Here is a 262,755-nt window from a genome sequence, read left to right on the forward strand (position 1 = left end):
CTGGCTGGCCTGGATTGTCAGTTTGAATCAAGGCTTCTCCAGCTTACTGGCTGACGTTCTAGGACAAGCATACAACCTCTCTGAGGTTTACTGCTCTCGAAAATGGGACAGCTGTGTTACCTACATCCTATCCAAGGATTGTTGAGAGGATTATGTGAGATTATGTGAGGTCAGGCAGGGTGCAGGCTCTGTGAGAGCCCTGTCCCCAAAGAGGCAAAACAGAGTTGCTCTTACTGCTGTCGTTGGCATGGTCCCAGCCCTCTGCGTCACGTGCTCATCATGGCCACGGGGCCCTCACCAGGGTGGTGCCAGGGGGACAGGGAGGAGGGTCTGTGTGGGACACCGGGTCACTCAGTTGATGTGCCCTTACAGAGACCAGTGCCAACCTTTGAATAATGTCACTCTATGTAAATGGGTTAAGGTGATGCCAGATTGCTGGTGTCCTTGGTCGCCTGCCAGAAGCAAACGTAACTCTTCTCCAGTGGAAGGTATCATATACCAGACCTCAGATTACATCTCCTTTTATATACAATGTCCAGCACTCAACTGAAAATGACTGGAGGGACAAAACAAGGTAAATAAAAATCAAGAGGAGGAGCAGCTGATAATCAAAAACCCACAGGGCTCCAGGTAATAGAGTTATCAGACACAGATTTTATCATAATTATGCTCACTGTCTTTGAGCACATTAAATGCAAGATTTTGACAGAGGATTGGAAGATTCAAGAAGAATTAATTGGGCAGTTTAGGACTGAAAAATATAACAAACAAAATTAAGAGCTCAATGGACAGATTTATCTGCAGATTAGACACAGCTGAAGAGAAGATTAATGAAGCAAAAAACATCAGAAGAAATATTCAGGCCAAAGTGTAAGGAGATATCCAGAGAGAAAACACAAAGGAAAGAGTAAGAGATATTGGGAAAATGGTAAGAAGTTCTAACATGAGTATGTTTGGAATATGAGGGGGAGAGATAAAATGGAGCAAAAGTAATATATGAAAAAATATCAGCAGAAAATATTCCAAAACTGGCAACAGACATCCAGGCATAGATTCAAAAAGTCCTGTGAACTGTAAACAGGATAAATATAAAGAAAACTGCACGTAGACACTTGCTTAGTCCATTCAATAGGCTATAGCAAAATACCATGGACTGGGGGGCTTACACACAATAGAAATTCATTTCTCACTCTTCTGGAGGCTGGAGGTCTGAATCAGAGTGGCACAGGGTCAAGTTCCCATGAGGGCCCTCTTCCAGATTGCTGCCTTCAGACTTATATCCTCACATGGCAGAGAGCAAAGACAGGAGGCCAGCTCACTCACAACTCCTGTAAGGACACTAATCCTGTTACGGAGACTCCATCCTGATGACCTCCCTTAATCCTAATCACCCCCGAAAGGCCTCACCTCCTAATATCATCCCATTGGGAGATAGGGTTTCAACAAAAGAATTTTGGGAGGACACAGTCCACACTAGGCATTTTAAGGTAAAATAGTTGAAAGCAAAAGTCAAGGAGAAAATCTTGGAAGCAAATAGAAAAGACAGAGCTTCTTTGAAAGAGGAATAATTCGATGTAAAACTGACTTCTCAACAGGAACTATGGAGGTTAGAAGACAATGGAATGGTATTTTTTAAAGTGCTAAAGAAAATAGAATTCTATTATTCAGTAAAATGTCCTTCACGGAGTAAAGGTGAATAAAGACATTTTTAAACAAATAAAAACTGAAAGAATCTGTCACAAGTTGTGTTCTTCAGGCAAAAATAAGATGATTTGAAGTAGAAAACCAAGAATGAGAAGATTAAGTAGATGGGAAAATACCAGTGTATAATTACAGGGTGATGTTTTGTGGGATGTAAAGAAGATGACTCAAATTCATGACAAGAATGGCATAGATTTTGAGAAAGGATAAATGGAGTCAAAGGGATCTAGGATGCTTGTGTTGTCCTGGAAGACGATGGAAATATCAAACTAATATTATACTTGGATGAGACACATCATTAAGAGCCATAGTGATGGATGCCTTACTTTAAGGTGCATATGAAACACTGACCACGACTGACCATAGTCTAGGTCCCAAAGTAAATCTTAACTTCAGGAGTTACCTAAAGTCTACATAGTGTCTAAATGAGCACTAAATTGATAAAAATGTATCTATTATAAAAACAGATATTTATTTCTCTTGGAATTTTCATATAATTCTAACACTACCGTATATGAAGATCTTATGCTATAGCTGGATAATTTAGTATTAGTAACACAGCACTGGGCAGGGGACAGCTAAATTCTCCCTCCATTCTAGATGTATTTCTTGTTTATTGTCACCTTTTTAGTCTTCATATTTAGGCAGTATTTTTTAAAACACCCTTAAATAACATAATTTGTCATTTTCCCCGGTGATCAATGTGAATTTTCAAATAAACATGCTTCTTAAACAATAAAAAATAGTCATAGGGTTAAGTTCTAACATAATAGATGGAAAATAGAATAATAAAACTTATCAATCCAAAAAAATGCAAGGAAAGAAAAGTGAAATTATAGAATAGGTGAGATATTTGTCTTTGAGTAGGATGGTAGATTTACAAATATATTATTAATTATAATAATTGAAAATAGATTCATTCATAATTAAAAGAAAATTGACAGGTTATATTTTTAAAAATCCAACTATATGCAGCTTACAAAAGGTACATCTAAAAAGTATAAGGATAAAAAACAAATACCGTATGCTAACACATATATGGAATCTTAAAAAAAAAATGGTCATGAAGAACCTAGGGACAGGATGGGAATAAAGACGCAGACCTACTAGAGAATGGACTTGAGGACACAGGGAGGGGGAAGGGTAAGCTGGGACAAAGTGAGAGAGTGGCGTGGACATATATACACTACCAAATGTAAAACCGATAGCTCGTGGGAAGCAGCTGCATAGCACAGGAGATCAGCTCGGTGCTCTGTGACCACCTAGAGGGGTGGGAGGGAGGGAGACACAAGAGGGAAGAGCTATGGGGATATATGTCTATGTATAGCTGATTCACTTTGTTATAAAGCAGAAACTAACACACCATTGTAAAGCAATTATACTCCAATAAAGATGTTGAAAAAAAAAAGTATAAGGATAGAGAAAGTTGAAAGTAAAAGCATAGGGAGGGAAATACCATGCAAATACTAATGAAAAGGAAGTTGGTGACGAGGGCTCTGTTACTATAAGAATCAAATTTGTGTGCACTTGTCATATGACTTCAAAATATTTGAGCAAAAATTGATAGAACTAAAAGGAGAAATAAATAAGTACACAATCAATGGTAAATTTTAACAGCTATCTCTGAGTAAGTAACAGAACAAGCAGACAAAATATCAGAAAGGAAATAGAAGATTTGGAGCACAGAGTTAAGAAGTCTGACCTTAGTGAGATGTACATAAAACACAGAAACCGACCGCTGCTAAATACAGATTCTTTTCAAGTGTACTCAGAACTTTTACCAAATTTAGCCATAGGCTGAGCCTTCAAGCAAAATTCAACACGCTTCCAAAGTTTAGAATCAAACATAGTTTGTGTTCTTACCTCAGAGCAATTAAGCTAGAAATCGATAACAAAGAAAATAACTGAAAAATCCCCATAGATTTGGAAGTTAAGTAAGTGCCTTCTTATTAACCCTCGGGTAGAAAAGAAATCACGTGGAAATGAGGGAATATTCTGAACTGAGTAATAAAACTAGCTGGATGTAGCTGAAGCCACACCAGATAGAAACGCGTAGCCTTACATACGTACGTTAGAAGATAAAAAGGCCGAAAATCAGTGATGTTACCGTTCATCTCAAGAGATTATAAAAAGAACAGGAAATGAAACACTTTGTGTTTCCACACAAAGGAGAAGATAATGAAACAGAAAATAATAGAATCAACAAAGACAAAAGTTGGTTCTCTACTGAACTGTAGACTCAGTAAGAAAAAAAACCTGCAAATAATCTCTATCTGGAATGGAAAGAGGACATCGTGACCAATCGCACAGACATTAGAAAGGTCATTTGCGGGCATTATGTACAATTTATACCAATATATTTGAAAATATACGTGAAATGGATAACATTCTAGAATATAAAATTTACCAAAACTAACATGAAAGGAAAATCTGAACTGTTTTATTATTATGAACAAAATTTTAATTCAAGTTTTTATCACAAAAAAAATACCCGCACCAGGATGGCTCCACTGGTAAGTTGTAACCAAGCTGTAAGGAGTTAAAACTCATCTTACAAGAGGGGTCACTTCCCCAACCAAATGGGCACCATGCTGAAACCAGCAAGAACCTTGCCCAAAGCCAGCACGAACCTTGAAAGAACAGTGAGAGAAAGGGTCATTACGTGCCAGTCCACTCATAAGTAGATGGGAAAAAGCCAAAGCAAAATATGAACACACTCAAATTCAGCCATGTTCACGTGGGATATATCATGGCCGCATTCGTCTGTTCCAAGAAGGCGAGATTTGCTTTAACACTTAAAAGTTACTCCAAGTAGGTCAACACAGAATAAAGAGTAAACATCACATGATCATCTGAATACTGACTGTTCAATTTAACTTCATTCAAGATGAAAATATTCAACAAGTTAGGAAAAGAAGAGACCATTCTTAATCTCACAAAGCGTGTCCACAGCAGACATTCAGTCTACAGTCGGAATATTCGAAGCCTTCCTTGACATCAGAAATAGGACAAGGACACTCTTACATTACACGCCAGAGCTTCAAGCCAGTGAGGTGAGGCAAGAAAAAGAAATAGGAATAAATAGAACTAGCGTTATGTGTAGCTTATATAATTGTGAATGGAGAAAATCCGAAATAATCTGTAGATAAGTAACTGGAATTAATGAATGATGTTAGTTTAGCAAAGGCGCTGGATATAAAGCAATTGCACCTCTACAGACCAGGAGTAAATAGTTAGAAAATAAAATCTGAACCAGATACCAATTACAATAGCATGAAAAATTATAGTTAGGGCTTCCCTGGTGGCGCAGTGGTTGAGAGTCCGCCTGGCGATGCAGGGGACGCGGGTTCGTGCCTTGGTCCGGGAAGATCCCACATGCCGCGGAGTGGCTGGGCCCGTGAGCCATGGCCGCTGAGCCTGCGCGTCCGGAGCCTGTGCTCCGCAACGGGAGAGGCCACAACAGTGAGAGGCCTGCGTACCGCAAAAAAAAAAAAATTATAAACCTAACAAAAAATTTTCAAGACCCTTACATATCACTGAGAACATTTAAAGAAGATCTTTAAAAATAGAGGGATGTGCCCTGCTCATAACATAAGAGACTCAAAGTTGTGAGGGTGTCAGTTCTACCCAAAGGTTTCCATAGATTCAACACAATCCCAACAAAAATCCCAGCATGTTTTTTCTTTGCTTGTCTATAGAAGGGTTAAGAGCTGACTTTAAATTTTTAAATAGAAATACAAGGGGCCAAGAATAACCTAGAAGCACACAAAGATGCGAGGACCTGGTGTTTCAGACATCAAGACTACAAGTAAAGCACACCGCTACTGGCACGTGGGGCCCAACGTGGGCCGCCCTGTGCACTGCAGGGTGTTCAGCAGCATCCCCGACCCCCACCCGCTAGATGCCAGCAGCGCCCCAGCAACCCCGCTTGCACCCAAAGCTGTCTCCAGTCATTGCCAAATGCTCCCCAGGGGCAAAACCGCCCCATCGGAGAACCACTGAACTACAGTAATTAAATGGTGTCATTTGAGAGCAAAACAAATGGAACAGAATAGCAAGCCCAGAAAAAATACTTAATGTTTTAAAAAATCGTCTTCATGGAGGTTTAACTTTTATTCACCACAGTTCACCCACTTCACATACACGACTGGATGAACCTTGTCAGATGCACACGGCGCCGACACTTGATTTGAGTGGCACCAGATGGCAAAGGCCAGAAAGCTTCAGCCCACAGGTCGCGTCTGACCTGCCACCTGCCTTTGGATGGCCTGAAAGCTAAGAATGGTTTCTGTATTTTTAAGTGGTTGCATAAGTGCCTGTATTAATATCCGCGACTTTGCTTCTCAGCTACAAAGCCTCAAATATTTAACTCTCTGACCCTTTAACAAAAAGCCTGCTAGGCCCTGCTTAGAATAGCGGGTAAGGACTATCTCTTCAATACGTGATGCTGGGCCAGTCGGGTACCCTTAAGGGGAAAACGTGAAGTGACCCTGTACCACACTCCACACCCCAGATCAGTTCCAGGTGGGCTGTCAATCTGCGTGTTCAAGACAAACCAAATGGAAGAGACTATAGGGAGTGATGTGTGGGGAAAGCTTCCTTATACACAACCCAGGAAGCACGGGGTATCCAGGGCAGGTCGATGATTGGACCTGGTTACAAATAAGAATGTACTCATCAGAGCACATACTTAAGAAAGTGAAAAGGTAAGCCAGAGCTGGAGAGATGATATTTGTGACCCTTAATGTCTGACAAAGGAGGCACGTCCAGAATATATAAAGAGAGCCTCAAATCACTACAGAAAGACAGATAACCTAATGATAGAAGAAAAAAGAACACAGGCTGTCCCCCAAAGACAAGAGCCCGTGTGTGGATCAGTGTGAGGACCTGTCAGCCTCAGCAGGGCAATGCAGATTAAAGGCGAAAATCCACCAGGATGGCTAACCTTAGAAAGACTGGAGGTACCAAGTATTGGTGAGAAGGTGCAGAACCTGGAGTTACCATGTGCTCTCCGTGGGCGTGCACAATGGTGCAGCCTCTCTAGCAACAACGGGCGTTTTCATTGGAAGCTGAACATACGTTTGCCTGGTTGAAAGGAAAACCATTCCTCTTCTCACACTTCTGACACCAAAGGGGTAGGTTTTCCACCCCAGCCAGTTCTCTGACTTTCCGTGGACACCAACTGGGTGCTCTCTAATTTAATTCAGTTCTGACACTCGCAGCCCGGAGTCAGCGCAGACCCCGCATGCTCAGGGTTCAGTCCCGAAAGCCCACCCCCCTTCGGGCGTCAGTTACAAGTGGTGGGTCTCCAGGTTGCTCGCTTCCGCCCGGCTCGGTTCCCACGACCCCCACCTCAGTTCAATAATTTGCTACGATGGGTTACGGAACTCGGGGCAACACTCACTTACTATCCCTGGTTTACCATGAAGGATATTATAAAGGAACCAGAGGAGCATCAGATGAAGAGTTACTTAGGGCGAAGTCTGGAAGGATGTCAAGTGCAGGCGCTTCTATCCCTGTGGCGATGGGGTGCACCACCCTCCTGGCACGTGGACGTGTTCACCAACCTCGAAGCTCTCCACACCCCAGAGTTTAGGGATTGTTATGGGGGTTTCATCACGTAGGCATGATCGATTAACTCGACCTCCAGCCCCTCCCCTCTCCCCAGAGGATGGGGTGTGGGTCTGAGAGCTCCAAGCTTCTAATCATGGCTTTAGGCTTTCTGGTGGCCAGCCCCCTCCAGGAGCCCACCCAGAGTCACCTCACTAGAACAAAAGATGCTCTCTTGCCCAGGAAGTTCCTAGGGGCCTAGGAGCTCTGGGTAAAATACTTCTGTCAGCCCATCACTGCAGAGATTGGTTTTGAGAGCTCTGTGTCAGGAATAGAGGGCAAAGACCAAATGTGTATTTTTTATTGTGCTGCTGGTTTTAGGTACAAGCCCAACGGAAGTGTGTACACATTCGTACCATCAGCTCTGCACCAGAATTTGATAAACCTGAAAGGAACCCAAACGCTCATCCTCATTACGTTGGATAAGTACCTGGTGGTGGATTCATACAGTGAATTTCTATATAGCAGCACAAATGAACAAAGCAGCAGGATGGGTAAATCTCCCAGACACGTATCGAGGGAAAGAGGGCGGGCACCCAGGCAGGAAAGTGCAGACTGTGAGCTCAGACGTGGACAGCTCAGAGTGCGTGCACAGCCACGCAGGGGACCGCTGTGGGAGGCGAGAGGAGGTGGCCCTGGTGGGGGCCTGAGGGACGTGAGGGGGTCCTGGGGGCAGGTGTTCATTCTGTGATCATTAGTGTGTCTGTTCACTGACGTTTCAAGCACTTTCCTGCATGTTGTTTATAATTCACAATTTTCAAACATTTTTTAATGCATGCAGAGGGCTTCCTGGCTGGGTTTGGAAAGGTGGGGTGTTCAACGAGAACGTCGCCAGCGGGAGTTCTGTTAGCAGAAGTTTCTAGAAACACAAGGGCCTCCTTCAGAGGAGCCATTTGCAGTGTTAAAAGTCCCGAGAAGCTCTTAGCAAAAGGAGCCTTGAAGCAAACCCCTGGAGGAGGGCGCGCGGGGACCCCCTAATTTCCCGGTTCCATAAATTCCACCTCTCCCGTGTCGAGGTCCTGTCAGGCGCAGTCTCCCTTGTCCGTTATTCCAGCGACTGTGGAGCCAGCAAAACTGACAGCTTTCCAGTTAGGTGAACCATAAAAATTTGGCAACTTCTCCCCTTTTCCTTTCCTTTCTTAGCAACAATTTAAAGGCGGTCTTTTTGTGGGTAATACAAGCAGGGCTGGAATCTGGAAGAACTTTTTTGTGTGCAGTCTTGCAGGAAAGCTGATAGCAATTCAATTAGAAAATTTAATTAAGTCACGTATTTCCCACGGGAGTGCTGAATCGCCCCCGAGGAATCCGCGCAATATTCCAGCCCAACAGTAAATACTGAAGATAAAGTTCCTCGCGCCGTTGTCATCTGACTGGCGGCGGTAGCGCTTGGAATTGTCGATGGGACCTGTGGGTATAGTTTGCAAGAAAGAAACTGTTGTTTATGAAACTAATATTGGGTCTTAGAGTATGTCAGCATCTATGAAAGATAAACTCAGCTGAGCGTTACCCAGCAGCCGGACCAGGCCCAGACGCTGAAGCGCCTTCTTTCCTTGGGGTCTTGGCCTCCACGGGTGGATGGGCTGAACTTTGCCCCCCAGAGTTCCTGTGTTGAAGTCCAAACCCACAGAACCTCAGAATGGGACTGGGTTTTCAGATGTGGTTAGTTCAGGTGAGGTCCCTAGGGCAGACGGACCCTAATCCAACATGACAAGTGAACTTATTAAGAGGGGAATTTGGACGCAGACACGCTCACGGACAGAACTTCGTGTGCAGATGAAGACAGGGATCGAGGTGCTGCTTCTACGAGCCGAGGAACCCGGAAGACTGCCGGCAGCCACCAGAATCTAGGAGAGGGGCTGGGCCAGATCTGCTTGGCCCTCGGGAGGGACAGCCCCGCCACGCCTGCGCCTTGGCCTGTGGCCTCCAGAACTGAGACATGAACGTCCACTGTGGAAGCGCCCCAGTCTGTGGTGCTTTGATTCGGTGACACCAGGACACTCAGTCACCAGGGGTGTGGCCAGTGCCTTCCAGCTGAGGTGGACGCCCAACCCTGGGGCTGTGCCGACAGACCCAAGGCAGCCTCCCAAAGGTGGGATGTGAGTCCGGAGCCGGGCATCCAACCCAGTGTTCCTGATGCCTCAAGTCCTCTCCTCGCCTCTGCTTGGGTCTCCAGGACCGGCAAGGACAAGTCTTGCCAAGATTCTTTAAGCCCCTGGGGTCCATCACCCCCATCCCCACAGTCTGCCCCCTGCGAGTGGGCAGAGCCCATCTTGGTATCATGGATGCCCAGGTGGGTTACAAGACAATGGAATGGGGAGGGCCTGGTTGAGAAGCAATTCCTGCAACCCCCTGGAGGTGCAGCCCCTAAGGAAAGTCTGGCCCATGAGCGACCCTGCATCCCACCATCACCCGCTTTCCATGAGCGCCAGAGGGCTAGTGCCCGCGCCTGAACCCCTACACTGCCAACTCGGAGTTTTAACCAAAGGGGGCGCGTGGGGCTTTCCACGCCAGGCGTCACCTTGGGAAGAGGCACCTGAAGGTCATTAGGTGGAGCTGAGTGACAGAGTGCACACCTTCAGAAAGTAGCAAGACGGTCCTTTTATGCTTTTCCAAAAGACGGCCTCAATGTGACTGAGAAACAGCAACTCCCAGAAAACAGACAACAGTGTGGTCAGCGAGCTTGCAGACAGCCGTCTACGCGCCTCTTTTCCCCCGGAGGGTGGCAGCTGCGTTAGTGAGTGATGATGAGCTCCTCGCTCCTGCAAGTTCAGACGGTGCTGCCGACGCGGGCCTGCTTCAGGCGCGGGCTTGACTGCCTGGGGGACGGCGGGAGAAACAGGTGTTTCCTTCTCCACGGCAGAGACCGTACAACTGCCGGGAAGGAGGCTGGTCCCTGTCCAGAGTCTGTGGTCATGACCACAGCCCGGCGGCCCGCCCCGGTGACAGGCGATCAGTAGTAGATCTCAGCGGATGCGCAGAGCTCCCCAGAAGACTGCAGCGTTTAACTCTGCCAGCGTGAAGGCGTGAGTGATTTCTAATTGCTGGAAGGTGCGTTTTCTGCAGTTGTGGAGAGCCGCCCTGGGGTCCGCAGGTGGAGGAGGTCCAGCTCGGGCTGTGTTTCAGGCTGCAGATGGCCTTGAGCGAGTGTCAGGGTCAACCTTTCATTTTGCAGAGGAAAGGTGCCCAGGGTCCCACAGCCCAGGGAGAAAAGCATCACGGTCATTGGTCACTTTCCCTGGCCTGTCCCAGGGGGCGGGGGGGGGGGGGGTGCTGCAGCCTGGGCACCGTCTCACGGAGATTTGAGGGGGACGAGGGAATGAAGATGACGGGTGGCTCACTGACTCCCACGGCTGTGGGGAGCAAAGGGCACGAGAAAGAGGGGCCACTGCCAGGCAGGGAAGCCTCGGACACGCAGGCCAGGGGAGAGGAATGGACCGCGCGATCCTGCCCTGTCTCGTTCCTGTGGGCCAAGGAGCGAGAGCCCGAGGGGGCAAGTGAGCGGCGGGCGTGCTCGAAGGACTCTGAGCCCCGTGAGTCAGAAAGATCCCAAGTCGCTCCCTTGGTCACTGGGTGAGTGAAGACGGTTTGCATGTCCCCGCCGGACACTTTGTAATGTTCTGAGATGCAAACGGCATCACCGGGAATGGTCCCACGAGGGCGGCGACAGGCCTGACCACTGAGCAGCAGCCACGGGCTGGACTAAGGTGGGGTGGCTGGCGGGGGGCTGGGCCGGGAGAGGGTAGAGGCTGCGCTGTGTCCTGGGGATCAGGAGGGTGACATCTGAGTCGAGACCCGAGATGAGAGAAGCCATCATTTCCACAGAGGGAGCATCGCAAGCGGGGGGAGGTGGCCGGGCAGGTCGCTGGCCAGGCGGCCCTTGGTCAGGCTCTGAGTCTATTTTAGGGTGTGTCAGGACCCCAGGGAGGGCTGAAAGCGGGGCAGGAGGGGGGCTCCTTCTGCTGCAGCCCCGGGTCGGCCAGCACAGCGCTCAGCCTGCTTCCTGCTTGTCTCTGCAGGGCTGGTTTGCTAAGTGGGGTGGAGGCCCCCAGGGGCCAGCCCAGCTCCGTCTCCCACCCCGTGGGGTCCATCACCCCTCACCGCTGTGCTCTGGCCACTGTCCCCTCCCTGCCCTGGGAGGTCCCGCCACCCAGTACCCCTGCCTGGATCCTAGAATCTCCCCTCTCTCAGCTTCTCCTTTTCCTGAAACAAAACAAAAGCCTCAGAGGGCACGAGGCCATGCCCACCCCACCAGATCCACCACTTTGCCCCCATGTCCCTATGGGGGTGATGTCGCGTCACTTCTGCAGGACCTGTCCCGCCCCCCCAGCAGCGCTCTCCTGCAGCAAAGCAAGCACTGTGATGTGAGTACAAAAAGGAGAGGAGAGAGACCCTCCCTCACTGCCTGTCACACGCTAACCTTCCTCCTGACCAAAGCCTTCGAGGATCACCCACAGCAACAAAACTGACCATTTTTCTCACTAATTGACACCAATATGAGTGATGCCACTCGGTCCCACTGCAAACAGCTCCAGGAAAAAGTCATACATTCTGGTCTAACTTGCTAGTTTAATTTTTTTTTTTTTACTGTGATTGTATTTTTTTTCTGTAAACTACAGAGTAATTTCACTTACTTTGTTCCTAGCAAAACATAATTTTCTGGATTCTCCAGACCCAGTTACCAGCCAGGGTACTCGCAGGAGATGCCTGGAGACAGCTTCGCTTGTGTCAGCGGGAGGAGTGGGGGGCAGGCGGAACCGCTCGGGCGCTGGGGGTCCTTGCCGTGTGGGGGGTGGGGGGGCGAGGATGGCCGAGCAGCCTGGCCGGGCTCGTGGAGGTGACACACACACACACACACACACACCACACACACACACACACACACGGTGGGGCAGACTTATCTGAACATTCGGGCATCCCCCCAGCTTCCTTACCGTGGCCCGTAAAGCAGACATGTCCTCCCCTGTGCTCCCATCCATTACACCTGCATCCTGCCCGCTCCCTGGGCTGCACGGATGGGCGCATTGTCTTGTGTCTTCATTTCTGGGTGGACACAAGGCTGAAGAGGGCGAGGGGTGTGCTCTGAGCGTCTGTTAAAAGAAGTGTAGCTTTGACACTACTGAAGTACGTGAAGCCTTCCCTCGGGATGATGGTGACGGATGCAAGTTGCCTAAAGAGCTGCGTCTCAGCTGTTCCCCCCGGGCTGCTCCCACCCTGAGTCCCTGGCCCATCTGCCTAGGACACGGGGGCACTGGGCGCCAGGGTCGCAAAGCACAGGCAGCATCTCCCCTCCATGTCAGGGCGCCCCCGTCCAAGCCGAGGAGCAGGGCGGGGCCGAGGGAGTAGCCTGAGTTCCGAACCCAGCCCCGTGAGCCTGGGCCAGTCCCCAGACCTCTGCCCAGGTGTGAGCGAGCACCGTGCCAGCCCCTGCCTTCCTGGGCTGTCACGGGCGTGAGTGAGCAGGCGGGAGGGGGCTGGGTTCGGAACTCCCTGCCCCCTGCCCCGCACACAGCAAGCAGCGTGTACAGGAGTGTTTGCTTAAGACTGTCCTTCCACATATAGATGCACAAGAAATAATCATGCTATTTCATTCAGGAAAACTTTCTTTGTATGATTTCTACGGGAATTTGCAAAACAATCTCCCCTTCTTAGACGAGATCGCAAGTAAGAAATACCGTAGTGCTTTACGGGGCATAGATACGGCATTTTTCTTCCCTATAGGGTCGTGGATGTAAAAAAAAAATCCACTAAGTGCCTTTTCAGAACCAAACTCATGCAAATGTTTGTTTAGAATGGCTCCCATGCTCTGTTTGTTACAGAACGGAGATATCTTTCTGTTGTTTTATTTTGTGTTTGTTAAATACCGTTTTATTCTGTCGGTCCTTAGCTACCATGGAAACCAGGCAGAAGGCTGCAGCCAGAACCCTAGCTAAATGTTTAAAATATACATGCTTGCAGGCAAACAAAAAGTACCATTTTTCAAATGTATATTGAAAGGGAAGCGAAGGGAGAGAAATGGACAATCTGTATAGATTTTGGTGCCTCTTTTTTTTTTTATGAAATCTAATTATCCTTAGTGAAAATCAGTACTGGGTTTGACATTTGGGAGAGTTGAGGAGTGGAAGGATGCTATTTCCCTTATTGAAGCATGTTTAACCCAAAGCTCTAAGGAAGCAATGAAAACAGGAAGGCTGGGGAATCAGAGACAGGGGAGAGGGTCGTAAACAACACTGACATTTGGGGAATGAGTCTCGTCTACCCTTGTTCCAGCATAAGCAGTGTTAGTGTACAATGCAGACGTGGCCTGTCATTCCCCAAGTGTTCCATTTTGAGCACAGACCCATGAAATTCGTAACCCAGGGGCCCCAGGCCCTACATTGGTCGTGTTTCCGTGGCTGGGACGAGCCACCTCCTTCCCCAACATCGGGGCCACCGAGAGGGTCAGGTGAGACTCTGTGAGTGGGTCTCGGTCACTCTGCATGGAAGAAGGTGCAGGAGCCTACAGGGCTGGATGCTGGACGCTGGTTGAAAGGAAAGGGGTCCCGGGTGGATGCCCCGGTGTTGCTTCGTGCGGGGAGACACGCGGGCTGGTTGACCTTCGTGGCGAAAGAGAAGCAGCCCGGCCTCATCAGGGCTCCATCCTGAGCGCCTCCCCTGCCTGCATCTCGCGGGAAGCTCAGTGCAGGTGCAGGTCCCAGACCCCTGTCCCTGAGCTGCGCACCCACTGCCCAGAGAGGGGCTGGACGCACTGCTCCTCGGCACATGGCCCAGTCTGGAGACCAGAGAGCAGGGAAGAACAGGGAAGTTAAAAACCACAATTCCCTCCAGCCTGCCCATCCCCTGCCTCCGCATTCAGGGTCCACGCGCTGCCAGTCAGGGAAAGAAGATCACACAGGGCACCTTCCCGAGAAGGCACTGCCCTGGGTAAGGAAAGCCCATGATTCCATCGCAGGGGGGGCCAGAAAGCTGACCCCAGGCCCCTTGATGGAGAAGGTGTCCTCGTGGACGCTGGCGGTCAGCTCGCCTGGTTGGCACATCCCACGGGGAGCTAACTTGAAAGTGTCCCCATAAATGTAGCTTTTGTTGAATTGGTGGACTTGTGTTCATGCTATTTTCTCAAAAGTGGGGGGAGTTTACAGTGCTGAGGCAGGGCGGCATGGGACCCAACAGCTGTGTGGGAGGGCCCATGGGGGGTCAGGCTGTCATCTGTGACCCCATCTTCGAAGGTCAGGGCTGCCAGGCGCTCCTTAGAAACGCACTGGGATCTGGGACTGTTGAAGCCGTTTTCATATCCACGTCACCTCTTGAGGGCAGTGGCTTCTGCTGAGCCATCTTCTGGAGAACAGTGGAGCTCGTCGCACTCTGCAGAAGTGGCCGGGCGTCCGTGGGGTTCTGTGTGTGGGGTGAGGATAGGGGTGTGTCCAGGGCTTGGGCCAGAGGGTGGCTTTGGTGGTGGTGAGTGCAGGGCGCATGCGCAGGACCATGCTTTTGCTCCCGGCTCTTCAGAAGTGGCAGTTGGGTTTTTGGACTCTTTGTATCTTGTTCAGACTTGCCCCAACTGCGCCGTGGGTGCAGTTCTTTTCAGTCCCTTACAGTCTCTTTGTATCTGTTGCTCAAGGAGACGTCTATCCAGGTGCAAGCCCTGCAGCAGAGGGTCCCGGGTCCCAGGTCCCTGCCTGTCTCGCAGTGGGACCCGTCACCTACACTCCCGTCACCAGGAGAGGTGAGCAGTACATATCGCTTATCCGCTGCTAAGCAGCTGTCACCCTCCTCAAACCATGATGGCTGGGAAGGGACTTGCTGCCTTGAAGACAGTCTGCGTTGTTTATATTCCCTGCCCAGCGCCGCTTCTGAGTGTTTCGTGAGTCACCTATTTGCTTATACTTGGCTCTTCATAAGTCTGTGTTCCTACCAGGCGAGTGGTTGGGTGATAGAAAAAGATGACAGATTGTAACTTCCTGCATGTAGATTGGAGGAGGTGCATATGACTGTCGTCCTCCCCTGACACTTTCCTCTCTCTTTTTTTTTCCTTTTTGAAAAAAAGAAAAAAAAAAGAGGCGATAATTTAAAACCTGCCCCAGGTCGGTTTTACATTATTCATCTTTCACTTGTGAACGATGATGGAAAGGAAGTGACCCAGCTTCTTCCTAATGTCGGGGAGTCCCTGAAGACCTCACCTAGAAGCCACACTTGATTACTCTCATAGTCAGACACACAGAGCGACGCTCCTTACAAGGAGAGCAGGCCCCGGGCAGGCACAGGGCTGCTGGGAGCTTAAGAAAATAAGATAATATGCCCGGTGAGGAGATAAAAAACAAAAGCCACCTTGGGAAGGCGGGTGTGCGGGTCACTGCGGGGCTCCAGGTTTGGGCTGGTGCCAGGAGAAGGTGGAAAATGATGACTTTGCGGGAGGATGGCAGTCACGCGGCTTGCCTGTGAATCCGGGGCCTCGGCCTTCCCGTGAGAGTGGAAGACGGTCCTTGTCTCCATTCCTCCCCTTTTCTCTTGAGTTCACTGAGCTGTGTTCCTGAGCATGGGGGTTTTGTCACTTTGTCCCTGGAGAGAAGATGCCTATGCCTGAGGCTGTTCCTGAAAACCTGCCGAGAGAGAAGCGCGAAGCCCAGAGACGAGGTGACCTAGAAGGGTCTTAGACCCCCGTCCTGGCCTCCCCAGACCCCCACGTGCTCTAGACAGAGCGGGTGTGCACACCCCTCGAGGGGGACCAGCCCAAGCAACCGCACAGGCACGGGGTGGCGTTTCGTCTTTGCAAAGTGCGAGTCCGCTGGGGCAGTGACTCCGTAGCTCACCTGTATCACTCAGGAGCGAGACCACGGAACCCCCCCAGGTTGTGACGTGAAGAAGCTACGCTCCAGAAAGTACCCCAGCCTCCTGCCCACGCCCCAGCTGCCCCCAAAGCGCAGAGCTTGTCCAGCTCCGGGGCGGGAAACGGAGGCCCAGAGGCAGGATAAGACTCATCCCGGGCCCCAGGCCTGGCGCTAGGAGCCCAGCCTGGGGAGGCTCCTCCCCTAGTAAGTCACCATTTCAGAGCATCGTCAGCGGAACGATCCGCTGCTAAGCCCGATGGATGAAGGCTCAGTGGGAGAGGCCATCTGAGATGAGAAATGCTTTGTAAATAACAGCTGATAAGGAGCAGACGGATTTAGGGCCTCACAAATGAGCGCCTGGCCTCTGCGTGATCTGTACCTGGGAGCCACGGCCCCTGCCCTTCCTCTGCCCCTTTTGGGAAAGGCCCGCTGCAGGCGGAACAGGGCAGACGCGTGTCCTGAGCGGTCCTGGCCCCTCAAGATGCCCCTGTAAAAGCCCGCCTGCCACCCCTTCCTGGGATCAGGGCTCCGAGGGGTCCCCAGGGGCCGCCACCCCCGCTGCACACCGTGCCCCGCTCAGCCGCTGCTTGTCGAGCACCAGCTCCTCCCTGGGGTGGGCCGGGCTGAGTCCCATCAGAGGACCAGGCGATCCCTCAGCGCTCGCCATCCTGCGAACCTGCAGGGAGCAGCTTGCTGGCTCCAAGGCCAGCGCGGCCGTCAGGACCCCCTCCGACCCCCACCGGTTACAAGACCTCTGACTTGGGCTGAACTGTGTGTAAGGAACAGCCTGTTGGGGCCGGGCTGTTGGTTCTGAGAAAATTGTGACGCATTACATACACAGAGAGAGAAACAACACACACACACACATGTGTACACACGTGCATGTGTATATGAGACATAGCACAGAGGCACGTGCACATGTGTGCGTGCACGTGTGTCTGTATGTGCCTGGCCTGTACATACATGCGTGTGCCTACGTAGGTGAACGTGCACACGTGTATCAGGAGCATAGAGGCCACATTCACGTTATCACCGAACACCCGCCATCATTGGCTCAGAAACACGGGTGACCAGGGCGCAGTGGGGAAATCGGCAGCTGTCGTCTGTTCGGAAACACCTTCGAGAGCGGCCAGAAACATGATTTACCATTAGTATGATTACGCGTCGGGGTTTGCGTGCCGCACTCTGAACGGCCCGAGGTCCGCGCGGGTCCCGAAGCGCGTGCGCGCCTCATCAGGTGACGGGTCATTGTCGTCATCGGCGTTCCTCCCCCGGAGAAGTGGGTGTGTCTTCCCAGCTGAAGCTAGTGCAGGTCTGGCATTGATCTTCGCCAGATTTTGTTATTACACTTGTCTCACAGCTTTAAAATAGTAGCAAATATGTGCAATTTATTTAAACAACACTAGGGAAATTAACGCCATGCAAGCTCAGCCTAAGCAAATGAAGACAAAGCAGGTTTTTAAAAGGAGAACGGCTCGATGAAAACCTTGACAATTCCGAGTCTAGAATGAAGAGGCTCGGTGAGCTTCTGCAGGTGCCCAAGCATCAGCGGGCGAGGCAGACCTGCATTCTCTGTGCCGCACGTGGGAGACATGGCGGAGCCGGGACGGCCAGGCTCCACCTCCCAGAGGCCGTGCTTGTGGCCGGGACCCCTGCCCCAGCACCCCACACACGCACGCAGACGCGCTCAGAGCAAACACCAAGCGGGTCCCCTCTGCTGAGGCAAGTGCCTGTGCCGGGTGACCCTCGTTTCCTGTGAGGCCGGGAGCCCCCGCAAGGTCATGCGTCTGTGGAGCGTGGCAGTCCCCTGGAGGGCTCACTGAGCACACGCGGCAGGCGTCAGCGCAGAGGTGGGGAGTCCAGGTGGGAATCTCACACTTGGCATTTCTAACCTGGAAGCTGACGCCGCGGGAACTCAGAAATGCCTCTGCTGGTCCGAGGTTTTTCACTGACGTCCTTGGGCCTCTCCGATGGGAATGTCCATGTCTGCCCAGCCCACTGCACACTGACATGAGGACCCGTAGAGGGGATGGGGCCCCATGAAGAAACCCCAGAAGTGAGGGGGGCACACAGATCCTGCCTCTGCCTAAAGAGCTTTGTGACCTTCAGAAGTTACTTGGCCTCTCTGAGCCGCCCAGTCGCCTCCCTGGTAGAGGGGGGATGACCTTCCTGTAGCCTTGGCAGCAGGGAAGATGCAGGCAGAGACGGTTCAGAACGCTCAGTGCCCACAAGGCGTTGGCTGCCCCTGACACGTGGAGAGCAGTTGTCTGCATCCTGGCTGCAAGGGGGCAGGGTGTGGCCAGGACCATCCTGAACACTGTTCTGTGATGCTCATCAAGGAGTCTAGAGATGACCCCACCCCTGTCATCGTGAGAGATGCAGGGTTGGTCACAAGGCAGCATCTGTTAGTTTGACTTGAATAGGTGTTGAGAGAATGTCATGTTTCCGTAGAAATCAAGGCCACTGGGGATGCACACACCTCGCGTGGATTCTTCTCATGAAGGATGGGAAGCGACCTAGGGAAGCCTTTCGGTTTTTAATTGCTGCAGACTCTTACGTGCAGGAGCTCAACACGAAAGACAGCAGGACCCCTGGTGGGGAAAGTCCCAGAGGGGGGTCTCTGGCGTGTGGCTTGTCCAGATGGGTTTTTCCATTGATGTAGCATCAGGTTTTGGCGTTCAGGACTGATCTGTTTTTTTGGTTTTTTTAATTAGTTTTGTCGACGTGTGTCTAACTTATTCTATGCAGCTTTTTTGCAAGAGGGAGTGGGGAAGGTTCAACGGGCAATGGCAAGACCAACAGGTTCTCACTGGGTGGGAGCTCAGCTGGAGGGTGGGGACCCCGCCGTGATTGGAGAGGGGCCACCGCCTAGGGCCTCCAGCCAGCTCTGTCCTCTCTGGCTTGGGCTGTCCTGGTCCAGGGTCTGTCTCTGCCACGTGAGCTCTCATATGCTCCTGGCTCTGAGACTCGAGTGAAATGAACATCAACCATGAGAACGGTGCGGAGGCGACCACACGGGGCACCTTGAAAATAAACATGGAGGCGATATAGGTGCAGATGTCTTGTGTATACGTGAGTCCTGTTAGCTCTTCTAATTATACAATTTCATGTACATTATAACATTCAGAAATACAGAAAGGTAAAAGGAATAAATTAAAATAAAAACTCACTGGTGACCAGAGAAAACCAGAGTTTACATTTCTATGTATTTCCTTCCAATCTTTTTTCTATCCTTTTAAAAAACATGGGGACTTATGCTGCCTGTATACTTTGGTGCCATTTCTCCACTTCCTATCAGTGTATGGAATTTCTTCATATCTTCAAAGAGTAACTTCTTTTTTTCTTAATACATCTTTATGGAGTATAATTGCTTCACAATGCTGTGTTAGTTTCCGCTGTACAACAAAGTGAATCAGCCATATGCATACATATATCCCCATATCCCCTCCCTCCTGAGCCTCCCTCCCACCTTCCCTATCCCACCTCTCTAGGCCGTCGCAAAGCACCGAGCTGCTCTTGTGCTATGCGGCTGCTTCCCAGTAGCTATTTTACAGTTGGTAGTGGATATGTGTGATGCTACTCTCGCTTCGCCCCAGCTTCCCCTTGCCCTGCCCCGTGTCCTCAAGTCCATTCTCTATGTCTTCATCTTTATTCCTGCCCTGCCACTAGGTTCATCAGTACCATTTTTTTTTTTTTTTAGATTCCATATAGATGCGTTAGCATACGGTATTTATTTTTCTCTTTCTGACTTACAAAGAGTAACTTCTAATGACACGTAGTATCCCAAAATATGGACGTAGTGTAATGCATTTAAATATTATTTACCACCATCAGACTTCCAGAATTTTTTCCTGGTATTTTTACTATTTCACATATACATAATGTTATTATAAAGACAGCTACGATGAACATCTTTATTTGGCGGGTTTGTCCACATGCAGTTCCGCTGGGACAGACTTCCAGCTGTGGAGTTATGGGGTCAAAAGCGAGGACCATTTTTGAGGCTTCTGATAGCTGTTGGCAGAATGCTGCTCCCAGCAGTGAGGAGCCCCATTGACTTCAGAGCAGCCGACATTCAGTCCCGCCGGTTCCCGCCAGGCATGGGCTCTTATCAGTCTAATTTCCATAGCAACCCTCTGAGTTCAGTGCTGTTATTACCAAGCCCGTTTTATAAAAGAAGTAGCTGGAGCTGAGAGAGATTAAGGGCACTTGCCCCGTGTCACATGAATCTTTGGATGCAGGTAAACATAAGACACCAGGTCTGTTTAACACCAAATCCCACAACCTCAACCATCACCCTCTGCTGACTCACTCACGACACGCTCCTCAGGGGGGAGGATTCATTTTGTTTACTCTTGTCAGTTTGATGGGTGAGGAGGATATATTGCTTTAATTTGCATTGTTTGATGACTGGACATTTTTCATGAGTTTATTGATCCTTTATATTTACTTTGCTGTTAATTATCTATTTGTGTCTTTTTCCTGTTATAATGAAGTTCCAATTTTTTCTTATTGATTTGTAGGAACTCTTTATATAGTCAGGCTCTTAGCTGTTTGTCAGATTTGTTGTAACTTCATCAATTGCTTTTAGGGTATGTTTTCATAAACAAGGGTTTTAAGTTAAAATGTATGAATATTATCCTTTGTAATTTTTTTCCATCGTTTTGGGCCCTGATGTACTGGTTAAAGAGTCAGCTATATTTTCTTCTTTGTTTATGGTTTCTTAACCCCCATTTAATCTGTAGTCCATTTCTTTGTAGAGATGAGGGTCTTGCTAGATTTTTTTCCCTAACACGTCCCCACTTTTCCCAACACCATCCAATCTTTCCCTGGATCTAGGATAGTACAAATTCTAACAGATGCCTTTTCCTCTGCAACACCTAACCAGGCTTCTTTTCCTCTTCTCTCCCTTCCAAATAACGCTGCAGAAAGGAAAGAAGAGTGCACCCCTGGACCCTGTCCAGCCGCCAAATGACACACTGTTGCCGTGGCCACAGCATCAGAGCTCCAATGGGCTGAGGCGGCAGAAACGGGACTGGGTCATCCCGCCCATCAACGTGCCAGAAAACTCCCGCGGGCCCTTCCCGCAGCAGCTGGTGAGGGTAAGTGGAGACGCTCCTGCCGGTGGGGAAGCTCTCGGCTTTAGCCCCTGCCTGTCCCGGGATCTCGCGAATCAAGTCTGATGGGCTTGTTCCTGGAGCCTGGGACCGGCTCTGCACTGGGTGTCTAAGGTCAAGATTTTGCCTTTTCAGTAATGAGATAAATAATACACAGAACAGAAAAGTCAGAAGGGCAGTTGCATCCTCCAGGGTGGACGGGCCTGCTTGCATTGGGTCCTCTCTCTCCGGTTACTGTCCAGTGACTGTTCTGGTGCATGGAAGGAGATGGGATGGAGACTTGGGTCATGGCCTTTGACCTCTGACACCTTCCTTTGGTCTGCATGTTCACACTTCTTCCCGATTATGGCTAAGATATTGAATGGAGAATGATGGCTTGTCCACGCTGACCATGATCTTGGTGAAAAGTCAGAGGTGCTGAGACTGAGCCTGAGGTGCCGGGGGGGGCAGTTCTGTGTCCCTTCCCTTAGGGTCACCTGCTCCCAGCAGCCACCACGAGGTTGCTTTTCCTGAAGGACTCATTTTACAAATCTGTTTTTCAATGATCAAGGCCACCAACTAGCGTCATCTCCTTCCCTTTGAAGGAAGATTGCAGCCCAATCTGAACAACAGTTTGATAAAGTGGTGGTGAGAACCCCGTTAGATAATCCCATCCGTGGCCAGCGCCTCTCCCCACCTGTGGAGCTGGGGCCCCTCGAGTGTTATTAGGGCGTCGGCTTCATTCCTTGGCCTGATTAGTCTGTTTTGTTTCCTGTTCTTTTTGATGCAGAAAGCTGGGGGGTGGGTATTAAAATGCAGAGCTGAAGCAGCAGACCTCGCAGTGCCATCCAGGTCAGTCACCCCACCATACACACCACAGCCACGGAGCCGTGTCGTGACTATTGCCCTGCCTTCACCACATGTGACGCTGTGACTTAGTTTGGTCTTTGTTCCTGTTTCTGGCCAGAACTCGTAAAACCCGTGCAATTTCCTAAATGATAAGAGTGAAAAAGATGTCTGCAGACATCCACAGCAAACCCCTTCTAGCACACCTGAGCTCATGTGCATGAGGGGACTTTGGGGAAGTCCCAGGGGAACCTAAGGCCGGGGCGGGTACCAACCCTGTGACTGCAGGGCTGGGACCTTCACGTTCCCCTTCCCCCCCAGCCGCTCACCCCAGGAGGGAAGAGGGGCTGGATGTTGAATCAGTCACCAGTGACCCATGATTTAATCAGTCGTGCCTACGTAACGAAGTCTCCATAAAACTCCAAAAGGACAGGGTTCAGAGAGCTTCCGGGGGGTGAACACATGGAGATTCAGTGAGGATGGCTCTCAGGGAGGGCGTGAAGTCTCCGGGAACCTTCCCACACCTCGTCCTACGCCTCTTCCCTCTGACTGTTCCCGAGTTCGTACCCTTTACAATAAACCAATGATCTAGCGAGTGCACTGGTTTTCCGAGTTCTGTGAGCTGCTCTAGCAAGTTAATCGAACCCAAGGAGGGGGGTGTTGGAACCTCAGAGTTACAGCCAATCGGTCAGAAGCTCAGGTGACAACCTGGACTTGGCAATTGACGTCTGAAGTGGGAGCATCTCGGGGGACCGAGCCCTTAACCTGTGGGATGGACGCCCTCTCCGGGTAGATGGTGTCAGAGTTGAGTTAAATGGTAGCACCCCCAGCTGGTGTCACAGAGAATTGCTGGATGTGGTGACACCTCTGGTGTCAGAAGTGCTGTGTGTGGCAGTCGTGGAAAAAAGGAGGAGCAGGAGGGTGTGTCCAGCTCAGCATATCACCGAACACAAGTGTGTGTGCCTGTCGCATGGGGGAGGCCAAACAGACCGAAATGTTGGAGTTTGGAGCAGAGAAGTGTTTACTGCAGGGCCAAGCAAGGAGAATGGGTGGTTCGTGCTCAAAAACTTCAAACTCCCTTATTTGAAGGGAGTTTCTCTTGGGGGAGAAGTTTTTATAGGCAAAACTTGGGGTGAGGGCTGCAGGGTGTGTGACTTTCTTCTGACTGGTTGCTGGTGAGGTAGCAGGACGGGGCTCTAGGAATCTCGTGCTCAGCCTGGAGCTGCCGTCCTCCACCTGCGTGGGGTCCTCAGTTCCTGCAGAAGAACTGAAGATGCAGTTACGTACACTCCTTGAGCAGGAACCAGGATCCTGCTTTGATCTCTGCACTGTAGTGTGATTGTTCTCCCTTTGTTTTTCCGCATTCCCTTACTTCCCTGGTTAGCAAGTGTTTGAATCTGCTCTTTGGTATTCAGGAAGGTCTAGGAGACTGAAGCCTTTTTCCTGCAAGTAAGAAACAGGGGACACGGAAAGGCTTTTGTGACCAGGAGGGCCCCATAGGGCCCTGCTGAGTTTCAGTCACACAAAGCCACCCTCCTGCCTCAGTCCCCTGGGATGGGAGTTCACTTCCAGAGCCATCACGCGCCCTTGAGCGGCCTGCCTGGGAGGGCGGGATCACAGCGAAACGGAGGTGAGGACTGGAGGGAGGAGCTCAAGCAGCGACCCCCCCAGCCCGGGCGCAGTTTCCCAGACTGAGCGTCCTCTGGGCACATGGGCCAGGCCCAGGGCACAGCCCACGCCAACGGGGGTGCTGGTGACGGCTCTGGGGCCCCCGCCAGCCTCGAGGCCTTTGCCGCGTTGGACTGCCACTTGCCATTTACTTGAGATTTCCTCTAGTAGCTCATTTTCAGTATAAATACATTTATTCCAAAAGGACGCTTTATTGGCTCACAATTGGAAAGCTGGAGGCATCTCTGCATAAAGCAGAGGAAACATAGCTCTGGGGCGGGAGGGGGCGGGGGGGGGGGGGACATGCAAGTGTTGACGTGTCTTAGATACACTGGAGCCAGAAGCTTCCTCTGAAGTGTCGCCAGGATTGAAAGCAAACTGGACAGGGAGTCAGGTTTTCATTGTGAGCCAGTTTTGTTGAAGGCCTTGGGCTGTGCTCCCCAAAGGTCATCTCTAGTAGAAATCTGTCCATCTAACTCAGGGATTGGCAAACTTTTTCTTTTTTTTTTTTTAACATCTTTATTGGAGTGTAATTGCTTTACAATGGTGTGTTGGTTTCTGCTGTATAGCAAAGTGAGTCAGCCATACGTATACATATATCCCCATATCCCCTCCCTCTTGCGTCTCCCTCCCTCCCACCCTCCCTATCCCACCCCTTCTAGGTGGTCACAAAGCACCGAGCTGATCTCCCTGTGCTACGCGGCTGCTTCCCACTAGCTGTCTATTTTACGTTTGGTTGTGTATATATGTCCATGCCACTCTCACTTTGTCACAGCTTACCCTTCCCCCTCCGCGTGTCCTCAAGCCCATTCTCTGCGTCTGCGTCTGTTTTCCTCAGAGCCCTTGGCAAGCGTCTTCTGTGAAGGACCAGGTAGTGAATGTTCTAGGCTTTGTGAGCCCTGCCGACTGGCCTCTGTTGAAACTATTCTGCTCTGCCTTTGTAGCGTGAAGGCGGCCCTCGGCAATATGTAGACTAACGGGCGTGGCTGGGTTCCGATAAAACTTTGTTTACAAAAGCAGGCAGTGGGCCCGATTTGACCCGCAAGCCAGATCCACCTCATTTCCCAAACTCCGGAACGTCTGGCCGAGTCATCCTCACCAATACTCAACGCTTGGCGGGAACCTTCTAGTGATGGGTGAGTCTGTAATGAGCCCCGAGGGGGCGTTTGCTCACTCACACCCTCACACACGTGCGTTTGGCAGGCATCTTGCCGCCACTGGGATATTCTGTCGTCCTGGCTCTCAGAGCTTTCTCAGAGTTGATGATATGGGTACCGACACGAGGAATTTCCCTCCTCTGTGCCCAGTCGTACCCAGGCCTGTGAAAGGTCCCAAAAGGGAAGAAGGCCACTGTGGGCAGAGCCCTTGTCCTGCAGGGGTTCCCAAGATCTGCTGGGTCGTCTGTCCTCTGCTGGACAGTGGAGGAAAGACACCCGTGTGCTTCCAGCCTGACCACTGCCGGTGGCCCCGAGGCAGAGAGGTCGGGTCTGGCAGTAGGAGAGGGGAGAGCCGGCTTCCCCGAGCAGCAGGCACTCGCGCCCCGCGGGCCTGTGGCCGTGTTGAGGGGGCACAGTCTTCTCACGAGGCCACAGTGACGTCTGTGTGCCCTGATGGGGGACGTGCACCGCTCTGAAGCAGGGAAATGAGCCCCCTCCCCAGTGAACGTAAACCTTGCAAAATCCGGCAGGAAAGCAGCGACAGCGGGAGCTCTCGGGCCCCTGCACACGCAGGCTCCTGGGGACGCTCCTTGCTGGTGATGTTTCTACGCTGGAGCCGTGGGGACAGGCGGTCCGGGCGTGGCGTCTGGCGTGCGATGAGCAGAGCTGCGCGCTCCACGGACTCACTGAGGGGCAGCCTCTCCTGTCTTCTAGTCTGCAGTGTTGCTGTGGTTTGGAGAGACCGCGTCCTCTGCTGCTCGGACCCCCCGACGTGTCCGCAGCCCCTGGAGGGAGGCTACCTCCAGGTGGATGTCTGCTCCAACGCGGACTGCAGGGAGGGCTGACGCTCTGACGGGCATTCCCACAATTTCAGAAACCGAACAGAACAGAGGTTTATTTCTTGCTCCTGGGAAGGTCATTTGGGGGCTGTCATGCGGGGCGCCAGAGGGAGGAGCGCAGGGTCGGCTGGGCCTGGACGTGGGAAACACCATTCCCGCCTGAATTCCATTGGCCAAGTTGCAGAGGACCCCGGGGAACGCGGCCCAGCTCTGTGCCCAGGAGGAGGGGTACATGTGGGAAATGGCTGCGTGCTGCCCCAGTGGGTTTCCCCAGAGGAGAAAGTGTGCGTCCTTTCGGCTCGAAGGGCCCCGCAGCGCCAAGGAAGGGGGTGGTCTAGGTGAGCGATCAGACCTGACTCACCTGCCCTTCTCCAAGCCTGGTCTGTCTTTACCACACTGTCCCGCGGTACTTCCGCCGTAGCACTCAGTACAGTCTGACGTCATGCCTGCTATTTATTCACCCAAGGACAGGCCTCCTGAAGGCAGGGGCCCTGCCTGCATCTCTGTACTGTAAACGGCAGGCACTGCGCGTGTTGACTGAATGAACAAATGAGTGAGGGAAGGAGTGATGGCAGCAATCCCGATGGCGAGCTGTCCCGGGCGCGCATGGGCTCACACAGCATGCTGGCCGTGGCATGTGGCATTTGTGGGGGGTCCTGGCACTGCTTCCCCTGGAGTCGGCCTCCAAGCTGAGCTGATCCTTATGCGGAGATGGTACCTCCAGCAAATGGAAAATGGAATCTCTGTTACAGTTTCTGTAAAAGATTGGTTTTTCCAATGGATTCCAAGTCATAACTGTAAAAGATTTGTTTTCCCAATGGAGTCCAAGTCATTACGGGAGAACTCAGCCCAGAAACTCATGCAGGCAGATGCACACACGCGTGCGCACACAGCCCCCCCACTTCCACGTGGGCGCACACTCGTGTGCTCAGCGTCTGCCCCCGCACCCTCCCTCGCTCCTTCTCCCCGCTTTCTCCCTTAAACTCTTACGGAGCACAGGCGAGGGTTTGGGGTGCTTTTCTACCCCACTGTGTCTGCAGGAGGTCGATGAGTTTCCTGTCAGTGGTTTGTTTTTTGGGGGGGGGGGGGTGCTGCCCCGAAAGACGCCCAAATCACAGCAGCGTGACTGCAGCTTGATGGGAGTGGGAAGCTGAGTGTGGAGCTCTGGAGGCTCAGCTGGGATCAGCTGCAATTCTGCACTCACTACGGCGTTTCCTTCTGATAAGATGTTAAATGAAAAAGCGGGAGGGAGAGCAGCCGGCAGAATGTTCTTCCCAAAGAGACCTGTGTTACTTACAGGCGTTTTCCTTGGAAAGAGTATCTTGTCTCTTCGTGAGCCTTCGCTGGGCCATGCAGGGAGACCCTCGCTGAGCATTCGCTCGCCCCGCCGAGGGGGCCCTGGGCAGGGCGAGGCAGCTATTGCTGGCAGGGCTGCCGGGAGCCGTGACGCCCCGGGCGAGGCCGGTACGCACTCCCGGTGCCACGCCCACCAGACTCCCGGTGCCACGCCCACCAGCATTAGAGCGCACTCTCAGTGAAGTGGTGAGTGAGGAGGTGCAGCCGCTTCCCGGAGATAGCGCTCAGAAGATCCAGGCTGTCCTCTCAGAAGGGAGGAGGAACCAATTCGCAGTCGCTAAGCCGATCCCCTGGGAAGCTGGGTAGAGGCTTTTCATTATGGCGCAGGGAGGGGCGGTGGGAATCATGGGGAATGGCAGGAGGGGACATCCAGCAAAGATTAACAGGAGACCTTCCCACTCCCAAATTCCAGCCCTGGGCTCTGGACAGAACAGTCTGGGGTCATCCATGGGTGTCAGGCGCCGCGCAGTCACTGGGGGACTCGGAAGGGAGAGAACACAGAGCCCTTTTGTGGCTTGAAGAGCCACCAGGCATCAGCTTTCTGCCCGTCATCCAGAACTTGGTCCCTTCCCTACCTCGGTTAGGATTCCTTCACATGTCGACTAGAGGAGGGTTTTAAAAACACACTTGCTTTTCTAGCATGGATGTTAGGTTTGACTTCCAGCAGGATTTAGAATGAGAATCAAATCAAACTTTTAGAAAGAGGATGCATTTCTTAGCTGAGTCTAATAAAAATTCAGAATTTGTTAACTTGAGAAGCTGTCCAGGGCGACCGTAGGAATCCGCTGTAGTGATGAGGCAGAAGGTAATACTCTTGGGACACAAGTCCTTTAATTTTGGAAGTTGACATTTTACCAGACAAGAAGTCATGCAGACCCATCCTCGGGGTCCCTGCCAGAGAGTCTGGCAAGGGAGCTCGAAATAGAAGACTCTGGAAGGAAGTCCTTGCATAATTGCTTAGCATGAAAGATGGCCTCTTGGAAAAGGCAAGCGGGAGGCCGTTTCTAGAGCAGGGAGCTCGGCTGCAGGTGGTTTGGAAAGGGTCGTAAAAGTCAGCCCCTCACGTCTGACAATCCAAATGATCTTGAACCAACTGAAGTCAAAAGTTTTCTTCACATTTTCTCGACCATTTCGTTCCTGTTTTGTGCATGTGCACCGCGTAGCCTCACATCCAGCCACAAGTATTTATCGACCTTTTGTGTAAATGGAGGATGATCTGGGTTTGGGGGACTAGAGCTCAGGAGCTGGTTTTGTGATGAAATGTGCCCTGGGCTGGGGTCCGCGTTATGAGATGTGTGACAGGGAGATGGTGAGTGAGCCCGTAACTGGCCCAGGGTAGACTCTCCGTAAATGTTCATCAGATGTGTAAGTACATGTGAGGAGCTGGCTGGAGTTTAACTCAGTGTTAGCCTGCAAAATGTTTGCTGGGTGACCTATCAGAGTAATTGCCACTGAGTCCACCTAGGAACCTATGTTCTGGTACTCTGAAGGTGTCCATCCATGAATGAATAACTGACGTGCTCATTATGCACCTTCTCGTGGAAGAAGGTGACCTTTCAAAGCACGACGTGTGTGTGTTGTTCCCCTTCCATCATTTCCCCTCTGTCCCCAGGAGAAACCCTAACCCTGGAGCACATCACACGGGGCCCCACGATCTGACTCTGCCCCTTGGTGCACCAGACTCCAGCCATGCTGGGCTACTTGTAGCTTCCGGTCCTGATCACACCCTTGGTTACCTGGAGTCCTGTGTTTTCCCCCTGTACCTGACACCCCCCAACCTGGCTACTTCCTGCCTCCTTTAAGAATGCCCCACTTCTCAGGACCAACACAGGTCCTCCCCATTGCCTGCCATTGTGGTAGAGTTTTTGACGCTGTTTTTTCAGTGATTATAGGTCTATCTCCCCAACACGGGTCCTCCCCATTGCCTGCCATTGTGGTAGAGTTTTTGACGCTGTTTTCTCAGTGATTACAGGTCTATCTCCTCAGTAAATGTAAAGGGCCTTGAGGGATAGTTCACCTGTCAGGCACAGCAGCAGGGACAGAGTAGATGTCATTAAGTGCTTATTGAGTGAATGAATGATGCAGCCATCATGCCCACCTCTACTAGTCAGCCTTTCACGATCATTATGAAGATGGTTAGGTTAGATAAACAATCCTTGAAAATACTGAAATTGGAAGTTCTGTTTCTGGTAATGGTGGAGTAGTTTATATCAGACTAACACTCCTCAAATAACAATTATAAACTCTAGGGGAAATTCTTTGTTAAAAACTATTTGAAGTTACTTGAGAGTGATGAATAGTAGGCAGAAACTGTAGGGGACTCCACCCGTGAAAAGAAAACAGCACTGGGTGAGACCTGTGTTTATATGGCTTTCCCTTTGAAAGCACCCCCCAGTCCGTCCTTGCCTCAAAGTATGGCTAGATCTCACGAAGAAACCCAGTCTTACTGGCCAGAGGAGTTGGAAGATGGGGTTTAGAACTGACAAAGCAGCTGGAATGTGAGGGGATAAATCCTATAAAATATGTAGCCACAGATGGAGACTCCCAGATACACTTATAAGCTCTGTCCAGCTCCTTGGCTACCCCTTAAACTGTGCACGCACAAGGAGAACTCCAGAGAACCCAGAGAAAAGCAACAGCTAGAAGATTGAGAGCGCAGAGAAGAGACTTCAGCTGCTGCCTATGGCAAGGTAAACAGAGTTAAATTTCAGTCCAACCAAGTTAACAGCCTCCAGAGAAAGATAACAGAACCAGATTCTCTGTATAATATCATCTACAATGATTACAGTGATCAGTATCCAAACAAAAATTACAAGACATGCAAAAAAAAACAAAAACGAAAAAGGAAAACGTGACCCATGATTAGGCAAAAACCACTCATAGAATCTAACCCTGAGGTCACCCAGATACTGGAATTAGCAGCAAGGCTTTTAAAATATCTCTTATAAATAGGCTCAAGGACTTAAAGGAAAATATGGTCAGAATGAATGAATACATCGAGAATCAGAGCAGGAAAATGGAAACTCTAAAAATATAACCAAATGGACATGGTAAACCTGAAGAGTATAATGTCTCTAATGAAAAACGCACTGGATGGGCTTACAAATAGATTGTAGAAGGCAGAAGAAAGGTCAGTGTGTCAATCGATAAAAATTATCTAGCCTGAAGAATGGCAGGGGAGAGGATTGAAACACACAGAGTTTCAATGGGACAAAATTAAGTGGCCTAATGTGTGTAACTGGAGTCCCAAAAGGAGAGGAGAGATAATAAGATAGGGAAAAGGGTTGAAATTTCCCCAAATTTGATGGAGAAACAAACTTATATATCCAAGAAATTCAGTGAATCTCAAGTAGGATAAATACAAACAAAGCCATACCTTGATTATAGTCAAACTGCTGAAATTCTAAAACTAGAGGGAAAACCTTGAAAGCAGAGGAGAAATGCAGCACAAACAAAGGACCACAGTGGGAACAAGGGCTGGCCTCTCTTTAGAAGTGATAGAGGTCTCTGGGCAATGACATTTTCAAATTGCTGAATGAAAAGAAACCATCAACCAAGAATTCTGTATCCAGAAAAAAAAAATCCCTCAGAATTGAAGGTGAAATAAAGGCATTTCTGATCAACAAACTTAAGGAACTCATGAGCAGCAGGCCCACATTAAGTAGTAAAGGATATCCTTTTGGCTGAAAAGAAATGACACCAGTTGGAAATTCAGATCTACAGGAAGGGATGGAGAACACCGGAAAAGATAAATGTGTGGGTTAACATAAAAGACTGTATTTGTTTTCTCTTGACTCATTAAAAATACAGCTGACCATTTGAAGCAAAAGTAGCACCGTCTTGTGGGGTTTATAAGCCTTGCTTGTTGCGGGAGGATTGTCCGATGCACACTGCAGTGTAACTGGGACGTGCCCCTCTGGCTGTACACCTCCCCCGGGTGCCCGAGGGCCCTCCCCCAGGTGGGCGTTGCCCTCCTAATTTTCAGCGTACTTCCCTTTCAAGGAGTCGCCTGGGAGCAGGTTTCAGGCAGACGCAGCTGCTTTCTAAGAGGCAGAGGCTTCAGATGCTCCACTTCCTAACCTCTCTCATGGATCTTTAAGGCCTGTTCTGCAAAGCCAGAAACGCGTGTGGGTGAATGAAGAAGTGGCTTTTCTCAGACTGAAGCCTCTGGGAAGAAACCGAGGTGGGGCTTGCTGCAGGAGTTTGCTCGTGTCTGGGTTTTCTCCCCCTTAGATAGATCTTAACAGGCTGCGGAAATGTCACCTCTGCCTTCACCACACCGTCCACTGTTGTGAGGGTCACTGGAACAGAAGGAACCAGGAACAGTTGAGGAAGAGGTTCCAGGGGCTCCAGCTCATCCCCACCAGGAGACGTACCTCCTTGAGGAGGTGCTCAAGTATTTGGAGAAGCATTTTCGTAGAAACAGCAGGACTCCTTCCCCAGGAAGGGGACGGGGGTGCCCATCACGTCACCTGCAGTGCAGGGTCCACCCCCTTCCCAGACCCCCGTGGGGCGGGTCTGGCACCATCAGCCCCCACACGGTGTCGGTTCTGAAAGTGCGGCCCCAGCACGAATGTGCCGTCGGGGGTCTTCCGTGGCAGCCTCCAGGCCTCCCTGTAATTATACACGCAGTCGAGACCTGCGGGGAGTGTGCTCTGTCCTCGCAAAAGCCAGAGGGACACGAAGAAAGCATCACTGAACGACTCAGCCGCCTTGGGTTCCGTGATTTAATCATTCACGCGGAAGAAACGTACAGACCCTTTGTGTTTACCGGTCCCTCATCTGAGCAGAAAATGTTCCGTTTCTTGAATCGCTTTAATGGCTTTATTTATGCAGCTGAAAGTTCCTTAAGAAATGAAAGTAAAATCAAATTGCTGCAAATGCTCAGATAATTTATCAGAGAATATTCAATTAGAATATATTAATATTTTAGATTTCCATCATTAATTTAATATTCAGAAATTTGATCTAGTCATTGAGTCGCTGTAGCACCCTGGGTGGATGGGAGTTTAGGATGAGGGCTCCAGGCACCTGCGGAGCGTGGTCAGCTCCCAGGCGGCTCCCCCAAACCGTCTCCTGCCAGCCAGCGTTCTGCCTCAGCCCCAGGGCCTCGTGTCTGCAGACCAGACGTCGTCCCCAAGAGTGGGCACGGTCCACGTGTGTAGTTGGGACTCACTGTCAAGACCAGGGAGGAGGTCGGACTGATCAGGGCTTGGAATATTCCATAACTCGGGGAGCAGTGCCCCGTAATTGAGGGAGGAGGTGTCTGTGAGAGTGAAACCTGTTTCTCCCCCACCCCCAGCCGGCAGGACTAGTTCATCGTTCTTTTACTCCCAGCCCACCTCCAGGACAATGTGGATGTTACCGGGGAAACTGACGTCTGTCCCCTCAGGTTCCCACACTGATGACTGTGGTCCTGGGGCTGCTGCAGGGCGGGGCCTGTGGATAAACTTCAGAGGAGATACAGACTTTGGAGTATGTCAGGGCAGGGTTGCCAGTGGCCCCTTCCTGGAAGGGGCACCCTTCGCTCCTTGGTGTGGCTGTCTTTCTCGTATGAAATGATGACAGAGGGTCGTGGTGAAGGTCATCTGTGCATCATCACATGTTTGTTAAGCCTGCACGTGCATACTGAGCACCCCCTCTGCTGTGCTAGGCTCAGAGGACTCGCAAAGACACGTAAGAGGCAGAGAGAGCCCAGCCCTCCCAGAGTTTATGTTCGGGGAGAAAGATAAGCTACCGATGCTTACATATTAGGGACCAGGGGGTGTGGAGTGCAGGTGGAGTTCCCATCACACGGTGGCCCAGAAGCCTCCTCTGGTGTGAGAGCAAATGCAGTGGCAGAAGAACCATGGTGATACCGAGGGGAAGAGCTGTCTAGGCAGAGGGAAGAGCAGATGCAAATGCTCAGAGTCCTGGAGGAAGAGCCAGGAGGTCAGAGTGGCTGAGTGGAGATGGGCAGAGAGAGGGTGAGGGCGATGAGGTGAGGGGATGCCAGGGCCAGGGCGTGAGGTGCTCGCCCTTCAGGGGCAAGAGCTTCAGTTGGCTGCAGTCCCCACCACCCCCTGATGCCTCCCTCGCCCTGCATCACTGTACTGGCTGGGCCCCATGGGCACTGGGCAGTGTCCCCACTTTGGGCTGCACTGAGCAGCTCTAAGAGAAGCAAGCGCACAAACTTCCCCCCAGCACGTTCCTGGGAAAGACAGGATGTGCTCCTGGGCACAGAGCATCAGACAAGGGTGCGAGCAGAACGTGGGGGCCAGGGGCCTCAGACCTGTCCGGTGGGATTGTCAGGGTGAGGGCCCAGTTAGAGGCTTGGATTCTATTTCGGCTTCACGGGAAGCCCGTGGGCCGTTCACAGCGCCAGGGCCTGTTGCAGGAGAAACAGCCCCAAATCTCAGTGCACAGCGGGCTGCTGGCCCTCCCGCCCGCCCTCCCCCCACCCCCGGCACGGCTCCGCAGTCCAGGCTGCTCCCACCTCTGGCACCTCCAGGGCAGGGCACAGCTTACCGGGGAGGTGAGCTCCGCCCTTTAATGCAGCCACCTGGAAGTGACGTCACTGCCGTGCCACATCATTGGTCCACGCAGGCCACGTGGCGTGACCTGGCTTCCAGGGGTGAGAGCAAGCGTCGTCGCCTGAGGAGTATTGTGAAGAGAACTGGGGCCAGGCCGCAGGGGTGAGGTGCGATGTGCTTCAGGTTTTGCGGGAGGGACGAGGGGCCCTGTGGGGCTCTGCTTCTGGGCGGAGAGGACGAGGGCAGGCCCGGCTCTAGCTGCCCTGCAAGGCCTCGTCGTGGATAGGGTCTGCTAGCTTCCACACGGCCACTCGGGCCAACCTGGGGAATGATGAGAGGCCACGTCTGCTCCTGCGTTTGCACTGCTGTGGTGCATCTGCTGCAGGATGACCCGACTCTCGTGACCCTCAGAGAATGAGGGGCTCCCTTTGGTCACTCTGCGTCCACCCCGTGGCCAGGGGCCCTGGAGCTTCGGACTCTCAGTGCGCATGTGATGTGAGAAGCAGCCGCAGGGCGACCACCGGAAGGACACACCCCTCCAGGGTGGTTGCAGACGGGGGTCCTTGCAGGGTCCGAGGGGGGAGAACGCACAGTGTGGCTTTCTTTGTCTGAGACGCCTCCAGGCTTGGGAGGGAACTGACAGCAGAGGACACCGCTGCAGATAGAAGCCCATCTCTCCAGGGCCGTCCAGGTGCCCATAGCAGGTGCTCCCTGGACCCGAGAGGGAGAAGCCCTCGGGCCTTCTGCCTTCCCGGGATGGCGACAGGAAACCCTCACCAGGCACGTGGTCCTGCAGGAGGCCCAGTCGCGTTTCTGATACTTGCTGTTTCCTGCTAATTACTTCCAAACCGCTGACAGCTAATTTTGAAGACTCTTCTTCTGAATTGAACGGAACCAGGCCGGGGCGCGGGGGGAGAGGGAGGGCATCCGTCTCTACAGAGCTCTCAGTTTGAGGACCTGACTTCCACTCACCGAAACATGGCACGGAGACGCTGGCTTAAAAGCAAAGCCAATCAGAGCAGATGGCGTCCGGGGAGGGTCGTGTCTGGGAGCTCGGGCTGCCTCTGAGCTACAGGAGGCAGCAGCAAACAGCGCTGTGGCTCCAGCCTCCCGGTGAGGCCGGGGCAGTCAGACTTACGTCTCCGGAGTTATTCTTTAAAATGACGCCCGAGAGACAGACTGTGTTGACGGCCCGGCTTGTGGCTGGACTGCTGTGTGCTTTGTTCGCTTCTGGCTACAGTCCCGTCCAAGAGCGGCTGGGTCTCAGGCCACTGCAGCCCCAGGCTCAGGGCCCTCTCTGTATCAACCATCAGGAAAGGGCCTCAGAGCGGGGCTGTTGTAACCGAACCCGAGAGGCCTGAAGAGGCATCTGCACCTGCACGTAGGTGTTCGGCCTGCTGGGCTGCTTGGCGATTGAGTTAATGTTTGATCTGGGCTTTGGGGCTTCGGGAGCTGTAAATGCTTATTTAAGTCAAGAAGCTGATTTCATTTTCCTGAAAAATGGGGAGATAAAAACAAGAAAAGCCATGGAGCCTCAGTGTCTGTGTGTTCAAAGCAAAATTAAGCAGACAGCTAAGCAGCCTCTTGAAGAGGCCTGGACCCTCCAAGGCACCCCCAGGCCCGGGGAGGGCATCCCCCCGGGACGAGGAGCCAGCAGCTTCCCCACCACATGCCGCTTACCTCTCCCTGTGCAGCGCGTCACGAGGACGCAGTGGGGGCTCTCACCTGACTCGTGGCTTTAGGAACCGTCTACACACGTGAAACAGACTAGGCAAGAGGGCGTGGCTGATGTGTCCCGTGTTTCGGCGGAAACCACAAGGACCGGCGTTTAGACAGACCCAGACCGGGGACCCAGCAGGCTCCTTGGTCTCCAGCACCACCAGCTGGGCCCAGGAGGCCCCGAGGCTCTGCGTGGGCAGCCGTGGGCCCCCCAGGACACCCAAATGATGATGGATTCCCGTGTCACATCATAGCTTGGTCCCCGCTTGGGCCTGGGAGCACTGAGCCCTGGTGGCCACCTGGTTCTATTAGGTTGGTTTCTTCTGCTCCTAAGGAGTGACAAGGCAGTGCCCCAGGCGTGTCCTGGCACACCAGCGGCCACTGGCCTGACATGGCCTGGCGTCTGGGCCTCCTCCCGACCCCCCATCAGATGAAAGGCCTGAGGTGGACCTGGCTGGCTGGTGTGAATGGCAACTGCCCACAGGGTGGGATGCCCCCAACCCCACCCAGCCCGGCTCCCACCTGCTCCTCTGGACTCCACACTCAGGCCTCCGCTAGTCCCGCAAAGCTGTGCACAGGCACGCACACACACACCTGGATCTCCACGTTGACCCAGAGGACACTGTTTACCACACAGTCCTCAGCCTGTGAAGTAAGGGGTGATACCATTTTACTCCCACAGGCAGGGACTGAGGCTTGGAGAGGTTGAGTGACTTGCCCAAGGTCACACAGCCAGGAAACAGCAGAGCAGAACACCCACCCAGCCCTGCCCCAGTGCAGGGGACCTAAGTGATCAAAGCCCTTTCCTTCTGGCCTGTGGGCAGCGCCTTGTCAGTGGCCCAGCCGACCTTGATGAACTGCTTACAGCCCAATGTTGGCGAGGCCACACGGGGCAAATCCAGCTTCGGTTCTCCCCTTGGCGCTGTGTCCTGCAGCCCCCTGGGCCCACCCCAGACTCCCACCTCCCATTTCCCCGGAAGGGAAATCCTACAGGAACAGACAAGGTCCTCCTTGCCGTCTTCCTGGGCCCTGCAGGCCCTGCCTGGGGAGGGGAGGACGAAAGGGAGGAGGGGGTAGGATCCCATGGCCTCTCAGTCGGTCAGACCCAGGAGTGGTCGACCTGGAGAATGCAGCTTCAGGTACAGGCTGGGCTCGGCGCCCAGGGAGCTGCAGCCTGCAGCTCACCCCGCTGCTGCTGGCATGTGAGGAGAGAAGGACGGAAAAAATAGAACCGCCGAGCAAGCGCTGTTTGCAGGGGCTCCTGCTAACGTGGATAATCTTCCACTTCATCGGGAGATTAAGCTTCATGCCACTTCCCAATGGTGACAGAAGCGCCTGTTGGGTTTGCTGGGAGGGCGCCCTATGGCGCTCAACTCCGCAGCTCCGTTCGGTATCCCCAGTGTCGGGGGCGGGCCCGCAGGCGTGAGCCACCCTCCCTCCTGGCTGCGCGGAAAGTGGGGCCCCGGCCCAGGGCCGACGGGGGTGTGCTCTGTAGGCTGGTGACCGGGGGCCAGCAGGCCAGTGGGGGAGCCACACGAGTCCCTCCACGCCGCCGTGAGTTGAAGGGACACTACTGTCACCACTGATTAGAAAGGTTCACGCCATCCTGTGTTTTTCCTGTGAAACGTGGCAGAGCCTAGGGCGAGAAACGACCACGAAAGAGGCTGAAACATCACAGCAGAAAGGTAAGCATTTGTCTTACAGCAGAATGTGTTTCTCCAGAGCCCAGGTGTTTAAATGAAGCAAGTTCTGGTTTATGTGCAGCTATGATTGTATTTAGAAATAATAATAATAACATACCTGGGAGCTGATAAAATGCCGGTGCCAGGCCTCTCAGAGCCCTGGGCTCTGATGGAGACAGGCCGGGTGGGAGCCATGTCGAGCCCCCAGGTGGGAGGCTGGGGCCCAGGACGCAGACCTCCTATAGGGCCAACTGTGGACCCCACAGGCCCTCACACTCGGGATGCTGTTTCGCTAAAAAAAAAAAAAACCAGGCTGGAAAGCGCAGCTCCAGGGTTGGGGAAGCCAGAAAAAATTAGCCCAGCTGACCCGTCTCATTCAGAACCAGACGCTGAGGGGTGGCAGCCGCTTCCTGGAAGTCGAGGACCCTGGAGGTTTCGCTGCGCTCTAGCCCTCCTTAATGCAAATTTTAAAAGCTTTTAATGTACGTTAAATACATACCAGCTACTTGTCAGAGCTGTGGTTATGGAGGATTAATTTTATAGCTGCTATATTTCTGATCAACGGTTACATATAATTGGCCCCTATAAATATTTCTAAATAATCAGATAATATTTGAATAGTTTAAATAAACTAAATGACTGTCTTATTGCTTCTATCGGGAAATCACATTTAAATTGGGAAGTTCACAGAGGCAGGTCTGTGTATCCGGCTGGTATAAGGGTGGAGTTGGTTGACACCCAGCTGTTACACTCCAGGGAAAAGAACGGTTAACCGTGTTTCAGAACGTAAGAGGATTATTTTCAACATTCCCGTGAATATCAGGAGGACTCAAGCAAGCCGTAAACGCTCCTGAGCCCAAATTCGCGAAAGGCTCGTGGGGACTTTGTGGGGCGACACTCGTTCTCACGCTCAGCCTTCGCGGCTGGCGCCTGTGCCCGGCAGCCCCGGCCCGAGTCCCAGTTTGCTGTGTGTGGCCCCTCGTGGTTTCCGGGGGCAGAGGCTGGCACGCTCCGTCAGAAACATGGAGGGCCCTCCCCCAGCCGGGACGAGCGCGCTCCCTCTGGGGGTCCCGCTGCGGGGTGGTAGCTGGGGTTTCTGAAGACGGGGCTGATGAGCTCAGCGAGAAGTTTCTGCCAGCACTGTCGCCCAGGTCCCTCGAGCGCCCTCTCCCTCCAGCCGCTCGCTCCGTCTGGGGGCGTTCTGGAGAGATGCGGGGCCCCATCACGGTGGCAATGGACTTCCCCACGCTGCCCTGCACCCACCGTCTGCCGACCCTCGGGGGCAAGGAGTGCTGTGCCCCGTGCCCCGCTCCCCCCGCACTCCCGGAACAGCCTACTGTCCCTCCTCGCGTGTCCCAGGGCCGGGTTCCCTTCGAAGCCTCCGGCAGGGCTGATTCCTCCCCATAAGAGCCAGTGGCCTGCAGTCAGCAAGGCCCCCTCGAAGTGCTTTTTTTTTGCGGTACACGGTCCCTCACTGTTGTGGCCTCTCCTGTGGCGGAGCACAGGCTCCGGACGCGCAGGCTCAGCGGCCATGGCTCACGGGCCCAGCCGCTCCGCGGCATGTGGGATCTTCCCGGACCGGGGCACGAACCCATGTCCCCTGCATCGGCAGGCGGACCCTCAACCACTGCGCCACCAGGGAGGCCCTTGAAGTGCTTTGAAGCCCCCAGAGCCGAAGTCCTGAGCAGGCCCAGGGCCCCGACCCTGTGAGTAGGAAAGACGCCACAACCTGAGAGCACGGATGCTTCTTTCCGGAAAGCTGCCCAACTCAGTGCCCGAGAGGGTGGACAGAACCAGGACAGATCAAAGTGGCCTTTCTGGGGGGTCTCGAGCTGCTGGCAGTGGGGGTGGCAGTGTGTGGGGTGTTCGTTCACGGGGCTGCAGGGGAGGAAGCAGCAGTAGCCCAGGGACGTTTACCTACCAGGTAGGGAGGGGAGTCCTGGAGAGACCCGTGTATGAGCATCCTGTGCTCAGAGGGCCGGTGGACCGTGACTCAGGTCAGGGATTTCCCAGGTAAACGCGGCTTCCCCCGTGTGGTCTGGTGCAGAGCTTCTTGTCCGTGGCTAGACGCCGTGGAGACTCTCCTGGGGCAGCCAGGCCAAGGGGCATTCGGGGGGTCAGCCTCGGGATCCGATCCAGCTCTGGCCCTTCCCAGTCGTGTCCCGGAGTGGGGAGCATGGCCTCGCTGTGCCTCAGTGGCCCCTGTGAAGCAGGACCCCTCTGTGGGCCAGCGACGGTCCGTGGGAACTCTTGGTGCTGGTCCGGCGCCTCTGAATGGAAGGAGTGCTGGGCCCCTCATCGTCCCGCATCCTCTGCAGGCTCAGGGAGAATCCTGGCCTTTTCCACCCTCTGGAGGTGCCTGCATTCCTCGGCTGGTGCGTGGCCCCTCCTCCGTCCCCAAGGCCAGCAACGCAGCGTACGCCCCTGGCTGCTACCTCTCTCAAATCCCCTCTCTTCGGTCATGTAAGGACCCTTAGGGCCCGCCTGGCTGATCCAGGATCATCTCCCAGCCCAAGAGCCTGAACGTAATCACGTCTACAAACTCGTTTTTGTCCTGTAGGGTGACATTCATGGGTCCCAGGGATTAGGACCTGGATGTCTTTGAATAGAACACCTGGTCCTGTTCAGCTGGTCAAAGGCCCAAAGTAGGATGCTGGGGGGCCCCTGTAGCTGGAGTGAAATGGAGGTTCTGTCTGGTCTCTGCCCCTTTCCCGCGACGCTCTTTCACCTGCTCTCCCAGAAACAAGGAAGCTCACAACAGCTCACCTCTACTAGCCTCCCTAGGAGCCGAACCCTTGTGACACCACCCTTGCTCTATTCAACCCCTGAGCCCTGGAGGAGAAGCGTACTCTGACCCACCTCTGTTCCCAGCCGAAGTGACAGGCTCACAGAGGACAAGGTTCTCACTGGAGGTCACACAGCTCGAAGCACAGAGCTGGGCTTTGAATCCACAAAGTCTGTCTGAAGAGCTCCCCCATCATGCCTGGCAAAGTGTGCGGGGAGCCCAGAGCCCCCAGGTCCGGGGGGTGCCCCATCATCCCCGTTTTCACCATTTCCGAGTTAGCAGTAAAGAAATGCATTTCGGGCTTCCCTGGTGGCGCAGTGGTTGAGAGAGAGTCCGCCTGCCGATGCAGGGGACACGGGTTCGTGCCCCGGTCCGGGAAGATCCCACATGCTGCGGAGCGGCTGGGCCCATGAGCCATGGCCGCTGAGCCTGCGCGTCCGGAGCCTGTGCTCCGCAACGGGAGAGGCCACAGCAGTAAGAGGCCCGCATATCGCAAAAAAAAAAAAGAAATGCATTTCTTCTGCAGGATATTTCTTTGAAGGAAAACTTATTTGGGGAAAGAAAAACAAGCTTCTCTGTTGGAGGGACTTAAAAGTGGGAAAAATCTATGCTTGTGTTTTTCACGTGCTGTTTCAAGCTAATCAGCTCCAGGACGGCTGCCAACAAAGACAGTGACTGAGTCCCCGGGGCAGCGAGGGGCTGAGGACCTGCTAAGCAGAGACACCTGTGTGGGTGGGGCAGGTGACCTGAGGGGCGCAGAGGAACCGGAGTCTGCCCTCCACTGGCCCCTACATCATTACTGGGGTGGCCGGTAGGGGTGCACCCTGTGTGCTTCAGGCTGGGCCCTGCACTCCCCTCCGCCTTCCTTTGCACGATGCCCACTGCCTGAGTCTGGCTCGGGTGTTTCTCCCTCATCCTCCGTTTGGGGTGGGTGTGGCACCCTCGCACATGGCAGGTGGGGAGGAGGGTCCGTGTCTGCGTTGTCGCTGCTGGAATCCGACTAGCTCTGGATGGCAAGGAGCCTCCTCTTGTCGCCACGCCCCCCTCCTTCACCCATGCCCCGCAGGCTTCGCATGACCACCTGCTAATTAACCAGCCGTCCGTGAGCCGTCCCATCTCTTCAGTGAGGTGTCCGATGGCATCCACCACATCCATGTGTCGGTGAGGCACTGCAGGGTCCCCTCTGGGTGTGGCCCCAACAGGTTCTGACCTCCCGATGCGTTTGGACCAGCAAGGAGCTCGCTCACCGGTACTTGGCATGCCGGTGGCGATCCGTCCAGCCAGCGATTACCGGTGCCACTGAGAGGGACACGTAGCCAGAAAGTCTGTCCAAACCAATTTCCTCAGGCTGCTTATTTCAAAGTCTGAAAATCCCTAATTCCGGGAGGCAGGCTGTATTTAAATTTAAGCTTAGTTCCCGAATGAGCTCTTTGCCTTCACCTGTTCAACTTTATTTGGAAATACGAAACGGTAACTTGATTACATGTTAAGGTGGCTTTGGCCAGGGGATTGTAGCCGAAATCTCTGTTCCTCTGAGCTTATCCCCCGATGATGGAATCCATCCAAATTAGGAACTCGGTTCCTCTGCCGCTAGAGAAGCATGGGCCAGGCTCAACCCGGGCGTTCTGCAGGCGGGGCATCCTGGGGCACTGTGGTTTCACAGGGTGTCATCTGTGGACCTAGGAGGGGGACATGCCAGCTCCTTGCTTGGCCCCAGAGGAAGGGCCATCCTTAGAAACTGTAGTCTCGTATTTCCCAGCCTCCCATCAAGGAGGGAGGATTATTAAACTGTCGAAATGAAAATCCGTTACAAGAGAAGCTGCCGTTTCCAGAGGTTCTGCAGCTTAGAGCACCCAAAGCTGAGAGAACACAACCCCTTGGAGATGGGCCACGTGCAGAGGAGCAGCCCCACAGCCACGTGGTGTCGCCCATCCCTCTGTCTGTCCGGTGGCCCCAGGAGCCACAGCAGGCGCTGTACAGCTAATGGATTGTGAACAAGTTAAGCTTTCTGTTTTCTGCGTGAGTCTCTTGTCAGGGAAGTTGCCAAACCTGAGAATTATCTTGACAAAAAAGAGGCGCATGTTCTCCAAATAGGCTTGTTTTCTGTAAGGGGTGGAGGGATGATTGAAAACAGATATCAAGCTGGGGAGACATCGTTCAGGCCGTGAAAACCACAGCTCACCAACCGTCCAGCCTGCTGTTTAGGTGGTCTGAGAGTGGCCGTGCTGAGGACGGGACAGAACTGGTATTTCCTCGAGCCCCCGCTGGAGGCCCGCTCTGCAGAGATGCCTCCCGTGAACAGTCCATCTAGTCTGGGCTGCCCTGTGCACGTGAGGAAGCAGGAGGGGGCAGGCAGCAAAGAATGGAGAGCAGAGGGTCCCTGCCGCCCCCCCCCCCCCGACACCCCATCCTCTGCGTGCCGGCCTCCAGCCTCACGCCTGCCATCCGACTCCAGTGGAGAGGTGAGCTGCACCCAGTGGGCAGCTCTCCCTTCTCCTCCTGAAAGTGCTTGGTGCTCCTTCCTTCCTGAAGCCCCCAGACCCTGCCTCTCCTGACGTGTGCATCCTAGGCTAGCCTCCCTCCTGTCTCCTGCTTGGACCCGCCCACTGCTCACCTGGGGGCTAGTTCAGCTTCTGGTGTGTCAGGCTTGAGTTGGGCGGCCCAGAGTGGGGACCCAGCAGAGCAGCGGCAGCAGCCTCAGAAGCCCAGGGAGAGGTCTGAGCGGTGGGGGGGCAACGTGGAAGCCGCTGCCACCCAAGTACAGAACCACGAGGGCAGAGGTCTGGAGCAGAAGAGTCAGGACTCTACCTGCAGGTGGCAGAAGCCAACTCTCACATTTAGGGCGCGTGTAAATGGAACACGGCGAGGTGGGTCAGCTTCAGGCACGGCAGGATCTAGGAGCTCAGGCGATGTCTGTGTCATCAGGTGGCTTTCTCCTCACCCTGTGGCTCTGCCATCCTTGACATCAGCCCACCTCGGCAGAGCCCCCAACCCCAAGGCCCCGAGCAGCACGGGGCTCGCACACACACCCCCCACAATCCCCAGTTCCGTGGAAGGAGAGAGTCTCGGAACCAGCGCGGAACCAGCGCAGTACAGGGCCCTCTCCAGGGGTGACCCCAGGAACAGGGGCGTCCTCATTCCCTTCCCAGGGCTAAAGAGTGCACCCGAGGTCTCATGCCCGGGACAGAGACCAGGCTCCACTTCCACCCACGGCACCCCTGAAGTCAGGCACCAGAGCCCTCGCCTCACGGACCTGTACCCCGAGGACCTAGGAGGTGCTCTGCTGCCATGAAAGACCATAATGCAGGTGGGGGGCAATTCTACGCCCACTTGAGGGTGTGAGGGAAGTTCCAGACCCTCCCCCAGAGACATGCACACACGTGCACAGGCACATACGCACGCACGCAAGTGCACACACGCGCACCAGCAGAGCCACACGATGCTCCCGTGGGTGTTGGGCGCTGAAGCGGCGTCTGGATGCAGGTCAGGCTGGCCGTGAGGGCTGCTGGGGAAACACTGCACTCCCTCTCCGTCTGGCGGCTCTTTAATTCCTGGGGTGAGGGTCGAGGGAACGAAAGGCAGAGCCGCGGGGTGCCCATTTCAGCCACACGCGTGTACAGCGCCTCTTTGCGTCAGGCTCCGCCAGGCCAGGCAGGTTGGTGGAGCGGCCGTCTGCCACCCACTGCCGTCCCTGAGAGCGATGCAGGGCCACACTGGCCCCGAGGACATAGTTAAGAGTCATCTTCCGCCAGGTGACACCCGATGCCAGGGACAGAGAGCATCTGGGCTTCTTGAAACCAGAACCACACCTTCGAGAGGGGCAGATCTTATTTTAACTACCAAGAAGCCCTCTAATAGTGGGTTGCTAGGAAACCACCACAGCAGGTGATTCTGCAAACGAAGGAGACGTTCGTTCCTGATCTATGGGTTTCCAGGGCCGTGGAAACACCCCCACCACCCCCCCACACACACACACACGCACCACACACACACACACCAACATACACACACCACACACACACCACACACACACCAACATACACACACACACACCACACGCACACACACCCGCACACGCACACACCACACACATACACACACACCAACACACAACACACACACATACACACCACACGCACACACACCCGCACGCACGCACACACACACACACACACCACACACACCAACATACACACACCACACACGCACACACACACACACACCAACATACACACACACCACACACATACCACACACACACACACCACACGCACACACACCCGCACACGCACACACCACACACATACACACACACCAACACACAACACACACACATACACACCACAAACACATACACACACCACACACACACACAACACAGACACATACACACACACCACGCACACACACACACCACACACACACACAATACACACACACCGCACACACAGACACACACACCACACACACACCAACATACACACACCACACACACACCACACACACACCAACAGACACACACCACACACACACCACACATACACACACCACACACACACCAACAGACACACACCACACACACACCACACATACACACACCACACACACACCAACAGACACACACCACACACACACCACACACACACCACACATACACACACCACACACACACACGCACACACACACCACACACAAACACGCGCACGCACACACAAACACACCAACATACACACACACACACCACACGCACACACACCCGCACACGCACACACCACACACACACACACCAACACACAACACACACACATACACACACACCACAAACACATACACACACCACACACACACACAACACAGACACATACACACACACCACGCACACACACACACCACACACACACACAATACACACACACCGCACACACAGACACACACACCACACACACGCGCGCACGCACACACACACACCTGCCCGGCTTTGGCACTGCTGGGGTGCGGGTAGCTCTGGGAGGGCCCAGGAGGTGCCTGGTGGCATCGCCAGGCTGAGGAGTGGCTGGTGGGGAGAAGCCGCCTCGGGGAAGAAAGCGGGTGATGTCGGCAGAAACAGTGGGTGTCGTGAAGGCCACAGTCACTGTATTCCAGAACCGCAGGGGGGGCCAGGCCCCCTCTGCCCAGCTGGTGTCTTTGATGGGGGCTGGTGGGGGGTCTTAAAACAGGCTGTTGACAAGGATTTTCTGTGCTGTGGACTTGACTCCAAGCCTCCGATGACGGGGTGTCGGGGGTCAGGACACCAGCCGTGTCTGAGTTTGGGGCTCTTCAGGCTAAACTGATTGGCTCCAGCAACTCCCTTCCGTCCGCTCCCTCTCCTGCCCGCAGGGAGCCCGAGGTCCCTGGGCCCCTGCCTGCGGTTTGGCAGCTCCGCCATCCGGGAAGGAAGGTTGCCACAGGCAGGTCTTGCACGCTGTGATATTTCTGTGAAGTAGCCACACAGTAATGACCTAAACAGTGTCCAGGAAAATAAACGGAAGCAAGAGGACAAGACGCGATGCGAAATTACTGACAGCTCTCCAGGCTCAGTCGACACGATGGAACAAACCGGGTAAGTGTCTTGTGTCAGGAGAATGGGCAGGTATCCAGGGATTCTGCACGTAGCACTTTATCAACCCCCAGGATGTCTGGAGTCGCTCAGTAAAGCCAGAAAGCTCACAGCCAGTACTGTCATCTGTCATTAGGTTAAATCACGTCCACGCAGTGGTGGGCTGGCGGGCATGGCGGGATGCAGGCATGGGGCGCTCCAGAACCATGCTGGGTGGACTGGGCTGTGCTGGGCGGGGCACGACCCCAGGGTGAGGAAGGCCGGTCAGCCAGCATGCCCCGATCCAAACAGGAGTGCGCCCGAGACTGACGAAGGCCACGAGACGTACTCCTGCCACCTTTAAGGTGCCGGGAGATCACCTGTGGCCGCACACTGGTCGTGGCTGTGGCGGCTTGGGAACCTTGCCCAGACGGCTAAGGGAACGGGTGCCGCTGTGCGGGCAGGGCTGCGAGGGCACTCACCCCGCAGAGCCCTGGGTCACGAACACTGTGTCTCCGCCGGTTACCCGGGAGTCTGCGCTTCCAGAATCGTGACTCTGATTTCAAACCTAATGGGTACATCTGTTTTCTTGGCCTTGTTTCAAATGCAGCAATGCCAGCTGCAAAAAAATACAGCTAAGCCTCCATGCAAAGACCCACTTATAACCACTGTACCCGGTAGTGAGAGAAAAAGCCTCCATTTGGACCTCATTTTGAGGCCGTGGGCACGTTAAGGACCAGCTCTAGATCTTAGTGTTGTGTGGGGTTTTCTCCGGTCCCGGCTTTGCCCCTCCTAGAGCTCACGCATCTTGGAACATTAAGGGGATACATGCAGAATTCGTTCCTAATGTGATTTGAACCAGAAGAGCCACCGGCTCTGTGCCTCAGAGCAGCTTCTCAGTTCTCGCTCCTCAGTCCTCGTGCTCGGAGCCTGCTGTCTGCCTCTGAAGTGTGCGCTGTTGCCCTGCGGCTTCCCTGTTTACCGTCAGCACGCGAGCCGCGGGGTCGAGACAGCCAGGGAGTGGGGGAGGTCTTTCACGACTCACCTTCACGCCTTCTGCCTTTGGTCAGATACCACATATGCTGCTGTTTCCCTATGGTGTTACTTAAATCAACTCACTTGTCGTATGAAACAAGTTTCTTTTGAAGGACATTTTAGGTAACCACCGTCTAATGAAAAGCCCCCATCACTAGGCCTAAGGAGAACAGACCCCCCCAAAATGGTGGCAAAATGATGTTATTGTTTAAAGGCAGTGTTTGTCCATCCACCACCGAACACCATCTCCAGCCCCAGCAGGGAGGCACCCGCCACCACTTGGGAGATGCCAGGGTCAGTGACGGCAGCCGTGAGGTGATGGTCCTGCCAGCTTGAGACCTTTAGCTTGTGGTGAATACGTATGACCGATTCCACCAAATGAGGCTTCTCCGTTTTCTTCGACTATGCAGAAGTGTTTCTAAGAATGATGTGCTGTTATCACCAGCCCGTCTTTCTGGGGATGGCGAGCTGGACAAACAATGGGTGTGATGTGTCAGCACAGCTCAGAAATCAATTAATCTGGGGTCTTCAGTGTTGTGGTGAATGTAAACGACACCCAGGAAGACACCCTTGCCTGTCATCTTCACCGTTTACATAACTAAGGCCCATCCCCAACTCGGAGGCACCTGGAAATGAGGGACCTCTTCTCAGCGATCAAGGTCCCCGAGTGCCGATGACTGAGTGTAATTGTATCCGTGCGTCCGTGACACCAGGACTAATTAGCATTTGCACAGAGGAGGAGCGGCAGAAGCTGGAGCAGAGGTGTAGCCCGATCCAGTTGGAGATGACGCGTGAGGAGGCCAGAGAGGGAACTCGTGTTTTAATGCGTGAGGACTTGCAACAGAAAGCAGGCCTCCTCCGACCTTGTGTTCTTGTGTTGTGTTGTGTCTTGTGTTCTTCATGGCTGGGTTCCTCGGGGACAAAGGCAGAACCTTGAATGCAAACGTTACAACCCACACACAAGACAGACGGGCGTCCAGGGGGCAAGGGCAATGAGGCTGGAGGGCAGCGATGGGGAGCCTTCGACTGAACCCGGAGGCTGAGGGAAGGCGTGTGGACGTTGTCCCACGTCTCACGGGGTCTGTGGGGATTTTATGAGGGGAAGGAGACCAGGTGGGTTTTATCTGAAAAGACCATAGTGTCTCTTGCGGCAATATTTTTCACAACCCCGGGGACTGCTGCTCGTGCCTGGGGGCTTGGCTGGGGTTGGAGGGATGGCCTCCACCCTCCAGCAGGGTCTCCGGACAGAAGCAGAGAAGCAGAAGGGCGGCCAAGACCAGTAGCTAACGGCCCCTGACCAAGCAAGATGCGGGCTGACCCCAGGGAAGGGGAGAGGACAGCAGATGCAGAGATGTGGGGAGAGGGTTCAGGCCTGATTGAAATCCACCCATCGTCACAGACCTGCAGGGGGGGCTGTGTTGTAGCTGTTACTATTATATCATCATTCTGGCCCCTATGTGTACTGTAGTGGTTTGGCTTGTAGTTCCCAGTATTCTTTTTTTTTTTTTTTTTTGGCTGCGTTGGGTCTTCGTTGCTGCGAGCGGGCTTCCTCTAATTGCAGGGAGCGGGGGCTACTCTTCGTCGCGGTGCGCGGGCTTCTCATTGCGGTGGCTTCTCTTGTTGTGGATCACGGGCTCTAGGCGCATGGGCTCAGTAGTTGTGGCACGTGGGCTCAGTAGTTGTGGCTCACGGGCTTAGTTGCTCCGCGGCATGTGGGTCGTCCTGGACCAGGGCTTGAACCCATGTCCCCTGCATCGGCAGGCGGATTCTCAACCACTGCGCCGCCAGGGAAATCCCCCAGTATTCTTTCCAGCAAAAAGTGACTCTGGTCAAGGGTGGAGGGGGAGGGGGAGCGTAATTAGTGTTTAGTGGGTACAGAGTTTCAGTTGTGCAAGATGGGAATGTTCTAGGGATCTACTGCACAATAGTGCAAATGTGCTTAACACACTTTAACGTAAACTGTACACATAAAAATGGTTAAGATGGTAGATTTAACGTTGTGTGTTTTTTACCACAATAAGAGAGAACTGCTGTGCAAAGCAATAAAATAAAATGAAATCTAAAAACCCCTTATTTAAAAAAAAAAAGAATTTGTCTTTTAAATAGAAACGCTGAGCCGGATTCAAAGCTCTCTCTTTAACTTGACAAGTTTCTCTAGAATATATTTCACCGTAACTCTGAACTGTAGTGACACTGAAACGTTACGCTCCTACTTTCGCTCAAAACCCATTTTTTAAATGAAATTAAATGACACCCCACAATCCCACTACTCGAGGTCGTAATCAAATAGAAATTGAATACAACCTGCCCCGGGGCATGTGCCTGGCCTGGATTCTCAGACCCAATTTGTGACCCCCTCTGTTCACTCAATGGGCGTTGTCAGGAATCATAAAAACCGAGCCACTCCCGCTGGAGATCAGAGTCTGTGTGTGTCCCCACTGGGTTCCCTTTCGCACCCCCATCCCCTTCTCCCCCATCTCTGCCAAGTCCCCTGCCCAGGCCCCTGCCAACCCCAGAACAACCCCAAAGGCTGTAAACACATCTGACTCTGAAATCATCCGTTCTCTGCAGAACCGAGCAGGGCCACCGTTCCTGAGAACTGCCCAACCCTGGATGCCTGGGTCACCCCCCGGGGCCTCAGAGCTTCTCCGAGGAGCTACTGCCCCCCTCCCACACTGCTGCCCAGGCCGTGACCCGCAGAGCACGGGGCCTCTGCACTTTCTGGGCCGGGCTTCCTGGGGGCTGGAGATCCCGACATCCCGCTCTCCACATTATGCCGCATTTGTAACGGGAGCTGGAAAGGAATCGGTCACGTGAGCTCACGCGCTTCATCCCTGCAAAACCGGCGGTGATGTGCTGACGGCTGCTTCATCAGCAGGCCCGGCTCCTGCCTGTCAGGCACGCCGCTCCGCAGGAACACAACAGAAAGCGCATTTCTAAAAACCGCAAACATCCCCAAACTCTTAGGGAGAAAAAAAATACAACTTCTGCTGAGGATGTGGTCCAGGTGGAAGTGAAAAGTTGCTGGAGGAGAGATCCAAACGACTCAGGCTTAAGAAACGAGATTTTCCTGAGACGCGGGATCCGTACTCCCGGGATCTCAGGACGGCTTCATGCGAGGTTGTGAATAAACCCGCGTGCTTGACTCGCACAAAATCACCCAGAAGGGAGCGCGGTGACCATTACTCGCCTGTAGTAAAGATCAGACTTTGGATGGTCTGAAGCCAAGAGAAACCAATAAGTAGCTTTTACGCCTTTGCGACAAGAAAAGGACACTCACCACACAGCAATGAGCAAAGCAAATGGAATCAACTGGTTGAAAATGGAAAAGCAAATTGGAAAATGGTTGTTGCCCAGTCCGAGAGGTCCTGAGGTTCCTGGGGCCCCGGCCTCACCACCGTCCTATCGAGAAGCCCAGCAGCTGCCCACGCAGGGGCCCCTCCCTGGCAGCCTGCAGCCCGGCCATCCGTCCTCAAGACTTTCCACTTGGGCTTTGCATCGAAGCCCCGGTGGTCCTGCCGTCCACCCGCCCTCGTGCCTTTAGCGGTCTCCCCCGCCGGGGGCCTCTCAGGCCTTTCGGCCTTCTCAGTTCATCTGCTCTCAAGGGGGCTGCTTCCACTTGGCTGGGGCTTAGGTGCACGTAAAGGGGGTGGGGGAAGCGTTATCAGGAGAAGAGGCAGGGAAGCAGGATGGGCAGGGGAAGAAGCCGAGAAAGGAAGTGGTCTCAGCTGGAAACCAGCCTCAGCCTGGTCCCGGCAGCCAAGGAGGAAAGCTGTCCTCCAGCCCTGCCCACCCTCGTGCCCCGCAGCGGTCACAGCCATGGCTGCCGGGGTGGGGAGCAGTAACTTCCCGTGGGAGGGGGAACTCCCCAGCCCCCGTTCCAGCAGCTGGAAGAGAGGCCACTGCCCAGGGAGGTGGGTCCTGGCAGAGCGCCAGCTCCAAGGGCACCTGCCTCTCTCTTTGGTGTGTTTTCCAACATCCCAAGAGGATTTCTCCTGCCCCACGTGGCCTAGGTCTTAAGTCAAACCATCCCAAACATAGCACTGAAATTTGATGAGAACATTCCCCATGCTCGGTGCATAATTCAGTCACCAACCGACAGGTATCCTTTGTGTTTAGGTAGAGGGGGTTCATTACCGACGCGAGCCCTCTGGGGGAGTCCAGGGAGTTAGGACTTGGACGTGTGCACTTCCCAGGGTTTGCATCTTGTGCAGAATGCACCGGGCCTCCTCCACCGCCCCCATCTACCATCCCCCAGCTGTGTTAGAGCAGAGCAGAGCTTCCAAGCTGCTGCTCTGCGCCCCAGGCCGTCACAGCAGAGAAGGGCCTCTTCAGGCAGGTCGACGACACTGGCAGAAACAGACTGGGAAACCCCACAGCGTCCTGGTAACGAACAGGACCTAACATGCTGGCCAGCAGGACGGCTCTGAGGGCCCAGACCGCGAGTCAGGATGCCACCGCGGCCACCTGTGCCTGGGTTCCAGGGGCTGCAGGCGCCGGCGTAGACTAGAGAGCGACCCAGAGTCATGTGTGCCACCTTCCTGCCCCAATAGAAGGAGAGCCATCTTAAATCACTGCCGCTGCAGATTTCAAACAGAATTTCTAACGTCCCTGGCAAACCCCTTCAGTTTTGAGAATTAACAGAGTAAACAAGATTGCAAGGGGAATGTTTAAAATGTGCTTCGAGCTCCCTCCCCCACTTCAGAGGCCCCCAGCCTCGTTCCCGTCAATCCGCTAATGAGCCTGGGTTCTTACCCATCCACCCAAGCCACGCGCCCTGGGGAACCCACACGGCTTCTCGCTCCCTCACGGAGTTTCCTTGGAGATAACGGTGCCCTCTTGTTGGGGTGCTCAGGGGCCAAGTGCTGTGCCTCACCTGCGCCTTTCACCTGGTTCCCATCTCCCAAGGTCAGATGGAGTGAGTATTTCCAGGAGGACCCTGCGACCCTTCTCTCTTCACAGATGAGGAAGCTGAGGATCAGAGAGGCTTACTCACCTGCCCAAGGTCACACAGCTGGAAGGCAGCAGCTTCAGATCCAGGCCCGTCTGCTTCCAAAGCTGTAGTGTGACCATTGCATCAAGAGCGCCTGGCGCTCGCGCCCCAGCACCTGGGCCAGAGGAGCTGCCGGTGCCGCACGCCCGGTCCACCCGACTCCAGTCGCGCACAACGGCAGGGATGGTGCCCGGCCTCTCCTGGCTCCTGCCAGGCTTTGTTTCGTTTCCTCCACCCAGTAGTGTGACTCCCTTCCCTGGAGACCTCCTCCCTGGCTGCCTGGGGACCCCAGAGCCTGGCCAGCTGTCCTCTCCAGTACGGTGGATGATGCCATGGATGCCTCAGCACGGCCCCTATCGCTCGCAGCACGGACACGCGGCTTGTGGGCCAGAAGAGCCCCCGCGGCATGGGGAGGGCTCAGCATCTGGGGCTGGAGCTCTGGGTGCACATCAGGCGCCCCTCCAGCATGTGACTGGGGGCCACCCGCCTGCGCCTCTGGGTCCACTTCCTCGCCTGTAACATGGGGATAGTAACGGCCCGCCTCATAGACGGGGTGAAGACTGACACCCCCCCACCCACTCGCAAGAACGTCCCAGGAATTATCTCTTCTCACCTGCACCTTGTCACCTCAGCTCACAGAAAAGCAAAGTGAGGCACAGAGACTGCAGTAACTTGCCCGAGGTCACACAGCTGGGATGTAGGGTCAGGGCTGGAACCCAGGCCAGCTGAGCAATCCTTGGGGCCCTCCCCAGGGTCCGGGGCTGCTGACCTGCCCTGGGAGCCGCGTCCTCACAGCTGTTATGTTTGGTTTCTGCCGCCTCTCACTGGCGAACTGGAGGCTCCCAAAATAACTGGCAGAAAACTCCCTTGTGCAGGAGACCCAAGGCGGAGCCCCCGTTTCGAGAGGATGTTTGCAGCGTGCAATTAAACCCTGCTTGGCGTTTAAGAAAATGAGCCCGGTTAGGATGTGCGGGTAAATACATTGCTAAGATGCTGGCGAGGCTGTAAGTGGTCCCCTCGTTAGTTCACGGTCTGCCCATCCCAGTGCTTGACCATCTTCCGTGTCAGCTGACGAGCATGTAATCAGCGTCTGCGGGTCCTCCGGGCCAGGCATCTGCTCCCGAGTGAACATTTGGAAGGAAGCACATTCTCACCCCTGGGGTCCTGCTGCACGTGGAGCGGTATTAACACTGACACTTCTTTGCCTGAAGCCCCCCCCCCCCCAGTGGAGGTCGGTGCTCCTTTATGCCCCCCACTTCCCCGCAGGGCCCTCCCTGCCCAGCGGCCCAGGGCACCTTTGGGACACACACGGCCTTCCCACGCCCGTGTGAGCACAGGTGCGGGCGCTGGGAGGGCAGCTCCTGAAACTGGGATTTCTTCCAGTCCGTAAACCGAGGATCCTGTGCCTGCTTTTGCAGCAACCCGGGACCTCTGAAATAATTGATCGAATGCCAGAAAATTCTGCAGCCTGGGTGCACTTGAGTTCACAGGAATGTGTGAGCTGGGCACAGCGCGTGTCCGAGGGCAAGCGGCGGAGAAGGATTCGGGGCAGAAAGGGCTCGTGCCACACGACCCGAGAAGTCCTTCTGACCCGAACACCGCGGTTCCCGGCCTGACACCTCCTCCCAGGGGAGGCCATGATGGATGGGGTCGCAGCGCCACGGCACACCCAGGTCACCCCCTACCCTACCCCCCGCCCAGGGCAGTGAGGCCACACGTCCTGCGCACCACGCTTTGTGACCTTGGGGTGTTTGTCCAGGCCCAGGAGTGGCCCCTGTGGCAGTTCCAGCAGCTTCTGTCCTCATGAGCGGGGAGGGTGGCCCACGGCTGCTTCCAGAACAATCAGATCTCCTGACCGGACCTTGACCCCATCAGTGCAGGAAGGCTGCGAGATACAAGGGAATTCGGCCTCACTCTTGGACTTCTGGAATCAAACTCCTCGGTACTCAGGAGCCCCGAAGACCCCGCTGGACCCCCCAGAGTGGAATCTATCTTTGCAGCGAAGGGGTGCGGGGTGGAGAACTTCATAAAGCTTAGCGGTTACGTTCTCCGTCCTCGGAGGCCACAGCCAGGGGATTCCAAGCTAGAAGGAAAATAAACCGAAGGAACACTGCTTTTCTGATTCTAAGTCTTTGAAACTGTTAACCCCAGATTATCGAATGCAAAATACGCCCCGGACAGAAATGGAGGCTCACAGCAGGGGAGGTTTGGGGCTGGGAACTGGGATGTCCTTGGTTCTCCTGGCTGCCTCGGATATCTGTGCTGACTTTTTAAACTCCCACTTCTCTCATTTACAAAAGAGTAAACGGAAGCAATTTCTCTTGGCCTCGGCACAGAGGAGCCTGAAGTCACCTAAACCTAGGGACTCAGGCACCTCCATTTGGGGAGCAGTTGGGGGCTTCCCAGGGCGGCCCCCGGGGGTCCTCCCGGAGGCTGGTGAGGCTTCGCCGTGGAGCACAAGTCCCACGGAAGGGCAGTTGGGGGCCCGAGCTGTGATGTGGGAGCTTCTTCTGCAGCAGCCTTGGGAGGAAGGAAGCTAGGGGCGGGGAGGCTATTGCGGGAGGGGCGGCCACTTTCCCAGCCTGAAAAGTTTGCTTTCACCATCATTGGCCCAATAACAACATCTCCCTAATGTTCAGGGCGTAAAATACTCAGCACAGTGAGCAGCCTTCTCAGCTGCTCCCTGATTTTCTAAACACAAAAGTAGCGGCTCTGATGGCAGCGTGCGGCTGAGATTCTCAGCGAAAGAGGATGGAAAATTCTATTTTCCACTTCCTTAAACACCGAATTTATTTTCTTTTATCCTGTGAGATGTTAATTTCTATAATAACAGAGGCCATGTTTTTGCCAACCGGAGACATGAAAAGTAGCAGCTATTATAGATGGAAACCATGCCCTCAGCTTCTCGGGACTTATGCAAATGACTGTTTAAACCCAAATGTGACCTCTTGGCTTCCTGCAGTCGGTGAGCCACTGGTGAAAGACGGAAATCTGTCCCCAGGCAGGTGGGAGCTGGTGGAGTCTGGAAGAATTGTGGGCACGACCCTGGCCATCGCAGTTTGGCAACGGGCAGAAGTTCTCCTAGCTGACAGCAGGTGCGGTCACTCCCCGGGGGCACGGCCATGACCTCGCCGGCCTGAGGGACCTGTGGACCCTCTCCCACAGTCTGCCCTCTGGTTCCCCACACCGTCCGTGCCCACCAGGGAGTCTGGGCTCGTTCCTAACCCCCGTCTCTGCCACCTACACTTGTTTCCATAAGAAACTTCAACGTCAGAGCAGCAGCTTGTGCAGGAAGGGCCCCAGGTCCTGCAGGGGCCTAGGAGCATTTCAGACCCCGGGGCATCTCCTGGGGACCCAGGACCGGAAGGTGCCCAGACTCCCAATAATGCAAGCAGAAGGCTTGCGTGTCATCCTAGTTAACGACACAAATAGCCGTGGGTTCCCGGAAGCTTCTTCTCATGGCCTCTGCTGGTAGGGCTGCTTAGGATGAAGAAGGTAGAGCTGTTGGGAGACCCAGTGGAACTTCCTGAGGTTGGCGTTGTAACAGGAGCCCCGTGGCTGCGCCCAGATGCCCCCTGCTGCCTTCTCCCGCCTCGAAGGGCCTCTGGGTTCCCTCCTCTGTCCTCAGCCCCACCTCTGAGGTCTGGGGTCTTTGGACCTGCAAGGACTTCATCTCCGTTTCCCAGCAGGACCTTCCTTTGCAGAGCATCTTGGCCAGGCCCGTTAGGGACTGAGGATGAGCGAACTTGAAGGAGTGTCAGATGCAACCGCAGGGAAACAGCATTGGCCTTGAAACTGTCCCCTTCTGAGAGGGGGACCCGGAGAGAGAGACCGAGAGCGTATTGGTATTTGCATCCGCTGTTCCTTTCTCAGATGTATTAAAGCGCGTCATCCTTTCCCCACCCCGAGGAAGATTCCAAATGCGTTTGTTTTCTGGAGACCCCTTAACCCCGTGACTGATCGCATCTCCTCCAAATACACCATCAAGAGGATGGTCTGCGTTTCTGAAGGCGGCCGAGCTGGACCGCGACTCTCACGTTATGACGACACCCCCCTCCCCCCCCCCGCACTGTTTCGCCAGGATCTAGTACCTGTGTACACCAGTTGGGAGAAAGCACCGCTTTCCATCCCCCTGTGGGTTTTTTTCCCTCCGCTGCTGATTGGTATAATTTATATGAGGCGCTAAGCCCCCTGCCGGGCTGGGACTGCTCGTGACACACGTGTAATTACCGACCTTCTCCCCAGCTCTGTGTGCTCAGAGGAGGAAAGACATTTCTAAAGGAGCGATTTTAGTTGTACTGATGAAATGCATATTCATTTACGGGGCGGGGGTGGGCTCGGCTATTTAGCTATTATTGCAACGCACGCTGGGTTCTCGGGGACAGGACCGCCAGGCTGGGGACACGTGTTACCGATTTGACTCTGTGACCTTGAGCCGTGGCAGACCTGCTTTGAAAGGCTGGGGGTCAAACTCCTGAGGCACCGGCTCCTGGAATCTGGGGTCCCCTTTCTCCTACAAGATCTGCTGGTTTTCTCTGGGGAATGTCTCCGACCTCCCTTCATCCCCTTGGCCGCACCTTGTTTCAGACTTGGGGGTCCCTATCTCCCCCCAACTCCATCCTGTCTTCACACTCATCTCCCCCAAGCCTTGCCTTCCCCAGAGAACCCCAAGGTCACTTAGGGTCCCGAGGGCACTGGGCCTTGGAAACAGCTGCCATTTCTCTGGGGCCCCCACGTGCCGGGCACTGGGCTCGTGTGCAAACACGTTTCATTCTAGGATTTGTAGCTGTCGTGAAAGCACCAGAACCACCCGCCTGAGCTCCACCTCCTCCTGCCTCTGTGAGCCCGTGCTTCAGCCCCACTCTCGTGCTTGCTGTGACCCATAGGATGGGTTTGCGGTTTGAAAGAGGAAAGGAAACAAATCTTATAATTCAGTTCAAATTTGCAAGCGTTTAGTGGGCCCCCTGTGACCTGGGTACCGCGCACCTGAGAGAGACACGAGGAAGCAAACATCACCCAAACCCAAAGACATAGGCACAAATCCAGTAACCACAGCGCCACAGGGCTGTGGGGAGAGATGCCGGGTGGTATGGGGCCTCCCTCTCTCAGGACGCCACACTCCAGAGACAACATGCAAGCCTCGTAGGTAATTCACATTTTCTACCAGCCACAATTAAAAGAGTAAAAATGGGGCTTCCCTGGTGGCGCAGTGGTTGAGAGTCCGCCTGCCGATGCAGGGGACGCGGGTTCGTGCCCCGGTCCGGGAAGATCCCACATGCCACGGAGCGGCTGGGCTCGTGAGCCATGGCCGCTGAGCCTGCGCGTCCGGAGCCTGTGCTCCGCAGCGGGAGAGGCCCCAGCAGTGAGAGGCCCGCGTACCGCAAAAAAAAAAAAAAAGAGTAAAAATGAAGACGTGCAATTAATTTTTTTGTTGTGGTCAAAGACATAGGACATAAAATTTGCAGTCATCGCCATTTTGAAGTGCACAGTTCAGTGGTTTTAAAATACATCTGTAATGTGTGCAGCCAATCACCTCCCTCCATCTCCAGAACCATCCTCAGCCGGCAAATCTGAAGCTCTGTCCCCGTTGAACACTAACTCCCCAGGCCCCAGCCCCTGGCAACCCCCTATTCTGCCTTCGGTCTCTATGAATTTACTCCTCTAGAGCCCTCCTAGAAGTGGAATCATATAGGATTTTTCTTCCTGTGACTGGTTTATTCCACTGAGCGTAATCTCTTCAAGGTCCACCCGTGTTGTAGCACATGGCAGAATCCCCTTCCTTTTTGAAGCTGAATAGTATTCCGTTGTCAGGACGGACCAGTTTGTTATCCACCGCCCGCGATGGCACTTGGGTTGTCGCCGCCTTTTGGCTGTCGTGGATAGTGCTGCTATGAGCATGGGCGTGACAGTAATGGCGTATTTCATTTAACTCAGCGTCTCCAAAGATGCTGTTTCAAGTTGAAATCAATATTTTAAAAATTGGCTGAGATACTTTACAGTTTGTTTTTTTGATACAAAGTCTTTGGAATCGAGTGTGTTTCCTCTGCTGACAGCAAACTCAGTATGGCTCCGTCACATTTCAGGGGTTCAGAGGCTGCCTCGCTGTACGGCACAGGCCAGCCAAAGGGGGCTCTAGTGACTGAGGAAGAGGACATTGAAACCACGGTCTGGGGCTATGGTCAGGCCCAGGCTCACCTTGTCACGACCTCACGGAGAAACCCCACCTCCTCCCTGAGGGGCAGCTGTCCCTCTGCCATCGCCCCACGGTGTCACCATAGACGACAGGTAACACCCTGGCCCCCGTGCCCACGTGGGTCAGGCAGGGACAGCAGTAGCCGTGCCTCCAGGGACAGTGGACAGGCGAAAGGTGAGGCCATGATGCACAGGTGCCTGGACGGTGCCTGGTCCCCAGGAAGCACTCACTGTGGGGGCTGTACGGCGGTGCGGTGGGGGGATCCCAGCCCAACTGAGGGACAGAGGAAGCCACCCCGTCTGGGACCATTAGAGCCACGTGTAGTAACGTACCTGAAACAGACCCACACATCCCCATGCCCGTTAGCTTTGCCTGAACCAGAGGAGGCCTGATTCCATCGCTCCGAATGTAATGAACTCGGGGTTCCGAGCAGCTGCCCGAAGGCATGGGGTCCTGATCTGCGTGGACACAAGGGAGGCGTACGTGGTCCCCTCAAGGTCACATGATGCCTTTTAGCCTGGGAGGGTGACCCGCTGGCAAGGTTATCAGCAAAGGAGTTGTCTATTTAAAAAGTATGTAACATTCCGGGGACTTCCCTGGCGGTCCAGTGGGTAAGACTGCGCGCTCCCAATGCAGGGTGCCCGGGTTCGACCCCTGGTCGCAGAACTAGATCCCGCATGCATTGCCGCAGCTAAGAGTCCACATGCCACAACTATGAAGCCCGCATATGGCAACTAAGACCCAGCGCGGCCAAAATAAATAAATAAATAAATTATATATATCTAAAACATTCCTTAGATTTTTTAAATACAGAGAAATAAAATAAGAACAATAAAATAGCTTCTACCCCCACTCAGATGCCCATCATTGGCCTTCTATTTTAAATAGAAGTAATATGTGAACATGCTTAGAAAATTCTTTTGAAGTTCCACAAAGTAACCAAGTAGAAAGTAGAGGCCTCCTCCCTCCCTCCTCTTGCTTGTAGCCTTTCCTAATTTCCTTCACGAAAGAATCAGCTGATGCAGATACACATGCATGTACGCTCGCGAGGGTCGGATGCATGTACACATGCATGTACGCTCGCGAGGGTCGGATGAGAAACTGCATCTGTGAGCACCGTGCTCCACGAGCCCCACCACCACCGTGCTGTGGTGCCCATAGCTGTTGGCTTTGTCTCCTCATGGTCGAAAGAGGGCTGCCAGTACTCCTGCCATGTTCTCCACTCCAAGAAATGACAGTAGTAACTATCTTTTCATGCTTGTTGTCAGGAAAGCAAAAGAATCCCAGGATTTCCCCTCCAGACTTTCCTTCACGTCTCATCCTTCAGATACTGGTCACAGACCACCCTGGGCTGCAAGGGAGGCTGTGACAGCAAACGGTGGCAAAATTCCAGCCTCTTCGGTGGGAGGCAGGGAAGGAGAAGGGAGCTTACTGACTGGGATCGGCCACCCCCCCGCGCATGGTCTAGAGCATGTTCTGTACTGCCGGCAGGTCCCTTCCCAACTCCTCTGGCTTCAAGAGTTACTAGAAATTCTTTTTTCCTTCTTAATGGAGGAAGGTGGGGCTTTGCGATTTTATTTTTAGATAACATCTCATTAATAATTTACTTCTTTGCCGTGACTGTGCCTTCAGACTCCAAGGCCAGTGCTCTAATGTGCTGGTGAATTATGTGTTCATTATGCGAGTACAACAGAAAGAGCGTCTTGATGCCTAGGAAAGTCACTCATGTAATAAAAACCTTTGTCATTTATTCATTTTAATACAATAACCATCTTGCCTCGTGTCGTGAGCGTTTTTACGGCACCTCTGATGACGGCAGTAACATGAGGAGACAGTCATTTTTATAGAGCAGAGTTACTGCCATGTTTAGATTATCGGAAATTTTATTATGGTGCTAAAATGAAAACCGATAAAGGAAAACAGTAGGCCGACACACCTGTAGTTCCCAGGGTCTTCCTCAGAGGCGCGACTCAGCCGTCGTCACCGAGGTGTGCAGAGGTGCCTGCTCTGTGCACTGCCCAGGGGCAGAGCTGGCGGGTGGAAACGTCTCTGAGGAAGCACTGAAGGGTGCGTCCCCGCAAAGCCCCGACGTCCCCCACAGAGGATTTCACTGGGCTTCACAGGGCTTCAAGCCTGGCCGACGAGAGGCCACTGAGCTTGTCAAAATGTCCAGCTGCCCACTTGTCCTTCTCCCTGACTGCCCAGGGCCGCCTGCCCCATTGGACCCTGGACATAACAGGAGGCCGCAATCCCCCCACGATCTTCGAACGTCAAATTGCCAAAGCAGCAGGTTGACGATCGCGCTTCACCCGCCCAGCAGCCACCCCGCAGTGCAGTCTGGCTGTCCTTTGTGGCAGGGAGAGACGGTGGCCTGTATCCAGGCTTCTTCAGAGAAACAAGGCCAGTAGGGTGGACGGATGTAAAGAAAGAGGCTCACAAAGAAATGGCTCACGGCAGAGTCAGCAGTGTGGGCTGGCCGCCTGGGGACACAGGAGAGCTGGCCGTGTGGACTGTCTGAAGGCCGTCTGCTGGAGAATCCCCCCGTGCTTGGGGAAGGCTGGTCCTATGTTCTGATTGGAGGAGCCCCACCCACTTTAGGGAGGGCAGTCTGCTTTCCTCAAAGTCCAGGGATTTCGTGGTCATCTCGGCCAAAATGCCCTCACAGAGACACCCAAAAGAATGTTTGACCAAATATCTGGGGCCCCCGTGGCCCAAAAAGTTGACATATAGAAGTAACCATCATGGGTGGGGATCAGAGTCCCAGGCTCCAGGAAGCTGGCTCCAGGCTTCCAGCCCCTCACCATCCCCAGGAAGTTCTCTTCTCTCACCACCACCCCCAAAGGGTGACTGGTCTTTCTCCACAACACAGGTGGAGTTGTGGTGGAACCAGCTGAGTTAAATCCAGGGAATGCCACAGGACGGTCACTCCCGATTACACTGTCACCCGGGACACCCGGAGCAGCAAAGCAGGTCTAAAAACTTCTCCAGCTTCAGAAACAGGCACTTGCCGCAGAGATGCATCAGTTTCTTTTTCCTGGAATTTGCATTTTGTATCATCATAGAAGCAGGATTTAGAGGCAGGAGAGGCGTGTGTAAGTCACACCAAACCCTCACCTTACAGACAAGGAAATAAAGGGCCAGTAAGGTGAGGGCACTTGCCCAGGTCACCTGGAAGGTGTCACCAGGTGAGCACGCTGGCCGTGGCTCCCCACCCACACCGCCTCCTGCTGGACCCAGAGATGTTTTCCTGGGGCCTTTTGTCACTTGTATGAGATCCTCATCGAGGTGAGCAGAGATGCCAGGCCTCCGTCCAGTGTCCCAGGCCCTTGGCTGAACTCACCACCCGAACACCTGGAGAATTTCTTCCCTGGACCATCTGACACTCTCCAAGTTGCAAACACGCTGGCCTCAAGGTACTAAATACAGAAAATTCTAATTCATCACAGGCAGGTTACACATCTGCAGCTTGTGATACTGGACACAATGTCTGGAATCCTTCTTGAGAAGCACAAAGTCTCAAGCTGTGAAAACACTCCGATACTCTATTCTGTTGCCCCCCAGTCATGCTTGGATACAGCTGGGGGATATACCCCTGGGGTGCATTCGTCTTTCTCAGCCTGGTTAGGTGACTCGTGCGTTGTATCTCTTGCTCTCCCCGCTTTGGGGCAGGTGAGCCCCTCATACCATGATGACGGTGGTGGTGCTGCCGATGACGATGGTGAGGATGATGGTGGTGATGAATGTAATGGTGACGATGATTGTGAAGGCGATGATAATGGTAACACAGGCGATGATGGTGGTGGTCGTGGTGCTCCTGGTGGTGGTGTTGATGAGGGTGATGGTGATGATGATGACTGCAGTGATGAAGGTGGATGGTAATGTGAGGGGGAGGTGATGATGGCGGTGATGGTGGTGGAAGAGAAGGAAGAAGTTGCAACCACCATATCTTGAGCACTTTCCTTGAGTATTCTAAATTACAAACATCTTCCTTTTAATCCTCCTGACAGTTTTGATGCAGTAGGTACCGTCATCCCTTTGTAGATGAAGAGAGTAAGACAAAGATCAAACCTGTCCACATGGACACTAATAAGTGGAATGAGGATTTGAACTCAGATCTATTTGCATCCTAAACCCATGCTTGTCATTGTTGCTATAATATCCTCACCGTGAATTTGTGTGTTTTGTACGCAGCCGAATTGCTAAATCCCTTGGTGTCTGCTTAAATACTTGGCAGCATGAGAATAAATACATGTATCGCATTTATGTCGCCAGTTCACGTAAAGTCTTAAGAAAACAAGACATGCTCTTCTCAGTGAAGTAAATTTACATCAAAGCAAGGCTCAATCAATAAATACTCTGCAGTGGAGCCATGTAGGGGGCAGCTTTCTTAGCTGGAAAAGGTGTGTTTTATTGGAAAGATTGGAAGGGACAATGCCCTTAAGGTAGGGAAGCAATTGCTGGAGGAAGGCAAGTCTCTAAGGACCGTTACTCTGTTTGCCACAGTTGAACACATCAGCTTGTTCTCCTTCTCATTATGATTTTCCAGCAGATGTCTGGAGCCACGGGTCCCCTGGGGAGAAATCCCGTGGTCCTTTGCAGCTCTCAGATTGGGGCTCCGTTTCATGCCAGCTTTCCTTTGGACCTCAGGGTGGTCTCATCATGCATCCAAAGGCATCTTCACGGCTGCCTTGCCACGTGCGGGCTGCTGCTGGGGAGCTGGATCCACAGGTAACTGGTATGACTTGAAGTGAGCAGCGGGTCCAGAACCTCATAGAGATGGATAAGGACACACGAAAGATGCTCCCCTCCCCCTGCCCCACCCCTGCCCTGTGGATTAAGTGAATTGATGATGGGAGAGAGGCAGAAAGGAACTAAAACAGAGACTCTTGGGGAGTATCATTACAGGGTCATGGGTCTTACCTAAGGAGGTGAAATTCTCATCATTTTCTTCCCTGTGCTGAGCTGTCTGCCTCTGTTAGAGAGTCTGTATGTGCACGTGTTCGTATTTCTAATACCGACCTCATTAATTTATTTGGAATTAACCAGGGTGAAAACTTCCGAGAAAAGAGGTCTTGATAAGAAATAGTAAACCAGTGCCAAACAAGAGATCCAGGTCAAGTTTAATCCAATTGTAGGGATATTTAGATGTGGGGAAGAAAGAATCCTTTAATCTGTAGGCTTTCTTCATCTACAGCCTTCTTCCCACTTATTCTAAAAGGGAACCATTAAATTGTGTAATAACATTGGGGCCACGTGCATTATAAGAACAGGCTTAACCCTTCTAAGATTACAAGATGAAGCTACATTTTCTGAGTGTTGGCAGATTAAACACGAGGGCTTCTTCAAGCAGGATGTTTAAAGGTTGGGTCTCTCCAAACCCCACGCTTCTCCTGGGACACAATGACCGTTTCTTTTATCTCAGAGCCACAGTTTAAATGTTTATGTTTACAGCACGAGTCAATTTTTCTCACTTGACTTGTAGATCCTAGAGTTGGAGGATTTTTTTTTTCTTTCTTCTCTCATTTATTCCTTTACCCCATGACTTTAGAAATTATCTATATGATAACACAAAAGTAAAAGTAAACGTTTTTATAGATCCAGCCTCTGGCTCTGACCTCACCACAAGGCTCAGAAGAATTCTGTTGAGCACTTACTATGGACAAAATCCTGTCCAAGTGCTTCACATACAAGATCTCATTCAAAATTCACCCAGACTTTGGAGGTAGGAACTATTTGTATTTCTGTTTTACCAATGGGGAAACTGAGGCAGAGAGGAAGGTAAGTTAACTCGCCCAAGATCACAAGGGAGAAAATAACAAGCCCAGGATTTGAACCCAGGCAGTCTGGACCCAGAATTGACTCTGATCCACCTTGCTCTGTGACATCTCTGTTACATTGTCAGCTGCCCACTTGATTTTCAAGCTTACTATCACCACCTCATCATCAGTATCACCATCTCCAACACCATCACCACCTCCTCCATCATGGCCATCATCACCATCACCGTCACCATCTCCCTCATCACCGTCACTGCCACCATCTCCATCACCATCATCATTATCCATCTCCATCACCATCATCACCACCAGTAATAAACAGGAGAAACAAGACACCATTTCTATTACTCTTCTCCTCACCATCTGGAGGAAAAATATTGGTCTACTTCTCCATGTTACACACAGCTGCCAACACAGAGCGTCATTTTTTATTAATTGTTTGTTAGACAGCAGGTTCTTATTAGTTGTCCATTGTATACATATTAGTGTACATATGTCAATCCCAATCTCCCAGTTCTTCCCACCACCATCACCTGCTCCCTGCCACTTTCCCCCCTGATGTCCATACATTTGTTCTCTACATCTCTGTCTCTATTTCTGCCTTGCAAACCGGTTCATCTGGACCGTTTTTCTAGGTTCCACATATATGTGTTAATGTACGATATTTGTTTTTCTCTTTCTGACTTACTTCACTCTGTATGACAGTCTCTAGGTCCACCCACGTCTCTGCAAGTGACCCAATTTTGTTCCTTTTTATGGCTGAGTAATATTCCATTGTATATGTGTACCACATCTTCCTTATCCATTCGTCTGTTGATGGGCATTTAGGTTGCTTCCATGACCTGGCTATTGTAAATAGTGTTGCAGTGAACATTGGGGTGCACGTGTCTTTTGGAATTATGGTTTTCTCTGGGTATATGCCCAGTAGTGGGATTGCTGGGTCATATGGTAATTCTATTTTTAGATTTTTAAGGAACCTCCATACTGTTCTCCGTAGTGGCTGTATCAATTTACATTCCCACCAACAGTGCCAGAGAGTTCCCTTTTCTCCACACCCTCTCCAGCATTTGTTGTTTGTAGATTTTCTGATGATGCCCTTTCTAACTGGTGTGAGGTGATACCTCAGTGTAGTTTTGATTTGCATTTCTCTAATAATTAGTGATGTTGAGCAGCTTTTCATGTGCCTCTTGGCCACCTGTATGTCTTCTTTGGAGAACAGTATGTTTAGATCTCCTGCCCATTTTTTGATTGGGCTGTTTGTTTTTTTAATATTGAGCTGCATAAGCTGTTTATATATTTTAGAGATTAATTCTTTGTCTGTTGATTCATTTGCAAATATTTTCTCCCATTCTGAGGGTTGTCTTTTTGTATTGTTTATAGTTTCCTTTGTTGTGCAAAAGCTTTTAAGTTTCATTAGGTCCCATTTGGGGTTTTTTTGTTTGTTTTTATTTCCATTACTCTAGGAGGTGGGTCAAAAAAGATCTTGCTGTGATTTATGTCAAAGAGTGTTCTTCCTATGTTTTCCTCTAAGAGTCTTATAGTGTCCTGTCTTACATTTAGGTCTTTAATCCATCTGGAGTTTATTTTTGTGTAAGGTGTTAGGGAGTGTTCTAATTTCATTATTTTTTTACATGTAGCTGTCCAGTTTTCCCAACACCACTTATTGAAGAGGGTGCCTTTCCTCCATTGTATATCCTTGCCTCCTTTGTCATAGATTAGTTGACCATAGGTGCATGGGTTTATCTCTGGGCTTTCTATCCTGTTCCATTGATCTATATTTCTGTTTTTGTGCCAGTACCATATTATCTTGATTACTGTAGCTTTGTAGTATAGTCTGAAGTCAGGGAGTCTGATTCCTTTAGCTCTGTTTTTTTCCCTCAGGATTGCTTTGGTTATTCAGGTCTTTTGTGTCTCCATACAAATTTTAAGATTTTCTAGTTCTGTAAAAAATGCCAGTGGTAATTTGATAGGGATTGCATTGAATCTGTAGATTGCTTTGGGTAGTATAGTCATTTTCACAATAGTGATTCTTTCAATCCAAGAACATGGTATATCTCTCCATCTGTTTGTGTCATCTTTGATTTCTTTCATCAGTGTCTCATAGTTTTCTGAGTACAGGTCTTTTACCTCCTTAGGTAGGTTTATTCCTAGGTATTTTATTCTTTTTGTTGCAGTGGTGAATGGGATTGTTTCTTTAATTTCTCTTTCTGATCTTTCGTTGTCAGCGTATAGGAATGCAAGAGATTTCTGTGCAATAATTTTGTATTCGGCAACTTTACCAAATTCATTGATTAGCTCTAGTAGTTTTCTGGTGGCATCTCTAGGATTTTCAATGTATAGTATCATGTCATCTGCAAACAGTGACCATTTTACTTTTTCTTTTCCAATTTGGATTCCTTTTATTTCTTTTTCTCCTCTGATTGCCATGGCTTGGACTTCCAAAACTATGTTGACTAATAGTGGCGAGAGTGGGCATCCTTGTCTTGTTCCTGATCTTAGAGGAAATGCTTTCAGTTTTTCACCATTGAGAATGATGTTTGCTGTGGGTTTGCCATATATGGCCTTTATTATGTTGAGGTAGTTTCCCTCTATGCCCACTTTCTGGAGAGTTTTTATCATAAATCGTGTTCAATTTTGTCAAAAGCTTTTTCTGCACCAATTGAGATGATCATATGGTTTTTGTTCTTCAGTTTGTTAATATGGTATATCACATTGATTGATTTGCATATATTGAAGAATCCTTGCATCCCTGGCATAAATCCCACTTGACCATGGTGTATGAGCCTTTTAATTTGTTGTTGGATTCTGTTTGCTAGTATTTTGTTGAGGATTTTTGCATTTATATTCATGAGTGATATTGGTCTGTAATTTTCTTTTTTTATAGTATCTCTGTCTGGTTTTGGTATCAGGGTGATGGTGGCCTCGTAGAATGAGTTTGGGAGTGTTCCTTCCTCTGCAATTTTTTGGAAGAGTTTGAAAAGGATGGGTGTTAGCTCTTCTCTAAGATGTTTGATAGAATTCACCAGTGAAGCCATTTGGTCCTGGGCTTTTGTTTGCTGGAAGATTTTTAATCACAGTTTCAATTTCATTACTTGTGATTGGTCTGTTCATATTTTCTATTTCTTCCTGGTTCAGTCTTGGAAGGTTATACCTTTCTAAGAATTTGTCCATTTCTTCCAGGTTGTCTCTTTTATTGGCATAGAGTTGTTTGTAGTAGTCTCTTATGATGCTCTGTATTTCTGTGGTGTCCTTTGTAACATCACCTTTTTCTTTTCTAATTTTACTGATTTGAGTCCTCTCCCTCTTTTTCTTGATGATTATGGCTAAAGGCTTATCAATTTTATTTATATTCTCAAAGAGCCAGCTTTTAGTTTTATTGATCTTTGTTATTGTTTTCTTTGCTTCTATTTCATTTCTTTCTTCTCTGATTGTTATGATTTCTTTCCTTCTATTAGCTTTGGGGTTTTTTTGTTCTTCTTTCTCTAGTTCCTTTAGGTGTAAAGTTAGATTGTTTATTTGAGATTTTTCTTGTTTCTTGAGGTAGCATTGTATTGCTATAAACTCCCCTGTTAAAACTGCTTGTGCTGCACCCCATAGGTTTTTGTTTTCATTGCCAATTGTCTCTAGCTATTTTTTGATTTCCTCTGATTTCTTCAATGATCTCTTAGTTATTTAGTAATGTATTGTTTAGCCTCCATGTGTTTGTGTTTTTTACGTTTTTTTCCCTGTATGTGATTTCTAATCTCATAGTGTTTTGGTCGGAAAAGATACTTGATATGATTTCAATTTTCTTAAATTTACTGAGGCTTGATTTGTGACCCAATGTGTGATCTATCTTGGAGAATGTTCCATGTGCACTTGAGAAGAAAGTGTTAAGATGCTGTTTTCAGATGGAATGTCCTATAAATATCAATTAATCTATCTGGTGTATTGTGTCAATTAAAGCTTGTGTTTCCTTATTAATTTTCTCTCTGGATGATCTGTCCATTGGTGTAAGTGGGGTGTTAAAGTCCCCCACTATTATTGTGTTACTGTCGATTCCCTCTTTCATAGCCATTAGCATTTGCTTTATGTATCGAGGTGCTCCTATGTTGGGTGCATAAATATTTATAATTGTTATATCTTCTTCTTGGATTGATCCCTTGATCATTATGTAGTTTCCTTCCTTGCCTCTTGTAACAGTCTTTATTTTAAAGTCTATTTTGGGCTTCCCTGGTGGCGAAGTGGTTGAGAGTCTGCCTGCCGATGCAGGGGACACGGGTTCGTGCCCCGGTCCGGGAAGATCCCACATGCCGCGGAGCGGCTGGTCCCATGAGCCATGGCCGCTGAGCCTGCGCGTCCGAAGCCTGTGCTCCACAACGGGAGAGGCCACAACAGTGAGAGGCCCGCGTACCGAAAAAAAAAAAAAAAAAAAAAAAGTCTATTTTATCTGATACGAGTATTGCTACTCCAGCTTTCTTTTGATTTCCATTTACATGGAATATCTTTTTCTATCCCCTTACTTTCAATCTGTATGTGTCCCTAGGTCTGAAGTGGGTCTCTTATAGACAGCATATATATGGGTCTTGTTTTTGTATCCATTCAGCGAGCTTGTGTCTTTTGGTTGGAGAATTTAACCCATTCTCATTTAAGGTAATTATCAGTATGTATGTTCCTATTACCATTTTCTTAATTGTTTTGGGTTTGTTTTTGTAGGTCCTTTTCTTCATTTGTGTTCCCCACTTAGAGAAGTTCCTTTAGCATTTGTTGTAGAGCTGGTTTGGTGGTGCTGAATTCTCTTAGCTTTTGCTCGTCTGTAAAGCTTTTGATTTCTCCATCAAATCTGACTGAGATCCTTGCCGGGTAGAGTGATCTTGGTTGTAGTTTCTTCCCTTTCATCACTTTAAGTATATCATGCCACTCCCTTCTGGCTTGTAGAGTTTCTGCTGAGAAACCAGCTATTAACCTTATGGGGTTCCCTTGTATGTTATTTGTCGTTTTTCCCTTATTACTTTTAATAATGTTTCTTTGCCTTTAATTTTTGTCAATTTGATTACTATGTGTCTCGGTGTGTTTCTCCTTAGGTGTATCCTGGCTGGGACTCTCTGTGTTTCCTGGACTTGGGTGGCTATTTCCTTTCCCATGTTAGGGAAGTTTTCGACTATAATCTCTTCAAATATTTTCTCCGGGCCTTTCTCTCTCTCTTCTCCTTCTAGAACCCATATTATATGAATGTTGGTGTGTTTAGTGTTGTCCCAGAGGTCTCTTAGGCTGTCTTCATTTCTTTTCATTCTTTTTTCTTTATTCTGTTCTGCAGCAGTGAATTCCACCATTCTGTCTTCCAAGTCACTTATCTGTTCTTCTGCCTCAGTTATTCTGCTATTGATTTTTTCTAGTGCATTGTTCATTTCAGTTACTGTATTGTTCATCTCTGTTTAATTTTTCTAGGCCTTTGTTAAAAATTTCTTTCATCTTCTCAATCTTTACCTCCATTCTTTTTCTGAGGTCCTGGATCATCTTCACTGTCATTATTCTGCATTCTTTTTCTGGAAGGTTGCCTATCTCCTCTTCATTTAGTTGTTTTTCTGGGGTTTTATCTTGTTCCTTCATCTGGTATAGAGCCCTCTGCCTTTTCATTTTGTCTTTTCTTTCTGTGAATGTGGTTTTCATTCCACAGGCTGCAGAATTGTAGTTCTTCTTGCTTCTGCTGTCTTCCCTCTCTTATTTTTTTTAAATAGCTTATGCAAAACAGCAGTACAAGCAATTCTCAGTTATTTGGGAAAATCGGATAACTGTAAAACATGAATAAGGAGGAGCACAGGTACCTTTCATTTAGGACTGCATTGTGCTGATTTTTAATAGACCATTTTTATGAAAGTTTATTTCATAAATGCTTTTCCCAAAGTGTGTCCCATGGAGCAACCATGGTATCACAGTGGCTGTTTTGGTGGTGGCGGGTGGGGGAGACCGAAGTGTTCAGCAGTCAGATTGCTTTGGCAGTTGCTGGATTAACTGAGATGCAGCATACCTCCTTCCTGCAGGACTTCTCAGGGCCTTTAGCACACGCCCACCTAGGGTGCTTCTCTGAGACTTGTTGTGATACTCAACGTTTACCAAACGCATTTGGCCACGGAACCCTTCCCCTGCCAACAGAACTCTTAGAACCAGAATAGACTAGACTAACATTTTGGTTATTTGTTTGGTTGTGACGTGGCCCCTGCAAGTTTCATCTAGTGTCACATCCAGCGACCCTTTAGCCCTTTCTCTGTGCCAGGCACATACTGCCCTCCTAGGACTCGCAATCTCAGAGAAAACAAATATTAGCCAAATAATCAAATAAAGATAAAACGGAGACGGTGACAAATGCTACCAAGAAGAGAGAGGGGCCCGTGCTATGGAAGTTGACCCAATCCAGGCTGGCAGGTGTGGGTGGACGTAACACCTAAGCATGAGCAGGAGTTAACTCAGAAAAGCAGCAACCTGTGCAAAGGTCCTGAGGCAGGGGCAGACACAGTGCACCTAAGGAGCTAAAGGAAGGCCGGCATGGTTGGGGAGGAGGGACAGAGGGGAGCATGGTAAAAGGGGGCATCAGGAGAGGATGGGGAACAGAATTACATGGTCCTGGCTGAGCAGTGAGTTCTGCCGGGAGCCCTGAGAACAGCTGCATGCAGCCCGTTGGCCGATCTCCCTGGACTCGGGACACAGGACACTTGGCTGTCGTCAGCCTGGGCAATGGCTCTTCCCATTTAGGGCTCCGTGTGGGTCCCTTCACTCATCTGTGCATCAAACACCTCCCCCCGAAGTGTCTATGGACTCAATGGTCATAACCAGTCCTCTGGAGTCATTTGGGGCCATTACCAGCAGCCCTGTCACTGACCCACCGATAATAGGCCTTAGGAGGCAGTGGGGCCATCACTTGGGCTCCCCCGATGGACAGTGCAGGCTTGGCTGGGGCTGAGGTCATCAGCGGAGTGGTCACTGCCTGGAGGCCCCAGCAGCTCCCAGGAAGGAGCCCACAGAAGGCTCTGTGGAGAGGGGGCTGGGGGTGGGGCGCTGAGCAGGGAGCCCTGCCACCCCCCCCCCAAAGGGGGATTCGTGTGCTGAGATCACCCCCTCCCCAGGGAGGCTCAGAGCCTGGCATCAGCCAGATATATGCGTTTTCTGGATCTGAGCAGATGACACCCTTCCTGGACGGGTGAGTGGAAAGAAATGTAAGAGGCCGTGTCTAGTTCTGAATGAGGCATTGGCAGGAAGATGGGCTACCGGGATGCAGAGCTTGTGAGCCGGGAGAAAGGGAAGGGAAACCACTAGAATGGTGATGTGGCCACAGTCCGGTGTGGAACCTGCTCGCCAGGGATGCTGGCCACGCCCTACCTGCCCAGGACAGGCCCCACGACAGAGAACGGTTGGTGCGAAGCGTTGACAGTGCCGAGGTGGAGACGTTCTGGCCTAAGTGGGAGGTTTTGCAGGACCCTCAGTAGCGTTTGTGGGTTTGTGGTGCAGTCCCTCAGGGGATAAGGACACAGCTGCTCCTTTTGCCTTACATCGAAAGATCCTGAGCCAGAATCTGGGTCCCCGTCACCATCACGTCAGGTCCTCACAGCCAGTGGCGTGGCAGGTCCACTGGGCCGTGCTGTCTCCCAGTCTTTAGCAAGCCACCCAGGGGGTCTCCGGAGTGAAGGACGGGGACACCCTGCTTCCCAGCAGGGCGGCCGTTCTAGGACCTGAGGCTGTCTCCCCATGCTGCTCACAGGCTACCTGTGTCCACAGGTTTGGGGACTTGGACATTGGTCAGGGGGCTGTGCTGGAACCTTCTGAGTGACAGCCGCAGTGGGCCTCCCCCACCCCAGCTTCTTTTATTTTGGTAAAATACACACAACATAAGAGGTACCCTTAGTGACATCTAGGACATTCACAACCATCTTGTTCCAGAACATTTTCATCCCCCCAAAGGAAACCCCCGACCCTTTAAGCAGTCACTCCCCTCCCACAGCCTCCCCCAGCCCCCCGGCAACCACGACTCTGCTTTCTGTCTCCATGCATTTGCCTGTTCCGGATGTTTGTGGAATCGTACAGCATGTGGGCTTCTGTGTCTGGCTTCTCTCACTGAGCATGTGTGTGAGGTCCATGCATGCTACGACCTGTGTCAGGCCTTCATTCCTTTTTATGGCCTAATAACGTCCCACTGCAGCGCCGGACCACATTCCGCTACTCTTTTCAGCAGTTGACAGTTGACGGTCGTGGGCTGTTGCCACCTTTCGGCCGCTGTAAACGCTCAGGCACAAGTGCTTCTTCGACCACCGTTCAGTCCTCTGGGCCCGACGCCTGATAGAATTGCTGGGTCCCACGGGGACTCTTTCACTGTTGAGGAACCGCCAGCCTGGCCCCATGTGGTCTGTGGGCCTCCTGTGGAGGGGGGCTGGGGAGTGGGTGCTCCCCCACCAGCATTTACTCTGGACAAGCCATCAGGGCAGGTTTGGGCTCCAGGAGCCCCATGGAAGCACCCTCAGTGCTGACAGCCCCCAGCAGGACACGCCGGCTGGCTGAGGGCCGCCTTGCTCTTGCCACGAGAGCGGCCACGTTCCTGAGGTTTGGGGGCCGACGGCTCTGCCTCCTGGTGACACGGTGCAGCCCTCTACCTCCACCCATGGCCCCAGCTGGGGCGGGAGACAAGGCTCCCGGGGGCCGCCTGGCTGGAGTGCCGTGGGCTGGGTAGTTGGGTGTGTTTTGCAAACAGACCAAAAGTCCATTAGAGCTCGTGGGAACCCTGAGTTCTTGACGCTGCAGCTTCTCTTCCGCTCATGCAGAGCAGGAGGGGGACTGCTCGGCACCTGAGCCACTCCTGGCATGTTGGCGAGAGGCAGCGGATTCGGGGCACACGGCGCAGGGAAATGGGTACAAGGATGCCAAAGGCATGGGCATAGGCATGGCTCAGAATATGAATCGGGGGCTTGGGGCTGTGAGGGAGACCTCGGGGAAGCCCTGAGACAAATGACATCCCCACTCCCGAGCGACCAGCTATTGACCATCCCCTCCCTAAGAACGTATGTGGACATGGGTGTCTTTGCTCTTCACTGGAGACTCTGGGGCTGCTGGGGGCCTCCTTCTAGCAGAAAGGGCGGTGCCACGGGAGGATTCAGCAGCGGGCTCCTCTGGGCCCAGAACTGCTTGTGTCACTCTCTCTGGCCACCATCCCACCTGGCGAGGCCCCTCAGGCTCCTTGCTGTTGCTCCTGCCGTCACAGCTCCAGGGAACTGATGCTAAGAAGGTGTGGCACCAGGAAATGCAGGCCCCTCTCAGCTCTGCCTCATCCAGGAAGCTTTCTCAGTTTTCCCAAAACCAGGCACTAGTGCTTCCCTGATGCTTTGTGGCCATTCCTCCCTGGGCCCCCGATAGCCTGGGGTGTCGAGTGGTGACCAAGCAGAGATGTTCTGGATTCGCACCCTGGCTCCACCTCCCTGACCCTCAGTCTCTTCATCTAAAGTGGGTTAGCACTACCTCTCTGAGGGCTGTTGCAGAAGTCGGTGAGACAAGGCTCAGCACAGGGCCTGATGCAGAGCAGTCACCCCTGGGTGCCCCTGAGAAAGAAAAGAAGAGCAACTGAGAACAAACATGGGGCCTGACGAAGACCTAATGCGTCACCTGGGGACAGGCACCTGTTCTCTGCTCCACGGAGCAGGGTCTCGGCAGCACTTCTCATCCATCCACTCCACACCTCTCCATGGTTCCGGGCACACACAGAGAGTTGGACAGCCAGTGGAGGGGGAAATGGGCCATAAATAAGTCAGCACACACCCCAGGTTGAATCGCGTTTAAAGATGATTTGAAAAGAGGCGGCTGAAGAGAGTAAGGCACAGGCAGGGCACTCAGGGGGGATTGCTTGAGAAGGCGGCATGTGAGCCGATCTGAGGCTGCAAAGGGCAGGGAGGGGGAAGATCCCTCGGGAGGAGGGTCGGGGCTCCCACTTCCTAGAGGAGCTGGCGCTCTCAGCTCTTACGGGACCTCTCCGTGGATGGAGTTTGCTTACAGTGCATCTTCCCTGGTCCCCGAAAGGGGCCTCACACGTGTGGTCCCTGCAGCATCACTGAATAAGCCTGTCTGCCCCCCTGCCAGCTACTCCTTTCCTGTGGCTCGAGGCCCCGAACCCAGGGTGGCGGGTACGAGCCTTCCCACAACCGAGGATAATAGGACGTAAGGTTTGGTTGGGATGAATCTCCCAGCGATGGTGGAGACCCAGCCTCAGTCTGGAATCTGGGGGCTGAATTCTGACTGAGAAGCAGCCATTTTATTTAAAGGTCGACAGCTCTTGGTGGGCAGTAAACACCTGGGTGAAGGGTCCTGTCGAGCTCTGTTCTCAACGCGTCTGCTCAAATCCTGGGTCTGCGGAGGCTGACAACAGCCTTGCAAGGGGGGCATACGAATCCCATTTCCAATGAGGACAGTAAAACAAGAGGCTAAGGGTCTTGGCCGAGGTGGAGAGCTAGAGAGGAGAGGGCGCCTCTCCTGGGTCCCTGGGCGGAGACAGGACGACCTTCCTAGAAGGTGCAGGATAACCAGAGTCAGGAGACGTTCCCTCGAAAAGGAGTCACTCCCATTGGCCCTGCTTGGATCACATGCCCTCCCTGAGCCAATCACAGGGCCAGGGGAAGCTGCACTCCCCTTGGCCCTGCTTGGATCACATGCCTTTCCCTGAGCCAATCCCAGGGCCAGGGTGGGTACTCCTGTAGCCCGTGGAAAGGCCCTCCCCACGGGTCAGTACAGAGCAGCGTGGGCAGCTGTTTCCAAAGACAGCTGGGTTGGGTGTCTGCAGACACGCCAGGACGGTGGCTGCCCCAGTGCCCCGCCTCAGCCTGCATGCAGCCTCATCCCGCACTCGCTGTCCCTCAAATAGCCCTCATTCCCACCCACCCACCCCCGACACTGTTCCTCTCCTTCCGGGTCTGGGGGCTGGTCTCCGTCCTCCTGCTCAGACCTGCCGCCTCGAGCTCCGCCTGGGCCTCCCCCAGCCCCAGCCATGGTCTGGCTGCTGCAGCCTCCGTCTCCAAGGACTGGATCCTGTCTGGGGTCATCCCTTGTCAGAGACTTGTGTGCAGGGCCTTCCAGAGGCGGGCAGGGACACACATTACGTATTAATGAAGCAGCGTTCCTGCCGAGACGCTTGACTCTTCATTTGGGGGACCAGAAATGACAACAGGCAGAGCGTGGGCAGCAGATCTGAGGGTGAACTGCAGCCCACAAGAGCCATCCGCCCCGCGGATCCCTGCCTCCATCGGGCTGAGGCAGTAAGTGTCTCCCGTGGACTCTGCTCCCTGACGGACAGGTGTATTCCTAGCCTGGGGCCTTGGAAGGAAATCTGTCTCCACTCTGGCTTTCTGTGCAGCAACAGCCCTCGTTAGCTGTCAAGTTCAGGCATCTCCAGGGAAGCCGCAGACCTGCCCAGACTCCTTCTCAGAGCCCTCACTTTTCCAGGAGGCTGCCCAGGTACCGGGTGTCGACTAAACACCACTCGAGGCCGGGTGCTGAGTTAAATTAAACTTTGCTGCAAGCCAAGTGACCGTCTCTCCTGAGCATCTCCTGGACAGTGCAGTGGGGGAGACAGAAAGAGAGCAGTCAACAGAAGCATAAACAGGAAAAAGCTGCAATGGAAGTGCTGGGGAGACGGTGAGGCAGGGTGTAGCAGGCGCTCTGAACCTCAGCAGAGGACGGACCCTCCTCACCCTGGGCTGGCCCACAGAGGCCACCTCTTCCCCCGGAGGCTCCAGAGCTCCCCCGGGAGATGGGGCTGAAGCCAGACCCCAGCCCAGCCCGCATCTCTCCTCTCCTGCCTCAGCTCCTGCAGACTCTGCCCAGGCGACCACTCACACAAGACTCCCATCTCCGGCTCTGCTTGCAGGGAACCGCACCGCACACTAGGGTGGAGAAGTCGGGTGGGCCTCCGTGGGGAGGCGGCATAGGCAGGGGCCTGGGCACCACGGGGACGCTGCCCTCTGGTTAGAGCTTCCCTGCCCCGCGCAGTGTTAAGGGCCCCTCCGACTACATCTGGGTCAGGCAGAGGTTTGACTGAATGCAACGGGGGAACCCACTGCAGCTACCCCTCTTCACGCAGACGGACTGGGAGGGAAGGCTGGCCAGCAGGTGGCTCCAGGGCCCTGGGTCTTGACAGGGAGATGGCCCTGCAGCGGAGGGGCTCCAGCCATATTTCCCACCCCCACTCTTTCTTGACTCAGCATCCACAGTTGAGAGGAGACGCTGATTGGCCAGCTCGGCTCATAGGCCCGCCTGTTGCCCAGGGCAGGGCAGGGCGTCTTGACCGACTGCTCCCCAGGACCACTCACAGTGGGGAACGATGACCCCCCAGAAGGAAATCGGGCCTCTGCTGCCTGAGTGAGAGCCGGGAGTGGACTCTGCCCTGTTCCCACTGTCAGCAATAATGTCTTCTGTCATCCCTTACCCCGAATTAAGTAGCTACCTGTCTTTATTAATTTGGTACAACCTGAAGGGCACTTTTGAGAAGCATCTAATTCACTCTTCCCCACCAGGCAAATTTTGTAAGAACATATTCATGGCTTTCATTAATATTCATACGACTTTGAGGGGTTTTTTCACGATTTATAAAACTCAAAGTAACTGTGAATGGTGATGTATAATAGTGTCAATGTTACACAGCAAATGCCTTTCCCTATCACATTCTGGGTTTTTCTGCTCATTACAAGAACCTAGTTGAAAATAATTGAAAGCTGAATTTCATTGTGCGTGGAAAGTATTTCGTAAAATGCAAGAAATACAAACATCGTCAAGCCTCTTAAAGTAATGCTCAAGAATCAAGGAAGCGTTGGGGAGGGACGTGTGGATCCCGACACCCTCAGCCCCGGCTTTGCCCCGTTCACTTGAGAGAACAGTTTTATTCTGGCCGGATCTTGCTGCTTGCCCAGCGCCATGGCAAAGGGCTTTTAAATTAAACTTTGCTGCGTCACGTAGGATTCGGTTATAATTTCATGATCACTTTCAAAGGCAATTAAAGTGATGTTCTAGTCCTGGGCCTTAGAGCCACGGTGACTTTTTTTTTTTCTTTTTTGGCTGTGTTGGGTCTTCGTTTCTGTGCCAGGGCTTATCTCTAGTTGCGGCAAGCGGCAGCCACTCTTCATCGCGGTGCGCAGGCCTCTCACTGCTGCGGCCTCTCTTGCGGAGCACAGGCTCCAGACGCGCAGGCTCAGTAGCTGTGGCTCACGGGCCTAGTTGCTCCGCGGCATGTGGGATCTTCCCAGACCAGGGCTCAAACCCGTGTCCCCTACATTGGCAGGCAGATTCTCAACCACCGCGCCACCAGGGAAGCCCACGGTGACTTTTTAAAGCACGGAACTTCAGCAATCCCTGTGTATTTGTAAAACCAGCTGGAATGAGAGCGACACCCGGGGTCTGAGATTCCCGTCACGGGTCGAGTGACCCTGGGGAGACACAGAGGCCTCCTGGGCCCGGTCTCCCATCTGCACAAGTGGGCACAGCTTCCTCAGCCTCCCTTTCTGCTCTTTTTTTTTTTTTTGCGGTACGCGGGCCTCTCACTGCTGTGGCCTCTCCCGTTGCGGAGCACAGGCTCCAGACGCGCAGGCTCAGCGGCCATGGCTCACGAGCCCAGCCGCTCTGCGGCATGTGGGATCTTCCGGGACCGGGGCACGAACCTGCGTCCCCCGCATCGGCAGGCGGACTCTCAACCACTGCGCCATCAGGGAAGCCCTCCCTTTCTACTCTTCGAAGCTTCCTAAGAAGGCAGCGTGACCGAGACAAGACCTGGGAACTCTGCCCTTGATCCTGGACTACTTGTGAAACCTTCGTCCACCCTTAGCCTCTCTGCGCCTCAGTCTCCCTACCTGCAGAAGGGGCTGGACCGAATCGTCAGTGGGGCCGACATTCTGGGGCTTTTCTTTCATTGTCCCTTAAGGAGTTGCAGGGGTGTGGGGTGGAGATTCCTGGAACCCTCCTCTTCACAGGGGAGCTCGGCGCCAGCTTCAGGCTTTCGAGGCGTAATAAGGACACGTAAGGAGGGAAACCCTAATTTGGGCAAAGAAGCCCAAGATAAACACAGTGAAGAGCAGGCCAAGGACGGGCCGTCCTGCTGTTGGTCCCATCAGCTCACCCCTCCCGGGGGCCAGCCCCTCCCCAAGCCTCCTTCCTCTCCTGCCGGAGGCCTGGGGGCCAGGTGACACCACACCCCTCGGGTTCCCGCTGAGTCTCTAGAGCAGAACCCTTCTGACTCCCTCCCCAGCCCCCCAGGGCCCCCAGAAGCCTCTGCAGACACCCGGGGGTGGTCCCCCTCCTCCTTCTTTTGCTCCGAGTTTTCACCTGGGGAGGGGTGACCACCTCTCTTCTCTCCCCCCTCCCTATTTCGCGGCTGTTTCTTTGCCCCCAGACAGTAGCCACAGGGCTGGGTGGACCGTCTCCCTCCCACCTGGGATCTTCGACCACCTGCCGCCCCCTTGGGGGCCCCCCTTCCCTCAGCCTCCTCCCTCGGGGCTCAGGGAAGAGGGAGATTGAGCACCTGCTGTGTTCACCGTGCCAGGCCTGCACCTGCCATCCGTGGGGACAGACAGCACGTTTGTGTTCCTAGGGCCCAGAGGAGGGTGTGGGGCAGCGTTAGTGCTCAACAGTTGGGGTGGGGGGGGGAACAGGCGAGCCGTCCCTGCAGAGCAGACGGGATGACGGACACAAAACCTGAGAAAACCCTCATTCTCTGTCAGCATGAAAATCTAGAAGCCCCAGCGTCGCGGGCCAACGTGAGGGCCGTGAGGACCAGCTGAGGCCGCGGGGAAGCCGCAAGTACATTTAAGGTGAAGGAGTGCTCCTAACTCTGGCTCTGGTGAGAGTCGGATTGTAAGGAAAACTGGCCGCAGCCTCCTGGCCGGCCACAGTCACAGCCAACTGTAGATATGCCTGCCTGCGTCCTGGCCAGCGTGGGGTGGGTGGGGGCAAAGCGTCTGCTGCCACGACTCAGAGCTTCTCCCTCTGCTGCAGGCAGCTCAAAACTCCCAAAACGTAACAAAAATGAGAGTCTGCAACCTGTTTTCCTGGGAAGGTCTCTGGGTTTAATATCATACAAGGAGAAAGCGCTGCAATACTTCACTGAAGAATTACATCCTTGTGGAAGAACTTGATCCTAAGGGTTTTGAGAGCATCTTTTGAAACATGGGGACAGGGTCAGGGAGGCCTTATTAGCGGCGTGGCAAAGCCATTAAGATGCAGAATAGCCATCGCCTTCCCAGAGACTTAGAGCAAGAGGAGGGGAGATCCAGTCGTGTGCACACATGTGCACACGTGTGTATGCTTATATGTATGTTTGCAGGTGTGTGTGTTTGGGTGTGTTTGGGTGTGTTTACATGTCTGTTTTATGTGCGTATGCGTGTTTCTGTGTGTGTGTATGTACACACATGTCCAGGAATCATGTACCGTGGTGGACAAGACCAAACACTCAATTTTAACTGGACATTCTTGAAAATTCTCTTTGCCCCCCAAGTCCTTACATCAGGATCTCTCACAGACCCTGTTCTTCCCCCATTTTATAATTGTCACTTTATACTGCACTGAGAGGCTGTCATTTTTTTAGATCTAATTCCTCTGGTCCATGAACCGCGTGAGGGCAGGGCTGTGTCTGTCCGGCGTGATGGGGCCTGGCACACAGCACAGGCCACGTGGGCCAAGTGAAGACATTGTTGAAACACCAGAGGCCCCGCCTGCACTGACGGTGTCCCCTGAGCTGACTGGGCCTCTGCCTGTCCTGAGGCAGGTTTTTCTCTGCAGGTCCAGTGGGATTCTCCTCCCCTTCAATTCTTTGGGAATAAACCTCCAGGGCGTTTGCAATTCAAAACCACACATGGTGACTTTTCTCCAAGTTTCAAGTTTACTCGAAATTAGGCAAATACCTTCTCCTTGGGGGAGAGCCTGCCAGAATCCTGCATTTCATCCAGCCTTTCCTAAGGACGGATCCAGCCCTCCGAGCGAGGTCCCTGGCGAACACAATGGCCAGGCACCATACGTTATTTTAATGTCGACATCACTTTAAACTAACCTTTTACCATCTGTTCTGTCCTTTAGTAACAAATGCAAAAGAGCATAATTCTCGGTGGCATCATAAAAGTGAGATGGGTGATGGAAATGCCCACCTCCACTCTTTATTCACGGTCCTTCCGGACGCTGCTGTGATGTTTTTCTCATTTTCCAGACACAAATCAAGGGGAAACTGCTCTCCCCTGATCTGGTGAATTCATCTGCACAGTATTTCTTCTTAATACGGTAAACTGTGGGAGAATTCAGGGCACCCTGTGCGTATTTCAGAAGGCGCCTGGAGAATTAAGGGAACGCGGCTCGACGGTCAGGATGTAATGAGATTTCTTTGCAAAAAATGAAATCTTGAAATGTGTAGCGGGTTCTTTTCATCCGTTTCATCACTAACTTCCCTGTGAAGGACGGGCAGCCTGGCCCGGAGAGGGCGGGGTGGGGAAGCACACTGCGTGGGCCCGTGTGTCCCCCACGCCCCCAATCTCTGCAGGGCCGTACGGGCTCCCACGCCCCCCTCAATCCAGGCAGAAGGCGGGCGGTACCCCGGCCCAGGGGTCCGTGGGGGGCGTCCGGCCCAGCCATTCTCAGTGGTCTTGCTCAGGGCGGACAAGGACTAGGAGAACCGGACGTGACGGTAGGAGAGGGAGGAGGGCGGAGCTGGGGAAGCCGCGGCGAAGGCGCCCGTCACGGACAGTGCGTGCGCGTGCGTGCGTGTGTGCGTGCGTGTGCGCGCGTGGCTCCTCTCGGAGGCCCGCGTCGGCCCCCAAGCAGACCAGGTCGCGCTGACCTCCATGATGCCTGTGGGGTGAAAGCGTCGCCTCCTTCGGACCATCGGTTCCTGATATTTTCTCTTCCCCGTCCTGTCGCGAAGGAGGTAAGAGGCCGTTGGGGCGGCTGGGGTCCCTGCCCCCACGCTCATGACCTGGGGGGGTCGACTCTGGTGTGTTAACAGTAAATGCTGGGTTAGGAAAGGTGTCCTCTATTGGACCGAATTTTCTCGGAAGTGGCGTTTTCTGGGGAATGGCTTGTTCTATGGTCCAGGTTCAGCTGGAAAGGATGTTCATTATCAAATCTCTGTGGAGCCTCCGTGGAGACCAGCCTGTGATGATGATTGTGCTACAGAAATAAGTTGCCCGAGAAAAAGCCACCCTTAGTTTCTGAGATAAATCCCACTTAGGCGTGTAGGGGGAAGAAAAGTAAATTTCTCTCGCCCCTTCTGAGTTCCTGGCTGAGACCCCCGTAATAAAAGATTAACAAGAGAACAAGCAGCAGAAGTGTATTAACACGAGTGCGTCATGCATACATGGGGGACCCAGGGAAAATGAGTAGCTCCCCAAGATGGCTGAGAATTCAAGTCTAAGAGGAAAAGGGGAGGGGAATGTAGGCCTCTCAGGGGAGAGGAAGTGACTTGTAGGAAAGATGATGGACCCTTGGAGGAGGGATGGGAGGTGTGGTCGTGTGGAGGTCGGCCTGGGTGTGCTTGTCTCTTCTAGCCCCCCTCCCAAGACTAGAGGCAATAATCCTTCTCAGGTGATAACCCCACCGTGGGGGGAGGGCATCTGTGACACCTGAGCCTCTTTGAGTCTCTGTCTCCAGGCAGATGAGGGAGCTCAGAGAAAACCCCTCCTATACCTGCTGGTTCTCAAGGGCCTGCAGCTGAGAACAGTCACTACACCCAGCGGCATGTTTGGGAGTGGCGTCTCGCTAACCTTCATCCCCGCCTTTGACACCCCCGCAAGCAGTTTCGGCCTAGCAGCTGGGCTGGCGGGTTGCTCCGTCTCACTGAACCCATCTCTCAGTTCAGTTAGCAGTAGGCTCATTTCAGGAGGCAGGGTTGCAGGATGGCTCTGCAGGATGCAAACAGTCAGGTGTGTAATATGGGGCATTTCCATGGAAGAGAGAGAAAAACAAAGTTAATGGTTGGAACAGGCTCTAAACCCGTTTCTGAGTCCTGGGGGCAGCCAGTCGAGAAGATTTCTGGTTGGTGATCTCACAGCATCTTCTGCAGTCTGGTTGCCTCTGATGAGGTCATTGCATGTTCCAGGGAACTTTCTGAACGTCGGCATGGCAACAGGCAGGCAGGCTGTCGGTACTTGAGCTGTTTCGGGGGCTTCTCTGAAGTTCATACCCAGTCATCCAGCCTTAGTTTGCAGGGCTTTGGGGAAAGGGCAGTTTTGTTCTTAGTGATTCCAAGTCAGAAAGGCAGGAGAAGGGGCTTCCCTGGTGGTCCAGTGGTTAAGACTAGGCGCTTTCACTGCCAAGGGCGTGGGTTCGCTCCCTGCTCGGGGAACCAAGGTCTTGCATACTGTGAGGCGTGACCAAAAGGGGAGGGCAGGGGCAGGCAGGAGAACATTAGAAACGTTGGTTTGGAGAAGCGCGGCCAGATATTTGAGGAAACTAGAAGAACGCGGATCCCGTCCAGTTTCAGGTAGAAAATAAAACCTCAAAGACAACAAGCAGGACCAGAATCTCAATGTATAGCTTCCCACCAAGACCTAAGTCCCCTCTACAGTCAGCCACGTTCCTGCCAGAGGCAATCACGGTAAGACCGATTTGTTTGCAACATAAACATGGTCTCATTTAACGCGGCCTGACCGTTTACAAAAGTGTAGCAGAAACAGGACCGTACAGGCTCCGTGGAGGTTTGCCCTGCTGGAGCTTCTAACAAGGACTCACTCTCAGGTCACACCTGAGCCCTCCCGTTTGGATGTGATGATGGCGGCTCTAGGGCAGGTTGAACCCCACCTGCTGGTATTTCTGTTCTGACCGTAACATCTCCGTCTCTGTGTGGGATTGGTTTGCAGTTACCTTACTTTGTGCTCTCAGGAGGAGAATGGTATCCAAGGAGGATTTGTAAAACCAGGGGGATTGCTTTTTCTCTTGTGTCCTCTGCTCTGGAAAACTTTCAAACACCTCCTAGGTAAGCTCACCTGACGCTGGAGCCCTTTGCGGAGGAATTTCCTAAAGAAATAGTGGTCTCTTCACGTTTGCTCTTCTTTCTAGCTGAGTTTGAAATTTTATATTTTCTCAAAAAATAAACAGTTTCGTCAAGATTTTCGACTTGGCTAACATAAAATATAAAGAATAAAATGTGCTTTTAAGTCCTATTTTTTTCTCTTAAATTTGCCAAAGGTACATCTATTTTCTTGTGGGTTTTTCTCCAAAGAACAGCTCTTGAATCTATTTATCAGTTCTTCCAATTTTTCTGTTTTCAGATTTAGAAATTTCTGCATTCGTCTTAATCAGTTACTTGGGTGTTTGCCACTTCCTGCTTTGTCATTCCTTTCCTTCTGGAGCTAAATGCTCAGTTCATTCACTGTAATTCTACTTTAATGATGAAAACATTTGAAGTTAAGGGTTTGCTTTGATTCAGTCTCTGGCCAGATTCCTTGGGTTTCACTGTGTAATCGTCTTCTTGTCATTTTACCATTTTTAAATCACCTCTAAATGTAGTTCTGATTCCTTAACCTGTGGTTACTTCAGAATGTTTTCTAAAACGTCTCTTTAAAATTATCGTTAAATTTTAATTGCATTATTCTAATAAAATGTCCTGGTCAGTTTTGCTTTGTGCAATTTGAGGTTTTCGTTGTGGTCCATTTGATTATAAAATGTTGCCATGGTGCCCTGGGCTTTGATTTTTAGAAGTTGTGTTTTCTGAAGGTGTGTTCAGAGCTTCGTGCTAATCTTAATGTGACCCCGTCAGTTATTCCTTTCACATCCTTGTGGCCTAGTTACAGTTTCCCACTTTCGGACAAGTGTTTCACGGTGTCTATGATTATTAACTGCCCTTTATGTGACAAGAGTCTTTGCTTCATCTAAATGAAAGACATACGTCTTTGTTTAATTCTGCTGGTGTCCTTTCTGTTTCCCAAAGACGTATGTTTGTCTAATGATCTGGTCAGAAGTGACATGTTGTTTCTGTGTAGCCCCACCCCACCCCACATAAAACACAGAATCGTGCATTTTTCTCTGTTCTTTCCGTTTCTTCCCCCAACTCTCAGGCTTTGCTAACTTACTTTGGATTTGGGGCCCAGATAAGCATTATTAAATTGTTTTTTCAACAATATACAGTTTCTGTTATTAAAAAAAAAGAACTTTTTGTGCTTGTACTCAGCTCCATAAAACCACATTGACAGCAATTTTCATCAGAGTTAAGCTTCTGTGTCTAAATACTGGTCGTGGGCCGTTTCTGTCGCAGCCCCCGTTCTTGAGATCCTGGCTGTGACCCACCCCTCAGGGCCTCTGTCAAAGGCGCAAGAACACAGGACATTTTCTGCATCTTTGCGCATCCAGAAATATCTGTTCCCTCCTACACGGATGACAGCTCGGGGGCACAAGCGTATTGGCCCCGACCTTTTGCCCTCAGACCTCCACGGAGTGTGCTGTTCCCTTGCCCTCGTCTTTGTCGAGGTTTGCTGTGCTGGGTGTTTGCACTGGGTCCTCAGCCACTTCAAACCATCATTTGCAGGCTCTCCCGTCGGTGTCATTGGCTCTGCCATGCTCGCTGCACACCCTTTCCTCTTGGAATATTGTGTCCTGTCCTCCCCTGTCGCCTGGTGGGCCACCAGATGTGCAGCGGCGGCTCTCAGTAAACCCCTGGCCTCTGCTTGCCCTTCCGGTCCCCAGAGTGGACGAAGCATTGGCTGTGGCCCCAGATGCACCTGGGAGAGGCCACGTGTGTGGCCAGCAGGTGGGCTGAACGTGGCCCTGCTCACACTGCAGCCTGACCCTCCCCTCCACCTGCTCCTCCTTCCAGATCCGGTCCGACAAAGACAGCGACATCCCCATCCGCTACAGCATCACGGGCGTGGGCGCCGACCAGCCCCCGGTGGAGGTCTTCAGCATCGACTCCATGTCTGGCCGGATGTATGTCACACGGCCCATGGACCGGGAGGAGCGAGCCTCCTACCACGTGAGTGTCCATGGCCTCAGGCCCCTGAGCGGGGGGAGGGCAAACCCAAGTCTGTATCAGAAAAGCCCAGGGGCGTGCGGGGCACTGCCCCAGAGTGTCTGTTTCATGGGGCTGGGTGGGCCGAGAATTTGCACCTGTAACATGTTCCCGGGTGATGCTGGGAGGGTCTGGGACACACTGGGGGAGCGACTGGTAGAACTGGATCCACCTGGAAGACGTGGATCCACGTGACCTGCCAGGAGCAGGAGCTCTGATGGTCGGCGGGGAGGTCGAGAGGCTGCTGTTCCATCCCCGGCCTCTGTGATGGCCAGACATGCATCCTGCAGCCCTTCTGTTCCTGCCTCTCTGAGAGCGGAAAGGCAGCTCTGAAGCCAGCACCGCTGTTTGCATCTCGGAGCTGTGCGTGGAGAGGGAGAAAGGAGGAGAAAGTGGAGACTTCAGGGTTCAGCTGAAAGGGACTGTCCACCCATTTCCTCCTTGGCCTCACAGCCTGGTGGCCCATGGAAGTGGCCCTCCGCCCTGGTGCCAGGCCCCTCTCCGGGCTCTGCATCCTTGTTTGCAGAGGGTCTGCACCTGCGGGCGTCACACGGGCTGGAGCCCCGCCCCCAGCAGGTGAGATCTGGGCACTTAACCTCTCCGGCCTCGGTGCTCTCTCCTGCAAAGGGGGCGGAGGACCAGGCTGAATCAGCGTGTCGTTGCGAGGACTCACGGGTGACCACACGTGAGGCATTTAGGACGGAGCCCAGCCCCTGGGAAGGCTGCCTTTGGAGTTATCGGCAAGATGTCGGAGCTCCCAGTTCCTGGATTGTAATTTACAAACAAAGACATTCACGTGAGAGGATGGACTTCACAGCCTTCTGCCCGTGTCGTCCTGCTGACCGGCTCTGAGCTCGCTCGGCTCCAGCCCGAGGTGCTAAGTGTGGCCGCAGGCTCTGCTGCGCCTCGTGTTTGCTGGTTATTCGTTTCGGGTTAATTGTCCATCTCCTGGACCAGAAGGAAGGCTCCACGCGGGCAGGGAGCCGTCAGGCTTGTCCACACCACCTCCCCTGGCCCGAGACCAGAGCCCAGCCCTTGGGGGATGCTCACAGCCCATTCGCAGAAGGGAGGGAGTGGGTGGGAGGAGGCTGATTCTGCCACTGGCAACGGTGGCCTCCCCGAGGGACTCCTGATGTCCCGTCAGAAGCAGGTGCACCTGCGGGAGCCCATCCTGGGGGGCGGGCAGTCCCCTCTGAGCCACGAGGGTTTCCTCCCTCGGTGGATTACTTCCCTATGTTCAGGACGGCTACAGGGCCTGTGTGACTGTGCGGGTCACACAAGGCCATGAGGCTCGTGGCCCCCTTTGAGGTGGGATCGACAGGAAGGCCGAAGCTTGAGGACCCCACCTTGTGGTTGTCTGGGCCTCCAGCGCCCCATCTGCGCCTCGGCGCAAACGGCCCAGAGCTGCACCCAGCGTTACGTCCATTCCTGAGGACCCCAGCTCCGGGCACCCCGAGAGCTGCTCGATGCCGAGGACACCACACGCCTCCCTGAGCCCCCTTCCGCACCCCCAGACCCGCTGCTGGGAAGGCAGGAGCCAGGTCTGGGGAAAGGAGACCCGACTGGCAGTGGTCTGGGGTCTCCCGAGTTCCCGGCCCACCGTTAACCGCCACGGTGGGTGCACAGAACCAGCGAGACAATCCAGCCAACACGTGTTCAGCCAGCCTCGCGGCAGGAAACACACCGACTCACCGTGACTGTTGGCGCCCACGGGGGCTGTGTGCTGCCGCCACAGTGCTCACGGCATGGCTCAAGGTCAAGGTCAGCTCCCCTCGCCTGCCAGCGAGTCCGTGCTGACTGAGAGACTGAGGGGAAGCGCTGGAGGCAGACAGGCCCCCAGTTCCTTGCGGCTGTTGGCCAGGGGCCGCTCCCACCCCCTGATGGCGCCAAGTCTCTCACGCTCTCGCCTGCCGCTGGCCAGGAAAAGTGCTCTGATGTTAGAGGCCACGAGGCTACCTCTGTCCACCCAGACAGTCTCCCTGCCACTGAAGCCAAGCCCGCCACATGACTGACCTGATCACGGGGTGAGCCCCGTTGCCCTCACTCCTGAGACCAGTGCCCCACATCCTTGTGGCCCTTTTAGAATCCTCTCTGCTCCCCCCCGACCCCAGTTCCACCGGCACCTTTGCCTGTGGAGTGGGTGGGATGACCTCCCACCTGAGAGGGAGCTGGTAAACTGGACACGGGTCAGCATGAGACGACCGCGTGGCAGCCCACCAACACGAGACAGACGAGCTGTCACTGCCCTGCAAGGTGACTCCCCAGCAGGTTCTCTCAGGACTCCGTAAGAGGGCTTGCTATCGGGTTCTCCCGCATACCGTCATCTTGGGCAAGTTCGCTAATCTTCCTGCGCCTCCGTTTCCCCATCTCTAAAATAGGGATCGGACAGCACCCAGCTCATGGGTTCTTGGGAGCTGTGAGGTAAGGCAGTGCGTGTAGAGTTCTGGGGGCACCCCCAGCCCGAACCAGGGCGCAGCGAGAGCCAGAGGCTGGTGGTGATGGAAGACAGCCTCCAGAGTCCACGTGAGGCCACTTCCAGGGCCCACATAGAATGTTCCGGGTCCCGTGCCCCAGGAAGAAACCAATGGCTCACGATTAAGACACGAAGAGCGAGCACCTGGAAGGGGAGAGAACGGGGTCCCGCACACGGTCCGCAGGCACCCACAGTGCATCACGGGAATTCGCTTGGCGTGCGATGCTCAGATTTGCAAGTCGCAGGACGTTTCTTGCCTCCACCACCAAGACAGACCCCCGTCCCCCAGCCGGCGGCTGTGTGCGCAGCCTGAGAGATGGACGGGGCTGGGAGCGCTCTTAGAGGTTTCCAGCGGACACCATCGAATGTTATTTAAACCTGGGGGCTGTGGGCGAGGAGAACCGCACCAGCCGCTTTCTGTCATTGGCTCCACTCGGGGTGCTCCTGCTGCTGAAGACAGCGGCCCAAGCGGCAGTGTCACTCTAGGTAGAAGATGACTTTAAGTTTAGCTCAGAATTACCCTTTCAAAAGTCTTCTCAGCCTTTGGCTCAGTGCCTTATCGCCTGGCTGCCCTTGACAAGATGAAGGATGGCCTGGTGGCCCGCGGGAAGGACTAGCACAGCAGGGCAGGTGCAGCCCGGGGCTCCCGGAACTGGGGACTGACGGCGGCTGGGGCGAGTGGCTAGTGGAAACAACCGCACAGCATCCTGAGACTTTTAAACACGATACTTCAAGCCTCTCTGCAAGGGGGCAGCCACACCACTTAGTGGGCTGCGGGTCCCGGGAATCAGCGCTCATTTGTCCCCTTCTGATGACTCAGATCACCTGGTCTGTGAAGCCAGCCTGGAGCTCCCCACTAAACACACTGTTTCAAGGGTAAAATTCCACCCAGGGCTGTCGGGCTGGGGCTGGCGTGCTGCAGTTAGCACGAGGCCCCTCCTGCAGGCAAGGATGGGCACCGCTGCCTCTCCCCTGAGGCTGGCAGAGCACAGGGTGCAGGGCACCAAGGGGGTGGCGTGGACAACTGTGGGTGGGGCCCCTGCTCAGAGACCCCTCCCCCCGGAGGCCTGGAGCACAGGCTCTTCTGGCCACCCTTGGCTTGGCACTGTCTTGGTGTAAAGACCCTGAGGTCTGGTGTGTCTGGCTTGGAGGGTAACGTGATTTCCACAGAGAGATGGGGTCCGGGACATGGCTGTGTGACAGTCACAGCTCTGGCTGGAGAGACCCCAGGCAGGTCCCTTCCACTCGCCAAGACTTGGTTTTCCCGTCTAAATCCCAGGTCCCCAGTGGTCCTGCTCCAGCCCCCGCTGCTGCCTGCAGAGCTCAGCCACTGTGCGTGTCCCACGGAGGCCTCCACACTTGCTGTCCTCTTGGCCCCTTGTCCAGGGCTCAGCTCCAACGTCATCTCCTCTGAGAGGCCTGCCTGGCCTCCTCCCCACCCCAGCGGGTCGCTGTGGTCACACGCGTTCTGTACTGCTTCCTTTCCTTCTCAGGGTCCGTCTCCCTCCTACACGAGAAGCCCCAGGGCAGCCCCGTGTCTCACTGAGCCATAGTCTAGGGTGCAGCCCAGTGCCTGGCACAGATAGGCCCTCGATAGATACTGACTGAGGGAATGAATTAATGAGTGAATGAGTGAATAAAAGAAAAAAATCCAGAAGTGAAGGGGTGAGTCTGAGCAGCCCCTCTGGACGCTGCAGGCCGAGTTGAGGGGGTCTCTTCCCTTTGTACCTTCAAGTCGTTCCCAGATGCAGTTCCCTGGAGCCCCTTCGCCAGCAGAGTGGGGGCTTCCACCCCAGGGCCCCTGGACCCGTTTCCGCTTTGCTGCCCCAAGAACAGATAAGCCGGGGTGCGAGTGGGCAGCAGGGTGGCCTCACAGTGGACCCCCAAGTTCAAGGCCCCCATGTGTCTCTCCCAGGCCTGACCTCTCAGCAGCAGGAGTCTAAGCCCCCAGCCCTGGTTGGCACAAGTGGCCTTTGTGTAGCTCCTCTAGGTGGACGTGAACCCTCATGGGCAATAGTGTGGGGATGGTCTGCGTGGGTCCTGGGTGGGCATCGGCGTGGGCCCTCGGGTCAGTCAGGCTCCCACGGGACACCCGGTTTTGCCCTCTCGGGACCCTTCCCCATTTCCACAGAGAGCCGAGGCTCATGACGTGTCCCCGGGCTGCCCCTCGGGGGGCCCGGAGCTGTTACGTCACCACCGGCCCAGTGCTGTGGGTCCAAGGAAGCTGCTTTCGGCTGTTCTTAGGCGGCCGGGCAGGTGTGTCCCCACCGGGCGGCCGCCGGCGCTGATGGCGTGTGCTGCTTTCCAGCTCCGAGCCCACGCCGTGGACATGAATGGGAACAAGGTGGAGAACCCCATCGACCTGTACATCTACGTGATTGACATGAACGACAACCGCCCCGAGTTCCTCAGCCAGCTGTACAATGGCTCCGTGGACGAAGGCTCCAGGCCAGGTGAGCCCCGGGCCCCGAGGGCGGGCAGGGGCCCCACGCTAGGGGAGGGCCCCCACGCTAGGGGAGGGCCACGCAGCCGCCGCGGGGGCACCGTGGGACTCGTCGCCGACGCGTTTATTTTAGCAGGTATTTACGAGTACCTACTGCGTGCACTGGGGAGCGGGGTCCCTGCTCCCCAGACCTCACAGTCCAGAGGGGCCACAGACAAAAGAGCAGAAACAGAGAATGAAGCTATTGCAGTGATGATTAGGCTCGGAAGGAAACCCACGGGGCACTGGGTCATGGGGCCGGCTGTAGATCAGGGAAGGTCCCTCTGCGGAGGCGCCCTGTGGGCCAAGAGCTGATGCGTGATAAGGAACAGCACTGAGAGAAGGGCTGGGAGGGAACTCGGGGTGGAAAGAGCATGTGCAAAGGTCCTGGGGCAGGTCAGAGAGCAGGCCGGCCACCTGGGGCCTCCTGGGCACCCTTGGGGTTTGATTCCAAGCACAACAGGAAGCCCGTGAGAGGGCCGACTCCCCGGCCCGAGGAGGTGAGCCGAGTGCCTGAGGCCTTGGTTCCCCTCAGAGCTGACCCAGAGCCTGTCTTCCCGTGGGCTCCTGTCCAGCATAAATGGTAACGGCCACTTTATAGCATCTGGCCTCTGGGTGACATAATGACCAGGAAGTGGGCACCCCCCTCTCCCCTTTAGACTCAGGGCCTGGGGAGGTGGAGGAAGCCGCCCCGGCCCCTTGGTGTGGATGTGAGGGGAAGCCCCAGCCGATGCTGGGACCCCCGCTCAGGGACCTGCAGCATCAGCTGGGAACACGTCACAAATGCATCGCTTGTGGCCGCACCTGCTGATTCAGACTCTGCAGATGGGGACCCGGGGCCAGCAGCCGAGCTCCCAGGTGATTCTGCACTTGCTTCCGTTTGAGAACCGCAACCCCGCTGTCTCCTGATTGGGGGCGGGGTTGTCCTTGGGACAACTGCTCAGCTCAGGTCGAGTGGGGAGCTGAGTCAAGCACCACTGCTGAGGTCCCTGCTGGGGCTGCCGGAAGTTACCGCTAAAATATAGGACTCGGGTTACATTTGAACTTCAGAGAAACAAGGGATCATTTTTATGCAGGAGTATCGGGAACATACTTAGAGTAAAGGGTCTTGCTTGTTGATCTGAACGTCAAGTGTAACCGTCACGTGTAACCGTCAAGTGCATCTTAGAGGCTGCCCCTCCCTGGCTCCCCAGCGGGCACCCATCCTGGGAAAACGTCCCGGCTCTGGGGAAGGTCTGCGGTGCCGGGCAACCTGAGGCCAGCTTCCCGGGCCTCTGAGGAGGGGTCAGTGGGCGTCCGGCTTGGGGGGAGGCGGGGCCCGCGAAAGCAAACATTTATCGACCCTTCTCCCCTGGCTCCGTCTCAGGGCTGCTGCTGCAACAAGGTGGATTGCATTTATGACTGATTGTCTCTCAGAATTGGGATGCTCGGGCCAGCCTGGTGTCAGCAAAGGGAACGGGATATGACATTATTTCTGCAGGAACCCTGGGCAGCTGGGCCCCGCAGGCCCCTGAGGGGCAGGGGCAGGCGGCGGGTGGCCATATTAGCTACAAGCAGCCAAAGGAAACAGATGAGGGCTGCCAACAGCCAGCTCTTTAAGGATCAGGGTGGGGAGTGAGTGTCAGGCTTGGGGAAGGGGCTTTCTCGTTAACAGAAGCGGCGGGTCCTCTCTCCCCAAGACCCAGGACGCTCTGTAAAGCTGCCTGGATGTCACAAATCAAGTCTCCCGCATCTTACTTTCAAATAGATCGATAGAGACAGTTTTCCCAAATGCATAACTGCCTTTACTCATTAGGATAACAAAAGCAGCAAATTACTCTGTCGCCCCCTCGAAATCCTGATAGGCGCATCCTCGGATAGCTGGGTGTGGCCTGGGCAGGCTGAGCGCTGGTGTTGTCCCTGACTGGTCCTTGATTCCCCAGACACTTTGAGCCTTTCTGGGACCTTTTGCACTAAATGTTGGCTGACTTTCGAAGCCCCTGGGGGCCCCCAGCTGCACCTCTGTTCCCGGAACAACCCTCAGAGGGGAATGGTGACGTGCCTCCTTGTGCAGAGCCAGGGATGGAGCTGCACGGTGCCCCGTTGCACCCGGCTTGATGCCCTCGCTCACCCTGATGTCCAGACAAAGTGGGCACCGCATCCTCGGGGCAGGAGACTCCCGGGGACTTGGAAATAGTCCCTCCGGTTTCTTCCCTTACACCAGTAAATTACAATAATGGAAGGGTTTTACACAGTGCCTTTGTGGGATAAGGAAAAACTACCGCCAGAAGTTAGTCATTATTTTCTGGAATGATAGGCTAATGAAGGGTTTCAGATGCACGTTCTAATGGAAAACAAATAGGAATGTGTGTTCAGCATTGACTCAGCTGGATAGGAACCTTCTAAGGTTTGGGAAGTTCACATGGGGACATCGGCAAGCCAGCTGGGGCCAGATCTCAGGCCGATCCCACATCACCCCGCGTCCTTCTCCCAGCCCCGGGCCCCTCCGTTTTATGAAATCCTCTCTGGCTTTGCTGGGCTGAATGGGCCCACACACGACTGTGGCTCCTACAACTGAGAAGCTAAGTTCCTCCTTGTATTTAATACAAATAGCCATGTGCCACGTGTGGGTAGTGGCTGCTGTGTTGGGTCCCCACCCAGACGGGGCCCCCTGAAGCTGGTGCTCACAGCAGCAGTCCCTCCCCTCCCCCGGGAGCATCTGTCCCCTCCTGGTCTCATTGTCCCAAATCCTGGATGGAACTGGCCAGGGGCCACCAAGCCCCTTGGAGACTCCATGCCGTGCTCCAGATGAGAGCAGAAAGGGAAGCATGTCCGCTGACCCCGCTTTGAACGTCTCACCGCGGGAGCTTTGCTCGGGTGGGTGCCCCGCCGCTTGCTCCCTGTGTACACGTCACCCCTGCCTTTCCAAACTCTGCCATGTCTGCAGAGCCCCGCCTTGACACCCACCCTGTACTGTGTCCACCCCAATCTGCCTTGCCCACCCCCTTGAGGCGACCATCCCACACCCCCGGGCAAACGCTGCACCTGCAGGGGCGACTGTTCTTGCACAGAGGACGAGCACGTTCGCTGTTTCCATGCACTCCCTCTGTCATGATGGGAGGGTAACTGATGTGCGTCCCTGTGCAGCAAAATGGGTCTTAAGTAAGCGGTCGTTTCTGCCAAGGCCTCTCTCCCTGGCTTTGAAATTGACTCTGAGCTCATAAGTTCAGATTCGTAATAATTCATAAGAATTATCTATCTGTAATAGGGATGTTTTCCATAAAGAATTGGAGTTTCATTGATTTCAAGTTCACCAGAAAGTGGAACCAAAATTAGGGTTCCCAAGAAGAAGGGTCCCACTGAAGTGAGACGTGAGGAGGCTCAAGAGGACTGTGGCCTGGTGCCCGCTGGGGCCTGGGGTCCACAGACGCATCTCAGGCCCCTGGGGGGCAGGCGGCAGGCGGGCCAGGCTGTGCACAGACTTGAGCCAGCTCCCCGGGTATCGCCACCCCCTGGACTCCCCATGGGGTCTCATTGGAAGAAATGTCTTTTTAAGAAATCTTTTTATTTTGACACAGTTGTGGATACACATGCAGTTCTAAGAAATGGTACAGAGATACCCCACAGATCCTTCACCCAGTTTATCCCGGTGGTAACATCTTGCAGAGCTGCCGTGCAGGGTCACACCAGGATGTGACATTGGTGCAAGCCCTGGCCCTCACTCAGACTTCAGCAGCCTTGCCTGCATGCGTGTGTGTGCGTGTGTGTGTGTGTGCGCGCGCGCGTGCGTGTGCGCGTGTCTCCATGTGCATGCGGTTTTATCACGTGTGCTGATTCGCGTGACCTCCATGGTCAAGACGCTAACGGTTCCGTCACGAGGACCCTCAAGCTGCCCTTTCAGAGCCACAGCCGTCTCCCCACCCACCCGCCATCCCTAACGCTTGCAATCGTTGCTCTCATTTGTCTCTATGATTTTGTCATTTTAAGACGTTCATATAAATGGAATCATATGGTGTGTTACCTTAGGAGACTGGCTTTTTCCACTGAGCATAATTCTCTAGATACTCATCCAAGTGGTGTGTGTCCACAGTTCATTTCTCTTCATTGCTGAGCAGTCTGCGGTGTGGATGCGTTGCCCTTGTTCACCCTTTGAAGGGCATTTGGGTTGTTCCCAGTTTGGGGCCATAGTAAACCTCCAAGATCTTTCATCCCCATACAGACTTTTGCGTGAATGTAAGTTTTCATTTCTCTGAGACAGATACCCAAGAACGCAGTCAGTGGGTGGCACAGGGAACAGGGGTTCAGCTCTGCGAGGGATGGCCACGCACTCTTCTGGAGTGACGGTGCCATCTTCTGTCCCACCATGTGGGTGGCCCGGCTTCTCCACGTCCTCGTCAGCACTTGGTGGTGTCGTGTTGCTTTAGCTGTTCAGAGCGGGGTAGTGGTATCTCATGGCGGTTTTCATTTCTATTTCCCTGATGGCTGACGACCTTGGAGATCTCATTCTGTGTTTGTTTGCCATCCGCACATCCTCCTCGATGAGATGGCTCTCCATGTCTCTTGTCCATTTTCTAAATAGTTTGCTTTTTTAATCACTGAGTTTTGAGAATTCTTTACTTATTCGAGATACAAGCCCTTTGTCGGACATGTAGTTTGCAGGTATTTCCTCCCCCTCCGGGACTTGTGTTTTCATCCTCTTCATGGCATCCTTTGGGAGCAAGAGATTTTCATTTTGATGCAGTCCAGTTTTCCACTTTCCGTCGATAGATTGGGCTTGAGTATTGAGAACTCTTCCCAGGGCCTGGGTCCTGAAGGTGCTGTAGGCTTTGTTCTAAAGGTCGTGAGACTCCGCGTCCGGGTCGTTTCTCTGCTCGTGGACGCCCGGGCGCAGATGCTGTAGGCTTTGTCCTAAAGGTCGTGAGACTTCGCGTCCGGGGGGGGGTCGTCTCTCTGCTCGCGGACGCCCGGGTGCAGATGCTGTAGGCTTTGCTCTAAAGGTCGTGAGACTTCGCGTCCGGGTCGTCTCTCTGCTCGCGGACGCCTGGGCGCAGATGCTGTAGGCTTTGTCCTAAAGGTCGTGAGACTTCGCGTCCGGGTCGTTTCTCTGCTCGTGGACGCCCGGGTGCAGATGCTGTAGGCTTTGCTCTAAAGGTCGTGAGACTTCGCGTCCGGGTCGTCTCTCTGCTCGCGGACGCCTGGGCGCAGATGCTGTAGGCTTTGTCCTAAAGGTCGTGAGACTTCGCGTCCGGGTCGTCTCTCTGCTCGCGGACACCCGGGTGCAGATGCTGTAGGCTTTGCTCTAAAGGTCGTGAGACTCCGCGTCCGGGTCGTTTCTCTGCTCGCGGACGCCCAGGCGCTCCTGCACCGCTTGTTGGAACGGCTTTCATTGAGCTGCGTTTGTACTTTTGTCAGAACTCAGTTGGGCCTATTTGTGGGTCTGTTCCTGGGTTCTCTGCTTCTATCCGTTGATCTGCGTGTCTGTCCCTCTGCCAGCCCCGCACTGCCTGGGTGACTGCGGCTCCATGGGAAGCCTTGACGTGGGGCGGAGTCGAAGGCTGTTGGGACGGCGCGTTAAGTGTTCAGACCCTGGCTGTCGCCTGTGTCCTCCCCAGGTGGACTGTGCACTTGGCAGGTGGCGTCGCGTGGCACTCAGCCACGCTTCTCAGAATCCAGGCGGCCGCCCACCATGTGGCCAGCATGCGGCGTGGCGGGGCCTCTGCCAGCTACTCCCTCTGTCTCATCGTTAAATGGAAGTAATGGTAGCGCCCACCTCCTGGAGTCAGCTGAGGGCGCCCACCTGAGGCTCCCGACACCTGTGCTATCGTTAATCGTGTTATTAATATTAACGGGTATTAACTTATTAACATTGTTAAACGTTCTTACTCAAAATATTAGTTCATTTTCCCAACTCCAGCAAGTACATTGTCAGGTTGAACCTCAGATTGAACCATAAGACTCACTTAAAACCAGCTGTCCTTTATGTTACGTTCCAGCGTCCCTCGGGCCACCCTGCTGGTCTCCCTGATGGCCAGGCTAGACCTCAGACATGCGTTCTTCTGAATCATCACGAGCTCCCCATTGGCCACGTCTGAACAGTGGCAGTTTCCCAGCCTGGGCTGGGCTCCTGTCCCCAGGGCTGATGGGGAGGTTTGGGTGCACGTGCCTCTCAGGGATCTGCTGGATCCCGGAAGCATCTGGGAGGCGGGAGGGAGGATGCACAGGAGAGGGGAGGGGGAGGGGCCAACCCAGGGTGAGGCCACAGCCAGGCCTTGACCAGCCAGCACCCAGCAGCAGAGGGCGCCCCAGAGGAGAAGGTGGGGCCCCGAGGGGCTGCGGGAGCCCATCCAGGTGCCGGCTTCCCCATCAGGTGCCCACTCACCCTGGACCCGAGTCCTGTTCCCAGAGCTGGATCCAGGGGCAGCACTGCAGGGTGGATGCTGAGACCCTGGGAGGCCCTCCCCTAGGGCGGCTTTCTTCCTCAGAAGCAAGAGCCCTCCTGCCCCTCGGGGTGACCCTCCGGGGTGCAAGCACATCTTAAAAGGCTGAGTTCTGAGTGAAATAAGTCAGAAAGAGAAAAACGAATACCGTACGCTAACATATATATATGGAATCTTAAAACAAAATGATTCTCAAGAACCTAGGGGCAGGACAGGAATAAAGATGCAGGTGTAGAGAATGGACTTGAGGACACGGGGAGGGGGAGGGGTAAGCTGGGACGAAGTGAGAGAGTGGCATGGACATATATACGCTACCAAATGTAAAATCGATAGCTAGTGGGAAGCAGCCGCATAGCACAGGGAGATCAGCTCGGTGCTTTGTGACCACCTAGAGGGGTGGGATAGGGAGGGTGGGAGGGAGATGCAAGAGGGAGGGGAATGGGGGTATATGTATACATATAGCTGATTCACTTTGTTATACAGCAGAAACTAACACACCATTGTAAAGCAATTATACTCCAATAAAGATGTTAAAAATAAATGAATAAAATAAAAGGCTGTGTTCTGCTCCTTTGAGAAGAGGAAACAACAGATTAAAAACAGCAGCTGGGGGGGCCTTCCCTGGTGGTGCAGTGGTTAAGAATCCACCTGCCAATGCAGGGAACACAGGTTCAAGCCCTGGTCTGGGAAGATCCCACATGCCGTGGAGCAACTAAGCCCGTCCGCCCCAACTACTGAGTCTGAGCTCTAGAGCCCACAAGCCACAACTGCAGAAGCCGACGTGCCTAGAGCCTGTGCTCTGCAACAAGAGAAGCCACCGCGATGAGAAGCCCATACACCACAACAAAGAGTAGCTCCCGCTCGCCACAACTAGAGAAAGCCCGTGCACAGCAACGAAGACCCAAGCAGCCAAATAAATAATTTAAAAAATAATAAAAAATAAATAAAAACAACTGGGCTCCCTGACCTGAAGCTTGTGAGCCCCGACTGCCTTGTCCCTCTGCTCTTCCTGAGCTCCTGAACCTGACTCGGGGCAGTGGGGAGGCCCCACGTCTCTGCAGGAGGCCTCAGGCTCCCCCTGCAAGGGGCGCACCTTCCGCTGAAGCTTTCATTATGCAGCCATCGCAGAAACACAGCACTGACCAAGGGCCTCCGGATGCTGGGTCCTGTCCTCAGGCCTCCCGATGGGATAACCTACTGCAACCTGACAGTCCTGTGACACAGGCACTTTGGAGATGAGGGAATGAAGGCGCAGAACAGGTAAGTAAGGACACAGCCAGTGACAGGTGTTACCAAACCAAACTCGGGTCCGCTCGCCCACACGGTACAACCTACTGACACGAGGTTGTGGTGAAGGAGAGTGCAGGTGTTTCCTGAAACAGCTCCAAACAAGGAGAACGGGTGGCTTGTGCTCAGAAACCCCGCACTCCCCAGAGGGTTTCAGCAGAGCGTTTTTAAAGGCCAGGTAAGGGAGTTGGCGGTCCCGGGGTACGTGATCAGCTCGTGCAAAATCCTCTGATTGGTTAATGGTGAAGTAACAGGGTGGGGTCACAGGCGTTCACATTACAATCCTCAGGCTCCAGGAGGCCTGTGGGCTACATGCTCAAGATCATCGGGGCTACGTCCTCATAACTGGAGCCCCCTTCCCTCTGCAGCAGCCATGGGTCCACGCCCTTTCCGACAGGCTTCTCCAGCTGGAAATGGGATTCACGGTGTCACCTCCTGCCCAGAGGCAGCCTGACCAGTCTCCTGGCATCTCTCAAGCCTTTCAAGTGTGTTGACTTTTTTAACAAAAGGGCTCTAGTTGGAATTTGTGCTTTCCCTAACCCCTTGTAACTGTGTGAGGGCCTATATTATAAATTTTGAAATTAATGTGCTTTAAAATATTAAATAGAGAAATCTACGTGCTGCAAATGAAGTCAAAGAAACCTTCATCTGTGTAATGCAGTTTCTGCTTAAATAGATTATTAGCGGGCCCCGGTTATTTATTTCTTGTATCTCTGTGCTGGCGGAGTCCCCCGAGATTAACGCCACGGACTGATGCACAGATGGCGCCAGATACTTGAAAGTCATCTGCGTGTTGAGAATTTAAATCTTTAGCCTCAGTGATTTGAGCAGAAAGCCAATTACGGAGCTGAGTTCGTTTTCAAATTAACCTGCAGTTTAAGGTTTGTGAAATTAACCCTTTAAGGCGCATGGCCGCGTTTGCACACGAACTCCTCAGAAGAACCAAGAGTTTGCCTTCTCCCCCTTTTCCTGCTGCGCGATGTATGAAGAGATGTCCGGCGTCTCGGGCAGCGGACAGCATGCCCTCTCAGAGGAAAATACAGAGTGATGTTCAGTTTCGTTAAGAAAAATGCAGGCCTCTCTACTAGGGGGAGAGGCCCAACGAGGCCTCCAGAGAAAGCCCTAGAAGGATGATTTTCCCCTCGTTCTCACAGTCCAGGTGATGGGGGCGAGACTTAACTCTCCAGTTACTACCGATGCTGCTGCAGTAAGTGGTTCCTGGCAGAGCGCTTAGCTGGGTGACGCGGCTGAATCGCTCCCTCCCTCCTGTGGGCAGCCCAGGTGTGCCATGGCGTTGCGGCTGCTGGGCGCTCACGGCTGCCTGTGGACCAGACCCGCCCCCACTGGAGAAGGCGAGAGGATCGGGGGACCTTGATGCCAGGGTCACGCTTTCCCAGACACGCGGAGGCTGGCCCTGCTCACACCCCGAGACGTGGTGTGGCCACTGAACACTTGCTGGAGGGTTCGGGAAGGGGCACCCTCAAGTGTAAGGGGGAGACTGAGGCACAGGACATGGGCAAGGGGGGCAGAAGCAGGGTGCCACCAGGGCAGAGCCTGGCCCCCAGATCAGCAGGCATCGCCGAGTGCCCAGAGAGTGAGTGGAGGCCACCTCCCCCAGGCAGCTCTCCAGGCCTCAAAAAGGAGTTCCTTCTGCCTCCGCCCCACTCTCTTCTTCTAGGAAGGAAGTGAGAATCACGGAGCCCTTGCTCAGTTCCAGGGCCCTGCACATTGATAGTTCATCTGGGTTTGTTTCCATGGCAACCCTGCCCGTTGGCCTTTGGGCTCAGAGCACTTGGGCATGCATGGGTCACCTGACCACGGAGTGGTGGCCATGGACCAGCCAGGTTTCCAGAATCTTTCTTGAAAGAAACCAAATTGTGATTAAGGCTGAAAAAAAAGTCCCATCAGTTGCCTTATTTCTTTTTTTAAGTAACATTTTACCTTCTGTTAATCAAGTGATAATCTTTGGAGGAAACTTGAGAGATACAGAGAAAATCACAAAGAAAAACATCACAGTCTCCCATCTTGCCTGCCGCGCAGAGATTGCCAGGAGCACGTTCGTCAAAGATCCCTCTGGTCTTATCTCCCTGCACGAACATGTTATATTAAAGAACACAGTTTAGAAACTGGATTGTTTTCCGTTTTGCTGTATATCGTGAACATTTCAAGCGTCACGAAATATTCTGGCTTTAAACAGTTCCGTCGTGGGAATGTACCACGATTTGTTTAGCCAACACCCAGTTGTCAGGCGTTCGGTGTCACGTACTAGTTGATCATGCTCCTTGCTTATCTGCACCACTGGATGTGAGCTTCGCAGGTCAGGGACTTTTTTTTTTATTTGAGACCATTGTTGACCCACACGTGCTTGTGCAGCAAAGGACAGAGAGAGTCCCTCACCCAGTGTTTCCAACAGTAACGTGGAAATAAATGAAGACCAGCCAGTGGGAACCAGCAGAGGCTGTGTGTTCAGAGCAGGGGGGTCACCAGCCACCATCACAGGCAGAGACTCGAAGGCGGGCAGAGGACCAGGGAGCTTCATGGTAGAGAAGGGGGCTCAGGTGTGCCTTGGTGGGGGCTGGTAGTGGGGGCCTAGAACGGGGCATCCCATGTGAATATCTGGGGGTGCGCTTCAGCTTCTCTGGCTGATTGCTTTTAATCTGCATCTGATGACTCTGTTATTGGAATCTCCCTGGTCTGGTCCTGGTCAGTTCTTTGTCTCTGTTTTCAGTCAGGTTTTGTCTTCTTGTGTGCCTGGTTCGTGACGTACTGTGCCTTGTGTATGAAGTTGTAGAGGTGACTTGAGGGTAAGATGTTACCTTTGTCTGTGAAAGATGTGCTTTCACTCCTGACAGGGAGTCTGGTAACCTTAGATATCAGAGCCTAAGTCACCGTAATAGAGCTGTGCCCCCGTCGGCTAGGACGGTTCCTTTCCTGTTCGCCCTCACTCCCAGCGCGCTGCCCTTCCGGGTCCAACCCAAAGACTCGAGCATTTTCCAGGCTCCACCCTCATATGGCAGGCCCTAAGCGCAGTGTTTTTACCCCCATTCCCATCAGTCTGTTGAAAGCTCCATGTAGCTCTTCAGCTGTCAGAAGCCGATTTGGAATCAGCAAATGTCTCTTTTTTTTAATGTTTATTTATTTATTTGGCCGTGCCAGGTCGTAGTTGCGGCACGTGGGATCTTCGTGGCCGCGTGCAGGATCTTTAGTTGTGGCGTGTGGGATCTTAGTTCCCCAGCCAGGGATCAAACCCAGGCCCCATTGGGGGCACGGAGTCTTAACCACTGTACCGCCAAGGAAGTCCCTGGAATCAGCAAATGTCTTGAGAGGAAAGATGGCCCCCAGTCTCGGGTTCTCCCTTGCGGCCTGCCCCACCCTCCCTGAGTCTGTGTCATTGTATCTCTCTAGTGCCCTTAGTGAGGTGTTTTTATTTCACATTGGGTCCGGTTTTTCTAGTTTTCCTCAGGAGGAAGATGGGTTTAAAATAACATTGTCCACCATTTGCTAAAAACAGAACCTCCTGGATTTCTTTTAAATACTTAATGCCTCTGGGGAAATTCTACTGATAATTAAATTCATTAAAATTGGGTTTACAGGGCTTGCCTGGTGGCACAGTGGTTAAGAATCCGCCTGCCAATGCAGGGGACACGGGTTCAAGCCCTGGTCTGGGAAGATCCCACATGGCCGTGGAGCAACTAAGCCTGTGCGCCACAACTACTGAGCCTGTGCTCTAGAGCCCGCAAACCACAACTACTGAGACCACATGCCACAACTACTGAAGCCCGCATGCCTAGAGCCCATGTTCCATAACAAGAGAAGCCACTGCAATGAAAAGCCCATGCACTGCAACAAAGGGTAGCCCCCCTCGCTGCAACTAGAGAAAGCCCGTGTGCAGCAACGAAGACCCAATGCAGCCAAAAATACATAAAATAAAATAAAATAAAATAAATTGGGTTTGCACACTGTTTGAGAATAGCCATTGCGTGAAGTTAGGTGGGTGTGTTTGATGAATGTTTTTCCTGAGGTTCTCAAAACACTGAAGTTCCACATTTTTTCCCCTAGAAGACACTTAATAAAGATGTGTTGAATGAATGAATAAATGTCCTAGTGGGTTTGCAACATCTTGGTCTGACTGCAACCAGTTCTCCATGAAATCCGGTGAATGACTTAGCATTCTCACTACCAACCCTCGCCCCCCGCACTGCTGGCTGCATGCAGTCTGTGTTCTCTGCATGTCTTCAAAACATAAATTTGACCTGCTCTCCTGATGAAAATACTGCCCTGTGGTCTTAGAATAAAGTCCAGAATCCTCGCCGTGGGCCCAGCCCACCTCCAGCCCCATCACATGCCCCCTTTCCCTGGTTCCTCAAGCGTTTGGAGCTCTTCTCTGCCCCAGGGCCTTGGCCTCCTGCCCAGAGTACCCCCCGTCCCCTCCCTACCCCACCACCCCCATCTCTCAGGTCATCCCTGCTTCCTCCGTAGCACCCCACGTACCTCATTATTCTACATATTCATTCATGCTAGCGTTCTTCCCCCTTCCAAGGACTTATTGCAGCTGGCGATGATCTGTGTCTCCCTGTTTGTTCTCTCTGTCCTCACTGGCATGTTCGGGGTGGGACCTCATCTGCTTGTTCTCTTCCTACGTCCTGAGCACAGAGCCTGGTGTCTGCACACAGCAAGTGCTCACTCAGTAATTGTGGGCTGAGTAGCCCCGCACACTGGAATGTCATTCAGCCATAAAAAGGAGTGAACCTTGAAAACGTTAGGCTCCTCGAAAGACGCCAGACACAAAGGCCGCATAGTATATGACCCCGTTTATGAGCTGTGTTCAGAAAACGCCAATCTGGAGACAGAAGGTAGATGAGCATTGCTGGGGGCTGGGGAGGAGGAGGGAGCAGCCCATTCATTCATTCATTCATGCGTGCATGCTGTGCTGGGTCTTAGTTGCGGCACGCAGGACCCTCGTTGCAGCATGCGGACTCTTAGTTGCGGCAGGCATGCAGGATCTAGTTCCCCGACCTGGGATCGAACCCAGGCCCCCTGCACTGGGAGTGTGGAATTTTACCTACTGGACCACCAGGGAAGTCCTGGGAGCGACTCTTAACGGATACAGGTTTCTTTGGGGGTGACAGAATGTTCTGGAGTTAGATACGCTCTATTGACAATTGCACTGACTTGTGCACTTTAAAAGGGTGAATTTTCTGATGCATGAATTACATTTTGATAAAAACTATGTAAATCTGTGGATTGAACAAGTCAGGGGAGGGAGGCGCTGCAGGCCTGGAGCTCCTGGGCCCTCGCTTCCTGCAGCGTCCCGCCCCACCCAGGCTGGGACTTCCCGTCTTTTCAGTGTGAAAAGTCTGGTCCTGGGCCCATTCCTCTCTTGATTGGTGGATGAGAATAGAAAACCTGTGCCCTGTAGACAGATTTCCACTTTCCTGTCTCTGTTTGCTCTCCTTTCTGTTGTATCGAATGCATTTGCTTTGAGAAGCTTTTATTCAGTAAAAGCTGAAAGCTAAAGCCAGTTCCCAGTCAGGCCCTCGCTGCTTGCAGTGGGGCTGGACGCGGGAAGGCAGGAGGACCTGTTCTGCACACACATCCGCGCAGCCAGAACACTGGTAGGATTTGGAAAAGGCTCCCTGCCCGGACCACGCAAGGGTCTCCACCACTGTCTGCCCAGTTCCTAGCACCATGCCGGTCCAGAGCAGGTTGCCCAGTGCATGTTTGATGACTAAAACACCCACCCGTCACCACCTTGGATCCCAGCAGGCCTGGAGGCCGGCTGCACAGCCAAGCCCCAAGCCCAGTTCAGTCTCAGCTTAAGCCAGCGCCCCCAAGAGGATGGTGCCCACACTCCTTCCCCCCGTGGGCCCTGGGAACATAGAGCTGAGCGAAGGACATGCAGCTCAGGACTAGGGCCCCATGCCTGGCTCCAGGGGCGCTCACAGGGCCGGGCGCCCGTGCCAGTCAGAGCTCTGGGTTGCAGGCGACGAAAGCTCAAACTGAAATGACGTGAGGCAAGAAGGGGAATCTATCGGTTCAGGTACAGAGTCTGTAAGGTACCGTCTCCTCGATGTGCTGTGAGCCTAAAACCGCTTTATAAAAGAAGCCCTAATTGTTTTAAGCATGGAGGCAACAGCTTCAGGTGCCGCTTGACCCAGGGGCTGCCCGGTAGGCGGTGCTCACCAGAGCCCCTCTTGGTTTTGTTTCCTCCGAGATGGCCCTGTCCTTCACTCTCCTTCCTTGTGGCACAAAGTGACCACAGCCCCAACCTCACACGCTGACCCAGCCGAGGCCAGCAGCAGGGACAGTACGCTGGTTTCCCAGTAACCCTGCGAGCACCTCCACCTTGATCACAGGCCCTGACAGAGTAAGATGCCCACCGTGGACCCGATCACTGTGGCCAGGGGAGGGGTGTGCTGTCCAACCAGGGCCTACCGCTGTGGGGAAAGGAGGATGCCAGTAGGAGCCCCACGTGCCGCTCTCAGGAGTCAGGGGACCTTGCCGGAGCGTCCCCTGCGGACCTCAACCCTGGCGTGTGGATGGGAAATGGCGTGGGCGGCTCACTGCCCCGGGCTCGGAGGTGCAGGTGACCACGTGTCCTCGCGCACCCTGGATTTACTACTCTATCTGCCCCTGTGCCCCGTGTGCACAGCTCCCCCCACCCCCGAGGGGGCTCTTCTCACTTAGCTTCCTCAAGTGCCTGTTGTGCCCCTTCTGTACACCCAGCCCTGTTTTTTACCGCGTGCCGAGTCGCGGCCGTGCAGTCCTCCACGTGGGATCTGGATCCTCGGCAAACGCTGCTGGCCAGCGCCGTGTGGCTCAGGAGGGAGAGTGCTGGGCTCTGAGCCAGAATCGCTGGCTCCGCTGTCCCCAGGCGGCTCCCCCTCCTCCAGGGCCTCCATCTCTCTGCCTGCTGATGACCTCAGAGCAGACTTGAGCTCGGCAAGAAACCCGCCGGTGGTTCTGCAGGAGTGTGTGGGGCTGGGAGGGACGGGGCACTTCCCAGGGCCTGGCAGGCCCCCAGCCCGTGGGAGGGGAAGGACTCACACCATGTCCAGCCTCCAGGGAGACATGGTCCCGGCTGACGTCTGCCAGGGTGCGGGCGCGGGCCCGCAGTGGGTGTGGTTGGTGAGTCCCACGTGCGCTGCCGTCTCTGTTCCAGGCACCTACGTGATGACCGTCACAGCCAGCGACGCTGACGACGGCACCACGGCCAATGGGATGGTGCGCTACCGGATCGTGACCCAGACCCCGCAGAGCCCCTCCCAGAACATGTTCACCATCAACAGCGAGACAGGGGACATCGTGACGGTGGCGGCCGGCCTGGACCGAGAGGTGAGGAGGCCGCCGTGGGGGGGCGGGGGGCGCTGGTGCTGCCGCCACTGCTGGGGCGGGGGGACCTTTCCCACTAGGCACAGCAGGGTGTCTCCAGGCACTGGGCCACGTGGTCCCGCCTGGGCGAGGCTTGGCAGGGACCGTGCCCGGCGGGGCTTAAGCTGCACAGTGTAAATACGTCTCTGGGACCCGTGTCAGTGGAGCTGTGCGATGGGGCAGGTGGGCCAGAACCCCAGGGCTCAGAGCAGGCCTCGGGCGGACCCAGGGCCTCCATCTCACGTCCCAGAGGATCCAGCGAGGCCCCAGGACCCTCCCCGGGACCGTGATGGGCGCCTGCTCGGCCCGGACAGGGCCCTGCAGTTGGCCCTTGGAATGAGGAGCTGCTCCATCCAGCTTCTAGAAGCCTGCTGCCCTCAGCTAGGGAGGTGGTCCCTCGGAGGGGAGAGTGACGCCGCATGGGGTGGGCCGTCAGGGAGGCGAACCATCCCCCGTCTCTCCCCACTCCCCACCCAGGGTCCCTGACCTGCCCCGGGAAGGAGGGCATCCCCATTGCCCCCAGAAGACTGTACCACAGTGTTTCTCCAGCCTCTAGCCTCACTCAGGGTGTCTTCACACCTTTCGGGAGAGCAGTGAGGTATGACCGGGGCCTGTGCATGAATGCAGACACTCACACGTGCTCTCGCACACGCATGCACACGTCCTTCTCCATGGTCAGCATTGGAAGCATTGCTCCAAGGCAATTCCTGTCTGAGGTCCAGGGTCAAGGCTGAACTTGGGCACGGTGACCCCTGAACACAGGCAAGTGCCCCGCCTGCTCCTTCCTCACTTAGCAGATGTGGGGACAGAGTGCTGTGTGAGGCATAGGGGATGTGGAGCTGGTTAGACGGTGGCTGCCCCAGGGCCAGGGGCGGGGAGCAGAACCTAAGTGCGTGTGCTGCAGTGGATCGCGTGTGCAGGCAGCGGGTCACGTGTGTAGGCAGTGGGTCGTGTGTGCATATGCAGTAGGTCACGTGTACCTGTGGTGGATCGTGTGTATTGCAGCGGATCGCGTGTATATGCGGTAGATCACGTGTATATGCGGTAGATCACGTGTATATGCAGTGGATCACGTGTGTAGGCAGTGGATTGTGTCCACAAAGTGGTGTTGTGAGATGAATGGAGCTGACTATGGAGAAATCAGGGGAGGCTTCTCAGAAGAGGTGGCCTTGCTCTGAGCCTTGGAGGCTGATAGAATCAATCATATTTTCTTCTTTGGGACTAAGGACCCGCTTTTCCTGAACGCTGCACACCAGACGTCTAACTGGTTCCGAGCGATCACAGATCCCACTGAGCGGGCTCCTCCTCTTGATCACTGAGCGCTGACTTTGCGCTAGAGGCTGCCGAGGGTCGGGGCCGACAGCAGCACACAGGGCGAGTGGTGTCCCTGCTCGCGGGGGGCTCACTCTGCAGAGGGAGAAACAGGCAAGAGGGATTAGTCCCCACGAGATAAACGAATTCAGGCAGCGGAGTGGGTTATAAAGAAAGAGCATCGCGCACCGTCCACAGAGGGTGGGGGCTGGGCCTGGAGCATCAGGGATGTCCCTGTTCTGTCCCGGGAAGGGAGTTGTACGCGTGTCCCAGGGCTGTCCTAACAAAGGAAATTAGCCTCTGACAGTTCTGGGGACCAGAAGTCCAAGATCCCAGCGGCCTCAGGCCCCAGCCCGGCAGCAGAGGGGCCTGTCCTCCTCCCACGCAGGCAGATCCCCGCGCGCTGCCCGGCACAGCCTCAACGGGCCTCCGCCACCTCTAAGGAGCTTCTGTTCATTGCTTGATGAGTGTGGACTTCAAGTTCAGGAAACAGAGAGGCGGGGAGCAGGCAGTACCCAGCCCACGGGCCCGGAGCACCCGGACCTCCGTTAGAGATAAAGAGCAGCTCGGCTGCACGGCTCTGCTGGGAGCCTGGCTGTAATGTTGGGCCTTGGAGAAGGAAAGAGGCATTTCTGGGGCCTCTGTCTAGAGGACAAAGGGGCAGCACCCAGAGGACCCTTCTGGAAGTCTGCAGAGCAGGGAGAGGCCCCACCTCAGAAAGCTCAGAGAAGCTGCCGGTTCTGAAGATGCAGGGCGGCTCTGGGTGCCGCGCCCCTGCTTCCCTGAACAGGTGGGGTGCAGGCCGTTCCGGTTCGCATTTATTTATGAACAAACCAGCAGGTGTGGAGGGAGGGACAGACAGCCAGGAGCAGTGGGAGGAGGAATACCGCCAACGTTTCGTGGGCATTTCTGCTACTCATTTTCCATTCTTTTGTAAGCGTGTGCCGAGCTCCCGCCCGTGGGCAGAGCCTGTTCTAGACACCCGGGTGCCCCAGGGACCCCACGGGAGGTCAGTGCGGGCTAGGCACTGTACAGTGCACGTTTTCACATCTTAGTCCTTGAAACCGCCCTGGGGGGAAGTTCCAGTAGTAGCATTTCTTTCCAGGTGAGACAGGCAGGGCTGCAGGGGCTCTTAACTGCCCAGGGCTGCAGCGTCTCAAGAGAGGCGTGGCCCCCGGCAACCTGGATTCTTAACCCTTTCCAGGGGGCACCCCAGGAGAGGCTCCACCCTGCCAGGTGAGACACAGGCCACCCAGCTAGATCTGAGCTGCAGACAAACACAGATCGTGTTTCCTGCAAGCGTGTCCCAAATATTGCATGGGACTTATTCATACCAAAAATTGTCAGTTGTTTGTGTGACGTTACATATAACTGAACGGTCCCTGGTTTTTTTTGCCTCGTCTGGCAACCGAGCCTGAGGCAGCCACCCCACTCTGGGCCCGGTGGGCGATCCCTCCTCCTCAGTGCCACAGCGGCACCTGGCAGGGAGGGGCTGACAGGCAGCAAGGTCCCCGAGAGCCGGGCCTGCAGATCACGGGGAGCTGGCCGGGCGGGTGGACATGACGTGCGAGGTTCCTGCCCGGCTGGGCGAGCCATCAGGTCCCGTGAGTGTGGCCGGCACCAAGCGGCCGGGGCTGTCGCCGCGACACGATGCGCCCTGGAGCGGAAGCCGTAGCACTCGCTCGGCCGCTGGAGGCCCCTCCTTCCCCAGGAGCGAACCTGAACACCTGCTCCGCGGACAGCAGAGGCCGTGGAACCTCCCGGTGGGTGTGCCGGGCAGTGCACCCTCACTTCAGGGAGCCTGGTGGCCTCGTCCCTCACTTAACGCAGACCCAGGACCTCCAGAGCCACCCACTGTCTCAGGCTCTTGGTCGCTGCAGAATCGCATGGACCTTCCTCCCGGCTCCAGCGGTGACCCTCCTTCCCCATCCTTGCCCTGCGCCCCCGCACGGCACCTGGCTGCCCGGCGCCGGAGGGACCGGCCCCGCCGAGTGGGCGGAAGCAGCCGGATGGCACCTGGCTCCACCCTGCGTCCTCCGGCCTCCACCCGGCTCAGTCCCGCCCGGAGGCCTGGCCGCTCCTTTGGGGCGGCGGCTGGGCCAGTCACGCCAGCTGTGCACCCACCTCCCCCCAGAGCAGGTGGTTGCTGGATCTCAGGCAGGTCAAGTGAAAGTCTGTACTAACTAGTGCGTCCGCGGACCGTGGGCTGCAATGATCGTGAGACAGCCGCTGGCCGCTCCTCCTGGCCACTTTCCCCGCTGCGCCACGAGCCCTTAGGCTTGGGGTGGGCAGCCTGGGAGGGCCCAGCTCGGGAAAGGACAGCCCCAGACAGAGGGAGCGGGGGAGGGTGGCGGGCAGGACCAGCGCTCTGAGGCCCCGGCGCCCCGTGGCCTGCCCCCGACCACGCAGCCTTCAGCCTTGAGCTCTCCCCTCTCCGGCCGTCTGGTCTTTTCCATCTTCTCACCAGACGTCACCTCCTCAGGGAGGCCTCCCTGACTCCCTCTGCTCTCACTGAACCGGCCCAGTTCCTGCAGAGCCCAGCGCAGGGGAGACGCCACGTGGGCTTATCTCCTCTGCTGGGGGTTCCCTCCTGCCACAGGCTCGGGGGGCCGGGCCAGGCCTGAGGCTGGGCTCCGTGCCTGGTGCGTCGAAGCTGCTCGAGAAGTGGTAGCTGTTGGCCCCACCGCTGCCATGAGGGCCCTGCTCCAGCGGGGACAGCACTGCTTGTCCAAACCTGGACACATGCCCAGGGATCTCCTCCTGCCTCAGCCGCCGCCTCTCCTCTTTCTGCTCAGGAATCCAGGTGCTTCAGTGTAGTCTCTGTTTATGGATAAGACAAGGCACAGAGAGGGAAGAAGCTTGCCCAGAGTCACACAGCGGGGAAGGGAAGGCTGGCATTTGAATGCAGGCGGCTCCCTGCCCTCAGCCTGTGCTGGGCTGCTCGCTGGGGCGGGGGTTGCGGGGAGGCGGGGTGTGTGAGATTCCGCCCGCCAGCGTGTCCTTTCCGAGATCTGAACCCTAGGCCTCCCCCCTCCCTCCCTTCTTCCCCTGCCCCTTCCTCTCTCGGTCTCCATAAGGAGGGTTAACCTCCCATAACACTGGCCCCAGACTGAGCTTTTCCTGGCCCAGAATTGAAGCGGGAACCGTCTCCCACTGTGAGTCCGTCTGACTTCTCGCCACTTGGATGCCCCTCAAAACTGTCCCAAGTACGAGGGGGGATCCGTGTCCAGGCTTTGGGAATCTCAGATGGTCCATGGACCCTGGAGTGGCCAGTGGAAAGGAGGCCCAGCTGCTGAGTGTGCGTCTCAAGGAAAGGGAGCATGTGTACTTCCTGGCAGAAGCGAAGGGCGTCCCTACGTGTTCACTCTGTCGACGACACGTGTAGGACCCAGCATGCAGCTTCCCCACACCCTTCAGTGGCCAGGACCCCCTCCCCGCTGAGTCTGTCCGCAAACTCACCTGGCTGGCCCATCGAGGTACCCTGTTTCTTCCTTTTTTACATGTCACCCGCACCCTGGCACTGGGCCAGAGCTGCCGCCACCTCCTGCTTAGACCAGGATGGCGCCCGCCCAGGCGCTCTCCCAGCCCTGCCCCCGCCCTACAGTCTGTCCTCAGTCAGCAGCCAGGCGATCGTGTCCACGTGCCAATCCGGTCGTCGCTGCCTTCTCAAACCCTCCTGTGCCTGCCCATCTCCCCAGAGTGGAGTCCACGTGGCCCTTGCTCCCTCTCCACCCTCCAGCGCCTGCTTCCCCGCTCGCTGGCCACAGTGAGCCCCTGCCCCAGGGCCTTTGCAGGTCTGGCCGCTTTTGCTGAGCGCCGCGTTTTCGAGGTTCATCCACGTTGTCGCCGGGGTCAGTGCGTCCCTCCTTTTCCGCCGCACAGACAGGCCACGCTTTGCTCGTCCCCTCGTCTGATGGTGGGTGTTTGGGCTGCTTCCCCCGTGACAGGTGCTGCTGCGAACACAGGTACAGCACCTGCCTGAACGCCTGTTGCTGTTCTCTCGGGTGCACGCCTAGCTGTGGACTTGAGGTCGTAACATGTAACTTCCCAGGACCTGCAGCCAGCTTTCCACGGCGGCCACACTCCCTTAGCCTTTTGGGATAAGTCTCGATGCACTTGAGTGAACAAGGCCATCAGTCTTGGGGCTCCTCCTCCCCCAGGGCCCGTCTCGTGGGTCCCCAGTCACCTTCTCGGGCCTTGGGCAGACACCCGAGGGCTGAGCACACGAGAACCAGACACAGGCAGGAGGCCCGGCCCTTGGTGTGCTCTGTCTCCCAGCAGTGACCCTCGGCACTGGGCACAGGCTGACCCAGCCCCGGGAGCAGTGGGGACGGTGGGGTCCAAGCTGCCCCGCTGGCTGCGTGTCCCGGCGGCCCTGCGTGGAGAGGGCTGAGCGCGCGCAGGGTGCGGGAATCTTTGATGCTTTTCTCGGGCAGGCCAGCCAGATGCATTATTGATGGATGTTCTGCAAAATTTAAATGCTGAGCTACGGGGAGGTGAGTGAAAACCCCAGGGACACCGCTTGCGGTTTTCTTCCCTCCTCTTGAACTTGAAAACTGGCAAGTCGCGTTTTAATGAACTCACTTCGGCACCACCACTGCGCGGCTCCAGGGGATCTGCACCCGGCAGGAGCAGGGGGTACTGCTGGGCAGCGGCCCAGGCTGGCCAGCGGGGGCACCTGCTCGGTACACCCACGGGTGGCAAGCGGCTGTCGCCAACCATCCTTCAGCGGGCCGCCCACTCCCCCACCCACCTCCTTCCCGCTCCACTGGGGTGGGCGTGTCGGTAGGGAGAGCAAAGGTGGAGGAGGAACGCCGGCCGGTCCAGAGCTGGGCCCAGGGTCATCTCTTAGTCCCAGGAAGCCGGTTGCTGGGATCCAGCCTCCAACCGCCAGGCCCCAGGCACACGGCTCACCAGCCCGGACCCTGAGGGAGCCACCTGGCCCACCAAAGACTCAGTGTGGTCACCTGCAGAGTGCAGAGGGTGTGACGCCCCTACTCCCCAGGGCTGGTCGGAGGTCGGGGTGGAGGCTGAGTGTGGTCTGTGGAGTCACCAGCAGGCGGCGCTAGAGCAGCACCGAAAACAGCCCCAGACAGTCTGCTCCCGCAGGGCTCCCTCACCCGGCCTCGCGTAAACCGTGAAATGCAGTAAGGCCAGGGATCAAGGCCCGGAGGAAGGCTTTTTATTTTATTTATTTATTTTGATATTTAATTTTTGCGCTTTAATGGACATTAAACATAACATAAACTAAGGATTTAGGTATAAAACACCTATTTTTAGAGGTGCATTTTAGGATTCTGAAAGGAAGTTCAAGATGCCATTTATGTTTCCTTTCATTGTTGTTCTGTTTATCTATTTATACATTACCACCATCTCATATTGATTCTTCTTTTTTTTGACGTTTATTTGTTTTTTTATACAGCAGGTTCTCATAAGTTATCCATTTTATACATATTAGTGTATCTATGTCAATCCCAATCTCCCAGTTCATCACAGCACCACCCCACCGTGCCACTTTCCCCCCTTGTTGTCCATACGTTTGTTCTCTGCATCTGTGTCTATTTCTGCCTTGCAAACCGGTTCACCTGTACCATTTTTCTAGGTTCCACATATATGCGTTAATATACGATAATGTGTCTTTCTCTTTCTGACTTACTTTGTATGACAGTCTCTAGATTCATCCATGTCTCTACAAATGACCCAATTTCATTCCTTTGTATGGCTGAGTGATATTCCATTGTATACACGTGCCACATCTTCTTTATCCATTCGTCTGTCGATGGGCATTTAGGTTGCTTCCATGACCTGGCTATTGTAAATAGTGCTGCAATGAACATTGGGGTGCACGTGTCTTTTGGAATTATGGTTTTCTTCAGATAAATGCCCAGGAGTGGGATTGCTGGGTCATATGGTAGTTCTATATTCAGTTTTTTAAGGAACCTCCATACTGTTCTCCATAGTGGCTGTATCAATTTGCATTCCCACCAACAGTGCAAGAGGGTTCCCTGTTCTCCACACCCTGTCCAGCATTTGTTGTTTGTAGATTTTCTGATGATGCCCATTCTAACTGGTGTGAGGTGATACCTCATTGTAGTTTTGATTTGCATTTCTCTAATAATTAGCGATGCTGAGAAGCTTTTCATGTGCTTCTTGGCCATCTGTATGTCGTCTTTGGAGAAATGTCTGTTTAGGTCTTATGCCCATTTTTGGATTGGGTTTGTTTTCTTAACATTGAGCTGCATGAGCTGTTTCTATATTTTGGAGATTAATCCTTTGTTGATTCGTTTGCAAATATTTTCTCCCATTCTGAGGGCTGTCTTTTCATCTTGTTTGTAGTTTCCTTTGCTTTGCAAAAGCTTTTAAGTTTCATTAGGTCCCATTTGTTTATTTTTGTTTTTATTTCCATTACTCTAAGAGGTGGATCAAAAAAGATCTTGCTGTGATTTATGTCAAAGGGTGTTTTTCCTATGTTTCCCTCTAAGAGTTTTATAGTGTCCGGTCTTACACTTAGGTCTCGAATCCATTTTGAGTTTATTTTTGTGTATGGTGTTAGGGAGTGTTCTAATTTCATTCTTTTACATGTAGCTGTCCAGTTTTCCCAGTACCATTTATTGAGGAGACTGTCTTTTCTCCATTGTATATCCTTGCCTCCTTTGTCATAGATTAGTTGACCATAGGTGCGTGGGTTTATCTCTGGGCTTTCTATCCTGTTCCATTGATCTATCTTTCTGTTTTTGTGCCAGTACCATATTGTCTTGATTACTGTAGCTTTGTAGTAGAGTCTGAAGTCAGGGAGTCTGATTCCTCCAGCTCCATTTTTCTCCCTCAAGACTGCTTTGGCTATTCGGGTCTTTTGTGTCTCCATACAAATTTTAAGATTTTTTGTTCTAGTTGTTTAAAAAATGCCATTGGTAATTTGATAGGGATTGCATTGAATCTGTAGAATGCTTTGGGTAGTATAGTCATTTTCACAATATTGATTCTTCCAATCCAAGAACATGGTATATATCTTTCTATATGTTGGTATCACCTTTAATTTCTTTCATCAGTGTCTTATAGTTTTCTGCATACAGGTCTTTTGTCTCCCTAGGTAGGTTTATTCCTAGGTATTTTATTCTTTTTTGTTGCAATGGTAAATGGGAGTGTTTCCTTAATTTCTCTTTCAGATTTTTCATCATTCATGTATAGGAATGCAAGAGATTTCTGTGCATGAATTTTGTATCCTGCAACTTTTACCAAATTCATTGATTAGCTCTAGTAGTTTTCTGGTGGCATCTTTAGGATTCTCTATGTATAGTATCATGTCATCTGCAAACAGTGACCGTTTTCCAATTTGGATTCTTCTTTTCCAATTTGGATTCTTTTTATTTCTTTTTCTCCTCTGATTTTCCAATTTGGATTCCTTTTATTTCTTCTTTTCCAATTTAGATTCCTTTTATTTCTTCTTTTCCAATTTGGATTCCTTTTATTTCTTTTTCTCCTCTGATTGCCATGGCTAGGACTTCCAAAACTATGTTGAGTAATAGTGGCGAGAGTGGACATCCTTGTCTTTTTCCTGATCTTAGAGGAAATGCTTTCAGTTTTTCACCATTGAGAATGATGTTTGCTGTGGGTTTGCCATATATGGACTTTATTATATTGAGGTAGGTCCCCTCTATGCCCACTTTCTGGAGAGTTTTTATCATAAATGTGTGTTGAATTTTGTCAAAAGCTTTTTCTGCATCTATTGAGATGATCATATGGTTTTTATTCTTCAATTTGTTACTATGGTGTATCACATTGATTGATTTGCGTATACTGAAGAATCCTTGCATCCCTGGGGTAAATCCCACTTGACCATGGTGTATGATCCTTTTAATGTGTTGTTGGATTCTGTTTGCTAGTATTTTGTTGAGGATTTTTGCATCTATATTCATCAGTGATACTGGTCTGTAATTTTCTTTTTTTGTGGTATCTTTGTCTGGTTTTGGTATCAGGGTGATGGTGGTCTCATAGAATGAGTTGGGAGTGTTCCTTCCTCTGCAATTTTTTGGGAGAGTTTGAGAAGGATGGGTGTTAGCGCTTCTCTAAATGTTTGATAGAATTCACCTGTGAAGCCATCTAGTCCTGGACTTTGTTGGAAGATTTTTAATCACAGTTTCAATTTCATTACTTGTGATTGTTCATATTTTCTATTTCTTCCTGGCTCAGTCTTGGAAGTTTATACCTTTCTAAGAATTTGTCCATTGCTTCCACACTGTCCATTTTATTGGCATAGAGTTGCTTGTAGTAGTCTCTTAGGATGCTTTGTATTTCTGCGGTGTCTGTTGTAACTTTTCCTTTTTCATTTCTATTTTTATTGATTTGAGTCTTCTCCCTCTTTTTCTTGATGAGTCAGGCTAATGGTTTATCAATTTTGTTTATCTTCTCAGAGAACCAGCTTTTAGTTTTATTGATCTTTGCTCTTGTTTTCTTGTTTCTATTTCATTTATTTCTGCTCTGATCTTTATGATTTCTTTCCTTTTGCTAACTTTGGGTTGTGTTTGTTCTTTCTCTAGTTCCTTTAGGTGTAAGGTTAGATTGTTTGAGATTTTTCTTGTTTCTTGAGGTAGGCTTGTATGGCTATAAACTTCCCTGTTAGAACTGCTTTTGCTGCATCCCGTAGGTTTTGGATCGTTGTGTTTTCATTGTCATTTGTCTCTAGGTATTTTTTGATTTCCTCTTTGATTTCTTCAGTGATCTCTTGGTTATTTAGTAATGTATTGTTTAGCTTCCAGGTGTTTGTGTTTTTTACGTTATTTTCCCTGTAATTGATTTCTAATCTCATAGCGTTGTGGTCAGAAAAGATGCTTGATATGATTTCGGTTTTCTTAAATTTACTGAGGCTTGATTTGTGACCCAAGATGTGAGCTATCCTGGAGAATGTTCCGTGCGCACTTGAGAAGAAAGTATAATCTGCTGTTTTTGGATGGAATGTCCTATAAATATCAATTAAATCTGGTCTATTGTGTCATTTAAAGCTTGTGTTTCCTTATTAATTTTCTGTTTGGATGATCTGTCCATTGGTGTAAGTGAGGTGTTGAAGTCCCCCACTATTACTGTGTTACTGTCAATTTCCTCTTTTATAGCTGTTAGCAGTTGCCTTATATATTGAGGTGCTGCTGTGTTGGGTGCATATATATTTATAATCGTTATATCTTCTTCTTGGATTGATCCCTTGATCATTATGTAGTGTCCTTCCTTGTCTCTTGTAACAGTCTTTATTTTAAAGTCTATTTTATCTGATATGAGTATTGCTCCTCAGCTTTCTTTTGATTTCCATTTGCATGGAATACCTTTTTCCCATCCCCTCACTTTCAGTCTGTATGTGTCCCTAGGTCTGAAGTGGGTTTCTTGTAGACAGCATATATAAGGATCTTGTTTTTTGTATCCATTCAGCGAGCCTGTGTCTTTTGGTTGGATCATTTAATCCATTCACGTTTAAGGTAATTATCAACATGTATGTTCCTATCACCATTTTCTTAATTGTTTTGGGTTTGTTTTTGTAGGTACTTTTCTTCTCTTGTGTTTCCCACTTAGAGAAGTTCCTTTAGCATTTGTTGTAGAGCTGGTTTGGTGGTGCTGAATTCTCTTAGCTTTTGCTTGTCTGTAAAGCTTTTGATTTCTCCATCGAATCTGAATGAGATCCTTGCCAGGTAGAGTAATCTTGGTTGTAGGTTCTTCCCTTTCATCACTTTAAGTATATCATGCCAGTCCCTTCTGGCTTGTAGAGTTTCTGCTGAGAAACCAGCTGTTAACCTTATGGGAGTTTCCTTGTATGTTATTTGTTGTTTTCCCTTGCTGCTTTCAATAATTTTTCTTTGTCTTTAATTTTTGCCAATTTTATTACTATGTGTCTTGGCATGCTTCTCCCTGGGTTTATCCTGTATGGGACTCTCTACACTTCCTGGACTTGGGTGGCTATTTCCTTTCCCATGTTAGGGAAGTTTTCGACTATAATCTCTTCAGATATTTTCTCGGGTCCTTTCTCTCTCTCTTCTCCTTCTGGGACCCCCTATAATGCGAATGTTGTTGCGTTTAATGTTGTCCCAGAGGTCTCTTAGGCTATCTTCATTTCTTTTCATTCTTTTTTCTTTATTCTGTTCCACGGCAGTGAATTCTACCATTCTGTCTTCCAGGTCACTTATCCGTTTTTTTTGTTTGTTTTTTTTTGTGGTACGCGGGCCTCTCACTGTTGTGGCCTCTCCCGTTGCGGACCACAGGCTCCAGACATGCAAGTTCAGCGGCCATGGCTCACGGGCCCAGCCGCTCCATGGCATGTCGGATCCTCCTGGACCGGGGCATGAACCCCCGTCCCCTGCATCGGCAGGCGGACTCTCAACCACTGCACCACCAGGGAATCCCCACTTATCCATTATTCTGCCTCAGTTATTCTGCTATTGATTCCTTCTAGTGTATTTCATTTCGGTTATTGTACTGTTCATCTCTGTTTGTTCGTTCTTCAGTTCTTCTAGGTCTTTGTTAAACATTTCTTGCATCTTCTTGATCTTTGCCTCCATTCTTTTTCCGAGGTCCTGGATCATCTTCACTGTCATTATTCTGAATTCTTTTTCTGGAAGGTTGCCTATCTCCACTCCATTTAGTTGTTTTTCTGGGTTTTATCTTGTTCCTTCAGCTGGTACATAGCCCCTCTGCCTTTGCATCTTGTCTATCTTTCTGTGAATGTGGTTTTTGTTCCACAGGCTGCAGGATTGTAGTTCTTCTTGCTTCTGCTCTCCGCCCTCTGGTGGATGAGGCTATCTAAGGCTTGATGGGAGGGCCTGGTGGTGGGTGGAGCTGGCTGTTGCTCTGGTGGGCAGAGCTCAGTAAAACTTTAATCCGCTTGTCCGCTGATGGGTGGGACTGGGTTCCCTCCCTGTTGATTGTTTGGCCTGAGGCGGCCCAGCACTGGACTACCCTGCTCTTTGGTGGGGCTAATGGTGGACTCTGGGAGGGCTCACGCCAAGGAGTACTTCCCAGAAGTTCTGCTGCCAGTGTCCTTGTCCCCATGGTGAACCACAGCCACCCCCCGCCTCTGCAGGAGACCCTCCAACACTAGCAGGTAGGTCTGGTTCAGTCTCCTTTGGGGTCACTGCTCCTTCCCGAGTCCCGATGCGCACACTACTTTGTGTGTGCCCCCTGAGAGTGGAGTCTCTGTTTCCCCCAGTCCTGTTGAAGTCCTGCAATCAAATCCTGCTAGGCTTCAAAGTCTGCTTCTCTGGGAATTCCTCTTCTCGTTGCTGGACCCCCAGGTTGGGAAGTCTGATGTGGGGCTCAGAACCTTACTCCAATGGGTGGACTTCTGTGATTTAATTGTTCTCCAGTTTGTGAGTCACCCACCCAGCAGTTACGGGATTTGATTGTACTGTGATTGTGCCCCTCTTACCATCTCATTGCGGCTTCTCCTTTGTCTTTGGATGTGGGGTGTCTTTTTTGGTGAGTTCCAGTGTCTTCCTGTCGATGATCGTTCACCAGCTAGTTGTGATTCCAGTGTTCTCACAAGAGGGAGTGACGGCACGTCCTTCTACTCCACCATCTAGGAAGGCTTTTTAAATGAAAATATCGAAACTCTTAACCATGCTAGACCCTGCTGCTAAGATGTGAGTGTGTCTGTGTCCAGGGATGCTTCCCGGGGGTGTGCGTGGGCCCTGCCCACCCACCCCTGGCCTCTAGATGCCCCTCCACAACGGGATTTGGTAAAAGAGAAAACAGTGACCGTTATTAAGTCTGAAAAGTATACTTTCTGAAACAAAAGCCACAGCAGAGCCTGGACCCGTGTCCCCCCAGTGCTCCCGCGATGCCTAGTCTGGTGCCCAGACTGAGCTGGCCTGGATCTCAGAGGCCCCGTCCACGGGGAGGCACTGGGTTCCACTGGGTCCCAGCCCCCGTTTCTTCCTTCTTGCTGGATTTTCTTCCGGCCCCCGCCATGGCCAGGAAGGACCCCCGACCCTGCTCCGCAAAGCAGGACCGGCCCGCCCTCTAGTGGTGGTTGTCTGTACAACACACACTCAGGCACGCAAATGTGCACACGTTCACAGGCACATACACATGTACGTGCACACGATACATACATACACGTGTGTGCATACTTGCACACGCGTATACCTGTGCCTGCCACATACACGTGTGTGCGCTAGTACACAGACATGCACGTGCATACATACATGCATAACACACACCTGCATGTGTCCCCACGTTTCTCTCCAGTGTCTTCTGAGGGCAGCAGCCCGTGATGGCCCCGTGTAGAGGCTGTGATTCTATGATTAAGGAGGCGAGAAAGACCGAGTGACTTCCAGCTGCAGTCAGTCACGTGACAACGGCGACACTTTTCTTCCTCTTGTCTGGTTAAGCCCCTCCCTTTGCTGTGGGCATGAATCCTCCTGTTTCCTGTCGGCTGGTCCCAGAGGCGAGGTTGGGGTGACGACCCTCCTCCCAGCCTTCCAGCCCTGGGCCTGCCTCCTTCCCGCCGGGCGGTGAGATGGACAGAGCCCGGGCGGTGAGGCCACGGGGTCTCAGGGGAGGCCTCTCCAGGTGGAAGCTCACCATCTGCTTGGAGCAAGGCCAGCATGGGGAAGGGGGTACCTCAGATGCCTCCAGCGGCCTGGGAAGGGTGAGCCCGAGGCCGTTATGCGGTCCTGGGTGGCCACACACTGGGCGCCATCAGACAACAGAATCGCATCCAGCTCTGGAGGCCAGAGCTCCCAAACGCAGGCCGTGCTGCTTCCTTCTGGAGGGTCGTGGAACACCTCCTGTGCTTCTGCCAGCATCCTTCACTTGTGGCCACTCCAGTCTCTGCCCCCATCTCGAGTGGCCACCTCCTCCCTGTGTCCTGTGCCCTCATCTCCTCCCCCCAGGACACCTGTCACTGGATTGGGGCCGCCCTAGCCCAGGTGGTCCCGTCTCGAGCCTTACCTTCACTTTATGTACAGAGGCCCTATTTCCATGTTCTGAGGCTCCTGATGGGACTTATATTTGGGTTTGTCTTTATTGCCCCCAAAGAATAACCTCTGTGATCCCTGCTGGCCGACGAGACCAGGGTGGGAACAGAGGTGGGCAGCCGAGGCCCCGGCAGCCAAGCGCCGTCCGCCGCAGGCCCGCCCGCCATGGCTCGTGCACGACCCGTTTAGAGTGAAGCTGCCCGCGCCGGACCGTGGGCTCCTGCGCTATGATCACGTGTGTTTTCTTCCCTGTGACAGCCCGCGCAAAGCAGGGCCTGGGTGGGAAAGGTGAATTTGTGGTCAGGTGGGAGACCCAGCCGGCTCCCTCCTGCTCTGCATCCCCAGCTCCCACCTCCAGCTCCCCCAGGCTGGCCGGAGCCTTCCACGTCGGGGCTGGCAGAGCCTGTGCGTGCCCCGTGGTGGGACTCTGGGTGCCTCAGCCCTGCAAGGGCAGCCAGCCCTGAGGCGGTCTCCCTTCAGCACTGACCCCTAGGAGCCCACTCGCCCCTTCCGCCTGCTGAGCTCTGGAAATATCTCTGCTCCAGACCTGTGGTGTGGGTCAGCCCGAGGGGCATCCCTGATGCCCACCCCCGTCCTGTGCCCGGCTGCCCTGGGGCAGACCGATCCAAGCTATGGCCCCGGCCTCGCCGAGCTGTGCCCCCAGACAGTCACCGCCAGCGCCCAGGGAGGGTGGCATCGTCCCCGCCACCCACGGACAACGTGCAGGCGTGTTCTAGACGCCGGGGAGACGGCACTGAGTGTGAAGTCCTGGGCTCTGGAGCCCTGCTCGTGGGGCAGGAGCCGGCGGAGGGCGGCCGCGCTGACGCTGAGAAGTGAAGCAGAGTCTCGGGAGAGCGGGCAGCCGGCAGGGGGAGCGGCCGTGGGGCAGCGATCGTATTTTATTCAGGGAGGCAGGGAAGGCCTTGCTGATGGGGGCCAGCAGAGTGCTAGGGCAGGCGGAACAGCCCTGCACCGGCCCGGAGGGCACCGTGGCTTTGGGGGGCGGCAGAGGAGAAAGCGTGCAGCCAGCGGGCCCCGCCTGCCCCGGGACCGGTGGCCTGTAGGCCTCTGCTCGTGCCCAGGGAGCAGAGCCAGGGCAGGTCCTAGCAGAGGAGCCCTGGGACCCGCTCCGTGTTAGCCTACCAGCCGGGGGTGGGGCGGGCCCCTCTCAGCCTGCGTGTCCTCCACATGGCGAGAGGTGACGGGCAGCCGCTGCGGGGGGCGTCGCGTGGCTCCGTCGGCCTGGGTCCCCCCATTGCTTCGTGCACTGGGCCTGGACACTCACAGATGGACCTTTAAAAATACACAGTCGTGTTTAGGACTAATTTCTATTTGTGGAGGGTGATGCTCGTTTGCCATTTATAGCAGCGGCATGAACGCTTCTGAATGTGTTTATTGAAGTACAAGGAAGCCTGAGCTGTAAGGAGTAATCTACGGCAGAGCTGGGCGGGGGGCGTGGTGTCTGTCGACACTGGGGGGGTGACTCTGCGAGGCTCAGTGGCGGAGCCCTCGCCACGACACCCCAACTGAGGCCACGACAGTCGGGCCAGAGTCCGCCCTCAGGCCCCATCGGTGCCCCGAGGGTCGGGGCCGGTGGTGCTGGGAGAACGTCAGCGGAGTCCTGTTTTCTCCTGCATGAGGTGCCCGGTCGTCCCACTGTGCTTCCTGTGATGATGTCTCTCACAAAAAGGAAGACAGTAGCAGGTGGGGCAGTCAGACCCCCTTCTGTGGCAGAGGACAGAAACGAGCTCCAGGATCAAACAAAAAAGAGGGCTAACTGGCTCATGTGATTGAACGCACAGGGCGCCTTCAGGCCTGGCTGGATCCGGGACGCTCCGGGCAGGACCCTCGCCGAGGGCACGTGGGGACCTGAGGTTCGGGTTCGGTTTGTCGGTCTGCCCACCCTGGCACTGGTACTGTCCCCAGCCTGTCGCTGCCATGTCCCTGCTGAGGCAGCAGTGACCAGAGATGACCAGCCGCCTTTGATGGGCAAGAGGGAGGGGCACTTACTCCCTGCTGGGGTTCAGAGGCACAGCAGTCGCGAAGGAGGGACCCCTGCCCTGAGCGAGGTCCTGATGTCAAGGGCCCGATGGATGTCTGAGCATATGCACCTGTCCATACACGTGGAGATGGATACTGACCGTGCAGCTGTCGGGGGGAAGCGGGTTAAGGATGGCGCTGCCGTGCCCTTGGGTACCTTGTGTGCCACATTCAGAAAGAGGCCTCCTGGCAGCCTGGCTGACGTCGCTGCCTTGGCGGCACGGAGCCGTCTGCATTCACCCATCACAGAGGCGCCAACCCGCACCAGGAATCCCACGGCCACTCCAGCAGCCTCTGGTTTGCTGTGTGCCACTGGGGACATCGTGAGACTCAGCGTCCCCACCTGTGAGATGGGGCAGGGCCACATCACCGAAAGAGTGAGCAGGAAGGGAGAGCACTTCCTAGCCTGGGACAGTCACCGTGCTTCTCCCCCTCCCCTGCCCCAACACCACCCCGACCCTGGGGACCCACATCGTGGCTGTCCCCGCGTCCCTGTCTGGTGAGCCCCACACTCTGCTCTGATGGTACCTCCAGGGGAAGCCTGTCCCCGCTCCCTGAGTTCATTTATCTCATGAACAGCTGAGAGGACCTCTCGCCACCTCACCGGGTGGTCGTGATCCCACCTAACAGAGGGTGGGGGGGGGGGTCCCTGTAAATGAAGGATGGATGGATGGACGGATGGATGGAGGATGGATGGATGAGTGGTCGGGTAGGTAGATGGAGGACGGAGAGAGGAAGCAGGGAAGGAGGCAAGACTTAATCTTTTGTGGGAGAACGTTCAAGGTGTGACGTGGCACCCAAGCAAGTGTAAGCTGTTTCTTTGATTTTTTCATGTCTCCTTGGGCGCAGGTTCTAACCACGTTCACAAAAAACATCATCAGCTGTTTAGACGTGTGCTCGGTTCATGTAACGAGCACGGACTGAGTGCGTTCTGTGTACCGGCTCCAGGCTGGGCTTCCAGGGGCCCAGCCTGAGTGTGAGGCCGACCTCGGGGTGCTCTCCATCTCCGAGGAGAGTCAGGCCCATGTTTGTTGAGTGACTGTCAGAGGGGTTGATCCCAAGGACTGTGGGGCTGTGAGGAGGGCAGGTCCATTCTGCGGTGGGGGAGGGGGTCCCCTGGAGGCGCCGTCACAGCCGGTTCTTGGCAGCGGGAACGGGGGCCCAGCACGAGGTGGGTCCCCAGGGTCTGGCCGGTGTCAGAGCAGGTGAGGGGGGAAGAGCAGTGACTGTCCTGGTCTTGGGACTGCTTTCCCGCTCGCTATTTCAGGCACGTGGCCCTGCCCCCTCTCCCAGGTGGGGACCTGAGCCCAGCACGGCACTGGGGCCCCTCCCCTCTCGCCCCCTACCTAGGAGCCTGTTCAGAGGCCCCGATGTGCTCTCCTCACTCTCCTCCTCCAGATACTTCATCCCTTGAAGGGACGCCCCAGCTGTGTGCCAAGGAGCTGTTTCCTGCTCCTCTGAGAGGCTCACTCCTGGGGGAGGCCTCTTGGAATAAGAGCCAGGGCGGGGAGGAGGGGAGTTAGCACCGCCACCCCCCAGCTGCACACCGGCCCTGGGCACGTGGACTGCGGCGCTGACAGAGGTGGAGGCCAGACATCCATCTGGGTAGGAGACAGTGTGAGCCTCCCGAGCCACCTCCCAGCTCTGGTCCACACCCTCCACTCAGCCCTCACTCATCCTGTCACCTCTGGGCAGAACAGCCCACCACCTCCTGGAAGCCTCCCTGGTTTCCCCGGCCCTCGTTCCCTGAGAAGTTTGTGGCATCACGATGAGGCCGGTCCGGGAGGTACCTGGTCTGTGATGCCTGATGTCAGAGCCCAGGGCCACCAAACGTCTTGTATTTTTTATTGAAGTACAGTTGATTTACAATGTTGTCTTAGTTTGAGGTGTGCAGCAAAGTGATTCAGTTATGCATATATAAAGCCACAGATCCCTTTTCATGTCCTTTCCCATTACGGTTTATTACAGGATATCGAATACAATTCCCCGTGCCGTACAGTAGGAACTTGTTCTCTATTTTATATACAGTAGTGTGAATCTGTTAATCCCAAACTCCTAATTTATCCCTCCCCTCCCTTTCCCCTTTGGTAAGTTTGTTTTCTGTGTCTGTGAGTCTGTTTCTGTTTTGTAAATAAGTTCATTTGTACCTTTTTTTTTAAGATTCCACATATAAGTGAGATCATATGATACTTGTCTTTCTCTGACTGACTTCTTAGTATGATCACCTCTAGGCCCATCCATGTTGCTGTAAATGGTATTATTTCATTCTTTTTTATGGCTGAGTAGTATTCCATGTATATATGTACATCTTCTTTATCCATTCATCTGTCCACGGACATTTAAGTTGCTTTCATGTCTTGGCTATTGTATACAGTGCTGCTGTGAACACTGGGGTGCACGTATCTTTTTGGGTTATGGTTTTCTCCGGGTATATGCCCAGGAGTGGGATTGCAGGATCATACAGTAACTCTATTTTTAGTTTTTTTAAGGAACCTCCGTACTGTTCTCCATTGGTTGTACCAATTTACATTCTCACCAGCAGTGCAGGAGGGTTCCCTTTTCTGCACACCCTCTCCAGCATTTGTTGTTTGTAGACTTTTTGATGATGGCCATTCTGACTGCTGTGAGGTGGTATCTCTTTGTAGTTCTGATTTGCGTTTCTCTAATAATGAGCGATGTTGAGCATCTTTTCCATGCCTCTTCGCCGTTTTTATGTCTTCTTTGGAGAAATGTCTACTTAGGTCTTCTGTGCATTTTTTGATTGCGTTGTTTGGTTTTTGTTATTGAGTTGTGAGCTGTTTGTATGTTTTGGAGATTAAGCCCTTGTCAGTCGGTCGCATCATTTGCAATTTTTTTTTTTTTTTTTTTTTTTTTTGCGGTACGCAGGCCTCTCACTGTTGTGGCCTCTCCCGTTGCGGCCTCTCCCGTTGCGGAGCACAGGCTCCAGACACGCAGGCTCAGCGGCCATGGCTCACGGGCCCAGCCACTCCACTGCATGTGGGATCTTCCCGGACCGGGGCACGAACCCGCGACCCCTGCATCGGCAGGCGGACTCTCAAACTACTGCGCCACCAGGGAAGCCCCATTTGCAAATATTTGCTGGCAGTCTGTAGGTTGTCTATTCATTTTGTTTATCATTTCCTTTGCTGTGCAAAAGCTAACATTTATTTTTGCTTTTATTTCTATCACCTGGGGGGACTGACCTAAGAAAACATTGCTACGATTTATGTCAGAGAATGGTTTGCCTATGTTCTCTTCTAGGAGTTTTATGGTGTCATGTCTAAGTCTTCAAGCCATTTTGAGTTTATTTATGTGTATGGTGTGAGAGGGAGTGTTCTAATTTCATTGATTTACGTGAGGCTATCCTGCTTTCCCCACATGGGCTGTGGGTCTGGGAAGGAGAGAGAGAAATGGAGGGACTCACGGATGGATGGAGGAGTGGATGGAGGGAGGCTGGGAGGGAGGGAAAGAGAGTGGCAGTCTGTGACCGGTCTGTGACCGTCCGCTGTTTATAATTCCTTCCAGAGCCCCCTAGGGATCCTGAGCACATTTCCCTGAATGGTGGGGCTGAGAAGTGGGCTCTTCCCTGAACCTCTTAGGGGAGCGGGACTTGGGATCGTTCATTCCTTGGAGGCATTTCAGAAGGTCCCTTTCTGCCCTGGACCCCAGAACCCTCCCTCCCCAATGGTGCCAGTGAGAGGTGGGCTGTGGTCCCAGCAGGGAGCTGCCCACCAGGCTCGTCCTCACCTGTCACAGTTGGAAACACCTGCGGCCTCTGCTCAGAACAGGGGTGTGGAAAGGCCCCCTCTGCTGACCTGGGGTTGCTGCACCAGTGGGTCCAGGTGGAGAAGGGCTGGGTGGCCCCTTCAGTGCCCAGTGAAATTCGCCGTCCCCATCAAGCATCATTTTGCCTTTTAAAATTCACACCTGCATCTGAACGCTAACCACTCCTTCCAGACTGTGTTCAGACACAGAGTAATGCTGGTGTCTGTGTGCCTGCAGGGAGAGGGGAGAGGGCTTGTCTCCCTTCTCCTGTTTGAATTTCTGGACTGAGGCTGAACTAGACACTGAGGATGCTAAAGAAATGAGGTCCCTGCAGACACACGTCTGGGGGTCGCCCCTCTTTCCAAACTGTCCACCCCTGGTCTGGCAAACCCAGCACAGCGTGCTGTGTGCTCCAGGCCCCCTTTTCCTTATTTCTACCTCGATCTACACCTGTGGAAGCCAGGCACTGAGGTGAAGGCAGAGACCTCACCACCCACCGCAAGTGAGAACTTTCTTCTGCCAGGCCACCTGCCGAGCGCCCTGCAGCCAGCGCCCCCGGGCAGGACGGGGACCCAGCTGAGTCCGTCCAGGGAATGTATTTCTTTAATGAAAGTATAAACAGCCTGTAAACTAAAACCCAAACTGATGCTGTCTTCCTCCCCCTCATGCCCTTCTAGAAAGTTCAGCAGTACACAGTCATCGTTCAAGCGACAGACATGGAAGGAAACCTGAACTATGGCCTGTCCAACACGGCCACAGCCATCATCACGGTGACGGACGTGAACGACAACCCGCCCGAGTTCACTGCCAGCACGGTGAGTGCGCGTCCCCTCGGAGAGGGTCCCGGGACTTCGGGCTGCTTCTCTCTCTGCTGCCACCTGATGGAAGGAGCTTGACAGACGAATAGACAGGCTGTTAACAAAGGCCCCGAGCGGCGGGGGGCTGAGCGGGAGAGGAGCTCCGGGTGTCTGCAGGCCCCTACTGACCACTGGCTGACACCTGGAGAGGCTCCCAGGACAGAGGGAGTTGGACCCTCCTCCCGAACCCGGAGGAGTTGACCAGCGGTGTTTGGGCTCCAGGGTCAGCCAGTGTCGGGTGTGTGCATGGCTGCACGCGAGGCAGGACTGTCGGGGGGGATGCCTGGGGACAGGGCAGGTCCCTGCGGCAGGACCGCAGCTGGCCCTCCACGGCCCACCATCAGCAGGGGGGCAGCGGGGCGTGGGGGACACATTGTACGTCCTGCCCCTTCAGGCACGGCCAGCGGGCTGTGACCAGGCCACGTGCCAGGCTGCCCAGAACCTGAATGACCACAGGAACGCCCTAGCGGCAGAGCCGAGGGATCACAGAGCCACGCGTCACGCGCTCCCAGTTCCTCTGAATTCCAAAGGAGCTGCGTCTTTTGGGCCACGCCCCCCGGAGTGGGGTTGCTGACAGAATGGGAACATATACCCACCCTGCGGGTGCCCGTCCAGAAATGCGGCAGATGCAGGGGGCCAGATGGGCAGAGGGGAGGGTCAGTGAGGACTCCCCGGGCAGTGCTGGGAGGTGGAGGCTGCCCCCTCCCCCCAGGGTGTCAGGGTTGCCTTCTCTGAGCCTCACTCCCGCGGCACGAGTGGATGAGAGGGTAACAGCAGTAACAGTAACAGAAGAACTGGAGCGCAAGCCCAGCTGTGGAGCGCCCCTCACCCCCCACTCCACCAGGCAGCAGCCTGGGCTTCCTGGTCAACCTCTGGGCCCCACCAGCCCCATGAGGCTCGGGACCCAGTTAGGGAGGAGGATGCTGAGGCTCAGAGAGGCTGAGTCACTTGTCCAGAGCCACTCAGCCCACTAGGAGCAGCTGGGGCTGAGCCCAGGAAGCTGTGCTCTCATGCCACAGCGGAGGGGGTGGGGGGGGACAGAGAGGAGACCCCTCATTCTCCCAGTGGGTGGGTCAGCTTGCCGTGAAGGCATCTCACAGGCGGGAGCCCCACCAGCGTCCCTGCATGCCCTCATCCTGCTTCCCCACCTGCCCACAGGCTCCAAATTCTGGAGTCCTCAAATCCCACATCCCTGCAGTAAGGCATCTCAGAGTCCTAGGCTCTGTGTCCGGCTGGACCAAGCCAGAGGAGGGCAGCCTCAGCCACGAGGGCACAGCGCCATCTGGTGGGCAGATGGCAGATCGCCCCACAGAGGGAGCTGCTCAGGTCTCTGCCCACTGGTTAGGGTGGGATGGCTTCCATTCTGTTTGCTCTCCACGGCCAGTGGGCAGTGGCAGGAAGGGCTCAGGAGCAGCGTCCCAGGGAGTCTGGACATGAGGAGAGCAGCTCATTGTTCGTTGCACCGAGGTCTGACGTGCCTACAGTATGAGGCACAAATCTTGAGTGAAACCTTCCCCCCGGCCAGCAGCAACCCAGGCCCATCGTCCAAGGTGAGCTTTACCTGTTCTAGGATGTCATGTAAACGGAGTCACACGGAACGCACGATTCCCTGGAGCCGCCCACCTGGTGGCATAAGGCCTCTGGGGTCCTTCCTTGTTGTTGTATCAGTTCAGTCAGATAGGGCCCCGCCCATCTGGGTTTTTTCTGTTCTCAGCTTGGACCCTTTGGAACTAGGAACAAGTTTTCATTGCCTCACCCGGCTTCACTTAATCATTATCTATCTCTTTTTTAAAAATTAACTTGAGTATTTGGTTAGGTAATTCACACACACGGTACAGTACCTTAAAAGGTATAAAATGACTTACTTTGAGGAGGAGCCCCTTGTGTTTTCACTCTGACCCTTGCGTTGTTTTTGGTTTTTCCGCTTATGATATGTCTTGAAGACCTTTCCATATCCACAGATTCCGAACGCCCCTGAAATTTTTTCAACATGTGTTTAGAAATAATTTCAAGCTCACAGAAAAGTTGCAAGAATAGAAACAGGGAAAAGAATAGCCTCACAGAGAGAAGACAAGATGGTGGAGTAGAAGGCCTTGCGCTCACCTAACACAAAAGCACCAAAGTCACAGCTAACTGCTGCACAGTCACTCATCAATAAACAAGAAAGACGGGCTTCCCTGGTGGTGCAGTGGGTAAGAATCGCCTGCCAATGCAGGGGACACAGGTTCGAGCCCTGGTCCAGGAAGATCCCACGTGCCGCGGAGCAACTAAGCCCGTGCGCTGCAACTACTGAGCCTGCGCTCTAGAGCCCAAGAGCCACAGCTACTGAAGCCCATGCGCCTAGAGCCCGTGCTCCGCAACAAGAGAAGCCACCACAATGAGAAGCCCGTGCACCACAACAAAGAGTAGCCTCCACTCGCCGCAACTAGAGAAAGCCTGCTCGCAGCAACGAAGACCCAACACAGCCAAAAATAAATTTATTTTTAAAAACAAAAGATTATCAGCTGATTTTTTTTCAGCAGAGACTATGCAGGCCAGAAGGGAGTGGCAGGATATATCTAAAGTGATGAAAGGAAAAGGCATACAACCAAGAATACTCTACCTAGCAAGGATCTCATTCAGATTTGATGGAGAAATCAAAAGCTTTATAGACAAGCAAAAGCTAAAAGAATTTAGCACCACCAAACCAGCGTTACAAGAGACACTGAAGGAACTTCTCTACGTGGAAAAGAAAAGGCCACAACTAGAAACAAGAAAATGATGAAATGGGAAAGCTCACCAGTAAAGGCAAACGTACAGTAAAGGTAGGAGATCATCCACACAAGCATGGTATCAACACCAGCCATCGTGCGAGGAGGAGAGCACAAGTGCAGGACACTGGAAGTGTGTTTGAAATTAAGAGATCACAATTTAAAACAATCATATATTTATATACACTGCTGTATCAGAACCTCATGGTAACCACAAACCAAAAATCTATAATAGACGTACACACAAAAAAGAAAAAGGAATCCAAACACAACACTAAAGATAGTCATCAAATCATAAGAAGAGAGAACAAAAGAGGAAAGGAAGAAAAAAGACCTACAAACCCAAAACAATTAACAAAATACCAGTAAGAACATACATATCAATAATTACCTTAAATGGGGGCTTCCCTGGTGGCGCAGTTGTTGAGGGTCTGCCTGCCGATGCAGGGGACACGGGTTTGTGCCCCGGTCCAGGAGGATCCCACATGCCGCCGAGCGGCTGGGCCCGTGAGCCATGGCTGCTGAGCCTGCGCGTCCAGAGCCTGTGCTCCGCAACGGGAGAGGCCACAGCAGTGAGAGGCCCGCGTACCGCAAAAAATAATAATAATAGTTACCTTAAATGTAAACGGGTTAAATGCTCCAACCAAAAGACGTGGACTGGCTGAATGGATACAAAAACAAGACCCATTTGTCTACAAGAGACCCACTTCAGACCTAGAGACACATACAGACTGAAAGGGGGTGGAAAAAGGTATTCCATGCAAATGGAAATCAAAAGAAAGCTGGAGTAGCAATACTCATATCAGATAAAATAGACTTGAAAATAAAGACTACTACAAGAGACAAAGGAGGACACTACGTAATGATCAAGGGATCGATCCAAGAAGAAGATACAACAATTGTAAATATATACGCACCCAACACAGGAGCACCTCAATATATAAGGCAAATGTTAACAGATATAAAAGGAGAAATTGACAGTAAATAAATAATAGTGGGGGACTTCAGCGCCCCACTTACATCAATGGACAGATCATCCAGACAGAAAATCAGTGAGGAAACACAAGCCTTAAATGACACATTAGACCAGATGCACTTAACTGATATCTACAGAGCATTCTGTCCGAAAGCAGCAGAATACACACTCTTTTCAAGTGCACACGGAACATTCTCCAGGACAGATCACGTGCTGGGCCACAAAGCGAGCCTCAGTAAACTTGGGAAAATTGAAATCATATCAAGCATCTTTTCCAACCACAACACTATAAGATTAGAAATCAACTACAAGAAAAAAAACTGCAAAAAAACACTAACACGTGGAGGCTACGCAATATGCTAGTGAACAACCAATGGATCACTGAAGAAATCAAAGAGGAAATCAAAAAATACCTAGAGACAAATGAAAACGAAAGCACTATGATCCAAAAGCTATGGGACGCAGCAAAAGCAGTTCTAAGAGGAAAGTTTATAGCAATACAAGCTTACCTCAGGAAAAAGAAAAATCTCAAACAACCTAACCTTACATTAAAGCAACTAAAGATGAAGAACAAACAAAACCCAAAGTTAGTAGAAGGAAAGAAATCATAAAGACCAGAGCAGAAATAAATGAAATACAGACTAAGAAAACCATAAAAAAAGATGAATTAAAGTAAAAGCTGGTTCTTTGAAAAGATAAAATTAATAAAACTTTAGCAAGACCCATCAGGAAAAAAAGGGAGAGGACTCAAATCAATAAAATTAGAAATGAAAAAGGAGACATTACAACCAACAGCACAGAAATACAAAGGACCACAAGAGACTACTACAGGCAACTATATGGCAGTAAATTGGACAACCTAGAAGAAATGGACAAATTCTTAGAAAGGTACAATCTCCCAAAACTGAACCAGGAAGAAATAGAAAATATGAAAAGACCAATTACAAGTACGGAAATTGAATCTGTGATTTAAAAACTCCCAACAAACAAACGTCCAGGACCAGATGGTTTCACAGGTGAATTCTATCAAACATTTAGAAAAGAGTTAACACCTATCCTTCTGAAACTATTCCAAAAAATTGCAGAAGAAGGAACATTTCCAAACTCATTCTATGAGGCGACCATCACTCTGATACCAAAACCAGACAAAAATACTTCAAAAAAAAATTACAGGCCAATATCACTGATGAACACAGATGCAAAAATCCTCAACAAAACACTAGCAAACCGAATCCAACAATACATTAAAAGGATCATACACCACGATCAAGTGTGATCCATCCCAGGGATGCAAGGATTTTTCAGTATCTGCAAATCAATCAGTGTGATACACCACATTAACAAATGGAAGAATAAAAACCATACGATCGTCTCAGTAGAAGCAGAAAAAACTTCTGATAAAATTCCACACCCATTTATGATTAAAAAAAAAAACTGTCCAGAAAGTAGGCATAGAGGGAGCCTACCTCAACATAATAAAGGCCATCTATGACAACCCCACAGCTAACATCATACTCAATGGTGAAAAGCTGAAAGCATTTCCTCTAAGATCAAGAACAAGACAAGGGGACTTCCCTGGTGGCGAAGTGGTTAAGAATCCACCTGCCAATGCGGGAGACATGGGTTCAAGCCCTGGTCTGGGAATAATATCCCATATGCTGCGGAGCAACTAAGCCGGTGTGCCACAACTACTGAAGCCTGTGCGCCTAGAGCCTGTGCTCCGCAGCAAGAGAAATCACCGCAATGAGAAGCCCATGCACCACAGCAAGAGTAGCCCCTGCTCGCCTCAACTAGAGAAAGCCCGCGCACAGTAACAAAGACCCAACGCAGCCAAAAATAAATAAATTTAAAAAGAACAAACAAGGATGTCCACTCTCTCTCACCACTTTTATTCAGCATAGTTTTGGAAGTCCTAGCCACAGCAATTGGAAAAGAAAAAGAAATAAAAGGGATCCAAACTGGAAAAGAAGCAAAACTGTCACCGTTTTCAGATGACATTACACTGTACATTCATTGAGAATCCTAAAGATGCTACCAGGAAACTACTTGAGCTCATCAGTGAATCTGGTAAAGTTGCAGGATACAAAATACACAGAAATCTGTTGCATTTCTATACACTAACAACAGAAGATCAGAAAGGGAAATTAAGGAAACAATCCCATTTACCATGGCATCAAAAAGAATAAAATACCCAGGAATGAACCTACCTAAGGAGAAAAAAAAAAAAAAAAAAAAAACACCTGTACTCCAAAAACTGTAAGATGCTGATGAAAGAAACAGAAGATGACATAAATAGATGGAAGCATATACCAAGTTCATGGATTGGGAGAGTCAATATTGTCAAAATGACTATACTACCCAAGGTAATCTACAGACTCAGTGAAATCCCTATCAAATTACCTATGGTATTTTTCACAGAACTAGTACAAAAAGTTTTAAAATTTGTATGAAAACACAGAAGACCCCGAATAGCCAAAGCAATCTTGAGAAAGAAAAACGGAGCTGGAGGAATCAGGCTCCCTGACTTCAGACTATACTACAAAGCTACAGTAATCAAAACAGCATGGTACTTGCACAAAAACAGAAATGTAGATCAATGGAACAGGATAGAAAGCCCACAAATAAACCCACACACCTATGGTCAATTAATCTACGACAAACGAGGCAAGAATATACAATGGAGAAGATACAGTCTCTTCAATAAGTAGTGCTGGGGAAACTGTACAGCTACATGTAAAAGAATGAAATTAGAACATTCTCTAACACCATACAAAAAATAAATTCAAAATGGATTAAAGACTTCAACATAAGACCGGATACTATAAAACTCCTAGAGGAAAACATAGGGAGGACACCCTTTGACATATCGCAGCAATACATCTTTGGATCCATCTTCCAGAGTAATGAAAACAAAAATAAACACATGGGACCTAATTAAACTTAAGAGCTTTCGCATAGCAAAGGAAACCATAAAACGAAAAGACAACCTATGGAATGGGAGAAAATATTTTCAAATGAAGCGACTGACAAGGGATTCATCTCCAAAATATACAAACAGCTCATGCAGCTCAATATCAAGAAAACCTAATCAAAACATGGGCAGAAGACCTAAGTAGAAATTTCTGCAAAGAAGACACACAGATGGCAAAAAGGCACGTGGAAAGATGTTCAACATCACTAATTAGAGAAATGCAAATCAAAACTGCAATGAAGTATCACCTCACACCAGTTAGAATGGAAATCACCAGAAAATCTACAAACAACAAATGCTGGAGAGGGTGTGGAGAAAAGGGAACCCTCTTGCACTGTTGGTGGGAAGGTAAATTGGTGCAGCCACTATGGAGAACAGTACGGAGGTTCCTTAAAAAACTGAATATAGAACTACCCAGCAATCCCACTCCTGGGCATTTATCTGGAGAAAACCATAATTTGAAAAGATACATGCACCCTAGTGTTCACTGCAGCACCATTTACAATAGCCAAGACATGGAAGCAACCTAAATGTCCATCAAAAGATGAGTGGATAAAGAAGATGTGGTACACATATACAATGGAATATTACTCAGCTATAAAAAAGAATGAAATAATGCCATTTGCAGCAACATGGATGGACCTGGAGATGATCATGCTAAGTGAAGTCAGACAGAAAGACAAATATCATCATATATCACTTACAGGTGGAAACTAAAAAAATGATACAAATGAACTTATTTACAAAACAGAAACAGACTTGTAGACATAGAAAACAAACTTATGGTTACCAAAGGGCCGGGGGATAATTTAGGAGGTTGGGATTAACATTTACACACTGCTATATATAAAATAGATAAAGAACAAGGACCTACTGTATGACACAGGGAACTCAATGTTTTCTAATAACCTGTATGGGGAAAGAATCTGGAAAAGAATATACGTATATATGTGGATAACTGAGTCACTTTGCGCTACACCTGAAACTAACACACACTGTAAACCAGCTGTGCTCCAGTTACAGCAAACACAAAGGAGAGCTCCGCACCCCGACCCTGTCGGCGCCATGCCGTGTGTGCCCGCTTCTCCCTGTAGGTGCGCCCACACAGTCCTTTCTGAGCTGCTTGGGAATCAGTAGTATGCGTGATGCCCTCACATCTAAAGGCTTCTGAGTGTATTTCCTAAGAGGCTTTTCTCCGTCAGGAAACAGCTGCTAGCCCTTTTTCCACCAGAGACACCTGAGGCCCAGAGGGGTAATTCGGGCTACCCGAGGTCACACAGTGAGACAGAGTCCAACCCACATCTCCTCCCGCGGGCCCACCTTCGCACCACACCTCTGTCCTTCAAGACCCCAGGTGTGTCTCCTGTCCCCTTCTGAGATGGAGCAGCGCTGCCTTCCCGGGTTTCCGCAGCTCCAGAGAGGGGCCCCGAGGCTGCCCTGACACCCGAGCTCCCGCAGGGCACGTCCACGGGGGATCACTTCCGCCCACCGTCCCGAGCCCTGATCTGGCTTTGACGAGCCCTGGTCGGCCCTGACCTGACCCTCGTGTGGCTCTCTGCTTCTAGCCTGAACCTCGTCTGCCCTTCTGCACGCCAGCCGCCCTGCAAACGCCCGCTGATCCCCTAGAAAGGCCGGGTCCTAGATGGCCTGTGAGGAAGCGATGGGGCGGAGAAAAGGAGGGTGCGGTGCACCTTCCTGACCTGTTTGCGCTGGGGTGTCCACACGAGGGGAGGGGAGATGATCAACAAGATACCCCCGGATCCGCACACACGCCTGAAAAAGGGGCAGCCCGGGAATTACACTGAGACCCAGGAGGGAGTTTGCATGTGACCCAAGGAGGTGCCCTGGGGCACATGCCAGGGGAACGTTCCTGCCTGCACGCCTGGATGAAGGAAAGGTGGGCACAGCCTGGTTCCCGGGACTGTTCCTCAGGAAGATGCCCCTCCGGGCTTTCGGAACGGCTGCCTCTTCCCAGAGTCGCCCCTGCCCCTCCTCCACCCCAGTCGGCCTCAGCCAGGCCCGGGCCCTGGAGGCCAGGAGAGCACATAGAGGCCCTGCCTGCTTACTGTTGGGGCTGTGGGGCGGCGTGGATGTGTGTGGATTGCCTAATGTCCCGGGGTCACACGTTATGACATGGCCCCTCGGGACGGGTGGAGGGCAGGGCCCCAGGACACCGTCTGCTGGGCTCAGTGGGGGCGGGCGGGCGAAGGCCTGGGGCTGGCTGCACCCCCTGCACAGCCAGGCTAATTTTATCGAGCTTAATCAAGAGCCATCAGCAGAAGCTGCAGAGGTGGGGGTGGGGATTTGCATGATCCAGTTCCTGTTCTGAAATGTTAATTAGACGTCGTTCTCCCTTCGCCTGCTCGAGCCTGCGCTCCCTTGCTGCCACCGCGAAGCGTCCCTCAGCACCCCTGCAGGGTGAGGCGGGTCCACGGGGTAGGGCCGAGGCCCCCAGGACACAGCCGCAGACCCGACCCAAGGGCCTCCCTCTGCCTCATCCTCAGGTCCTGGAGCAAAGCCCTGAGACCCAGCCACACACAGGCCCACGGGAGGGTCTCCTGGAGTCGGGAAGCCCCCTTCTGCCCCCCCAACCCCCGGGGCCCTCCTAGCTTTGTGCCCTTAGGCTGACAGTCGGACCTCTCTGAGCATCAGAACGTTTTCCCCTCTTGGCGCGTAAGTGTCACATGGCTCAAGGTGAAGCTGGGAGCATCCGCTCATCTACAGGGAAGTTTGTTCTGTGCCCTAAAAACGCCGCGGGTGGTACCTGACCCCCATCACAGGGGCACCGACTGGGCGGCGGAGCAGACAGGGTCCCGGCTCTGCCTTCAGCGGGTGAGGGGTTCACGGTGGAGGCACCAAAACGTTCATTCCAAGTCCAGTTTCCTCATCTGTTAAGAAAGGGAGGATGGGAGTCCTTAAGGTACATCGCGCTACCGTTCCAGACTGTACGTGATAGGACATACTTGTCTTTACTGTATATGTGATTGGATGACCTATTCCCCATGCCAAGGCAAGCATGAATAAAGTTAAGCTAAATGTTAAAAAAAAAATAAAGGGGGGTGAGATCATGGTGGGTCCCCTCCCAGGGTCCTCTGAAGACAGAAGAGAGGGCGACAAGCACCCAGTAGCCCTTCTTTCTGGAAAGGGGGTGAACCAAAAAGCTGGGGAGGTGCTTCAGGGTCCTCTCCCTGAGCTGGCGTCCCAAGGGCCACGTCCCAGGCGGCACTCACCTGTTCTCACAGCAGCACCGCAGGAGGGGACAAGGCTCCAGAGTCACCACCCGGGCCCCGGGCCCCAGGCTTCTCCCTGTGGGTGGAGGAGGATGGATGTCAGCCGCCAGGTCCCCCGTTATGAGCCACTGGTCCCACCCGTCAGATTCTGATTCCAAACTCAGAAGCCGACAGAAATCGTCACCGTTTTACTGGAGAGGAAACTAAATTTCAAAAGTTAAAATCGCCGGAACGTTATGCCACTACCACCTCCCGCTCCCCTGCACCAGTGCCGCGGCCGCATCCCTGGGCCGGAGCCCCGGGGCCAGGCGCTGCGGAGAGAGGAAGAGAAGAGAGCAGGAGCTCGGAAGTGCTGTGGGCTGTGAGGGAGAGAAGGAGGGGAGGCTTGGAAGTTCTGACTGCAGATGATAAAGAAACTAAAGACAAAACAAAAAGTAAAACCATAGGAAGGTCAGAGGAGAAGGCACGTTTTCCAACAGAAGCCAACGCAGCCCCGGGGCTTCCAGGGCGATCCCTGAGTTCCCGGCTCAGGAGAGGACTGGGTGGGGGGCACCCCCCTCGCATAACACCCTCGGTCATACCAGGGTCCAGGGCCCAGAGAGAAGGCAGCTGGGGGAGGGTCAGGTCCTCAGGCCTGAGCCGCGCTAGGACCAGCGATGGTTCGAATACTGGGGCCAGAAACAAAAGCATCATCTCGGGGAGTCTGGCATCCCCAATGGAGCAGGTGCCCTGGTGGTCCCCGGGTCTGTGGGGACAGGCCCTGCCATCCTCCATCCTCTCGGCCTGGCTGAGGGGTCTTCCCTAAGTCCCGGCTGGGCTTCACTGTTCCCACCCAAATCCTCCACTCTGCTAATGTGACCCTCCCCTGGGAGCCCCACAGATTTGTGCGGAGGAGCTGGGGTTGTGCTGGAAGGCCCAGGCACGAATAGGAAATCCACCCTGCCTCTCGAGATGGGGGTGCACGTGAATTCTGGGTTACAGCTATGCAAGAAATTCCAACACTCTTCCAATTCTTCCTTTCCCAAGCATCCGCCCTTACATCCCACGGGGCATGGGGGAGGCTTTCCCTGTGCCTGAAAACCCAAAAATTTAAATTTAAAACTCATTATGGCTATAGGGGAAGGTTAGTAAGAAAACCCTGAGCCAGGCTTCCCAGCTAAGGCACCTCTTTGTGAACCTTTATTAAACTTGCATGAATTAAAATAGACTTTTCAAATAAACTTCACCCGGAAGTTTGGAAGGAACTGGTCTCCGGAACACGCAGCTCTCCCCATGCCGTGAAACCACAGGCCCGTATTCTCGGGGGACCAGAGCAGAGTGGGTGGAGGCGCCCAACAGGGCCCCCATGGGGTGCACTGAAACTGGGCTGTGGCGGGGGGGGGGGGGGCCTGTCAGTTGACGGCACCAGAACCCACCCTGATTAAGCCAGTGGCCGCCAAAGCACATGAGGGGCCACAGACTCCGAGAGCCGCGTGCATCAGGTTGGGGGCTCCGCCGGGGGTACCCCCACCTTCCTCTGCCACGGGGCGCAGAGGCCTCAGCTCCCATCTCCATCGCTGGACACGGTGCCACCACCCACCTTCTGCCACTGCAGGCGCCAAAGCACAAGGTCTCTCTGCCTCTCTTCTGAATCAAACTCATGAAGGTGTGTCCCACTGGCGGGTTCTAGATCACCTGACCAGGTCGTGGCAGTAGAGGAGGGCGAGAAAGCACGATTCTGGAAGATAAAGAAGGGAATTCAGAAGGTGCTGGAGAGCCAAACAGCCTACTGATGTCCACTACACTGACCCTGGCAACTGAAACAAGAAGAGAATCTCCTCATCTCGCAGAAGCTGCACTGTCTTCAGGCATGGCTGGATCCAGGCTCCGGCAGTCACCCGGCGGTTTCCCTGAGCTGTGCTTTCTCTGGGCCGTGCCAAGGCCTCTTAACCTCTCTTGCTTCTGCTTCTTCATCTGCAAAATGGGGATAAGAATGGGGTTCTCCTGAGGAACCAGCAGAATAACGCAAGGGCAGTACCTGGCACAGAGTGGGCACTCGGTAACCATCGTTAGGGTTGCGCTGCTGTGAACACAACTGGAAATCCCCAGATATTTGTTCAAACTTTGTCTCCGGGTTTTGTGGCTCAAAAGCACACTGCACTGTGACAGAATGGCCACACGATTTGCATGGCCCAGTGCCAAATAAGAACGCAGGGGCCCTCATTCACAAAGTATGAAGAATTTCAAGACTGTGACCGCACAGCAGCAAACCGAGCTCGGGGCTCTCCTGAGCTGGGCCACAGCTGCACAGCACTGACTCGCCTGCTGAGACGTGCTCAGATTTCCATCACCACCTCGACACCAGCACCAACACGCCCAGCCACGCACACAGTCTTTGCCTGCCCGTAACTACTGTGGCCACGTGAACCCCACTCACCGATGGGCGTGGTTTGCAGCCCTCACTGCTGCGGCAGGAAAGAAAGGGTTGAGGCTCTGTGTTTGATCATCTGCACATCTGCAGCTGCTGACCCCAGGCCCCAAGCCCATGTCGGGGACCACTGGGACGGCAGGAGCCCAGAGATGGTTCAGCTCGGGAAGCCCTCTCTGCAGCTGCGTCCCCACTCCTGTTCGTTTCCCATTTTGTAAACACATTTTTAGTCTCTTGCAAGCCCCAGGTATTTGCATTGGTCCCCTGCTGCCTATGGGAAGGGCTTGAAGGGGATTTAGGAGGGGGGCCTGGCATGCGTGCGTGCGTGCACAGGCAGGGATTAGTTTGGAGGCGGATACGTGCAGAGGAGCCTCGGGCTTTGCTGGGCCTCAGCTGGAGGAAGCAGAGCCCTCTCTAGACGCCTCCTCGTCGGCACGGACATGGGATGGGCCAACCTGTGGGAGTCACCGTGTCTGCGTGCAGCTGGAAGCAGAGGCCCCCCAGGGTCAGCAGAGAACCTCTCCAGGCTTCCACACGGGTCTGTAATGTTGTCTTTTCTTACACTTCGCAGTACGCAGGGGAAGTCCCCGAAAACCGGGTGGAGATGGTGGTCGCAAACCTCACTGTGATGGACCGAGATCAGCCCCACTCCCCGAACTGGAACGCTGTCTACCGCATCATCAGCGGGGACCCCTCGGGCCACTTCAGCGTCCGCACGGACCCCGTCACCAACGAGGGCATGGTCACCGTGGTGAAGGTGGGTGCTCACCTCGCCTCCTGCTGGGCTCCCTGAGCTCTGCCCCCACCACGTGCCCCGAGGCAGACGTAACAGGAGTGATATTCGGGTTCAGTGCGTGCCACCCCAGTGTCCAAGGGCAAAGGACTGCGCCCGACCTGCCAGGGGCAGAGGCAGCCTCAGCAGGACCGGTCACGTGCCCCCAGGGACTCTGCAGGCCTGACCTGCCACCCACCCCCCAAAAGATAACTCTCCCATCTCCTCCCTCGCACCTGGCCCTCAGCTTCTGAAGCTCAGAGGCCGAGAATCAGCCTCTTCTGCTTCCCGGCCGGGCGGCGACAAGGCTTTGCCCGAGGCAGTGAGTGAGCGGTGCCCCAGTGCCCGGAGGAGGGTCAGGGTGGCAGGAACAGCGGGAGCAGGCCAGTTTGGGGGTCGCGGTAACCTCTGCAGCTCCCAGCAAGGCTCAGCGAAAACACTTCACCCCAAGCCTCCCCCACGTGCACTGGTGCGCCCCCGGCCCTGCCCCACGAGCCTGCACCCACGCTGGGCTGCTCCCCTCAGGGTGCAGACCCGGCCCCTGGGCTTTGAGCGAAGGGTCGTGGCCACACGTGGGGGAGGCAGCTGAGCGGAGGCCCAGTGAGGCTGTCTGGCCTCTGATTGAAACTGTTGGAGCAAATTACTCTCTGATTTCTCTGTTACCAATATGTTTTGTTTTGCCGTCCGACAGACTTCCGTTGGCCATAATCTTTCTGGAAGGTGTCCTCACTTAGACTGGCGACACAATTTTTAATGCATGACACGTAGCATTACTCCCTGTCCTCCAGGGACACGAACAGATAAATATGGGAGAAGGACCACTTCCTTTAGTGACTTCTTCAGAGGCACACCCACCGTGATTTTAGGAAGCAGTATATTGCAGTCGCTGCCAACACTCGGGGGCCCTGGAGGCCTGGCAGCCGCTTAGTTCTCGGCGGCAGGGTGGGCGGGGGGGGACCTCAGCCATGAAGAGGCAAGCGCCAGGGAGGGACGTGGCTTCTCACCGGGGGCTCCAGGGGCTCTGCAGGTAACACCCATTCCTTCAGCAGATGAGGAGACCACGGCTGCAGAGGACGGGGGCTCCCGCAAGGCGAGCCGGGGGGACAGTGGGGAGGACGACGGAAGTGTCGGCCCAGAGCCCCGATCTCTGCTGCCACCTCCAGGCCTTCCCGTCGGGCAGGCACTGCGCCTTGGGGAGCCTCGTCTCCGTCCCCTTTCCACGCCCACTCAGCACTGTTACTTTATAGTAAACTCTTCCCGTGCTCAATACCTTGCTTAGTAGCAGGAGCTGAGAAGGCATGGGTTTGATGCACCAGGTGTATGACGGTCAATACTCACAGACATCAAGGCTGAGCTGCAGGAGGAGCCCAGCGATGGGGCAGGGCTGGGCCAGGCGAGCAGCAGGCAGGGCAGCACGGCCCCATCACCAGCACCCCCGGGGCTCGCAGGACAACTGGTCCCACGAGGCGATCAGGTCCCCTCTGAGCAGAAGTGTGTCACACCATTTACCACAAACGTTTCCAAGCACATCTAGAAGTAAGAGAGACGGGTGTACCCTCACCTGCCACTTCGGTTTCACAGTTCCCAGCGCGCTGCCGTGTCGCTCCCTCCGTGTTTTGCTGCCGTGCGGTCCTAACTCCAGGCCCTCTGCTCACATAGCTACAACCGTGACAGCACCCGAGACAGACAGCCACGCCTCCGTGATCTCCAATATGAGTCATTTGTTTTTTTTTGCGGTACGCGGGCCTCTCACTGTCGTGGCCTCTCCCGTTGCGGAGCACAGGCTCCGGACGCGCAGGCTCAGCGGCCATGGCTCACGGGCCCAGCCGCTCCGCGGCATGTGGGATCTTCCCGGACCGGGGCACGAACCCGCGTCCCCTGCATCGGCAGGTGGACTCCCAGCCACTGCGCCACCATGGAGGCCCTGAGTCTACATTTAATTGCCCTTAATTTTCCAAGTGTCTCTTGATGGTGTGGGTTTTTCAAATCTGGATCCAACCAGGGTCCCCACGTTGCATTCGGTTGTGCCATCTCTTGAATCTCTCATCATCTAGAATATTCCCCCCACCTCTGACCTGTCACAAATGCAGGGTCCGCGGTGCTGAATCTGTCCGATCGCTTCCTCTCGGAGTATCTGGTCTCTCGCTCTCTGCTCTTCCTGTAAGCAGGGCTGCAGACCTGAAGGGCCCTTCCGCGGTGAGAAGCCTGGTTGTCCCGTGCACAGCCATCTGAGCCTGACCAGTGGGCTCCGGTGCTCACAGGCCTCTCCCGTCACCGTGGAGTTGGCTCCTCCCCGTCATGACCGGCAAGCAGTCTGCAGAAGCACGGCTCTCCACCAGCCCCCATCTGTTGGTTTCATCATCTGTTGATGGTCATTGCCAAGTTCATTTCTTCATTAGGCGGTATAAAATGGTGCTTTACAATCCTGTCATTCCTTGTACAGTCCTCGGCTGGAATGCTTCTATATAAAAGAGCCCTGTGATGATGCTGAAATGCAGGCCTGCAGCTGTCAGAACAACGCCCACGCAAAGATGCCCACCCAGGTCCCAGTCTCCCAAATCTGTGCGTATGTGGCAAAGGGCACTTTGCAGATGTGAAGAAGTTAAGGATCTTGAGATGGGAGGTTGTCCTGGATAGTCCTGGGGGGCCCCCAAGTAATCACGGGGCCCTTAGAAGAGGGACACAAGAGGACCAGAGTCAGAGACCTGAGGATGCAGCAGAGGTCTGAGAGAGACAGGCTGGAAGGTGCCACGCTGCCGCTCTGAAGACGGAGGGAGGGGCCGGGAGCACAGGCGCCTCTGGGACGGAGTCAGAAAAGGCGTCCAGGAGCCTTCAGAAGCGGCCAGCCCTGCCCACGCCCCGACCTTAGCCCAGCAGCGCAGACTTTTGGCTTCTGGCCCCCAGAACTGTAAGATAACGAATGTGTGTTGTTTTAAGCCACTCAACAGGAACATGAAATTAACGCAGCTCAACAGAAAAGGCGAGAATGAGGCTTCATTCTCCACCTTTACTTCCGATTCTCAGAGCAGAACCGGTGAGCCAGCAACAGGCAGTGTCACCACCTGCATCCCGGTGTTACGGCTGCCGTAACAATTGCGTAACATGACACGCGTTTACCCTCGCACTTTTCTGGAGGTCAGGAGCCCGTAACGACCCTGTGACGGCACGTAGGGCCCACCTGGGTTATCCAGGACCACCTCCCAGCTCAAGACCCTTACCTTCATCGTGGCTGCAAAGTCCCCTTTTGCCAGGGAAAGTGACTATCCACAGATTCCAGAGGTGAGGACCTGGGCAAATGCAGAAGCAGTCAGTGAACTGCGTTTTTCACTTTCTCGTCACGGCTAAGGCTGTGCAGGTTTTTATGCGCTCGGTGTGTGGTGCTCAGCTGCAGCTAGTACGGTCTTGACCTCTGGCCAGGGGGCTCCTCCGGCAGCTGGTTCTGGGTGCTTCTGCTACGTCCCTGTGTTGGGACCTGAGTGCACAGCCCAGGTTCGTCTTGCTGACTTCTTGCCTCACATCTGGGCGGGCCATTCCTCTAGCGAGGAGTGGTACTTAGAAACCAACGTCCAGACGCGAGAGGTGCTCACTGCGGCTGCTGCCATCGCTACTGGATGTTGTCAGGGCAGAGCAAAGAAGTGACACTTCAGTGCATGTGCTTCCTGACCACCTCAAAGTTACTTCACCGATGCACATGATCATTTCATCCAAATTGAACACTGGAGGGTTTTACTAACCTTTGTTGATTTTATACTTGATCTCATTTCTCTTACACTGAAAATCTTGGTTCCTAACAACAGTAAGATAATTGCTGATTTACTTTAACCTACAATATACAATCACCCCTCGGTATCCATGGGGGATTGGTTCCGGGACACACCCCCCCACAGGTAGGTACCAAAATCCACAGATGCTCAAATCCCTTATACAAAATGGCATAGTATCAGGTTGGCCAAAAAAGTTCGTTCGGGTTTTTCCATGAGAACTTTTTGGCCAACTGAATATTTGCATATAACCTACACACACTCTCCCGTGTAATTTATACCCAATACCATGTCAGTGCTGTGTAAACTGTTGCCTGCGTGAGGCAAATTCAGGTTTTAAATTTCTGGAATTATTTTCAAATGTATTCAATCTGTGGTTGGTTAAATCCACGGATGTGGAGCCCATGGATATAGAGAGCCAATTATACATAAAAAGCTTAAAAAATAACGAATCCAAACTCCCGGCCAACAGCAAGCAAACCAGATGAATTTAAGGTTTCTTTGCAGTAACTCTTGTCCTTAGAATAAATCCCATGAAGGACTTACCGTCTAAATGCTGTCCCAGTCACGAGAAATCATTATTTTCTTGGGAGTTATATTACCATCGATATACAGTTAGTTTAATTTAACTCCGTTTGTTTCTGATTTTCAGAGATTGCTTCATATATACAAGTTTACTTGTAATACCTAAAATGTGAGAATGTAAGGTTACATGGCTCTAAAATCAAAGCTATGTGGCAAAACACACGCAGCAAACTCACACCTCCAGACGTTCCCTCCACCCTTATTCCTTCCCTCTGCTCACGGGTGACTGTTTTATAAGTTTTTGCTTTATCCTTTCAGCATTTCTTTTTGCATATTTGAGCAGATACATATGCAAATTCATGTTCCTCTCCCCCTTTCACACAAGAGGCAGCCTGCAATGGATGTTGCCTTTTCTGCTCACCAGTCGATCCTGGAGATCTCTCCGTTCCCACGTGTATCTTCCTGGTTCTTTCTTACAGCTGCAAATGTCCCCACCGTGCGGATGCAGCCCAGCCAGTGCTATGGGTGCCTGAGTTGACAGCAGTATAAATCCTCTATGAATGATACAGATGATACGTCAGTGAATATTCTTGGGCACGTAATACTCCGCACGTGTCTAAGCAGAACTGTTCAAATGCAGCTGCAGTGTGCTGTGTTGCTTGTTTTCTAGTGAGACTGTTGCAAGCTTTGCCAGGAATAATTACACATCTCGGGGCCCCAAGTGCTTCCGTGCAGCTTCCATCCCCCCTCAAAACGTGAAGAATACCCCCCGAGACTGATCGTACCCCGGAGACCCTATAACTGTAGACCATAGAACCATACTAACATTTATCATCCGGGGTCCTGACACCCCCAAAATGTGTGTCAACTGGAGAGAATGGTCATGCAAGGGCCACGCAGAGGTCAGGGGGCTCCGTGAGACCTGGTGTGTTGGTGTCCTGGGGCTGCTGTAGCAACTTACCACAGACCAGGTGGGTTAGAACAGCTGAAGGATGCGCTCTCACAGCTCTGGAGGCCAGACGTCCAAAATCAGGGCATTGGCGGGGCTGTGCTCCCTCTGGAGGCTCTGGGAGGATCCCTCCTGCCCCGTCCAGCTCCTGGGGTTGTTGGCCATCCCTGGCTCAGAGCTGCGTCACCCCAGCCTGTGCCTGTCTTCACCTGGCCCCTTTCTGTGTCTGCAGTCTCCCTCCCCTAACTCACAGGGCACCCAGGCTTGAATCGGCGAACACCTCAATCCAGGGCGACTCCCTCTCGAGACCTTTAACTTCATTACATCTACAAAAACCCTATTTGCCAAAGGTCACAGTCACAGGTTCCAGAGGGACGTATCCTTGGAGGCCACCCTTCCACCCACCACACCTGGTGAGGCACCCTGGACGGACAAGAGCCAGGCCCTCGACCTGCCAGGCTGCAGGGAGCGGGGTGGGGCCCCCACACTCCTAATGCGTGATGAGTGCCGGAGCCGCTGGCTAGGAGGTGTGCCTGGCGGGAGCCGCAGCCCCCGAGGAGCCCAGCTACTGCCACTCCATGACGTGGGAAGCTGGGGGACGGCACCCCTCGGGACTGACCTCCTGGGCCCAGAGCAGGGCGTGTGCAGACCAAGCAGCCCCACGGGCACCACCCTCCCTGACAGCCTCGCGGGCACCTAAGCCAGCTCCCCGTCCCGGCGCCTCTCATTCCAGGCGGTCGACTATGAGCTGAACAGAGCGTTCATGCTGACCGTGATGGTGTCCAACCAGGCGCCCCTGGCCAGCGGGATCCAGATGTCCTTCCAGTCCACGGCGGGGGTGACCATCTCAGTCATGGACATCAACGAGGCCCCCTACTTCCCCTCGAACCACAAGCTGATCCGCCTGGAGGAGGGCGTGCCCACTGGCACCGTGCTAACCACGTTTTTGGCAGTGGATCCTGACCGGTTCATGCAGCAGGCCGTGAGGTGGGCGCACAGAGCACCCTCGGGCCCTGGGAACAGGGAGCCCCGTCTTCCACAGAGAAGAGTCCTGAATGCCCAGTGAAACCTGCAACCCAGAAAGTCCCGGGTGGGCGCTTGGGGGCATCCCCGACTTGTGGTGTCCCCAGGCAGGGAAGCCCAGTCTGGGGACAGCTGGCATCACCGGCCGCCAGGCTGCCCTGACACGAGACGGTGGGAAAAGCTTGAAGGACATTCAGCCGCATCTAGAGTCAGGCTGGGTCCTGACCCCGCTTGACGCTCCTGCGCTTACGATTCTGTGAGTCACCAGCCCCCTCTGCCCCTCCGTCTCCCCGCCTGTAAAGGGGGCGATGGGAGAATCTGCCTCCCAGGGTCCTTGTGAGGTTAAATAGCCCGTTCTCCTTGGAGACTTCCAGCCGCTGTTGTCACTGTCCCGCGTGGGAGGACCCCGTGCAGGGCTTCAGGGAAGGACCCCCACCCCCACCCCGCGCGCGCTCGGCAGGAGGGGCTCCTCCAGCCCCTCGCCTCACCCCTCCCCTCCCTCCCCCGCAGATACTCAAAGCTGTCGGACCCAGCGAACTGGCTGCACATTAACGCCACCAACGGTCAGATCAGCACGGCGGCCGTCCTCGACCGCGAGTCTCCCTACATCAGAAACAACGTCTATGAGGCCACCTTCCTGGCAGCGGACAACGGTGCGCCCAGGGGCAGGGAGACACGGGGCGGGGGGCCCGCCCTCGCCCATTTGAAGCCCTGGGCCTGGTGCTTCACTGATGCGGGCGCCAGGGGAGCTGGGCACTGTTAACACCACTGTTACAGCTCCCTGGGCTCCTGCCATGTGCCAGGCTCTATCCATCAGTGAGCAAAACAGACAAGAGCCTTCTCCTTTGCATGGGTGACATTCTAGAGGCCAGTGTGTCAGCTTGAACCAGGTTTGTCTGCATAATAATTATAGCAATCTTAACAAGATGGAGGTTTACTTTCTGCCACATAAAAGAAGACTGGAAGCAGGCAGCCCAGGGTCAGGTATGAGAAACCAAGCTCACTCTGGCCACTCCCGTGTCCTTGGCAAGCTGCAGCATATGGCCCAGAGCAGCTGCTGATGCTCCAGCCACCGTGACCACATTCTGGCAAACAGGAGGAGGGGGAGGCCAAGGGCACATCCCAGCCCTTCTAAGGACTTCCACTCACAGCTCATGAAAGCCAGAACTCAGTCCCGAAGCCACGTCTCACTGCAAGGGATGCTGAGGAATGTCGTCTTCTGGTTGGGCAGTGATGAGCCCAGGTGAAGTCTGGGGCTTCAGTTCTTTTATTAAGGAACAAAGAGGAAATGGATATTAGGGACAACTCAGCAGTCTCTGCCCCAGGGAAACAAGTGTGAAACAAGCCAGCCAGACAATTTCAGGGAACGGGAGGTGCCGGAAAAGAACCAAATGGAGGATGGGAGAGTGGCCGGGGTCTCCTGCTGCACTGCTGGCTATGAGTGACCTCCTGTGGGTCCAGGACCTGCGGGATTAGAAGGACAAGCCAGGGGAAGATGGGGCGGGGAGGGGCGTCCCGGAGTCAGGAAAGGGCACTCGCAAAGGCCCCGTGCCAGGCCCATGCCACGTGGGTTCTGGGATCAGCTGCATAAATAAAGCTTCAGGAGCTAGAGTAGCCGCTGCACAAAGGTTTGGTCGACAGCAGCTGGAAGCTGGGACCTGGAGACCATCCCGCAGCCCCTGCCCACCTCCCTCACCCCGCGGGGTCCACAGAGGCCCAGCCCCTCGGCCAGCCACGATGAGCGCCAGGCCCTGGTCGGGGACCGCTGCTCTGAGCAGCAGCTGCAGCACTGAGATTAGATTAGAACGTGATCTTAATGCATCAGTGGCCAGAGCAGTGGAAAGCAGGAGGAAGACACCAGAATCGGAGCACAAGTCCCGCTCGCGTGAATAGAACCTGCCTGTGCTTCTCGGACTGTGAGCTGTGCCATCGGCCACCTATCACAGCAGGCACCAAGCCGCGTCGCCTTGAACGCGCTCTGATGCGTCTCCTGGGAGATCACAGACGCGCTATGGGATGGATGCTCTACACGCTCTGCCTGCCTCGGCCAAGAAACGCAGTCGTCAGTGACAGGGTCAGAGCCGCCGCCAAGGGCAGGGCCACGCTCAGAGCACGGAGGACAGACCGGCCACCTGCGGCCGCTCAGCGCTGGGCCACCCTCACTGTGCACCTGGGCTGAGACAGGGGCTGGGTGTGGGCGGGGGGGGGGGCGGGACAGCCACACGTGGGCAGGTGTGTGCGGTTCCTGTGTGTGTGCAGCTGAGTGGCTGCATATGTCACATGGCAGAGTGTCAGCGTGCATGTGGGGCTGTGGGCAGCTGGGGTCTGTCCCGGGTGGGGCTGGGGTCTGTCCCGGGTGGGGCTGGGGTCTGTCCTGGCTGGGGCTGGGGTCTGTCCCGGGTGGGGCTGGGGTCTGTCCCGGGTGGGGCTGGGGTCTGTCCCGGCTGGGGCTGGGGTCTGTCCCGGGTGGGGCTGGGGTCTGTCCCGGGTGGGGCTGGGGTCTGTCCTGGGTGGGACTGGGGGTCTGTCCCGGGTGGGACTGGGGTCTGTCCCGGGTGGGGCTGGGGTCTGTCCCGGGTGGGACTGGGGTCTGTCCCGGGTGGGGCTGGGGTCTGTCCCGGCTGAGGCTGGGGTCTGTCCCGGGTGGGACTGGGGGTCTGTCCCGGGTGGGACTGGGGTCTGTCCCGGGTGGGGCTGGGGTCTGTCCCGGCTGGGGCTGGGGTCTGTCCCGGGTGGGGCTGGGGTCTGTCCTGGCTGGGGCTGGGGCGTGGTCCCATGCACACTGTGCGTCCGTGGTCATGGAGCCCAGGAGTGACCGTGTGATCACCCGTGTCCGGCCCACAGGGATCCCTCCGGCCAGCGGCACCGGGACCCTCCAGATCTACCTCATCGACATCAACGACAACGCCCCCGAGCTGCTGCCCAGGGAGGCGCAGATCTGCGAGAAGCCCAGCCTGAACGCCATCAACATCACAGCGGCTGACGCGGACGTCGACCCCAACATCGGCCCCTACGTCTTCGAGCTGCCCTTCGTTCCAGCGAGCGTGCGGAAGAACTGGACCATCACCCGCCTCAATGGTAAGCCTGCCTCGGGCACCAGCCCGCTGGCACCCCTGCCAGTGGGAAAATCGGACGAGTCTAGGGTGCAGGCCCCCAGGGGCCCATCACCCCTTCACAGGAGGGTCGCGCAGCCCCTTCCTGTGGCGTGGGGGCCCCTGCCTGCTCTGGGGCTCAGCCGCCAAGGAGGCCCCCAGGGCAGGCCCCAATCTCATCATTTTAACAAGCTCAGCCTTGACCATCCCAGTGGCTGTAACTGCAGACCACTTCCTATGCCATCACCAACTGATGGGACGGGCCCTAACCAATGCATTTCCTGAGTCCTATGCCATCACCAACTGATGGGACGGGCCCTAACCAACGCGTTTCCTGAGTCCTATGCCATCACCAACTGATGGACGGGCCCTAACCAACACGTTTCCTGAGTCCTATGCCATCACCAAATGATGGACGGACCCTAACCAACGCGTTTCCTGAGGGCACTTCCCTAGCCGTGGCCTTGGTAGAAAGGGCGTCCAAGTTCTGAAGTTCTGATAGCATTTGCTTGTTCCCCAAGCCCTTACCAACACTGAATATTATTTTAAAAAGCATTTTTCCAATTCTTTTAGCGAAAATCACTGTTTCCACTTGTATCTTTTGACTACCAGTGGGCATTTTTTCATATATTTATTGGCCATTTTTTGCTTCTGTGAACCATCTGTTCAATGTCCTTGCCTATTTTTCTTTGAAAATGGGCTTTTTTTCTAATTGATTTGGTCGAACTCTTTATACGTTAAGGAAATAATTTCATCATTCTTCGTGTTGTAACTGCTCTATTTCTCTTTTTTTTTTTTTTCCTGGGCTGTGTTGGGTCTTCGTTGCTGCGCGCGGGCTTTTCTCTAGTTGCAGCGAGCGGGGGCTGCTCTTCATGGCGGTGCATGGGCTTCTCATTGTGGTGGCTTCTCTCATTGCGGAGCATGGGCTCTAGGCACCTGGGCTTCTGTAGTTGTGGCACATGGGCTCAGTAGTTGCAGCACACGGGCTCTAGAGCGCAGGCTCAGTAGTTGTGGCGCATGGACTTAGTTGCTCCGCAGCATGTAGGGTCTTCCCGCACCAGGGCTCGAACCCGTGTCCCCTGCATTGGCAGGCGGATTCTTAACCACTGCGCCACCAGGGAAGTCCCACTGCTCCATTCTTGAATTGCCAACGTCTCAACCTTATGGTATGATGCAGGGTGTGTGTGCGCACACGTGCGCACGTCTACGTGTGTCTTAGCCAAGCAGGCGTGTTAGATGTTCCCACTATCAGTCTTTGCCTCCGTTAGTCTCGCTCAGAAAGGAGGGCGGGCTGCTCAGTGAGTGGAGCCCGTCCCGTCACTCGCACCAGGTGACTACGCCCAGCTCAGCCTGCGCATCCTGTACCTGGAGGCCGGAGTGTACGACGTCCCCATCGTCGTCACGGACTCGGGGAACCCGCCCCTGTCCAATACGTCCATCATCAAAGTCAAGGTGTGCCCGTGCGACGAGAATGGCGACTGCACCACCATGGGCGCGGTGGCGGCAGCCGGGCTGGGCACGGGCGCCATCGTGGCCATCCTCATCTGCATCATCGTCCTGCTCAGTGAGTGCAGCTGGTCCTGGGGTGACGGGTGGAGGGGCCCAGGTGTGCCCACGGCCCCATCTCCTGGCCCCGCTCTACCTGCCAGGAGACTTCCAGAAGCCCAGCCCAACCGGGTGCCCGGCAACAGACACAGGCACTCGCAGCCACACGTGCGCACCCTCCCGCGCATGCACGCCCTCGTGCAGACACACGCACACCTGCTCACGGTGCCCCCTGCCCCACAGCCATGGTCCTGCTGTTCGTCGTGTGGATGAGGCGGCGGGAGAAGGAGCGGCACACGAAGCAGCTGCTCATCGACCCCGAGGACGACGTGCGCGACAACATCCTCAAGTACGACGAGGAAGGGGGCGGCGAGGAGGACCAGGTGAGGCCCGTGGCCGGGACAGCGGGGACGTGTGGGGACACCCTCCCAGCCCTGGCGGAGCGCACACGCTGGGGTCCCCGCGTGACCTCCGGCCCTCAGCCCTGCACCCCTCATCTGCACCTTCCGCAGCCACCGAGCCCCGCCCAGTGCCGCCTGCACCCCGCGCCCAGGGAGGGTGGGCCTGGGGCGCTGCCCAGTTGGTCACTGGGGACTCAGGGCGAGCCTTAGCCCATAAAAGCTTAGTGACCACCCCCCGTGAAGTGGGCGTTCCCAGGGACACATGAGGAATGCGGTGGCAGCTGAGCAGACGGGGAAGGGGTTGACCCCAGGGGGAAGGCAGCAGGGGGCACAGACCCCACATGTGCCTTGAGGACGGGCAGGATTCGGATGAACAGAGGTGGGGTGAGCATTTCAGGAAGGACAGACCAGGTGAGGGGCCAGGACGGGGGGGCGCCCGGGGGGCCCGGAATAGGTCAATGGATATGCTCAGAGCCCAGCCACAGAACACGATGAGGAGGCGCCCCACGACTTCTCTGGTGCCTCTGCCTGGTACCCCCCCCACCCGGACTGCCTTTCCTGACTCCCCTGCCCGCCCCCCAGGACTACGACCTCAGCCAGCTGCAGCAGCCGGAGGCCATGGAGCATGTGCTGAGCAAGGCCCCCGGGGTGCGGCGGGTGGACGAGCGGCCGGTGGGCGCCGAGCCCCAGTACCCGGCCCGGCCGGTGGTGCCCCACCCAGGAGACATCGGGGACTTCATCAGCGAGGTGGGTAGCCCGGCCGTGCCGGGGGCGCAGACCTGCTAACACAGACAGGAAGCAGCCCGCTTCTCTGGGGCCCGGTGCTGGGCTCAGCGGGCAGCCCCAGGCCTGGGTTCACGCCGGCCCTGCTGCTGCCGGCGGGGAGCCCTGGGCCGAGCGCCTCGGTTTAGTATCCCCGCTGCAGAAGGACTAACCTGCCCCCGCCCCCGGTGGGGACAAACACGCAGGGCTTAGCAAGACTGCTGGAACTTGAGGCCACAGTCCAGGCAAGAACAGGAGGGGGACCAGCAAGGTGGCTCTGACCCCAGACTCCTGTCTGCAGCGATCGGGAGAGGCCTCCGCAGTGTCCACTCAACCCCGATGACCAGACGCGCAGGCTGCCCCTCCCCACTCCACACACACACAGGGCATCGGGGACGGCCTGGGAGGTGAGCGTCACTCCAGAGCTGACCACGTGGCCGTGTCACCCATCCTAACGCCTGGGGTCTGGAGACCATGTAGCATCAGCGTCCCAGCCGACAGCGTCCCTTTGATCATCCCCTTGGCAAGAAAAGCTGACCCACCTCTTGAAGCTGAGCCCAAGGTGCCCAACTGACATGTCCAAGGGTGTCAAGAGCGCGCCTCCCACCTCTGCTCCCGTCCTCCTGTGCGGTAAAGCCGAGGGACAGCGTGAGCCAGGGCGCGTGGCTGCACCCCAGACGCTCTCCCCCAGCGCCAGCTGCTGCAGCCCGGGCAGCCAGTACCTCCGCGCCCACCGCGGCTCCCACAGACGGGATGCCTTCCATGCCCCGTGTAGCCAGCGCGGGTCCCTGCGGATTTACCACCCATCTCTAACACGACTGTACTTTGAGAGGGGCTGACAACACTTCTTTCTCCACCTGTGTCAGAACCGGACTTTAAAAGGATTTATTTAAACAGAATAGAACCCAGGGAGTGGCTTGGCAGAGACACAAAAGAGATTTCTCAGAATATTCCCCGAAACAGACCGTGTCTCAGACCGTAAATGAAATTTTTATGGCTGCCCAAAAGCCGATTCAGCTTGGACGACATTTACCATCTACAGGGTAATAAAATTTTTAAAACTCCAAAAACTACATCCTCCCTGATGGACAATCAAAAGCCCACTTTTAAACAACTTAGAGGAAAGCAAAAATGGAAATGACCAACCATTCCGTACTGAATAATGGGAAAGGTACTCCCCTCCCTAACGGGGGCAGGCTTAGGCAGTGCCAGCACAGGCCCCCGGGCCGTCCTGCGTCCTGCGGGAGACTCCTGGAGCCGGCGGGGAGCCCTCCAAGCTGTCCCGCCCCCCGGGGGGAGGGAGCGGGGAGGTGTGTCCACCCCTCCCACGGTCCCCGGGTGGGAGCTGCCAGGGGCACCCTTGGCCAGTGGCCAGAGTGCTGGAGGTGGCCTGGCCAGGGGTCCCAGCATCAGGCACTGGGGGAAAGGGGCCGGGGCACGGGCAGGGGCTCCAGCCACACCTGCTACATCCCCGTTTGCTCCCGCGCACAGTTACGGTAACAACTTCAGGTGTCTGACACCCACCCCGGGTTCCCCTCCCTGTGGCAACAACCAGGGACTCGTGGAGGCCGGCCTCTCGCACAGGCCCCGGCCGGCCCTCCGCCTGGCTGTGTGCGCTGCCCCCAGGCCTCTTGCACGGCTCATTCTGCAAACACCGCGCCCCTACTCGGGTCTCTGAGGCGCCCTTGACTGACACGCAGGAGCACTTATTGAGCACCTGCTGCATACAAGGCCCCATCACTGCGCCTCCCCAACCTGCCTCCCCAGCTCCGCTCCTGGGCGCCCCTCTGCCCCCCGCCCTGCACCCTAACCCGTGTCTCCACGGCCCCCAGGGACTCCGCGCAGCCGACAACGACCCCACGGCGCCGCCCTATGACTCGCTGCTGGTCTTCGACTACGAGGGCAGCGGGTCCACCGCGGGCTCCGTCAGCTCCCTGGACTCATCCAGCTCCGGGGACCAGGACTACGAATACCTGAACGACTGGGGGCCCAGGTTCAGGAAGCTGGCAGACATGTACGGTGGCGGCCAGGAGGACTAAGCGGGCCCGCCCCAGACGAGGCGAGAGCAGCGCTCGGACGTACGGGACAGACAGCGGGCCTTCCCGACTCCGCGGCCGCGCCACCCGGCGGTGTGTGAGGGGTCCCTGCCCACCCCCCGCACGGAGCTGTCTGGCACGAACACTTGTCAGCCCGCGGCCGCCCCCAGCGCGGTAGCTGACTCGGCACCACGGAGAGCAGAGGCACCGTCTGAGCCTGGATTTCCTGGACAGAAGCGCTGTTTAAAACAGAATGGAAGTGCCTTTTGGTACATGCGTCAGATTCCCTCACACTCAGGAGCGCCCCCCAGCCAGTCCTGAGAGCCCCCAACCCCGGCCAGTCCCAGCTCTGAAGTCACGAATTAAGGAATTGGGGAGAATGTCCTTTTTTTCGATCTCCTATCAAGAAAAAAAGTGGGTGACGCACTTGACAAAACTGACAAAGAAAAACAATTTGGGGTCCAAACGCCATAAGCCTTCCGAGTGCTCACACTTTGCTTGCACAGTTGGGGTCTCCCGGGCCCCCTGGGGGTCCCCGAGGCCGGAGGCCCCACCTTCAGCTCCTGCAGCAGCGAGTCCGCCTGGGGCAGGTCAAGCCGGTGGACCAAAGGCCCGCTGTACAGCTGGGCTTCCACAGAAGCGTGCTGCCCCCGACTCCCAGATGCTGGAAATAGCTGGGCAGCTGGGGTTCCCAGCGGCTGTCCCTGATGCTCCCCCATCTCTGCCCTTGGCCACCCCCAGGGCCCCCCAATCATGAGGCCTCCCCCAGGGCCAACTGTGAGCCTGAATGCCACCCAGGTCCCCACTGCCTTTGGTCCAGGAGAGTACGGTGTCCCAGGAAACCACAAGCAAAACCGGCCGGCATGCCACCAAACCCTGGCATGAGCCCTCCACCCCTCTAGATCAGACTCCCGAGGGACCCCGTCAGAGGCCCGGCGGACACTCACCAGTCCAAACCCCCGAAGGCTCTGGACGCCTCTGGCCACCGGCGGGGCGTGCGGACTGCAGGGAGAGCTGATGCTCACCGGGGTCCCAGGAGGCTGGAGACGACCGGGGGGACTGGCGGGCTCCTCCCTGCCCTGCTCCTCTGGACCAGAGTTTCTGATGCTCGTGAGCTGATGTGGGCGGCTACGGTCGGCTCCGAGTGCCGGGACAGCACCGTCGTCGCTGTGCCATCTGTCCCACACGTGCGTCTCACCGCATCCGCCAGAAACAGCCTCCTTTCCTTTGGACCCGTGGCAGCAGCCAGCAGCTGCAGGGCCAGGTAGCTGCTTGAGCTCTCAGAACTGGCCGTGCCTCCTGCGGGGCAGTCTGACTCCCAAGCCAGACTCCCGAGTCAGCTCCACAGTGCAGCAAGGAGCCCCCTGCTGTGTCTGTCCGCGGCTGCGTGAGACGAGGCGCTGGGGCAGCCCTTCGCCCAGCATCTCCCAGGACCTCCATTCTGGGTGTGAAGGCGCCTCAGGCCGGCAGGAGAGCCGCCTCCTGGGGGATCCTTGCCTGCTCTCGGGCTCCCCAGGGAGGGGCCTGGGCTGCCACTGGCCCTGGGCAGGACTTGGTGTCAGAGCCCCACCTCACACCTGCTCCTGGGGCCAGGGGAGGCCTCGGGAGGGCGGGGGCGGGGTTTCACACGCTCCCCGTGCCCTCCGTCGGGGGGTCTCTCTCCGATCCACTCCGCAGCCCACAGCCTGCCCTGGTGCCATGGTCATCCTCTTTTCTAAACAGCCTCGGCCTCAAAGATGAGCTTGAGTGGACACGTGCGTGTGCAATCCACGTGGGTGTGTCCCCCCTGGATGTCAGGGTTCTTCCCCAAACCAAACTCATCACTAATTCCATCCACCCTCCCGGAGCTGAGCTGAGCGGAGCTGAGCTGGGGAGACGGGCTCCGGCCTGTGGCCTGAGGGAGGCCCGTGCTGGGCTCCGTCCATCCTGACCCCGTCCATGACTCCTGGGGAGGGACGCGTGGACGGAGGCAGTGGTCACCGGTGTCACATGCCCATGCCCCTACGCAGACTGCGGTCTCCCAGACGTGGCGGGCGGCGTGGCCTGCCGGAGGGAGGGGACGCCCCCCTGTGAAGCCATGCTGTGCAAATCGCTCGGGGTCAGGCGGCCCACGAGGACTGTCCCAGTGTCTGAAGGTGTGGCCATCCAGGATTGCTGGTGGTGTCAGGGTTGGTGAGACGTGAGCCGGAACCTTGTTTTTGTTTGTTTCTGGAAAGCTCATCTCCAGTTGAAGTTCTAAGGGTGACTGTGGTGGGGCCCAGACAGCTGTGAACTCTCCTCACTGGAATCCCGAGGCCCCCTTTGGTCCCCTGGGCTCACCCCAAGGATGGGTGTGCCAGGCGCGGCCTGCGACTCGGACCCCTCGGGGCCCCAGGCGCCCTGCCTCCCCCCACCCAGGAGAGCCGGATGCAGAGTCCGTCCCACTGCCCCCTTCCCGCTCTCTTGCCCCGGCCCCTCGCCTCATCACTGCCAGGGCCCCTGCATCTCGCCTGCATCGCACAGGCCGAGGCTGCGGCAGCCAGCGGGGGACACGTCAACAGAGGGGGTGCTTCTCACACCCATCCCTGCTTCCAGGCAGCCGGACAGCTGCCCCTGGAGGCTCCCACCCCCTCCCAGATGCCTCCCAAAGCTCCGTCCCAACCAATGGGTTAGCATTAGCTAAACACACAATCGGCGTCAAACGTCCCTTTTTCGTAGCTTGTAGATACGACGGGTCCAGATCAGGACGCGGCCAGCGGAGGCCCAGACTCGGTGCTGGCAAAGCGCTCAGGCAGGTTCAGCGCCTGTAGGGAATTTCTGTTCTTGTGAACAGGAGACGCCAGCAAGAATGCCCTGGCCTCGGGCGGTGGGCACCCCCAGCCCAGGGCCACCGTGCCCGTCAGGCCTCAGCACCCGCCACCCCTGGCCCAGCAGGCCTTCCCTTTCCTGCGTGCTTCAGAACATCCCGGGCGCCTGACCTCCCGCCGCCAACGTGTCAGGGTAATGGCAGCCGTCAGGCCTTCCCTACTGTGAGCACCACCCACACGGGCCTTTGAGATGACAGCTCTGTTCCCTCCAAGGGGAGTGTCAGGGAGGGGAGTCTCAATTTCTGTCAAGGCTGAAAGGTGTAACACCAAGAAAGCAAACACAATCTCCCCCCCTGGAGCATCCTGAGAGACAGTTCCGCGCCACCTGGCGTAGATGAGACAGGCCCCCCGCACAGCGGGGCACCCCGGGGGGGAACCTCTGTGTATAACTGGAACGCATTCTGCTTTTCCTTTCTCTCCTTTTCCCATTCTAATTTTTTTTTTTTTTGCATGTTTCTTTTTGAAAACGGACCCAATGTGTAGCAGCCCGCATGACTGTGGTTGTTCTGGGGAGATACTGGAGTACGATGTATTCACACTGCATCTCTGAGCATTGCGCAGTTAGACAAACGTTCCAACTTTTTTTGTAATCGTCAACAGCACAACTATTTTGTATTGTTGTTTGTATCATTTTGTACCAAAAAAAAAAAAAAGAAAAAGAAAAAAAGGGAAGAGCGTTGATGTTTTCAACGTGTTTTCTAGCGCCAGGCGGTCTCGGCTCCAAACTGAGCGGCAGCTTCGCGGAGGGGCCGTGTGTGGGAGCGGGCTCGGGGTCCTGGCACGCTGCTCCAGGGCAGTAAATAAAGTCCCCCTGTTAAGTGGTCGCCTGACCCTGGCTTGTTTTTCTCCGAGTGTCCCATCCGCTCAGGGGCAGCAGATGGACGAACACGGGGCTGAGGTGTCGAGAGGGGGTTTGAGCACCTGCTGTGTCTCAGGCTCCGCCCTAGGCTCTGAGGGCACAGACAGCAACAGGACCAGGCCCACTCCTCACACCTGTGAGGCCCCGGGGACGCGCACAGATGAAGGCCCACGGGCCACGTGTCTAAATGTGCCGGCGTCCTTAGGAGGCCTAAACCAAGCTAACACACCGCTCAGCGAGGCGTGCTCCCCCTGCCTTGGCGATACACCTTCCTGCCACCATGAGAAGGCTGGGTCAAGTTCAGGGTTCTCCTGCCCCTCGGATTCTCTCAGGGCCCAGCCTCCTCCCCGCCTCCGGGGACTGCAGGCCCACCCCTGACGCCAGCCAGAAACCCACGGGCCAGCGGGTCCAGTCCTCAGCAGCTCTGGTCACGTGCTCCAGCCTGCCCTCGACCGCTGGCCACAAAGGTGCACAGGGGAGCCCCCGGGTTCAGTGCCAGACTCGCTGGGGCTCTGCCCACCTCAGGGAAACAGCTCAGAAAGGCTGAGGGGCACCTCGCTCACCCCACTAATAAGTGGCGCAGTCAGACCAGAGCCCCAGGGGCCCACCCTGCAGGCCAGGCTCCCAGCCCCGCCCCCCAGCCCCCACCCACTTCCAGGCCTCTCCTGGGGCTCGAATCTGCAACCAGGACAAGGTGCGTAACAAAAAGTCACTCACGTGAGTTGACAATTACGGGCGTGATCAGCGCTTGCTAATTTTGAGGGCGCCGGCAGCTAATGACATTCACAATTAGGTAACTGCTGTGGGCCTGGGACAGGCAGCCGCTGGGGGGCACAGCTCCTTGTAATCAGACCCCCGGGGCAGGACCTGGGGGGTTGGGGGGACAGTCTGCTTAAGGTCACCCCCTCCCAGCTCCACAGCAGAGGGCTGGCTAGAACACAGGCTCAGCAGTTGTGGCGCACGGGCTTCAGTGGTTGTGGCTCGCGGGCTCTAGAGCGCAGACTCAGTAGTTGTGGCGCACAGACTTAGTTACTCCGCGGCATGTGGGATCTTCCCGGACCAGGGCTCGAACCCGTGTCCCCTGCGTTGGCAGGCGGATTCTTAACCACTGCGCCACCAGGGAAGCCCTCCCCTGCCTCCTGTTTCTAGAGAAGCTGAAGTCTCCCAGGCCTCCCGGAGTCACAAAGGAGCAGCTCAAGAAGCTAATGATTAGGACTGAGAGTCACAGACTCAGGGGCTGACGCACATTCCTGAGCCATTTTACTGACACTGTAACTGCCACCAGAAGGAAAAGGCTGGCTGCGTGATGACCAGGGTGCAGCCGTGACATGAGCTGCTCCACCTGGAGCAGAACTGAGTCTGTGGCACTCGAGACAGCAGAGTCTTGTCTCTCGGTTCCAAGAACTGGCCTCAAGGGAATGGGATTAACATTATTGCTCACGTTAACCTATATCTTTGTGTAGCTCGTTCTGCCCGTATATGTAGGCAGGCAACTAAAGCTGTCAGCAAAGAGGTGCTGTCGACAGACCCACGTCGACATCCTCCACTCTGAGAAATACGGCACCTATGTCTGCAGGAAGAAGCTACAGAAGCCAGGCCTTCACCCCTAATCCCATAGAAATGGAATGCTCTTCCAAGTGGGGATCTGTAAGCAGCTCTTTGCAAGAGGTCCCCTTGTCTTGTCACTAACCCTAAACCAGCCACCCCCATGCTCTACTCATCTCTGGCGCACGCACACCTTTCAAATCTTTCGCTCACACAATACCTTGCTTAACATGTTGCTTCTCTCCATAGATCAAAGAAGTAGAAATGAAGAATAAGTAACTAACAGACGCCCAGATCTCTTCCCCAGCTTCCCCTGCAGTAATCTCACGAACAAACTGCGTGAACGAGACAGCATCTAAAAAAAGGTCGCAAGGAGTTGACCATCCTGCACACAGTGGGGAATGGCGGCGACCCTGACCCCAGTGTCTCCATGATTAACCGACATTACTGCCTCTTTTTCCTTAAAAAACTTTCACGGCTGAGCAGAATCCTGGGAGTAGGTTTAGGGGGACACTGAGTACGACTTCTCCCCCACGTTGCTGGCTTTCTGATTAAAAGCACCGTTTTCCATTTCTACCAACACCTGCCTCTCCAGCATGGATCTCCAAACAGCGAGCGGCTGGACCTGAGTTCAGTAACATTTTTACCTAAGGAAAAAAAAATAAACTTCCACCCTGAGCCCAATTTTAACCGATAATCTCAGGCTGGGCACTGCCTCACAAGAGCCAGGCACACTCTCGGCTCTCCTGGGCACGTCTCCGCGTCCTCTCCCACCTTCTCCCCGCCCCTAAGTGCCCCGAGAAAAGCTCCCCTCCCCCCTCACACACACGTTCCTCCCATCTACTCAGGGACGTGCCCCCAGGACAGCCCAAGGCTGGGCAGGGGAAGCGAGGGAGGGCTCGGTCATCACGACTCTGCCGTGCTAGACGCCCCAACACAGCATCTCACAGCGAGACGCATGGGACGCGGGGACTCCCACTCCGCAGAGGACGGCGGCGGCCAACTTTGGGGCCAGTTTGACCTTGTTACTGTTTGCCAGGAACGTGCCGGCACCACCATGTTAAGTGAGCCCACTGCTCCCCGAGCCCAAGGGGCACAAGCACGAGCCCCGCACCCACACGCGCAGTCCAAAGCCCGCCTCCTGCCCCAGCAGGCCCCTCCCCGAGGGCGGGAGCGCTGCCAGCTCACCGGGACCTGCCCCCACAGTACCCAGGGCCAGGCCTCTCCCGCACAGCCGCAAAGCACCTCAGACCAAGGCGGGCGGGGCAGTGCAGGAGCACAAGCAGGGTCTCCCCGACCCTCCAAACTGCAACTTTAAGCAGCCTCCTCAGAGAGGGACGGGGCTCGTCCGGTCCCTGGGTGCATGGGTGGGAGCAGAGTAAGTGGTCCAGTCGGCCCCCTTCGGCAGCAGGACTGAGGCCCGGAGGCTCCCAGAGGGGCCCGCCCCGGAACGAGAGGACCTGAAGACCACCCCACGCTCCCCGACACCTGCTGCGCCAGCCAGCGGCCTCCCCCACGGGGGGCCTGGGGGCAGTAACCTCGTCCTGACTCGGGCCCTCAGGGGTTGTATCAGATTCGGGGCACTCTGCAGGCTGAGGTCCTCGTGAGCACTGCCTCATCCGGACAGCATTAGGCCTCGGAAAACAAGGACCCTCAAGGTTGACACTGAAAGCACAAGGCCCAGGACACCCGCTGAAGAGCCAAAGGAGTGGGGTGTGGCCAGACTCTGAGCCTGACAGACCACTCTCCGCCCTCCCAGCCCACGTGCCCCATCACATCCCCCAAATGCCCACCAATCCCGTCCCCAACCCAACCCCTACGCTCACGCTCACTCAGACTCAGGTGCGCGCGCGCACGCACACACACACACACACACGCACACACACACACACACACACACACGCACGCACGGCTGTCCTGACTCACTTAGTTGGAGGGTGCTGACCGTGGTGCTGAACTCCAGCCGCCGGGCCCCGCTCCGGTGTGGCCTCAGGACACGCCCACAGGAACTTCTGCCTGTTTAGGAAAAATCACCTGCTTGGAAATTTACCTCAAAGGCAAGAAGGGGGACAGAGAGGGGTGAGGTCTGGCCCCGCTGAGCCCCTGCCACAGCGACATTACTTCTCCAGGCCCTGCCCTGCTGGGCCGGGCAGTGGGAAGGGCGCCCGGGCAGCCGGGGCTCCACGTGAGCAGCAACCCCCCTGCAAAGCCCGGGAGACCCTCGTGGCCCTGAACGCTCAGACTTCTCCGTGGGGCAAGCCCCCCCGACCCGCCCTGCGGTCCTCTCTGTCCTTCCTCCTTGTCTGATTCCTTGAACAACTTCATTATTTACGTTCACGTGTCTTACCCCAAGTTCTTCCTCTGGCCTGTCTATACATCATAACAGGCAGCGACCTCCCTGGATGTCCCCACTGTGTTCCCAGTGTCCAGGGTGGCCTGGCCAGGAGGAGCTCACGTCCCAGCTGTCAAGACATGCTAACCAGGGCTTCCTTGGTGGCGCAGTGGTTGAGAATCCGCCTGCCAGTGCAGGGGACATGGGTTCGAGCCCTGGTCCGGGAAGATTCCACATGTTGCAGAGGAACTAAGCCTGTGAGCCACAACTACTGAGCCTGCGCTCTAGAGCCCGCGAGCCACAACTACTGAGCCTGTGTGCCACGACTACTGAAGCCCGCACACCTAGAGCCCACACTTCGCAACAAGAGGAGCCACCGCGATGACAGGCCTGCTCGCCGCAACTGGGGAGAGCCCACTCACAGCAGCGAAGACCCGACACAGCCAAAAGTAGAATAAATAAATTTATATTTAAAAAAAAGACATGCTAACCAGGCCCCTGGCCTTCCTGGGGCAGCAGCGAGTGTGTAGCCAGAGCCTGGCCAGAGTCAAGACCCAGCTGTGAGTCCAGCTCCGCTCCTCCTGGAGCTCCTGACCTTGGACAAGTCCCCTAAAGGGCTCCGGGCCAACACCACCTGCCCGGTGGGTGGTTGGGAAGATGAACTGAGATGGGCTGCAGTCCCAGTGCCCAGGAGCACATTGGCGTGGCCCTGGGGTGTGCGGGCACCCAGGGGATCCCCAGTACGTGGCCAGCCCCCAGGGACACGCGCTGTGGTCGGCAAGCCTGCAGTGTGTACACACGGAGGGGGGGGTTTGTTCACAGAACGCACACCGTCCCCACTCACCACACACCGGGGCAGCCGGTGGGCACTTTGCTCCGGTCCCATTGGCGGAGACCTCTGCCCACTGCTGAACACTGAGGAAAGACTCGGGGTGACTTAGGGAGGGGGGCAAAGAAACTTCCAGAAGCATGCCGGCCCGAGTGGCCAGGCAGAGGGTGGCGGGGGAGAGCACTCTGCACCTGGAGCCAGGAGTGGGTCTGTGCTTGCACCCTGGCCTTTTCCTTCCTTTTAAACTTCTGGAACGGTTGCCATGGAAACTCAGAGGCCGGTGGTTAGGAGTAACTGAGGAGTAGGCAGCAGTCGGGCACCGGTCAGCTGGGCCTGCTGGGAGGGCCAGGTGGGACCAGTCACCCACCTCCCGCCCCAACCCTCCACCACCACCAGAAAGAAAACCTGGGGAACCTCCCTGGCAGTCCAGTGGGTAAGACTTCACCTTCCAGTGCAGGGGGTGCGGATTCGATCCCTGGTCGTGGAGCTAAGACCCCACAGGCCTCACGGCCAAAAAACCAAAACATAAAACAGAAGCAATATTGTAACAAATTCAATAAAGACTTTAAAAAAAAAACAAAGTCCACATCCAAAAAAACAAAACACCTTAAAAAAAGAAAGAAAGAAAGAAAACCTGGGTTCAGGGCCTCTCTTGGGAAGCTGCAGGATTTCCCTCTGGGCTGGCAGTCAGGGCTACAGATGTGGAGGAATCCGTGCGAGGCTGCTGGACGGGAAGGGCCAGTGACCACGCCTGGAAGAATCTGACGGGTCTTTGCGCCCTCACGGGCACGTGCCCTCTGCGGGACGGCGGGCGCCAACCCCTGCACCCCCACCTCATCCTCCGTTAGCAGGATGAGGTGACCCCGGGCGGCTGGTCAGCTACAAGCGGTGGACAGGGATGGGCCAGGCCACTTCAGGGCCTGAGGACGCTCATCTCTGCGCGTGTGTCTGCTTTTTGCCTGCTCTGTCAGGCCAGCCTAGGACTCTCCACAGGGGAACCCAGGCGGCCCGTGGGAAGAGCCTTTGTGGGGTCCCGGGGCCTTTCTTTTATACCTTCTGTCTGGCGGTGTGGGTGATGAAATAAAAATGCACATTTTAAGGCAAACGAGAAAAACTCATACATTTTTTCTCTGCCCTTTGGCCTCCTGCCTCCCCTCCGGGGATACCTGCGCAGAAATAAAGATCAATTTTTCTTCTTCTGGTACCAGCCACGTAATTCCCTAAAAGATAACGTTCCTTTCTTAGTCCCGTAAGGGGGCCTCAATGAGCCACCACTCGTCCTGTACGTGCAGACGTCTTTGGTGGACTTTACGGACAAGGCCACTATATCATTTCCCTTAAAGATAATGACTGGTGCAGAACAGACTAATCAGATGACCTGGGGAGATACTGGGCTGCACCCAATGAAAGTTCTCAGCTTAAATACTTACTCATGACCTTGTTAACGTCACCAGCTATGTTACCTGTACCCTGCCCATTCTACCCGATTATTGGTTTGGTTTTTGCGTTACCAAACGTGTGACTGAACCTCTGATAAAATTCATGACTAGGGGACTTGAAACCACTGACCAAATACACAGTTGTATAAGATCAATGATTGTAATAGTGTAGCTCTGGATGTGGGACAAAGCGACAAGAGGGAACGGTTTCCTGGACCACGACAGACTGTGAGACAGGCGGCCAGAGGCTTGGGCTATTGTTAACGGAGCCTGGTCCAGGAACAGCCCATCGAGTGGCCCATCCATGGCATCCTCACCTGACCAGGGAATGAGCATTCCTAGCGCCATGGGACAAATTGGTCATGAAATGCCTCCCAAACCTGGGTAGAAATTAAGACCGAAAGGGAGGGGATTGTACACAAAGACCGCTGCCCACCATCCAGCTCTACGAGAAACAAGTCAGCCACTGGCGTCGCTGACCTAACAGCACATCCGGAAAGGAACTCAGAGCGGAGATCAAGGCGGAACTGGCCCTCAGGAAGTACTTTCAGGAGAAAATTTTATGAGCCCCGTTTCTCGCCTCTTCCCATACTTAGAAAAGCACTAAAACCATTAGCTAAGAGATCTGTTCCTGGAGAACAGCAGTGACCTTCTACCAAACTGTGCTTGGGTACATGTACACCATCGTCAAAATCACATGTACGTGTGCTGACCTCCCCCCTCACCTCTTCTCAACAGTCCTCAGAGCCCCCTGAGGGGCGTCTGTCTCCTGGGTTATAACCCTCAGGCCGGCACCAATAAAAGTGTGCATTTCTTTCTTAGACTGACTACTGATCAGCCTTTTCATCCACACGGAGGCGCGCCCATGCTTTTTAATAACATTTCGGTAGCTTTTCTGGAGCCTTCTGGATGCACGGACTCGTCGCCCACTCCCGCCAGGCCTTGGGGGGCCAGGTGCACAGCTGCCCCGCGGGGGCAATCAGCTTAGTAACAGAGCCTCTGGTCCCTAAACCTGGGCGCGCCAGCCAGGTTTTCGCCCCTCCTCCCGGGAGGTGAACTGCGGCGCGAGGCGTCTCACCGCCAAGGACCTGAGAAGCGCGCGCCCCGGCGACCCTCCGCTGGTGCCCCCACCCGCGTGCACCGCAGCCCCGCCGGCTCAAGCGCCCCGCCCCCCCGCCGTGGGTCACGTGCGCCTCCCCCCTCGCTGCCCCGTCCCCACCCGCCCTCCACCCCGTGCGCCCCGCTCCCGCGAGCCGCTGGGGCGTCCTGGTCCCGCGGCCCCACACCGCCACCTGGCGGCCCGGCCTGGGATGCGCGGAAGTGCTCCCCGCGTGGCCCCCAGGACGCACCGGGCTCCGCAGGGCGGTGGCCTCGGGCGAGCCCATTCCCATTCTCCCTCCGGCCTGCTTCCTCGCCCCGCTGGTCCTAGCCTCTGGCACAGACCCGCCGCTGCATTGGGACGGGTCCCGGAGAGCGCCCCGTAGACCCCACGCCCGCTGGTGAATTAGCATCTCTGGTCCCTCTGCCCAGGGGGCTGCAGTTAGGGCTCTTAGGTTAACCCCACTTCAGAGCTGAGGACACTGAGGCCCAGAGGGTGAAATGCTGTCTGCATCCAGAGGCGGGGGTGTGAGCCCCGACTCCGCGCTGGGGGGTCAGGGGGCCCTGGGCCGGCCCTGCCAGGAACACAGCAAGTGCGGATGCTGTGGGGCAAGGCCTGGAGACCCCACCCCTTCTTCTGGTGCCCAAATGAGAAGCCTCAGTCCGAGGATGTCACCACCCCCTCAACCTACTTCTCCGCATGTCTCCCTTCTTCCAGAAATCCCTGACATGCCCTCACCCTGAGTTTGCAGAGGCCCCCTCCCAGGGGACGGCCCCTCCCCTCCGCTCTGGTGTGGGTCCTTGGCCCAGCCAGGCTTGGGGGCTACACCAGGCTTCCTCGCTGAGTCTGCCCTAGGAGGGGAGGAGAGGGGAGGGACCGTGAGGGTGGGAGTACTCGGACAGGTTCTTTCCAGGGTGCAGTCTGCAATGTTGGGGGGTCTTCGGTCCTTCCTCAAACTCCTGGGAGCCAGTTCTCAGGGCTGGGCTGGATGTGCAGGCCTGGTTGAATTGACAAGTGAAATTCTTGTCACCACCCTGCCCCAACACGTCCAAAAAAGGCTCAGTGCTGGCCTTCAGGCACGGCTGGATCCAAGTGCTCCAAGAACACCACTCCTTCGTGTTCTGTACTGGCCTCACTTTCAGCCAAGCTCTCGAGAAGCAGCAGTCTAGGTGGCCCTAGGCAGAAAAGCTGACCTCCTACCAGCCCCTTTCTGTGGAGTGCGTGCATCCCTCCCCTCCCCTCCCGTGCCCAGTCCCCCCACTCCTTGCACCCTCTCTCTTCCTTAGCACGCCCCACCCTGCCGCCACTGCGCAGCAGCCGCCGCCCATCCCCCAGGAGTATAAGTATGCTCCAGCGTCTCCCGTCTGATCCCCATGCGTCCCCATGCCCATCCCCTCTCCCCACTCGCTCCCCACTCAGCACAATCCCAACTGCAGGCCCCCCTGGCTTCCTTGGGCAGCTGCTTACCCCTGTCTGGCACCCCTTGTCCCCAGCCTGATGATTAACCTTGTCCTGGCCCCGAACCCTTCACGTGGCACCCCAAGGACTCTGCAGCCAAACTTTGCCACACACCCCCTGCCCTGGACGACACTTGCAGACGCTGTGGGAACTGCGGGTCCCCCACCCCTCATCTGTCCAGCGCCAGGACGTGTCCACCTCCCTCCCAGCCACTGCCACCTACACCTTCCTCCTGGCCACATCGCACCCAAGCCAGTCCCCCCCTAGAAACACAGCTTCATTTTTATCCACATTCCCTTATTTCTGCGCCTTTACCGAGATACTGCGGATGCACGGTAAACTGCCCGTATTTCCAGCGTGCCATCTGAAATGTTCCGACGCTTGCACGCACCACCACAATCAAGGTGACAAACATCCCAGGACCCCAAAGATTCCTCGCACCCTTTGCAGGACTCCCCCCACCCCCCAGGCCACCCCAACGCTCCACGTAAAGGAAACCCCACGGGGCCCTCTGGCCAGGCTGCGTTCCCTCATCATCACCCCCGTCACCCCAAGACTCACTGTGGCACCGAGCGGCCCCTCCCTGTAGGAACAGGCCAACATATCCCTTCACCTGGAGAGGGACAGTTAGGGTTCCTCCAGTTTTTAGCCATTTGAGATAAAGCCGCTAGGAAAACTCGTGTACAATCTTTGTCCCCCCAACACACACACACACCCCTCTGCCCAGGCCGCGGCCTCCGCTACGCCCTGCCACCCGGTGGGCTCCTGGCCACCTCTTCCAGCCCAAGGCCGACCCCCTCTGCGACGGCGCCCGGCCCTCTCGCAGGCACTTGCTGAACAAATACATTTCAGAAAAGCAATGGATCTGTGCAGGCCTGTTCCCCTCAGAAACAGAGTCTGGCAGTTAGGACTTAAAGCCTGATACAACTGCCTCAAGAGGCAGCTAAATTTGTAAGGAGGAACGTGACTTGTTTCCCTTGCGAGTCTCCGAAGGAAACAGGACACGTCCCCTTGGGCTGGTCCTTCCTGGGCCAGGTGACCCAGGTGAGGCCAGAACGATCTGGAGGACAGAGAGGCTGCCAGCCTGTCGCTGTGGAAGGGGAGCTCGGAAAGGCTGCTTATGGCCTGGGGCTAAGAGCATACCTCCACCGTGAGAGCATGCACTGGTTGAGCACTTGCTGTATGCAAGGCATGAAGGCTACGCAGGACTCAAAGGGGTCCCCAGGGCTGCTCAGATTGACAGAACATGAGACCAGAACAGCTGCCTTGTGGCCTCGGATACTGGGACGGGCAAGGCTGAGGGACACTGGGTGGACTGTTGTTTCTTTTAGATGAAGTTTTTTTGTTGTTTAATTTTTTTTTAATGCTTTATTTGTTCAGCTGTAATAAGTCATTTTAAGACCTCTGTGTTCTCAGATATGTTTTCTTTCTTTCCCTTTCTTCTCTCTCTCTCTCTTTAGGCTACATTGGGTCTTCGTTGCTGCGCACAGGCTCCCTCTAGTAGTGGTGAGCGGGGGCTACTCTTCGTTGCGGTGCGCGGGCTTCTCATTGCGGTGGCTTCTCTTGTTGCAGAGCACGGGCTCTAGGTGCACGGGCTTTGGTAGTTGTGGCACGCAGGCTCAGTAGTTGTGGCTCGTGGGCTCCAGAGCGCAGGCTCAGCAGTTGTGGCTCACGGGCTTAGTTGCTCCGCGGCATGTGGGATCTTCCCGGACCAGGGCTCGAACCCGCGTCCCCTGCACTGGCAGGTGGATTCTTAACCACTGCGCCACCAGGAAAGTCCTCTTTTCGATAAAAGTTTACACTTGGAGACCACAGTTGTGACAGAAGGGAAAACAAGTGAACTGGATAATCACAAGATTTGCCTTGATAACAGCATTCCCAGAAGATCACAAGCTGTCTCCTACTTAGCACACCTATCCCGAGACACTCGCGTGCCTTCCCGCGTGGCACCACGTCACCGGCCCAGGTGGAGCCGAGGCCCCACCCAGGGGGTCCGACGCTCAGCTCTGGAGTCTTTCCCCCACGCTCTCCTGAGGTACACTTCACACACGCTAAAACACACAGATCTTAACCTGTCAGCCTAACTTTTCACACGTGTTCACACCCACGTAACCACTGCCCAGATCCCGACGGCACTTCCATCAGCCCAGAGGGCCCGGGGCCCCTCCAGCCTGGGGAACGCGCTCGGACGCCCGTCACAGCTGGGAGTTCTGCCCGTTCTCGAGCTACAGGCGAACGAACAGGGTCGGGTGAGCGGGGGCTTCCGCGGCGGGCTTCTCCCAGCGTAATTCTCAGGAAACTCGTGGGTACGTTACTGACCGCATCATCAGCGCGTTCCGCTTACTCCCGAGGAGTATCTCACTGAATAAATACCCTCTGGTTTGCCCGCACTCACCTTCCGATGGACACGCGGGCCGTCCCCATTTTACCCCGTCAACGAGCAGAGCCTCCGTGAGCATCCTCGCAAGGTGTCTCCGGAGGACAAGGCACCCACTTCCCCGAGTAGACGCAGAGGGGCGCGACTGCGGGGTCACGCGTGTTTACGTTACCAGGCGTGACACGGTTTCCCGAGTGGTTCCGCCACGTTACACACTGACAGCCTGTGTGAAGCTCCACCCCCACACAACACCGTCAACCTTTATCATCTGAGCCAAGGTGGGCGAGTGGTGGAATCTCACCGTGGTTTTGTGTTTCTCCGATGACCCGTAACGACGAGCACCTTTTCATTTGCCTGTTGGCTCACGGGCAGCCCTTCCATGAAGTACCTGTTCAAGGGTCTCGCACGTTCTTTACCAAGTTGTCTTCTGACTGCTGAGCTGTGGAATTCTTTGTATATTCTGGACACGGGTCCTTTGCCGGGCGTACACTTCGCAAGTATTTTCTGGAAGTCTCTGGCTTGCCCTCTCACTGTCACAAGAGCATCTTTCGATGAGAGAAAGTTTGTAACTTTAAAGTCCAATTTTCCAATGTTTTCTCTGTGGTTTGTGCCTTCTATGCCCTTAGAAATCCCTGCCCACTCCCACGTCATGACGATCTCCGACGTTTTCCCCCAGAAGCTTTGCAGTTTTAGCCCCCGTTTCCAGGCCTGTGATCCATCTCGAAGTGATACCTGTGGTGTGCGGGCTCACGTTCCCCCCACCCACCCACAGGGCATCCGGTCACACCAGCGAAAACCTAGTGACCGTAACGTATGGATCCCTTTCTGGACTCTCTGTTTTGTTCGTGGATCCTGTCTGTCTTTATGCCAATACCACGCTGTCCCAATTACTGCAGCTCTACAGGAAGTCATGAACTCTAGGGGTGGAGATACTTCAATTTTGTTCTAGATTGTCTTGGCTATTCTAAGTCCTCTGCAGATTCATGTAAGTTTCTAGAATCAGATTGTCAGTTTCTATGAAAATTGCTGGGATTCTAACCGGGACAGCATTGAATCAGTTGGGAGAGAACCGCTATCTTCACAATACTGGGTCCCCTCCGGGGGTACAGCGAAGTTTCTCCCTTTAGGTCTCCTTTCGTCTAATTTCAGTGTAATGATCTTAGACATCTTTAACTGTATGTATTCCCACGTATCCCAATGTTCCTGGTGGTGGTGTTAATGCTACTTTTCTAGCTTTTTGCTGCTGGCTAAGGGATTACGGTTGATTCTGGATCCTGACCTTGCACCCCGAAATCTTACAAAACGCACAAGCACCGGAACCGTTTCAGCGCCGTGCGCATGGATTCTTTTGGGATTTCTGTGCACTCGACTGCGTTGCCTCAGGGTCCAGCCCTCACCTTCAGTCCTCATTTCTCTCTCTCGCCTTTCTGCCCGCCTGGGACTGCAGTTCCCTGGGGAATGGACGTGGTGAAAGCAGACGTCCTTGTCATGGCCCTGGCCCATCCCCACAGCACTCTACCCCAAGCCCACAGAGGTACGCGAATCGGACTTCGGACAACTGGTAAGGTGTTGTGCTGAAACAACAGCACCCGGCGCCCACAGGAGGGAGAAATAACGGATAAAGGCGCCTCGAGGCTGCTGGCCACGCTTCTGCCAGGGATCATCCCCGGCGAGCGTCAGTCTGCCTCGGCGAGGCCCCTGGCAGAACGACTGGGCCCAGGAGGACGTGCAGAGAAGCCGGAACTAAAGCTATTGCACCTGCAGAAACCCAAGCGCTGCTGCCCTTTACTGACTGACCTAGTTTATTTCAGGCCAAGAACTTAGTGAAAACAAAGTATTAGTCGTGACAGAAAGTCCAAGCATGACCTAATTAATCAACCGCCTTGGGCGTTTTCATGCAGGTGGAAGACTGGAAGTCGTGCCCCTGGTACTCCCTGCTCAGGCTCTGAAAATTCAGATTTAGTTTCTTTCATCATCCAAAATCACAGGCTAAGTTACAGGTTGAACTGCAATCCCCCCCTCCCTTAAAAAAAAAAAAAAAAAAAAGCTTATGCCGGGGTTGTGTGGCGGTCCTAACACTCCAGGACCTCAGAACATGACCTTATTTGGACACAGGGTCTTCACAGAGGTCATCAAGTTCAAATGAGGTCACTAGGATGGGCCCTCATCCAAACGACTGGTATCCTGTGAAAAGGAGAAACTCAGACACAAAGACAGATGCACACACGGCGAAAACACCACGGAAAGGTGAAGGGGCGACGCTTCTACGCCCCAAGGAACATCCAAGATGCCCGCGACCACCAGAAGCCGGGGGACCAGGGCACGTCCTCCACCACCGCACTCAGAACCAACACGGCCCACACACCTGGGTCTCGACTTCAGCCTCCAGAACGGAGACGACCAAAACCTGTGGTCTCAGCTACCGGTCCATGGTGCTCCGTCACAGCAGCCCCAGGCAACTGACGCAACAGGTACCAGAATGAGACTGTACCTCGTAAGTAAGCCCACGGATCATGGGAGATCCAGCAAATCGTCAAAATTAACGTGAAAGCCAGATGCCGAAAACCATCACGCCAGGGACAGGGTCTGTGGCTCGAGAGGCCGAGCGCTGGTGGGGACTTAGGCGGCTAAGCCTCTGAAACGGGGGCCCCTCGGGAGCTATGGTTCATCGAGGCCAACCTGTCATGCTCACCGCCAGATGGGGCGGGGCCTCCGGAGACCCCGCCCTCCCCAGCCAGGGGGTGGGTCCACATCAGGGCTGGGGCTGCCCCCCCACCCCGGATCTCCCCCACCCCTCGCCTTACCTTCCCTCTCCCAGGGGTGCCCCTGTGCCTCTGCACGGACGGGAGCCCGGCGTCCACGCTGCGCAAGTCCATCTGTGTCCGACGTGGGGAGCCCCAGGCTGAGGGCAAGGCCTGAGCTCGGCTTCCGGGCCCTCGGACGTGACCCACCGGGTCCTACTCTGGAGCACGCAGGTCCTGTCCTTGGAAGTGAGGCTATTTCTACCAGATTCGCTGGGTTTTAGACACTGATTCTAACAAGTAGCTCATAAATACACACCTCAGCGGAACCAGAGCTGAATCTCTGGCAGCAGAATCTACAACTGGAAAACTGGGAAAAATAGGCAAAACAAATACAGATAAATTTGTTTTTAATAAAGGAGTTAATTTTCTTTCAATCCTATATAAAACAATAGCAATTAAAAACTTCATTTCTGAAAGTAAAATATTTACATATGAACAAGTAACTGTGCAAAATTTACATGAAAAAATGGAAAGACAGGGATTTCCTAAAAGACAAAATAAAAGGTGTAACAGTTTTCAGGCGTTGGTAAAAAATACTGATCAGCATTCAGTTCACACGCGCGAATAAAGTCTAACGTGAGAATTCACACGAGAAAGCCGAAGTATTTACAGTCATAAAAGTACTATCAATAGACAATTTAATACAATAACCTCTGAAAATATAAAGAACCAATTAGTATATTTGTAATAAAAAAATAGGTACAAAGAAGGGGCTTTTGCTCTGGACGTCTGTAAAGCGAGTCCACAGCTTGCATACAGCCTCTTAGCAAAATAATTATAGCTACATAGCCGTCCTCACGTTGTGTGCCAAAGGTTATGTACAATTACTGACAAAATACACCAACCAGTTTTCAACACTTGATTCACACTGAGAAACAGTCTTCTGATGATTCTTCTCAACTCTGGTTTTATTTCGTCTAAGTTTTTTCACTTTTAGCTAAAAAACAGTGCAAGTAAAATAGATTTATGCTGAAAAGGTTTTCATTTCTTTTAACTTTACAGCTTTACAAACGATAGCAAATAAAATGCATTTGTACAGATGCTGACCCCACACATTCAGAAGGAGCCGCGTCGCCGGGCCCCACGAAGCAGAAAGGGAGGAGCCCCAGGCGCAGGCGGGCAGTGAGCTGCCTGCTCCCTGAGGGTCCTGAATGGAGGGCCGGGGACGGGAGGGAGATAAATAGTCTAAAAAAATCAGTTTGCTTTGCCAACTGACTAATACAAAAATAAAATAAATGAAATGAGGTCATCGGCTGTAGACACACACCTCCGCAGTAAGTTGGGTTGAACTAAACCAAATGCACAAACGATGTAGAAACCGCTATGAGGTGACAGAGGGCAGCTACTTATTTGCTAAACGATTCCATCAGTTTTTATATATGGCTTGTTTGGCAAGAAGGCCACTCGATCAAAGATGAGTTAAGATTTAATTGTCCTTTAAGAGTACCCGTGGGCCTCTTGTTCTCTGTTACAGAAACGTGTTTTCCTTCATACTGAAGAGTTGACTTAGAAACAGGAATATAAAACTGTTCCATTGTAAAGAGGTGGCTGCTTTTAAACAATATCCCATTTGCTTGTTACAAAAAGGCGTCATCTGCAAATATAGAAAAAGTCCCCAGGCGTCGCCGGCTAAGAGGCCGCGTCCGTGCTACTTAAGGAATGCTTTGTAGAGCAACAGTGAATGGCTTGTCTCACGTTCATTTTCTAAACAAAATATGAGGTCCCTGAGGTTGACCCGCGTGATCCTTTGTCGCGTGAACTGTCTGGGGGTTCCGACGCCGGAACTGCCTGGGACCGCTGAGCCTGGGCCCGAGCCCTGGTGACGAGAAAGGAGAAGACAGCCGAGTTAGTGGTGCGCAGAGGTGGGCAGGGCCCTCGGCGCTGGAAGGAAGGGGCAGGGCCAGGTGCCGCCCCAGGACCAACTCACGTTTCCCTACAGGTGTCCCAAGAAACCCTGGCTCTAGAGGAAGCCAGGCCTACTGCTGGAGCTGAAGTGCTTTACGAGTCCCTAACGGGGAGGGGTGAGAGCAGGGGGCACGCCGACCCTCCAGGATTGGTGCTCTCAGGCACGCGCTCGAGAACACTAACCCCGAGATTCCCCCCAGAGCTCAGACTCTGGCCCCTGGGGCACGAGGAAGGAAAAGGTGGCGGCTCCTGCCCCAAGGGGACGGCAGAACAGCTCCAGGGCTTGTGGCTGGCGTCCCCGACCTCCAGGCGTCCAGGGACTCAGGTGTGCTGATGCTGTGCCCGCGGCGGCCGTGACATCCCCGCTTCGCCGGCAAAGGCACACTTCCCAAGGCCGCAAGGTCTAGACTCCTGGGCTGGGCGGGCTGGCGGTGGTCGGCTGGCTGCGCCGAGGGCTCCACAGTCACCACGTCGTCCATGGCCTGGAGGGGGCTCCCTGCTTCCCCGGGCTGACAGCGGCGGTTCGGCCGGCCTGTACCGCTCGGCGCCCAGCCTGGTCGGCCCGCGGGGGATCCGGGCGACGGCTGGGGCTCTGATGCCTGCCCGCCTGGCACAGGCGGGTTTCCGGGCGCTCTCCTGCCGCGTCGCCGCCCCTCAGCAGCAGCGTCCCGTGGTTTCAGCATGTCACCACCTCCAACCGACACTCGCAGGCATGAACCACGCAACTCCCAATCGGACAGTCCTCGGTTTTCCACTCGGAATGAACACTGAGTGTCTGTATTCTGATGGTTAAAGTCGCTCTTGTATATTTGAAGCGCAAACCTTACAGTGGTATTTTTACAGCGTTCTCTCGAAGTTTAAGGTGGGAGCGATGAGCCCTAGGATGCTGGAGGAAGCGGCAGCACAGCAAGCAGCCAGCAGGTGGCAGGTGAGGCTGGTCCCTCCTGGGCACTCAGGGCAGCTCAGGGCACGCACGCCCTTCTTCCACCTTCCACCGTTAACCGCGTGTTCTTTATGCCCCCTTCAGACACCCCTAAACCACCGGGGTCCCTCCTCCAGGCCGGTCCTCTGGTGACACTTTTCCGTGTTTGAACAACTATTTAGGTTTTCCTGGCAGTTTCCCCTGAGTCTCCATAACGGCCCTAAAGGAGCATTTTGTGAACAAGACAAACCGCCCCTGAAAAGGGGGTGATGAAAGCACACAGTTTAGAGGAGCCAGGAGGAAAACGGGGTTCCGTCTCCACGGCCGGAGAGCTGGCCTGCGCCGGGGGCCCTGTGGGTGTGAAGCCTCTGCACCGCGGGGGAGCCTGCAGGCCAAGCCGAGGCCAGCGCCTGGCCAGACGGCTGGGGCGGGGCCGGCGGGCCGTCAGGCGGGTGGGAGCTCCTCCCCGCCCGGGACAGACAGGGCGGCGCCAGACCTTGGGGCTCGTGGAGAGCGCAGCGCTCCCTCAACCACGGGCCAGGTGTCTTCTGTGACACTCGCTACAACCCTGGGCCACGTGTGATGTTCTTACTTTCAAAACAGTTCAACGGCCAAACCCAGCTGGGACAGGGGTGAGGGCTCCCTTCAGGCACAGCATTTAAAGCTGAAACTCAAGCAATCCCTGCCAGTAATATTTTAATGAGATCTTTTTCAGAAGTCAGCAGTGCTTCCGAACAATCCGGACAGGCAAGCGTTAGCACAGCCCACAGCCAGGGCTCCGGGGCCGGGACCACGCCGGCCCCACTCCTCACGTCTCAGGCTCCAAAGGTCACGACGCTGCATTGCGTCACTGCTCTCCGGACTTGAATAAGAAGCCTATGTGCTCAGAGGCATCCTACTTGACAACTCAAATGACTTCTGATTTCATGGGGTGAGTGCCGTCCTTTGATCGTACTGCCCTTGGGGTGTCCTGGCCAGAAGGCGGTCACAGGAACCCAGCGCCCAGCCTGCGGGCGCAAGGACCGGTCTGGCCCAGAGCCCCATGCGGGAAGCCTGGGGAAGCGGCCCTCGGGCACGGCAGCTGAGAGACCAGCAGTGACCTCAGATGACAGAAAACTGCGGGGCAGGTGCCGGCGTCCACCTTCAACAACATTCACACTCCAGCAAACAGGCTGATTCGGTGTGTTTTGTTTTGTATTTGCAGGCACTGGGGTTGAAACAAAGCGACCGTGGACACACGGTTTACATTCTCCCGGAGGCCAGCTTCCTCCCTGAAAGTGCTGTGTGACCATTCATCATGTCCTGTCACAGGACTGCTGAGAGGATTCATGAAAGGAGGCTGGTATCTCCTTTGAAGGCAATCTTTCCACTGTCAAAAACACCACAACCAACCTAACAGGCAACAAACACTCAAGGTGAAAACCAAATGGAAACAATCACCTCCGTCCCAACCCCACCTGGCTCACGGGGTCACTTCGCTGGGGCCCCCAGGGCCGCGCACAACCAGCGGTGGCAGCCGGCGCAGCTTCAGACCTGCCGTGGCCGCTCGCCCAGTCGGCAGAGAGCACCAGCCCCTCAGGGACTGTCTCGGGGGGACTCGCACCACGGGGGCCTTGTTGCCGCTCCCCCCAGAGCCCCCTCGACAACAGTGAGAGGTCTGTGCCCACGAGAGGGCACCTCTAACCCGCGTGATGTCCCTGCGTCCCGGACGGCGAGTGATGAGGTCACGGCGCCGAGAGCACAGGCCCCCGCCAGCTTGCTCTGCTCCGCTTCTGCCGGCGCAGTCCCCACACTTGTCCATGAAGCAGAGCCCACGCCCAGCACAGGCAGCTGGAGGGCGCTGTGAAAAGCGGCAGCGACGGAGCCCCTCGGGCGCTCAGCTCAGAACAAGGGCCACTCGCAGGAGGCTGAAGACAAGCTCACCCCGGCACCTCCCATCGTCTCCCCAAGAACCGTCCAGAACAGGGAGGGAAACACAGACCTACCCGGGGCACGGCACCCGCACAACACGAGGATGGGGCCCGGACCCCACGCGGAACGATGCTCCTGGGCGGGGCCCACAGTGCCTCCACGAGGCCGAGCACCAGAGACAGAGCGGGGGGGGGGGCTCCCGCCAGAGCGGGCCTGGGGGGCCTAAGAGCGCACAGCTTCTGAGATGAGTCCTTCGAAACTGGGCAGCGGCGGCAGGCAAAGAAGTAAGCGGGGGGAATGCAGGGGCCGGCAGGCACAGGGCCTCGCCTCCAGAGGACACTCAGCCCTCCTCACCCTCGGACAGACACCCGCGAAGCCACCGGGCTCTGCAGAACTGTCAGCAGAGGGCACCGTCGGAGGGCGAATCTTGTAAACACCCCAACCATGAAAATGCACACGAGGAAGATACGCAGGTCCACAAAGAACCACTGCAAAAAATCAGAAGATGAAACTCCACACGTATCAGAGACAAAGTCAGTCTGGAAAAACAAGAAAACTGTAAGACAACGCTTTCAACAAAACAAAATATACTTAACATCTGAGGATATGAAAATCACCTTGAATCAAAACCTCAAAACTTAGGAGGAAAATGGACTGAAAACCAGAAAGAAATGAGAGTTGATTTGACACAAGAAAGAAATGAGAAAAAAGGACAAAAGTATCTCAGAAATTAATATAAACCGTAAGGTGCTCAGGGGAGAAAAGACTCGAATAAAAATGTAGTAAGAGGCAAAGAAGAAAGGCAGAAAAACAAGAGAATAAAAATGAGACAAAGAAAAGAAATTAAAGGGCCAGGAAAAAAAACAGGGGAAAAGGAAGCAACCAAAGGAGGACATGTACTCAGTCGTCAGAGCCCCCGGAGAAGGAAGACAAACGTGCGGCAGAGGTTAACACTCAAACTATAATCCAAGGAAACTTTCAAGAAACAGAAAACAAAACAAACCGACACACTGAAAGGGCATGTGGGCACCTGGGAAAGTTAACCCATAAAAATCAACTTCCACAAAGTCTCCTAAAACGGTCAGCTTTCCAAGATAAAGAAAACCCTCCAGGTAAAAAGAGAAAATAAACCATCAAGACGAGAGAATTAACCTGGCATCAGGCTTTCCCAAACCAACACAGAAAGCAATGCAACAGCACCGAAAAATCACTGAAAGCAAGTGTGAACCCACATTTGTATATCCAGCCTAACCGTCCTCCACACATCAAGGCCACAGAAAAACCGTTTCAACCTGCAAAACATCAGGGGACTCTGCACCTGAGCTTTCCGAAGGCTCAGCCACAGGCAGGGGCCGTCCCAACAAGGGAAGAGCGGGGAAACCTCAGAAAAACGCAGCAATAAGCATTTATAATATATAAACACGCAGCTGGTGCTACAGCAGAGGTGAGGAGGAGGCTGGGAAACGTCAAGCGCTGTGACAAGGTAGAAATGATGTAACAAAGCACAAAAGGGAAAGGGAAGGGGACACAACAGGCTCCGGATGCAGTGTGGCCACCGGGGAGCCGAGGAGAAGGCTGACGCAAGCCGAACAGGAAACACACGTGAAAACCGGGGACCGAAGACGCCCAGAAACACTTACATACAAAAGTAACCACTAGAGCACAGTTAAAAACCATCCTAAACACAAACAAAAATCTTAATTAAGGAGCAAAGACTACACATCTCACCAAAAAACAGAGCAACTATAAAAAGTACACATCATCATAAAGCACTGTGACCGAGTCAGAACCCACCTTGTCAGCTGTATCAATACAGATGACGGGCTTAGCTCACCCGACAGGAAAACGCTTTTCGACTGGACTCAGAAAACAAGCCCGCCGTGTGCTCTACACAAGAGACATACCTAAAGGAAGGGCTACAAATCAAGCAGAATGGAGGTGTTCCAGGCTGATGCAAACAGGAGAGCAGGGGCAACGGCCCTGACTGAGGACAAAGAAGACATCAAGCCCACTGGGCAAAGGCTGACGCTTTTCAATGGTAAAAATCACGACTCACGGTGAACATGTAACACTTACGGATGTTTATGTACCAAATAACACAGCAACCCCCATACAAGGCAAAAACTGCAGGAGATGCACGGAGATAAAGACAGAAACACAAGGACTTCCCTGGTGGCTCAGTGGTTAAGAATCCGCCTGCCAATGCAGGGGACACGGGTTCAATCCCTGGTCCAGGAAGATCCCACATGCCGCAGAGCAACTAAGCCCGTGCGCCACAACTACTGAGCCTGCGCTCTAGAGCCTGCAAGCCACAACTGCTGAGCCCACGCGCCTCAACTACTGAAGCCCACATGCCCAGAGCCTGTGCTCCGCAACAAGAGAAGCCACTGCAGTGAGAAGCCCACGCACCGCAACGAAGAGTAGCCCCCGCTCGCCACTAGAGAAAGCCTGCGTGCAGCAACGAAGACCCAACGCAGCCTAAAATAAATAATAAATAAATGAATTTATTAAAAAAAAAAAAGACAAAAACACACTAACAACGTAAAGCTCTGGGACACCACATCCATCCAGCACAAAACACATCACGTGGACAAAAATAAGCAAAGACACAGTGGGCGTAATCGGTAAGGTGCACCCCCTATAAACCCAGCAAGTCCTACACCCTGCCTAAGAATACGCCTTGTTCTCAAGCACCCACAGCACATTCACCGAAACTGAGCACCCCTGTTGCCCAACAGATCAGCAAAATTACAAACTGTGGCAACACACGCCAGGAGGCTGTGGGGAGACAGGCCCTTTCCCTCACCACCGGCGGGCGAGAACTGGCACGACCCTCCAGAGGGGAGCTTGGCAATTCCTAACGAAACTACCGACCCACTTACCTTCACCCCACAACACACACCCCCAAGAATACAACACCATCCGTGCACAAGGGAGGGGGTCGCCCAAGACACGTGGGTGCGGAGAAGCACCCCGCTTGCTGTGAAGAATGGGGAGCATCGCCACGAAACGGCATGGAGTGCGCTCCAGAACGTGCGAAGTGAAAACGGCCCACGGCAGAAGGGCGCCGACATTCCGCTTCCTCAAGGGAGAGGCGGAAATCGCAAACACACGCTTGTGTCTGAGGGGGAGGAGACGGCACTGCTGGGTGCGGGCATCTGTACAGCTCTGGCTCTGAGAACCCCCAAAATAAACAACCAAACGAGAGCGGGGTGGGGGCCACACTGGAGGACAGACAGCAGAAGAGCCCAGCTGTGCCACTCGGAGGGACAGAGCCTGCTGCGGGGCAGCAGGAAAGGGCTCATCTAGTAACTCTGCGGCGCTGAGGACGCGAAACTCGGGGGCGCCGCAGGGCTACACACAGGAAGAACTGGGCAGACACATGCTACTCTGGACAGTCAGCCACTTCCTTCTCGCAGGGCTTAGCAGTTGTGGATCTCCTTTTTATCTGCAAAGTAGGGTGGGACAAACAGCAAACCCACTGTGACGATGAGAGTCAGGCCTCCCACGTGGGACGCGGGACGGCTCGGAGGGCCTGTCACGTCAGGTTGGACCCACCGCCTTCGGTACAGACACAGAAAACACAGGTGGGGCGGTGCACGTATCCCCAGCTGTACCCCCGAGGGGGCTGGAGCAAGACACCCAGGGGCCCGAGCACACCGGTGCCCAGACCTGGTCCCTGCACACGCGTCCCAACAAAAAGAACCGCGGCTCTGTGGAGAAACGGTCGATTCCACTGTTAGGGCAGGAAAAATATAAGGTAAGCCTGGAACATTTGTGACGTGAGAGAGTAAGAACCCTTCAGAAGGTGACAGGTTACGTCAACAGGACAGAGGAGCCCAACTGAAGGGCTCGCGAGGACCAAGCAGGGCTGGCAGAATTCCAACCAGCAAACGGGGGACAGAGGAGGAGAGCCTGTCAGCCCGCGGTCACCGACCATGGGAAGCAGTGGTGCCAACGAGGAGAAACAGGAGGGCGCGGTCCCTCAGCATTTCCCACAAGACACTTTCATTACAAAGGGACACAGATTTTCCAGCGGAGATGCCTGGGACCCCCCCCCAGAACCAAGTGTTCAGAGTGATCACTCGCAGCGGGACACAGATGCCACGTACCTCCTGATACGATGCACTGAGGACACAGCATCACTGGTGCGACATTCCAGCCAAATTACATAACCTGGGTTTCATCAAGAGGAAACGTAAGATGAGCTCAAATTAAGAGACCTTCTACCAAATAACCGACCACACACTCTTCAAAGTGTCAAGATCAGGAAAGACAGGCAAAGACAGAGGACCCGTCATAGACCAGAGAAGGCTACAGAGACATGGTGACCAAATTCCAGGAGGGGTACTGGATGGGATCCTACACCTTCAGTGGAGAATGGTAACAATCAAATACACACAAAACATTTGCAAAAGACATATCTGGTTAAAAAAAAAAAAAACTCATCCAAACTGTACAAAGAACTCCGAAAACTCAATAGCAAGAAAACAAACAACTCAATTTTTAAAATGGATCAACGGGGCTTCCCTGATGGCGCAGCGGTTGAGAGTCCGCCTGCCGATGCAGGGAATGCGGGTTCGTGCCCCGGTCCGGGAAGATCCCACATGCCGCAGAGCAGCTGGGCCCGTGAGGCATGGCCACTGAGCCTGCGCGTCCGGAGCCTGCGCTCCGCAACGGGAGAGGCCACAACAGTGAGAGGCCCGCGTACCGAAATAAATAAATAAATAAAAATTTAAAAAATAAAATAAAATGGATCAACGATCTTAAAAGACCCCTCGCCAAAGAAGCAGCACATGAAGAGATGCTCCACGTCATGCATCAGGGAAATGCAATTTAAAGCAACGAGACACCACGACACACCTATTAGGACGGCCAGAATCTAGAGCACCGACACCACCAGGTGCTGGTGGGGACATGGAGCAGCAGGAACCTCACTCGTAACCGACGGGAATGCGACATGGAGCAGCTACTCTGCAAGACAGCCCGGCAGGTTTTTACAAAACTAAACATACTCTCACCATACGAACCAGCAATCGTGCTCCTCGGTATTTACCCAAAGGAGCTGAAAACTCATGTCCACACAAAAGCCTGCACGCGGGTATTTATAGCAGCTGTATTCACAGTGGCCAAAACTTGGAAGTAACCAAGATGTCCTTCAGCAGGTGACGGATAAATAAACTGTGGTGCATCCCGACAGCGGAACATTATTCAGCCCTGAAAAGAGAGAAATGAGGCACCAAGCCACGAGAGGACACAGAGGAACCTTAGATGCGTTTAACTAAGTGAAAGAAGCCGATCTGAAAAGGCTACAGACTGCATGATTCCAACTCTATGACACTCTGGAAAAGACAGAACTATGGAGACAGCAGAAAGATCAGGGGTTGCCAGGGGCTGCGGGGAGGGAGGGATGACAGATGAAGCACAGAGGATGTTTAGGGCCGTGAAACTACTCTGTATTATACTGTAAAGGTGGATACAGGCCATCATACATCTGTCCAAACCCACAGAACGTGCAACACCAAGAGGGAACCCGGATGTGAACTGTGGACTCTGGTGGTGATGAAGCGTCCGTGCAGGTTCATCGATTGCAACAAACGCAGCATCCGGTGGGGGCGTGGATGATGCGGGAGGCTGTGCAGGTGCGAGGGGAGCGGGGGACGGGGCGGGGGGGCGTATGGGAACTCTCTGCACTTTCCGCTCAATTTGGCCGTGAACCTAAAACTGCTCTAAAATATAAAGTTTCTTAACTTAAAATTAAATTCTGAAAGACCAAGTCAAATAAGGTCCCTAGTCAGCAGTATCACACCAGTGATGCACGTTAGGGCAAGCTGGGGGATATACAGGAACTCTCTGTACTCTTCGTGCAACTTTGCTGCAAGTCTAAAATGAGTTCACAATAAATTTGTTTTTAAAGACACACCCTAAAGAAATAATCCTAAACTAAAAACAGAAAAAGAGAAATTAAGCCTTAGCTCTGATGAACAAAGGCATATGAAGGACTTTTTAAATTCCAGATTTCGTATTAACTGTCACACATATAACCCACAAGTACCCCTGAAGACCTAAATTAGGCACAACCAGCAACGTACGAGGCCACGCCGCAGGACCTCCGGTGGCGTGCATCCCTCCCACCATCTCCTCAAGGTGCCCCCTCACCCCACACTCCTCCCCACACTCACGCCCTCCCTGTCAGTCTGGAAATACGCGCTCTTTTTCTCTTCTTTAGAAAACGCCTAAGGCAGAAGTTAATCCACATGCCTTTCCCACGAGCCCTCCCCTCCCAGCACAGGGACCCCAGCGGCCAGAGTGGTTCAGGGACTGGTTACATTGAGCCAAAAAAAATAAAAAAACAAATATATTGAAAATAACGGGAACTCGCGTTCTGTCTGTCTGTGAAGGGATTCAAAAGTAAGGAAACGAAGAAGACTAGAAGCAGCCCTGAGGTCCTAGACTAGAATCTCAGCATCAACTAGAACACACAGGGTTGTTCTAGATACAGAAAGGGGCACGCGCGCACGCACGCGCACACTCACTTGTACACATACATACGTTCCGGGCTCTGACTGCTGGGGGCCTGGAGCAGGGACCCCCGTAGCAATCAGCACACACAGTGCTCAGATACTGGTCTCTAAATACCACCCTCCACCGCAAGGAAGCAGGCTCCTGGGCGCCACTGCGGGTGAGGGCAGGGGAAGCACAAGAGGCACCTGGACACCTCTCACGCTTACAGGACGAGGGCAACGTTTCAAAAGGATATAGGAAACCGCTTGAAGAAGCTTCCACTGACCAAATCTAGAAATAACGAGAGCATTGATTACAACCCTCTGAATACAGCAGGAATCCATGCGTCCATACACAGTGATGAATGAATGCATGAATGAATGAGGACGGAGGGAGGGAAGGAGGGAGGGAAGGAGGGAGGGAGGGAGGGAAGCTCTTCTTCACGGCAGAAGGCAACCAGTAAATGTGGAAGGCGTGATGGAAACTGAGCATCGTGACCTGGCCCCCAGCCTGGCGGTCCTGACGCAAGGGCAGTCTGCAAGGGTGCTAAGGCCGGGTGAGGGGTGATGGGAACAGAGTACCTGCGTGACCCTGGAGTGCCTCCTTACACAACACTGATAAGCGCTAAGGGACTAACTGACTACACAGTGGAGAAAGCTGCTTTCTCAGCCAGGCAACTTAACCAGGTGATCAAGGCTAAGATCACCTAGTGATGCCAAGGGTCATCCTACAGAACAAGAGACCTGCCCTCTTCAGCACCGTCAGGAACGGGGAGACTGGGAAGAGGTTCACGCCACAAGCCAGCCGGACACCGCACACGCCTGGATCAAAGAGAAACCAGGACAGGCGGTGAAGTGGGAGCAGGTCTGGGGACCCTGGGGCATCAGGGCTGATTTCCCGATGCGGGGGGATGGGTGCAGTAGTAACACAAGAGAACGTCCAGCGTTGTCAGCATTTAGGGGTGACGGAACATCCCACACGCGTACTTGTGTGTGTAAAGAGGGGGTGACGAGGGCTTCCCTGGTGACGCAGTGGTTGAGCGTCCACCTGCCGACACAGGGGACGCGGGTTTGTGCCCCCGTCTGGGAAGATCCCACATGCCGCAGAGCGGCTGGGCCCGTGAGCCATGGCCGCTGAGCCTGCGCGTCCGGAGCCTGTGCTCCGCGACGGGAGACGCCCCAACAGTGAGAGGCCCACGTACCGCAAAAAAAAAAAAAAAAAAAGGGGGGGTATCAAAATAAAGGTGGTAAAATGTTCAGAATTGAGAATCTGAATGGAGTTTTTTATACTGTTCTTACAACTTTTCTGTATGTTTGAAACTACTCTAAATCAAAAGAAAAACATTTTGAAAAACACTAATCATTATATTCTGGGAAGAAGATGCCAGAGGCGTCAAAGTTTCTTTGAATCTTCCCAAAGGCCATATAAAACACACAGCAACTAGAAAGCAAAACCAAACGCTAGCAGACAACATTTACAACCAAACCGGTGAAGATGAACCGCGAGCAGCCACAAGCCTATCTGAAAACTGTGCAGGAAGAGCAGTGGGGCAGCTGCGAGGCCCCAAGGCCCCCAGGGGCCAGCGGGTGTTCACCGGGAGGAGTGGCAGGTTCACTGGAGAGCAGCAGCTACAGCCAGGAGTTCTCTCCTCTCAGCAGCAGCCTCGCCATTAGGAACTCTGCCTCCGACCTGCCAGGGCCCCGCAGCACAGGGCTCACGCAGAAGAGAACCTGCGAGGAGCGAAATTAAAGCTGAGCAGGACAGTCCGGGACCATGGAGGCAAGAAGGTCCAGGTGAGAGTCAGGGAGCAGCAGAGCCTGACGTCTCAGACAGCAAGTTCGTCACCACGCGGAAACAACGGAAGAGGAGCTCAGTGAAGCTGGCAAACCTGCAAACCACCTCCTCCTAAAGGCTCAAGACAGCAAAATTCACATAAAAGTGAACCACAGAGAGGTCAGGTCCCAGAGAAGCTGCCCTAGGAAAAAAAGAGAATAAGGAGCAGAACAACATCCCTACAGATGATCAGAAACCGCAAAAAGACGTAATCAAAACGAGATCAAAACTGCTATGTTCTATTTCCAAACAAGCTAAAAGACACTGAGAAAATGATAAGAAGCATGAAAGAATAACATAAATCAGAATCAGCGAAACTCAGAAATGAGGTGACAAAGGCAAGGAAACATCAGAAACAAAAGAAAATTTCACCTGGGAAATGAAGACTCTCCACGAAAAAGAACACAAGAGCAAACAAACGCAACAAATGATACCTTAAGAAGGAATTAGAAGAGCGAGAAGCATAAACAGGGTAAAAGTTTTTAAAAGAGAGACTGAAAGGATTAAAGAGAAAAGCACCAATACTGATGGCAGATACAAAAGATACAGTGTCTGAGTAACAGGAATCTCCGAAGAGGAAAACAAAAACAAAGGAAGCATTAAAGAAAATGTTCCTGAATACAAAAAGGTTTAACTGCATGTTGAAAGAACACAACCTCTCCCTGAGAACGCCAACCCAAGACAGCCAATTCCAAGTAAAAGGCTGGGCTTTAAGGGAAAAGAATTCTGTGGGCATCTTTGGGCAGAAAGAACACATGAGAAACACAAGAGAAATAAAATTAGACTATCATCAGACTGACAGCAACCTTCCATACCAGGAAAAAAATTATCGAGTTGTAACTATTTACTCAAGATAGATTCTCAAGGAAAGAAAACGTGAGCCACGGCTTTTCTAGCCATCAAAACCGCCATCGACATGCACAAATACGGGGAACGCAGCCCCCACGAAACATTCCAGAAGAATCCAACAGACGAGATTCAGAAAACCAAATGACTAAACAGACATCCACACAGACTTGTAATTAGCATTAAACACAAAGTTACTTATGGAACTAAGATGAAGGGTCCAGGGAGAGAGGACAGCGTGAAACAGCCGTGTGATGTAAGCAAAACACAGGCATGAGCGGCAGTCCTCGCTGGAGTGTAGCCCACCCGACGCTCTCCCTCCCAGCATCCGGCCAAGTCGCCAAAGGCCCTTCCCTGGGAGTAAGGATCATACCCTACGTAAGACCCACCCCAACCAAGCCTAAAACCTGCACAGGAAAGGCAAGTCTGCAGGGTGAGCCCCACTCGGTGAGGGAGCTCAGAAACACCATGGGATTTCCACAGACCCTACTGAACACCAAAGTGAGACACAAGACACACAAGTTCAAGATGAGCAGCCAGGAGCTGAACTAAAACAAGAGTCAGTACTCTTCAGAGGATGACGACATGTCATCCACAAAATCCAGCATCCAAGCGCCAATGGCTAGACATGCAGAGAGACAGGAAACCATGACCCACGGTCAAAGGAAAAAGCAGTCGACAGAGACTGAATCGAGACGCCCCCGATGTCGGACTTGACAAAACCATGAGAGAAGCTTTTACAAACAGGTTCAAAGAATGCTGGGAAAATGTGGCCTCAGTACGTGAGCAGACAGGGAAATCTCAGCAAAGACTCAGCAGCCATAAAAAGGACTTAAGTGGAAATCCCAGAACTGCAGATACATCGACAAATGAAAACTTCACTGGACAGACTGCAGAGCTGACTGGAGAAGACAGGGAATCTGAAGACAGATCAGTAGAAATGATCCAGTCCGAACAGAGAAAGAAGTGATTAAAGAGGAACAAATACAGACTCAGAGACCCACAGGGCAATATCAAAAAAATCTAACAGAGGTCTAACTGGGAATCCCAATAGAAAAAGACTGAAACAGAGAAAGTTTTGAAGAAATAAAGGCCAAAGTGTTGCAAATTTGAGGAAAACTACTGACCTACAGATCCAAGAAGCTCAGAGAAGCCCAAGCAGAGTGACTAGCAAGAGAACCAAGTCTAAACACCACACGGACGAACTTCAAAGAAGTAAGACGATCGCCTCAAAACAGCTGGAGAAGTGACTCACGTGACAGACAGGAAACAAGGACTGAAATCACAGTGGGGCCCTGAACACGATGGAACAACGTCTCTAAGGACAACGACGGTCACACGTTTACGGCTGTTTTCAGGTCTAAGAATAAGAGCTCTGCAATTTTGCAAAACACACTGGGAAATCTCCCATCTTTTTTGTGATCCGGAACAAGATAACATGTCTAAATGAGAATAGGAGTTTCCCTGGAAAAGAGAAAGAGACCAGCAGTTAAGACAGGATTCAAGGAGTAGAGGAAAAACGTGAAGGATGGCTAAAATTCTTACAATCACTCATCCCTATTAGTCGGTCATTCTATAAAGTTAAGTGATGTATGTCTGGATCTGCTCGGCTTATTCAAGAACGTGAGAGAAAATTACGTATTAAGTTAAGTTAAAAAAACAGAGCTGAAAGAAAAAAAAAACTGTCAACATTCAGGGAAAACTTCATTCAAACTTTTGAGCGTGAAATACAACCATTTTCAGGTAAACAAAAGCTGAAAGAATCCATCACCAGCAGATTGCACTACAAGAAACGCTAAATGCTGTCCTTCAAGCCAAAGGGAAATACCACAGATGGAAGCCTGGAACTTGGGGAAGGAACGAAAAACACCAGAAATGGTAAATAAGCAGGTAAATATAAAAGACGATGTTTTCTTTCTTCCTGTGATTTACTAATAAAACAACCGGCAGTTTAAAGAAAAAATAACAATACTTTAAAGTTGGGTTTGTAATTACATATAAAGACACGACAGCAAACAAAACAAGAAACTAACAAACTTTGGACAAACGGAAACAGGCAACAACCACCTTCCTTCACGTTAACCCCAGTACCCAGGGAGGACAGTCAGCCCCACAAAGGTCAGTCTTCGGACGGAATCTCCCCATATTCTCTTCGAAGTCAGTCTAAATCTCATCGTGTTAAGCTACAGTGATCAAACTTCCTCATGCAAAGAACTTCTTGCTCACATGATATCCACAAATAGGTTGATTTGAATATAAAGTATCGAATGTACCGAGAAAACAAGTACTCCAAGGGCGGTGAGACAACATGTGCGCGAACGACAGCCCGTTCTCGGCGTGCCTGACTCCCTGAAGAGGCGAGCGGGACGCAGATGCCCCGAGGCCCTTCCAGCCCCCGTCCCTGCATCCGTGCGGTACCTCTACTCCCGATCCCGGTGCCGGAGAGTCCACTTTCCTCTTTTTCCTGGGCCCGATGGCAGCCAGTGCTGTGAGGTTGGCATCTCGCTGCCTCATCTGTGCCAGTTCTTGTTGCTGCATCTTTGTTTTGAAAAGGAAAACAGGGACTGTCATTTCACGCACTTTTTTTATTACTACAAAAGTAATACATAGACACCAAAGGGTTTTCTAAACTTTCCTAAATGAAAATTTCATTTGACTGTTTTTTTTTAAACAGCAAGCATATTGTGCAATCAGAAAAACAGTAAAGCAATAGATGCTCACCTTAAAAAGCTCAGATCTGAGCAAATTGTGAGAGTACAGAGACTGGACTGCACCACATGAGAAATTACCGTGAAGTTTAAAAGCACAGGAAAACACTTTTGCAAACACCATAAATCGCTACGGGAAGGCCTATTGTGCAGAGATACCATCGCCTTCTCAGCCTCTCTCTCTCTCGTTAGGTGCTGAGGTTGAACACAAACGTATTTTCAAGTGTGCAGTGTAGACTCTTGGACTGGAAACGCTTACCTCCTTTGCCTTCTGTTTCAACCTTAACTGCTCTGGATCTTCTTGTCTGGACCGAGACTATTTTCAAACAGGTAAAAAAGAAAGATAAGTTGTGACCTAAACGTTCATCACCCGACAAACATGTCATCTTATACGTGACATGATGACATCTAAGTCACGTGACAGAACGCATTAAATTTTTAAACGTTTACAGCCAACGGATGAAAATTTATCATCATGAAAATCAATACCATTTGGATGTAAGAACCACGCCATGGTCCAATGTGACGTGAGGACGGTGGGCCAGGGCAGCCCGCAGGGCTCCGGGCTCAGTTAAGGGACCCGCCCCACGTGCTGGGCGACCTGCTGAGGTCTGGAGGCTTCCCGCCCCGGCTGCGCTCCTAACCCCGCGCACGTGTCATCGAGGCCAGCGCCAAACCCTGCTCCGGCTCCTCGAAACCCCAAGGGTGTCCGCGAGCGCCCAGGGTGGACAGGGGAAAACTGCGTGCAGCATGAGCACTTGCCTTTGCTGCCCGCATCAAGATCTCTCTCTCCTGTTCGTCCTTTCTCTGTTTCTCAATTTGATCAAGCTGTTCAAAAAATTTGAGCTGAGCCCGGACATCACTTGCCTGCTCGTATCTGTCATCATCCTAGAAAAAAGTGAAACGACTGTTTGTCACGAACTTGGGAACCCAGCCGGACAGTCCGCGCACCGCTTCCCGCCCCCCTCGGCCCACTCCCCAGGCGGCGCGCAGACCCAAGCCCCTCTCGTCTCCAAGACTCTGCTTCTGAAGTGCTCTGGACGTGCACACGCCGCCTCAGGTAAGTCATCCGGGGGCTCGCAGGCAACTTTCCATTTTATACGCTTTGGTATCATTTGACTCTTCTAAGTTACATTTTAAATTTTTTTCTAATAGCGTAAAAAGTATTTTTAAAGCCAAGTGGCTACAGGCTTGTACTTCAAACGCTGCTCGGGCAGTGCCTGGCCGCTCCACGGTGCCCCTGAAAGAGGGTTTGCATGACTGAAGAGGAAGGCGGATTCTGCCTGGAACCTGCTGTGAGAGGCCGGGCCTCCACAGCACACGACAGGGCACCACTCTGAGTCACGGGAGCGCGGGTGAGCCAGAGCCCCTCGGGTCTGCAGGGACAGCTCGGGCCGCAGCTGCTGGGAGCCCCCCGCGTGTAAACGGGCGGGGGGCTCCACCTTCTCCAGAGCTGAAGATGCCACCAGCCCGGACCCAGAAGGCTGGCTCCCTAACCCGGAGGTCAGATCCTCCGCACCCTCCTTCCACAGCCCAGTGGGTAGCGCCCGGAGCACCACGGGACTGAAAGAAGTGGCATCTTCCCAAAATCTCGTTCTGGGGAAAACTCAAAACGAGCTCAACACTCTGCCGCTTCCCCTGTGCCCTCCAGGCAGCACCAGACCCGGGAGCGCCGACAGGGCATCCCCTCCAGGAAATGGCGGGTTACCTTATAAGAGAAGTTCTTTTGCTGAGCCGTTTCTGATATCTTTTCTACAAGGTTCTGCAGCCTCTGTTGCGTGGCGTGTGACACGTAACTCACCACGTCTGGGTGTAACTCTGTTATGCCGTGTTTCTTACCTGGGGAACAGGCGGTATTTTACAATCACTGAAGTTCTTTTCTTTCCTTCACTGTTTTTCCCTTATCCCCCAGTTACCACTTTGTGCAACCTGAGGGTCGGGGGTGGTCTACACCTGCTCCAACTACCTGAGAACGTCACCGCCAACCCCACGGAAAGCACAACCCTGGCAAAACAGGTGACAAGGGACAAGGGGTGTCCCCCCAAGCCCAGGACAGCTCCGTGCTGAGCACCGCAGCCGTGGTCCACACCAGGCCCACCGGTGGAGGCCGGACGCCCAGGGCCATACCTATTTCCAATATTCTTCTTTGCAGAGGCGCCGGGAGGAGGAAGGTCTCGTCTTTGCAGGACCGCGTCAGGGTGCCCACTAACTCAGAGTTTGTAGCCAATATTCTCGCACTTTCTTCCGACAGGTTCACGCCGGCCATCGACGCTACGTCATTGATGTCATCGTCGTCCCTTCAGGAAAGAAGAGGAGGTGGGTCTAACGAACGAAGGGCCGCCAACTCGGCGGGCAGAGGGGCGGCTCTCCCGCGCTGCTGTCACCTGAGCACAAAGGCGGTCATCTGCGAGCGAATCTGTTCTTTTAAAGGAAGACCCACCCCAAGGTACAGCAGAGTGGGAGTCTCTGCACACAGATGTCAATGCCAAGTTCACAGAGAGCACAGCACCTACTCACTGCTTCAAGGAGTTTGTTCTGTGAAACCCTTTTTAAATGATCTCACAGCATTATTTTTAATACGATCACAACCTCTCAGAAAAGCTGGAAGAACAGTACAAAGGAAAGTCCGTGAACCACTTGAGGGTGAGCGGCCGACCTGACACCCAACCCCCAACCCCCCGGACACGGCAGTGTGGCTCCCTGTGGACAGAGGCACCCCTACGGAACCGGGGGGATGGCCTTTGAAACCGGGCCACCAGCCACGCCCAGACCCCCAGCTTTGGCTAACGGTCCCTATAGCGGCTCCCACAGCAAAGGGTCCGGCTCAGAACCATGAGCTGCGTTTTGCTGCCACGTCTCTGCAGCCCCTCCCTGACTCTCGTGCCCCGACACCTGGAAGGTCCCAGGCCAGCTGTTCTGCAGCGTGTCCTCGTTTTCCCTCTGACGGACGTCCCTTTGTGACGAGCCGCGGGCAATGCACCTTTGGCAGGAATTTCACACGAGTCAGGGGCCTTGCTCACCCTGCACACGGAGCTCCCGCGCAGCTTCCCTGCGTCGGGGCACCCCTCCCTCCCTGTGTAGTTACGAGGACCTCAGGGGAGGTGGTCTGAGACTGTGCAAACCCCGTTCCCCTAAACCACCCACTGACTCGTTTCCAGGGGCTCGGGTTCCTGTCTTACCCACAGGTACAATGTCGCTGCAGACACGGCTGGCAGGAGGGGCCGCTTGGGGGCTTCTGGGGACGCTGGCGCTTGAGCACTGCTCTCTGACCAAAGTGCACTAACTCGTCCTGCACCCTCGCGACTCCGGCCTGGAATCAGCACCCCCCTAAGGCACCCTGGTCACCGCGGCGGAAGCAGTTTTAGACGAGACCTGGGCGCTGGGTGTGCTGCCGCCATCACGGTGTCACCAATCCCAGGCCCCTCCAGCGGCAGAGCGGGTGGCTCCAGCCACAGCTTTTCCAGAGTATTCACAGCCGGACGTCCGACCCGACCCAACCCCACCGGGCTCGCCTCGTTTGCTCCTCTCTGTATTTCTAACTCCCTCGCACCTGCAGGTGGATGCATCTTCCCATCTCCGCCACCCGCCCTCTCCCTCGTGGATGTCCTCCCCACCCCTGTGGGCCCCCACCCTCCGTGCCAGACTGTGCCAGCCACCCATCTCCTTGCCCTGCCTGGAAGCCGACCCAGGCTCAGGCCACCACGGCTCCAGCACTGCCAACACCTGCCCTGCTCCCTAACAGCTTGAGGGACGAAGCTTCTGGGAAGGGAAGGGAAGGACCACCCAGGTCCCCCGACACACGCACTTTGCTACTGCTGGATCCGAACCAAAGTAGCCACTGTAGCCCTTCCTATGGCGGTGCTCAGACCAGCTGCTCGTCAAGAGACCAAAGCACAGCATCTCTGAAGGTTCTGAGGTTGAAAGGAGGACACAGAAGCGTCCTCTGTTGTGACTGTGATGCACTCAGAAGACTGAGCCATCGTATCACAGACACAAACCTCCCACTGGTCCGCGCGGAAAGTCAGCTGCTCTGCCATCCCGCCCTGCATCTGCGGCAAACGCCCCTGAGCCGCTCTGTGGGAAAACACGCACACAGCGAGCGCGCGCACGTGCGTGTGTGTGTGTGTGCGCGTGCGTGTGTAGGGAATGAACGCAGCCTCAAAGCACCAACGGCCACCGGGCGAGGCCCTTCCCTCCGGGCGCCTCCTGAGCCAGGGCTCATTCCTTACCTAAACGAGCCTCCCCCGGGCTCCTTGAGCTTGTTTTTCTGTGCAGCAGCTGCTTGTGCTGAGACAGTAGAAAGAGCTTTGGTTCCAGGTAACACGGCAGGTTTCACCACAGGGACTGCAAAACAAGAGACGAGGGTATGCCCCCCGCGCACAGACTCGGAGATGGAGACACTGCCGTCCCCGGTGCTAGGCGGGCTGCAGGGAGGACCACTACTCCCAGCCCACCACAAGGAGGCTTCCTAAAACGTCAGAAACGTTGCGTTACTAACTCTAGATTAGAGTAAAAGCATAAGCAGCATCTCTCACGCATTTGCCTTCCTGTAGCTCATCAAACTCTTTGGAATGTAGGAACGACTACTCGTTAAGAACCCAGTCCTGAATGTGTAATTGTAAAAATCGTACTGACGGGGCGATGCCCGTACAACCCTGTGAATGTACTAACGCCACTGAATTGTACACCTGTTCACGTGACTAAAATGGCCAAGTCTGTGTTACGTGAGTTTCACCACAATTAAAAAAACAGGGGGACAGGGCCCTGGGGAGAGCGGCCCGGCCGCCGGCCCTCACCTGGCTGCAGCTGGTTCAGCTGGATCTGCTGGGGCGTGGTGAGCACGATGCGGTTGTGGGGCTGCCGGAGCGCCACCATGGGCGTCTGTGTCAGCGTCACCTGCGGCGGCCGGATCAGCGCTCCAGGCTTGGGCGGCGGCTGGATCACCTGGAGCAGAGCCCACGGGGCACGTGAGCTCACGTCCCACCCCCGCCCCCACCGCAGAGGGGGCTCCCACACCTGTTCCCTGCCCAGGGCGGGGGGTGGGCAGCCTTCCGGGAGGACCAGGAGGGTCAGCCGGGGGCACTGCATCAGGCTGCAAGCTCCTGGGGGCAGATTAACTGCTCGGAAGCCACACATGGGGCCCTGAGGCCAGCGCCTGGAGGACAGTGTTTGCTGAGCTTGCGAACCAGTGTGGAACAGACGACTTCTCCCCAGATGTGAGCACAGGTGCCGGGGCGCCCCCTCAGATCCCTTCCAGAGCCTCTAGGGCTGGATCAGAATCCAGCTGCTGAACTTTACGAAGGTCGCCTGGTAGGCACACTCTCAACGTTACAGCGCACTCGGGGAGGGATGGGTGGTGCCCAGGGCCGAGCTATTTCTGCAACAAAACCTATGAAAATTCACACTGTCCAGAACGAGCAGACACACGACTGCCTGCAGGAGGTTCAGGCCAAGTTTTGCCACAAACTCAGGGAAGAGCCTCCAGGTTTCACGTCTCTACGGCCTTCAAGGGAAGCACGTGATGGACCGGTGGTGCCCGACTCTGCAAGGGCGCGGCAGAGCTCCACCCCTCCAGTGAGGGGCATGCGAGCGAGCCCTGATCTCACACCTGCACTTTGGCCCGAAGCGCGCGCGCGCGCGCACACACACACACACACACACACACACACACACACACGGCTCCACCTCCCACGGGAGCCTGTCTTCCTCACCACCAATCAAGGCAAGAACAAATGCAGATTTTAACTTGAGCAGGTGAGAGACCACCACCTTCATGACTCTGATTGCCCGCATGGTTATCACTCGAGCATTATCGTAAGATACACTCCACAACCTACGAAAGTGACGTGAGGACCTGCGTTGTTTTAATTTTTTTTAACCGTCTGTATAGGAACAAAATCCCTTTGAAATGTTAAAAAAAGAATAGCAAGTGCCTTTCTACACTGGGCGAACCCCGTCTGCCTGCAGGAGCGCGCTCAGTCCTGAACTCTTACTGGGCGAACCCCGTCTGCCTGCAGGAGGCAGGAGCACATTCAGTCCTGAACTCTCCCCAGCAGACACCCTTTTCTATAGCTACACGACCAGAACCCTGGATCCCAACCACAGATAAATCCACCGTCAGCAGCCGTGCCTCCCGAGGATCTCCGAGCCCCAAACGACGGCTGCAGAGCTCGGTCCTAGACCATGAAACCGGACGTGTCCAGCGCCAAGCACTTAGCGTCAGCTTCGTGTATTTGGGCCATTGCTCCTAATCAAAGATAACGTCCAGCTAAAAGATCCACTACAAACACACTGTGTCCATTTAAACCAGGGATGCCCGAAACAGCACAGACAACGGACGTGCCAAAGGGCAAAAGTCAGTAGGCTTATTTCGTTTTACTGAGAAATAAATTTCGAAGCTGCAGGGCCTCGGCCCCTGGCTGACACCTCACTATTTCAGATCCCGCCCCAGGTCCTCCCTGACAGTCTCTCTGAGCCGCGGGCGGCCGGGCACGTGCAGGGGAGCAGGGCGAGGCTCTGGCCTCCATACCAGCGGCGTGGGCTGCCCCTGCTTGCCGACGCCCACCGGCGTGGGCTGCGCGAGGCTGATGACAGGGGGCTGGAGGGCGCTGGTCACGGTGGCCGCCGTCTTCCCGGCCGTGCGCTGCACTGAGCCGCTGAGCACCACAGCCGTGAGCGCGGTGGTGGCCTGCGAGGCCGGTGGCGGCTGCTGCTGACTCTGCTGGATGAAGGCCGCGGAGTCGGGGGTCAGCTGTCTCAAGGCGGGCAAGCTCCTCTGGGCGGAAAGACAGAAAACACACGACCCTGAGAACACGTCCTCGGCCAAACAGCGTCGGTCTGGGGCCTTAAGGAGACGCCCCGGGACGCCGGGTGCCGGCATCCCAAACCACTGTCCCCCGACTGCCGCTGAGCAGGGTTACCCTCAGTGACAACTGGCTGCAATTTGTTTAAAAAACAAAGCAGAAGCGCCACTTCTGAAATGCAGTTAAGCGCGTCAAGGCAGCCGAGGCATCTGAGCGACACCCTCGTCCCAGCGGCGCGGGGCCCCCGTCTGCGGGGAGAGGGCCCCTCGCAGTCCCTGGCGGTGACACAACATTGTGGCCTCAGTGGCCGGGGTCTCGTAACTTACAGAGAAGCCTCGAAAGAGAAAACTTAACCTTCTGTCTCAGGGGGCTTGAAACCTGCAAGCCCACCCGTCCCCGGGACGCGCCCGCCCCTCCACCCGACGCTGGGTGCTCGCAGGCGGCTTCAAATTACCTTCAGGAAAGGCACAAGGTAAGGTTGAGGTGAAGAATTAAGTTCTCGGTATAACCTACTAGTGAAATCTTCTGCTTCGATTTTTCCGTCCTTAAAAATAAAATTCACATTGAAATTCCTCCACGAATACAAACGCGCACATGCATATCTTTATGCAGCATTTCTCTGGTCTCGCGTTTTAGGACTGGCTGTTCCTCACGCCAGGTCCTGCACTGGATGAAGGTGCGGGAGGGCCCGGGGGCCACATGCTCAGCTGACAGGGGTTCCCGGGCGTGGGTGAGGCCCCCGGCCCTCCCTGTGCCCCGCCCCATCGGGGCTCACTGGCCCACCCCACGACTTCCCTACGCCAGCTCCCACGGGACATCTACGCGGCACCTAACCCACCGCACATCAGGCATTTTGCCAGGCGACAGACTAGCCTAAAAGTACCCTCATGACCAAGTTGGAAGGTACCGCAGACCAGGGACACCCTTACCCAGAGAGACCACACCTACGCCGAGACCCCAGAGCAGCTGGGGCACCGGCGGGGAGAAGCGAGCGCCCAGACGAGACGGCCCAGACCCCGCTCTGGAAACCAAAGCGAGCCAGGTGTGGGGGCTGGGGGGCCAAGCCCGTGGCTGACTGGGCCCAGTTCAAGGTGGGAGTGGCCAGGGCTGCAAAGAGGTCCTGTAACAAGGGCGGAACGGGGGTCCTGGTGCCCTGATAAGGGCGCAGCACAACGGGGACGGCACTGGGCTCATCCGGGGGTGGGGGGATGGATGGGGAGGGTCGACGAGACGAGCACACGCTTCCAGCGCCGGGGAGGGACCACAGACAAAGGACCGTGGGAAGAAAGGGAATGGCGTTTATTTAATTAGAAATTTTCATTGGAAGGTAAAATTGTTATAATTAAAACAAACAAAAAGCTGGGAGTTCTTGTTCGTCGCAGGAGGTGAGATTATTTTTCAATCTCTGGGTTTCCTGAAAAGATTTAAGGAGCATCTGAAGCGATCATTTTTCCTTGTGAGAGCGGGACTTCATTCCTTTCTGGCCCCAAACCCACATGGTCTGCAGAGGCGGCACAGAGCCAGCCCCTGAGGGTGGCTCCCCTCCAGCCCAAGCCTCGGCACAGAAGGGAGGCTGCGAGCGGAGGGTCTGAGCCGACGAACCCACCAGCAGGACAGAAAAGTCCAACAGCCCGTCTGCTGAGCCACCAGGTTTCCTTGCATAGAGAAACCGAGAGGAAAGGAAAACAGCAGGAAGGAGGGGACCCCCAGGTTACCAGCAACAACAGAGGCAGCTGCCACAGGTGGACCTGACCGACTCTGACCGAGCCCTGCAGGCAACACTGGACTCAGCCTCTGGGCACCTGGGGGCTGCGAGGGATCCTGTGTTCGCAGGTTATGTCCAGGCATCCGTGCTAAAATATTTATGAGACTGGGGAGGGGCTGCGGGTGGCAACAGGGGCGCAGCAGATGCAAAGTCATATAAGAACTCATGACCGACGAAGCCCGCAGGTGGCCCAGAAGGGCTGTCACTCTGCTTTCCGCTTCTGTATCACTTAAAATCCTCCATGAAAGGGACTTCCCTGGTGGCACAGTGGATAAGACTGCGTGCTCCCAACGCAGGGGGCCCAGGTTAGATCCCTGGTCGGGGAACTAGATCCCACATGCATGCCACAACTAAGAGTTCCCACGCCACAACTGGGGAGCCCACCTGCGGCAACTAGGGAGCCTGTGATTGTGAGCCTGTGAGCAGCTAAGACCCCGTGCAACCAAATAGATAAATATTTAAAAAAAAAAAAATCCTCCGTGAAAAAGGCAGAGCAGGTGGAGGAGCGAGCGAGGGCCTTTGAACACCCTCCATCTGGTGAGTTTACATCGCTCCCCTGCGGCCAACACGCTGTGAGGCTCCGAGAAGCCAGGCTGGCGAGCGGATGGCAGGGTGGTGGGCAGAGGGGCCCAGACTCCGGCCACACCCCACCCCCATGGCCAAGTACAGCGCTCTAAGGCAGAGGGGCCAGCATACAGAGCTCTTACCAGCAGATTCTGTACCAGTTCTTTCACGTTAGCGGCTGTCTCTGTAGACTGTTTACCAGATGAAGCCAGTTTTATTAGCGTAGATAAAAAATTTTTACATTTCTTCACATTCTCCATAGTTTCCTGGATAGAAGTTAAAAAGATGTAAGCAAAAAACTCTTAAAAGGCAGATTTTCATCACAGCTTTTAACTAAGACATGGGTATCATATAAGAAATGTATGTTTCTGGGCTCCCCGGTGGCGCAGTGGTTAAGAATCCACCTGCCAACGCAGGGGACACGGGTTCGAGCCGAGCCCAGGGCCGGGAAGACCCCACATGCCACAGAGCAACGAAGCCCCGTGCGCCACAACTACTGAGCCTGTGCTCTAGAGTCTGCGAGCCACAACTACCGAGCCCACGTGCTGCAGCTACTGAAGCCCGCGTGCCTGGAGCCCGTGCTCCGCGACAAGAGAAGCCACCACAGTAAGAAGCCCACGCACCGCAACGAAGAGTAGCCCCCGCTCGACGCAACTAGAGAGAGCCCGTGCGCAGCAACGAAGCCCCAACTCAACCAAAAATAAATAAATAAATTTATTTTTAAAAAAAAAAGAAATGTGTATTTCTTTTCTTAAACTTCTTTGAGGAAAATGCAGTAACTCTCACGGCCTGATGATGGGAGTATAAACCAGGACATGTGCTCTGAAGGTCCAGACCCAAGTTTACAGCTCACTCAGCCCAGCAATTCTACTTTTAGAAATGTAACTAATAACCAATAAATGTAAAAAAGATGACCTATAAGACATTCACCTTGATACTGCTTACCATAAAGAAAAACTGATCCCTACCTAAGTGCACAAGAGAAGAAACTGAATTATGGCACAGATACTAAAGATGATGAAAAATACTCAGCAAAGAAACGTGAACAACGTAAGTCATAAATGAAGCACGATCCCACTGGTTTAAAGATTCACACGTGTGCAGGACAACTGCTGGAGATAAGTGTTAAGGGGGCAACGCTGCCGCTCTACAGGCCGCAACCGTCGTGCAGCCCGGCCCCCGTGTCACCCCTCTGAACACACCTGGTCCGGCTCCATCCCACAGACGTCCCCCACAGCCCAAAAGCCTCGTGTAGGGTGGTGGACCCTTCCTGCGGCCCTGCAGAGACCACTGCCCTCAGACCCACTCATATGGAGCCGTGGAGACCCCAACGCATCCCCACGTCCGCGGCAGCGGCTCCCCTGGGTCGGCTGGCGCTCTGAGGCAGCACGAACCACACATACGGCCCCAAATCGCAGCCGAGAGGCGGCACTCACCGTGGCGGCTGTGGAGGTGGTGGTGGCCCCCGGGACCGTTCGCTGAGGTGTCCCCGTCTGAACAGCTGTCGCCGTCCCAAGTGAGGGTGTCTGGGCAGCGCCACCCAGAACAAGCTGAGGCTACGAGAAGCCAAAACACAAGGTAGATAGAGGCTGCGGGGAGACGGCCTTCGTGAGACTCCCTGTAGCAGGCGGGACCCCATGGGACATGCGGCCTCAAGGGACCACACCAGCCCTGCGGCAGACCGTGTCCCCGAGGGCCACATTCCTGAGCACCGAGGAAGCAGTATTTTGCAGCAAAAACTGACAGAAACGAAGCCAATGGCCGGGAAGAACCTGGTTGTCAGAAGTCGATCCTAGAAGTCACATGGTGACCAAAACAAATGATCTTTTAATAACCAAACCAGATCCTGTCTCAGAACTGAAAAGAACAAACAGAGAAACCAACTGAAAAGCCCGTCACCTGGCTTGTGCAGGCAGCTGGTGACAAGGAAGCCAGGACGTCACATGCACACGGGCAGGCCGCCCCCCATGCGGGGGGCGGCACCAGGACTCGTCGGGGTCCCGGGCTCCCCCACCGCTGCCGGACCAACCTTTCTTTGCTCCCCCAAAGCGAGTCACATCCAGAAACATCCTGGAAAGGGGGTGTTCAGAGCAGGCGGGGACTCGATGTAGTTGGTGTTGGGAGGGAGGGGCTGCTTTGCTAAACGAATATATTTAAGCCAACAAACAGCTAGACATCAAACAACAACTGTGCTCGGTCAAATTCCGGAGACTTCTAGTCTGCGTGACCAATCAGGATGCAAATATTTACTGTTTTTTTTTAATTAGCACTTTTCCAATTTAAAAAATGGAGCCTTCTCCAACTTTTTAGACGTTACTCTCTTACGACTTCGGAAGATAGGGGGCAGTGTAACCCCAAGCATGACTCGCCTGCGGCTCTTCTAAGCAACCAGGCCCCAGGCCGGGCAAGGGACTCAGACGGCACGGCCGCTACGGCAGGGGGTGGGCGGGCAGCTGTCTGCACCCCCAGGCTGTGGACACTGGTTTCACGGGAGGAGTTGAAAGAGATGATGGGCTCTTCCTTTATTATCTGGGTATTTTACTTGTAACGTTAAGCATGTATTAGTTTTGTAACTACAAAATGGCAAATAAAAAACTTCAGAGGAGAAACGTAAAAGAACTGACCAACAGCCACCTTTGGGCAGCAAAAGGGGAAGAGCAGAGCTGCTTCGGGACACCCAGAAACAGCCAGGGCACTTCCATTCTTGGGAGTTTTCCTTTACATCAAACTTTATTCCTCACACTTGCTTCTACTGGTCAGATGAATACACGTTTCACCTGGATGATTCTGAGATTGTGGGAACCTATGTTGATAAACTTATTTTCTACTAAATCTCATGCAAAAGCTGACCATGAGCTTCACTACCTTCTCAGAAAAGGTTCCTTTCACTATAACTGAAGTTCAGATGCGCCAATCAGACTGAACTCGGGCCAGAAGACCCCGTCTCAGGAAGCGCCGTTGCCTGGGCAGCTCCTGTTGCGGGAGACCACTGAGTTCAGTTACTTGGGACCCAACTGCTCCTTCAGCTGTTCTGAAAAGCAATGTCAGGGCTGCAGACGCCAAAAGGCAAAGGAGGACAAGACCAGGGTGAGTGGAGAGAGCACTGGACGAGGTGCGGCTGCAGGGAGGCCGGGCCGAGGCCACACCGGGACAGGGGTCCGGAGCCTCTCACACCGCACGTGTCCGCGCCCATCAGGGAGGGGTGTTGTGAGAATCGCACGCATGAACGCACATACACAGTGAGGACACATCCTCCTCAGTGCAGGAACAGTTCGCGAGCAACACACGCGCGCGCGCACACACACACACACACACACTCTGTCTCTCTCTCTCTCTCTCTCTCTCTCTCTCTCTCTCTCTCTACCCCCCCCCCCCACCCAGCGCGCTGTAGATCTTCTCTGCTTCACAGATGCAGTTACTAAGGCAACGTTTTCAATTGTACTTCCGGCACAGTGGGAAGCTTTTAAGAATGTTGCTGGTGTTAAACTCTATGCGACTTTAAAGAAAAGCAACTGATCTACGCTGTGTTCCCCAAACTCCAAAACTTAGCATCCAGCACCCAAACTCGCGAGGCCTGACCCCTGCGTCCTGGGCACCACGGAGCCCCAGCCTCACCTGAACCCCGGGAGAGCGCTGCAGTGCGGTGCTGGGCTGTACCGTCGTCTGGGCCTGAGACACTTGCTTGATTATGGTCGTTGGGGTCACCTGCCGTGCAATAATGGGGGTCCCAGGTGCCTGAAAAACAAGGAGGAGTCGCCTAGGAGGAGAGACAAGTGAAAGTAGTTCCCAGCACCTGGCGCGCCCAACACTCCATCCTTCAGTACAGAGCCAGCGCGCTCAAGGGCCCCCAGGTCGATCAACAGCCTCAGGGAAGCCACCCTACGTCTAAACTTTCCTTAACAAGTAAAAGTGTATGATCGGAACCTCCATCGTATAACTGTAATACACTCCTTAATAAAGTCTCCAACCTGGTCTTTAAGGAACGCATATAACCTGGGAAATCAATACTTGTGTGGATTTCTTGTATTCTTGGCCACAAGCGCCAAAAAAGTAACAAAGGCACTACAGTAAGAGGCATGTGTTCCCTGGGCCTAAAGACTGGTCACTGTGCTGCAGAAAAGGAAGTAAACGAGACACTTACAGTGAACTGTCCTACATAGTTAGGGTACATGAAGTGAAATATCCCACATCTGCGTCTTACTGGACAGACCTCGACAGACCCTGAACACTGCTCTGGGCTGCTCTGGATTTTCAGTCAGGGGAGGGCCCTTTGTGAGTCCCCAGTCTACAGCACAGGGGTCTCAACTCCAGAGGAACGCGGCTGAAATCAAAGGAGAATAGAGTTTTCCAGATCTTCTTCGTCTCCATGTTAGTCTCTAACCAGACAACTGGCTCAGAACAGCAGAACGGCAGCACGAGACAGAAAGGCATCAGAGAGAGTAGGGAGTAGGGAGGTGATGTGCGGGCATGGACCCAAATGGAGACTGAGAGGCAGAACCCTGGGGGGAGGGGCGAGTCCCAGGCACTGGGCTTCAAGCATCCAACCCATCCTCCCTCCACAACCCCAGGGGGCCACAGCCTCAGGGGTCAGGGCAGGCAGTAACCCCTAAAGGCTTCAATGTCTGCGGGGGAGAGGGGAGTACTGTTTAACATAATCCTGTAAAGTTCTTCCACGCCTCCCTGGTAGTGACGGCTGCCACTTGCTCAGCATTCCCTCTGTTCCACTGTCCTAACTGGTCCCCGTGACAGCCCTACAAGAGCAGCACCGGCGGGATCTCCACGTTGCACAGGAGGAAACTGAGGCCCGGGAAGGTGGCGTCACAGGAGAGAAGGGGAGGGCCCAGGCGGGGTCCAGGCGGCAGACCCCAAGCTCCTCCCGCCGCATGTGGGCCATGCCACACCCCCTGCCCCGCCCCACCCCGCCCCCCACCCCACCCCCCGCCAGGCCCAGCGCTGGCTCGCACTCACCTGCACGGTGGAGATCTGCACGGGAGGGGCACTTGTGGGCGTGGCCGGGCGGGGCGCCATGGCGGTCTGAGGCTGGGCCTGGGCGTGGGCCTGGGCCTGCATCTGGGCCAGGGCCTGCTGAGGAATCATTAACAGCTGCCCGTTCTCGCTCCGCACGAGGACCATACCTGGGGGAGGAGAGCTGGCATCGGGAAACACGCCCCAGGGCCGGACTCCATGGGGGAGCCCGGCAGCTCAGAGGAGGCAAAAGGAGAAGCTGTCAAACACAGTCGCAGAACTCTATACACACCTGCGAGAAAGAGGGTCCGCAGCACTACAAAAACGTAAAAGGAGTTTTTTCCTGGATTCAAACAGCAACAGTGGGCCAGGCAGCCGAGCTGCTCACGCCGCCGTCTGCCCCTGCACTGGCCTGCAGGTCAGGAGGCCCGGAAGCCGAGGGCCTCGTGTGCTCCCAACACGGGCTGCCCGGCGTGGCCAAGTTCACAAGGCAGCAGGTGTCTGGCGGGAGGTCGTGGCTGGAGCCTCAGACCCGAGCCCTGCCCTGGAGCAGGTGTCCACACCCCCACCCCCGTCCCCGTCCCCACGGGCTGGGCTGGGCCCTGGGAGGCTGCGCCCCACAGCCCACATGCCCAGGGCTCCCTGCCTGCAGTCCTGTGAGGCCCTGACACTCTTTCCAGAACAGGACCACTCTTGCGGGGGGGGCAGTTCTGTGCCCACGACGACCTGAGGCGCCCACCACAGAGACACAAAGACACGGAGGACCGCTCGCACTTCACGGTGCTTCAGCTACGTCACTGGAAGCCCAACCCTAGCGGGCAGGTTTGGCGTTAATTCCAGCTTCAAAAACCGGCAACCAATTATATCCTAGATTCCACTAGAAACAGCAACACAACTTTCACACTTGATTTCCCATGACGGATTAGTGATGGAGCTGCAAGGGGAGACCTAAAAACGCCATAAACACCGTACTCTTCCCAAAGCAAGGCCTCAGCACAGGGCCCTGCACGAGGCACCCCACTGAAGAGCAACACAGCCGGGCAAGGGGGTGTCGGCCAAGGAGCCTGCTGCCTGGGCAGCCCCTGCGTCCTCCCATGAGGCAGCTGAAAATCAGGTCCGAGAACCTCCTGCCAGCTTCACAAGTGACATCAGGCTTTCCCCTGCTGAACCAAACAGGAGTTCGATCCAACTCACAAGTCTGAGAAGTCTCTGAAGCTGCTGGGTCCCGGCTCCTTCGACACCCATCGTGACATCAGGAAATAAGAGGCCTCTCCCTGGGGTCACATCTGCTACTCTTGATCCAAAAGAACCACGTGTATGCCCATCATGAGACCTTCCCTCCAAAACATCCCTTTTAAAATACGCCATGCTGCAGCAAAGGAAACCATAAACAAAACAAAAAGGCAACCCACAGTACGGGAGAAAATATTTGCAAGCAATGCGACTGACACGGGATTAATCTCCGAAATATACAAACAGCTCATGCTGCTCAATATCAAAAAAACGAACAACCCAGTCAAAAAATGGGCAGAAGACCTAAACAGACATTTCTCCAAAGAAGACATACACAGATGGCCAAGAGGTACATGAAAAGATGCTCAACATCACTAATTATTAAAGAAATGCAAATCAAAACTACAATGAGGTGTCACCTCACACCGGTTAGAATGGCCATCAGCAGAAAGTCGACAAACAATAAATTCTGGAGAGGGTGTGGAGAAAAGGGAACCCTCCTGCACTGCTGGTGGGAATGTAAACTGATACAGCCACTATGGAGAACAGTATGGAGGTTCCTTAAAAAACTAAAAATAGAGCTACCATACGATCCAGCAACCCCACTACTCGGTGTGTGCCCTGAGAAAACCATACTTCGAAAAGATACACACATCCCTACATTCACAGCAGCACTATTCACAATATCCAGGACATGGAAACCACCTAAGTGTCCATGGACAGATGAATGGATAAATAAGATGTGGTACATATATACAATGGAATATTACTCAGCCATAAAAAAGAATGAAATAATGCCATTTGCAGCAACATGGATGGACCTGGAGATAATCATACTAAGTGAAGTCAGTCAGAGAAAAACAAATATCATATGATATCACTTATATGTGGAATCTAAAAAAATGATACAAATGAACTTATTTACAAAACAGAAACAGACTCACAGACTTACAAAACAAACTTATTGTTACCAAAAGGGAAAGGTTGGGGGGGATAATTTAGGAGGTTAGGATTAACATATACACGCTTCTATATATAAAATAGATAATCAATAAGGACTACTGGATAGCACAGGGAACTCTACTCCATGTTCTATGGTAACCTATATGGGAAAACAATCTGAAAAAGAATGAATATATGTCTATGTATAACTGAATCACCCTGCTGTACACCTGAAACTAACACAACATTGTAAATCAACTATACTCCAATATAAAATAAAAATTAAAAAACTAAAACTAAAAAAATAAAATAAGCCATGCTAAAAAAAAAAAAACAACAGCTGCTGCAAATAACTCACTCTTCTGAAACCTGGAAACTCGTTAAAGCACTGAGGAGAGAAAGGCCTGGCAGGCCGACAGCCAGAACTGACTATGTCCGTGCCCTAAGAAGTGCGCACCACACCCGGCACAGGTGTGGTGGGCCAGGGCGAGGCTCAAGGGGCCAAAGAAGTCAGGGCTGGGCCACTGTGGCGGGTGTTGCACAGCTGCCCACCCTGGCCCACGCCTGTGCTGGGGCCCCCAAGAGGGCGCTCGGTGAACACCCAGCCATTCACTCACCGGCCCACTCAGACGCCCGTCCAGAGACCCCTGCTCCTCCCTCGCAGGGATCCTAGGGGGCAGGGCAGCCGAGCAGGCCCCTGCAGCTCCCACGGCTGGACACCCCAATTTCAAACTCGCTAATGGGGCAGCTGACGCCTACACTTTGATTATCGAATGCTCGTTTGCTTGAAAAATGATGTCTGCAGAAATATAAAGGAATGTTTAAATAATACTCATGAAAAGCAACGGGATTAATATGGCTATGAAGTGATGGTGGTCTTTTGGACACCAAAGTCTAGGAAAATGGACACTAGGGATGTGTGATGAGCCTCTGAGAGAGCAAGCTGGCGATGGAAGCAGAAGTCCCCCAAGAAGTGACCGTGGGACCCTGGAAGTGACGACACCTCTCTGCAGCACTGAAAAGTCTCCAGTGGTTACAGACACGGGAAAGCAACAGCCTCTGGGCATGAGGGCCACGGGGCTGGTCTGGCCAGCGGCTCCGCGGGCAGGCGTGGCAGGCGCTGCGCCCAGGACACCTGTCAGCTTCCCTGGGTACCGCGTGCACAGTCACTGGTTCTGACAAAAGCGGAGTCAGACATGCACGCGACGCCGGGGGGAATCCAAACAGCAGCGCTGGCCTCAAACACGCCGCAGCAACGGCACTATCACCGCTCTGGATCTCGTAAACTCAAACAGGTAACTATGCAGTATCCATTCAGAGGCAAAGAAACACAACTCTGTCTCAAAATGTAACTTAAATGACTTGGATAAAAGGTCATGGAAGAGCAATCCCCCACATTCGCAGCAGGCAGCATGGGTGGCCTGGGACGCACACCACCCGGGGCCCCACCCGGCCCCAACCCACGCCGGGAGGCCGCCTGTCGTCACCCCTCCGCGGGCGCAAGGCCAGCTCTGGGAGCGACTCAGGGAATGGCCTTACGGACCGGGCCACCGAGGCCGGCAGGGAAGCGACTTCCCAGGAGCCCCGACGCGGGCCCGCACAGCACGGCGCTGCCCCCAGGAGCCCCCGAGGCCCCAGCACACACACCCAGGCAGTCTGGCTTGAACAGCGACCCAGAGGAGGGCTGTATGCATGGGCCATGTTCATCCCAGCCTAACGTCAGGGAGGAGGTCAAACTTGTCACACTGAACACAGCCTTCCATTTCAGAAGGCCCTCAGGGGAGGCCAGGGGCCACAGACCCTGCCCAGGTCCCCCTCCCTGCACCCCTCACCCCTCCACTCAGGACGCTCTGGAAACAAAACAGGCCAACGTGCACGAGCAACAAGAACGACACGACGAGTTCAAGCAGCCAGAAAGCCATTCAGGGTTTCGTTTTTAAATAATTTTAACATCTTTCTTAGTATAGAGGTAAGTGTTCATGAGGGAAAACCTGAGAAACATGGAGATGTACAAGGAAGACAGAAATCTCCAGAAACCCCATCTCCTTTGGCTACTAGACTGTGTATTGCCTTCTACTCTCTGTCCTACGTGCACATGTATAACATATGTGTTTTGATAACCATAAAGAAAATTGGGGTAATTTTGTTGATATCTGGCTTGGTAATTTCTTTTCAGAACCGTAATTTTCAGTGGTTACATGGTATTTCATCCAGAATGTATTTACGATTTCTTTATTGATGAAGACAGGCATTTTCTATTTTTTGTTACCGTGGGAGCTCAGGTTCTTCAATTACAACGCGCAGCACAAACCCACATCAGCCGCGTTAAGGCCACGCTGCGTGGCTGTGGCCGAGCCTCCGCGTGCTCATACATGAGACAGGCGCGACCCCGCCTGTTTGGGAGGCCGGGCGCCGACGTGGCCACAGAGCAGAGCGAGCTCCGCAGGGGTGGGGCCGCGCCCCCCACCGCAGCCCAAGCACAACCAGCAACCCTTAAGGACTGAATGAATCCCAGCCTCCCTCAGTCACCAGAGTTCAACATCAACTCGAGTGTTCTTACCCAATGTTACGGTTTTTCTGACCCCTTTCATGCCAACATTTTTCACTGTATTTTTAACCAAGATGTAGGTCAGCCAGAGCTACACTACAAATTAAACAGGCATTTTCTGCCCCGCATGGGAACGTCCACCTGCAAGACATCGCTTCTGGGGAAATGTTCTTCAGCACGACCTGCGGGGGCTCCGGCCTCGACCTCACCCCCGTCACACACGCTCGTCCGTCACACACGCTCGTCCTTCAACCTGGGCTCAGGGGGGCGAGGGGGGGCGCTCCCAGCTGCGCTGGCACAGCAGGGAACAGCGGCCGGGTCAGACGGACCAGACCCCTCCCTGACCCCCCTCCCACCCCGACAAGGGTCCCCAGCACCGTCACCTGCTGGACGGCGCAGAGAGTGCGCTACGAGAAAGGCAGATCCTCCACAACCAAGATGTGCAAAACGGAACTGCCCCCAACCCCCGACGTGAACCCCGAAGAAGCCAGAATCGGATGGGAGCACAGGAACCCGCGCGTGGCGTGGTGTCCCACAGCTGGAGAGCTCACTCCTGAGAGCCGTGACACGTTTCCTAACCGTACAGGGGAGCTGGGGGGAGGGCTCCCAGGACCGTCCCGTCCAGACCCCAGGCCGCAGCAGCGGAGAGAGGAGCCTGGGCCTCATGGAGCATCCCTGAGACCCAACAGTCCAGGAGAACAGCCACTGGCCAGCGTGACGGTGGCCCTCCTGCCATACCACCTCCCTCAGCCCTGCCCAGGGTGCCTGCCCCTCCAGCAGGTCCCCATGGGACGGGGTCCCCCAACTACTCCAATAGAAGCAGAGTCAGCAAGACGCCAACACGGACGCTGGGGAAGCTGACTTAAATTACGGCCTAACTGTTCCTTTTGCTCCTGTGGCTGTTTGCCTTTTACACCACCTAAAAGAAAGTGCTTAAACCTGCAGAGCTGTGACTCCAGGAAGGCCAGCGTGGGGGGGAGGGGGCGGGAGGGGTTAAGACGAGTGCCCACGGGGCTCCCGCATCCTGGCCTCAACTTCCCAAGCCTTAGGCATGGAGGGCAGAGCACGGCAACCGCACCAACCTGTGTGCTGCCCTGGTGCCGCCCACGAGGGAGCCCGGTTCGTGGCCAGCTCACGAGTGGGACCCGGCCCCAGCCCCCCAGCCCCAGGGTTTCGGTCCTTCAAGAGCAGCTGGGCAGTGCCTCGACCTCACCACACTTCGGGGACACTCCACCTGCCTCACCCAGGACGCCCCAGGATTCTCACCATCATTCCCGAGAATTCTCACTCTTGGCCCTGAAGTGGTGCAGGACCCACCTGCAAGTATGACATGAGCTCGGGTGTGTGAAGAAGTCGACCCAACCCTGGCGCTCTGTCCCCCTCGAAGGCTGGTCTTACTTCTTCAAGGGGCATCTGTGCTGTAACAGTAGGTGCACAAGGGCGTATTGCTTCTAAAACCGGTTTTCCACTAAGCCAGATGTGTTCTTTGTCATCATTGCAGGGGGCAACTGAAGGCTGGAAGCCAAAGCCGCCGGAGCAGCCCAAGGTGCTAAGAGCACTGACATTCCTGCATTCCTGAATATTCAGCTGAAGACAAGCTTCTGACCCAATTCAAGGTCCAGCGTCTGCAGCTCCCTGCACACCTCATGTGTCGTAAAATCGCGCACTTTTAATCCGTACATTGAAGACTACGAGACCCTGCCAAGGGAAATCAGGTGAAGAGGCTAACCACACCTTGTTCATGGGTCGGGAAACTCAGAATCATCAAGGTGTCAGCGCTCCCCAAACTAACCTGCAGACGCAACGCGAGCCATCGAAACCCCAGCAGCCTCGTGCGTGGAAACAGGCAAGCCGAGTCTCAATTCATGTAGAAACACAAAGGTCCTGGAGCAACCAAAAATCGATGAAGACGTACACGGTCGGAGGCCTAACACCTCCTGTTCCAAAGATGGATTAGAAGGCTACAGGAATCGAGATGGTACAGAAGTGACCCAGATTCAGCCACAGACCCCACCACACACGTGCTCGCACACAGGGCCTCTGCCTGGAACCTTCCGCTCTCCCAGCTGCCTCCTAACCCCCACTCATCACAGACCCCTCCCCCCCACGGTCTAGGGTTCCGTGCACCCTGCTCCTGCAGCTGGGTCTCCCTGAAGGGCTGGACCCAGCACCCTGGCCTCCCGCACCTGCTAAGTGGAAGCTCAGTGCGACTGACAGGGCACAGAACCACAGGGGTTCACAATGCCAGCCCCACGGGGTGTTCCGGCCCTTGTCCCACCAGGGCTGCTCCAGGCCGCAATACACCCCTCAAACGTTACTTCCTTAAATTCTCTTTAAGTACACATTAACGTTAAATGACTAACATACTTTGATAAGATTAAGAAATGACTGATGTATGTGTTTACATGTACCACACAACTTGTGTGTGGGTTTTGTTTGTTAAGGCAGCGCCCGCTGTAAGACGGGAAGTGGACCCCTCTTACAGACCATAACCTGAAGCTGCCGACAGCCACCCGCAGACATCCTTCCCCACGGTGGCTGCGTGTCACATGCTTTACCTAATGGCTCCAACGATACACACCAGAGGCACAGCCGCTCACCCCCGTGTCAGCGACAGCTTAAATCGCTTTGATAAAACCGTCAGGAACAGGTGACTCTAGAGGGAGAGTACGCAGGTATTCACTGTATTAGTCTTTTCTGTAAGTTTTAAATTTCTCAAAATGAAAACTGGAGGCGGGAAATGCTTCGCTATGTAGAGATGCAACCAGAGGTGACGTGAGCTTGGCTGAGGGAGGGAAGGGGGAGGGGGAGGGGGAGGGCAAGGTAAACAGGGGCATCCCTATAACCCTACTTCCACAGGAGCTCAGGTCCCGGCCCGCGGTAGCAGGAACCCTGCTATCTGCCTGGGGCACCCGGCAAACACAGCCCCCCTGCACACGCCCCGGCCTCCAGGCACGGATGGCCCAGTAAGACCAGGGGCAGAAACCAGATGACCTACAGCGGCCAGGGACTGACCTGGGAGCTGGACAGGGGGGAGAACAGCGCTCTGTGGGGCACGGCCACGTCAAGGTGAACTGCGTGTGGAGCCGGCCAGACCGTCAGGGACGGCGCACGCAGCGGCGCCAGGAGGGCCAGTGAGCGGGCCGCAGGCTGGGGCCCCAGGGGAGGGGGGACGCAAAGCGTCCCCCACACAAACACCTTTGGAGCGTGCAGGGGTCGCGCTCCGGAGGCTCAGGCCCCCGCACGTTACTTTTAACTTCTCTTCACTTCACACGGTGACTTTCACGGTCTTGATGAAACTGAGCAACGGTTTTAAGTGAGGCAAGGCGTCCTCTGGCGCTCCTCGGACACTGCGTTTAAGAACCTCACTACTGTGTGCACACGGGCACACACCCCACAGAACTGTCCCGCGGGGCAGGCTGGAGAATGAGAACGAAGGCAGGGTGGCAGGTGGGGGGTCGGGGACGGAGGGGGTCTTTCCCATGTCAAGCATGTCCGTACAGGCTGGAATTCTCTAAGGGACCTGGCTTAGAGCATAATTTCTGAACACAAAATTTTGCCCTAAAACTTGACTAAGTTGCCAGTAACCACAACTGTCTTATCTACTTTAAAAATTGACCATGAAAACGCCTATCTCGCAATTTCCAAAAGCAACACAAAGGGCCAAACAGCAGACGCTCAACCTCACTAATGAGCGAGGAGGGGCAGGTTTCAGGTGACGACCTTCACCCCGCTGCAGACGCGGCTCAGGGTCATCTCTGCCCTCCGCCCCGGCACAGGGTGGGCACAGGGCACACACGCCCCTGCGAGGATCTTTCTGGCAGCGTCAACATCGTGACGCATGTCCCCTGACCCGGGCTTGCTGTTTGGGGACACCCGCCTTCAGGGGCCAAGTGGCCACGACTCTGCTGTACCCATATGGTGTCCACAGGCAGTCCACCCACGCACTGGTGGGGACACGTGCCCTTGACGTGCGATGTGACTAAGACAACGGCAGAACAACACGTGACTGGCTCGTGTAAAAGTCACGTGTGCATGCTCAGTTATGCACTTGAGAAATGAAAAACGACGGTCAAGATACACCTAAGGGGGAACTTCCCTGGCGGTCCAGTGGTTAAGACTCCACACTTCCACTGCAGGGGGCACAGATCTGATCCCTGGTTGGGGAATTAAGACCCTGCATGCCACGCAGTGCGGCCAAAAAAGAACAAAAAAGAAGATAGACCTAAGGGCACTGACCTCTCAGGAGAAGACACGTGTCCACAGTTCTTTAAATTAGCTCTAGGGTCACTTTGTCACTTAAATGAAACCACAAGAAGAAAGAGCACCAGGAAGCGCTGGGGTGACAGGCTTTCGGGGCGCCACAGGCCCCAAGGTCCCCTCAACCCTTGGGGCCCTTGGGGCCACCTCCACCTCCCTCTTCCCCAAGGCCCACCACCAAGGGTGCCCCCTGCGTGGCTCAGCTGCCAGCGCTGCTCTGTGGCCCACATGCCGCCCCACCCGTCTCGGACACTCCATGCTGCCTTGTGTGTCTGGGGCTGGCGGGGCCTCACGAGTGCAGGGCTCCGGGGCTCCAAGCGCCTTGTCATCCCACGCCTCTTCTGGGTGGTAGAGGGAAAACAACGTGCCCCCAAAAGGACGCGTCTGGCGCCCGTGACAGCACAGCGCGACCGAGGGAAGCTCTCTCTCCTCCAACCTCACCACGGACACGGGCCTCACCCCTGCCGTGGTGTCCGTGCATCTGCCTAACTTAGCGCACCTGGCCAAATGCCCTCACCCCTGCTTGTACACGTGCAGCAAACAGGGAATGGCTGTATGACCTGCAGGTCTCTCTGGGCGCCTTTCGGTGGAACGCCTCTGTGGAGGACGCCTCCCGCCCGGATCCCACCTCTGCCGTCTCTTACGTCCTCACTTAAAGCAGCCAACAGTGGGTTCCCAGTTCCTCACATTTTCAAAATCCCTGAAATCCACGGGCTTCAGAGGCTTCCCCGAGTTCCTCCTCTGGGGGCCCTGGACCCACAGCCAAAGTGGCCAAGGATGAGGTTTTGGGGCATCCAAACCCCACCCTCCCAGCACCAGAGCCGGTGGCCCAGAGCCTGCGCACCAGCTGCCAGGACGGCGCCCCCGTGAGGACAGCCAGCGTCCCGCGGGCCTGGGTGAGCCTGCCTCGAGCATCCCTGCACTCCTGGCAGAAGCCTGAGCGTGTTTCACCGTGTGCCTACGTCCGAAGTTCTAAATATTCCACGCTAACGGAGAACTTGTACCCAGGCAACATTTTATGGTGTTCTCTCATCGGCGGATCGTGACCTCCATTCAAACACTACTTTGCTCCCTTTGCTTTGACTGGCAGAAGCCAATCGGTGCCCTCCACCACCACCCCGCACGGCAGCTGACAGAGCCCCAGGTGAGCCCTCCTCCCTCAACCCGTGCCATCCTATCTTTCCTTAACCTTCCCTCTCCCCTGACCTTCTCTTAACTTTATCTTCTATTATTCTTATCATTCATCTGAAGTTCTTTCTAGAGTAAGAACGTGTGTAAACAAAAGAAGGACGAGCAGATGCTCCTCCCGACCTCAGGGATGCAGCCAGCAGGCAGGGGCCTGAAGCACCCGCCTCCCCCGCAAAGCTGTGCGCGTGTCAAGAGCAGCTCCGGAAACGGGACAGGTTGAGAGCACACAGGACGCTCTGGAGGAACGTCCCGGGCCTTTCTCAGGATCAGTAAGCAAAGAGAGAAGAACCCTCCCTATCGGAGTTCCCCGCCATGGCATGTGACTCAGCGAGCTCTGATTCCACAGACAGGTGAGTACCAGCTTCTCTTACCCAAACTCCACAGGTCTGTCCAGATTGATACAACACCCCTACCCTTTCAGGGGTTCAACTGTTTAGTAAATCGGCCTTTAGCCAGAGGCCAGAGCAGGGCTGACCTGAGAGCCGAAGGTGGGAAGCATGGCCCACTGCCCCAGACAGAGCCTGCCCGCTGCAGGGCCGGGCTCCGGTGTCCAGGCCGAGGGCCCGCGCGAGACCTGGTTTGCGGCAGCTAACTAAACTCCAAGTGTGGGTCTACTTGTTGTCAACACACTTTGAACAGGGTGTAAACCCCGTGCACAGTTTCCAGGGAACTACGGCCAGGCGGCAGACAGATGCACGCCACAGCACTTACGGCCAACTTCAGCTACCTGGCCACCTCCCTCGTTGAGAACACCGGAGGAGAAGAAGGGGCAAAACAAGGGACTCTGAACTACATTCATTCATCCCCTAAGCCAGCCGGCCAGCCCGCCAGCGCTCACTGAGGACCTCCTACGTGCTGGGCTGTGCGGAGCCCGACCAGAACCGGAAACACACACCGGGCTGGGGCTTCCTACACGGCGGGGAAGGCAGGCACCAGCCAGAGGCCCACCGCCTCCCATCAGCCCTACAACCAATCAATGAGATCAATCAGTGCCACGGCCAATGCCACAAGGGGGAGGTGTCCGGCACTCTGTGCAACCAGGAGGTGCTCTAATCTGAGGGGCCTGGTTTCCCGAAGGAAGCAACACCAAAACGACCCGAGAAGGAAGAGTGGGGGCTGGCTGTGAGGAGGGGCAGGGGAGAGCCCCCCACATCCCAGCAAGGCAGGCAAAAACCACCTGAGGGACACGCTGAGGAGAGAGCCAAGGGGACCCGAGGGCTGAGATGCAAGACCCCTCGGCCACCAGACAGGAGGGACGCAGGCCCAGGCAGCGGGTCATGGCCCCCAGCTGCTGGCTTCAGTGCTCTCCAGGGAGCACGGGGTGGCAGGAGAAGCCAGAGGACCAGGATGGGCAGGAGCTGACCAGCAACACTGCTGGGTTTTAAGTAACTGAAGGAATCCCACAGTAGCACAACAGGCATTTGACAAACTCAAAGTCCCCTGGACTAAAAAATTAACATCCTCCGCCAAGAAAAGCAAACAACTTTAGAAAATGAGGAACGGCAAGGAACCTCCTCAACGGGATGAAATAAACCTACAAACGCCCGTCCCCAACGGTGAATCATTAGAAGCGTTTCCTCGGATTCCAGGAACAATTCAAGGGTGCCAGTCAGCACCGCTTCCACCCAACACCATACCAGAGATCCCAGCAAGCCCCGCAAACCAGAGGACAGACAGACAGGTCGAGAGGTGGGAACATGAGCACTGGAATGACACAAAACTGTCACTAACTGCATACAATAGGATTCTCTACATATAACACCCCCCCAAAAATCTGCACATACTTTTCTTTTCTTTTTTTTGGCGGTACACAGGCCTCTCACTGTTGTGGCCTCTCCCGTTGCGGAGCACAGGCTCCGGACGCACAGGCTCAGCGGCCATGGCTCACGGGCCCAGCCGCTCCGCAGCATGTGGGATCCTCCTGGACCGGGGCACGAACCCATGGTCCCCTGCATCGGCAGGCGGACTCTCAACCACTGCGCCACCAGGGAAGCCCCTGCACATACATTTTTAAATGAAAGTGCTTGATAACATCGCTAGATTTAAAATCCGTGTCCAAAATTCAACTACAATTCAACATTTCATCAACAAAGAATCAGAAAATGCAACTTTAAAAAACTACTATTTACAATAACAGGAATAAACTTAAGAGTGTCCTGGAATGAATCTAACAAAATACATGTAAGACCTATACGGGAAAAAATATATAAGACTTGACTGAAAGATGTTATAGAAGATCTAAGCAGAGTGATATGCCACATTCATGAATACACTAAGCACTATATTGTGGATGGCAATCCTTCCCAAATTGACCCACACAGATCGATAAAATTCTGATCAAAATAACCTGGGCCTCAAAGAGTTGATGCAAAAATTTATAAGCAAGATCAAAATACCGAAACTACAAAAAAAAGAAAAAAAAAAACAAACCAAGACTAGCATAGACAATTCTCAGGAAGAACCTAGTGGGATACCAGCCCCAGTAGACACCAAGAGTCAGCATGAAGCTACACTATTTATGGACATGATGGTACTGATGAAAAGACAAATAAACCAAGAGAAAACTACCGACAGCCCAGAAACAGACCCCTACATACCATAAGACTTGAAATATTACAGAAGGGACATGCAGATTAGTGGGACAAGGAAGGTCATTCAAGTAAATAGTGCCAGGACAACTGTTTATCCAAATGGAAGAAAAGTGAAAACGGAACTCTAACACACCATATGCAAGTCTGATTCCAGGAGGATTAAAGACATAAAAGTGGAAGCAAACACTAAAATTTTAGAAGAAAATACAGGAGACCATTCATATGACCTTGGGTTTAGAAAGTGTTTCTTAAACATGACTGAAAAAGGTATTTACCATAAAGAAAAAGACAGAGTCCACTCCATTAAAATCAAGAACTCGTATTCATCAGAAGATACCATAAAGAAAGTGAAAAGACCAGCCACAAACTGAAAGAACACACCGACCACACACATGACCTATAAAGGAATCGTAAGCAGAATATAAACAGAATTCTTACAAATTCACAAGAAAATTCAAAAGAAAACTGGGCAAAAGGACATAAACAGACACTTCACAGAAGGATACCCACCAACAGCAGTAAGCACGCAATGCTGCCAACTTCCTCGACATGAAGGAGAAGGAGATGAAAACTGAAACAACAGTGCAACAGCATCCCACACGCACGAGGTCTGAAGAATTGAAAACGCTGACAACACCAAGTGCTGTCAGGGACGTAAACAGACAGGAGCTCTGCGTGTAGGCAGGTAAACTGCTGTGACCAGCATCACTCACGAACCAAAGCCAGACAGCGATAACTGCAAGAAGACAACACCAAGAGCCCTCACAAACTCACAGAAAAATTTCAGCAAATCAACTATAACAGTACATGAAATGGTACTACTTCACGGCCAAGTGGGGTTTATCCTAGGAGTGCGCCATGATTTTAACACTCAAAATCAAATCCACGTTAACACCTTATTAACAGACTAAAAAAGAAAATCCACAAGAGCATCTCAATACATGAAGAAAGGCATTGGACAAATTAAACATCCATTCAAAAATTCTCACCAAACTAGGAATAGCAGGGAATTCCTCAACCCAGTAAAGGACATCTATGAAAATCCTACAGCTAGTATCATACATTTAATGAAAAAAAGTCTGAGTACAATTCACCCCAAATCAGAAACAAGGCAAAAATGTCCCTTCCCATTGCTTCTATTCAACATTATACTAGAGGTCTCAGCTGGTGCAATACAGTGAGAAGAAAAATAAAGGTATGCAGAACAGAAAGGAAGAAGGAAGCCTCTCTTTGCTGCAGACAATACGGTTGGTTGCCTTTGTAGAAAATCTTAAGGAATCCACAAAACTGCTACAAGAACTAATATATGAGTTAGACACAGTCACAGGATGTAAGGCCAATACTTAAAAAGTGACTGTATTTCTAAATACCAGCAACAAATAATGGGAAATTGCAATTTTTTTTTTGGCAGTACGCGGGCCTCTCACTGCCGCAGCCTCTCCCGTTGCAGAGCACAGGCTCCGGACGCGCAGGCTCAGCGGCCATGGCTCACGGGCCCAGCCTCTCCGCGGCATGTGGGATCTTCCCGGACCGGGGCACGAACCCGTGTCCCCCGCATCGGCAGGCGGACTCTCAACCACTGCGCCACCAGGGAAGTCCAAGTTGCATTTTTTTAAAGTACCATTTATATAGCATAAAAATATGAATACTTAAAGATATGTTTGTTTAACAAAACATGTTAAAGACATAAACACTGAAAACTATAAAATAATTCTGAGAGAAATACTGAAAGACCTAAATAAACGGAGAGGTATACCATGTTCATAGATCAGAAGCCAATGTTTTTGGTTTTGTTTTTGTTTTTAAGATTTTTTTTTGATGTGCACCATTTTTTAAAGTCTTTATTTAATTTGTGACAACATTGCTTCTGTTTTACGTTTTTCTGGTTTTTTTGGACATGAGGCATGTGGGACCTTAGCTCCCCAACCAGGGATTGAACCCACACCCCCTGCATTGGAAGGTGAAGCCTTAACCATTGGACCGCCAGGGAAGTCCCACCAATGTTGTTAAGATGTCAATTACCATAAATCTGGTTTACAGATTCGATACAATCCCAGGCAAGATATCAGAAGACTTTTTTGTGGAAACTGACAAGCTGATTCTAAAACTTACATGGAAACGCAAAAGACCCAAGTACCCCCAAACATTTCTGAAAAAGAAGGGCAGTCAGAGGACTCATGCCACCCGAGTCCAAGACTGACTTACTATGACTGAGCTACAACAATCAGGCATTGCTGTACTGCGTAGGTAAATAAAGGCGACAGAGTACCATCCATAAGTAAAGACCACACACACGGTCAACTGATTCTCAGTAAAAGCGGCAGGATGATTCAACAGAGAGAGGAAGATCTTTTCATCAAATAGGGCTGGTACAACTAGATATTCTATGCGGAAAAAAATTAATCTCAACCCCCTACCTTACAACTATCCCAAAATGAACTTGACTTGGATTGAGTAAAAGCTAAAACCATAAAAACCTTATAAGAATACACGGGAGAAAATCCTTGTGCTCTGGGTCAGGCAAAAATGTCTTTGATAAGACATAATGTGAACCCTGAAAGAAACTGATAAGCTGGACTTCATTAAAATTGAACACTTGCTCTTTGCAATATATTGTTAGATAAATGAAAAGGCAAACACAGACGAAGCAAAAGCATCTGTAAAACAATTCTATCTGATAAAGGGCTTGTATCTATGTTTTTAAAACTCTTACCAAACCAATAATAACAAAACGAACACCACCAAAAAAACACAGGCGAACAATCTGAGTAGACACTTCAGGAAAGATCCGCAAATGAAAAATAAGCACGTGCAAAGATGCTCAACAACGTTAGTCATTAGGGAAACGCAAATTAAAACCATCACGAGACAGCATTACACACCCACGAAATCGGCGAAGATTTAAAATACTGACCATATTAACGGCAGGGATTTGAAACAACCATCACACACTGCTGGTGGGAATGTAAAATAGTACAGCCACTCTGGAAAACATCTTGGCAGATTAAAAAGTTAAACACTCACCTACCACACCCAACAATCCCACGCCTGTGTAGCTGCCCAGGAGGAATTAAAACTTACGTCCATACAAAGACTTACAGGCAAAGCTTACAGAAGCAATATTCTTTTTTTTTTAATTTAACTATAGTTGATTTACAACATTGTGTTAGTTTCAGTTATACAGCTTCCTAGAAGCACTACTCTTAATAGTCAAAAGCTGGAAACAACCCAAATACCCACCAACTGGTAACCAGATGAATAAAGTGCAGTGTATATCCACAGCGTGGAATACTACCGTACAACAAAAAGGCATGTGCCGATGCAGGCAACAACTTGGAGAATTTCAGAAGCGCTCTGCTAAGTGAAAGAATCCAGACAGAAAAGACTACTCGTGTATAATTTCATTTGCATAAAATTCTAGAAGAGGCACAATCACAGAGACACGGCGGATCGCTGGTTGCCAGGGGAGGGAGGGTGGGGGAGGGGCTCACTACCAAGGCAAGGGGCAAGGGGAAACTCTTCCAGGCTCTGGAACGGTTCTGTCTCTTGACTGTGGTGATGGCTACATGATTTAGGCTTGCTAAACCTCACAAAACTATACCCTGAAAAGGGTAAATTTTACTGTATGAAAACTGTGCCTCAATAAAACAGACTTTAAAAAATAAACACAATGAGATACCACTGCACACCCACAAGAACGGTTCACGTGAAACAGCCTTCCCACGCCCAGTGCCGGCTCGACGTGCAGCCACAGGGACTCCCGTGCACTGCAGGCCGACCCCTCAGCAAAGCAGTGGGGGGTGGCTTCTGACGAGAATGAACATACACTTTCCACACAGGCAGCAGTTCCACCCCTGATATTCACCCAAGAGGAAAGGATGTCCACACATACGTCCACACGAAGCCCGGGCAGTAACGTTCAAAGAAGCATCAGTCACCACAGCCAAAACCAGGAAGCGACCCACTGCCCACCCACTGGTGAATGAATTAACGTACAGTGTGTCCAAACGTGCGACGCTGCTCGGCACGAACAAAGCGTCACGGACACACACAGCCACGGGGATGAACTCAAAGCATGCACAGAGGGAAGAGCGCCGGACACCAGAAAGCACGTGACGTACGATCCCGTACAAATGGGATTTTAGAAAGGCAAAAACCAAACGGCAGTGACAGAAAAGCAAAAAGAACATTTGCTTGGGCCCAGGGTGTGCTAGGGATGAACGAGCGACCTGCATCTCGGTCATGACGGTGGACAGACAGGGCACCCACTTCTCAAAACTCAACCTGTTGCGCTCAAAATGGGTCCATTTTGTTGTATGGAAAGCATACCCTCCCTCAAAAGATTTTATGTGTGCTGACGAGTATTTAAAGATGAGCCCCTCGGCCCTCAGACACCACGGACCTGGCTTCTGCATCACCCCGGGAAGCTGAGGCCCCGTTCCAAGCACACAGCAGACTGGCCGGGAACCACACAGCTTCACCTCCGCGAGCAGGACCAGCCTCCGCCGGCAGCCCGACCCTCCCCGGCACAGGTGTCTTATGCCTATGGCTGCTTTTGACCATGCAGGGGAAGGTCTAATGTCCTTTCTGAACCCATTCCCTTCCAAAACTACGCTTACAAAAGTTTTAGTGCTTGAACTATGCAGGAAGGTGTCACTACTAAAAGTAATTTCTTCTCAGAGTGTACTAGATATAAAACTTAGTTTTTCAATTAAAATAAAATGCCACCAGAAAATGATCTCCAGGTTATACTGTCAGAAAAAAATCAAGGTTCAAGTCAACGTATACGCCACCTTTGGTGTAAGAAAAAGGGGGGAAAAGAATACATCTGTGTGCACACACTTATTTTTACAAAAAGACATACTTGAAAAGATGGCCCACAAACTAATGAAAATTAAAATTTTTTAAATTATCCCTCTAGGGGAAGAAGAGAGGCAGAACTAGAGATGAAAGTGCTTCTACAGAGTTCAGCCTTCCTACCATGAAAATGTTTCACACATTCAAGATACAAAATTACAACAAACAAAACAATAGGAGGTAAAATTGAAAACAAAGTCAAACAAAACAAACAAACAAAAAAAACTAAACCATGGGGACTTCCCTGGTGGCTCAGTGGTTAAGAATCCACCTGCCAATGCAGGGCACACGGGTTCGAGCCCTGGTCCGGGAAGATCTTACATGCCGTGGAGCAACTAAGCTCATGCGCCACAACTACTGAGCCTGTGCTCTAGAGCCCTCGAGCCACAACTACTGAGTCCTCGTGCCTAGAGGCCGTGCTCCGCAACAAGGGAAGCCACCACAACAAGAAGCCCATGCACCGCAACGAAGAGTAGCCTCTGCTCGTCGCAACTAGAGAAAGCCTGCACGCAGCAACAAAGACCCAGTGCAGCCAAAAATACGTAAAAATGAATTAATTAAATTTTTAAAAATCTAAACCATGTATCAAATTGGTAGCATAACACACACAAAAAAGAATTTCAACGGAGTCTTGAGCACACAAAGAACCGCAAAGAAGCCTTAAACTTTACTCCAGTCTCACTCTTACAATCTTGAAACTACCTCTAAGTATATGGTAGAATAAGCCAAGTGATAAATATGTGTATACGATCAGGATTCAAGATGCTCCGTGCAAGAGAAGAGATACAAATATAATCTCAAAGAATTTATGGGGGAGAACCTGCTATGTTGGAAACACCGACAGGAGCTCCCTTCCCTCACAGAGCACACAACAGTGACAGGACACACGACCTGGCCCCAGCCCTTGGTGTTTACAGAGCCATTTTCCTTTAAAGACCGTTCCCAGGCTTCTTGGGAAAAGTCCGCCTCCAGGCCTGGGACCCAGAGCACAGGACACAGCGAGCACGGAGCGGAGGCCAGACGCCCCACCCGGCCCACGGCCACCCGTGCAGAGACAGGAGGCAGCGAAAAAAGAGGCACCTCCAGAAACGCTGCGAGGTTCACTCGCCTTACGACACACGGAGATGATCCCAGATGCAGCCAAGGCTGCGAGGAGACACACACGTGAAGACACACCTGGTGTGTCAGGTGCCGAGAGCCCCCCAGACAGGCAGGTGAGGAACCCACCAGGCCACCCTCCGCTGCTCACACCACTCGTGCTCACGCCCACCCCAGCACAGCTTCCCCTTTCGGCAGGGCCCCCGTCACACACGACAGGCGTGGCACACGGCTGGCACTAGGCTAGCACTGAAGAGTGAACGAACGTTAACTCAGGTGCACAGCCACTAAAATCATGTTTACCAGAGAACAGTTAAGGACCTGGGAAATTCTGGAAATCAGGAAACAACGTGTCAGAGATAATTATGACCTCTTGGTGACAGAAATACAGATTATTAACCATTCCTTTCCCATACTTTTCTGTGTTTATCGAATGTTCTATGATGGGTATGTGTTTGGAGACCAAATGTTATCTTGTTGGTCTGCAAGTACAGAGGAGGTAAGCTATACCTTACAATGGCCACTTCTGGGACAGGCAGGCCCAGAGGAAGACCAACCCCAACGGACACTCAGCTTCCTCCAATGAGGACTAGACGGATGCTTCCACTTCAATAGAAGCAAAATGGAAGCTGTGTGGGTGGTCCCGTCGGTGCCTGACACAGCACTGCCCCCGGGGGCTCCAGGGGGAAAGTAACTCCTCACAGGCACAGCTAATAAGCGGCCCCTTAGCTCAGGCAAATGGCTTCCTGGTGCTCTAGCTCTCTATTTTAAAATTAAGGAAAGCGAGACTAAGTAACCAGTATCAGACCCAGAGGGCAATTAAGCCCGTTTCAAAGGAGCCCCTGACCAGCAGTCCCGACTTCTTGCTCTGTTGCGCCCTGGTTTTAGGAGAGGGCAGACACTGGTATCCTACACAAATACACGAGAACACAGATTGTAACTCCAGTTCCAACTACCCTTCTTTCCCCCGGGACATCATGCAACACCAAGGCAGGAAGAAAAGGAGGCACCATGAACTTTTCTTGTATAGCGGTACTGAAACACAGTGTACAAAGAACAAAATATACCCATTTAAAGTGTACAACCTGGTGAGCTTGGACAAAGGCATACAGTTGTGCACCCACTGTCATAATCAAGGTTTGAAACATTTCCATCAACTTAGAAAGCCTCTGGGCAGCACACAGCCATCACCCCTGACCAGGCAACCACTGTTTCACAGCACAGCTTTTGCTAGAATTTCACATAAATGGAACCGGATCATAGCCGGTCCTGTGCCTGGCTTCTCGCACTTGGTGGACGACTCTGAGATCCCTCCGTATCATGGCACGTGGCATACTCCATTCCTTTGTATCCTAAGTCGTGTCCCACTATGTGGACAGACCGCGTGCACCGCTCACCACCTGGTGGACACTTAGGTCACTTCCAGCGTGGGCTGTTACAAACAGGGCTGCTGCCAACGCTACCAGCGAGCCCCAGGAGGATACACGTCTCACTTCTCTTGGAGGGGGTGCTGGATACCATGCGCACATGCCGCATTTTTCAAGCACCTGCCAAGCTGTCTCCGCCTGCCTGGCTGTCCCCGTTGGCACTCACCCCACAGGGCTCCACGATCTCCACATCCACCCACAGGAGGTACGGTCGGTCGTTCTCGCTCTACCTGCGTCGGTGTAGGTGGAAGCAGTGGACGTATCCCACGGGGGCTTAACTTGCATTCCTCTGATGACTCTTCATGTGCTTGCTGGCCATTTCTGTAACTTCTCTTGCGTCTATTCCAAACGTCTGCCCCTTCTGAACAGAGCTGTCTTCTGACTACTGAGCTGTATTCCGGACACAAGCTCATCTCACTTCGCAGCCTGCCTTCCATTTTCTTAACACTGTCTGTCAGCTAGCAATAGTTTTCCTTTAATTCTCAAATCCAGTTTACTGATCTTTTCTTCAATGGTTCAGCCACCTGTGTCCCAGGAAATCTTTTCCTAAGCTACAGGCAGAAAGATCGCCACCTGCTTTCTACGTTTACTCTTTGCTTTTAGGACGGTGACTTCAGTGTCACTGCGAGTGGGACGCACTTTCGCTTCCCGGGACTCTGCATCCAGTGCCTGCCATCCCAGGGCGGGCGGGCCGACGCCCTGTCTCCTCGGGAGGCCACCCAGCAGCCTGTGCCCCAGCCCTGAGATGCCACCCGCTCTGGAGAGGAGGCCTGCCCCAAGAGTGAGCAGGCACTGCGAGTGTGGGCTTCCCCTAAAGCTACTGGATTTTCACACTCCTCCCCAGCAGGGCTGAGAGTCTAGAGATTACACAGGGAAGACCCACTGTGTTCGCCTTACTTTCCTGCCCCTAGAACGGGAACCCTAAACCTGCAAAGGAAATTGTAAGTTCATGTGCAAGGAAAGAGAAAACCCTAACCGAGCAAAACAGGACAATGTCTTCGGTGGATTCTTGGTCTGCAACTACACTCAGGGAGACCTTCAGAGGCACAGCCTCACTTTAGAACCTGGCCTACCAGTGGGGGGTAGAATCTCACAAGGGGCGCCTGCCCACGACGCTGAGACGCCAGCCCTTCCCCCTGCTGTGAAGGCAGCACTCACACCACAGCCAAGCCCAAAGGCTCGAACCTGCTCTGGAACACGCCAGGCTTTGCCACAGGAAAAGTGACCCCTGGTTTCCATGGTGAGAGCGTGGTGAACATACATGTCTGCTGTCAAACTCCGATCATACGGAAAACGACACGGCCAGGGGAGCCAGAGATCTACCATCTCAACACAGCACCCAGAAGCCCTCACCAGGACATTCAGGCACAGGGGCTGCCTGATGAACAGGTGTCACCCAGGCCAATGCTCCCCGGGGCGCCCCCAGACCCACTATTCCTCCCACCTCACACCCTCCACCAAGGCTCGGCCCCTGCCCCCACCACCACGTCCACCCAGCAGGCGCTTCCCTCTTCCCCACCCACAGGGTGTGGCCACCAGCCCACCCCTCCCCAGAGCAGGGCACCCCTGGTTGGGGAGGGGTGCCTTCTAACGCAAGCACCAAAAATCACCCCTGAAAGTCCCGAAAGCCCCCGGGGGCTCGGGCAGGGCCAGGTCCCCTGGGCAGCGACACTGGCGCTTGTCACCTAAACCCTAGGCCAAGGAGGGGGCTTGCCCTTGGGGGGTCCAGTTCCAGCAATGCTCTTCTCAGAACCCTGGACTCACTCGGGGACTGAGAAGAGTGACAGTCCATCCCGAGGCCTGGACAGGGCAGGAGTCTCCCTCAGGCTTTCCCTGCCAGGAGGGCTCCTCCAGCGTCCCAGGGAGGCTGCTCCCCGATGACTCTTCCCCAAATACCCCCATTCGTGACCAAAACTCTCAATAAAGGAACAGAAATGAAGTTCTTCAACTTGATAATCTACAAAAAACCAACAGCTAACATCATACTTCATGATGAGAAGCTCAAAGCTTTCCCACTAAGACCTGGTACAAGGCAAGAACGTTCCCTCTCACCACTGCTTTCAACCGGAAGTCCTCCTGACCAGTGCAAGAAAAGGAAAGGAAATAAAAGGTACGCAGATTGGAAAAGAAGAAATAAAACTGTCTTTGTTCATAGATCATATGATCACCTATGCAGAAAATCCAAAAGAACTGGCAACAAACAAACAACTCCTGGAACTAATAAACGGCTATAGCAAGGTTGCAGGATACACGGTTAATATATAAAATTCAACTGCGGGACTTCCCTGGCAGTCCAGTGGTTAAGACTCCACGCTTCCACTGCAGGGGGCACAGGTTCTATCCCTGGTCGAGGAACTAAGATCTCACATGTCGTGGGGCGCAACCAAGAAAAAAAAAAAATTCAACTGCTTTCCTATAAATCAACAATGGATAAATGGAACTTCAAATTAAAAAGACAATACTACTTACATTAGCACCCAAAAAGTGAAATACTTAGATATAAATCTAACATAATACATACAGTGATGAATTAAATCAAAGGAGAACTAAATCAATGAAGAGATATTCCATGTTCATGGATAGAAAGACTCAATACTGTCAAGATGTCAGTTCTTCCCAACTTGATCTGTAGATTCAACACATTCCCAATCAAAATCCCAGCACATTATTTCATGAGTATCAACACACTGATTCTAAAGTTCACGCGGAGAGGAGGCGAAAGACCCAGAATGGTCAACACAATATTGAAGGAGAAGAACAAAGTAGGAGGGCTGACTACCCAACTTCAAGACTTCCTGAAAAGCTACAGTAGGGCTTCCATGGTGGCACAGTGGTCGGGGGTCCGCCTGCCGATGCAGGGGACACGGGTTCGTGCCCCGGTCCGGGAGGATCCCACATGCCGCGGAGCGGCTGGGCCCGTGAGCCATGGCCGCTGAGCCTGCGCGTCCGGAGCCTGTGTCCCGCAACGGGAGAGGCCACAGCAGTGAGAGGCCCGCATACCGCAAAAAAAAAAAAAAAAGCTATAGTAATGAAGACAGTGTGGTACTGGGGAAAGAATAGACACATAGATCAATGGAACAGAACAGACAGCCCAGAAATAGACCCACACAAATATCATCAACTGATCTTGGACAAAGGGCCAAAAGCAATACAATGGAGCAAAGACAGTCTCTTCAACAAATGGTGCTGGAACCACTGGACACCCGTCCACAAGCAAAAGATGAATCTAGACACAGACCTTACACCCTTCACGGGAATTAACTCAAAATGCATCATAGACCTAAATGCAAAGTGCAAACTATAAAACTCCAAGAAGATAACAGAGGAGAAAACCTAGACGACTTGGGCCTGGTGACGCCTTTTCAGAGACAACACCAAAGGCACGATCCAGGGCTTCCCTGGTGGCGCAGTGGTTGAGAGTCTGCCTGCCAATGCGGGGGACACGGGTTCGGGCCCTGATCTGGGAACATCCCACATGCCGCGGAGCGACTGGGCCCGTGAGCCACAATTACTGAGCCTGCGCGTCTGGAGCCTGTGCTCCGCAGAGAACAAGAGAGGCAGCGATGGTGAGAGGCCCACGCACCGCGATGAGGAGTGGCCCCCACTTGCCACAGCTGGAGAAAGCCCTCACACAGAAACGAAGACCCAACACAGCCATAAATAAATAAATAAATTTTAAAATAAATTTAAAAAAAAAGGCACGATCCATAAAAGAGAAAATTGATAGGCTGAACTTCATTAAAACTAAAAACATCTGTACTACAACAGACAACTTCAAGAGAATGAGAAGACAAGCCACAGACTGGGAGAAAATATTTGCAAAAGACACATCTGATAACGGACTGTTAACCAAAATATACAAAGAACTCTTAAAACTCAGTAAGAAAACAAACAACCCAACTGGAACTGGGCCAAAGACCTAAACAGGTATCTCAGCAAAGAAGATATACAGATGGCAAATAAGCACATGAAAAGATGCTTCCCGTCATATGTCACCAGGGAAGTGCAAATTAAAACAATGAGATACCACTACGTCACTCTCAGAATGGCCAAAATCCAGAACACCGACAACACCAAACGCTGGTGAGGATGTGGAGCCACGGGAACGCTCATTCACGGCTGGTGGGGATGTGAAACGCTGCAGCCACCTTGGAAGACAGTTTGACAGTTTCTTACAAAACTAAACATACTCTTACCATATGATGCAGCAACTCTGCTCCTTGGTATTTATCCAAAGGAGCTGAAAACTCAGGTCCACACAGAAACTTGCGCACAGATGTCTGAAGCAGCTTTATTCACAACTGTCAAAACTTGGAAGCAACCAAGATGTCCTTCAGCAGGTGAATGGATAAATAAACTGCAGTATGCCCAGACAGTGGAATGTTATTCAGTGATAAAAGGAAATGAACTATCAAGGCATGAAAAGACATGGTGGAACCATAAGTGTATATTACTAAGTGAAAGAGGACAGTCAGAAAAAACTACGATACCGTATGATTCCAACTCTATGACACTCTGGAAAAGACGATGGAGACAGTGAAAAGATGAGTGGGTGCCAGGGGCTGGGGGAGGGAGGGATGAACAGGTGAAGCACAGAGGATTCTGAGGGTAGTAAAACTACTCTGTGTGATACTGCAACGGTGGATACATGTCATTATACATTTGTCCAAACCCACAGAATGTACAACCCCAAGAGTGAGCCCTGATGTAAACTATGGACCTGAGCGATGATGAGGTGTCAATGCAGGTTCATCGGTTGTAATAAATGCACCATCTGGTGGAGGGTGCGGATAATGGGGGAGGTTATGTATGTGTGGGGGCTGGGGGCACATAGGAAATCTCTATACTTTTCTCTTAACTTGTTGTGAAACTAAAAATGCTCTTAAAAAAATTGTCTTTAAAAAAATCTGCTTTGGGGCTTCCCTGGTGGTGCAGTGGTTGGGAGTCCGCCTGCCGATGCAGGGGACGCGGGTTTGTGTCCTGGTCCAGGAGGATCCCGCATGCCGTGGAGCAGCTGGGCCCGTGAGCCATGGCTGCTGAGCCTGTGCGTCCGGAGCCTGTGTTCCACAACGGGAGAGGCCACAGCAGTGAGAGGCCCGCGTACCGCAAAAAAAAAAAAAATCTGCTTTGGGGACTTCCCTGGTGGTCTAGTGGTTAAGAATCCGCCTTCCAATGCAGGGGACACGGGTTCGATCACTGGTCGGGGAACTAAGATCTCACATGCTTAGGGGCAACTGAGCCCTAGTGCCTCAACTAGAGAGCCCGCGAGCTGCAACTACTGAGCCCGCACGCCACAACGGGAGAGAAGCCTGCCCACCACAATGAAGAGCTCGCGTCACAACAAAATATCCCACACGCCACAACTAAGACCCAATGCAGCCAAAGATAAATAAGTAAATAAATATATTTTTTTTAATCTGCTTTTACTAGTACTTGGAGAGTCCAGGGAGGTGCCCCCAAACCCCCCTAAGAAGCAGCCTCTGGGTGGCTGTCTGACCGGTGGAACAATCTCTTCCCCCACCAAGACCCACTAAACCGAGAATAAATGAACCTAAGTGGTCCCAAGCCCCCAAGAGAAGGAGAGAATAGAAGGACGGGAGATTCCAGGAATTCCCTGGCAGTCCAGAGGTTAGGATGCGGGCTTCCACTGCCATGGACTTGGGTCCGATCCCTGGTCAGGAAACTAAGAACCAAGGAATGAAGGAGGAAAAGCAGACTCCAGGAGGAGGGGCAGGAAGGGGTCTGCCCAGCACTGCCCCCAAGGGCTCGGGGAGGAGGGTGCCTGCTGCAGGGACCACGAACGGGAACTGGGGGAGTCTGGGTAGCACAGCAGCCACGTGTCCAGGTTTTAAGCAGGAAAAACTCAGAGCCGGATTATCCTTTCCTAAGACACTGAGAACGTTCTGGCATCAAGAAGTCCCGCCTAGTCCCACCCGATCACCCAGAGAGGAGGGGCGCCAAGGCACGAGCATGACCCCCTCCCTGTTCATGCCGTGCTCAGACAAGCCAGGACCACCAGACACTTCAGGAACGGCTCCTACAGGACAGGGGCGTGCACACCTGCTACGGGCCAATCGCTGTCCTGCGTGCCAAGGATCAGAAGGCTTCCTTTCTCACAAAGCAACTCGAGAGAGCTGGGGAGACGGGGCACCCACAACCGGGGAGAACGCACAAGAGCAAACCACGCAGACACGACACCGTGCTCCCGACAAAGTAAAAGGAATTTCAAAGAGAGCACAGGCGCGAAATTACCAAGAAGGGGCAAAGTGCCCACAGAAACAGCAGCACACTGTCCTCAGCCTGGAGAACTGGAGCGTCCAGGGGCACAGGCTCGACGGCAGGGCCGGGGGGCACCCACCGCAGGAGACCCGAGGTCCTGCAACCGGCACGGAGATGGCAACGCTGGGCTGAAGGTCCAGGCCCTCGGTGCGGCTGGGGCCCAGTGTGTCAGGGCCCCCAGGCAGAGACAGGCGTGCTCGCCACAGCCTCCCCCTGGAAGCTCCTGGAGAACGGCTCCAGCAGGATGTCAGCCCCCGGGCAGCGAGGTGGGGTGGGCACGGGGGACCCCAAGCGCCAGCCAGCGTGGCCTCTTCCCGCCGCGGGCTGCACCCCCTAGCCCCATGGGGCTGACCCACCCAGAGCAATGGTTTCCCCCTCCTGTCTGAACTCTGTTATCCGTGTCCTCCTTTCACTCTCAAAAAGGCTGCCGCTGAGCAATCACTAACCCGTCAGCCCCGCGGCCACCCTGGACGACTCTGGGCGCTCCCACTGCCCGATTTCTCCCGGTGACCCAGTGCTTTGCTGCAGGCAGGCCACAGCGCACATGGCCCCCCTCCCTGCCGCCCCCAGGGAAGGAGGCAGGGCCCCCCCCATCCAGTCCAGCCCCTCCCACCTGCCTCCCGCACAGCCCTCCCCACTCCGCCCACGCTGCCGGCCGCACTGCAGCTCCTGACACGCTTCCCCACCCCAAGGGCCGGCTCCGCACCGTCCTCAGCCTGCCCCCACACCGCCCTCCGGCTCAGTGCCCTCTGGCTCAGTGCCCAGCCCCCAGCGACCTCCTCCAGGGCCTGACCACACACCCTCCTTCCCCCGCTGCACTCTCCGTCCCCAGGTACACGTCCAGGAGCCACCTCGAGCCCCAGGAGGGGCTGTGCTGAGTCCGCAGGCGCACCAACAGCTCAGGGTGACTTGGACACGGGTAACAGCCCGACGTGATACAGTGGGCCAAAATATGTTAAAATTATTACTTTCATCTTGTCGTACGCTCATGTTTTTTGTCCTTTTTAACTGCTACTGGAAACTGAACTTTCTGTGTGGCTCACGTCACATTTCCACTGGAGAGCCGTGCTCTAAAATCGCCCATCTTTCAGAAACAAGCCCAGAAACAACCAAAGAGACTGGGACTCCACTTGCATGTGCCCCACCGACCGTCCCCAAGCACTGTCCTGACACCCCAAGGGCCCTTCTCACCTTCCCCCAGGCTGGCCCGTTCCAGTCACCAGCCTCCAGGGCCCAACCCAAGGGCAGCTCCGTCTTCACCTCCCTGCCAAGTGAAGACACTCATCTCCTTGACACACTCCTGACCCCACACCTGCCTCCCCGCCCCGCCCCGAGGGCACCCTTCTTCCCCCATCTCCTCTGCAGCATCCTTTGCTGATCCACCTGTTCCGCCTCCAGGCGTCAGAAGGTCTCAGAACACATCTGTGGGCGCTTCTTTCCTCCCTGGCTATCCTACCCGTCCCCCAAACCAGGCGAGCACACCGACCCCCTGGTTTAAAGTACCATCCCTCTTTCAGGGACCCTCCCTTCCAGGTCCCCAGCCCTGAACCCACTTCTGAATTTGACGCACATCTCAAGTACCACCGACACTCACTTGGGCATCTAGTGGACAACCCAAACTCAAGCGTCTAGAAGCAAGTACGTGAGTTTCCGTAAGCAAAGAGCCGGCCTGTGCTCAGCATACCCCACACATTGCTGGGAAGGGGCAGCACTTCCTGGGCTGCGGTTCCTCCCGCGACAGGACTGTGCCCCCTGCTCCCCCACTGGAGCTCAGCATACCCCACACATCGCTGGGAAGCGGCAGCACTTCCTGGGCTGGCGACTCCTCCCACGACAGGACTGTGCCCCCTGCTCCCCCACTGGACACCCCAGCAAGGTGAGCGGGGCTGAAGAAGCTGTGGGGTCCCCAGGTGACAAAGGACCACCCGCCCTACAGGAGGACGACTCCTGCACCGCGACGCCTGAGGAGCCGAGGTCGCAGAAGACGGCCCACAGCACGGCTCTCTCTACAAAGTTATGGCAAAACCAGACACACGGTTCAGCAACCTTCAGGAAGACGCCACGAGCAGGTAGGAAGGGGAAACGAGGGTGTGGTGGCCACGAGGGGGGACAATGGCTGCCGCGGCCGGAGAGGTGGGGGCCAGACAGTCACGTGGGAGGTGTGCAGGGACCCAGCTCTGCTGCCAGGGGTGTCACAGGTGCTTATTAAACTGTTACATGACCAGAGACCACGACTAATTCACGTCTATACATCTCAGATCCAAACACACTTATCCTGTCCTCCACTGGTCTCCACCAACGGCTTCCTGAAGTCTCGGCCTGTCTACTGAGCAGACAGACCACAAACACCCCCAGGCCTCCTTGACTCAGCGGCGAGCACGTACGCCACGCAAGCGCCACGCTGATGCTGAGGTCAAAGAGGAGCGACACACAAGCCACGCTCCCTGCCCTCAGGTGTCCCCTGCTTTGCTGACGAGACCACAGTCAAAACCAACTGGTAACCCACAGGAAGCCCCACCTGTACGGGCTCAGAGCCACCTGCCCCGCTGCTGGGACCCACGGAGACAGGCCTCAGTGAGAGACACGCGAGACATGCAGTCCTGAGGAAGGGCCTGCTCTGCCTTGGGGGCCACAGATGCCAGGGTCCAGGAGCAGCGCAGGGGCTGGCGCCTGATGACGGGCAGAAGCGTCCAGAGAGCGATGTTCTCGGCAAAACGAAGAGCAGCCGTGACGTACGGCTGTGACCCGGGTGCTGACTGATGAGGAAGAAGGCAGGCATGGACTTCCCTGGTGGCGCAGTGGCTAAGAACCCGCCTGCCAATGCAGGGGACACGGGTTCGAGTCCTGGTCCGGGAAGATCCCACATGCCACGGAGCAACTAAGCCCGGGCGCCACAACTACTGAGCCCGTGCTCTAGAGCCCACGAGCCACAACTACTGAGTCCACATGCCACAACTACTGAGCCTGCACTCTAGAGCCCGTGAGCCACAACTACTGAGCCCACATGCCACAACTACTGAGCCTGTGCTCTACAGCCCGCGTGCCACAACTACTGAGCCCACGTGCCACAACTACTGAAGCCCACACAGCTAGAACCCGTGCTCCGCAACAAGAGGAGCCACCGCAATGAGAAGCCCGCGCACCGCAATGAAGAGTAGCCCCTGCTCAGCGCACTAGAGAAAGCCCGCGCGTGAAGGAACACACGGCACAACACAGGTAGGAACACAGATCCGAGTGGTGTCCCTGCACGGCCTCGAAAGTGGGCTCACACCGGGCCCCACCCCACCTGCTTCCTGCACACGATGTACTCCTGCCATCCGGCCGTGCTGACCCGGAGAATGGAGCCCAGATACTCTCCGCCTGCTCTGCCCGTGCCCACGCATCCCTGCACTCACCTGTCCCACCCTGCTAAGGCTAGACCGGAGACACAACACTCGTCTCTAGGGAAGCAGGTCCCCAGCGGGTCGGCAACCCACACCCACACCAGGAGACCCTGCTGGCGGCCCCGAGGTCGCCAAGCCAACAGCACCCCCAAGCGCAGCCTCAGAGCCCCCCGCGGAGGCATGTTTGCAAAGCCCCCACAGCTCCAGGACCAGGACGCTAGGCAGCACCAGGCAGCGGTTTCCCAACTGCTCAGCGTGCAAGGGAAGCAGGGGTCAGTCCACGAGGGCCCAGGCCAGGCACCGAGGCCCAGAGCGGCCAGGAGCCTTGCCTGGACCCGCACGATCACTGACAAGCTCTGGCTCAGGGCTCTCTGCCTGCCTCCCTGTGGCCCAGCTGTAGGCTATCTTTACTACATCACCCGAGGACTTCCAAAGTGAGCATTCTGAACTGAGTTTCTTAAACTGCCAAACACATAACTAAGTGGCACCAGCCCTGACTTGTTATCTAATCAGTCCAAAGCAGCAGAGAAAACTCTGGCGTCTCCAGAACTGAATATAACAGACAGAACCTCTATTTTGAGAAATTACACCAGGGGAGGGACTGACTAATGACACTGCATCTCAGAAATGACACAACACTCGGCCCACTCCTGCCCTCACGCACTGACCTACAGTGGTTCAGCAACACGACCCCATCAGAAAGGCACTCCCTGAGGACAGGACCACACTGCTTCAGCACACGGTCGGACCTGAACCTGGTGCTCAGTTAGTGCTTGCTGACCGACGAGTGCCCAGCTCTCAAACCACTGCCCTGGCCTGCGGGGCCACGAGCAGGGCTGCTGACTGCCCACCAAGACAGCCCCCGGACACAGGCTGAAGGAGCCCACGGCCTCTGCCATCAGGAGAAAGGTCCCGGGCCTCAAGGCCAGGGTGCCTCGTGACCGCTCACCCTTTCCAGCCGGCAAGGTGGCCTCGACCGGAGCACCTGCGGCCCGTGCAGAGAAGAGCCCGCGGGCGCAGTGAGGGGCCTTTCCAAGCCGGGACCGCAGAGCACAGTTGCTGCCACCCCGAGAAGCCCGCGGCCCGGGCACTCCACGCCCTCCCGCACCTGCGTCTCCAGAACGGGTGGCGGGCACACTCACCCTGGGAACAGCCTCTCGCCATATGGATTTTCCCCGTGAAAAGCCTGGTCCCTGTGCATCAGCTGTTTCAAGTCGGCACAGCCATGAGGGGTGCACAGGAAGGAGCAGGCACCCTGGAGGCCCAGCCGGCCGGCCTCTCTCTGGGCCCAGCCCCTCGGTAACTGGCCGCCGGGTCCCTGAAAAGCCACTCACCTCCAGTCTCAGCATCTTCATCAGGGGAGGTCATCTTCACAGGACCGACCGGCTCCAGAAACCTACAGACCCCTGCATCCCTCCATCTGCACATGGCAGGAAGTCGAGGACTGCAAATCACCTGAGTTCATCAACTCACGCACCGTGTGGAAAGTAATGATGTTCATTCTAAGCCATTTTCATAAATAAAACGGCAAAGAGGCCAGGGGATGGCGCTCCCTCAATGACAAACGTCCGACATCACAAAACACTCTTAAAACAAGTGCCCCATGTCTTTCTTCCCCAAAGAGCTGGCAGCATTCAGGGCCACCCTTTCCTGCTGACCCTCTGCCCGCCCCAACTCCGCCCCAGCAGGGGGCTGCCCACTCCCCACCTTCTCCCAGGAGGCAGCCCTCACTCGCTGGGTCTACGCTGAGGCTCCCTCGGGGGTGACCGTCCACAACCAAACATCCCATCGAATGCCACGACTCCCAAATTCTGACCTCTTCCAACCTCTCTCGCAAGCTCCTGCCTTATATTTAACTACCCACCTCTGATGTTTCCTCTGGGAATACGCATCTCAAACTTAACGTGTCCAAACACACACATCTGTCCCCACCCTCACTGCCCACCCAGGGAACGTTCCACCTTCTCCCGTGTCATTGTGGTCCCGAATCTCAGTCCCTCTGGGACTCCCTGGCCTTGAGCCTATCAGCAAGTCCACAGCGCTCCACCCTACGCCGGCACCCCAGGCCCGGCTCTCTGCCCCCGCCTGGACGCTGCCCGTCCTGCCCCGGCCACCTCACCCCTGCATTCCACAGGCCACAGACACAAAGTGCTCTCACAACGCAGTTCAGATTCTACTGCTGCGCTGCCGAAAACCCTCCAAAGCCTTCCCAGCGCACCTGGAATAAACTCAAACCCCCAGCACACCTGGCTACACGGCTCTTCAGCCAGCCAGCCCCCACCCATCCCCCGTGGCTCCCCCCACCCCCGCTAGCCCACTCCGGCCCAGGAGCCTCTCCCTGACCTGCCCTCAGGCTCCTGCACTGGCTCCCTCCTCTGCCTGAACCCAGGTCCCGGGCGGCATGTGGCTCCTTTCTCATCACCCGGGTCTCATTTGCCTGCTCGGAAGGCCTTCCCGGCCAGCGGCACCTGCTGGTCCCTCGTCCACTCCTCCATCAACTTAGGGTGAGAAACCCTTCCGAGGCTCCGCTTGTTTGTTCGCTGCCTGCTGCCCAGCACGACGAAGCACCCTGACAGCAGGGGCTCTGTGGAACTGGGGGCCCCCAGCTTGGACCCCGGCACCACAGCAGCCTGGCTCACTGGCTCAGTCCACACCTGGAAAGCATGAGTGGGATCGGGCCGCCCTCTCCGTCAACACCTCCACCAATCAAGGTGGTTTAATTAACCTCACTTGGTTAAAAAAAAGTGACGTAAAACTAGATACAACTGTCTAAAGAAGTCTTTAGAACGCTATCGATTTCTAAAGAGTCGTATTTTGGCCACGTTTCTAAAAACCATGGTTTCAAAAGCGTAAATGGTCGAGCTCTTCAGAAGACAATCTTTATCAAAGACCTGGAAGTGCTCAGCCCAGCAGACGCACACAGAGTGGACACCAGGACAGCCACCTAAGGGTCATTCATGACAGACCAGTGCACAGCAGCACAGCAGCCTGTCACAGGGGCCTGCGACGAAGCGTTGGCCCGAGGCAGTGGGGGACCAGGCGGACAAAGGGAACTTCAAAGATCACCGAGGGGTGGGAGCTGCACTCCAAACTCACGCAGAAGGCGGGCCACAGGGCCCCTCTTTCCAAACTTCCTAAAGGAATAAATCTAATTTTATGATCAGAAAAAACAGGTGAGCAGAACACTCTATGACATAAATCACAGCAAGGTCCTTTTTGACCCACCTCCTAGAGAAATGGAAATAAAAACAAGAGTAAACAAATGGGACCTAATGAAACTTAAAAGCTTTTGCGCAGCAAAGGAAACCATAAAGAAGACCAAAAGACAACCCTCAGAATGGGAGAAAATATTTGCAAATGAAGCAACTGCCAAAGGATTGATCTCCAAAATTTATAAGCAGCTCATGCAGCTTAATAACAAAAAAACAAACAACCCAATCCAAAAATGGGCAGAAGACCTACATAGACATTTCTCCAAAGAAGATATACAGAGTGCCAACAAACACATGAAAGAATGCTCAACATCACTAATCATGAGAGAAATGCAAATCAAAACTACAATGAGATATCATCTCACACCAGTCAGAATGGCCATCATCAAAAAATCTAGAAACAATAAATGCTGGAGAGGGTGTGGAGAAAAGGGAACCCTCTTACACTGTTGGTGGGAATGTAAATTGACACAGCCACTGTGGAGAACAGTATGGATGTTCCTTAAAAAGCTACAAATAGAACTACCATATGACCCAGCAATCCCACTACTGGGCATATACCCTGAGAAAACCATAATTCAAAAAGAGTCATGTACCAAAATGTTCATTGCAGCTCTATTTACAATAGCCCAGAGATGGAAACAACCTAAGTGTCCATCATCGGATGAATGGATAAAGAAGATGTGGCACATATATACAATGGAATATTACTCAGCCATAAAAAGAGACGAAATTGAGCTATTTGTAATGAGGTGGATAGACCTAGAGTCTGTCATACAGAGTGAAGTAAGTCAGAAAGAGAGAGACAAATACCGTATGCTAACACATATATATGGAATCTAAGAAAAAAAAAATGTCATGAAAAACCTAGGGGTGAAACAGGAATAAAGACACAGACTTACTAGAGAATGGACTTGAGGCTATGGGGAGGGGGAAGGGTAAACGGTGACAAAGCGATAAAGAGGCATGGACATATATACACTACCAAACGTAAGGTAGATAGCTAGTGGGAAGCAGCCGCATAGCACAGGGAGATCAGCTCGGTGCTTTGTGACCGCCTGTAGGGGTGGGATAGGGAGGGTGGGAGGGAGGGAGACGCAAGCGGGAAGAGATATGGGAACATATGTATATATATAACTGATTCATTTTGTTGTGAAGCTGAAACTAACATACCATTGTAAAGCAATTATACTCCAATAAAGATGTTAAAAAAAAAAAAAAAGAAAAAACAGGTGAGGAAAGGAGTCATTTTCAAGTGACCAATGATTTTAATAACACAGTTACATTTTGAAAATCAATCAAGAATGCTTTCCTTTTTAATTCTTCAAATAAGTGTCGTGATACTTAAGATGCTACTATTTCACAGCATCTTTACAGATCAAACAGGCATGCATCAGGCCTGTCTCTCATGTGCTGGGCTCACTACCACCCAGCGTCCGTCTGCATAAACCTTATGAAGGTGAGCTCCCCTGTGAGAGGTGTAAAAACCTCCTTTAAACTCCTTTCCTGGGACTTCCCTGGTGGTGCAGTGGATGGGACTCCGCGCTCCCAATGCAGGGGGCTGGGGTTTGATGCCTGGTCAGGGAACTAGATCCCACATGCGTGCTGCAACTGAGAGTTCGCATGCCGCAACTAAGACCCAGTGCAACCAAATAAATAAATAAATAAACTCCTTTCCTGAGCAGCTGTCCACATACTTCAGCACAAAGTCTCGGAGTGGAGAAGCTGCCTTCTCGCCTTCTCCCCGTGATGCTGAGACATGGCCGTGTGAGCGGTGTGCGCTGCCCTCTCCCTCCCCGAAGCTCACAGGCTCCTCGCTGACCCCACAGGCCTCTCTGCCCTCTGTGGAGTGTCCAGCCAACACCTGCCACTCCGATCAGCGAACACACACCTGGCAGGCCGCGCCCAGCACTGGGGAGGAGGGCTTAGATCTCCTGGCTACTAGAGTCCCGCCCTGTCCACTTGGTGTCTACTCAGACCACTGACCACCCCCCCAAAACAAGTCACTTGAGAGCTAGAACCTTCTTACCGCTTGCCCCTAAGTTCTAAAATATGACATCCAATTTGATACGGTCGTAAGAACCGTTTTAGGATTTCCCCAACCTCTGGAGCTAGAGAACATTCGGAAACAAGCCCTGGAAGATACTAGTTCCCCAGTGTCAGCGCAGATCTCCTGCATCCTCCCCTTCACCTGGTCACACGTCTCCCGAGTTTGGGCTCAAAATCAGCGTGCATGTCCCTTCCTCCCAGGCCATGTGGAAGAGGCAGAAAGTTCCCATCCAGGCTCTAACTTCAGGAGGGAAGGACAAAAGTCCAACTCAGCTTCACAGGGCTGCAGAGGGGCTCTGCACTCACAGGCCCTGCTTCAAGCCCCGCTCACGATGCCCACGCCAGGAGGGTGAGGAGCTCCCCCGGCCTCCATCCACGGCCTCCATCCACGGCCTCCATCCACGGCCTCCATCCACGCCCATGCAGCAGCACGGACAGGCAGGCAGCCGGACAAGGAAGCCGGACAAACAGGGGCGACGTCTATGCACTTCTCAAATGGGGGCGGGGGAGGAATCTAAATTGTGGACATATTTTGTATCTCTTTGTTTACTAAAGGTTTTAATTCCTTGGTGTAGCTATTCGAGGATATATAAAATTCAAAATTTTTAAGACTTCCCTGGTGGCGCAGTGGTTAAGAATCCACCTGCCAGTGCAGGGGACACGGGTTCGAGCCCTGGTCCGGGAAGATTCCACATGCCGCGGAGCAACTAAGGCTGTGCGCCACAAATACTGAGCCTGCGCTCTAGAGCCCGTGAGCCACAACTGAGCCCACGTGCTGCAACTACTGAAGCCCGCGTGCCTAGAGCCCATGCTCCGCCACGAGAAGCCACCACAATGAGAAGCCCATGCACCGCAAAAGAGTAGCCCCCGCTCGCCGCAACTAGAGAAAGCCCGCGCGAAGCAACGAAGACCCAACGCAGCCAAAAATAAATACGTTTATTTTTTAAATTTCAAAATTTCTTATTCAAAGCGTGCATAGCCCTACCCTAGAAATATAAAGTTTCCAATTTTCAGTCATGACTTTACAGCACTTGCTCTACTTCACAGAGCGTTATTAAAGAGCAATTATTCCAAGAAAGAAGCTCTGAAGTGCGTGCGTTTGTAACTTACAGGCCAGGAGCCAGGGTCCCCTCAGGCCCAGCAGGAAACAACACAGTTCAGTCACCCGCCAGGCGCACAGCACCCAGGGCAGAGGGTCCTGCTGCAAACAGCTCCCCTGTCCTTTGGTTTTCTTACTTAGTTCGACTGTTTTATTTACTATCGAAGGCCTGATTAAATAAAAGGCTGCCGACCTCCAGCCCGAGACAAATTTCAGAGGTGAGAGCTCTGAACGGTGACTGAATCAATCAGGACAATCAAGAAAATTTGAGTCTCCTGCTTGCTATCAACACGAAGACAAGGAAAAGTGCTTCTGAGACCTATGCAAATTACCCCAAATCTCAGGCAAGTTTCTCCAGAGTCCTTCAAAATCTCTGCTTCAAGATTTTCAAAAACGGTTTTAATTATGTTTTGATCAACTCACATACGACTAGTGATTTATGAAAAAGCTTTCTTAAAAGGTATCATTTAAGATGAGGAAAGCTTACATTTACACTGAAACGGGCTCGGGAAGCATGTCAGGAACCACCGGCATCTCATTACGACTTCAAGGAAACAGACAGGTGCGCCGCTGCTCTTTCCGCTGAGCCGCTTCCCCCCAGGGCGGGGTCTGAACCGAGCCGCTCCAGTTCCGATCAAACACCACTGCGGGGGGCAGGGGGGGGGCAGCGGCCAGAGCCCAGGCTCCACCCCACAGGCTGGGGGGGGCGCGACAGCCGCCCCCTAGCCAGGAGACCACTTTCCCAACTGCCCTTCCAGAGCCCTCGCAAATAAGGACGCACCCCTCATGCAGTGGTACTCAGAAAGTTGTCTCTTCTAACTCTGGTGATTCCGCCACAAGGGCGGGACCCACTGCCCTGGAGCGCAGTGAGAAGAGACACCCCGGAGGGGCCTGAGGAACCCCTTTCCTGGCTGTTGCTAAAACGTGAGAACCACCAGCTCCGAAAGACACCCACCTACGTGTGCAACATCATCCTGATCAATCCACGTCACCAAGACGGCTACGTCCACCCTAAAGACAATGGGGACAGCCAGGTTCCAAGGTGGGACAGAGAAAAAGGAAGAGTGACCGCCTGCTTGCCCGCCACGGGCCTCGCCTCCAAGCTGGCGGTGTGGAAGCAAACTCAGAGACACCACCTCTGCTACGCTAAGCAGAGATGCCCAGTGCTGGCCGGGTACAGCTCCCCAAAAGTTTTTTGGTTTTTGTTTTTTTCAAATGTCACTGTTATCTAAGGATGTCAAGAGAAAAACTCAGTGAAGGCCTTTGGCCTAAAGTGAGCCCCCTGCCCACGTCCACTCTCTCTGCAGACAGCTGCACCCCCTTGTCCCCCCATGGCTTCCAGGACATGTGCCCCAGGTCTATGGCCCACCTGTGCTGACAACCTCAGCAACTTTCTCACAGAACCAGAGCTGGCCACCACACCAGGCTCCCTGGTCACTGAGAACCTGTCCAATCTGGGCATGGTGCTGACGGGAAGAAAACTGTGTTTTAGACTTTGCTACATCTACAGCAACATACTGCTTGGAAACCAGTGAGAAACATAATGGAGCTGAGACAGCGTCTGACTAAACGCTACCTGACAGTGGTGCGTACCGCTCCTCCCAACGCAATTTCACAGTGCTTCACAAAATGGTCAAGCTCACTTTCCACCTGGGGAAACTGAGACTCCAAAGAACCACATATTCTGTCCCAGGTCAAGAGTGCCCTCAAGTAACAAAATCTAAACTTCTAAGAACATCCCTCGTGCCAAAGCACTTCTGCCAAAGTCGGCCACCAGACGTCCAGAGCCCAAAACTCTGGGGCTGCCACCCGGCTCAGGACCAGCCTTCCCAGAACTCAACCCGGCCCACACAGCACAGTCTGCTACCCTGGACTCTTTTTCCCCTTTCCCCACCATCCAATAATTCTATTCACCAAGGACGGGAACCCCTGCCCTAGACCTCAGCAGCCTCAAGAGTGTTCATCTTAAGCCACCAGCCCCATGCAAACATTCCCGAAGCCCAGGTATGGAGGAAAGGTGTTCTATCCCGAATGAGAACCGACACTTCAGCCAAACCTTAGACCCACAGGAGAACAAATTCTCTGTGAAAGCAGAACAGACAGACATACACTGCTGAAAATGCAAGAAAAGATAAGCTTTAGAAATAAGCATCTCTAGCGTAACACCTATCTCAAAAGATCTCTTGAAACCATCTGCGCACACGCCAATTTTGGTGTCGTATCACTTTTCTCTCCTTTCAACTATAATAATAATGTTACTTCGATGTTATGACTATTCTAAGGTGTACAGAACTAACTAGTGCTTTTCACTGTTCTTGGGTCCACTGCCTTTGCTGCAACAATCTCTCTGAAGGCTCATGTGTTCTTAATATTCCCCACAGCAGATAAAATTGAAACTCTGGTACCCTTAAGTGAGTAAATTAATTACAATAACATCAACGTCTCTTTACAAAACTGTCCTGACAAGGAATATCGAGACTGAGTTTACTGAAACCAAGTTCAACACGTGCTCACGGTGGCTGTGAGGATGAAACATGCAAGGCCTGACTGGCCCTCAGGGACTCGGTGAAACCTCTGTCCCTCTGTTTCCCCCCTCGGACTCTGACCTACAGGGAGGGAAGGCACCGGGAGGGGCAGGCCTCTCTCACCCACACTCCAACTGCCAACAGTCTGTTACTTCACTTGACACCTAAGTGTAGCTTTGAAAACCCTGCCCACCCCTAATGCCTGAGTACTAACAAGAATGAGTTATCATCCAAGCAACAGTTATTTTTACAAGTTAGTTCCACCTCCACTTTGTACATTTTTATGATGAAAAATTTCAGAGAAAAGGAAGCATCAAACAGACCTTAATATTTTCTGATTGACCCATTATACGAGGCAACTAGAATATTCGTAATCTGTCACTTTGATTTAAAGAACTAATTTGTGCTATTTAAAAGAAGGCACTCTGCTGTGGGGCACTGGTAGTAATTTTAACTATACTTTTTGTGCTTCTTCTGTTATTAAGGTGAAGGAGCGGAATTAATCAGCGCTCCAAATCAGTAGATCAACTGTGGGGGGAGGGGAGCATGAAGAGATGAATGCGAATCTTTTATTTTCTAGAAAGCATTTGGCCCCTTTAAAGCACAGCTCTCAGCATTTGTCACCCAAATGTCAACATGAGCTGTTCTCTGCTCTCACACGTGGGACTAATGCAAAGACTCGTGAGAACTCATGCAAAGAGTCAGCGCTTCTACGATTTTCTTCAAGGAGTCGCCTACTTGTCACATGCAGACATCCCTAACACACCGCTAGCACAGGAGGTGAGAGGGAGTCCAGGGTCAATCACAACGAAGATGACACAGGTGCCCTTTCCAAACCACAGCTTCCTCCCCCCAGAAGAAATAAGGTAGCGAAGGCTTCACCTACGCAGAGGCCCAGACCAAGGGGATCCAGTCAACCCCAAACAGCCACACCTACAGGCACCATCCGGGCAGGCCGGAGGGGGGGGATGGGGGACACGACGACGGCCTCCACCCCGCCCTGGGAGCCAGGCACAGCGCGCCAGTCTCGCAAAATTTACTGACGAGCTCACACCAGTTTTCAATAACAAAAGTGCAGCGCATGGAACCGGCCTTGCTAGGAGCGAGGAAGGTGCCGAGGACCAATGAGGAGGTATTTTAATAAGTAGGTAAAAAGTATTTTGACATTTTCCATAATGTGCTACAACCCCGAATTCTCTTTTTTAAACGTTACTGAAGATCAAACATATCTTCCACTAAAAGGTCAAAAGACACATAATGAGCAAAACACAACCTTTAATAAAACCCTCCTACAAACTCAAAAACAAACAAACTGTGCTGTAAGGGGCAGCCCGCACATCTCAAGTAACTTACACCCCCCCCTCACAGCAGGGGGGCTCCCACAACCACCCCAAAACGCTGCTCTTGGCTGGAACCTCCCCTCCTCCCACCCGTGTGACATCAGGTCCTTGCCAAACTTCACCACGGCTCCAAACCTCACAGCACTTTGACAGCAAATCCTTCCTTCCAAGACGCTGAAATCCTCTCAAGGTGACCAACCGTTCTTTTCCGAAAGCATGGGGGACACAGGCACAGGACGTGCTGTTTCTACTACTCCTGTGCGGCGGCACACGTTACTACACAGCAGGGGAGGAGCGCTCCGAGTCCGCGCAGGCGAGGCGGAGGGCATGGAAGAGAAGACAGGGAGCCTCCAGTGCTGGAGTTTCTCGCTGCCCAGGAAGACCGAAACAAAGCAGCGGGACACGTAATGCCGTGGGGGACCTTTCGCTGGCGAACCTAAAGAGCTGCCGAGATGACGGGAGATGGAGCGTGGGGTCAAGGAGGCTCGCGGTCCTCCTGCACCGTCTGTACCTCCGAGGGACCCGCTGATGGGAGAGCACGTGCCCACCGCTGACTTCACTGGTAATAATTAAGGTAACCGGCATCCTCTAAGTGAGGACACCGTGCCTACGAGGAGTGCTGAAACAAGGCTGCAGAGCAGGCGTGAGGCAAGGGCTCCGACCAGGAAGGCTGTGTGCCCCGCGACTCCTCCAGGCGCACCTGGGAACTCTGCCATCCTGGTGTCAGCAGGGCAGCGAAAGCTTTCCGTGCAGCCTTGCCCAGCCTCGTGGAGGGGGCGTCACTCCGCTAACCTCACCAGGAAAGGGGGGGGTCCCTAGCCCACCGGCAGGGGACACCAATCACAGCCCAGCATAATAAACGAGCAGGAGAGTTCAATGAGGACACAGACCACATGCCTGATCCCAGAAATCAGAGAGGGAAGTGCCAAGCATGGGAAAGCCACGGGCCCAGGCTGAATAACCCAGTAAGTTGTCCCCGGAGCACCAGCTGCTACTGCTCTCCATCGTGCGGGGACTGGGCAGGGGCACACAGAGCCAGGAAGGGAGCAAAGGACCCACTCGCTGGACTGGCAGTCCTAGCAGAGAAGCTCTGCAACGTAAAGAACTAAGCTGGAGCCAAGCACTGCACCAGGTAGGAGGCCCCCACTGCCACATCACACACACACACCCGCACACACACTCGCATGCCCAGGACCGTCCCGCGCCGGGGCAGAGGCGCACCCCCGCTCGCAGCAGGCCCACGCAGGGCCCATGACCTCCGCGTCCTGCCAGCCCGACAACTTCCTGGACGCCCAGCTGCAGGGCACGAACGCACTCGCCCGGCCGCGCGGCCACTCACCTGGGGGCAGCTGGAAGTTCTGGATGTTGGTCGGGTTCTGCGGCGGCTGCGGCAGGCGTGGGGCGAGGACCGTGGGCGTCAGCGTGGCCCGGATCCCGCCGGTGGTGGCCGAGGGCGTCCTGGGCAGGCTCTGGGTCACCGCGCTGGTCGAGCCCTTGGGCAGCCCGGTGGGGGTACCGGGGGCCGGCGGTGGGAGGCCGGCGGCGGCGGCGGCGGGCAGAGCCCCTTGCATAGTTGGCCCGAGGATCATACCGGCCCCCGCGCCGGCCGGGCAGCTGGCCGCCAGGGTCTGCGGCGGCGGGGGCGCCGGCTGCAGCGCAGTCTTGGGCGAGTCGGCCTTGGCCACCTGCGCGGGCGCGGCGGCGGGCCCTGGCTGACTGTTGGCGGCGGGCGCCGGGGCAGAAACGGGCGCTGGGGCCGGGGCGGGCGCGGGGGCGGGCGCGGGGGCGGGCGCGGCGCTGCCCCCGTTCTGCGCGGCCACCGGGGGTCCGGCCGGGGGGCCGGGCGGCCGGGCCAGGCTGGCGGCGGCGGGCGGCGCCGGCGGCGGGGCAGCGGCGGCGGGCGCGGGGGGCGCGGCGGGCGCGGCGGGCGCGGGGGGCGAGGGGGCGCGGGGCGCGGGCGCGGGGGGGGCGCCGAGGAAGGGCGGCGTCTGGATGACAGTGGCGGCGGCGGGCTTGGGCGGCGGCGGCGCGGGCGCGGGCCCGTTGTGGAGCAGGCTGACAGCAGGTGCGGCGGCGGCGCGGAGCGAGTTCCCCAACGCGGCGCTCCCATTCAAAGTTTGCGCGGCGCCGGGGCCGCCGGGCGGGCCGTTGCGGGCGGCGGGCTTGGCGGCGGGCTCGGGCGCGGCCGCTGCCCCCGGCGCACAGGCCCCGGCCGCGGCGCCCGCCCCGGCCCCGGCGCCGGCCGCGGCGCTCGCGCCGGCCTCGAGCGCGCTCAGCTTCGCGGCGGGCCCTGCGGGGACAAGCGAAGCAGCGCAGTGAGGACGCGGGCCCGGCCGGCGGCCGCCCGCGCTCAGGCCGCGCCGCGCTCTACCTGCGGGGGGCGGCTCCGGCGCCGCTGCGGGCGCGCCCTCGGCCGGCACGGCTCCGGCTCCGACATGGTTCCCGAGCGCGCCGGCGGCCGCGGCCCGCGCCTCGGGCGCGCGGGGCGCGAGGTGGTGGTGGTGGGCCGCGCTGGCCGCCAGCTGCGACTCGAGCGAGCCCACCAGGTCGCTCACCACTTTCTCGTCCACCTCGCTGTTGAAGAAGACCTCGTCCAGCAGATCCGAGCCCGCCGCCATCTTTCCTCCTCGGCCCGCCGCCGCCGCCGCTCGGCCGGCGCTGGGCGGGGAGGAGGCTCCGCGCGGGCGGGCGGGCGGGCGGGCGGCCGCGGGGGCGGGCGGGGGGCGGCGCGCGCCGGGCGGGGCGGGGGCGGCGGCCGGGCGGGGGGCGCGGGCGGCCGGGCGGGGGGGAGGGCGGCGGCGGCGCGTTGCGCAGGCGCGGCGGCGCGCCCGCCCCCGCCCGCCGCCCGGCGTCTCGCCATTGGCCACGGTGCCCCCCGCCCGGCCGCCCGGCGCCCCACGATTGGCTGCGGCGCTCGCCTAAAAGGCGCGTCCAATGGCTGCGAGCGGCAGAGGCCGGTGCGCAGGAGGGCGGCCGGGGCTCAGCGGGCGGGTGGGTAGCGGGCGGCGGGCTCGGCGCCCTTGGGCCGTCGTCGACGTGGGGGTCCGGGCCGCCGGACGGGCTAGAGGCCGGAGGGCAGGAGGACGAGACGGGCAGGGACCGTGGCCGGGACCTGGTGGGGGCGGCGGCAGTGACTGGCTCTTTGTCTCCGCTCGCTCCAAAATGGCTGCGGCCGGAGCTGAGGGGAGAGCCGGGCGGGCGGGCGGGCGAGGGAGCCGGGGACGCCGTGCTCCCGGGACCCCAACGCCCCTCATGGAGTCGCCGCCGCCGCCGCCCGCGGGGACCTGGCGCCCCAGGAGGGTGCGGCCTGGGGCCGGGGGCCGAGGCAGGGAGGCGGCCTGGGCGTCGGCGCCATTGCTGCCCGGCGGGCGCGAGACCCGGAGCTCGGCGCACCGGGCGGGGCGAGCGCTGGCCTGCCCCTCGGCCGGGCGCCTTGGTCCGCCCGAGATCCGGCGTCTCGCGCCGTGAGGGCCGCTGCTCGGGCGGCGGGGGCGGGGCGGGGGTCGGCGCCCGGGGCCGCGCCAGGGTGACTCATCTTCTCCGGCGGCGCGGCCCCCGGACACGAATGTCTGTAAATTACTGGGTGAGACGGCGGCGCCGGCCGGGACCAGCAGCTCCCGTAGGGAGCGTCCATCCTGGAGGTCTTCCTCGGGTCCTTATTTCCCGTTCTGTCCTTTTGACGAAGTAAGTTATCTAAAATAACCTTACGAGCACCTTCTCTGTAGAAACAGTTCACGTAAAGTTCTCTCCTGCGTGTTTTCGGGGTTTTTTCACCGAAATATGGTATTCCGGGACATGCCTAGGGGTTCTGTTCTCTCCCCTTTTTTTGGGGGTGGGTGGGCGGGGGACCCAGAGAGGTGCCTCCAGCCTCGCTCCAGCTGAAGAGCCCGCGCCGCAGTCACACGGACCGCAGCACAATGCGGGAAGCTGTTGACACGTAAATGATCTTTTCTAACCGCCTAACAAAAGAACCCGCCGGCCCCCGCGAGCCCCACTCACGGGGCGGGTTTAGACAATGGGCGCGGCGGCTGGAGCCTGGAAAGGGGCCTCCATGGGCCAGTGTTAGGGGGGAACCCTGCGAAGAGAGAACCGGAATTTTGCACCCGAACTTGAGTACCCAGAAGGTGGAACAAACCTGGGGTGGGGGACCTTGCACGCGGGGTGCCTGCGCGCCATCCCCACCGCTCTTTGAGCCCAGCGGGAGCGGACAGTCTGGTTTTCGAGCCAGAGCAGAAATGTGGCATTACGTGTAACATCTCATCGTCTTTAATGTTGACAACTCATTAGAAAATGTTCAGCTGGGCCAAACAAAAGCAAGCTGATTTCAGCCCCGGGTGCGACCTCCGTCGTGGGAAACGGAGGTGTACACCGTAGTCTACACTCAAAACACTCACATCGGAGTCAGGGTAGAAGAGTTAGCAGCCGTGCTACTGGCCAGATCACTGGCTGCCGCGAGACCGTGACCCCCGGGTTCTGAGGCCCTGGGGAGGGGGTCCCTCTCCCGTCCGCCCCTGTAGTTACTCAGATCTTCAGTGAAGGGAGGAAGTGGTGCCATGTGAGGCCCCTCCTGCTTCCCCACAGTGCAGGGACTTCCTGCGTCGTCTGAAGGCCCGCCAGGACCCCTCCAACCCTCCGCGCCGCAGTGGTGCTGACATCACCCCCAGAGTCCTCCGGGGCGCCCTCCGGTCCAGCAGGAAGTGTGGGAGGTGAAGCGTCCGTGCGCCGCCTTCCACGCCCCACCACGCCCCACCCCGCTCCACCCAATTCTTCCAGAGGGGTCGCCCGCAGAGAAGGTGGGAGTTACCGACTGCTTAGGCACTCTCCCGCATCTGGTGCCCTCCAGAGCACGGCCCGCCTGGAGAGCGGGGTGGGGGCGGAAGCCACGTGGCTCCTCCCCTCCTCCCGATAGGAGGGCGGGGAGACGCTACCAAACTCTTAACCTTGGCCACCCTGGGGACTTGAGGCATTTTCTTTGAGTATCGCTCTGTGGTTTTACTCGCTTCAACAAGCAGCTTCCCTGTGACTTCTGTAATTTGAAACAAAAATCCCAACTAGCGTGAAGAGAAAAAAGGGCCTGAAAACGAGTGTAAATATAAACACCAGGTTTAAACAGGGGAAAATGTTTATTGTTAAGTGAGAACGGCAGAACCCAAAAACAGTACATCCTTGCCACCTACAGCGGTGCAAACATGCAAGGCCATGGGCAAAAAGGCAGCCACCCAGGCCGGCAGCTGTGTGGGACTTTAAGGTTTATTAAGCAGTATATTATCTTTTCAATAAAATGGAGACAGCATCAGACACGCTCTCTTAAATATAAGAATAAACATAGAAGACCTAAATAGACATTTTTCCAAAGAAGATATACAGACTGCCAACAAACACATGAAAGAATGCTCAACATCATTAATCATTAGAGAAATGCAAATCAAAACTACAATGAGATATCATCTCACACCAGTCAGAATGGCCATCATCAAAAAATCTAGAAACAATAAATGCTGGAGAGGGTGTGGAGAAAAGGGAACACTCTTGCACTGCTGGTGGGAATGTGAATTGGTTCAGCCACTCTGGAGAACAGTATGGATGTTCCTTAAAAAACTACAAATAGAATTACCATATGACCCAGCAATCCCACTACTGGGCATATACCCTGAGAAAACCAAAATTCAAAAGGAGTCATGTACCAAAATGTTCATTGCAGCTCTATATGCAATAGGCTGGAGATGGAAACAACCTAAGTGCCCATCATCGGATGAATGGATAAAGATGATGTGGCACATAGACACAATGGAATATTACTCAGCCATAAAAAGAAACAAAATTGAGCTATTTGTAATGAGGTGGATAGACCTAGAGTCTGTCATACAGAGTGAAGTAAGTCAGAAAGAGAAAGACAAATTCCGTATGCTAACACATATATATGGAATTTAAGGGGAAAAAAATGTCATGAAGAACCTAGGGGTAAGACAGGAATAAAGACACAGACCTACTAGAGAATGGACTTGAGGATATGGGGAGGGGGAAGGGTGAGCTGTGACAAAAGCGAGAGAGAGGCATGGACATATATACACTACCAAACGTAAGGTAGATAGCTAGTGGGAAGCAGCCACATAGCACAGGGAGATCAGCTCGGTGCTTTGTGGCCGCCCGGAGGGGTGGGATAGGGAGGGTGGGAGGGAGGGAGACACAAGAGGGAAGAGATATGGGAACATATGTATATGTATAACTGATTCACTGTTATACAGCAGAAACTAACACACCATTGTAAAGCAATTATACTCCAATAAAGACGTAAAAAACAAAGAATAAACAACCACGAGTCAATAATTTCAGTGTTGCTCTGGCTGTGTGAAAGATATGCAGTGTTCGTTATATTTCCTATGCTTTTGTTATCTGCCTGAAATACAACATAACAATCTTAAAAAAAGACAGGCAGCTAGATGGCAGCTGGTGACCCGACCCTGTTCCCAGAGTCTTGGTTCACCAGACTTCCCTGCCGCAGCCGGCAGCCCTCAGCGCTGCAGACTCAGTCTTGCCACAGTCAAGAGGGGATCCATGTCCCAGGATGAACACATAACTGATTGTAAATGCAGGTGCATTCGTTTCTTAGGGCCGTTGTAACATTATCACAAACTTGGGGGCTTAAAACAACAGAAATTTATTCTCATAGTTCTAGAAACCAGAAGTCCAAAATCAAGGTGTCAGCAGGGTCACACTCCCTCTGGAGGTTCCGGGAGGGTCGTTCCTGCCTCTTTCAGCTCCTGTTGGCCCCAGGCATTCTTGGCTTGCAGCAGCATCACCAAATGCCTTAATATAAAACTAACATCAAAGAGCTCGAGACCTATAGACAAAAAATTGTAAAACACAATTGAGAGAAGTTACAGAAAAAGTAATTACATGGAGGGATATACCAAGTTCAAGAATTGGAAGACTAAGTATTGTAAAAATGTCATTTCTCCCCCAACATACTCTACAGATCGATGCAAATGGATTTTAAGATCCCAGGCAGGATCTCTGCACAGAAATGGACAAGCTAGGCTTCCATTGCCAGTATGTGAACTCCTACTGAACTAACCTGCCACAGACAGCACTATGAACTCTAGACAACATAACGCTCACCTGGAGTAGTCAGAGTGAGCACAGGCAGGTGCTGGAGAGGAGAAGCCCTGGAAGAAGAGAACGGCTGGGTGAGCTGCCTGCTTTCACAGCTTCTAGCCTAAGGGCAGGCCATGCCATGCAGGGCAGATAAACACCAACAAAACACCTGCAGTCCTGCTGGCCTGAGAGCCAGGAGATAGAGTTTGGGCAATGACACCCTCTGGAAAGTATTTGGGGGCATCCCAGAAAGGAAGGAGTGAGAGAAGGGGAGACCCAAATTCTGTTTGTAACCTGGGCCTATATCTCCAGGTGACATTGGAACATAGGATAGACTCCAAGCATCTTGGCTAAGCATAAAAGAACTGAGATGAGATCTGAGCTGCTGTCCAAGGGACAGTATTTGCTGTCTGAGCCCCACCAAGTCATCTTTGATTTGCTAACACAAACATAGAAATAATCAAATCAATGCTCTTTGAGTTAATATAGGAGAATCCAAGGTCAACACAAAATAACACAATATCCAGGACACAATCTAAAGTTACTAAACAAAGAAAAGGAGAATCTTGGCCATTCTTAAAAAAAAAAAAGTATGGGCAATTGATCCCTGATACGACACAGGTGATGGAATTAGCAAAAGAAAATTTTAAACTATTGTAATCACTCATGTAAAGAAAAATATGCTTTTAACGAGTGAAAAGATTTTTTTTTAAATCACAGCAGAGTTGGGACTTCCCTAGTGGTCCAGTGATTAAGACTCCGTGCTTCCACTGCAGGGGGCACAGACTTGATCCCTGGTTGGGGAACTAGGATTCCGCATGCCATATGGCATGGCCAAAATAAATAAATCAACAAATAAATAAATCACAGCAGAGAACTGTAAAATATATCTTAAAAAGGAAATTCTAGAACTGAAAGTTAAAATTTCCTAAACATAAAGTTAACTGAATGGGCCAAACAGAAGAGTGGAATGACAGAGGGAAAAAAAATCAGTGAACTTAAAGGTATATCAATAGAATTTATTCAGTCTGAAAAGGAAAGAGTGGGGAATAAATAAAAAGATCATAAGGGATCTCTGGTATAGAATCAAAATGTTGACATCTGTGCAATTAAAATCACAAAAAGGGAGGAAAAAATAGGGCAGGAAAGAGTATTTGAAGACAAAATTTACAGAATTTTCTGTATTCGGTTAAAGGCATAAATTTACGTGCTTGAAGAATTCCACAATCCCCTACTAAGATAAACTCAAAGGAAACTATGCACGGGCACAGCATAGTCAAACTGTTGGAAGCTGGGTGTAAAGAGAAAAATCGTATGAGTAGCCGCAGGAGAACAACACATCTCATGCAGGGAACAATGAAGTGACACTGCTAACTTCTCATCGGAAGCTATGGAGGCCAAAAGAAAGTGGACCAACACCTTTCAGTATTGAAAGAAAGCCCGTGAACCCTTTTGCAGAATGCCAAACTTTCAAACTATCTTTCCAGAATGAGGGTAAATAAAGATATTTTGCTATACAAGAAAATTAAGAGAATTCATCACCAGCAGACCTAAACTACAAGAAATGCTAAAGGAAATTCTTCAGAGTGAAGGAAAATGATACCAGATAGAAACCTGGTCATCGGGAAAGAATGAAGAGCATCAGAAATGGTAAATACCTGAACAAATATAAAAGAATATTTTTCCTCTTCATTTCTCTAAAATACATGCCTATTTAAAGCAAAATTATAACAGTGAATGGTGGGGGGTTTTACTGCATTTAAATATACTCTAGCAAATCTATAGCAAACTATGGACCTATGACATTGAAAGTGTTCTACATTTTGGGACTTCCCTGGTGGCACAGTGGTTAAGAATCCACCTGCCAATGCAGGGGACACAGGTTCGATCCCTGGTCCAGGAAGATCCTACATGCTGTGGAGCAACTAAGCCCATGCACCACAACTACTGAGCCTGTGCTCTAGAACCCGCGAGCCACAGCTACTGAAGCCTGTGCGCCCAGAGCCCATGCTCCACAACAAGAGAAGCCACCGCAGTGAGAAGCCCGCACACTGCAATGAAGAGCAGCCCCTGCTCACCACAGCTATAGAAAGCCTGCACGAAGCAACAAAGACCCAGCAATCAAAAATAAATAAATAAATTATTTATTTATTTATTTAAAAAAAGTGTTCTACATTTTATGTGACTTGGTACAATGTTAACTCAAAGAAGACTGTGAAAAGTTAAGGATACGTATTGTAATCCCTAAAGCAACCACTAAAAAAATTAACACAAAGAGCCATACCTAAAAATACGATCAATAAACTAGAAAATTGAAAAATATTCAGATAATCCAAAAGAAAACAAAAGAGGACATTTTAGGGCTTCCCTGGTGGCACAGTGGTTGAGAATCTGCCTGCTAATGCAGGGGACACGGGTTCGAGCCCTGGTCTGGGAAGATTCCACATGGCGCAGAGCAACTAGACCTGTGAGCCACAACTACTGAGCCTGCACGTCTGGAGCCTGTGTTCCGCAACAAGAGAGGCTGCGATAGATAGTGAGAGGCCCGCGCACCGCGATGAAGAGTGGCCCCCGCTTGCCGCAACTAGAGAAAGCCCTCGCACAGAAACGAAGACCCGACACAGCCAAAACTAAAAATAAATAAATAAATAAATAAATAAATAAAAGATTCCGCATCTTCCCCCAACGTTGGCTTTCCTTTAAAAAAAAAAAAAAAAGGACATTTTAGAAAGAACAAACACAAAACAAATAGATGATAGACCTAAATCTCACCAACTTAACCATAATATTAAATGTTAAGCATTAAGCACTTCAATTAAAAGGATAGAAAAGCGAGACTCTGCCAATGCTGTTTTCGAGAGACACTTCAAAACAATATATCGTGCAAACACTACGCTTAACAAGGCTGGAGAGGTTGTATTAACATCAGATAAAATGGACCTCCACGCAGTGCTTGTCAGAGACAGAAAGGGACGCTGCCTAATGAAAACTGGTTAACTCATCAAGAAGACAAAAACCATAACTTGGTATGTGCCTCATAGCTTCAAAATATGTGAAGCAAAAACGGACAGAATTAAACAGAAAAATAGATAATCCAACAGCCATCGTTGGAGATTTTAACACCCATCGAACAAATGGACAAAACTCTCGGGATGGACACAAGTGATCTGAATGACAATGTGAGCTATCTTGATCTGATATTTATCAAACACCACACCCAACACATTCTTTTCTATTGCACATAGTACACTCAGAAAGATAAACCAAATGCTGGGCCATGAAACAAATCTCAACAAATTTAAAAGGATTGAAATCACGCAGAATATGTTCTCTGTTTATATTGGAATAAAATCAGTAACAAAACAATGCAAACCCCAGATATTTGGAAATACCTAAGTAACCCATGGGTCAAAAAAATCACAAGGGAAATCTGAAAATACTTTGAACTGAATGTTACTGAAAATACAACATATCAAAATGTGTGGCCCACAAGTAAAGCAGGGGATTTAGTTTATAAATGCTTATTTTAGAAATGCTAATTCCAGAATTCATATGGAAATGCAAATGGACAAATACAGCCAAGGCAGTCTTGAAGAACAACAACTCTGGAGGACCTTCGTTATCAGATATCATAACCATGACAGTAATTGAGGCAGTGAGGTGTTGGTGCAAGAATAGATAAATAGGCCAAATGAATAGAGTCCTGAAAAAGACACATATATACAGTCAATCTATTTATGACACAATGGACAATGCCTTGCAGTGGTGGAAGGATGGTCTTTTCAATCATTGGCTCTGGGTCAATGGCTACCCATAAGGGTGAAAAATAAATCTTGACCCAAACCTCACACCATACAGAAAAAACAATTCCAGCTGAATTGAAGAGCTAAATGTGAAAAGTAAAATAATAAAACTGTAGAAGGAAATATGTTTATAATCTTGGAGCAGGTAAAATTTTTGTTTGTTTGTTTGTTTTTTCACCGAGCTGTGCAGCTCATGGGATCTTAGTTCCCTGACCAGGGATTGAACCCAGGCCACACCAGTGAAAGCACCGAGTCCTAGACACTGGATGGCGAGGGAATTCCTTTTTTTTTTTTTCAAGATTTCTTTTAAAATAAGCACAAAAAGTGCTAAACACTATAAAGGAAAAAAGTTGATAAATTGGGCTACATTAAGAGCTTCTCATCAAAAGACACCATTAAAAGAATGGAAAAGCAGTGGGAGAAGCTAGGTGCAGTATAGAAAAAATGGGCCCGTCACTTCTGATGGATAGAGAGGATGATTGGAATACAAAAAGGGCCCAGCCTCATCGGTCCCCAGGGAAATGCAAACCAAACCCACTGCAGACCCGCCAGAAAGACCAAACTGAAAAGGACCAACCCTACCTAGCTGGCAAGGAGGAGGAGAGTATCTGCTGGTGGGAGTAGGAATTGGTTCAACCACCTTGGAAACTGTTTGGCATTGCATGGCTTAAGCCATGCAACCACTCAGCCTGGGGCCCAACAATTCTGCTCCTCAGGCACGCAACAGATGCAAGTCCTGTGTGCCCCGTGGAAGTGCCAGAACGGTCAGAGCAGCACTGTTCAGACTCATCCCAAACTGGAATCCACCCCAATTTCCATCACCAGTGAAATGGATAAACAAATGGCGGTCCATTCGTTCAATGGCATCAGGTGGTGTGTTTGGTTTGAGAGAATGTGTTGATGTGTGTAGTTTTTTTGTAAATGTCACACTTGAGTGAAAGTCAATGAGGAAATGTGTCAGGCTCTGTGCATACTCAGCTTTCTGAGCTGGGAAGCCTTAAACACACCCCTCATTCTCTGAGAGAAGGAAACCAGAGCCCAGCAATGGCAAGTGACTTGCCTAAGGCCACCAGGAAACGGGAGACGTGGACGAAAACCCATTTCCTGAATTCTGGGCCAGGGCTCTCCCCAGTACAGCAATCTGCTGTCATCAAATCCTTTTCTTTTTCTGGTTGTGGTAAAGAACACATAACATAAAATGTACCATCTTAACCACTTTTAAGTGTACAGTTCAATACTGTTAGGTATTTGCACTGTGTCACAGATCTCCAGCACGTTTTCATCTTTTCAAACTGAACTCCGTCCCATTAAACAACTCCCTCTCCCCCTCCCCCAGCTTCTGGGAACCACCATTCTACCTTCTGTTCCTATGATTTTGATGACTTCAGAGACTTCATATAAGTGGAATCACACCGTATTTGTCCTTCTGTGTCTGGCTTACGTCGTTGGTCATAATGTCCTCAGGGTTCATCCACGCTGTACCATATTGCAGGATTTCCTTCCACCTTAAGGCTGAACAATATTCCAGAGTATGGGTGGATCCCATTCTGCTTCTCCATTCAGCCATCGATGGACACTTGGGTTGTCTCCACCTCTTGGCTACTGTGAATGACGCTGCTACAGTCTGGTTGTACAAACATCTCGTCAAGCCCTGCTTTCAGTTCTTTTGGATAAATACCCAGAGGTGGCCTCACCAACATTCTCGAGTTATTTATACTCGTAGGTTTTACCCCCTCAACTACACAGGAGGTCCTAGAAGTCAGGGATCAATCGTCCACTCAGGTGCTGGTGAGCGTTTAACAACCGTCTTCCTGAGCGGGGGGAACACCTGCTTTGTGCCAACTGCCAACACCCTTGCTGTGCAGCCCGGGGAGATGCCTGGTGCTGGAAACCGGGCCCTGCTTGGAAGTGTCCAAGCAGTGGGACCCTGGGTGGCCACCCCTGACCCGCATGGCCAGGCAACACTACCCCCACCCCTTAAGAACTGAAGCCAAAGACACCCCAGACTCAGGGTCAGGAGCCCAGCAAGGTGGCGGTGGGGGGGTGTGGACTGGGTGAAACTCTCCACTGAAGAATTCTTAGGTTGGATGGTGGGGACATGGGTGCTCACTTTCTTCTTGTTAGTTAAAAGATGCAGTGTGATATATACACCCTTTTATATGCATGAGACATTTAGCATTTATTTTTTATTTTTATTTTATTTATTTAATTTATTTTTTTATTTTTGGCTGTGCTGGGGCTTCGCTGCTGTGCACGGGCCTTCTCTAGTTGCGGCGAGCGGGGGCTCCTCTTGGTCGTGGTGCACGGGCTTCTCATTGTGGTGGCTTCTCTTGTTGCAGAGCACAGGCTGTAGGCATGTGGGCTTCAGTAGTTGTGGTGTGTGGGCTCAGTAGCTGTGGTGCACGGGCTTAGTTGCTCCGCGGCATGTAGGATCTTCCCAGACCAGGGCTCAAACCCATGTCCCCTGCATTAGCAGGTGGATTCTTAACCACTGTGACACCAGGGAAGCCCGACATTTAGCATTTAAAAGGTAAAACACAAACACCCACACAGATTCACATGGTGCGTGCACCTGCACAGGTGTGCATTCAGGTGCACCCAGCCTCAGGTTTGGGTGGGACCCAGGCACCTGCACTCTGAAAAGATCATTTAAATGATTGTCTCGCCCACTGACACAATCAAAAGTTTGTCTCTCAGGGCTTCCCTGGTGGCGCAGTGGTTGAGAGTCCGCCTGCCGATGCAGGGGACGCGGGTTCGTGCCCCTGTCCGGGAAGATCCCACGTGCTGCGGAGCGGCTGGGCCCGTGAGCCATGGCCGCTGAGCCTGCGCGCCCGGAGCCTGTGCTCCGCAACGGGAGAGGCCACAACAGTGAGAGGCCCGCGTACCGCAAAAAAAAAAAAAAAAAAAAAAAAGATTGTCTCTCATACAAAAGATGTCTGTGCTGCCAGACTTTTCCCTGAGATTCCCTAAAATGGGGGAATAATCGAAATGAGTCATTTGCTCTTTTCTCGGGAAGCAAAGGGAGTAGCATGTGCAGAATGAGCTTAGCAGTCATGAACAAGCCGGTAAATTTCACATCTGGGGGAGGCTCACACGTTAAAACGGTTCCCAGGGCTTCCCTGGTGGCGCAATGGTTAAGAATCCACCTGCCATGCAGGGTACACGGATTCGAGCCCTGGTCTGGGAAGATCCCACATGCCGCGGAGCAACTAGACCCGTGCGCCACAACTACTGAGCCTGCGCGCCTAGAGCCCGTGCTCCACAAGAGAAGCCACCGCAATGAGAAGCCCACGCACCGCAACGAAGAGTAGCCCCCGCTCGCCGCAACTAGAGAAAGTCCACACGCAGCAATGAAGACCCAACGCAGCCAAAAATAAATAAATAAGCCAAATAAATTTAAAAAAAAAACCTTTCCCAAATTCATGCCAATATGCATTTTGACAGTCATATTTTATCAAAATGGGTTGTGTCATTCAGCAACTGTTTGCAAAATGAACATCCTGCCCTAAGAACCCACATGCTATTTTTTTTTAAAGCTTATAGAGCAGAAGGATAGCCCAGCTCTAGAGTGGAAAAGGTTGAATCTTCTCATTAGGAGCCTGACGCCCTGCTGGCCCTCTGTGATAAACCTGAGTGGCATGAGAAAAACCAAAGCATGAACTTGAAACATTAAAGACATGACCCAGAGACCAGGAGGGAAGGCGTGCCCCAGGCTGTGGACTCACAGCTCACCAGCACTAAGTCGACTTGATCCATCTGCCAGAAACCATCTGCCAAAACCAGAGTGTTGGTTTTCACCAGCTTCAGGCTTCAGTGCTGGCCGCTGCCCTGGGGCCCAAGGCTCTCCAGGAAAAGACTGGAAAGGTGATGGGGACCTTGGAGTTTCCTTCTCCTCTGTGCTTTTTCTGCATTTATTTTCTTAAATGCATGTGTTGTTCTTTTATCATTAAAAAAAGAGAAGCACTGCTTGATTTTTCATCTCTCAACTTGTTCTTGAGGGAAAATACACACACTAGAAAGTGCACAACTCAGTGAATTCTCGCAAACTAAACACACCCACGTCACCAGCACCAGATCAAGGAGCAGAATGTGCCCAGCACCCCAGAGACCACCCCCGCCCAGCCACCCCTCCCCAGAGTGACCACCACCTGACTCCTAATATCATGCATTCCTGTAGCCAGGTTGGTGACTGGAGGTAAATGGAGTTATACGGACTTCTGTCTTTTGTTTCCCCAGTGTTTTATTTTGTGTGTGTGTGTGTATTGGGGGGGGGCGGGGGGTTAATTTTTTTATTGTGGTAAAATTCTCATAACATAAAAGTCACCATTTCAACCTTGTTACAGTGTACAGCTTCGTGGCATCCACGATGTTGTGCAACTATCAGCCTTACCTAGTTCCAGAACGTTTTCCTCACCTGAAAGGAAGACTGTAAGCAGCCAGTCCCTACCCTCCTATTTCCTCAGCCCCTGGCAACCACTAATCCACATCTGTCCCCATGGATTTACCTGTTCTGGACATTTCACGTAAATAGGACCATGCAATATGTGTCTTCCCTTTGTGTCTGTCTTCCTTCACTCAGCATCGTTTTTTTAAAAAAATGTTTTCTTAATTTTTAGGCTGTGCCATGCAGCAGGCAGGCTCCTAGTTCCCCAACCAGGGATCTAACCAATGCCCCCTGCAGTGGAAGCAGGGAGTCTTAACCACTGGACCACCAGGGAAGTCCCTACTCACCATCTCGTTTTTGAGGTTCACCCACATGGTAGCCTGTGTCAGTGCTTCATCCCCTTTTGTGACTGAATAATATTCCATTACGTGGATGGATCACCTTTGTTTATCCATCCATCCATTGATGGACAGTTGGGTTGTTTCCATTTTTGGAGTAGTGCTTCCGTGAAGATTCGCACACAAGGTTTTGTGTGGACATATGTTTACATTTCTCTTGGGTATATTCCTTGGAGCAGAATTGCTGGGTCACGTGGTGAGTCTACGTTGAACTTACGGAGGAACTGGGTTCTCTTGTGCACGGGCATTCTCTCCCTCAGCGGTAGGTGAGGCTCATCTGTGTTGTTGCCACCCTGCAGAGGGCCCACGCTCACTGCTGCAGGATCCGTGGTTGAACACACCCAGCTACGTATCCACTCTTCAGATGGTGGGCACTGGGGGCTCCAGTTTGCAGCTGTTATGAAGAGTGCTGCTCTGAACGTTCCCTACTTGACTTTTGGTGACACAGACATTTCTTTGGGAATACAGCTAACAGTGGACTGGGCTAGCAATTAGGTGAGAAAATGAAACTGCAGACATCCAGATTGGAAGGAAGAAGGAAAACTATCTCTATCTGCAGATGATGTGACCTTGTATACAGAAACTTCTAAAGGCACAACTAGAAAACTATTAGAACTAGTAAACAAGTTCAGCAAGGTGGCAGGACAAGATCAATATACGAAATATCAATTGTAGTTCATTCAGAAGCAATGAACAAGACAAAAATGAAATTAAGTAAGCAATCCCATGAATATTTATGAGTAAATTAACAAAAGAAGTGCAAAACATATATTCTGAAAACTACAATACATTGTTGAAAGAAATTAAAGAAGACCTAAATAAATGGAAATATATCCCACGTTCAGGGATTGGAAGACTGAATATCATTAAGATGGTGGTACTCCCCAAATTGATTTTTATTTCCTCTCCCTGATACCACTTGTATATCAGACTCAATACAATCCTTATCAAACTCCCAGGTGGCTTCTTTGCGGTAACTGACAAACGAATCCTTAAATTCCTATGGAAATTCAAGGGATTCAGAATAGCCAAAACAATCTTGGAAAAGAAGGACAAAGTTGGAGCACTCACACTTCCCAGTTTCAAACTTACTACAAAACTACAGTAATCAAGACAGAACGGTACTGGCATATGGAGAGTTACATAGACCAGCTGGAGTAGAATAGAGAGCCCGGAAATAAACCCTCACATATATGGTCTAATGATTTTTCAGAAGGGTGCTGTGATGATTCAATGACGAAAGGACAGTTTTTTCAACAAATCGTGCTGGGAAAACTGGATACCCGCATGGAAAGGAAAGGAGCTAGATCCCTCTCTCACACTAGATACAAAAATTAACTCAAAGTTGATCAAAGACCTAAACGTGGGGACAAAATCTGTAAAACTTTTAGAAGAAAATATACATATAGACCTTGGATTAGGTGATTGCTCTTTTGATATGACACCAAAAGCATAAGTAACAACAGCAAAAGAGATAAATTCGACATCCTCAAAATTTAAAACTTCTGTGCCTCAGAAGACATCGAGAAAATGAAAAAAACTGAGAGAGAGGAAGAAAAAGTTCAAATCACACTTAGAAGAGACTTGTATCTAGAATACATGAAGAACTATCACAACTCAATAATAAAAAGACAAATAAGGGCTTCCCTGGTGGCGCAGTGGTTGAGAGTCCGCCTGCCGATGCAGGGGACACAGGTTCGTGCCCTGGTCTGGGAAGATCCCACATGCCGCAGAGCGGCTGGGCCCGTGAGCCGTGGCCACTGAGCCTGTGCATCCGGAGCCTGTGTTCCGCAATGGGAGAGGCCACAACAGTGAGAGGCCTGCGTACCGCAAAAAAAAAAAAAGACAAATAACCCAATTTAGAAATTGGCAAAAGATATGAATAGACACTTGTCCAAAGGAGAGATACAAATGACCGATAAGAACATGAAATGATGCTCAGCATCTGGGCCAGGACCATGCCAGCCTCCCAGAGGGAGTATGTTACTCTCCACAAAACAGCCCAAGGTGACAGTGCTGAGGGCTCTCTGCGGAAGGGATGGATTCCACAAATACTGACACCGTCTCTGTGCAGATGTGGAGATGTGCTGCTCAGAGCCCCTCCAGGAAAGCACCACTGCCCAGCTGCAAGAAGCAGGGTGAACTAACTGGGAGCCTCCAGCCATTAGCTTCAAGCCCAGGTCACATTCTTCTCGGGTGATCCCAGCGACCGCCAGCAAGGCGGTAGGTGGGATGAGGACACCTATTTCCGCTCAGCGTGGGACCCCTCCAATGGGCAGGTGCTCCGGAGCTGCCCGCTGGGCTGGCACATCGCGGCCCGGGGTCCCTCCTGCCCAGTCCTGCTGCCTCCCTTTTCCCCCTTGAAGGTGTTTCTTCCCAAGAAACCTCCGCCTCAGCATCTGCATCCTGGAGAACAAGCTGGGACTCGGAGTAGAGCGGTTCAAGAGAGCAGGCAGCCGGATGGAGCTGCAGACCGGACCACTCACCACCGGGGCAGTGAGGGAAGCCCATCCCTGACCCGAGGCCCAACTGCTAACACTTTCCCTGGGGATGACTTGGGGGACGGAGCTGGCGGCCCGGCTGGTAGCAGGGGCCGCACCGGCCGGCAATCTGCCCAGTGTCATGATCCAAACTGAACTGGTTGCTTGAAAGGTAGAGGAGCGGGGGTGGGGGGTGGGGGGAAGATGGAACCGGAGGCTCGTTGACTAAGTTGCACTGACTTAGAGACGATAATGACAAGCTGAGGGCAGTTAAACAATTGAGAAACCTGTGTGGGAGCCAGCAGTCTCATTAGCAGCTTCAAAGAAACTCAGGCGGTAAAGCAGGAAACACTCAAGCTCCCGTTCAGACACGACGGCCAGAGGGGCTGAACTCCACAGACGGAGATCGCTCAGCCGCAGCAGGACCGCTACGCCGACGTCAGGACCCTGCCTGGGACCCCTGGGGACCCCGGGGGGTGGAGACCTGGGTGTGTGCATGCAGAATTTGATTCCTCAGAGGCCTTTAGCCACCTGAGCCTGCAGCCGTGGACCCCCTCCCCAGCTAGAGCCAGCCGGCCCCGGGGGAGACGATACAGAAATCTCTCCCCCATAAGGCAACAGGTGACCGTCCCCACACCCTCTCTGGGCCACCAGGCCTGTCAGAATTAAGTTACAGTGTAGCTGGGACGATACAGCAGGAAAAGGGCTGCAAGGCTCGGCCAGCACATATTGCCAAGACCGGTGGGGCTGGATTCTGAGGGCGCTCCTGGCGCTGTGGTGACTCTTACCGTGAATGGACAGAGCAGCACCCCAGCCTGAGAGGGTACAGTGACCAGGGGCTCAGACCCTCCTGAATGAGGACATGGCTCACACTCCCAGGAAGGCCCCCAAGATCTGCAGAGGTGACAGCTGAGGAGGGCTGTAGGCTGGAGAGTGGAGGGGCCCCGAGACCCGCTGCAAGCGGCGGGGCCTTACCCACCTTCCTCCCTCCCTCTTCTAAGTCTCCCCCAGGAAGAGAGGCTGGGGTACCCCTGGAGGAGACCCCCATGTGCAAGGGAGGGAACCTGTGGGCACAAGGGGTGACTGTGGTCACACAGATCTCCCTTCCAAAAGAGACTCACTGCCCAACACAGGAGCGGGGCTGGCAGACTGCCCGCAGCCATTAGAGGCTTAGGGTCCGCCTCAGATTTCACTGAGGTGGTGCCCTTCTCAGGGTGGCCCCAGTCAGCCCGAGCAAGGCCGTGGTCCAAAGGCCTGGCCATTTCTGCCCCACGTGAGACTCCTCCCCTGAACTCCAGAGCTCCTGCCGGCAGGCAGACTTGGTCAGGTCCCAGCCCAAGCAGACTTCCTCCACTTTTCTCCTCACCGGTGTTAGCCCCCTTAGGCCCTTTGTACCCTTACTTGTCTCAGCACTTTCTTCCTGGAGACCCTCGCACTTGGCCTTTATGTGCTGACAAGCAGGACATCCAGGGAGTGTTGGTTTATTAGCTCAGCAGGTATTTGGGGAGGATGTGTAATAGCATGCCGGGGGCCAGGGCGTCCCCAACCTGCGTTTGCACCTGGCTCTGCTAGGATGGTAGGTACGTTCCTTAACTGCCCTCATCCTCGTCCTCCTGTCTGTAAAATGGGATGATTATAGAGCCCCACCCAGGGCGCTGCTTCAAACGTCAGACGTGTGCGCGCAAACTGCTCAGCACGATGCCCAGCGCACACTCGGCTGTGAGTTGCAATTGCTGTTCTCCTTTGTTCTCTGAGCGCTCCTTCAAGGTGTTTGCTGCACGGGCCTTATTTTTCTCTGCAGAAATTAGAATGCACAGTCCGCGCGCTACAAGCGCACCTTGTTTAATTATGCCTTGCTTTATTGAACTTCGCAGATATTGCATTTTTCACAAACAAGTTTTGTGGGAACCCTGCGTTTAGCAAGTCTATCAGCACCATTCTTCCAACAGCATTATTTTAAAATTAAGGTACGTACAATGTTTTTCAGACACAACGCTACCGCACACTTCATAGACTACAGCGTAAAAATAACTTTTATACGCACCGGGAAACCAAAAACATTCATGACTCACTTTATTGTGACATCCGCTCTATTGCGGTGGTCTGGAACGGAACCCACAACATCTCTGAGGTCTGCTTGTATCAGGGCAGGGATGGTGACCACAGGCCTGAAGACCTGGAGCTGCAAGGTCTGGGGACTCCAGGCTGAAGGCCTGAGTCTCCTGTGCTACATCAGCGGTCCCCAACCTTTTTGGCACCAGAGACCAGTTTCATGGAAGACAACTTTTCCACGGACGGCAGCGGGAGGAGGGGATGGCTCGGGCAGTGATGCGAGCGGTGGGGAGCGCTGGGGAGCGGCAGATGAAGCCTCGCTCACTCGCCCACCGCTCACCTCCTGCTGTGCGGCCTGGTTCCTAACCGGCTCGGACCGCTACTGGTCCGAGGCCCGGGGGTTGGGGACCCCTGTGCTACATGACTGACTGGGATAAAAGGCTGGCTGCTTGCGCGGCAACCCCAGCGCAGCCTTCCCAGGAGCAGCCCGCCAGTCCTCTGCCAAGGCCTGTGGTAAAAGAAACCTCTATCTGCCCCGCTCATCCGAGTATGGAAGTCGGCCCCGTGGGTGACTGCTGACAGAGCATGTGGACGCCTGGTGCCAAGGCACTCCTCTGAGCAGGGAAATGCCTTTCATCCCCAAGTGAAGGAACAGCCCTGCTGAGACATGGACACCCCGCCCCAGAGAGCATCAAACGAGGACCAGGCTCCCGTCACACGTTGCTGTGGGAGTATAAAGACGTGCAGACACTTTGGAAAACCGTCTGGTGGTTTTTCACAATGTTAAACATAGACTCACCATATGAGCAGGCAATTCTACTCCGAGGTGTATACGGGGGGAAATGAAAACATACATCCACTCAAAGCCTTGTACACGGTGTTTACGGCAGCATTATTCATAGTAGCTGAAAGGTGGAGACAAACCAAATGTCCATCAACTGATGAACACGTTACACCAGCATACAACAGAATGTTATTCAGCTACAGAAGGAAACAAAGTACTCATACATGCTGCAACGTGGATGAGCCTTGAGAACATTCATAAACGTACGCATAGTGAAAGGAGCCAGTCACGAAAGACCACGTAGTGTATGATTCCATGAATGGGAGACGTCCAGAACAGGCAAAGCCACAGTGGTTACCTGGGCCCTGGGGGACAGGGCGGTGGGGAGGGGCCGCTCGTGGCTATAGGGTTTGGGGAGTTGTGATTGGAATGTTCTGGAATTACACAGTGGCGACGGCTGCACAATTCTGTGACTATACTAAACACCACTGAGCTGAACACCTTCAATGGGTGAACGTATGGTATGTAAATCATACCTCAACAACGTTGCTAAGCAAACAAAGAAATGAATGAATAGGCGTGAGTTCAGTGCAGCCCAGCGTGGAGAGAGAGCAGACTCGGGACCACTGGCCCCGAGATTCCAGGGAGCATGGTAAACCCATTTGTGAAAACACTTCCACGAACCCGGGGAGACTCCCAAGGCAAACGTGGTTCTCACGCTTGTTGCTTGGGAAAGACAAATGTCTACTCCTGGAGGTCTGCGGTCGCTTGTATGAACAACACGAGCCACGGCAATGTGTTTTTGGTGCCGTCCGCCCCGTCCAGCTGCTGAAACCTCCTGGAAAATCTGGAAGCAGCTCTGGACCGAGGCATCTTCCTGGAGGAGAACTAGCTTCTCAGCCCGGCCCGCATGCTG

The 262,755-nt window shown here is 53.7% G+C and overlaps 3 protein-coding genes and 1 long non-coding RNA gene across 7 annotated transcripts; 2 read left to right on the forward strand and 2 right to left on the reverse strand.

Annotated features, from left to right (window-relative positions):
* Positions 1–62,020: 62,020 nt before the first annotated feature.
* LOC101329561 (cadherin-4) lies at positions 62,021–108,351 on the forward strand. Its single transcript, XM_073793314.1, has 9 exons — positions 62,021–62,031; positions 63,492–63,615; positions 77,202–77,238; positions 80,205–80,266; positions 84,149–84,304; positions 89,122–89,266; positions 104,161–104,333; positions 107,561–107,671; positions 108,280–108,351. Exons 1-9 carry the CDS (start codon positions 62,021–62,023, stop codon positions 108,349–108,351), a joined length of 891 nt encoding a protein of 296 aa, XP_073649415.1.
* A 12,686-nt stretch (positions 108,352–121,037) lies between these two features.
* LOC141276569 (uncharacterized) lies at positions 121,038–145,116 on the reverse strand. Its single transcript, XR_012326417.1, has 7 exons — positions 143,112–145,116; positions 139,743–142,852; positions 136,805–137,178; positions 135,226–135,301; positions 128,440–134,883; positions 127,164–127,272; positions 121,038–127,028 (listed from the first exon to the last, which is right to left on the reverse strand). It is a non-coding gene; the product is annotated as an uncharacterized lncRNA (long non-coding RNA).
* Positions 145,117–145,580: 464 nt separating this feature from the next.
* On the reverse strand, positions 145,581–243,539 carry TAF4 (TATA-box binding protein associated factor 4). 4 transcript variants are annotated; one of them, XR_004522173.2, is made up of 17 exons: positions 243,215–243,538; positions 242,183–243,133; positions 200,816–200,982; positions 199,463–199,582; positions 197,284–197,403; positions 195,991–196,113; positions 193,973–194,062; positions 193,245–193,490; positions 191,512–191,659; positions 190,945–191,059; positions 188,843–189,012; positions 188,424–188,554; positions 187,478–187,603; positions 186,975–187,031; positions 186,426–186,545; positions 159,675–159,764; positions 145,581–159,413 (listed from the first exon to the last, which is right to left on the reverse strand). XR_004522173.2 is itself a non-coding variant. In XM_033840484.2 (16 exons), the coding sequence occupies exons 1-16, from the start codon at positions 243,459–243,461 to the stop codon at positions 171,735–171,737; spliced, it is 3,099 nt and encodes a 1,032-aa protein (XP_033696375.1). In that variant the 5' UTR covers positions 243,462–243,534; the 3' UTR covers positions 170,417–171,734. The 4 variants fall into 4 exon arrangements, 2 of the variants coding, with proteins under 2 accessions (XP_033696375.1, XP_033696374.1); XR_004522171.2 differs by lacking the exons at positions 145,581–159,413; positions 159,675–159,764 and adding exons at positions 171,767–171,902; positions 172,175–174,305 and having other exon boundaries at positions 243,215–243,539; XM_033840484.2 differs by lacking the exons at positions 145,581–159,413; positions 159,675–159,764 and adding an exon at positions 170,417–171,902 and having other exon boundaries at positions 243,215–243,534.
* LOC117308302 (cadherin-4-like) lies at positions 149,213–152,501 on the forward strand. The gene is made up of 4 exons (XM_033841024.2): positions 149,213–149,318; positions 149,543–149,844; positions 150,283–150,447; positions 152,295–152,501. The coding sequence occupies exons 1-4, from the start codon at positions 149,243–149,245 to the stop codon at positions 152,499–152,501; spliced, it is 750 nt and encodes a 249-aa protein (XP_033696915.2). The 5' UTR covers positions 149,213–149,242.
* Positions 243,540–262,755: the final 19,216 nt, after the last annotated feature.

Source organism: Tursiops truncatus, chromosome 15 (assembly GCF_011762595.2).
Source record: "Tursiops truncatus isolate mTurTru1 chromosome 15, mTurTru1.mat.Y, whole genome shotgun sequence".
NCBI classification, from domain to species: Eukaryota; Metazoa; Chordata; class Mammalia; order Artiodactyla; family Delphinidae; genus Tursiops; species Tursiops truncatus.

What these genes read in the sequence shown, in the direction of transcription:
- LOC101329561 (XM_073793314.1), top strand. An exon ending in TCACCATCTCCCTCATCACC is followed by an intron (nt 63,616 to 77,201) that starts GTCACTGCCACC and finishes TCTGCGCCTCAG; the next exon opens with TCTCCCTACCTGCAGAAGGG. An exon ending in GGAGGGACCGGCCCCGCCGA is followed by an intron (nt 107,672 to 108,279) that starts GTGGGCGGAAGC and finishes CTCCTGCCACAG; the next exon opens with GCTCGGGGGGCCGGGCCAGG.
- TAF4 (XM_033840483.2), bottom strand. Translation starts at nt 243,461, where the DNA reads ATGGCGGCGGGCTCGGATCTGCTGGACGAGGTCTTCTTCAACAGCGAG. An exon ending in TGAAACAGAAGGCAAAGGAG is followed by an intron (nt 186,546 to 186,974) that starts GTAAGCGTTTCC and finishes TTCAAAACAAAG; the next exon opens with ATGCAGCAACAAGAACTGGC. An exon ending in CACCGGGATCGGGAGTAGAG is followed by an intron (nt 171,903 to 186,425) that starts GTACCGCACGGA and finishes TCTCGTCACCAG; the next exon opens with GGCTCGGGCCCAGGCTCAGC.
- LOC117308302 (XM_033841024.2), top strand. Translation starts at nt 149,243, where the DNA reads ATGGGCGCGGTGGCGGCAGCCGGGCTGGGCACGGGCGCCATCGTGGCC. An exon ending in CTGCATCATCGTCCTGCTCA is followed by an intron (nt 149,319 to 149,542) that starts GTGAGTGCAGCT and finishes CCTGCCCCACAG; the next exon opens with CCATGGTCCTGCTGTTCGTC. An exon ending in CCCAGTGCCGCCTGCACCCC is followed by an intron (nt 149,845 to 150,282) that starts GCGCCCAGGGAG and finishes CCCGCCCCCCAG; the next exon opens with GACTACGACCTCAGCCAGCT.